Source organism: Drosophila erecta, unplaced genomic scaffold (genome assembly GCF_003286155.1).
Source record: "Drosophila erecta strain 14021-0224.00,06,07 unplaced genomic scaffold, DereRS2 tig00000092-arrow-pilon, whole genome shotgun sequence".
Taxonomy (NCBI): domain Eukaryota; kingdom Metazoa; phylum Arthropoda; class Insecta; order Diptera; family Drosophilidae; genus Drosophila; species Drosophila erecta.
This window is the reverse complement of record NW_020825207.1, coordinates 17,198,840-17,470,468: the sequence shown is the minus strand read 5'-3', so window position 1 is coordinate 17,470,468 and position 271,629 is coordinate 17,198,840. Positions and strand designations below refer to the sequence as shown.

The 271,629-nt window shown below is 43.7% G+C and overlaps 45 protein-coding genes across 64 annotated transcripts in view; 28 read left to right on the top strand and 17 right to left on the bottom strand.

Annotated features, from left to right (window-relative positions):
• LOC6549328 (insulin gene enhancer protein isl-1) overlaps positions 1-12,073 on the top strand; it is a 20,884-nt gene extending 8,811 nt beyond the window's left edge. The window contains exons 2-9 of the mRNA XM_001974297.3: positions 5,995-6,184; positions 7,149-7,279; positions 7,363-7,551; positions 9,301-9,421; positions 9,526-9,688; positions 9,747-9,962; positions 10,391-10,619; positions 10,683-12,073. Coding sequence (XP_001974333.1) covers positions 5,995-6,184; positions 7,149-7,279; positions 7,363-7,551; positions 9,301-9,421; positions 9,526-9,688; positions 9,747-9,962; positions 10,391-10,619; positions 10,683-10,909 — 1,466 coding nt within the window. The 3' untranslated portion in view covers positions 10,910-12,073. The remainder of the gene's footprint in view (positions 1-5,994; positions 6,185-7,148; positions 7,280-7,362; positions 7,552-9,300; positions 9,422-9,525; positions 9,689-9,746; positions 9,963-10,390; positions 10,620-10,682) is intronic.
• A 243-nt stretch (positions 12,074-12,316) lies between these two features.
• On the top strand, positions 12,317-16,438 carry LOC6549259 (39S ribosomal protein L13, mitochondrial). 4 transcript variants are annotated; one of them, XM_015156582.2, is made up of 6 exons: positions 12,317-12,437; positions 12,499-12,622; positions 14,166-14,392; positions 14,532-14,680; positions 14,748-15,453; positions 15,519-16,438. In XM_015156582.2, exons 1-6 carry the CDS (start codon positions 12,414-12,416, stop codon positions 16,341-16,343), a joined length of 2,055 nt encoding a protein of 684 aa, XP_015012068.1. In that variant the 5' UTR covers positions 12,317-12,413; the 3' UTR covers positions 16,344-16,438. The 4 variants fall into 4 exon arrangements, with proteins under 4 accessions (XP_015012068.1, XP_015012067.1, XP_001974335.1 ...); XM_001974299.3 differs by lacking the exons at positions 12,317-12,437; positions 12,499-12,622 and adding an exon at positions 13,856-13,981; XM_026980775.1 differs by lacking the exons at positions 12,317-12,437; positions 12,499-12,622 and adding an exon at positions 13,983-14,057.
• Positions 16,439-16,743: 305 nt separating this feature from the next.
• LOC6549260 lies at positions 16,744-26,375 on the bottom strand. 3 transcript variants are annotated; one of them, XM_015156457.2, is made up of 7 exons: positions 26,073-26,375; positions 25,652-25,958; positions 18,090-18,553; positions 17,833-18,027; positions 17,640-17,771; positions 17,318-17,573; positions 16,744-17,258 (listed from the first exon to the last, which is right to left on the bottom strand). In XM_015156457.2, the coding sequence occupies exons 3-7, from the start codon at positions 18,432-18,434 to the stop codon at positions 17,065-17,067; spliced, it is 1,122 nt and encodes a 373-aa protein (XP_015011943.1). In that variant the 5' UTR covers positions 18,435-18,553; positions 25,652-25,958; positions 26,073-26,375; the 3' UTR covers positions 16,744-17,064. The 3 variants fall into 3 exon arrangements, with proteins under 3 accessions (XP_015011943.1, XP_026837018.1, XP_001974336.1); XM_026981217.1 differs by having other exon boundaries at positions 26,192-26,375; XM_001974300.3 differs by having other exon boundaries at positions 25,652-26,375.
• A 1,090-nt stretch (positions 26,376-27,465) lies between these two features.
• LOC6549261 lies at positions 27,466-30,155 on the top strand. Its single transcript, XM_026980262.1, has 3 exons — positions 27,466-27,538; positions 28,047-28,335; positions 28,394-30,155. Exons 1-3 carry the CDS (start codon positions 27,466-27,468, stop codon positions 30,069-30,071), a joined length of 2,040 nt encoding a protein of 679 aa, XP_026836063.1. The 3' UTR covers positions 30,072-30,155.
• A 77-nt stretch (positions 30,156-30,232) lies between these two features.
• LOC6549262 lies at positions 30,233-31,686 on the top strand. Its single transcript, XM_026981216.1, has 3 exons — positions 30,233-30,344; positions 30,401-30,676; positions 30,740-31,686. The coding sequence occupies exons 1-3, from the start codon at positions 30,285-30,287 to the stop codon at positions 31,544-31,546; spliced, it is 1,143 nt and encodes a 380-aa protein (XP_026837017.1). The 5' UTR covers positions 30,233-30,284; the 3' UTR covers positions 31,547-31,686.
• Positions 31,687-31,884: 198 nt separating this feature from the next.
• Positions 31,885-37,989, top strand: LOC6549263. 2 transcript variants are annotated; one of them, XM_001974303.3, is made up of 8 exons: positions 31,885-32,681; positions 32,769-33,046; positions 33,464-34,495; positions 34,565-34,705; positions 34,770-34,909; positions 34,973-35,112; positions 35,186-35,476; positions 35,544-37,989. In XM_001974303.3, exons 1-8 carry the CDS (start codon positions 32,171-32,173, stop codon positions 37,172-37,174), a joined length of 4,164 nt encoding a protein of 1,387 aa, XP_001974339.1. In that variant the 5' UTR covers positions 31,885-32,170; the 3' UTR covers positions 37,175-37,989. The 2 variants fall into 2 exon arrangements, with proteins under 2 accessions (XP_001974339.1, XP_015012069.1); XM_015156583.2 differs by having other exon boundaries at positions 31,912-33,046.
• Positions 37,990-38,081: 92 nt separating this feature from the next.
• On the bottom strand, positions 38,082-40,497 carry LOC6549264 (non-specific lipid-transfer protein). Its single transcript, XM_001974304.3, has 5 exons — positions 40,287-40,497; positions 39,628-39,951; positions 39,379-39,569; positions 38,428-39,311; positions 38,082-38,363 (listed from the first exon to the last, which is right to left on the bottom strand). Exons 1-5 carry the CDS (start codon positions 40,329-40,331, stop codon positions 38,173-38,175), a joined length of 1,635 nt encoding a protein of 544 aa, XP_001974340.1. The 5' UTR covers positions 40,332-40,497; the 3' UTR covers positions 38,082-38,172.
• Positions 40,498-40,971: 474 nt separating this feature from the next.
• LOC6549265 (non-specific lipid-transfer protein) lies at positions 40,972-43,004 on the top strand. The gene is made up of 4 exons (XM_001974305.3): positions 40,972-41,467; positions 41,547-41,870; positions 41,929-42,119; positions 42,278-43,004. The coding sequence occupies exons 1-4, from the start codon at positions 41,423-41,425 to the stop codon at positions 42,939-42,941; spliced, it is 1,224 nt and encodes a 407-aa protein (XP_001974341.1). The 5' UTR covers positions 40,972-41,422; the 3' UTR covers positions 42,942-43,004.
• Positions 42,955-45,338, bottom strand: LOC6549266 (UDP-glucuronosyltransferase 2B17). Of its 2 annotated transcripts, none has more exons than XM_026980743.1 (4): positions 45,272-45,338; positions 44,828-45,086; positions 44,188-44,564; positions 42,955-44,128 (listed from the first exon to the last, which is right to left on the bottom strand). In XM_026980743.1, the coding sequence occupies exons 2-4, from the start codon at positions 45,080-45,082 to the stop codon at positions 43,210-43,212; spliced, it is 1,551 nt and encodes a 516-aa protein (XP_026836544.1). In that variant the 5' UTR covers positions 45,083-45,086; positions 45,272-45,338; the 3' UTR covers positions 42,955-43,209. The 2 variants fall into 2 exon arrangements, with proteins under 2 accessions (XP_026836544.1, XP_026836545.1); XM_026980744.1 differs by having other exon boundaries at positions 45,257-45,275.
• A 265-nt stretch (positions 45,339-45,603) lies between these two features.
• On the bottom strand, positions 45,604-48,603 carry LOC6549236 (UDP-glucuronosyltransferase 2B16). Its single transcript, XM_001974307.3, has 5 exons — positions 48,555-48,603; positions 47,519-47,800; positions 46,975-47,345; positions 46,269-46,907; positions 45,604-46,211 (listed from the first exon to the last, which is right to left on the bottom strand). Exons 1-5 carry the CDS (start codon positions 48,597-48,599, stop codon positions 45,938-45,940), a joined length of 1,611 nt encoding a protein of 536 aa, XP_001974343.2. The 5' UTR covers positions 48,600-48,603; the 3' UTR covers positions 45,604-45,937.
• A 1,172-nt stretch (positions 48,604-49,775) lies between these two features.
• On the bottom strand, positions 49,776-53,968 carry LOC6549237 (UDP-glucuronosyltransferase 1-3). 2 transcript variants are annotated; one of them, XM_026980813.1, is made up of 6 exons: positions 53,927-53,968; positions 51,823-52,079; positions 51,382-51,764; positions 51,120-51,318; positions 50,231-50,679; positions 49,776-50,154 (listed from the first exon to the last, which is right to left on the bottom strand). In XM_026980813.1, exons 2-6 carry the CDS (start codon positions 52,075-52,077, stop codon positions 49,863-49,865), a joined length of 1,578 nt encoding a protein of 525 aa, XP_026836614.1. In that variant the 5' UTR covers positions 52,078-52,079; positions 53,927-53,968; the 3' UTR covers positions 49,776-49,862. The 2 variants fall into 2 exon arrangements, with proteins under 2 accessions (XP_026836614.1, XP_001974344.1); XM_001974308.3 differs by lacking the exon at positions 53,927-53,968 and adding an exon at positions 52,832-52,929.
• A 4,291-nt stretch (positions 53,969-58,259) lies between these two features.
• LOC26526726 lies at positions 58,260-59,383 on the bottom strand. Its single transcript, XM_015157358.2, has 2 exons — positions 58,900-59,383; positions 58,260-58,782 (listed from the first exon to the last, which is right to left on the bottom strand). The coding sequence occupies exons 1-2, from the start codon at positions 58,941-58,943 to the stop codon at positions 58,680-58,682; spliced, it is 147 nt and encodes a 48-aa protein (XP_015012844.1). The 5' UTR covers positions 58,944-59,383; the 3' UTR covers positions 58,260-58,679.
• Positions 58,260-59,383, bottom strand: LOC6549238. Its single transcript, XM_001974309.3, has 2 exons — positions 58,900-59,383; positions 58,260-58,782 (listed from the first exon to the last, which is right to left on the bottom strand). The coding sequence occupies exon 2, from the start codon at positions 58,614-58,616 to the stop codon at positions 58,383-58,385; it is 234 nt and encodes a 77-aa protein (XP_001974345.1). The 5' UTR covers positions 58,617-58,782; positions 58,900-59,383; the 3' UTR covers positions 58,260-58,382.
• Positions 59,384-60,818: 1,435 nt separating this feature from the next.
• Positions 60,819-62,026, top strand: LOC6549239 (serglycin). The gene is made up of 2 exons (XM_001974310.3): positions 60,819-61,265; positions 61,352-62,026. Exon 2 carries the CDS (start codon positions 61,543-61,545, stop codon positions 61,786-61,788), a length of 246 nt encoding a protein of 81 aa, XP_001974346.1. The 5' UTR covers positions 60,819-61,265; positions 61,352-61,542; the 3' UTR covers positions 61,789-62,026.
• Positions 60,819-62,026, top strand: LOC26526470. Its single transcript, XM_015157322.2, has 2 exons — positions 60,819-61,265; positions 61,352-62,026. Exons 1-2 carry the CDS (start codon positions 61,213-61,215, stop codon positions 61,449-61,451), a joined length of 153 nt encoding a protein of 50 aa, XP_015012808.1. The 5' UTR covers positions 60,819-61,212; the 3' UTR covers positions 61,452-62,026.
• Positions 62,027-66,985: 4,959 nt separating this feature from the next.
• On the top strand, positions 66,986-68,142 carry LOC26526106. The gene is made up of 2 exons (XM_015157259.1): positions 66,986-67,114; positions 68,092-68,142. The coding sequence occupies exons 1-2, from the start codon at positions 66,986-66,988 to the stop codon at positions 68,140-68,142; spliced, it is 180 nt and encodes a 59-aa protein (XP_015012745.1).
• Positions 68,143-79,095: 10,953 nt separating this feature from the next.
• Positions 79,096-108,764, top strand: LOC6549240 (transcription factor hamlet). 5 transcript variants are annotated; one of them, XM_026980684.1, is made up of 8 exons: positions 79,096-79,844; positions 91,443-91,966; positions 94,957-95,088; positions 95,189-95,420; positions 100,234-100,378; positions 102,343-102,499; positions 105,877-106,830; positions 107,034-108,764. In XM_026980684.1, the coding sequence occupies exons 1-8, from the start codon at positions 79,784-79,786 to the stop codon at positions 108,171-108,173; spliced, it is 3,345 nt and encodes a 1,114-aa protein (XP_026836485.1). In that variant the 5' UTR covers positions 79,096-79,783; the 3' UTR covers positions 108,174-108,764. The 5 variants fall into 5 exon arrangements, with proteins under 5 accessions (XP_026836485.1, XP_015012071.1, XP_001974347.1 ...); XM_015156585.2 differs by lacking the exon at positions 79,096-79,844 and adding an exon at positions 83,922-84,468; XM_001974311.3 differs by lacking the exon at positions 79,096-79,844 and adding an exon at positions 88,923-89,422.
• Positions 108,765-131,050: 22,286 nt separating this feature from the next.
• Positions 131,051-132,009, bottom strand: LOC6549242. Its single transcript, XM_001974313.3, has 2 exons — positions 131,970-132,009; positions 131,051-131,489 (listed from the first exon to the last, which is right to left on the bottom strand). Exon 2 carries the CDS (start codon positions 131,439-131,441, stop codon positions 131,094-131,096), a length of 348 nt encoding a protein of 115 aa, XP_001974349.1. The 5' UTR covers positions 131,442-131,489; positions 131,970-132,009; the 3' UTR covers positions 131,051-131,093.
• Positions 131,815-132,369, top strand: LOC6549243. Its single transcript, XM_001974314.3, has one exon. The coding sequence runs from the start codon at positions 131,815-131,817 to the stop codon at positions 132,367-132,369; it is 555 nt and encodes a 184-aa protein (XP_001974350.1).
• Positions 132,370-139,013: 6,644 nt separating this feature from the next.
• LOC6549227 (MDS1 and EVI1 complex locus protein) lies at positions 139,014-157,066 on the top strand. Its single transcript, XM_001974316.3, has 2 exons — positions 139,014-140,667; positions 154,820-157,066. Exon 2 carries the CDS (start codon positions 155,055-155,057, stop codon positions 156,693-156,695), a length of 1,641 nt encoding a protein of 546 aa, XP_001974352.2. The 5' UTR covers positions 139,014-140,667; positions 154,820-155,054; the 3' UTR covers positions 156,696-157,066.
• Positions 157,067-157,770: 704 nt separating this feature from the next.
• On the top strand, positions 157,771-160,577 carry LOC6549228 (ATP-sensitive inward rectifier potassium channel 11). Of its 2 annotated transcripts, XR_003407950.1 has the most exons (6): positions 157,771-158,227; positions 158,398-158,596; positions 159,000-159,395; positions 159,468-159,574; positions 159,882-160,362; positions 160,440-160,577. XR_003407950.1 is itself a non-coding variant. In XM_001974317.3 (5 exons), exons 1-5 carry the CDS (start codon positions 157,998-158,000, stop codon positions 160,276-160,278), a joined length of 1,329 nt encoding a protein of 442 aa, XP_001974353.1. In that variant the 5' UTR covers positions 157,771-157,997; the 3' UTR covers positions 160,279-160,577. The 2 variants fall into 2 exon arrangements, 1 of the variants encoding a protein (XP_001974353.1); XM_001974317.3 differs by having other exon boundaries at positions 159,882-160,577.
• On the bottom strand, positions 160,311-162,844 carry LOC6549229. The gene is made up of 4 exons (XM_001974318.3): positions 162,516-162,844; positions 162,163-162,457; positions 161,235-162,076; positions 160,311-161,179 (listed from the first exon to the last, which is right to left on the bottom strand). The coding sequence occupies exons 1-4, from the start codon at positions 162,703-162,705 to the stop codon at positions 160,566-160,568; spliced, it is 1,941 nt and encodes a 646-aa protein (XP_001974354.1). The 5' UTR covers positions 162,706-162,844; the 3' UTR covers positions 160,311-160,565.
• A 136-nt stretch (positions 162,845-162,980) lies between these two features.
• On the top strand, positions 162,981-165,469 carry LOC6549230 (FAS-associated factor 2). The gene is made up of 3 exons (XM_001974319.3): positions 162,981-163,571; positions 163,771-164,835; positions 164,896-165,469. The coding sequence occupies exons 1-3, from the start codon at positions 163,449-163,451 to the stop codon at positions 165,100-165,102; spliced, it is 1,395 nt and encodes a 464-aa protein (XP_001974355.1). The 5' UTR covers positions 162,981-163,448; the 3' UTR covers positions 165,103-165,469.
• A 483-nt stretch (positions 165,470-165,952) lies between these two features.
• Positions 165,953-167,132, top strand: LOC6549231 (PRA1 family protein 3). The gene has a single exon (XM_001974320.3). It carries the CDS (start codon positions 166,320-166,322, stop codon positions 166,935-166,937), a length of 618 nt encoding a protein of 205 aa, XP_001974356.1. The 5' UTR covers positions 165,953-166,319; the 3' UTR covers positions 166,938-167,132.
• Positions 167,118-168,162, bottom strand: LOC6549232 (RWD domain-containing protein 4). Its single transcript, XM_001974321.3, has 3 exons — positions 167,894-168,162; positions 167,717-167,826; positions 167,118-167,647 (listed from the first exon to the last, which is right to left on the bottom strand). The coding sequence occupies exons 1-3, from the start codon at positions 167,999-168,001 to the stop codon at positions 167,221-167,223; spliced, it is 645 nt and encodes a 214-aa protein (XP_001974357.1). The 5' UTR covers positions 168,002-168,162; the 3' UTR covers positions 167,118-167,220.
• A 192-nt stretch (positions 168,163-168,354) lies between these two features.
• LOC6549233 (protein phosphatase 1E) lies at positions 168,355-170,909 on the top strand. Its single transcript, XM_001974322.3, has one exon. It carries the CDS (start codon positions 168,589-168,591, stop codon positions 169,873-169,875), a length of 1,287 nt encoding a protein of 428 aa, XP_001974358.1. The 5' UTR covers positions 168,355-168,588; the 3' UTR covers positions 169,876-170,909.
• On the bottom strand, positions 170,866-172,813 carry LOC6549234 (H/ACA ribonucleoprotein complex non-core subunit NAF1). Its single transcript, XM_001974323.3, has 2 exons — positions 172,534-172,813; positions 170,866-172,474 (listed from the first exon to the last, which is right to left on the bottom strand). The coding sequence occupies exons 1-2, from the start codon at positions 172,673-172,675 to the stop codon at positions 170,925-170,927; spliced, it is 1,692 nt and encodes a 563-aa protein (XP_001974359.1). The 5' UTR covers positions 172,676-172,813; the 3' UTR covers positions 170,866-170,924.
• A 142-nt stretch (positions 172,814-172,955) lies between these two features.
• On the bottom strand, positions 172,956-176,039 carry LOC6549235 (RUS1 family protein C16orf58 homolog). The gene is made up of 5 exons (XM_026980100.1): positions 175,618-176,039; positions 175,444-175,559; positions 174,147-174,937; positions 173,744-174,077; positions 172,956-173,683 (listed from the first exon to the last, which is right to left on the bottom strand). The coding sequence occupies exons 2-5, from the start codon at positions 175,508-175,510 to the stop codon at positions 173,622-173,624; spliced, it is 1,254 nt and encodes a 417-aa protein (XP_026835901.1). The 5' UTR covers positions 175,511-175,559; positions 175,618-176,039; the 3' UTR covers positions 172,956-173,621.
• Positions 176,025-180,811, top strand: LOC6549172 (protein SERAC1). Its single transcript, XM_001974325.3, has 4 exons — positions 176,025-176,575; positions 178,197-178,743; positions 178,804-179,470; positions 179,535-180,811. Exons 1-4 carry the CDS (start codon positions 176,496-176,498, stop codon positions 180,596-180,598), a joined length of 2,358 nt encoding a protein of 785 aa, XP_001974361.1. The 5' UTR covers positions 176,025-176,495; the 3' UTR covers positions 180,599-180,811.
• Positions 180,812-180,899: 88 nt separating this feature from the next.
• Positions 180,900-182,204, bottom strand: LOC6549173 (protein TIPIN homolog). The gene has a single exon (XM_001974326.3). It carries the CDS (start codon positions 181,910-181,912, stop codon positions 180,989-180,991), a length of 924 nt encoding a protein of 307 aa, XP_001974362.2. The 5' UTR covers positions 181,913-182,204; the 3' UTR covers positions 180,900-180,988.
• Positions 182,205-182,628: 424 nt separating this feature from the next.
• Positions 182,629-187,918, top strand: LOC6549174 (protein male-specific lethal-1). Its single transcript, XM_026981210.1, has 2 exons — positions 182,629-184,323; positions 184,378-187,918. The coding sequence occupies exons 1-2, from the start codon at positions 183,061-183,063 to the stop codon at positions 186,367-186,369; spliced, it is 3,255 nt and encodes a 1,084-aa protein (XP_026837011.1). The 5' UTR covers positions 182,629-183,060; the 3' UTR covers positions 186,370-187,918.
• Positions 187,849-194,126, bottom strand: LOC6549175 (hydroxylysine kinase). Of its 2 annotated transcripts, XM_026981212.1 has the most exons (5): positions 193,962-194,126; positions 193,824-193,906; positions 192,190-192,512; positions 189,157-189,281; positions 187,849-189,101 (listed from the first exon to the last, which is right to left on the bottom strand). In XM_026981212.1, the coding sequence occupies exons 3-5, from the start codon at positions 192,495-192,497 to the stop codon at positions 188,281-188,283; spliced, it is 1,254 nt and encodes a 417-aa protein (XP_026837013.1). In that variant the 5' UTR covers positions 192,498-192,512; positions 193,824-193,906; positions 193,962-194,126; the 3' UTR covers positions 187,849-188,280. The 2 variants fall into 2 exon arrangements, with proteins under 2 accessions (XP_026837013.1, XP_001974364.1); XM_001974328.3 differs by lacking the exon at positions 193,962-194,126 and having other exon boundaries at positions 193,824-193,955.
• Positions 189,426-192,007, top strand: LOC6549176 (exonuclease 1). The gene is made up of 2 exons (XM_026981211.1): positions 189,426-190,343; positions 190,408-192,007. The coding sequence occupies exons 1-2, from the start codon at positions 189,540-189,542 to the stop codon at positions 191,800-191,802; spliced, it is 2,199 nt and encodes a 732-aa protein (XP_026837012.1). The 5' UTR covers positions 189,426-189,539; the 3' UTR covers positions 191,803-192,007.
• Positions 194,127-194,187: 61 nt separating the features above from the next.
• On the top strand, positions 194,188-196,051 carry LOC6549177. The gene is made up of 4 exons (XM_001974330.3): positions 194,188-195,004; positions 195,066-195,220; positions 195,270-195,661; positions 195,722-196,051. Exons 1-4 carry the CDS (start codon positions 194,325-194,327, stop codon positions 195,965-195,967), a joined length of 1,473 nt encoding a protein of 490 aa, XP_001974366.2. The 5' UTR covers positions 194,188-194,324; the 3' UTR covers positions 195,968-196,051.
• A 134-nt stretch (positions 196,052-196,185) lies between these two features.
• LOC6549178 lies at positions 196,186-198,036 on the top strand. 2 transcript variants are annotated; one of them, XM_001974331.3, is made up of 4 exons: positions 196,186-196,962; positions 197,087-197,250; positions 197,302-197,693; positions 197,751-198,036. In XM_001974331.3, the coding sequence occupies exons 1-4, from the start codon at positions 196,274-196,276 to the stop codon at positions 197,937-197,939; spliced, it is 1,434 nt and encodes a 477-aa protein (XP_001974367.2). In that variant the 5' UTR covers positions 196,186-196,273; the 3' UTR covers positions 197,940-198,036. The 2 variants fall into 2 exon arrangements, with proteins under 2 accessions (XP_001974367.2, XP_026836235.1); XM_026980434.1 differs by lacking the exon at positions 197,751-198,036 and having other exon boundaries at positions 196,274-196,962; positions 197,307-197,348.
• Positions 198,037-198,163: 127 nt separating this feature from the next.
• Positions 198,164-199,731, top strand: LOC26526176. Its single transcript, XM_015157270.2, has 4 exons — positions 198,164-198,868; positions 198,939-199,099; positions 199,180-199,574; positions 199,692-199,731. Exons 1-4 carry the CDS (start codon positions 198,183-198,185, stop codon positions 199,698-199,700), a joined length of 1,251 nt encoding a protein of 416 aa, XP_015012756.2. The 5' UTR covers positions 198,164-198,182; the 3' UTR covers positions 199,701-199,731.
• Positions 199,732-200,242: 511 nt separating this feature from the next.
• Positions 200,243-204,775, top strand: LOC6549179 (coiled-coil domain-containing protein 170). Of its 2 annotated transcripts, none has more exons than XM_001974332.3 (5): positions 200,243-200,454; positions 202,119-202,244; positions 202,312-203,136; positions 203,196-204,062; positions 204,122-204,775. In XM_001974332.3, the coding sequence occupies exons 1-5, from the start codon at positions 200,299-200,301 to the stop codon at positions 204,701-204,703; spliced, it is 2,556 nt and encodes an 851-aa protein (XP_001974368.2). In that variant the 5' UTR covers positions 200,243-200,298; the 3' UTR covers positions 204,704-204,775. The 2 variants fall into 2 exon arrangements, with proteins under 2 accessions (XP_001974368.2, XP_026836186.1); XM_026980385.1 differs by lacking the exon at positions 200,243-200,454 and adding an exon at positions 201,730-201,886.
• A 4,998-nt stretch (positions 204,776-209,773) lies between these two features.
• On the bottom strand, positions 209,774-249,546 carry LOC6549295. The gene is made up of 4 exons (XM_001974333.3): positions 249,051-249,546; positions 235,058-235,089; positions 221,982-222,011; positions 209,774-211,346 (listed from the first exon to the last, which is right to left on the bottom strand). The coding sequence occupies exons 3-4, from the start codon at positions 221,982-221,984 to the stop codon at positions 210,504-210,506; spliced, it is 846 nt and encodes a 281-aa protein (XP_001974369.3). The 5' UTR covers positions 221,985-222,011; positions 235,058-235,089; positions 249,051-249,546; the 3' UTR covers positions 209,774-210,503.
• LOC6549296 (probable cytochrome P450 310a1) lies at positions 218,363-220,521 on the top strand. Of its 2 annotated transcripts, XM_026980501.1 has the most exons (7): positions 218,363-218,422; positions 218,505-219,113; positions 219,173-219,289; positions 219,350-219,531; positions 219,584-219,814; positions 219,881-220,150; positions 220,219-220,521. In XM_026980501.1, the coding sequence occupies exons 2-7, from the start codon at positions 218,626-218,628 to the stop codon at positions 220,407-220,409; spliced, it is 1,479 nt and encodes a 492-aa protein (XP_026836302.1). In that variant the 5' UTR covers positions 218,363-218,422; positions 218,505-218,625; the 3' UTR covers positions 220,410-220,521. The 2 variants fall into 2 exon arrangements, with proteins under 2 accessions (XP_026836302.1, XP_001974370.1); XM_001974334.3 differs by having other exon boundaries at positions 218,367-219,113.
• Positions 249,547-250,750: 1,204 nt separating the features above from the next.
• LOC6549297 (intraflagellar transport protein 46 homolog) lies at positions 250,751-252,574 on the top strand. Of its 3 annotated transcripts, none has more exons than XM_026980400.1 (3): positions 250,751-250,794; positions 250,862-251,260; positions 251,435-252,534. In XM_026980400.1, the coding sequence occupies exons 2-3, from the start codon at positions 251,057-251,059 to the stop codon at positions 252,500-252,502; spliced, it is 1,272 nt and encodes a 423-aa protein (XP_026836201.1). In that variant the 5' UTR covers positions 250,751-250,794; positions 250,862-251,056; the 3' UTR covers positions 252,503-252,534. The 3 variants fall into 3 exon arrangements, with proteins under 3 accessions (XP_026836201.1, XP_026836202.1, XP_001974371.1); XM_026980401.1 differs by having other exon boundaries at positions 250,754-250,794; positions 250,866-251,260; XM_001974335.3 differs by having other exon boundaries at positions 250,754-251,260; positions 251,438-252,574.
• Positions 252,575-254,422: 1,848 nt separating this feature from the next.
• LOC6549298 (cysteine-rich protein 2-binding protein) lies at positions 254,423-257,116 on the top strand. Its single transcript, XM_001974336.3, has 5 exons — positions 254,423-254,916; positions 254,977-255,128; positions 255,184-255,358; positions 255,428-256,659; positions 256,731-257,116. The coding sequence occupies exons 1-5, from the start codon at positions 254,507-254,509 to the stop codon at positions 257,084-257,086; spliced, it is 2,325 nt and encodes a 774-aa protein (XP_001974372.1). The 5' UTR covers positions 254,423-254,506; the 3' UTR covers positions 257,087-257,116.
• Positions 257,117-257,156: 40 nt separating this feature from the next.
• Positions 257,157-259,869, bottom strand: LOC6549299 (probable ATP-dependent RNA helicase DDX23). Its single transcript, XM_001974337.3, has 2 exons — positions 259,598-259,869; positions 257,157-259,534 (listed from the first exon to the last, which is right to left on the bottom strand). Exons 1-2 carry the CDS (start codon positions 259,762-259,764, stop codon positions 257,251-257,253), a joined length of 2,451 nt encoding a protein of 816 aa, XP_001974373.1. The 5' UTR covers positions 259,765-259,869; the 3' UTR covers positions 257,157-257,250.
• A 451-nt stretch (positions 259,870-260,320) lies between these two features.
• LOC6549300 lies at positions 260,321-260,756 on the bottom strand. The gene is made up of 2 exons (XM_001974338.3): positions 260,571-260,756; positions 260,321-260,508 (listed from the first exon to the last, which is right to left on the bottom strand). Exons 1-2 carry the CDS (start codon positions 260,742-260,744, stop codon positions 260,329-260,331), a joined length of 354 nt encoding a protein of 117 aa, XP_001974374.1. The 5' UTR covers positions 260,745-260,756; the 3' UTR covers positions 260,321-260,328.
• A 617-nt stretch (positions 260,757-261,373) lies between these two features.
• Positions 261,374-266,074, top strand: LOC6549301 (solute carrier family 12 member 9). Its single transcript, XM_001974339.3, has 7 exons — positions 261,374-261,986; positions 262,073-262,207; positions 262,438-262,781; positions 263,559-264,826; positions 264,885-265,076; positions 265,139-265,318; positions 265,380-266,074. Exons 1-7 carry the CDS (start codon positions 261,722-261,724, stop codon positions 265,819-265,821), a joined length of 2,826 nt encoding a protein of 941 aa, XP_001974375.1. The 5' UTR covers positions 261,374-261,721; the 3' UTR covers positions 265,822-266,074.
• A 3,497-nt stretch (positions 266,075-269,571) lies between these two features.
• Positions 269,572-270,549, top strand: LOC6549302 (basic helix-loop-helix transcription factor amos). Its single transcript, XM_026980557.1, has one exon. The coding sequence runs from the start codon at positions 269,613-269,615 to the stop codon at positions 270,201-270,203; it is 591 nt and encodes a 196-aa protein (XP_026836358.1). The 5' UTR covers positions 269,572-269,612; the 3' UTR covers positions 270,204-270,549.
• The last annotated feature ends 1,080 nt before the right edge of the window (positions 270,550-271,629 follow it).

Here is a 271,629-nt window from a genome sequence, read left to right as displayed (position 1 = left end):
GGCGTCCCCATCGCAAGACAAATGCGTTGTCAACGCAACCTGCCTAATAACCCATCATGATCATCACTTAACCGGCCCAAGAAGGCCCAGGAGAAGCCCCAGACGCTGCGATTCTGGCTGCAGCCGGGCTCGAATGAAAAAAGACACTATCGGTTCTTGTCATCTGTCATCTTTGATGTCGCGCCTTCAGCAGCCGGCCGATGGCATCTCCCCGGCCGAGTATTCAAATTTGGCTTCAATAAAACGACAGCCAACACCATCGCCATCGCCATCGCCAATAGCAGCAGCATCAGTATCCGCAGCAGCAGCAGCCGCAGCCGCAGCAGCCGCATCAGCAACAACAAGAACAGCCACAACAGACGTATTCAGTTAACTGCGACGGCCAATTCGAAAATCAAACACTTCAAAGTGATTGCCTGGCGGCGGCTTCTTTTGGATGTGTGTTTTCTGAGCCCCTTGTTCCCCCATTGTTGATTCTTTTTTATATGCATATTTGAGCAGAAGAGTCAGTTTGCATTGATCAGTTATTGGCTGCGCTTGCTGGGTTACACATGCCGACACATTCGAGATGGCAGCGTGACACGAAACTGCGGGTTAATTGGTTAAAATGAAGTTGGGAAAATAATCAAGGAGATATATACAGTGGCACATTCGAAATTCAAACACAAGTTCACAATCTACTTAAACTATCTTGTCATTCATCTAAGCCAATTTCGCTTAACTTACAAACTACTTAAGTTATTTGCTGACTAAGTCTGAATCCATATGCTTCCCTTCAGCCCTCCCAAATCATAGCCAAAGTATCTGATGTAATGCGAACTCGCTCCCTTATTTTTGAGCTGCCAAACAAAATTCAAAACCCAGCCTGTGCTAACCCCTTTTGGTATTGTGTTTTGTGTGTAATTAATTAGGCAAATCTGTACCCAGACAGGCCGAGAAAGATAGACACACAAAATATCGATCGAGATAACTCGGTGGGGTATTTCGCCCATTTCCCCGACTTACTTTTTGCCCACGGCTGAATTAAGATAATGCAGTCCCATTGTCAGAGCAACTGCACAACTGCACAACTGCACTTAATTAAGCCAACTAAGTCAGAGCCGGAGATGCTAAATTCCCAAAACTGCAGACACAATTGAGTGTATCAAAGTCTCGGGGACAAACAAATCACAGACCGCAAAACTTCCTTTGAAGTCGTTGGAGTCAGAGGCAAACCAGGGATTGCCCAGCCCACGCTCGAAAGACAATAGCCTGGCCAACAAAACATGGCCTAATCAGTGGCCAAGAGCCGCACTCCTCACTCCCTCCTCCGCTCGGAATCCTGTCCTTCTCGCATCGTATCTACAAAATTGATGAGTCTGTCAAAATGTGAATTCGAATTGTCCAAGCGGAGGAGCAGAAAGGAAAAAGTACAAAAACATCCAGAGGGGCACGTGTTCCGAAGTTTCGTCCTCTGCGCCTGTCATCATTAATTTTTTAAATCGTTCCACAGGTAAAAAAAAAACTAAAGACCAGACTGAATGAACCTCGGACTCAACTCGTTTAAGAATCCCACAACAGCTTCCAGGAAAATTGACAAATTTTCCTAGAAGTCACGAGCTGAATGTTCCTCCCTCGAAAACTGCTCTTTAAGTTGGATAACTGGTTTATTTTCATAAACCAGAACGCTGAAAACCATCCCAAAGTCAATATTACACTATACATTTTCAATACTTAATATATAACTCACTTTTTCATGGAAAAATATAGTTTTAGTCAAGATCTGAAAACTCGCACGAGGTAGCAAATATCAAATGGAGCTCAAGTTTTCCTGGTGTACGCTAGCCTTTGTTTATGGCCATGTGAAATTCCTAGTTAGGTCCGAAAATGAAGCGGCACTTGCTGTGCCACTGAAGAGCGAAACTCGCTGTGTGACTGCGCTTTGTATTTACCTTATAACAAATATGCCATAAATCAAAGGGTGCCCTTAACCCTCCACTGGCCCCCGTCCCTTGGCGCAGACACAAACAGTAGTGGCTTTTGAAATCGCGCCCATATCCGGCGGAGCTTCCATAATTTTTTCTCGCCCCTCATTTGCGTTTGTGGCCAAGAGTGGCGAGCCTGGCCAAAACGTATCTTATCGATGCTTTGCATTTTGCATGTTGCCTCTTGTCGAGCAACAGTAAGGAAAAATACAAAAAAACATAAAACAGAGTAAGAAGATGCTGGGCAGCCATTGCAATGTATCTGTATCTGTGAACGTGCGTGCTGTTGTATCTGTATCTGTGAAGTAGCCCGAGTTGATTTGACTGCAATTTTACTTGTTCCCTCGTTTTCAGCCCCCCTTTTGTGTGGCCTTTGAAAGATTGCCGACATTGATAAGTGCAGACAGCGAGGGAGATGGGTAGCACGGAGGAAGCGAGAGAGAAAACCAAGGAGTAGGCCGATTCACTTCTTGGTGGGCGTTTCTTGGCACGAATTCCTGATATGTTTATTGCTCAGCCATCAATTTCCCGCAGATCAATAGATCAAGTCCAAATCCCGAAACTTAACTCGTGTAATTAAGACAAAAGTGCCTTAAAAATGCATTTAATTGGTCACGATGCTTTTATGTACACTTAGCGGTGAATCAATTGAAGGCGGAATTCGAATTATATTTCTATTTAATACTGTGACTCTTGAATCCGTCCACACTTCACAGTTTCTACACCTTGAAGAAATCGTTTTTCTCCATTTCAAAATCCCTTTTCATTTGAGCAAATTAAAGCCGTTAAATCCAAGAAAACCCAGTTAGAGCCCAACTGTCTGAGTTCCCACAGAACCCCCACGACAATGGCAAACACGGTTTTCCGATCGACAAGCAATTACTTCATATGCAACTCACACAAAGGTGGCCGAGGTCAAGAGCAATGGCCAAAAAGGTGTGGCCTTTAAAATCTCGAACACCTCTCAGCATAAAAACGTGAACATGCCCACCAAGATCAAGTGCTGCTGCCACAGAGTCATGGAAAATGTTTCGTTATTTAAATGGAAAAGATATACAGACTAGGAACGAGAAAAAATTGCAAAAATAGCAACAAAAAAAAATGGACGGGAAAATAGTGAATGAATGAGGAAGAAACAGAAGTGACAGGCAAAAATGAGAAACACGCAGCTTGCGAAGCGTTTTCCTCGTTAAAAGTGAAAAAGCCGCAGTTGCCGCATGTGCCACACACACAGCCCCCTTACCACGCATTAACCCCCCAACGCCCCACCTTAACCCCCACCGCCAGCTATTTCACTCACCGAGAGAAACCGCCGACACAGTCGAAAAATTCATAGACGACAACACGAGACAAAATTGCATTTTGGTCCAATGTGTGCCGCACTGAAAAACCCAAAAAAAGGAGAAAATAAAAGAACCACGGCGCGTCAACCCCCAGGAAAAATGGGGGAGCGTGGGTGGCACTTTGTGGGTGGTGGGGAGGCCAACAAAATGGCAACATAACATGCAAAAGATACGCCACAAAAGCGGAAAAACCCCCCAAACGGAAAAGCAGCACACAGGCGCAGGAGTTGCGCTTAAATTCCCATTACAGCCATAATGGCTGCGGCTCTGTGAGTGCGTGTATCTGTGTGTGGGTGTGCGGGTGTGCGAGTGTGCGGGTGTGTGGGTGTATGGGCGCAAAAGAAAAATGAAAACGAACTGCGCAGGATCATTAAGGCAACAGAAGCCCCAATCCCAGTCTCTCCGACCAAAGAATACAGGAGCCAGCAATACACACTCGCACATCCCAAAATCACGCACATTCACAAATAACTGTCAGAAATTCATACAAACACCAAAGGAGCAAAGGAAAAAAACCCAAAAATAACGTCCAAAGGAGCGGAACGCACAACAAAAGATACTGCCAAAAAAGGTGGTGCAAAAATGGTGGATCTGCAACAACAAGCGCACACACATGTGTCCATATAGGGTAGCATTATGTAGCAACATTTTGAAGGCAAAAAGAAATACAAAGAAAACAAGGAAAGACGCACATGCCCCCAAGCCAAGAAAAAAGAAATGAAAAAAGAAAGAGAAAAAGACTCGCAGCAATTGGAGGCTGAAACATGGAAGTAAATACCGCCTGTCCGTCCGTTTGGCAGTCTTTCATTCCCTCCAGCTGTCAGTGTGTCCGAATCCGCCCGTCTGAATCCGAATCCGAGTCCGCATCCGAATTCCCAGTACTTGGAGCTTGAAGAGCAACAAATACAAGCCAAGTAGGATGGCTTTCGTTGCCAGATACTTAAAGCACCCTTTAAATACCCTCAAAAATGTACGGAAGTTAAATCGTAATTTGAAAGTGTAAAAGTGTTCCTAAAATCCCGCGGGATAGTTGAAATTCCAAAAAGGGTAACAAGTGTACAAAATAGTAACGAAAGCAGCTTAATTTTATAATTATTTATAATTCATTTGTTCTATACAATTCAGGAAACATTTATTTCTATATTATTTTACATATCTTTATTACAAGTAACAAAGTGCTAATTCGCTGCAAATAGGAAATAAATATTTTCATTATTATCACATTGCCAGAAACCAATTGAAAAGATAATTGTAGGCCACTTTTGTTGCACGCATCCTAGGCTTATCAGCTGATATGCCCCCACGAAGGGTATACGAAAAATATAAACCTACAAAAATTGGCGAAAAAATAAGAAAGAATATACACGAACAACAACGGCAGCAGCAACTTGTCTGCTCCGCCTTTATAAATAATTCATGTGTAGCTACAGCGAGTGCGAAAGAAAGATACGCCAGATATATATACACATACACCCTGGGCCCCAGCCCCGCCCCTTTCCGCTGCCTTCCGCCCTCTTCCCGCCCCAAACCACTCCCGAAAAACAAGAAAAAAGAAATACTCAGATACCCGGCCACGTTTAAAGATACAAAGATACAAGCAAGGCAACAGATACAGATTTTATCTGTGCACGAATGTGTGTGTTTGCGATTTTTCCTCTGCTCCCAGTGTGTGTGCTTGTTTGTGTGTGTGTGGGGGTATGGTGGAAGGGGGATGGGGGAAGGGGGGAGAGGGAAACGAAACATTTAAAACGTGCTAAACGCGCGTCAAAGTTTTTCTTAATTTTTCAACAGCAGCCGGGAAAAAGTTTTCCTCTGCCAAGGATTACAGCAGCACATAGTCGAGAGAGGGGGCGGGGAGGGAGTGGCATGTACATAATGTGGCAATGATTGCATTGATTTTTTCTCCCCATTCGCCCGCTTGCCACCCAAAGGTTGGCCAACAAAAAAAAAAAAAAACAAAAAAATGGGAAAAGGAAAGCAACGGAAGAAATAAAGCACGAGGCGAAGTGGAGGAAAATGTTCAACTTAAATACTTGAAAATGGCTGCTGCGTTTCAGTTGGCTTGGCCAGGATTTATGAATTTTTCAAATGTTTTTCCCCCAGAAAAACGCCGAAGACCCAGCCGAAAAGGAAAACTTTTGTGGCAGCAAAAGTTTTTCCATCGCAGCAGTCTCTCGACTCCAAAAAGGGAGTGCGGCACTTGGGTAAACAGGAAAAGCTCGGATTATTTGATAACAGTTTGTTAATTAGCGCCGTCTTTGCTGTCTCACTTGCTATTTGTTTACGTTACGAAAGGCATAATTGGCAAAATTAATTTAAGTTTGTGCCAAAAAATAAAAACATGGAAACTGCTAGGCAAAGCTCATTAGGCAAGGTGGAAAAGTTGTTGGGGATACAAGTTGGCTGCTGTTCCCGTCGGCAAACATAAATATATTCTGTCTATCAATTAATGGGAAAAATGGAAGCTTGGTTCCATATAACCCATATCTCATTAATCTATAATGTCGCACTGCTTACGAGAATATTATTTTCCGCACATTTCATTTCATATATAGACGAGATACATTTTCGGCCAAGCTTTTTTAGTTGAAAACCTAACAAAAAAGATAACTAGATACATGTTTTTCAGCTTGCGAGCTGCACTTACATAAACTGCATACTAATACTATATTTCTGCATGCTTCCAGAAAAACAACGGCTTTCCCACTGCGTCGGCTGCGGCGGCCAGATCCACGACCAGTACATCTTGCGCGTTGCCCCCGATCTGGAGTGGCATGCGGCGTGTCTGAAGTGCCAGGAGTGCAGGCAGTTCCTGGACGAAAGCTGTACGTGTTTTGTGCGCGATGGCAAGACCTACTGCAAGCGTGATTATGTTAGGTGAGTTTGGGCTCGGATGGGCTGGGATGTATGTATCTCTTTCAGCTCGTTCAGCACTTCCACTGCCGCGTCTCAATTTAAGTGGCCAGAACCCATTCGCCGCAGGCATTACCTAATTTCCACTCCGCCCAACTCTCGTTCGAAAGCTATTTGCTCAGCCCTAGGCACACACTGCGTGTCATGCGCTTGGCCTTTTCATTTTCATTTCCAATTGTAGCGTTCGGCAAACGTTTAGGCTGCTCTTCTGTTGGCCAGCCTTGTTAGCCCAGCCAATTAGCCCGGCGATGCCAATACAAAAAGGCAAATACTGTGTTCTAATCAACAGCTGGTACTCGGTAGCCGGCGACTCGGGGAGTTGGTATCTGGGATTTGGGGCTTGGGGCTTGGGGCTTGGGTTTCATCATCGCTAAATGTATGACGTGCAATAAAATCTGTGTTTGGATCGTTTTATTTGTGTTTTGCCATCGTAAAGCCGGCGAGCAGCGAGCAGCGACCAGCGACCGGCGACCAAAGTCGCAACTATTTGCCATGCAAATCTTTGAATAATTGATTAACACGTGCAAAGCTATAAATTAACACTTTTCCACCGGCACACACACTGTGCGCTCGATGATTGATGAACACTCGGCTCACTCATCGATGTCGGCACTGACAAAAGAATTTTATTTTATAGCCATAAACAAGCTCTGCCAACTGCACCCCCTGAAACTCTCCCGCTGGTGAACTGGTGAACCCATTCAAGGCTGTTTACAGCTCCAATCATGGGATCTTGACTCAATTTTCAGCATCTGGCATAGCGCGATGCTCGACTTATTTTCGTTTAATAGCCAAGCAATTATTCTATAATAATCAATGATAATTATTATTTTAATGATGAGCAAGCAGCATTTGCATTATTTTGAATGCGTCAAGTAGAGTTATGTAATTATTACCTTATTCTACATACATTCGGTGTTTTTTGCAGGTTATTTGGTACAAAATGTGATAAATGCGGCAACTCCTTCAGCAAAAATGATTTTGTGATGCGGGCCAAAACGAAAATCTTTCACATCGAGTGCTTTCGGTGCTCCGCGTGTGCGCGACAATTGCTGCCAGGTGAGTTTCTTATTTGCTCAATAGACCCCTTCGCCCCCAGTTATTTGCCCATCAAACAACTGACTGTTTACCTGGAATTTTAGGCGATGAATTCGCGTTACGCGATGCCGGGGCTTTGTACTGCAAGGAGGATCACGATGTGCTGGAGAAATCGTCGCAGAGCAGCCTCACTTCTTCGTCGGTGGAGAGCAACAACAATATTAGCAGTAGTAACAACAACAACACCAACCTTAGCAATAACAACCATTCCAGCGAATTGGGCTCAATGTCAGGTGAGTGTCCCACTTGGCCCTTGATTTCAGCTCCCCCACGCGGAGCTTCGAGTGGGGAGTGCTATTGGGGCACGGATGCGCGCAGGACTTCGGTTCGGATTTGTTGACTCGGCATAACAACCCTTCATCTAGGGCTCTTCAGCTCTTCAGCTCTTCAGTTTGGGGCTGTTAGTTCCCTTGTTTGCCCTCTCAGTTGGCACTGTAACCAAATATTTTCTCGGCAGTTTCTGGTTTCGTGCCATTTGTGTAGCCTGTGAGTCTCTATGACTCATTCATCGCTACTCAGTGTAATTAGCCACTGGGACATCTTGAAGTCATAACATCTAGTCACAGCTAGGATCTTGCCCAAATTGAAGCACAATTTCGTGCCATTTTTATATGCCAGTCCTATATAACCACATAGTTGCTGACTGTTTCCCCCTTGAAGCTGCTCACTGGTAACATCTGCAGTGCTGTCCCATATTTTGTGAAAAAGTCAACCCATTCGGCGCACCATTTCCCCGCCTTTCCACTCCATTCGCTTTCCACCGAAAAGATTGCCAATCCTAATTAGCCCAAATTGGTCTGGTTCTGTGAATGGAAACAGAGTCGTTCGAGCTGCGACTGTGGGCAACAAATAAGCAAACAGTTCGGCATCGCACAAAAGCGACGTGCTCGTGTTTTGTTCTTAGAAAGACAGCGTTACATCCTTGTAAGCGATATAGCAGAGCAAACAGAAATCGGCAAACGTCAAACAATGTACGACAATTGTCAAACCATATCGTCGACATAATCTCATTGTTTAACCAGAACGGAGAGCATCGACGGCGTGGTTACTTGGAGCTGAAGCTAGTCACCTTATCAACGTGGGGCGGCGATGTCAAACGATGGATGCCAAACGTCCCTCCCCCTGTCACCTGTTTTGCAAAAGGGTTTCAAATAAAGGGAAATATATTGAAAATCTGCTGCCTGGGCAAACAAAAACTCCGCAGTGCATAGCATCGATGCGTTCAAGCGGGCAAACATTGACAAGCAACTTCTTGGGAATTTTACTTTTGTGTGACTGGCTTCGATCGACGGATGGACGGATCGACGGATCGCCGGATCGACAGGTCGTATGATCAATCAGCCAGTCGGGTAGTGGAGGGCATAGCGCACCATTCATAGTTCCACTTGCCGGATTGTTTGTTTGTGCTCAACTCGAAAACGGCATGCAGTCCGGTCGAGTGTTTGCCAAACCGCAGCGGTCGTGACTCTTTGAAGTTCGGCACTGGGAGAAATTCCTGTTTCAGCTTTGCCAAAATAGACTGCCTCATTGGTAATTACTCACATTTGTGTGCCGAAAAGTAGTCCCAATATTGGTAATAGTTTTTGCGAATTTGCGAGCCTCGATAAGAATAGAATGAGAGAAAATTCCATCAAAAGAAGCAAGCCGCCACGATAAAATCAGATCGATCTGTACGATCGAGAACTAGATAACACCTTGTTTCGGGGGTTGTGAAACACGACTTAATTACCGGGAATCGATGCCAATGGGGAAACGAGCGTGCCTTTGATCTTTCCAAACCGAACTCTACGCATTTGGCGATATTTTGGTGCAATTGTAGTGGGCCAAAAGTGACACAGAACAGAAACAGCAATAGAAGCACGAAAACAAGGGCAAGCTAGCAAGCGAGCAATCTACCTCAACGGCACTTCAAAGCGTTTCCTTCTTGCCAAAAATAGCACACGAACTGATGGAGTATCTCTCTGTTTGCCATTCCTATGCAGATTCTGGCAGCGAATCGGGCTCACACAAAAGTATTAGGGACAAGCGACCCTCGGGGCCCTCGGATGGCAAGCCCACCCGGGTTCGGACCGTGCTCAATGAGAAACAGCTGCATACGCTCAGGTGAGTGGTCCATTTTAAGTTAGCATCGCTACTCGGCTTTGCCGAAGGAGATTTATAACTATCATTGCGTGGCAACATGTTGTTAAAATGGTGTACCCTGTTAGAACCTGCTACAATGCTAATCCGCGACCTGATGCGCTCATGAAGGAGCAGCTGGTGGAGATGACGAGCCTGTCCCCGCGAGTCATCCGAGTGTGGTTCCAGAACAAGCGCTGCAAGGACAAAAAGAAGACCATCCAGATGAAGCTGCAGATGCAGCAGGAGAAGGTAAGGAGACCCCAACCCACGTGACCGTACACACCTCATTGAAATTTACCCTGGTCAGGAGGGTCGCAAGCTCGGCTACGGCGCCATGCAGGGCATCCCCATGATCGCCAGCTCCCCGGTGCGGCATGACTCCCCGCTGAATCTTCAGGGCCTGGATGTGCAGACATATCAACCGCCGTGGAAAGCCTTAAGCGACTTCGCCCTTCACGCCGATCTCGACAGCAATGGAGCGATCAATACCCACACGCCCGCATTTCAACAGTTGGTCAATCAGGTAGGCTATACAAATACGTTAGGCGGGATATTTATCCCTATAATCCCTATATGCGTTTTAAGTCATGCTCGGAAACGAGTTTACTTGGATCTTAATGCGGGACAAAGCTACAAACCAGATTGCATAAGTTTTGCTATGGCTGTGCTGCCAATTGAAAACTGGTTAATACGTATTATAAATATGCAGGAATAAACCTATTCAATACGTGTATCAATAGACTTTTGAGACGATGATGAATGGATAATAAATTAGTTGTTTAGCTATCACTGAGATTAACTTGAATCAATTTTAATTCGATGTCTTTAAGTCCACAATGAAAGTGTTCCAGAGGTGTATAACCTGAAAGCAATTTCGACTCGTTCCATTTATTTATTTAACAAATTCGCAGCTGAGTTCCGCTCTAACCGCTTTCCGCTCTCTCCCCGCAGATGCACGGCTACGACCTGAACGGGATGCCCATCCTGCCGCCGCATCCGCACTCGCATCCGGCGCAAGGACCTCCCCACCAGCACCCCCCGCCCCCCGGCGGACCGCACAACCATCAGAACCAGCATCCGAACCAGCAGCCCGGAGGCAGCAGCTTGGACTCCGGGATCACCTCGCACCACCATCCGGACAGCACCGACTCCTACGTCACCTACCTGGAGAGCGATGACAGTATGCAGGGCAGTCCGTAGACAATCGAACCGAATCTAATCCAGCTTCTTTTGTTGCTCCCAGAATCCAAGCTGGCGCTGACCCCGTCGTCCTCTTCCTCGGCCTCGGCGGGCACATCGATCTCCTCGCCGCCATCGGGTGTCGGAGCAGGGGGTGGCGGTGCCGTGGGCGGTGGTTCAGGTGTCCTGGGCTTGGGCGTGGTGGCCAATCAGTCGGCCACCGAGCAGCTCATGCAAATGCTCCAAAAGGTAACAGGCTCGGCTTCCCCGGCCTCACATGCGGTTCTCTAAAAACAAAGGAGGCGCAGAGGGCGTGGCAGGAAGCTCGAACGTGAGGAGCTGCAGTCGAACTTCACGAACTCGAAAAGTCTTGAAAAATATTCACAACCGTGCTGAAATTCTAAAGACCAGTTTTAGTCACCAATTGAAAACTTCGTTTAGACCACCATATCCTTGAATCATTTGCACTTCACTCAATATTTTGATCATTTTCGTGTATAGTTTTATCCAGTTAGTGGAGTTCGGCTGTATTCGGGGTTGTGCAATTCTTTCTGTCCGCATTTTCATATTCTACTCATGTGTATTCTGTAAATTTAGTTTTATTCTGTTTGATTCGGTGCCAAAAAATAGTCTGTAGGCCGTTGGCATTTTGTGGATAATCTGGCTCTGGCTCTGGTTCGTTATGTAACACACACTTTTGTTGTTGAGTTCCAAAAAATGATCATGAAAAACTTAAATTAAGTAAAAACAAATCTGCTCACACACTTGAAAAGTTATTACAATAATTTCTGACACGAAAACAAAAATTATGATAACAAGAGGAAAACAGTTACTTCGCATCAAGTAGGGAATTTCATTAAACATAAATTTGTAAATACCTTTTATATATTAATAATAAACAAATATATTTTCATTCAAAATGCAAAAAACCGATCGAAAGCATTCAAAAACGAAACGAGAATCCGACTCGTGTGTATTATATGGGATGTTAAGTCCGAGGGATAACTCAAAAACATAAAGGCGCACTTGGCAAACTTGGCAAACTTGTAAATCGAATTAGCAACAACAAAAGCATCTACGTTAAGTTCATAAATTGTATGGCAGAAGAAACACAAAATTATTATAAATAAATAAATGCGGAAAAGAGGAGGGGACTTTTATGTAAGTGAGAAACAAAACTGTAACTAAATCTAGACTTATTGTTAGTTTTTAAACATTTCCGAAATGCATTACGAGGCGAGGGAGACAACAAATCCGGCAGCGGAAAGGCAGAAAGAAATGACGAGTGTACCAAGGATGTTTATGAACTGTTTCGTAAAACAACTAATGTATTTTCAATAATATTTAACTAATATTAATAATAAACAGTACATAAGTAATTTTAGTAACTAGAAAATGTTTAAATGAAATTACAAACGAAAATAAAACACAAAAAAACGACACGCAAAATGACAAAAATAACATGTTTTATTTTTCAACGAAAATATTGAATAAACAAATGATATTTGAAAATTGAAATGCGTAGATTTACTGCTTGCAAGGTTTAAATGTGGTACTGCTTTATACAATGAGTAAACTGCTTACACGTGGTTCGAGTCGCGGATAATTCCAATTAGAACATGTTGTGGATGGGCTCCTTACTATCGAATAGGGTAGTGTGAACGTACTTTCCAGCCATTAGTATCGCTTCGCTATACGGTATTTTTCTGATTCCATGCAGTGGTCACACTGGTTGCCAGCTGAGAAACTATTTATTTTCTCCAAAGTTAATTTGTTAAATTAAAAATCATTCAAAATGTCCATTGCCAAGCGTGTGCAGGTGCGTAAGCTTACTACCCCCAATGTGCAAAAGGCAATCACTAACTTTTCTCCCAATTTAGCAATGGGCAACGTTCGCGCGCACTTGGCACATTTACGATTGCACCTGGCAGAATCCATTCGAGTCGGCAAAATTGGTTAAAACGCATTTAATGGGCCTCCAGAAGCCTATTTATCACCCCATGAGTAAGTATTATCCGTCGGCCCAGTTTACGTTAAGTTTCTATGTCGAAATCGAATGAGTGAAGCCCTTTCTTGGGGCATTTCGTTGTCATTGCATCACCGGCGTGTTTTCTTAGTTGTTGTTGTTGTTGCTGCTGCAAGTAAAAATGAAAACAAATAAATTGAAATTCGAAAATGGTAATTATTTGACCGTTCAGCCTGCGATTCAAGTAGAAGTATTAATTCAGCAATAATAGAGAACAAAACTTCAAAATTAATGCTTAATAATTTAACAAATATGTTTATAAGGAACTGCTAAAATGGTTAGCAGTCGCCTATTAGTAACTTCCTCCGCTAAAAACTACTATTTGGACCGCAACTGAATGACCATTCGGTTATTCCACACCTTATTTTTGACCAGTGATCATTGTACTTTTAGGTTAAGCAAGTTATCCCCAATGGGCATCCAATAAAAACCGTACCTGTAATTTTCCAGATGACTGCGGGGATCATGTGGTGCTGATCAACACGCGGGAAATCGCATTGCCCGGAGACGAATGGGTCAAGAGGGTTTACTTTCACCACACCGGATATCCAGGCGGCGCTTCGTGGACCCTGGCGTGGCAGCTGCACGAAAAGGATCCCACGATGGTGATGAAGAAGGCCGTGTACAACTCGATGCGCGGAAATCTGCAGCGCAGGCACACCATGCAAAGACTGCATTTGTTCGCCGACGATCAAGTGCCCGAGGAAATCCTGCAGAATGTCACGAATCAAATCCGCACACCGCGCTCGATTCCCCAGCGACTGGATCATATCGACAAGGAAACGCTGGAGAACTTCCCCAACATTATGGATTATCCCAAGGACTACATTTTGCGTTGATATGCTGTTAAGAAGTCATTGTAATTAAGATAAATACAAAACGTGGAAAAATCTAATAGAAGTTATACTGTTATCTACTATAATTTATATTTTTTGTATAAGCATTTAGTATTTTATTATTCATAACAGGGTATCAACAAGCTGACTTCACTAATCGAAGAAAAGCTTCAGTTTTTGGGGCTGGCAAGGCTGCAAAAAGGGATGCCAGGCACTTAAACTTCAGGCTAATTAATATAGCCTGAACTATTTATACCAGAATATCAGCCATTCAAATCGAAAAGAAAACTACTTGAAAAGAGTTCTAAGGGCTCTACCTAAAGGTGTGCAATTTGTGTTATACATAATAATATATGTAGTTGTTGTGTTAAACACTTTGCGAGCCGCGACAACCCTGACATTTACCGGCTGTGTGGCAGTGAATTGCAATTTATTCATCTCATTTGTATCTGCTTCATTTTGCACCCATATCGAAAGACGCCGCCTACGAGTTAAATATATGTACGTAGGAAAATATACTATATAGAAAGTGCGGTCATCAGTGAACGTAAATGTTTAAAACCACCAACAGCAGCTGGTAAAACTTAACCACAGCTTTTGGCTTATCTGCCCCAATTTTTATTGTCATACGATAGCACTATCGCGGAAAGTTAACAATTTACAAGTATTTCGTATTCTTTTTCAGTCTCCACCCGCGGCTTGTGCACTTCATACAAACTACTCCCGATTTACCAGGTTCAAAAACGCAGCATGGGTCGTCTAGGAGTCGTGGATCCCAGTTCTTACTCGCAGCCCGATTTGATCACCACGGAGCACAGTGCTCTCAACTGGAAGGTCGACTTCGGAGCCACCAAAATTCAAGGAAGCGTGCTCCATCGCTTCAAGGTGCTGACTGCCAATCTGGATAAGATTGTGAGTATTGGGGGGATCGGATTGTATCCCGCATAAGATTGCCGGAAGGGATTCATTCCCTAGCATGTTCATAGAAGTTCATAAATATACATATATATTATGTTCTATTATTTAACAATTTACCTTCCATACGATTTAGCTCCTGGATGTGCGCGATATTAATGTAACCAATGCCACGCTGCTGGCCGGAGGCAGTGAGCTCCCGATCAACTTCTTTATCAGCGATGCCGTCGATGATATTGGCCAGAAGCTAACGCTGGAGTTGCCATCTGGAACGGCTAAGGGGAGGTAACACCTCGGCGATAGATAATCTAATCTATATGGTCATTGATTATCTCCACACACTCCATTCTAGCCTTACCGTTCGCATCGATTACGAGACTTCAAGCAGTGCCAGTGGATTGCAGTGGCTGAATCCCGCCCAGACTTTGGGCAAGGAGCATCCCTATATGTTCTCCCAGTGCCAGGCGATCCACGCTCGCTCGGTGATTCCCTGCCAGGACACCCCAGCTGTTAAGTTTACCTACGATGCCACAGTCGAGCATCCCAGTGAGCTGACGGCTCTGATGAGCGCCCTTATTGATAAAAAGGAACCGGGAAAGACCCTGTTCAAGCAGGAGGTGCCCATTCCCGCTTATCTGGTGGCCATTGCCATTGGAAAATTGGTTTCGCGCCCGCTGGGGGAGAACTCCAGTGTCTGGGCAGAGGAAGCCATCGTGGATGCCTGCGCCGAGGAGTTTTCCGAAACAGCCACCATGCTGAAGACTGCCTCTGAGTTGTGTGGCCCATATGTCTGGAAGCAGTACGATCTTCTGGTGATGCCCCCATCATTCCCCTATGGTGGCATGGAGAATCCTTGCCTCACCTTCGTAACACCAACTCTTTTGGCCGGCGATAAGTCTCTGGCGGACGTTGTGGCTCACGAGATCGCCCACAGCTGGACTGGTAATCTGGTGACCAACAAGAACTTCGAGCATTTCTGGTTAAACGAGGGCTTCACTGTGTTCGTGGAGTCCAAGATCGTAGGAAGAATGCAGGGCGCCAAGGAGCTGGACTTCAAAGTAAGTACATTACTTGAGTTGCAGTTTAGTCATAAGCCTTCATCCATTTCTATCGCTTTACCTAGATGCTCAGCAATCTGACTGATCTGCAGGAGTGCATCCGCACTCAGCTCAACAAGACACCCGAGCTAACTAAGCTGGTGGTGGATCTATCCAGCTGTGGACCCGATGATGCCTTCTCATCAGTGCCTTACATCAAGGGATCCACGTTCCTGCGTTACTTAGAGGACTTGTTTGGCGGACCAACCGTTTTTGAGCCTTTCCTAAGGGACTACCTGAAAAAATACGCCTACAAGTCGATTGAGACGAAAGATTTCCAGAGCGCTTTGTACGACTACTTTATCGATACGGACAAGAAGGATAAACTGAGTGTTGTCGACTGGGACTTGTGGCTGAAAACCGAGGGAATGCCACCCGTCATTCCGAAATTCGACGAATCCCTCGCTAACGTAACCAAGGAACTGGCCACCCTTTGGAGCTCCAAGAGCGTGGCTGATTTGGCTGGCAATGCGGAAATCAAGAAGACCATTTCCATCCATCAGCTCATTGACTTCCTGGGCAAACTGATCGAGTGCAAGGACATTGTCGATTTGACCGAAAGCAAGATTAACCTACTGGAATCCACATATAACTTGAAGAGTTCGAAGAACGCCGAGATTCGCTTCCGCCTGAATCGCTTGATTATCCGTGCTGGCCTGATAAAGCGTCTAGACGAGGTCCTCGAATTCGCCAACTCCAATTTCCGCATGAAGTTCTGTCGCCCCATCTACCGCGATCTGGCTGGTTGGCCCGAGGCCAAGCCCGCTGCTATTCGCAACTTCCTCAGCGTCAAGGATCAGATGATGGCCGTCTGCTCGCACACAGTGGAAAAGGATCTGGGGCTGAAGTAAATTTGAGCCTGATGCATGCATTTTCGAAGATCTAAATTGAACGGTAACCTTGTTGCATTAAATCGATAAAGAGAATAAAATGGATTTCAAAGGGATTGATTTCGTCTTTGTTGAATTATTTGTTTTTATTAAAAAATAAGCAAAACTACGTTTATAACAAGTTGATTTCCATTTCCATGCTCATGCTCTTCCAATTTGAATCTTAAATTTTGCTCGTAATTTCGCAATTTTCGCGCGTTACCTTGATACCGTATAGTTACCAATTTAATATCCATTTTAGTTATAGCTCGACATTGACCAATTTCAAGGGTGTTGGTGTTCGTACAACTAATCAAGTGGGCGTAGACCAGGTTGATCTGCGCTTCAAATTTCTTGTGGCTTAAATTCTTTAAATTTCTCTCTCGGCTTGTAGTACACATACACACACAATATATATTAAATTTATTATTGTTTGCTTTGCTCGGCTGCTTAAATATTTCCTCTGTTGGTGTCTCAACTTCTAATCCCGACGAGTTTCGCTTGTGGTTTTAAACTAATTAACAATTTTGTCTTTTCTTTTGTTTCTGCGTGGCTTCCGTTCTGTTTGTTCACTTCCTACATCGACCAAAGTGCTCCACCATGCTTCCAATTGATTTTCCCGAATTTCGTGGCTGAGAGATATCTGTAACTATTCCCCTTCCTCGCTCGCCTGTCCTTCGTCTGGCTGAGGCATTAAGAACTATCACGCACTGGAGTTATCATTGGATCGGGACGTGGATGGACCGGCACCCTGATCATCGCCCAGCACGAAAGTGGGACTCTGGCGGGATGTGTGATAGTGGTAGCCCTCTCTGTAGCGCTGATTGGGTTTCGACCGTGCGGTTTGTGTGTGACCCAATGCTGGACGCTGATTGTTGAGCTCATTGGGTCGTTTGGCTGGAAGGGAGACCTGTTAACATCCCGTGATGGAAAAAGGAAGCTGCTATGTTCCTTACCAGGTATATAAGGCTTTTGATTATAGGACGATTGTTGTTGTTGGTTATACAGATCCGACGTGGTCGCATTGCCATTGTGGTGATATGGCGTCGCCTGCAGATCGGTGCTACAATTAATGGGACTCATCGGCGTCATCTCGCGATCCTCGATGAACAATTCGCTGGCATCGTCGGGCACCTGACGGTACTGAGTCCACGGCCAGGATGCGATGCCCGACAGAAGAAATGCCTCCAGGGCGCACAGATAGCCAATTATCTATTCGGAAGCGGGAAGCCCCGTGCTGGTTATTCAGGCTATGTTATTCAGGCGTTTCGATCTTACCCCAGTGGCCAGAAGCGTGTCCTTCGAGTGCTTGGATACCCATGTGTATTCAGTGGCATAGAGCACCATGTGGACAAGCAGCGTGGAGCTCAAAATAAATATCAAACCAACACTCAGGTACATCCACGTATTCTGTGACGAAAAGACTTCCACTTTGAATACGCAGTACTGCATGATTAAATGTTTTACCCACCACTTTAGTCCAGTTGAATGGGAACATGAGCGCAATATGCGATATATCCAGAAAGAGCATGAGACACGTGATGAGTAGCGAAAAGAGCGCGCAGAAGACCATCAGCCTCAGGCGTCCGATGAGTGGCAGTAGAAAGAGGCCCACCTGTACGGTGCCCGCGGAGCATTCGCAGGCCAGACAGGCGGCCGAGGATAACTGGTAGATAGGTAAGGGGAAGGTAGGTTATGGCCAGGAGCAGACTGGGCCGCACGACTTACCACCAATAGTATGCGCACAATCCCTGTAGGCGATTTCAAGTGTTGCGGATCACAGTGGAGGGCGACGCCCCAGGGCAGGGGGGTGTGGCCGCCCCTCTGCTTGTAGTTGGCATGGGAGTCCCAGGAGGTGCAGGTTCCGAGGGGGGATTCCAAGGACAGCGAGTGCGAGTGCGAGTGGGAGAGCTCGCCGGCCCTGCTGCCAGCTATTTCAAAGTCCTGCTCATCGTCCAGCTGACAGCAGACCGGCTCCAGCTCCAGCTCCCGAATCTCGTCCAGCAGCAGTTCTATCTCGTCCGTGCCATATAGATCAGATACAGACGGTATATAACGTTGGGGTTGTTGCATTGCCCGTGGCGGGAAGTGTCCCACATCACCGATGGTTGCCCCTCAACTCTCAAAAACTGCGCCCTCGTCTCGTTCTATCTCTCTCTCTTGTCTCTTGTCCTCCCTTAACTATTTGGTAGCTGAAAAGATATTAAGCAATAAACGTTTTTAATACGATTTTAAATAATTTGAATCTAGTTCAACCTTACAATCACTTATTCTAGGACTTGGTCATAACACATAATAAGAAATACGTAGCACTCGAATAAATTGCTTGTAATTATCTCTAGTTTTATAAGATACCTTTCCGGATATAATAAGCCGTTACTATTAGAATAAATCAGATAGAAAAAAGCGCTTACGACCCCATGAAGAATAATTATTCTTGATCCGATTCGATCTCCGGAACAATTAAGTTTATTAAGTTAAGATTCAGCTTCATAAGATTGCCACTAGCCGCCGAAAACCGTGTTATCATTTTTTTGATTTTACTATTTTTCTTTCCAGTTTCTATTCTAAGCCAATAAAATCCCTAGCACTTCTACCAGCTGGGTAACGGATATCTGATATTCGAGGATCTGGACTACAGCGTTGTCCCTTGTATCTAATTTATCCACATGCGTTGAGAGGCTAAGCGCTCCGCTCCATTTGCTATGCTATAGAAATTGATAACTGCCAAGTTGCTGGCCCTCGGCGCTCATTAGATGTCCTGTCCCCTCGGCCCCTCCATGCGACACCACACACACACACATCCCCCCATTTCAACCGCCTGCGCATAACCATAACGGTAATTTGATATGAGTCGTCGACGACTTAGACGTCGCCGTTGCCTGGCTGTCACTCATACGCCATGTGGGCCGCTGTGAAAACGCGCCGCGGGGAATCCCCCTGGGTGCTGCCAGTCTGAATACGCTTTCCCTGGCTGCGGCGGGCGACAACTTTCCTCGGAAATTTGTTTATGGGGAAATAGAGAAATGAGGAGCTTAAGCGAAGCGGAAGGGTAGCCTTATGGTGTGATATGAGGGAGCAACAAATGTGAATCAGAATGATGACGGCAATGAATGGGAAGGTCCCTGCACTTGAAGGGAATGGAAAAGCTTAGCATGGCAATAGGTAAATGGGAAAGGACTTGCAAATTACAAAACAAATATGTAAAAGCTTATTTTGTAATACTTATATTCACATTTAATTCCATGACACCCCCTTTTGTTAGACTGTCTTGTCATTCTTTAAAATCCCATGCAACTATTCTCGCTCATTCAGGAATCAGAGAAATTCCCATTGGAGTACCTGGATGGTTTCAGCATTTAATATTTTTCATTGCGTCTGATGCGAAGCTTCGATAGTCAACTTACCAGTTGATGTGGCTGCCAACTGGAAATTAAATTGGATTGGTTTTCTGTGGCCCCTTTCCCCGATCCCCTCGCTTTCCCATTTCCCCATCTTGACATCAACACCCTGGAGCTTTCCTTGCCCTTGGCTGTATGCAATGAAATTTTGCGAATCATTTTTTGTGCCACTCACACACACACGCGGACTATTACTTTGGCAATTAACACAGACGTGCGGAATGTGGAAATGTGCAGATGTGCAAATGTGCAAGCTACATAAAAGCCGAGCTCCGTGGAGAGTTTCAACAATTTTCAGCTGTCCGGCCGCATTTTCCTTGAGCTGTCATAATCAGGACACAGCTGAAGGTAGCTTATGCTCCTTGTTGTCAGATGTCCTGCTGCTGTTCCCACTGTTTTGCCTGTTGTTTTAGCAGCGCAAGCAGCGCAAGGACTCCACACAGCAGGACACGAGAAGTGCAGCTGGACAGGAAGAGCCAAGGATGGGGGTCAGAAAGGCACGCACACAGCCATACACATTGGTGAGTAGCACAGGCAATGTAACAATTTGTTCTCTCTCTTTCTGTCCAAATATCCTGCCCTTCTCTTTCCCGCTCTCTGGGTTTTGTGAAGTATTTGTTGGTGGCGCTGTTCGGGTTGTCCTTGCTCCAGTTTTAGTGGCCCGAATGGCCTCAGCCTCCGGTTTGGGGTTTGTGCTTGGAGGCCCTGCCCCGCTCTCTCGTGCCCCCAACCACCCAAGCACTCCTATCCACGCCCCTATCCACGCCCTTATCTCTGTCTATTATCGGTGCACATAATCTCCCTACGCTGCTGAAGGGCCTAATGAGAGTCCTTGTCGGCACATCTCTCTCGCAGAGGACATGCCCTATCTTAAGCAATTTGCCCATCGATGGAGAGGCATTAAACTCTTCGCCTGCAGCCCCTCTTTTTCCAGTTTTTGTGGCACAACCAAACGCATAATTTCACACACAGAAAGAAATTAATTGGATAACTATACCCAATTTATCAGACACTTTCATATTACATATTTTACTCATGCATTGCATATTTCCACTCTTTTTATCACGCGTAATTTAATTGCAAAAAAAAAATTGATTTAACACATTCTCCTTGAAATGCAATTAATAAATGCACATTTGAATTGGGTCATGATTTTGTAGAATAACTTTAAAGGGCCATTGGTGTTCTTTTAAATTTATATTTAATAATTAAGTAGTAACTGCGTGCGAAACTAAATTACCCCAGTTTACAGGCCCATCGCTCAAAATCTGTGCAACTAAAGGGGCTTTAAAGCCCCTCACTTAGACCAGAAATGACCGTTTTTGCCAGTGCTCCATCCGAAATCAATTATGCTGATCTGCATGTAAACTGACTGGGCTTCCTGTCGGGCTCCGACTTTCGCCCCCATTCGAGCCAAAGTCTGCAGGAAGTGCAAGTGCTGTGTATGCAAATTTATTGTCAATGAAGGGGATTGGAATTGGCGTTGAGACTCGGGCGGAGCCGAGTAGGGGCTTTATGGAAAAGATTTAGGGGTGGGCAGCAAGGGTTGGACACTCGACGTGGGCTCGACTGCATTTCTTATTTATGAACGTGCATAGACAATGCTTTTGGGTTCTTGTTGCTTTTTGTTTGAGTTGAGTGCCTCCCCAAACACAAAGACACATAATGGCAGACAGGCCGTGTGCAACGTGGTGGCATTCAATGGACCAAACTTGCCGTAAATAACTTTTAATAGAATTTTTAATGGGGCTCGCTCGGTCGCCCGATGTCCTTTGGGCCCGATGTACGGCAATTTGGCTTTAATATAGATTACCATAATGATTTGTCAATGCATTAAAGGCAGTTGAAATGCGGTTGTTTTGCGTTGTGGTCAGGAATAAAATGAATAAAATGGTTATTTTAAATAGCATAAAGCTCAGTTTTGTCGCAAAAATATGTCTGCTTTAATATCTGCTTTAATTCGGTATAATATAATATAATTGATATAATATATAATTTAACCGAAGTATAGAGTCATTTCAGGAGTAAAATAATACAATTATTTATTGAATCACTTTCGTTTTAGGCTAATCGAAAACTTTTTGAATATCCAATTAAATTCAGCAGAAAGCTGAATATTACAAGCGCAATAAACGAAGTGTGTATGTATATGAAACTCCACCAGGACTTCCAGGAGGACTTATCGGCCAAATTGATCTGTGACAATAAAACATGGCATTGGACACAAGTCGGACAGTCCTCGGACCGCTTTGAACTGCGTGCACACTTTGGCTAAAATTATTGGAATTTTTGTTCATCCTTCTCGTCCTTATTTTTGGTGCAGACAAGTTGACTATCGTCCTCGATTCGTGGCGGCATTCAATGCGGCTGGAAATGCAGAGGAAACTGAGGGAAACGCGGAAAACTGGGACCTTTTCCTACTTATTATGCCGCCGCATGATTCTCTATGTTTGCTCTTTTGCGGAATTATCGATTACAAATGAATATTTCATCAGGGGAAGGGAGTGGGCTAGGGAAATTCGAGAAATGTTGAGAGGTGAGGTGCCTGGCACCTGTCGCCTACCGACTTCCGTTTCCGGTTCCGGTTCGCGACACCCAACGGCACTTTTCAATAAAATGCAACATACTTTTCAAGAACTTCTGCAACGTAGAGAACAATTTGGAATCAACTTATACTCATTGTATACTCATGCCAAACGTTGGCATGATTACAAGAACCATAGAAATCATAGAGGATACCAGTTCTGCATCTGCCTAATTAAATTGCCAGAAAGGATGTACATATTTTTCCAAGTGACTTGCTGATTCTATTGCTTTTCCCATTTCCTCGCTGCCTCTTTAAACTGCTGTTTAATGTATGGCCCCACTTCTGTTTTGTGTCGCATAATTACCAATGCCAGGATAATTACGGCAACGCCAGGCTGGCAGGCCACACATAAAAAGGACAACGAGTCCTGGATGCGGGTCCCGACTCCAGGGACTCCACTTTGGTATGTGGAGTGGAACGGACGGAAGTGGGTGGACTCGGGTGGTGGGGTGGTTCAGTGGTGCGAGCACGTGACGAACGGTAATGGCACGCCAAATCACAGGAGAAATGAAATGTTTGCCGGTCGGCAGTGCTCGGAATTCCAAATGCGAAGCGAGTTTTCAGGAAGTGGATTTTTCAGCCGAGTTTCCTTATTGTATTAGGTTAAAAAAGGGATATACATTCAATTAATGTTTAATAGTGTTTAAACTAAATGGTCTGTATACATTCAACCTTTAACTATTTCAATTTAAATGATACCACTTAAGTTTTTTGTGTTCCTTGTGCTTCAACTAACCATTTGACTCAATTAATGCAGAAGCATGTCCTGTTCAGCTTAAATTTCAATTATACGGAGTTCAGTGCCTGAAAAGAGATTTCGTTTTCGTGGCAACTTATGATCCTCCACGCGAAACTCCTGCATAAACTCCACTTCAGCTGAGACCCCGCTTAACGCTCGTCCACGAAACCTTAGTTGAAAGTGATTAAGGCTCACGTTTCGGGATTACGTAAGCTCCTACAGGGATACTTAACCATCTGCGCCCCTCAGCATTTATATATAATTTGTGTGTGGATGTGTGTGTGTGCGTGCGTTTGAGTGTGGGTGTCTGTTGAGCATATCATGTGTTTATGAGATTCCTGAAACGAACACCCCCCCATCCCACTTCGTCTCTAAACCATTCTACCTGGGCTTTCGGGGCGTCCCCTGACACGTGAGCTCCATAAAAAGGCAAGAAGGCCTCGTCATTTCATGGACGTTGCAGCACGCGAGGGGTCCCCTGCCCCGTCCCTCCTCCTTTCCAAGCGCTCCCCTGGATTTCGTGAAAAACGCCGCCCGCCGTTTTCACTTTTGTTCGGATTTTCCTTGCCGCTTTTCTCCGCTGCGTAAACACAGCTATTAAATGCGGACTGACCCCAATGCTGACCGACTCTGCTAGCTATCAACTACAGTTTGCATTCGATAAGGCGGTCTCTAGATGATAGAATGCTAATAAAAAAGGTGCTGGTGCGATTTAATTAAATAAGGTCAAAGGCCCCTCAAATTATTAAGAATTATGAAGCTTATTTATAATCGTGTTACTATGCGGACGTTCTTTATTGATCGTGATTATTTTTTAGCCCACCGAAATTTGATAAATGTATACTTTAAGTTTACCCAAAATCATTCTAAGAATTTGCCATAAATATTGGGGGCACATCGATGAATTGACCGCTTTACAAGTAGTTGATTTATGGTCTGTATTTAATTATCCCTTGGCCCTTTCTCTTTTGGCCGTAAACGTCGGTGCAACAACCTCGTTTCGCCGACCTTGAACCAGTTTCATTTTTAAAAATTTCCAGCAGGGGGAAAGTCAAGGGGGCGCACTGGAAGGGAAAGCATTAGAAGACTTGGCCAACTAAGAACTTTTGCACATATCTCGGCATATTAATAAGGCCCAAAGCGTCTAACGGCCATTTAATTGCAGGCACATACGCACACAGAGAGGGCACATGTGTGGGTGGGATAAGATGAGGTTCTATGACAGCAAACTAAAAATAAACAAATGAGCCAAGCCAGAAACACGGAAAAATTGAAAGACGAGTTGAGGCTGCTGAAGAGCGCCTGCGTGGAGGGAAAACTAGTGAGAGCGCTGAGGAGGAAAAACAGCCAGAGAGACGGAAAGAGAGGAAAAGCGAGAGAGCCACCGCAGTTATTGTTGTGGCTGCCACAGGAGTTCAAGGAAGTGAAATAGCTGCAGACTGAGTTTTTCACAGACAAAGTTTCCTATCTGCTTCCTATCCCCCCTCCCCGTGCCGCTCCTCTTCTTCTTGCTGGCTTTTCCCTGTTGTCACTTCCTGTGAATCTGTGCGTTTGTGTGAGTGTGAACGTGTGAGATTCAAAACACTCAGTATTGAGAACTGAAAATAATAGATTTTGGGTTTGATTTCTATAAAATAAATAGTTTGCAATCAAATATTACGTACTTCAATGGTATCAATTAGGTGTTATATCAAATAGGTGTGTTTAGTCTCAAACTTGCAAAGTCGTCGAACCTAATAAATAATAATTAGCTATCGTTAATTACAGTAATGTCCTTCTAGCAGCATAACCTTATATTACAGTTATTAATAAATGTTGCGTTCATTACTCGAGGTAATGAGGTATCAATTATAAAAGTTAGGCATATGATTTCCTATTATTATCCGTAAACAAATTATGAAATAAAAAGGGCAGAACTATATTGATGATTGTGCTTTATTAAAAGGATTTCTTATTGAAACCAAGCAATAACACGTTGCAGATTAAATCGAAATATTTATTTGTATCCAAGTACAAACTTAGGCTGAAGAAATAGAATTTCTTTTTGTATTTAGCAGTGAACTTGGTTCAATTGAACCAATTCAGATGGTGAACCTTGCACCAACACACACAGACTAGCTCGCACACATACACAGTCTCGGATAGTCCGCTCTCATAGTATCCTTTCTCTGCGGCTGTGTGCGTGTGCGTGTGTGTGTGTGGGGCCTAAAGTGTTATATTGACATTTGGCTACATAATGATTTATGCTGCTGCAGGAGCCGAGCGATCCTTGCTCCTTGTAATTCCTGCTGCTATTTTTAGGGGCACGGCCATAATTTATTTTTATGTACAAGCAGCAGCGCCAGCAACAACAACAGGAAGGAGGCAACTACATACACGCGCACACACACACATACACACACACTCGAAGAGAGATATATTTTTGTGGGCAAGCGAAGGGCAAACGCTGGAAAGCATGCTACGATTTTTGTGTGGGAGCTGGGTGGCCTGTTTGGGGGGCTGACGGGGAGGGGGTGGAACGTTCGTGTATACAACTAGTTAAATAAATTTACACTTGACCCACCTATTTATTTTCCAGCTGTATGTATTTTTATACTTTTTCTCCTCCGAATGCGCGGCACGTTTCTGCTTCCTTTATTTTTTGGCCAGCAAAATCTTTTGAAAATTGCCTGTGTTCTTATGTGTGCACATCTGCGTGTGATGGTGTTTGTGTGAGTGGGTGGCGGGGGTGGTGATGATGGTCTTCCTCTTCTGCCAAACCTAATATCAGTTCATTCATGGGCCAACATCAGCTTTCAGTTTTCCTTTCGACTGTGTGTGTATGAAACGGGAAGCTGCCATTTTATTTGTGATTTCCAGGTTTCGTTGCTCTGCAAAATTTCAGCTTTTTTATTTTTTAAGCTGTATTATACTCTTCCTCGTTTTTATTTAACACGCGCAGCAAAACAATTTTCATTTTCACACACTCGCACGAAAATCATTACTCAGTATGCACGGGTTTCCACGGGCTTTTCATTTGCCAACCACCGCGCCCCTTGCCCCTCGCCCCATCATTTGGGCCATTCTGCCTTCACTGCCTTTCAACATTTGCTAAAACACTCACACATTCGCACGGCGGAGATATTATTGGGGCGGCTGGGAGGGGGCGTGGCTGGTCGGGGGGCGTGTGAATGCAAAGCAGCAGAACGAACGTCGAAACAACGCGACACCAACACAGGAACGAGAGCGAGGAAAGTCCGGAAAACCAACGAACCGACCGCGTTGAAAGCCAGCAAACGACTGAGCTCCAAAGCCCCAAATGGAAACTGAGAAAGGAGAGAATGTAATAGTCAGAGAGAGGACAGAGAGAGGGAGAGAGAGAGAGAAAGAGAGACTTATCCTTTGCAGAGGCGACAAAAGTTCGCGGAACCAGCTCAGAGAGCCACCAATACCACCAAAAAATGATATACAAAAAGTTATAAACAATAATTTTATTATTAAAGCATTTAGGTTTATTTAATTTTATAACCAATCTTATTTAGGTATATGCTACTTAATGTTTCAAATCATATAAATTCAAGTTTGGGTGGTATATAAATATTAACATACAACAATATTTTGGAAATCATTAAGTATGATCGCGAAAATTTGTTAAAAATTTATTTTTTTCCTTAAATAAAATATATATTCCCACCAGCTAAAACTATTATAAAACTCGATTTTAAATAGAACAGAACTCCCGCTTCGATTTGAAGCCCCCAAACATAAACATTTTGATAACGAAATTGATTACGTTTCAATTTTGCATTGCAGTGCAAGTAAAAGAGCGAGTGCCTTCCATTTGCTGATAAGCCGCTCAACAAAACAAATCTCACGCGAAGCTTCGTCCCCAATGATCAGTTGTATTCGAAACTTTGGGAGACGCGAACGTGGGAGCTGCTGGAAAAAACCAAGACGGATCGAAGAATCGGAGGTGTACATACTATAGTGCAGCTCAAATACAGATTGCTTAGAAGGCGGCTTCTGTAAGCTATTAATCGGCAAAATGGAAAGGTAGAACTAGGCAGATCTTGAATGATTGATTAAAATAGGAAAGCACCTAACACATACCTCCCAGTTTCTGGCAGGAACTGAAATCGCTGCTGAAGACCCTGTTCTGCTTTGTGGTTGCTCTGATGCTAGTGCCTTTACTGCTGTTATCATTCCTGTGTAAGTGCTCGACATACATCCCCTGCAGTGATCGATGATCGGCGATCGGCGATCCGCGACACGCGCTGCCCCACTGATAAGCCGCATAAATCAATAACTTCAAAAGGGGCCGGCCATATAAATAAACGATCCATGGGTTGATTAACCGATTCTCAGTCAGCCAAAGGATCATTAAGATCAGAAAGGATCATGGCTGGCGGAAACGCAAGCCAAACAGAAGAGATAGAGGACGCTAAGAGAGCGAAAAAAGCGGAGAAGGAAAGTGAGAGAGTCGTAGAGAAAGTGGTGTTGATAAGGTTTTTGTTTATAAATAATACAGATTACCTGTTGCACCTTTGCGGAACCCAGACAAGCGACCGAACGAACCTTGACCAACTGAATTACTCATAAAAATTTCACCATTGATAAGACCAGTCTTCGCTGCTTGATACCCGCTAATCGTCGGGGATGATGCCGTATAGAAAAGTCTTGTGCTTGATTAGGTTTAACGAACTAGGAGCTAAAACAATCTGGCTACCGAGACATCAATTCAATTTAAATTTAAATTCAATTCAAGCGCGCTGATTATTATTTTTCGCCATCTACCTTTCTAATATAGGGTATCAAGTATGCGGGAATCTAGTTGCTACTCATTGTTTAAACATATTGTTATTATTTACGTTATTGGCTTCTTTGATGTTATGACTTTAATCGCAGATTTGAATACAACAGTAGAGGTGGCAAGTCAGCTATTAAATTTCGGCACTTCTAATCCCAATCCATATTCTCAGGTGCTCACTTTGGCAACGAACTTTCCAACTATGTGCTGAGCATCAAGTACCCGAACCTGACCATCTCAAAGTCCAAGAAGATCCGGACTTTAATCGACACGCCGAAGAATGCGGGCGTATTTCACTTCCTGCTGCAAGTGGAGGGCAACTGTGACTTCGAGAGGATACGGATGGCCTATGCCCAGAATCTAACTGATCTGCGGGACAAGACTGGGATACTCAGGTTCCCCAAGCTGCGTCAAAAACTCGTCACCTGTTGGGGGCACTATGCGTGGGTGAACGATAGCAGGTGGGTGCTCCACAGTGCACTACCATGATAGATTCAAATGACAATTATCTTATTGCAGCGGGTTCAACATCAACAACCACGTCCTGCTCAGCACCCACAAGTACCGAGGTCGTCCAGTTACCGAATCGAATATTCAGGAGTATGTCAGCGAGCTGGCCACGAAGTACATCCCATCAGATCTTCCCCAGTGGCAGGTGATTGTGATCCCAAACTCGGATAGCACTCAGCCCTACTACATACTCATCAAGCTACACCACCTGATAATTGCCGAGGAGGAGGATCTGCATGTGAGTGAGATGCTTCTGCTGCACGATCCACACAAGAGAACCATGATGACTCTAAGCGATGGATTGGGGGACAACTCGAATCCAAAACTTTCCCGCTTTGTGCGAAAGCCGGAACACATCAGCAGACTCATCAATCACATAATCCATCTTGTCATTTGCCGTTGGCAAAAGTTCATCTACGAATTTGAATCTCTGGAAACTCCCGATGGCTCCACGTCCAGTAATCAGGTTGGAAACCTAAGTCAGTTGGCTTCTTTGGTCGTAATTGTCCTGGTAAATGTCATCTTGGGCTATATAAGGAGTCGAACTATGCTCAAGAAACTTAAAAGGCGTTCAGTCAGCTACCGAAATGAAGTGGGTCGTTTTCAAACTGTGCGATTGCTTCTGAATAGGGAGTTAGAGCAAAGAAATCTGAATTGGTGGGTGGCCAGAAATGCGGTGTATAAGAGCTTGCAGCCAACTAATTTGGCAAAGGTCTGGACACGTTTCCTTTGGCGACTAAATCTAAATCACGTTTTGCTCTTACCCTACCACATTTACTGCGAGTGCTTGGCTTTCGGTGATGTTTTGATCAAAGGCAAAACTTCGTATACTTCAACCTATTGTGCCAGACTCCACTTGTACGTACCCCTTCTACTTTACGCTCAATTGGAGTTTTTCAAAATTATCTGGGAGCTTTTCCAGGCCCCACGAAACATTTACGAAGTGCTATTCGAACAGCCCACAAAGGAGTTAAATATTTTGCATAAAAAGTCCTATGCAGGCAGGAAAATAGTCTCCTTTGGGCGATCAATAGATGGCGCCCAACTAAGGACCAGAAATCAGGGTAAATTCAATAGTGATCTCCGAGAATCAGACTTTAGCTTAACTTGCTTGGCAGGGGCCGTTCACGATTACTTTAATACATTCTCGGGTGACTTGAAAGTCCCCAATTACTTGAACACCACTTGTAGGACCATAGATAAAGGATACTTCACAGATCGCAGTGGGGATAAATCTGAAAATATTGGGGGTGTAGTCTTTTTGCAACTGCCTCTAAGGCAACCAGACGCAAATCACACCAAAGAACTCCATCAGATTGTTGAACGAATCAGAAAGCAACAGATCATTATATATTTAGCTTCTATTGGACAGACAAAGTACAGCCTACTCACATCCCTTTTGCCTCATGTTATCACAAAAATATTCATCAACTTTTTCTCATACAACTTTCCCATCACCATCACTGAAATCTACGGTGCCACTGCTGAGTTTCAAGCGGCCTGGGGTCAGAAAGTCCAGGATGTTCTTCTCTTCCGGCCACCACAATCGAAGACCTGTCTTTCCCTAAATCTCCATCGCTTTGGAGACAAGTATAGACTGGCTGTGATGGCGGATACCCACCTGGCCCCCGATCACACAGTAATTACCAGATCATTCGAGCAATATATGGAAACAATTACTCTGTAATACGAAAGAATCTTGCCTCTACTTTTGAAGTGAAGGGGAATGTATATGCATAACTTATGAGAAATAAAAACTATTTATCCAGTAGTTCAAAACTGCTTTAAGCTCGTAGCTTTAAGCTTAGACTTAGTCTAGTACTCGGGGTTATACATGACAATTTAAAATATAACATTTGTAAGCCCTAAAAACCCTGTAAAATTACCCTAATCTTGGACTATGGACAAGAACAATAAGTGTTGTAAGCAGCATAAAGACCATGGGGCGCCAAATCCACCAGTGAGTCTATAGAATTAGAAGGTGTAACTTTAATAATTGCCATGTATTTAATGCAGCCACTCAATGCCCAAAAGCAGATTAAATGTAGGGACCTGGAATGCCGTTCGCGTAAGGAGAGAATTAAATCTACAGAGAATATGCCTAAGTTCTGCAAACATTATTGTACAACACATAAGCACCAGAAAAGACAGGAAAATCATTGCGATCATAAAAAACATTCTTGCAAAGATCATGAGTCCCCCTTTAACCACGAACAGCGCTTTCATCGTGCTCAAAATTCGTTTTCCAAAAACTATTCCAATGTTAATTATCAACCGGACCAAAATCAACAGGTAAGCACTTTGATGTGTTTTGACTTTAATTTTAAATACCCTAACTAAACGTAGTGTCAACAGCAGTCGAAATTAAAGGTAGAGAGGCAACCGAAACAGCCAATTCGTCCAGTATCTTTGCTTAATGATAGCAAAAAGCAGAGGCCAGTCATTGAAAAAGGCGGCGGGGACTGCCTCCTCTATAAGAATCTGAGTTTTGAAGCGCACCCATCTAGTAAAAGTGAGCACGTTGAGGAAGAGGGTGGTAATGTTAAGGAACCTCCACTTCGGTTTAGCCACCAAAAGCAAAAAAAAGACTATCTTGAAGCGGCCAAGGCTCATTGCCAGGCTGTTGGCGAACGATTCCAGAGGAAGTTCCCTCCTTGCAGTAAGGGTACCTCCTCCAACGAATCCAAATCCAAACCGTCCAGAGTTACAGTGATCAGTGCGAAGAGCGGAGACGATCTCAGAGCAGCAGTTCGGTCTCAAATAGAAGTCCAAGAGGCCTTAAGCGCGTTTGCACTTGAAGTGAAAGATAAAAGAGAGGAAGTACCACCCGAAGAGAAATCCAGTGGCGTGCCGAAAAAGAGCAGAAGAATTACGTCCGAAACGATAACTGAGAAAACAGTAGTTCCAACTGTTGGGAATTCCCTATTAAGCATTTTAACGCCAGACGATCTAGAACTCGTAAATCTAAGTGACAGTTCTAATGAAGTAGCTGTTACTAAAATACTTGATCCGGTTATGAGAAACATTCAACGCATGTATCTGAACACTCTGAAAGACGAAATGATCCTCATGGAGTATCTGGCTAAGGTCCCGACATTAATTAAAAAAGTTTATAAGCAACCAACCGAAGAAAAGGAGCAAAAAACACCAACGGAATCTTAAAAGCACATTTGAATTATATTTATGTAATGTTTATATATTTTATCAGTAAAATATTATAAAAGGCAGTAGCAAATGATCTCAGTCAAAATAGAAAAGATGCGCTGAACAATTTAAAAGTTCTTTACATTAATAAATTTACATAAGAGCATTACCAACTGTACAATAAATTAATTTAAACGCCGCGCCGGATAAGTATCGCCCATAGATGGCGCACTTCAATGCTGAAATCGATGTTTCGATATTTCCATCGATTTTTCATTAACAACCTCGCTACGCGGGTTGCCGCTAGGTGGCGCAATACATAGCACTGTTTATAGACCAGTGCTCACAAACGCTCTACATTTGAAGAGTAGAGTTGAAAAACGACAGTGCGCGACGGCTTCTAGAACAAAAAAAAAACTATTCGCGAATCGCTGAAAACGCCGCTGCGGAAATTCTGCCAGTCGCATGAAAATCCCGTGGAAGAGGGCGCGGGTGAAGTGTAAACGGAGCGTAAGATAAAAGACACGGCTAGCTGAGAGGCGTCACGTAGACGGCCGACTGATCGATATTCAATACAGGCGTAGGGCAACACACGCACACACACCCATACGCGCGTGTGTGTGCCACTACACACACGAACACATGGAGAACACTCGAGGTGGCGAAAATAACGTAGAATTGGCGAACGGCGGCAAGGAATCCCCGGAAAATGCACGAAAACCGGAGGAGAAGCCTCTAGAAGGAGCGGGCCGAGCCACCGAGCAGCGGGAGACGTCTGAAAAGGGCGTAAGCAACGGGGCGGTAGTGGAAAACAACAACGCAAATGCCCGCGGAAATGCCAGTCCAACAACTACAAGCGCAGAGGGAGGAGCAGCAGCAACAAATACACCAGTGGAACCAGCAGCAGCAACAACTACAAACGGCAGCACGTTACCCACACAACAGCAACAACAACTGCAGTCAGGCGATGGGAACCCAAGTAACCCAACAACAAATGCAATTACATTGCTGGCAGCAGCTGAAGAGGAACAAGCACCAGCATCATCGGCGGCAAAAACAACAGCAGAGGCACCCACGGCAACAACAACAACTGCATCAACAACCGCCTCGGCAGAGACAACAAAAACAAGCACAAGTTCGGACGAGAAGACAGGTAAAGTAAAGCGAAATTCGCAGAACACGAATCCAATGTCAACTAATGTGATTTGCCCTCCCACCATCTCGCCAACGCCGCCCGCAGAAGAGCACAACCACAAAAGAAAGAAGAGAGATAAGGAGCGGGCTGAGGACAAGAATCGCCGCAGCAGCAACCACAGCAGCAGCAGCAAGGATCGAGACAAGGACAAGGAGAGGGAGCGGGACAAGGAGCGGGAGCGGGAGCGCGACAGGAATCGCGAAAGTAGCTCCAAGTCCTCCAAGGAGGCCGACCACAAGTCCAGCTCATCGCGCAGCAAAGAGAAGAAGTATCACCGCAATGACAGGGACCGGGAACGCGAAAGGGAGCGCGATCGGGAGAAGGTGAGTCCAGGAACGGATCCGAAAGTGCAGATAGCAAACGGACACGGGAGCATAATTTGTTGGACAACTCGCTTGATTGCCCCAAACTTCAAACTAAGGTCGTTTCATTTCCAGAACTTGAATTTCGTATAAAAGTAAAGTTAAATTTCCAGTGTAACTAGGGCAGTTGCGAATAAAACTATCGTCATGAAGCTACCACCCATTTACTCACATTACTACAAACAAATCGCTGATAGCAAGATACGTGATGTTGAATACAGCGAGTCAAAATTCTCAGAACCTTTTATATTTGATGCGTGCCTATAATATATTTTCACAGTTTACATAGTGCTAAGTAAACCGTAGCAGCCTCTACAAGATTGCACATCTTTCCATCAAACCAGAAAAAACCAAACACTTCTAACTTATATTTTCCAGATTCCTTCCTCGTCGTCCAGCTCATCCTCGCACTCGAATCGACGGCGAAGTTCTGACAGCAGCCGGAGCAGTCAGAACAGCTCTTCCAAGTCGAAGGAGCCGGGGGCAGATCCTGTTTTGCCTCAGGCGGTGGTTGTTGCTCTCGAGCAGCAGGTTAAGGTGGAGGAGGTCATCAAAAAAGAACCGATAGAAACCAAACTAGAAGTGGAAGCAGAACCATCACCAGTACTTAGTAACCTCATTAAAACTGAAGCGGAAATTAAAACGGAATCAACGGAGAAGCCAAACAAACCTCTAGTAAATGGCGAGGCGATAGCGAAAACACGAGATGAGGTTTCCAGACAGCTCAATTTCGGAGACAAGGGCTCCAGTTCCAAGCTTATGCCCTCCCCGGCACAGAAAAACAGTTCGGGATCGAACTCCACGGCCAGCAATCATTCCTCCAGCCAAAGTAGCAGCAGCCGCAAACCCTACTTATCTTCTTCGTCCTCTTCAACCTCCAACAACCATCACAAGAGTTCCTCGTCGTCATCTTCTCGCCACTCTTCATCGTCATCTCGGGAGTGCTCCAAGTGCTACAAGCGCTCCAAGATTCGGCGGACCAGCGTGGGCGTTCAGTGCTTGCAGCATGCACCAGCAACTGGACCCTGGCAAACTGTTCAGAGCCTGCCGCCAAGGCCCAACCGAAATCCACCGGCTGGCTTGGAGAACCTAAAGTACGGCTGCTACTTCCAGGTGGAGCAATATCCAAATGGCGGGGCCTCTATTGTTCACCTGTACCAGCATGAAATCGACGCATTGTCGCCAGAGGAAATGGAGGAGCTGGTGGATGAATTCTTTGAGGTGTGCTTTGCCGAAGATGAACAAGGGTATGCCCACCATGTGATGGGTATTGTCCACGATGCCGCGAGGTATTTACCCGATCTCCTCGAGCATATGGCCGAGAACTACTCAACGCTGACAGTAAAGGCGGGTGTTCTGGGAAGAAATTCCGACATCGAGACCTGTACAATGTCGCAATACAACGAGCAGGTAAATCGATATATATGGCGTATTAGCAAGAAAAATATGTTAAAATTTTGTCTCATTTCTCACCTTCAGGTGGTTCGCAACTATTGCCAAGGAACCTTTCGATATGGACCACTGCATCAGATCAGTCTGGTTGGCAAAGTGCACGAAGAGGTGGGCGGATACTTCCCAGACCTTTTGGGTCGCATTGAAATGAATCCATTTTTACGAAAGGTAAACGTACTCACATTATGTTAAATGCTAAACACACTTCATTAATCTAATTCTCTTGTCTTAGACCATGCCTTGGGCTTGTAATTCCATACTCCAAACGGATCCTCGTCAGTCGAACGATGGTCCCATCCTCTGGATCCGAGCTGGGGAGCAGTTGGTCCCCACAGCAGAGTTAAACAGCAAGACTCCACTTAAAAGGCAAAGGTTAGTTGCGTCTGGATGAATATTCCTAAAAATCATTCATTAACTCACACAATTTAATCGTAGGACTCGGATTAATGAGTTGAGAAACCTTCAATATTTGCCCCGTTTGTCGGAGGCGCGGGAGACGATGATCGAGGATCGGACCAAGGCGCATGCGGATCACGTAGGCCATGGCCACGAACGCATCACCACCGCAGCAGTTGGTGAGCTGCCTCGCATGAATATGCTATCTGAAATCGACTAATCGGCGCTATGTTTTTATTAACCGTTCCGCAGGTATACTGAAAGCCGTACACTGTGGACAAACTTACTCGCAGAACCGCATCACCAAAGACGTGGTCGCTTTTGCTGCACAGGACTTTAACACAATGGTGGAAATGCTGCAGCTGGACCTGCACGAGCCGCCAATCTCACAGTGCGTACAGTGGATCGAGGACGCCAAACTTAACCAGCTACGTCGCGAGGGCGTACGTTACGCTCGTATTCAGCTGTGCGACAATGACATATACTTTTTACCCCGCAACATAATTCACCAGTTTCGCACAGTAACGGCGGTTACGAGCGTAGGTAAGAGATCGAATGCAATTATTATACTTTTTATCGTTTCATTAAATTAAAATTATCAATCCTAAAGCTTGGCACCTGCGACTGCGACAGTATTATCCCGGCCAGGAGGTGATTAACGAGAAAAATAACCCAGTGCTGGCTGAAACACCTCACTACAAGGAAAAGCAAACGATCCTGCCAAACCCAATAAGCCACGATGAATGCGGCAAAAAGACGCCATCAAAGAGGGCACATGATGGCAGGACTAAGAAGAAACTTATTGACCTCGACGGCAAGGAGCGTCGATCCAGTGAGAGCAGCATCGATGAGCAGCCAGCTGCAGGAAGTTCCTCGCCGAGCCAAAATCAGGAAACCAACAGCAACAGCAGCAGTCAGAGCGGCGCTAGTGGGGCTAGCACACCCAAAAAGAAGACCAGCAAGGATGACTCCAAGATAGATATGCGGAAAATGGTTCTGGAGCACAAATATAAGCTCACCAAAGCGGCGGTAGTTGAGACTCCTGAGAAGGAGAAGCTAAAAAAGGATAAAGAGAAGGAAAAGTCTAGGGAGAAGGATAGAGACAAGGAAAAGGAAAGAAGCAAAGAAAAGGAGAAGGAAAAAGAAAAAGAAAGGAAAATCGAAACTCCGAAAAAACATGCAACGCCAGCAAAGAGCTCTTTGAGTGAGCCCTCGCCCGCCAAAATTCCCAGATTAAACAGTGACACAGCTCCCAATGCTTCAGATCCCACAGTTGTTGCTACAGCAGCTCCTGCCCCAAAATCTATAGCCACACCCCCTTCTGCACCACCTATTTGCACTATTCCTGTAGCTGCGCCGCCTATCCTATCGGGACTGCCACCGCCACTTGTGCCTCAGACGCCTTTCATTCATCGTCTAAATCAAAAAGAGCCCGAGATCAAGATAGAAGTGAAGATTGTTTCCGACTGTAAAAGTGATATCAGTACCTCCAATCCAGCTCTATCAGCAACAGCGCCACCACCTCCGCCGCCTCCGGATCCGGTTGAAGATGTGGGTAACGAGCTAATTGTGGAGAGCACACCCCAATTGATTGTTGATCACGAAGAGGAGGTCTCTGAAGTGTGTTCCGAGGAGATTGTGGAGATGGATATACCGATTCCAAAAGAACCAGCCCCCGCTGTTGCTTCTACATCATTGCCTAATACTTCTTCACCACTTATAAGTGCTCACTCCACTCTGGCTCCTCCACCCATACCAAAATCTTCTCTCCATCCTCCAGTACCAATTGTAGCTGCACCACCTCCTCCGCCACCCAGTCAAATTGTAAAAGTGGTGCTCCCAGGCTCTTTGACGCCTCTAACCAGAATGTCAGTGGTTTTGCCACCCTTGCCGCCATTGCCACCATCACGGGTCACTGCACCGCCACCGCCGCCGCCTCCTCCGAGCACCAAGAGCAGTGGTATCACAATGCCCATATCAACCACAGTTTCCCCGTTAAAACCCACCTACAAAACCATTAATTTGCCCTCCCACAAGATCATTATCGCAGGCTCCGCGGCGGGAAATCGCGTCTCCATGGCGAAAGGCACGACGAAGAGACCTGATTTGTTGGGATCTATAATAGCCAGCATGGACAAGCCAACGGGAAGTGGCCCCAATAGCAACTCCTCCTCATCGACATCCTCGGCAACAACGAATAGTTCGCTCTCCTCATACGCCAGTTCCAACAATAGCTTTTGAAACTGGGAGAAGGAATGGAAGGAGGGCGAAAGTAGAGGCTCCTATTTGGACTTTATGTGAAACTATATATTTTGTAAATTTAAAAGCATTCGGAATTTCGTGTAACGGATATCGAGTTGCTGAATCCTTTAAAGGAAGATCTCAACTCTGAAAGGGATTTTAATACTTACTGAAGGTTGGGCAAACAATTATATAGTTTTTTAGTGGTGCGCAATACTTCCGTATATCAGGTTTTACATTCTGTATGGGTGTAGCTATACCAGTTTTATAAAAATTGTTATTCCTTGTTCTTCAATACGAGCAACCACAGTTCTGTGGTAGCTGAATACAATTTCATCCAGTACCCAGAGATCTTCCTTTGTATATAGCCCAAAGCTTATCATGTAGTCCTAAACTTCACATACAAACACCCTTATATTTGATAACGAAACATAGTTTTATAAGCTCAAAATGCGACACTTGATAGAAATGTAGTTTTTTATTTATTTACACCACCAACCACACCGCAAGCACTTTTTAGAAACATCAATTGAAAGTTTTTTAATGCAGCTCGTACACTTGTTATAGTGTTATAGTGTGTATATTTAATGGCGTGCACTTATTGGCCAGAGACCCCCGTTCTCCTTAAAACAATAAATTTAAAGTTCCCAGTTTGATTTCCTTCTCAACAACTTTTTTGAAAAGTGTTTTAAAAGTGCGTAGAACAATACACACATTGATAATTATACTATATATATACCATATATAACTAGAATAAGCCAGCTTACACGTTGAAGAAACAATAAAGATTCGGATCGTACAACATTAGAAAATTATTATAATTTAGTATTTTGAAAACCCAAAAAAAAAATTTCTATCTTTCGTTTACCAAAATAACAGTTTAATCACTAAAGAAATAATACAAAAGTCGTATAAAAAGCGTATGCTGGATATATTCATAAACCTAAGTTTAACAGATCCAAAGCCACCAAGATGTTGCATTGCACAAGAAGAGGAGCCTATAGCTTGGAGCGCAGCTCCTCGATCCTTCCTTGGGCGGATCGCTGCAGGTCCATCAGTTTCATGGCAAAGCCCATGTTGCCCTGGATCTTGATCTTGCCCTGGAAAAAGGCCTTTTGGGGTGGCAGCTTTCCTGTCAGCAGCTCAAAGACATCATCGTCGCTAATGATAAAGGTAACGTCACATTTTTCTGCAGTAGGAAACCAAACACTTAGTATCGTGTACTTTGCTTTATAAGAGTAAAATGGGCTTACGTGTTCCATTAAAGATTATCTTTCCCTTGCCCTGCTTGGCATCAATCACCCAGAATCCGGTTTGGCCATTGGGTCCGTTGTTAACCTTAAAGCCGTAAATGGCGCGCACCTTTTCGATCAGATTGTCCTTATCCTCTTGCATGGCCTGCTCCAATAATTTCAATAGGGGTGCAACCTTAAAGCCATCCTCACTGGTGGCAGCCTTGCCGGCAGCGGTCAGGTTGCGAACCACGCTGTTGGCAGCAGGGAAACCCAGACGATACAGAGCAACCACTACAGCTCCTCCCAGTCCCAGATTGTGCTGCAGAGCCAACTGTGCATTGGGCACCTGGCGCTTCTCAGCCAATCCACGGAGCTGCCAGCAGAGTTCAGCACATTGAGCCAGACCCGTGGCGCCCAGAGGATGGCCCTTCGAGATCAGACCACCACTTGGGTTAACCACGAACTTGCCACCGTAGGTGTTGTCTCCAGCGTCGATGAATTCGCCGGCCTTGCCCTCTCCACACAAACCAAGTGCCTCATACGTGACCAACTCGTTGGCCGAGAAGCAATCGTGCAGCTCCACCACCTGGACATCCTGGGGCTTGTACCCACTCTTGGCGAACAGACGCTGGGTGGCCAGACGGGTCATGTCGGTTCCAGCAATCTTCATCAAACTCTTGTCGGCAAAGGTGGAAGCCGGGTCGCTGGCCATCTCCATGCCCACAATCTCCACGGCCTGCTTTTCCAATCCATGGCGACGAACGAATGCCTCGGAGGCGAGAATGGCAGCTCCAGATCCATCGGAAGTGGGACAGCACTGCAGCTTTGTCAGCACTCCCTCCACAACCTGGGGCGACTTCATAATCTGCTCTAGGGTGTATTCATCGCGGAACTGCGAGTAGCTAAGCGTATTAAATATGACTGAAGATTAGATAAGGAATTACTGCAATAATTATAGTTAACCCTTACGGATTATTGACGGAGTGCTTGTGGTTCTTCCAAGCGATCTTGCCGAAGTGCTCGGGCTTAGTGCCATACTTCTTCATGTGTTCCTTGCCGGCATTGCCGAAGATCTGGGCAGCCATGGGACCAGCTCCAATCTCGGTCAGCTCACTCATCTCGGTGATGTGGCGCTCCATGGGATTGGCGCGATCAAAGTACTATTAGAAGAGCAAATAATGGATCAGTAATCGGTTTTGTAAGGAGTGCCACTTTTACCTTTGAGGACAGGGATCCACGCTCCATCTTTTCGAATCCCAAAGCTAGGACGCAATCTGCGTTTCCGCTCTCAACGATCTGTTTGGCCAAATACAGGGCACTCGATCCCGTGGAGCAGTTGTTGTTGACGTTATATACGGGAATGCCGGTCATTCCGACCTCGTAGATGGCCCGCTGTCCGCAGGTGGAGTCTCCGTAAACGTAGCCGGCCACCGCCTGCTGCACTTCCTCAAACTTGATGCCTGCATCCTGAAGAGCTTTCGTAATGGCTTCCTTGGCGAAGTCCGGGTAGCAAACATCAGCTCGGCGACCGGGCTTCTCAAACTGCAGAGGGAACACGAAGACAGAGTGTTTAATATCAGATTCTCAAAGATTGACATTGGCAGCCAAGAGTATTAAAATTCTAATCGTGCCACTTCAGGGGGCAAACGTTCGATTGTGATAGTCGTTATAATAATTATATTTATGATTATAGCATGGAGCCACAAACATTCGAGAGCAGATTAGCGTACGAAGTGCACCCCAGTTCAAAGTCCGGCATTCGCTTAAGATTTCTCAATATTAAACCTAATTGCAAGTCGACGAAGCTGCTCTTGGAATTCTTTGTTTTGGTTTTATTGCTTCTTTTTTCTCAGATAGCTAGTTTGTGGAACACACACCTTGGTCATGCCCACACCGACAACGTACACACGGTTCTTTGACATTTTGCAGCTACAGGATCGTAGGTAAAACAGGTAATACCACAACTAGTGCTCGAGAGCAATTAACTAAATGTTAGTATGAACTGCGATTGTTGGCGATATTAGGAGGCTTAAGCCTTTATTCGACTGAACCTATCGGGCTATCGATACCGGTATGCACAGGGTGACCAAACTGCGTTAGAGTAACAAGCGGTTACACTACGCGAATGTTCAAGTTGCGCGCCTTGACTACAATAGTGTGCAGCCCTGGAAAAAATACGGTGTATTTACCTATATACAAAGTGTAAAATTAATTTCAGACTTAATAACGAGGGAACTGTTAACAAAAATAAAAAAACCGGAAAATTTATAGCAATCAAAATTTAAATTAAACCATAAATATGTATATGTAAATAAGTTCCTTTTTTAACATTACATGAGTTCTCCTATGCCAGTCCACAGTTTTGGAAGCATTGAAAATTATTAAAACATTGTAAAACAGCTGGTAGCCCTGTTGACAGTGATGTGTTTTTTAGCGAACTTAAACTAACAAGCAAACAAGGAAAGCGTTCATATATACAATTTTAACTAGACAGAATTTCTAAACGATCCAGATTCCCATTTAATGACCACTGTTAACAAAAATAAAAAAACCCGAAAATTTATAGCAATCAAAATTTAAATTAAACCATAAATATGTATATGTAAATAAGTTCCTTTTTTAACATTACATGAGTTCTCCTATGCCAGCCCACAGTTTTGGAAGCATTGAAAATTATTAAAACATTGTAAAACAGCTGGTAGCCCTGTTGACAGTGATGTGTTTTTTAGCGAACTTAAACTAATAAGCAAACAAGAAAAGCGTTCATATATACAATTTTAACTAGACAGACTTTCTAAACGATCCAGATTCCTATTTAATGACCATGTGGTATGCATGGGCTTCCAGTTTTTGAAGTGCAAAGAAAGTGAACAATAAATTCAACGGGAAACAAGCTGATCCGACAGTGCTGGTCTTATCATATCTTTCGTATATAAGTCCGCAACCTGTTAATCCACTTCAGTCGATACAGAAAGTCCGATCCGCGATCCCGCAGAGAAAAAACAGCCGAAAAATGACCAAGACCAGAGTTTACGTTATCGGAGTGGGCATGACCAAGGTTCGTCTGCGGAAGATTGACCTTTGTGCCGCCTTGGGTATTGATATCTATCCGACCATCTTCTTCCAATTTCTTGCAGTTTGAGAAGCCCGGTCGCCGAGCTGATGTTTGCTACCCGGACTTCGCCAAAGAAGCCATTACGAAAGCTCTTCAGGATGCAGGCATCAAGTTTGAGGAAGTGCAGCAGGCGGTGGCCGGCTACGTTTACGGAGACTCCACCTGCGGACAGCGGGCCATCTACGAGGTCGGAATGACCGGCATTCCGGTATATAACGTCAACAACAACTGCTCCACGGGATCGAGTGCCCTGTATTTGGCCAAACAGATCGTGGAGAGCGGAAACTCTGACTGCGTCCTAGCTCTGGGATTCGAAAAGATGGAGCGTGGATCCCTGTCCTCAAAGGTAAAAGTGGCACTCCTTACAAAACCGAATACTGATCCATTATTTGCTCTTCTAATAGTACTTTGATCGCGCCAATCCCATGGAGCGCCACATCACCGAGATGAGTGAGCTGACCGAGATTGGAGCTGGTCCCATGGCTGCCCAGATCTTCGGCAATGCCGGCAAGGAACACATGAAGAAGTATGGCACTAAGCCCGAGCACTTCGGCAAGATCGCTTGGAAGAACCACAAGCACTCCGTCAATAATCCGTAAGTTTAGTCGAAAGTTCACCTTACGCGTGCGCTTATCTTATCGCTAAAAGCAGAGAAATAAGTAGACCGTAGACCATCATCCACTCCTATGGTCGTATTGCATGCAGCTGATCCTCACACATGCCGCTTTATCTGTTCCCATTTGTTGCTTTTAGCTACTCGCAGTTCCGCGATGAATACACCCTGGAGCAGATTATGAAGTCGCCCCAGGTTGTGGAGGGAGTGCTGACAAAGCTGCAGTGCTGTCCCACTTCCGATGGATCTGGAGCTGCCATTCTCGCCTCCGAGGCTTTCGTGCGCCGCCATGGATTGGAAAAGCAGGCCGTGGAGATTGTGGGCATGGAGATGGCCAGCGACCCGGCTTCCACCTTTGCCGACAAGAGTTTGATGAAGATTGCTGGAACCGACATGACCCGTCTGGCCACCCAGCGTCTGTTCGCCAAGAGTGGGTACAAGCCCCAGGATGTCCAGGTGGTGGAGCTGCACGATTGCTTCTCGGCCAACGAGTTGGTCACGTATGAGGCACTTGGTTTGTGTGGAGAGGGCAAGGCCGGCGAATTCATCGACGCTGGAGACAACACCTACGGTGGCAAGTTCGTGGTCAACCCAAGTGGTGGTCTGATCTCGAAGGGCCATCCTCTGGGCGCCACAGGTCTGGCTCAATGTGCTGAGCTCTGCTGGCAGCTCCGTGGATTGGCTGAGAAGCGCCAGGTGCCCAATGCACAGTTGGCTCTGCAGCACAATCTGGGACTGGGAGGAGCTGTAGTGGTTGCTCTGTATCGTCTGGGTTTCCCGGGTGCGGCCAAGGCCAAATTGTAAGGGAAGGGATCTTGATTTTGTATATATATTTTTATTAAAAGTGAACTGTTTTATATAAATCTTAATTGGGGTTTTAAACTTCACGGAGGTGGTGTTTTGGAATTGCCAATTCTGTTCTGGTAAAATGTATTTTATGATCTGATAATATATCATATATATTTATTTAAGATTGCCTAATCAACGGATGGAAATATATTAGGAAATATCACTGGTATTTTCATAATTTTATTTAATTTAGTAATCCTTGAAAACCAAAAAGTTCATTGGGTTATTTGCGCTTTAGCTTGTGGTCTTCTTTGGGGCCTCTTCTTTTACACATGCGGATCAATCCCAAGAGCATGATCACAGGTAGTAGCATGGTTAGGGACACCACCAAGTATACGTCCAAGGAGTAATAAACAAAGCGGGAGAGATGCACGGAACTTGGTTGGGTCAGAGGAGCTCCCTTCGTCTCCGCCACATGTTCCACCCACCAAATGGCCGTCTCCATGGGACTCTGGATGCGGTTGTTGTACGCAGAGGCCACTTCCTTGGCTTTTGCTTTGAGAGAAGGGTCCAGTGCCTTGGTTAACGCTTCAAAGACAGTATTTTCATCCAGTTTCTTAAGCTCTAGTTGCAGGGCCATTCCTCGCTGCACCAATGCGGCAATATTGAGCGATTGGTCGCCGTAAATTGGGACACCCACAATGGGTACAGCACTGGACACCGCCTCCGTCGTGCCCATCAAGCCACCGTGGGACATAAATACCTTTACATTTGGATGAGCGAGGATGTCTCGCTGAGGCAGCCACTTCCTGATATGGAGATTTGGTGGCTTATTGGGCAGCGTGTCATTTTCATACTTCCAGATGACCTCCTGCTCCAATCTTCCAATCGCTCTAACGATTCCATCTCGTCGGGCAGCGGGAAGAGAACTAGCTTTCAGCTGAGAGCCCCAGCTAATAAGGATGACTCCATTGGAGGCGTTATCCAGTATTTTCTGAAGATCTGGGGGCAGAGGTTTTGGTGGACTTATGTGCACACCACCCACTTCGATGACGTTCGGGGGCAGAGGCTTTGGTCCACTGAGCGAAAAGTGCTGGTTGACCAGCATCAAAGAAGTATTCCTCACCAAGTCCTCCGTGGACGGCAGACCAGGGCCGAATCTTTGCCGAATCAAGGAATTTTCAGTGGGAACTGTATATATTCTAGACGAGATTAATGTCTGGATGTGGTCGAAACCGGTAATTATGTATAGACCACTTACTTGTACAGCAAGTTGAGGGAGTGCACGGTAATCCAGTTGCGCAATCGTGCCACAAAGGACATCTCCTGGGATTGTCCCTGGAACAATGCTGATATATATGATGGGATCAGAGGGGCTCCAAATCGTTCGTAGTGCCATGGCATCAGAGCACAGCTGCTCATTCCAATGACCGGAGCTTGGAGCACATGGGCCACACTCATCGCACAGTCAGTATTGAATTGCTCCAGTAAAATAACATCGTAGTAGCCAGGAGGATTCTTTAGGATCTCGGTTAGGGCTCTGCTGTGCAGTGTGGTATTGCAGGCCTCTTTTCCCATGTTGTACAAAATAAAGAACTCGATATAGGGAAATAGGAAGTGATAAGGCCGTTCGAAGTCCTGGTAAATCGATAGAAAAGTTGGTTTCTTATAAAATAGGTTTAAAGCAGTGATAAGTGCTTAATGAAGCTGAATACCATAATAGTATATCTGGGGGTTACGCTGACAAATTTCAGAGTTCATATCGTTTGAAATGTAATAACACCACCACTTATCACATTAGTTATGACATGCTTCGTATACACCATTTTTTTAGATAATTAAAAACGTCGACTTATTGACATGGGTATACCCACTCATTTTGTCATGACTTTACAACTCACCTGTAAGTTAATAGTGTCAGTCAAGGTGTTTGGCGGTAGTAGGAGGTCCTTGTATCCCTTTGGAGGGTCCTGGTCCTCAAAGGGACTGATGACATCCACACTGTGACCGGCCTCGGCCAATCCGCGCATAATTGGGTGAAAGAACTTGAAGTGACTGATGGCCGGGTGCGGAAACAGACCCAGAATTCGCAGGGAGTCGCTGGACACGACCAGAGACAGTAGCGCCAGCAGGCAGAAAGCCTTCCCGCCACACATTTTTCTAAAAAAACAAGGGGAAAGGGTCAAGTTCAAGTTGAGTCAGCGGGACAGGGCCTTATAAAATCGATTTTCGTGATGATATGAGTTTTACATGCTGTGGAATGCACTTCTAAATTTAACGAATGCGAATATGGTTCCGCTTTACAATTAGCAAACAGAAATAGTAATCACCGGCGTTCGGCTTACACAGGGAGATAGATCCGGAACGGCCAGAAGATGAGCCCCAACTGACACCGACGAGTAGAAAAAGATCTCGATTAGGCGGCGAAAGCATACATATATACATAATTCAATCTTTCGGAGGGCACTTAAGAGTATCCCAGTATGTAGAAATAGAAACATCTCTCTTTTCTTAGAATATCATCAACAAAATGTAATAGGAATTCTCACCTACAAATTTTGGAGCATTTAAGCATTACTGATAAGCACGTCAGTCAAAAAGGGGGAAATATTTAAAAAATGTAAATATTAATATTTTAAATTCTAATTATATTTCCATACTAGAAACAATTTTCAGATATTTTCTTTCCACTAAATGGTTTATTTCCATTTATTTAAAAATATGTTGTTTATTTTGGCATCATCAAATTATCAACATTCCTGATTCGCAATGCTTTTGAAAAGAGGGTAATATATTATATAACATTTTTTGATTTCCCATACTAGAAACAATATTCGTTCTAAACGGGTAAATCCCAATCGTAGCAAACTTGAATTTCATTTGGCGTCACTATTACATCTAGATACAATCCGTGGTGTAGGCGTCTTTAGAATTAAAAATGTCTTACACAGAACATACTCGTACAAAATATCACATAGACCACAAACAAAGCTGTGCAGGGAAGAGGCGACCTAATCCCTCTTGGTCTTCTGGGCAGCACTGGATCCGCAGCAGTGTCGAAGGAGCCACACCCAACTGGCAATGATGCTGCCCAGGACCACGGCCAACACGGCGTAGACGTCCAGGGAGTAGTACACGAATCGGGACATCTCGACGGCACTGGGCTTCAGCAGAGGAGCTCCGCCAGTGTGGGCCACATGCTCCACCCACCAAATGGCTGTATGTAGGGCCTGCTGTGGGCGGTGGTGGAACGAGTGGGAGACTGCCTTGGCAGCATCATGGAACCTGAAAATCACGAACGTTAAGTTTGGGCTATAACAGTGTATGATATGGTGGCCTCACTTCTTGTCCAGTGCCTTCTTCAGTGCCCTCATCACCGTGTTCTCCCCTATGTCCTCGAAATTCAGGATAGTTCCCATGCCGCGCTCGACCAAAGCGGCCGTATTGACGAACTGATCGCCATACATGGGTGTAGCTACAACTGGGACTCCGCAGTAAGCTGCCTCCGAGGTGCCCATGAGTCCTCCGTGGGACATGAACACCTTGACGTTGGGATGACAGAGGATATCGCGTTGTGGCAGCCACTTCATAATGTACATGTTGGATGGCTGATTAGGCAGTGTTTCGTTCTCCCATTTCCAGATAACCTTCTGCTTCAATCGAGCCACCGCCCGAACAATGCCATCCCTTTTCGCCACCGACAGGGAATTCGCTCGGATCATTGACCCCCAACTGATCAGGATCACTCCTTCCTCGGCATTGTCCAAAATGCTCTGCAGATCGGCGGGCAGGGGCTTCGATTTCTGGATGTGTATGCCACCCAGCTCGATGACATTGGGCGGCGTTACCTTGGGTCCTGACAGCGAGTAGTGCTGGTTCACGAAGAACATGGATGTGTTCTTCACCAGCTCACCTACCGAGGGCACGTCGTGTCCAAATTTGTACTGAACCATGGCATCGGCAGCGGGAACCGATAGTAATCTGCAACCGAAAACATTAAGTTCATTTGAATATATCATGAAATTCATAAGCAAACTATGAGACTCACTTGTACATCCAATTCAAGGCATGGGTGCTAAACCAATTGGCCAGTCGTCCGCCAAAGTCCATGTGCTGGGACTGGGCCATGAAGAGCGCCGGGATGTGCGAGGGTATCAAAGGAGCTCCCATTCTCTCGTAGTGCCAGGGCATCATCACACAGCTGCTGAGTGCGATTACCGGCGCCTGGAGCTTGTGGGCCACCCCCATCATGCAGTCGGTGTTGAATTGCTCCATGATGATCACATCAAAGCGTCCCGGACGCCTCAGGATCTGCTGCAGTGCTTCCGAACGGAGCGTTAGGTTGCAGCTCTGCTTGCCCCACTCGTACAGCAGGAAGAACTCCTGGAAGTGACTGTAGAATGTGCGCTTCTCGAAAAACTAAAAGTATAAAGTTGTTTAAATAATACATCGTAAATCATCTGGAATACTCGGAATATATAGAAAAATATTACTATGATCTAAACCTATTCGGTAAATTTTCTTCAAAAGGCAATAACTACAAACCTTTCAGTTAGCTAAAGCACGAACATGGGATTCCCCATTTCACTCACCTTGAGATCAACACTATTCGTGAGCTTGTCCATCCCGGTGAGGGGGAAATCCTTGTAGTGGGCAACCGGATGCTTGTCCGGGAAGTGGGAAACCACGCTCACGTCATGTCCCGCCTCGGCCAGACCCTTCATGATGGGGTGGAAGAAGTGGAAGTGGCTAACTCCGGGATGGGGAAACAGTCCCAGCACCTTCAGCGGACCAGCGGCCTCCACCAACTCGTCCGGTTGGCCTAATGCAAGAGCCAGGAAAAGTAGGACAACCCGTGGCGACCACATTGTACCCTTTTGCAAATAAAATATAGTCTATTAGTTTGAAATGAAACGCGTAAAAATAAAAACAAAATTGTGTCCTAATTAATAATGACTGAAGACCACTTGGCAAGAATTTTGTTTTGAAATGGAAATTGTACTATTCGTGACCTGTGATAGAAAACTTATAAGAGGCTCGTAAAGTGATTTATTGTAGTTCGAAAATGTTATAGAAAATGATACAGCCACATTAAACTACTTTGTATGGCAGATGTACATTTTGAAGCTGAATTTTTTAGCTGATTATTTAAAATTCAGTTATTTTTAAGAAATGTTTTGATATCTGAAAACCGAAAACTGAATTTAGAAATACAATCGGCATAGAACTGATTATCCTGAGCAAAGCACCTTGTGCAGAAACAGAACAGTAGCAGAAACACTTGTTGACTATTGGATTTCTTGGCTTTTCAGTATTTTCGTTCGACCTTGAGTGGGGCGGTGGGCGGCAATGCGCATGTCGCGGATGCGAGAAATGCAGGGAAATTATGTAAAGAATGCGGGCGAAAGCAGCGAAGGAAAACACAAGCACAACAAAATCCACGGCAATTGCATCACAAGCGGCACTGCATACACACTCTCCTAAAAATCCCCAATTATCGCCTGGTGAGGGTCTTTCATCCGGAATTCAATTGAACCGCTGAACTGGATACACACACAAATATCCAAAACGTGGAGTCGTCGGTTTCGAACATAAATCCTGTTCTTGCTCACCTCCCATACTACTTACTTGTAACACTGCCGACGAGCGACTGACTAAATTCAGCGAATACATCCGAATGAAAAGCTTTTCGGTCAACGCTCGAGTCCACAGCCAAAAACGCTCAGTCGGCGATCGGAAATCAATCTCAGTCTTCGGCGGTGTTGATAAGTTGACTATTTTGTAGCTAAAGTTTTATCATTGCCATTGAAGAGCATTTAAGTAATTTGAGTTTCTAAGAATTCCAAAAAAATTAATATTTTATAAAACACTAAGACTTTTTAAGAAAAAAGGAAACACAGTTTTGCAACAATTTTTAAACTAGCTATAAAGTTTATATATTTATACCCGTTACTCGTAACGGGGTACTCGTAACATAAACGGGTATACTAGATTCGTCGAAAAGTATGTAACAGGCAGAAGGACGCGTTTCGATCATATGTATAAAGTATATGTATATATTCTCGATCATGATCAATAGCCGAGTCGAACTGGACATGTCACGCCCACACGTTTCAAAATTATTGTGATATTTTTTTAATTTTTTTGTATATATCTTGTTAATTTCTATAGATTTGCCTAAAAACTTTTTGCTACGCCCACAAACCGCCTAAGTTTTTTTTCATGTTATTATTTATTTCCCAATTTCTACAGATATTTCAGATGTATGAAATTTCTCGTTTGGCTCAGTAAGGGGTGTCTAATAGTCGGGAAACTCGACTATAGCATTCTCTCTTGTTTGTTTATGGTTATATATCAACAACAACGAACCTTGGGGGAGCTTTTTTCGGGCTTTCTTGTAAGAATTTTTCAACAATCAAAGTTCGGGAGAGTGTAGAGCGGAAAATTGCCCTCGTGCTCACGAGAATGAACTACCGGCATTAGAAAGCCTATTAAGACAAGTCTGCCGATTCATTATCAGCCGAAGTATGCGTGGTTTGCTCCAAGGCTGCCGACTGTTTACATTTAATAGATGGGGCTTGTTTTCGGGCGATCGACAAGCATAGATATTTTTGGAATCTTTGAAATATTCCACGTTTAGCAAGCTCCTAAGTTTTTAATACTTTGAAAATTACTTATATTATTTGCTTACTAAATGTAATAAAAAATGACACTGTTAATGATACAGCTGATAATATAAATTAGAAAGTGAAAGCAGTTTTCAGTAGCGGTTTTGGTTTGCTTACCTTTTCGTTCACAAAAAGCTTAGTTGTGTAACATTAATAAAAAATATATATACAGTAAATTTTATTTGGAATAAGCTTTTTGACAAGCGAACCAATTTCTTGACATTTATTTATTTCTGTGCCTCAATTTCAAGTTCATTGAACTTATCACTTATTGCGTCTTTGCCTTAGTATCTTTAGAGATTTTTCCCCGACCAAACGCTGATATGAATATTTTTACGAGCTTCCACGGGGCGACAATCAGTAGAAATAAGATTCCCAGCCAGAACAGGAGAACATCGATGGAGTTGTAGACGATCCAGTTCATATGTCTGGCTTCACCTTGGATAAGTGGAGCCCCCCCATACTTTATGACATGCTCGATCCACCAGGTGGCCAACTCGAGAGGGGGAATGGGACGCTGGCGAAAGGCTTCGGTGGATCGTCTAACTCTTTCCGCGAATCTGTAAAATAATACAATTTCAATACTAAACAATATACGAGGAAGTCGGAATAGATTGCTTCTTTGGAAACCCCTACTTCTCATCTAGTATAGTACGAAGTCCTCTGGTTATGTGATTCGTATCGAAGTCTGCGAAGTCAACGATAACTCCGAAACCTCTTTGTTTCACTGCACCGGAATTGAGAAACTGATCTCCGTAGAAAGGTGTCACAAGCATCGGTACTCCACAGTGAACCGCCTCCGTGGTGCCCAAAAGTCCTCCATGGGAGATAAAACCCCTAACCTTTGGGTGGCACAAGAGATCCCTTTGGGGTAACCAGTCGAAGGTGAAGAGGTTCGAGGGCTTGTCGTTTTCCAGAGATTCCATACTTTTCCAGCGCATTACAAAGTTGTACTCCTTAAGCTGGGAAATGCTTTGGAAAAGCGCACTTCGTTTGACCGAAGGGAGTGTATTGCTGTTTACCATGGAGCCCCAGCTTATATAGATTACTCCATTGGGGGATCGATCCAGAAGATCTAGCAGGTGCTGAAACGAAAATGATTACGTTCAACTCTGGATTAATTTAAACATATTCTGCCAGCATTTGTTTGTATAACAACACATGCTTTTGAATGTTGACCTACTTTAAAATACGTTTAATATTCGGTAATCTCATTCACTTCGACTATTTTGTTTATTTTTCCAATGCGATTGTTCGACTAACGAATTAATTAATGAATGCTCATGTATATAGCTCTCCAATCGATATTTCCACACTTTATCTTTTGTTTTATTGGTTTGCTGTATGCATATGCTGAACGATTCAAATGAAATGAGATAAGTTGATAAGAAGTTTGGTGACCCGCAGACAAACAGTTAATGTGATTAATAAAGATAACAGGTTATCTGGGCAAATAAGAAAGTTCCAAAGAGTTTCTTGCCCATTTGCCATAGGCTGAAGTGAAGTGAAAAGTGATTGAACGTACTTGTGGAAGTGGTTTTATCGGTCCCACTTGCAGCCCGCCCACTTCAATCACATTTGGAGCATAGGGGCGTGGTCCGGTAAGGGCGTAATACTGATTGATCAGCATCAGACTCGTATTCTTCACGATCTCATTGATAGGGGGCAGTCCGGGTCCGAATCTCTGACCGATCAGGGCATCGGTGGCTGGCTGGGTAAACATACTGTTCAAGGGAAAATCGAGTCAGATATGTGAGCACTTGAGGATCGAGGCAAGTGACACTCACTTGTACAGTGTATTTACGGTGTGGAAATGAATGAAATTATTCAGCCGATCGATCAAACTCATCTGATCAGTGTAGGGCAGGAAATTCATGGGCATGATGGGGTTAATGAACGGAGTGCCCATTCGACTGTAGTGCCACGGCATTATCGCACAGCTACTCAGTGCGATTACAGGTGCATTCAGCAGGTGGGCCACCGCTGCCAAGCAATCGTTGGAGAAGTGTTCCAGGAGTATGACGTCATATCGAATGGGGGACCGGAGCAGTTGGGCGATGAGGGGAGAGTTCAGGGCCACCTTACAGGATCGCAGACCCCAATCGTGAAGCATAAAGAAGGTGGGCACCTTGAACGGCAGTCCAAGGGGCTTCCATTCCGATTCAAAGTTCTAAAAGTCACTAGTTAATACAAAATAATAAAATATATCTGAACTTGCTTTCACCTACCCGTAAGTCAACGACGTCCGTGAGCAGCGGCATTCCTTGAAAGACGTAATCCGTGTAGTTGGCCACTGGTTTCTCCAGTGGAAAATAGCTATACATGCTGATGTTGTGACCCCTCCCAGCCAAGGCTAAGAACATGGGTCGGAAGAAGTCAAAGTGGCTCTTTCCGGGATGTTGAAACAAGCCCAAAATTTGCGCCGCGTCATTGGGTTCCGGTGTCAGTAAAAAGGCCAATAAAGGCAGGGGTAGCAACTTCATTGCTAAAAAAGGTTTATTTTTCTTGTAATATTGGAGCAAAAGGGTAATGTACGTGGTCACTCATTACTATCTTGATTAAATCTTCATCTTCTTTGAATTTGAAATGGATCTTATTATTTTTATTTGTGTCACTATCAATATAAGTTATGTAATGTCAAAAATTTCGTTATATTTACACGAACGGTACCCCATAGAACTTGATCAAATTTGTAAGTCTACGAAATCTCTTAGCTAAGTGCCACAAAGCCCAAATATCAAAGTTAACACAGGGAAGACAGAAGGTCACTATTGCACTTGGTGTTTCAGATACTTTGTTTCTGCAGTGCAGCACTTGGTTGCACTTGCAACTCGAACGTTTAATCTGTGAATATGCTAAGATCGTGACCGGAATTTAGTTGGCTATTGTCTTTTGGACAGACCTTTCAGCGACAGGTTTCCCAAGAGTTTCATACAAAGTTGCGACCATTAAGAGGTGTCCGCCCAATTATTTAACTATGGATTTGGGCTGCAAGCCTAATATACCAATTTTGTATTACACCTGTTGATTAGCTGCTGTCTTGTCCACTGTTCCTGCACTATAATTATTTTAAACCGTAATGGATTTAATGCTTATGCATTTTTTGTGACCCATTTTTGTTATATTTACGTTTTAGGCTGTAACTGAATTAGCTTGATTAAAGACTTTATAAAGACATTTTCTGTTTAGTTTATTGGCCTTAAAATTGGCGAATGGTATATTTCAAGAGTAAAGTACCAGCTATATCCTCTGTTGGCTTCCGATTTCCTATAAAAATTCAAATTGCAACTCGACACAGCCACGATCCGCGATCAACTGAAAGCCAAGGCAACAGCAACTCAGATCCAACTTGGCTAACTGCAGTTGCCGTGAGTTGAACTGCCCTGTTGCATTTTCCTACTTCTAGCCGAGACAGAGTTTTCCGATATACTCGCATACACTTAATCCAAGCAATCCAACACATACTCCCCGCCAGTCATGAGCAATTTGCGGTGGCCCATTAGATTGCCAAACCAAGGGGTCATATGAGAGGGGGCAGGAGAATATACCTTTGGAGGGCCGAATGAGTATGCAGATTATATAATCGAAATTGCAAGTGCCAAGACTGGAAGGGGATTTCACTTCCAGTGATAAATTTTAATGAGTAGAACAAAGCAACGAGCTGAACAGATTTATTACGAGTTGGGATGAGTAATGTTTAGCTATCGAGTTTTCAGTTGTAACAGTTATGTAACGGTTTTAAATTTTCATTTGCTCGCCCAGGTTAATCCGGTACTTAAAAAAAAAATTAATTAAATTGATGTATATTATAATAACAAAAATAAATGAGTATTTTAATTTAAAAAAATTATTAAAACTGTTTTTCATCCGCTAAAGATGCTATCATATTTGTATCTAATATCTTATACATATTTTAAAATCTTAAAACAAAAGAGGAGGAAAAAGAAATTCAAGGTAAGATGTGTAAAATGATGTTCTACACATTTCTTACGTTTCCTCTACGTATCTTACATGTGCGATTAACACAATTTTCTAGCATACCTTTAGGGGTTTTATTTAGACTGCAACTTTGAAATATTAGTCATAGTCATTATTTGAAATATTATTTAATCATAGACGTATTTGCAAGACAAGAATTTTTAAATGTTTTTTGGACTATGCTTAAAATTTCCAAAAACATTTGGGGAAGTTGCTAGCAACTTTAATTTACTTAGCGAATCTTCAAGTTTCAATACTTAAAGATTCAACATGCCCTGTATACTCCGGACCTCGACACTTGTTCACTTTCGGCACTTTGGGAGTTTACTAATTAAAATTCACTTTGACAATTACCGTAATTCTCGAGATACTAATTCCAAAATGTTGCACCATATAAAATATCATTTGAATGGGCTCCGTTCAACTTTCGTTTGAAGGAAGGTCGTTAAAATTTAGGGAAAATAATAAGTAAAAATTTTCACGTCTCGCCTAATTAGCACAGCAGTCACAACAAAAACAAAGGCAGCTACTGGACGCTGTCAACAGCTGCAAGGGGGGTGGAAAATCTGAGGGGGTGGGTTTTTCCCAGGAAGTCCTCTGTTTTAATATTTGCGTCACGTCATTAAAAGTGTGACTTAATTGTGAGCGTTTCACAAGTGAAAAGTTTGAATTTACGACAGATTATCAAATCAAGTGTGAATGAGAGAGAAAAATCCGAGACGTTCACAATTTTTCCGGGCAGCATCCGCAGCTGTTTCCACTCCCCTGCCAGTTTTCCTCAAGGTGTTGCCAAATCGATAAGCATCAGGAGAGCGGGTGGGGAAATCGTACTTGAAAAACTCTTTGCTGAAAGAGAACTTGCCCGGTATCAATTTATTTTAACGTTCAGACATTTTAGCTTTTGACTTTCCCACTCTCTAGCCCGATCATTTATTTCGTTGCGGCAATAAAATGGAATTTAAAGTGATAGGAAATCTTATTGAAAAATCGTAGATAAGCTGCAGAAAGGGTTTTCCTTTGGGCCGGCGCGTGTCCGTTCCAAATTGTGGGCGGGGCATTTGGCATTTTCCAGCCATTTACATTTAATAGAAGCGCATGAAAAGATAAGCGTGTGTGTATAGTGTGAGAAATTTATAACAAATCAATAAAATGACAATAGGTGCAAACTTTATCGACACGCCACTGCGAAATCGGAGCGGGGCGGGGCTGAGGGGGATTTTTTGCGAACGACGTTCTATTCACACTGTCTGAAAACGAAACTCCAGGGTGGTGGTTAAAAGGTGGCTGGAAGTCCAAACGAAAGTTTCCGATAAACAATTTTTCGCACGGAAGTGCAATTTAAAGTGAAGTATCCATATAACCGTGTCCGCTTTTCTTTGCCAATGCGGAAATTATTCAGAGAAAGTTTCTAATACATTTGTTACCGCCACTCAATCGCCATGTACTCCTTCTTCTGGAAAGGGTTTGAGTTTCAGGCGTTGTCTGGGCATTCAAGGATGAACTTTGCAGTTAGACAGCTAACAGAAATAATAGATGTTCTACTGGATTTCGCAAATCCCAAGCGGCATTTTGGCTCATAGCTATTCTATTCTATATATGCCAATCACCACTATCACGCTTGAGGGCAAAAAAAGTTAATCACCAAAGGTTTTAATCAGATGTCTAATCCGATTATCATCATCAACTCAATAGTCTGCTTTGCCAACAACCATGGCAAAAAAGTATCTCACGCACAAATTGAAGGCGTGAACATTGCGTGCATTCTCATGGCCTCAAGTTTCCACACTTTTCCTCCAGAATCTTCTCCCCCTGTAAGATGTTCAGTAACTTATCTACCTTAGCCATAACCAACTTGCAGGTGTCTTTAATAGACAGCCCAAACTATTTATTGCCATGTCACGTGATCTATGAAGCTGACGCCAACCGAAGACAGCCCCCGAGTTTCCGCCACCCTGTACAGTTTCACCTGTGATTTAAGCCGCTTACTAAGACATTTTCGAGCAAGTCGCGTCTTCGTGCTTTTCCGAATAAATCGATTAACAAACAAAGTTGGAGCAGCCGTGCCCCACGGAATATGTGTGTTGTAGCTATTTCCGTGACAGTAATCAATTTATTTTTGGCAGTGCGCCGATTGCGTTTCCGCTCCAAGAACATGGACGAACCAGAAGTCTGATCCCCTGAAATTTTCCTTCCTCTCGTCGCCGCTTTTCCCAAGTCCCTCCCTCTTTCATATGTGAAAACTCTCTCTTGTCTGCTTCGGAAAACGTTTCATTTCGTTTTGGCTTTTGGCACAGCGATTTCCGCACAAATGTCGATAAATCATCAGAGCGAAAGAGTCAGAGGAAAAACTGGCGAAACGGCGGTGCACCGGGAGAATTAATTAGAATTAGTATGCCGAGTACTTAACTCAAAATGCACTTTAAAATTAGAATAAATTAGCCGTAGATCTACATAGAATATATTTAAAGCAGATATAATACGTTTGGATTATGAGTTGGCGATTTCATTAAAACTTTTAACTTTTAATTAAAACTTTTTTTAAAAACTTTTTTCTCTGTTGACTTACCCAGTCGAACCTTTCGGTGTGTTGGCGTGATAGATAAGTTGATAGCCGCTTGGAAGGGTTACCGTGGCTGTCTCTTAATCAATCTTCTTCCACTGCCGCTTCATCTTCTTGGGAATTAATTAATTTGCAATAAAGCTGAGGACACGTGACCAGGACATGGCGTATTAAAGGAATTTTTTAAGGAATCGTGCTCATACAGTGCCTATCAAACTAGTAACTTTCTTTAACACATTAGGGACAAGGGAACGCCGAGATTACTGTCCATTTTGACGCAACGGGAGTCCTTTTAGGGTCAAGTGCTGGAATTGATGTTTCGTTTATGATTTATCGTCACTTACTGCCGCGTCATGGGCCATCCCCATTCCCATCCCCAATCATATCCCATTCCCAGCCCGTTCATCCCACCCCCTGCTAATGGTCGACATATTGCAAAAACAGAAACAAAAACTAAATTAGACATAATAGCTGCTTGAGGGGGTGGCAAATAGGTCGTTTCAGATAAGTCGTCATGCTGTCATAATCATCACAAGACAGCATCCATCCATCGCCCATTTTGCAACGCCCACAAGTAACCCCTGACCCCTCGAAAGCCCCCTCCCTCCGTATGCGCCTTACTGATGTAATAACCATGTTTTCAACTTGTAATGCGGCAGGACCACAAGAACACTTTTGGCGGGGGTGGAAGTCAAGTTCGGAAAAAGCGGGGAAGAACGGGGGGAAACGGGGGGTGGTGAAAATAAGGGAGTTCTTGGGTCGAGGGTTGCCCTTTGTTCTGAGCGCTACTTTTGAATTGTTTTTGAAGTTAAATGTGTGATAATTTAATGACTGTCGACGCATCGCTCACAAGGACACACACAGTATCTGGACGCCCACCTCCCCCAGCTTGGAAAAGCACCCTCCCCTAGTTACATAACTCAATTCCCACTGAACGCCTAATTTAGTGGAATAATAAAAATGTTTTTGGGGCATAAAGATCTGTGGCTGGCGATGATTTGTGCACTTCCGATGTAACAGATTGTCTTTTAATGGCCTCGATTCAGCCAACTGTGATACCCAGAAAATCTCTGATCGCACAGGGTGGCAATTATGAGATCTACATTTGCGGCTCTTCTGCCTGGCAACAGTTTAGTCATCCTCGTTTGGATAACTATTTTCCAGCTTAACTGGTCAGCCGATCAGCCACCATATGTTTTATATATTCTATCTGAAACACGTTCGTTGTTTACGTTTAAATTAGCATGTGAGTCCAGCTATTTGCATAAATTACTGGGCCAGACCCCCGAGAGTTTTAGACTTTTTCCCATAGATGCAGGAACAGGTGGTGAAGTAACCGCTCAAGGGACTAATTAATTCGCATTGAGTGAGACTTATAATATCTAGTTCTGATCTTAATAAACTATATTAAACAGTGGCATTTCGGGGAGGTATTTTCCTGGGTGGATCAACTTGTTTTGGGCTGTGCTAAACTAGGAATAGGAACAACACAATGTCATGGACACACGTATAAAAATGTGTCAAAGTTCGTTAAATCCCACAATAAACATAAACATATATTTTTAGCTTTGAATTAGGACAAAAAATTGGTTACTAAGACCAAGCTAAACAACTTTCGCTGTATTGCAACCTTATCAACTTTCCTTGGAAGGCCTTTCCAGCACAGAGCTCATAATTTTGTTCCTAAGAAATTCAAAGATACCCAGATTAGGGTGTCAAGTTTCTGAAAAAGAACGTGACAAACAACTTTCGCTATGTTGCAAACTAATCAACTTTCCTTGGAAGGCTTTTCCATCATAGAGCACACATGCAGCGCCCAAGAAAACCTAAAGCCAATGAAGATTTATGCAAATCCCGGGCAGCGAACATTAAAGCTTTTGATTTGGCGCAAATGTAAAAATATGGCACCTGTGTGGAAAAAAACCGAATATCAAATGTGCAAAAATCGCACAGCCGCATTTGCATATGACAAAGTGAGGCAGACAGCCGCAAACAATGAAAAATGACTGCGACGAATGCTCGCAGGCTTAGTTGGGGTAATTTAATTTGGCAAAATAAAAAAGTTGCAATAAATAAATTTCCCCCCGCCCCAGCACGTGACTGCTGCGATTTATGAAACTCAATTAATATGTGGAAATTTGCGCAAATGAATTTATTGCATTTATGTACGAGTATTGTGACAAACAATCGCTAATCGCAATCGTAGCGGCATTTTCCTCCTCCGACCGACGCGGTCTCTCCATCCGCCTCCTAGCAGAAGTGCAGGCTATTGAACTGCTCCCGATTCTGGGTGACCATCTGGTTGTATTTGAAGGCGGCCGACTGCTGGGCGCTGCTCTGGGCCGTGAGCCTCGTGTTCCGCAGGAAACTATCTGCCGGACTGCTCGACACGGCGTACTTCCCGCCCAGACCCTCCACGGCTCGCATGGGACTCAGGTGCTTGGCGGGGATGGCCTTGCTGGGTGTGCGAGTTTGGTGAACCATTGTCAAGGATTTCTATCTTTCAAGTTTCAACAGGAGCTTGGGTGAGCTTGGACGAGTGGGGCTTCAGGGCACGCTGGAGAGACGCGTCAGCACGGAGAATTCCAGACAATTGCCGCAGTTACTAGTGCGGGAGCCGCCTTTCTTGGAAGACAGGTGTTTAGATAGACTGCAAGTAAAGAATGGGGCACATTAGTCAGTTAGTTTTGGTCAGAAACGGGGCAAGTTCTACTAAAACGAGTGCACTAAAGCAGTTTTTGAGTTGGATGCCCGTCGTGATCCTCACCTTATATTATTCAGCAACTTGGCTTTGGTGTCCGGTGTCTTCATTGACACATTTGTTTATGCACTTTGGGGAAAATATTTTTAAAAACCACTGATTAGGTATCGACTGCCAGGCCTTCGAACTTTAGTGTGTTGGATTTCAAGCCGATAGAGGGGCTTTTATAGCAGAAAGCGCCCCGGACTTAGTTGATATCATCACGAACTGAGAGCGTGATCGAGATAAACTAGTTTTTTTGGGCTCTGATGCAAAATCGGAGGAGCGGACTTGTGCCAAATTTCTTGTTTACGCCATCACGTGGAACGTCAATAGAAATCAAGTTTGCCACGCGGGCCTCCGTTGACAGCTCAAATCGTAAACATCTCTTATAGAATAAACAAACCCAAACACCAAACAAATCTACAAGTAAACAAAATAGGAAGGGGATTTTTTGGAGCATAAAGGTGCAGGTGGTTTCCCCAAGGATCTGTAGAGCATTCTTCTTGACGCTATCTGGTAAAATGTTAAGGTATTCAGCACTTCTGTCTTTATATAGATTTTGAAAACGCATTTTTTATAGCTCCACCACGCTTAAATAATACATTTTTTACTTTCTTTGTTCAGTGTCTGGGAACGTTTTTTAATTATTGAACCATGTGTCTGGCCCATTTGCATAATGCAGTCTGAACAAAATTTTTGGCAGACATACGTACCTGTATATTATACAAGTTAAATGCAGATTTTGACATTTAAAAGGGCGAATCAGACGTTCAATATCCGATTTGCTGCTTTTGAAATCATCTAACGACTCGAATTTTGATAACCACTTGGAGAAGAGCGTAGGAGATTGGGGGCTCCTGGATGTCATTAAACCTATGAAACTGTTTTTGTGGGCTTTTTACATTTGAATATCAGCTGGAATCCAACAAAAAAATGACTGGCAAGTATAACTAGATTTTGGGGAATTTAATCGTGCTTCACATTTTTGGCCCAACTTGGGGAATCCTAAGGTTGTATTTCTATTTTTATTTCTATTTAAATAATTTTCATTTTCTATAGACAATATAGAAAATAGAAAAAATTCCCGAACACAATTAATATTTTCTGGATCTGAGCATAATTCAGATATAATGTCTATATATCCACAAACAACAGATTAAAATACTATTAACTGGCAACAGGCTTTCGAGTTGTTTTCTTGATCGAAATGGCTGATGCAATGCAACCAAGACTTTTCATCAGCTATCGGTTCATGCATAATTCGATATATCAATAGTAATCGGGCGATATTGTTAATCATTAAAGATTCATATCTAGGGAATGCATCGCAGTGCTACTCAATATCAGATTTTTAGAGGCTACTTATCAAGGAATAGCCCTATTTGCGGAGTTTCGGGTGACGTGTCAAAAAACCGCCGGCCGGCAACTCTAAACATTTTTCGAGTCTTAATAACCATGTTTGTTCAGAGGAGACAAAGGAAAATACTACGTGATACATAGCAGGTTTTCTGGGGGTGGTTGTAATACCCTGCATACGAGAGGACTTGCTTGGTAAAGCGTTTAAGGTCTCACAAACATGGTTATACTGAATAAATATAACAAGTTCTTTTCCCAGCAGTAAGCATAATAAAATAGTTCAAAATGACAAATATTATTGCAAAACATTAACATTATTATTAAAACATAGAAAGTAGAAAAGGGATAATTTCGGGAAATTTGTTAATCTAAACCATATTCATAAACTTCCAACAAAGTTTCACCTCCCACTCATAAAGTATATTTGGCTTGGGAAGTAACGTATAGTTAAAGAATACCTAAACTATGGGCTATTATTATTTTTTAAGAGGTATACTGTAGTCGATTCTTGGAAGGGCGCTGGAGTTGCTTGCAAAGGTTTCGTTTCGTTTTCGCGGATCAAACCAGTTGCTCTATAGCTCTAATTTGCATTGTCGTCTGCTGGAACGGGTTAGCCTCAGACGGAGACCGAGTTTGAGGTCAACGGGGGGAGAGAGTGGTGCGGGGGCGGTGCGAGCGAGGTTTCTGGCGGCTTGGAGGTGGTGCAGCTGGCACAGCGATACTGACGCTACTTGCTGGTAGAACGGTGACGCAGTTGCTCCGCCAGACATTGCACTCGGATCGACGGATCGTATCGTATCGTATCGGACTGAAACGGAACGGAACGGATTGGATCGGCGTATTTAAACCAGTTGTGGAAGTCGCTGGAGGGTCAGTAGAAAGTCCAGAGCAGAGCAGATCGGTAACGAGCTGTCCGGAGCGTGAGCTGTGAAATTTCCTTTCTTTTCTATCCAATGTGCAATTTGCAAAAGTTTTGTGTCAATGCCAAAAATTAGCCACACGGATTCCAAACAAAAATTGTTGAAACAAGCAAGGTGGGTAGAAAACCAAAAAAAAAAACATTTGTAATATTTTTAGCAGTTGTTACTAATACAAATCCTTGCTTATTTGCTTTGGATAGATTGGGCAAACACCTGTCATCGAAAAAAGGATCGCGCACTGGAAACTCGGCCAACAACAAGGAACTTAAAGTACTCACCCTGTTGCAAAGTGTACCGTGAGCTTTGACTTCTCTACAAACGCATTGGAAGCGCAGCTTTGTGTAATCGGCAGAAAATTTTGAAAGAAACCGAAGGAATATCTACTAACAACATGGTCTACACCGAACGTACCGACAAGTGCCTGAGCAGCACCACCAAGAACAACCAGTCCACGAAGGGTCAGAACTACTCCAAGTCGAGCAGCGGCTCTGGATCGGGTTCAGGATCAGGATCAGGATCGGGATCGGGATCGGGATCGGGATCTTGGAGCAGTCAAGCCTCGAGTGCTGACAAGTGGAAGTACAACAACATGGTGAAGAACGATCGCCAGCAATTCAATGGGATGCATTTCTCCTAGAGGCTGTAGTAAATCCTATTGAAATGTTCCTCTAGGAATGTGGGGAGCCTTGAGAAATGGCAAAGCTGGGGGCTGTAAACGTTGTTATTTCTATTTGGCTAAGCAGGGCTCGCTTTAGGTTAGTTTTGTAAGCCGTTTCATAGACTTAGGTATTGCCATGTGATACAAAAGAGAAATCAATCCAATTGGCTAAACAAATTAAATCAGAAAGAGATGCGCAAAAAGAGTTCATTTTTAATTTCGCTGGAAGAGTAACTTTGAAGTCAATGCCCAGAATGTTATTAAATTCTTGTGACATCTGAGAGGTAACCCCAAATGCAGCCACCTAACAATATTCATTGCCATTTGACCTTGCCGTTGACTCGAATTGGCTTGACTGACACCCAACGCATATTTTATTGTCTGCAGCATTTGCATGAATTGCGGCTATTAGCGTGAATAAGCCAACTTCTCTATGGGGCCATACGGGCCATACAACCCTCGATGAATCCGGGCGGAGAGCACTTAATACGCATTAGCTACGCTTATTTGACAGCCTCAATCTGCCGAGCGATTCCTGCAATATTGATGATGTCTGGCCATCCCCTTTTCCTTTCGATTTCCAGCGCTCTCCTCCTGTGACGCGTGTCCTTTGCCGAGAACAAGTGTATCTCACAGTGCAGCCGCAAAAGGACGACGTCCGGTTTTCGCTACGAGGATTCGTTCGACTGTGTATTTCTGGAAAGTGCGAAATTTTTATAATTTTTCAATTGTACTGTTTGCCGAGCTGGGAAGCATTCAATTTGGAGCGGGAGTGGGGAGGATGCTGCGGTTGTCCTTCGGTCGTGACACACGACTGAGCAGGGGACTCAAGCTTCGCAGGACACGTGGCGCTTGGCTATTAGGAAAAGCGATTTCCTTGACGGTGCTAATAGAATTCTCGCACTCTCCCCGCAGCGTCAAAGAATAAATGTTGTGGCGTTTTCGGGTTTTCTCTTCCGGGAGCCAGCTGTCAATGTCCTTTACACTGAAAAAAGCTGGCGCCAGCTTTGAGCTCGCTTCAAACCATTTTGATTTCAAGTTTTTTCAGTTCTATTCAGTTTTAAAATGAAAATAGAGCTATGCTCCTAATAAATACCATTTCCATATAGATCAATACACCAAGATTTTCCTTAGTGTACCTCATCATCGTCGAATCCTGCTCTCCCTCTGCCCCCGGCTCTACCCATCTGCCTCGGCTTCTGTCTGTACTGGGCCTTGTAATTACTTTGTTTCCTAGCGCCAGGCGGTCCTCAGCACCCAAAAGATTCCTTGTCACTTTTGGTGTTGTGCGATGCAATTAAAACCGCTCCGCAGGTGTCCTTTGAACTTTGCCACGAATATAAACTGTGTCTCAGCCCGAGTTGCTCGTTGGTGTGGAATGTGTCAGTTGCAAGGCTTCCGAAACGGGACGACGCTCTCTGATTTATCAGACAGAAGCAATTATCACGTCATTATCAAGGAAAGCCCACAAAAATTGTGGATGGTTTGATTTTTGTTTTAGTAATTGGTGCTTGTAGAGCATTGGACTTTATTACGCTGTAATATACAATTCTTCATGGTGGTTTTTATCTTCTGCAAATAAGACGTAGGAAAACTAAGGCATAAACTTGGCATAAACTGAATTCGAAAGATTTTGCTTGAAATTGTTGATATATTAGGTAATTCAGTTCTTATTGAATTATTTTTTCACGAATTTTATGCTGTACAGATATTTAATTCCTGTTACAGTTCCTTCTTTTATCAGTTTTCGGCTTTATCAACTGAAAAGTGATTTCCGCTGAAAGACAACCCCGCACCTCAGACCCCAAATTCCTTCCTCTAATGGCATATGTCACAATGGCACGTTGGAAAATCATGAATAATATCCGTAACTTCTGCCGAGGCACACCAAACACGCCCAAAGTGCCGTGAAATATTCCCAGCAGCTTGCGTTGAACGAGTGGAAGAGGGCGGCCATGCCCACACTTCAACTGAGTCCCTGCCAACGCCTCTGAAATTTTTGTGAGTTCCAAACAGCCAGGCAAATTTGTTTTGGGGCGTGCCGTCAGATACAACTTCCGATGACATCCGACAGATGTTTTGCAGCCAACAGGATAACCACCGGATTGCCGAGTTTGCCGTACTTTGCCCAAGAGTTGCGCCCGCTTGCAAAACAATTGTCGGCACATTTCCCGTCGCGGATGTCTCCGCCAGCAGCAGTTGAGAATGTACAAATGCCCAAAGTCGATTCAGATGCGAATTACATTTGAATGTAGGTACTCGATGATAATGTACGGGCGTTGACATCTCGGAAAGGTGTTTTGCCTTCCTGTTTGGCACATGACAATGTCATCGCCACATGGCAGACACACTGGATGCCGAATCGCTGGCAAGGTGTGACGCATCTGAAATTGATTGGCCCGAGGATGGGGAATCTAGGAGGTTTTACATGATATTCGATCAGAATCAGCTGGCTCAAGATGTGGGCAGATACAAAGTGGATAAGTGAATTGTGAAAGGGAAGCATGGGCTCATTAAAGGTGCTACTTTTAAGTCGTTTAAGACATGGTATACCCCTTACTAGTGGACTAAGTGTTATAGCTCATTTAAGTACGGAACAAGCCTAGCATTTTATGGAGGCTTTTATTACCTGCCTGCCTTCTTGTTTGTTTGTTGTCATATTCAAATTGGTGACTTACAAACTTTGACAGCCAATGCTTCGATAAGCCCAACTCCAGCCAATCAATTTCGTAGCTATTATACTCTCATCAAACTAGATGAGATATACAGATTTTCTTCTGGCAATTGTAAGCATCTCTATCGATCCCTGGATTTGCATATATGTTTGTGATATATCATATCACATAACCTCTCATAAGCTTATGCTAATGCACAGCTTGCGGGGAATATAATTTACAAAATATGCCAAACATTCGCCCTGACAAAAGGTGGCAATTACACAGAAAAACGGAGAACCGTGAACTCAATTCAATCGCAGAGGGCACATTTTGAGAATCCAAATCAAAAGCAACCACCTCGATTGCCGTTTGCCGTTTGCCCCCTCGTTTCCCATTGTTGCGGATACATTTTTCAGCCGCCATTCCTGATCGACAGCTGTCATGAATGACAATTGGATTGCAGAAACAAAAATTGTAAAGTTGCTGCCCCTGTGCCACTGCTGCATCGCACTCGAATGCAGATTGAGATCCTATAAAATATGCAATAAAAATATGAGACCCTGTAATGATTGCCAGTATTTATAGATTCCGAGCGATTCTGCGGCTGCTGCGGCGAGGTCATCAAAACGAAAACAGCCAAATCGACATGAAAATTGAAACAATGGCAAGGCGAGTAGCATTCTGTGCCCCAGGGGCATAGAGGGCAGGGCACTTTATGTGGGGGGTGGGGCTCTACTCCACACTGGAGTGGTTCGAACTGAGCAGAATTGAACGAAAGTGGAGTGGTTCTCGAGTAAAACGCAGAGCTGCGGCTGCTTTTTTGTGGGTCGTCTAAGGACGCGAGTTTCAGCTGGGGAGTCAGAAAGTTCGGACATGCCGAAGACCGCCATTCTAATCGTATAATTAAAAATGTATTTAATATTTTAAAAGCCTTTGTGGTAAACTATCAATATATTTTTAAAGAGTTAGCTTATATGAATAGAAGTTATAGCACTCTTAAATAGGGTTGCCCCAGATATCAAGCGTTTTTCACCTTGCTAAGGCTTGGAAGCTTTAATCCTTGCCATTCTTTTCAGCTATAGCTGATTTCCCAAGCCTCGCTGGCCTAACTTCTTCACCAGAGTGCTGCCCCTTGAGAACCATATTTAGCATGTTTTCGTACGCACAGCCGCATGTGGCAAAGGTTAGGGGAACGGGGCTGGCGAGGGCAGAGTGCAAATCCCTTAAATGCAATTATGGCCTGCGGCTCATGTGAGCTCAAGTGCGGAGAGGTCGTCACAAAACGCCAATGATATGCTCTCGAGTGTCTTTGTTGTGGCTTAAATACATAAGCAGGGTAACTCCCTCCTCCTTGTTGCGCCAGTTTCCTCCTCTTTTTACAGCCTGCCAAGGCGAGCGCGCCAAAAAGTTGTGGCTGAGCTTTCCATTCGCTGGTCCGTCGGGTGGTGCAGATGGGCGATGTACTTGTACTTCTCCTTGCCAGTGTGCGTGCGTATCTGTGTGTATGTGTGTGTGTGTGGTGGTGGCGGGCGCGTGTGTGAGTGTATGTGGCATATGCAACGCTCCACAATCGCATCATTTTGAGCAATTAAGTGTGTATTATCCGTCGCTGCGTCTGTCAAAGGGCCTTGAAAGCAACTTCAAAAACCGAATCCAGGCGCGGCTCGCAGTTGCTCCTGTTCCTGTTCCGCCACCGGAAGTACATTGAATGTGCCAGTGTGTAAGTGTGTGTATCGGTATACGCTGCACACTGCAAGCAAATCAGTCGCGAATCGAAATTCAAAAAATAACTTATTTTCAGTGCAAACAAAATACAGTGATAAGTTGTTTCTAACGAAGCTCGTGATTACGCTGCTTTACATGTACATTTATATATATTGATTTATATATTTTCTTTAAATTTAAATTACCTTTAAGTCTGATTCTTCTGAAGCCTCTAATGACTAGCATTTCTTTCAGTGAATCTCCGGCTGCCCCCTCCCTTCAAATCCGCGCTTTTTGTGCGCAAATTGTGCATTTAAGTCCACAATGGCGAGCCAACAAAAGCAGGGGAATGGGATGCGGAGTGCTCGTTATATGGGATATGCGGAATATGCGATCTGGGATATAGGATATGGTGTGTACTCCTGTTGGGATGCAAGTCCCCTTGTGATGCCTACTTTCACTTTTGTTCACTGCGCAACTAACTGAAGGCGGTCGGGAGGCGTTTTGCTGTCAAGTCTCCGAGTTGGGAACCCCCTGCAACGGTTGGTGGGGAGATGTAAGGCAGTTGGTGGGATTCCTGCTTTTAGAAAACATGAAATCAAAAAGAAATCATAAAGAAATAGGACCGCTCTTCAGGAATACAACGCTTTCATAGACTAATACCTTAACTTCACTAGATTACTTACTAGCTATCACTACCAAACAAGGGTTTTTCATTAGACTGCGAAGAAAGAAATATTAGAAAATGTTTTCAACTGGCCAGCAGAGTCCTGTTGAGCATTCCCCTACCCCCTGTTTTATTACACTAGTCTGACATGGAACTTTTCCACCTTGCCACACTCACTCCATTAAACATTTTTCATTCGCTTTATTGCCCTCTTGGGCTGTCACAAACAAGTGTGGCCAACTTCGGGCCACGCCCATATCAGCCCACACACGCCCATGTTTTCCACATTTTCCAGGGGTTTCCTCCGTGCTCCTCGGCAATGTCTTCTGGCCACGCTGGCCAATTTAAAATTCAATTTAATTTCAATTGATATTGGAAAATCTTTTGAGAAGCTCCTCCTCCCACTCGCCACTCCTTGCCAAGTGAAAAACCTATCCACACGCAGCGGGGAAGCCCCATTAACAGAGTTTCCACAGTTTTTCGTTTCCTCAGTGTGGAAAACTCTCTCGGACTTTTGGCTTTGCGGTTCCCGTTCCGGCGACAAAAGGTGAGAAACCAAAAGCAATTACATCACAGATTTCTGTTCTTTTCTCGAAAAGTTTGTTGATAATTGAAATAGGGCTTCATCCATCGCCAGGAACCAGACAGAATTCAAAGTGGGTGGCTGGAGCCATAAATTATGCACAGACCACTGAAGACAGCAACCTGAAGGGCAACAATAGCAAAGCCGGTGAAAGTTGAACCACCCAAAGCCCAACCCTCACTAATTGCCCCAAGGCTGGTCCTCAAAATATCCGGCAGCAGATTGTTTTCCTAGCAACGCCGTCGCCTCGGGCTGTGAAAGATTTCCTACACGTTTCGGCCATCTCATAAATAAAGGGAAAATTTCATTAAGACAAATTATTGTCTATCAATATGTTGCCGCAACAACGTGAACAGCATGGGCAGGACATTGCTCATTTGCCGAACACCCCGGCCAGCTTGTATTTGTATGTTTACATAATAATATTTGCGGCTCATAATTGCATAAATTTTTAAAGCGTGGCGCGTTTCAGCCTTGTGCAACCTGCAATCCCTCATTGTTCTGACCCCTGACCTCTGTTGCCATGTCCCGGATTCGGTTCAGATTGGTTTGGTTTGGTTGGGTACGCTATACTCTAGCAAAGGGTACGCTGCCGTCTATATAATAAGTAATTTATTAAATATTTCAAGTAAGTCAATCCTGAATGTATTAATGTTGCCTTCTACTTTCAGAGACTTTCAAATGCGCCGTATACAATAAGAAAACTAACGCCTTTGAGTTAAGGTAAAAGATTACTTATTTTCAAGATTTTTCCAAAATGTAAAGTATAACTTACGGTGCTCACATTGTGTTCTACACAATGCCCAGCTTTTATAGTTCTGGTTTGCAGTAGCTATAACATCGCATAGCAGTTAAAATACAGGTAACCCTTAACAGGGTATGTAACCCGCCGACTACCACTATCAGCTGCCCACTGGATTGGCTTGGTTTCGGGTTAAATACGTAGAAATTAAATTAAATATGCCCGCGGTTAAGTGTCGTTGCAGGTTGCCCTTCCACAAACACAAAGGGATTGGACGCAGGCCTAGGCTTTAAATCCAATTAAGATGATATCCGGGGGGAGTTTCCCAGGCAGGTGAGTGTGTACGCAGTCACGTGCACGGGCTGATCGCACATTGGGGCATTAGGCTCATAGATAACCCACGCCCTAGGAAAACAAATTGAACATCCAGCGCCAAAGATAACTTTTCATCCAGAGCGAGAGTTCGCCCTTTCTGCGCGACACTTGACTTCTTCCTAATTGTTATGACCGCATAAATTTCAATTTATTTCTTTCCAACTATGCGGTTGTCACAGAGTTCATCGATTTTATCGGTTTCCTCTTCAAAGGAAGCTGCGCCAAGTCTTCATTTCGAGCTCTTGAGAAACTCATCATCCGTCGGCTAGAACAAATCGAGTGTGAAATTCGATAAGTGGCTGGCATTGTCTGAGAGCCAGACGAACACAAACTGCCACTTGAAGTCGGGATTTTTGTTTACGAACAACCAAAATCGACAAATACGACACTGTTATGGGTGGATTGTGACTTACGCTCCACTTTATGTGACTTTTACGATGGCAATTCAAATTAGCTTCGTGTTTCTCGAACAAAAATTGGCCTGCTTACTATTAATTCACTTTTCCTGTCCTCAGCATTTTTGTATTTACTTTTTCTTAAATCGAAAGTGAATTGAAAGTCTGTCATCCCTTTTGCTGCAATACTCATCCAAATCGAACCTTTTTTGGCAATTACATACGAGTATATGAATTACATCTGGCGATATTGCTGGCCGCCCAATTTCATCGTTCTGAGCCCACTCCCGCTAAATAGAATGATTTACATGAAATTCCCATTTTCCCAGGGCCAACCACTTGACTTATGACTGCTCGACCACCACCGAGCGATCCGCCCCAGCTCTTCGAGCGACTAAATCGCTACTAAGTATTATACTATATAGATTGTGTGGCGGGCAGCGCACACACAGAAACACAAGGGTGCTGGGGAGTAGAGCACACACTAAAGACACTAAGCACGACAAAAAGACATTAAACACGACAACGAAATAAAAAAACATTGAAGTTCCTTATCAGCATTTCCGCTTTTCGTGACCAATGTCTTGGAGTGTGGACACACATACCAGCACAAGGGCCAGTGTGCACTGGTATTGTTTGCGGTGTAGGTGTGTGCGTTTTTCGGTGTATCAGTTTCGCACACTCCACGGATCTCAGTTGGCATGCAAAGGTTATAGAAATGGAAAAGTCGAAAGGCCGGCGAGGTCGGGGGTCGTTTTCCCTCATTTCACCCTACCCGCCCCTCACCAACCAGCGGTTAGTCTTAATTTCTGGACATGCTCTTGGCCACACTGGTTATCCTCCATTATTCATAAATATGCAAATGCCAGGGCGTAATAAATTCCAGATGCATGGCCAACGGCTGCGGGTCAATTTCGAGCTCACGCTCATGGGCTTTACCTTCGCACCGAAAGAAACCGCTACTAAATAGTTGAACCGCTAGATGTCCAGGAATCAACAAAAAAAAACCGATTATTACGATCCTAAACGTATTACCCTAAACGTATATAATATAGCACATATCTGTATAGGGAAAGCAGATACACTACACTAAATAAATGAGTGGCAATGCAAAATTGGTTCATTCCAGCAGCGGATGCTGAATTTTTCGCTGTGCAGCCTTGCCAGCAATTTGGGCTGCAAGTGGTTGAGTGGTAGTGTGGTTCACTGGCTGCGTGGTTTTAGTTGAGCGGTTGGGTGGTGCTCGGCCTGTTTAGCACTCAATCTGAGGCGGCTCCTCCGAGCCGCTGGCATATGGCACATTACCTCCACAGCAAATTAAATGGTCTCGCAGTTGGCCCGGCTCAGCTCAGTTCTGTTCGGGCTGTTCAGTTCCGTTCTTGGATTCTCGTTAGGGGCGGTTGCATGTGGTGGGCGGTGCCCGTTCACACACACTCGCTTCCTTTGTGTGTAATCTGTGGAAACCACACACATGCACACGCCACAGGACAGAAGTCGGAGGACAAAAGTCCAGGAGAGATATGCCACACTCTGAGATGCGGGCGTGACTCACGAATGGGAAATGCAATTGAAATGTTCAGCGATTTGCATGGCTGATCGTGTGGAGATCATTAGGCGGTGATCACTCAACTTATGCTACAACACATGAGTTTGTTTTAAAAGGCACTTGAAAATTAAGAAGAGGGCTAAAAACTAATTATTTTTTAATATATCGGTATGATATTAAATTATTCAGAATAAAGCAGTCTCACGACTAGCTCACGACCTCACATCTTACACCGCTGTGCTCCTGGGAAACAGTTTGGAAAAGGGGCTTCTCAGGATGATTGTTCCCGCCTGGACTTGGATTTAAAACAACATAAATCATACATTTTTTTTGCACCAGCGAAAGGACAACCCAGGTCCTGCGAAGCACCCCCAAGGCCCCCAGTCGCCCCTGTGGATAATGCGCACAATCGCAGCCAGGACACGAAATCGGAAGGAAAGGAAGTCCTAATGTGTGGGGAGGCGGTCAGTGAATATGGGGGGAATCAAAGGGACGAATGTCCGGAACGAGAACTGTTTGCGCAGCACAAAAATGAGTTTTCTTTTCGTGTCCTTCCTGCCAGTTGGACCTTTGTGAGGATGGCAGGATGGCAGCCATCTCCATCGTTACTTCTTGGGGACTTGAGCTCGAGTTTGGCTGGGCAAACAAGCGTATAAATTGAGTTATAATTTGTTCAGCTCCGGATGTTGGCTTCTCCGTTATTTAAATGAATCCTCCTGATTTCCTGATAAGTCCTCAGACATGTGGCAATTGGTTGTTATCCTTTCTGGTCGCTTGACTCTTGATTTTCGGGTCCTGGATTTCCCGCAATCATTTCAAGCATGTTTGCTACGGACTTCAATGTTTCCACAAGGGTTCCATCCAAAAGGACGGAGAACGATGATTGGTTTGGAGCCAATTGGACATAGTTATAACTTCTTGAAGGAGGAAGAATAATCGGATGTGTGGTTGGTCGTTTATTCGAAATTCATGTTGGCCGTTAATTTCAGGGCACTGGAGAATTCAAAGGAAAGGAACTGAGGAACTGAGTTTGATAATTGTACTTAACAAGCCCTGGTTTTGAACCCACCATTTCCTCTAATTACCTTACCAGATTTTCAAGCTCCAGAGTTCCGTTTTTGCCGCAAACAATGTAGCAACATTTTCCTTTTGGCTTTGCTTGATTGTTTGTAATAATATTGTTTTTAAGAATTAAGGCAGGCAGAACTAATACATTTTAATTAAGCCAGTTTACGAGGAGACGGAGAGAGAGTCAGCCAACCTTTATCAGTGGGGAGAAGACCACTCAAAACGGTAGCCACCCCCATAATAAAAATGCGTACAATAAAGTTGTGATTTCTTTTCGAGAATTTTCATTTGTACTTTTATTTTCATATACCTTTCTCACGTTATTTTTTTCGCATTCTTCATGCTTGAAATGGCAAAATGGCAGTTTACGCTCGGTTCACATTTTGTCCTGTTGCTGGCAGAAAATCCAGCCCCATTTCCCATTTTCCATGGCTTGCCACATTGAGTGGCACTCTCGAGCATGTCTTTACATCTCTTTACGCTTGGCTATGGCCGCCAAATGGGGGCTGGGGATTAAAAAGCCGGTAGAAAGCAAGTGGATGGGGAAACCGTGGGGAAAATGGCGGACGCAGATATATTACTTTGAATATAAATACATCATACCGCTATCATCGAGTGCTCAACACATGTTGTGGTCTCTGATTTATGTTGCAATTAAATTGCTTTATGTTGTCGATAAAATTCAGAAAATTCCAAACGAGATAAAGCCAGACGAAGAGCAGACTCCATGGAACCCTTCCAACTCGGCACACATTGTATCTTTCATGTTGATGCTGCCTGGCGTATTTTTAGACATTTATCAGCAATCCAAACAGAGCCGATCCCGAAGTGCCCACAACAAACAAACAACTTAACATCTCAAACTGTGGTTTGTCTGCCCTGCCATTCAGATCAGTCCGATTCCCTGTATGTGTAGTTGTATCTGTATTTGTATCTTTCCTTATGCACCCGCATGGATCTTTTGGATCGCGTCTGAAAATCGATCTGCAAGTCGCAGGCAGCGTGCGCAAAAATGCGAAAAAGTCACGTAGTCAGCGAAACAGACAACCCATATAGACAACGATTTACGAGAATATATTGGAGCAGCCAGGAAAAAGGGAATATAGCAGGTTCCGAGGGTTGGGAGGTGCACGTGGCATTGATCTGGACGAGTAGGTGGGTGCCTGAGCCCAAGAATGAGTCCACTTCCAAATGCACCAAAAGAACAGGGTATAAATTGCAATAAATTAAACCTGGCTAATAAAATGAATCTCAAACACAAGGAGCAGAACAATCTTTACATTTATAGATATATATAAAAGTAGGTTCTATGGAATCAGTACAGTTCCCATGTTGATTAATGACGCTTTTCAGGACATTTGGATTTAATGTAAGCGCCGAAATGTCGGCCAGTGTAGGCTTAGTACCAAATGGGCAATTAAAGTGTCACAAGTTCGGGACATGCAATATTTCATGACGCAATGCCTAAGATTATGAATATAAATGCAAATTAGTCTTGGGCTCACCCCGGCGCGTCCCCCCCTCTCCCTGCCCGCCCCGTTTCCGCACCCTTCCCGATTTTCCTCAGGTGGGTTGCTTCCACCTGTCTGTTGTGGTCAGCGGTTAGAGAGGGATAAAATGAGGCCTCCAGGGGTTAGTTAGAAAGCGGGAGCGTGACAATCATTAAAAGTCAACCGACGACGACGACGACAACGTTGAAACGTCCGACGTTGAACAATCACTGAAAATGACTAACGGTAACCACGATAGCTCACATCCGGACCAAAAGTCCTGGCCTGAATATGCACACACATACCAAAAAAGGGAAAAAGGCGGCCAAGAAAAGCTTTTGGGCCCGTGCACGTTGAAAGAAAATTACGCTCTTATCTCGCTTCCTGTCGTGACACAATTTTCTATCATAGAAGCCACTCGAGGACTCGACTTGATGTTGTGCCTTTGGCCGCCTTTGCTTTTTTTGCTGCTGCTTCTGGCCAGGTCAAATACATAAAGTTATTATTGCTTTTACCATTTGATGGGTGGTGTGGAGGGGTCAAAGGTAATGATAAATGTGCCACGCTCACGTTTTCCAACTTGATGTTTGGCTTTTGCACAGGAACCAACGTCATAATTTAGCTATCCACCGATTTTCGGAAAACTGTCATATAAGTGTTTGGTATAATGAAAGTCAAAGTTCGGTAGATAGTAAAGGTGGTATTTTTGAGTACCCAATGAAGCCAAAGATAACTAATTTACGAAACCAAAAAAAATCCATTTTACCTAATTTAAATAGGTTATTTAAGTAGGTTAATAAATAGGTTATTTCACAATTCAGCATTAAATTCACCCAGTTTTTTTTACATCAGGTGTTGCTTTTACTTTATTCAAGCTACTTCACTTCAAATCTCACATTCCCATCAACCATAACTCAAACGTAAGTCGACTAAAATCCAAGTCTCTAGCAGGTTACCAAGCCACGGATCTTAGCCCACAAACTTTGTTTTCGTAAGCCCAAAGTAATGGCCATTTAATGCATAATTTGACTGGCTAGGCACATGCGAGCGAAAGTAAAGGACTCAGATTAACAGGAGCAGCCCTAACAAGCTGGCATTTTCTATGAATTTCATAAATACTAATTAAGTGGGTCGTTCTGCCGCTCTCCAGAGGTCCAAAGACCAAAGACCTCGACTGTCTCGCTTGCACCCTCTGTCTCCCAAACGTAATGAGATGAAAATCGAAAAAGCCCAGCGTACGTGACAAATTGAAAAAAAGCGCATCAGTGGAGCGAAGTTAACTGGTGAGACCTGTGTGGAATCAACCATACAATATTGGACAACGACGACAACCACGACGCTTTTCTGATTTCTGATGACTTGACCAGCAGCAAAAACACAGGGCCCACTGCAGCCACAACAGCAGCAACAACGACGGCTACTGTGACTGACTTTTACGAGTACCGAGTAGTAAAATAAAAAACAAACCAATATCTCAGAAAGTCACCCGAACGATTTGGAGGCGGTAAGCTGAGCTCGGTGTTACGCGTTCTGTAATTCTATCTAGACACGTGAAATGAGTTATCAACGGTCTACAGTGGGGTAAATCGGATTCAAACTATGTATATTTAGAAAGCGGGATTAAAATGTTCCCATGACTCAAAATATTTAGGATACAGGGTGTTTAGGATGTGTTAGGACTCTTCATAAAGTGCCGTATTTGTAAATTTTCATTTATTTTGGTGCCAGTTGTCAACCACTGTCGTCATAATCAGTCTCCGCAAACGTAGAATCTGCACATGACTTAAACTGGTTACCATGACGCAGATCACAAAAATGCCTTTAGCACCACACTTTTCGCCGTTGTTGCAAGTAACTGAAAAGGGAATGTTGTCAACCATCGGTCCAAGTCCAATTACGGCTTTTACAGATGGATGCTGTGGTCAGGTCTGTCCTTCGTTTGCCATTGCCTTTCGCTGATTTTGGCCCCCACTTTCCTGCCCGCTTTCCTCCTTTGGGCAACCCCGCAGCCATGGCTCATAACTTTTTCAGTTAATGAAGACATAAAACTCAGTGCCGCGGCTGCCACGGCAGCTGAAGGCAATAAACACAGCAGCAACATCAACAGCAGCAGCAACAACAGCAGCAACAACAGCAGCCACAACAAGGAGTTGCCTCTTTTTGCGGCAGGGCTTTTGTTTGTTCTGTATTTTTTTCGACTTTTGTTTATTTCTACAGTCACAAGAAAGTTGCGCTGCCGAGCTGGAGATATCGCCAGCTAATGATAAAGAGGAGGTATGGTCGGGTGGGGGTGTTTTGAAAAGGTGTTTAGCTCTGTGTCTGTGTGGGTGTTCGCTGTTACATATATACCTGTAATCGCCATTTTGTGTAAAGTTGCTGCTGCTGCTGCTACTGCTGCTGCTGCGCCTCTGCCTCGGCCCACTGTCGCTATCAGCGCACATCAATGGACCAACGACAGTGTGGCGACACATTTTGGCGCACATTACGTATACGCAGCGAGGGCCAAAGCGAAAGAGCAACAGCAACAGTTGAGCGAGCGGGATGGCCATACCCCATGAGATAGAGAGCGCCAAATGAGCAGCGACAGAGAGATATGATAACAACGCAGCAGCAGCAGCAGCGGCAGCAAAAGCAGCAACAACCGCCGCAGCAGCAACAGCGACACGGCAGCAGCTTTGGCAGAGACCACGCCCCCAGTTGTCTGTTTCCTTGAGAGATATCTCTACGTATGTATGTACGAGCATATGTTGCTGCCACAGTCAAGGACCTCTTGGAGAGCCTTTGTCCTTGGCTGGTAACCTCTTAACACACTTCATTAATCAAATGCCAGCAGCAACGAGAGAGCGCAACAAGCAGCAGCGGCGGCACTCTCGCTCTGGCTCTCTATTTTACAAAGCTCCACCCCAAATTAGAGCGCAAACGCAGCAGTAAGAATGGGGATGGGAGCAAGAGAGAGTGCTGCAGCTGCCGCGTCGATGCGACGCCAAAGTTTTCGCCGCTCAGTCGAAAGCGAGCGATGACAGACGAATGACAGTCGCTCTCTGGTTTCCCATCCCGCTCCTTCCCCACCCCATCGCACCTTTCCCCAAGCGGAGAGAGAGATAATGACAGAGAGATAAGGGAGACGACAGCGAAATGGCGACAACAACACCAACAACTCCATTCAATGCCCGCCAGTCAGAAACAAGCGTCTGCCTGTATTAGTGCGCGTGTGTGGGAGTGTGTGTGTGCTAGTGTGGCAATGGGAGTGGGTGGGTGAGTGTAAGAGCCTGCTGCCCGATTACCTCATACTGAAAACTGCATCTCCCACTATATACGAAATAAATGTTTATGTGTTTGTATGCCCCCGATGTGTGTTTGTAATTTCCTGATAATTAAAAGTACGCTGAAATTATTTCGTTTCGCCACTGGCCCCTCACTTCCCTTTCTCCTCGTCCTGCACAAGAAATTAATGAAAAACTCGTCACTGGGATAATGAAAATGCGTCCCTTATTTTATTAGTAAGCCTGCTGGCGGAGATTAAAAATTAATGGACAATTTTGAATAGTAATTGCTCTTAATACTTATAAATATAATAATATAAATATTCTTTAAAAATATAATGGAGGCACTACACTTTTCAGTAAATTTGAAAATGTGCGAAAGCGTCATTAATAAACTTACGCTCAGTGTAAAGTTAATTAAGGTTCATAGCCTAAAGACCTCAATTCAAAATAATACAAAATGTACTTCATTCAGTAATTAATCTATTTTCTACTTACTACAGCTGCGTACTTGTTTCGATAAGCTACGAATTTGTAAACGTTAAAAATCATTTATCTCACTAAACATATCATTAATGAGTAATGCATTGCTAATTACGCACAAGCCGTACTTACAATTGCATAATAGTTACTGCTTGCATACTTGTATAACTACAACTCGATAACAAATGTACGTCTTTTACTATCAATGGGAACCAGAACTTCTCTTTGAGAGGGGATTCCCTCTGGAAAACTACGCTAATGTCTAGTGATATAAACTCATCCGGTGGATGATTTAATTTCCTAACGCCGCGGCGTATTATAGACTTTACTTAGTCAGATGATATGACGCCTTCTTTGGAATTGGAATAATTGGCTAGGATCCCAACAAAGTTCTGCCGTCCAGTGGGCATGTACTTTGTAAGTTTATATTTGTTTGCCAAGATCAAGTTCAGTGTATAAATAGCACAACGGACCTGTTTTTTCTCAGCAAACCCATCCCGCCGCCCCGGCAGAGCCCAACAATTGGCGCCCCAAATGACGTACAAAGAGTTAGATAAACAGCCATGAAAATTGCAATTATTAATAAGGCGCAGCGCATTTGGATGCCAAGATCCGTTTGGGCCAATTATACGTTCCATAAATCTGACCCAAACTGAACAGCAGCAGCAACCGTTAAAGATTCGGACTTTGGCGAACAATCTTCGCATATATTTACGAGATGGAACAAAAACAAATGTTTTTCCCTCGGCTGACTTACTTTTATTAAGGCTTTGCCACCCACCCGATCTGCCTATTTGCCTCTCACTCTGCCCCTTCTTCCTCTGCTTGCTGGCCAGCTCTCTCTCTCTCTCTCTCTTTCTTCCCGAGTAGCGCCCTCTCTTTCGTTGGGGCCTGCTTCCCTCTCGCTTGGCAATAAAGAAAAAATGCCAGCAATGCGCTGGAATTGGAACGCAGCTAAAGCCAGAAATATTATTATCCAGACTGGGTGGGGGAGGGCTGCTGCCGAGGGGGGCCCATCCAAGGGGGTGGCTCCCTCCTAGCATGAATAATTAATGCAAGCGAAATATTGATTGCATGTACTTGAACTGAGTTGCAGACGACGACGACGGCAGACGTCGGACATTGTCGGTCCCATATGACAAACGACTGACACGCGGACTGAGCAGGCGACAAATCTACACCACCCACCCACAACCATCCACCAGCCACCACCCCTCTGTGCCTACACACTCCCCCCTTCCCCCGCTGAGGTGCCTTTTGCCTGCCCATTGGCCACAGGGCGGTATTTTTCGAGGGGAGCACCAGTGGGTGTTGCATAAATTTCCTCAGTGGGTGAGAAAAGGGCAACGCGGGGTCCTGTAACCGCTAACAAAGGCTAACTTAAGGACTTAGGCCTGAATCGTACTTGGCATGTGCACGGCCTGTTGGGCTTTCATAACTGCCATATAGATAGATGGCCAAGATTGCAGGTTGGCCGAGACTTTCGCAGGGTATTCTGAATAAGTTGGTTTGCGCAGATAAACAGTTTTCGGAAATCACCGAGTAAAAGTAATTCAACGGATTAAGATAGCTGAAACCGGAGGGCTGACTTAAAGAACTTGGCAATTTTCAGGCAAGACTAGACTTTTTAGACTTTCAAATCTAACGAAAAACATTATTTACCTAATCTACTTTGGTGAGCTGGTGACCTCTTTGATGCACCACATTGATCAATTGGGCATTTAGAATTACCTACGAAAGTTATAAAAGTCATTCAATATCTTGCCACGTATTAGCCCTGAATCAATTCGCAGCCAATGAGGGTGCCACCCAGCACCCACCCACTCCTGTTGGCCAGCTGGAAGCCCATTGGATGGGCAACCGCCGAGGACTCGTTTGGAGGCCCAGGGTGCCTTGTGTCTCTCTTCGCCGGAGTGGGGAATCTTGCGTGACTTCATTTGCATGAATTACGTTGCGTTTTTCGTGCCCAGTCGTTAGTGTCCTTTGGCTGCCCGCACTCGCACACACTGAGAACCACCCAGGTAAACCCAAGTACCCGAGACCCCAGAAACCCCAGAAACCCAAGAAACACCTGAAATCACCACTGGCGTGGTGAGCACGTGCCTGTGTGGTTGGTTGGTGGTGCGACGAAGTTTCGGGAGCTCCACCCGTTCCTTCATAATTGCCGCCGCGATAGTCAGTCTCCTTTTTTCCTCGCCTTGGCGGGCCGTTCAGTTTTTTCTGCTTTTTTTGGTATGGAAAATAGAAAAGGGGTGGTGGAAGAGCTGGGTGGAGTGGAAAATGAAACTATAGCGCATAGACCAAATAGTCGGCGTTCTCTGCTCCGCTCAGCTTATTTTCCGTTTTCAGTTTTCCGCTTCTGTTCTCCGTTTTCTGCCTCGAGTTCCGTCGTCAGTCGCTTTCGAGGAGCTTTGTGGGGCAGGTGTGTTCAGGTGGTTTTTGCTCTCCAAGCTCCAAGCTCCACCGGTTCCAGCTCCAGTTCCATTTCGCATTTTGCATTTCGCATTTACCAACTGTGTGTGCCTTAAACTGTTTTTTCATTAACAACAACAACAACAAGAACAACAATAGCACCAGCAACAACAACGTGGTTCTTTTTTCCGTCGGTTTTGTTGCGTTTTTCCCGATACTTTCCCACTGCCCACTCTGACTTTTTTGCGAGACGCGTGTGCAACAGGAAAAGCTGGACGAAAACAAAAAATACAGACATTGGCTAGATTTTTGCTAGCCCAGCCACAAATTTGCAAACACCACCCCTCGAGATTCCTATGCAAATGCAGTTGTGCCGGTTGTCCACCACGGAAAAACTTGTGTTCTTGATTTGCAAAAGTGATTTTTAATTGTTTCGACTTCTTGGCTTAAAGAGTGAGATAGAGATAAGGCGAGGGAGAAAAAATAGCTGAGTATGTCAATGTCATTGGCCCAAGTGGCCCTGCATTGCTAAGGATTCCCCTCAGTCTTTGATTTCTCTGGACTATGGATACTGGCAAAGTCTAGTTTAATGACGTCACTACTGGAGATTATCATGCGATCGAAAGCGATTGCCAGGAAATTTAATCAGGGTGAGTAAGTACCTCAGATAAAAGGGTTCTTCAAATAGCGTCAGAGATGCTCCAACTGCCTGGCTGTAGGTCTAACCCCGCCATTTATTCAACATTAGGGAAATTATATAATATGTTAGGTGCGTCAGATTATATTAGATTAAAAAATTTATGTACATGCCACTTGATTAAAGCGAAAATGGATATGAACCCAAACTAGCACATGAGTAATTGTTTTTTCCAATTAATCTTTCAACAGTTCCACAAAAATTATCCCAAGGAGACCCATTAGAAACCATAATATCTACATTACTTCATTAAGTCATGCAAAGTATCGTAAAATTATGAATAGGTTTAGTTCGGACACGTTCTTTTTATTTCTTGATAAAACAAGCTCAGCTCAGTTATGTGTGTTATTACTCCTTGAAGAATAGAGATATCACATAATTTAAATTTATGCTGTGGTTGAGTAATCATTTGTAAGACTCAGAAATACTTATCAACCCTTTGGGGAACATAAAAAGAGAAGTAATAACTGGAACTCTGGCAGTTCCCAAGAGAATTATTCTTCACGAAGTGGGAAGTCCGTCACAGAATAAGACTTGAAGTTTCTGAAATTGTTGATTCGTGGTTCCGTTCTTGCCCTAAAATAATCTGAGATTATGTCCAAGACATCTGTTTCAATGTAGTTAGATTTTGTATAGCTCGTGCCTCTTATCCGCTTCCCTCCGGGTCCGGATAAACAGATTTTTAGAAACGGACCAGAAATTAGGCGAGAATGCTAAAGTTGATTTTTTTGACTATTATCACTCGACATTGAAAGTGGGGGCTGTTAACTCTAAAAATAACGCTGTTTCAGGGGTCTAAGCAGATTGTGCATACATTTCAAAGTACTAAGCTAACTAGTAGCTGGTATAAATATTTAAAGAGAATCCGATCTTTCGTTGACCCTTTGTGGAAAACTTTTGATTAGACAATTGTCGTTCAATGTCTGCCGGATTTCCTTATGCAATTTTTTATATCCAAGGTTTCCGTTTTATTAATAGAGGAATGATTCAAACAACGCTGATTGAATTCCTGAGGGCATACAAATTTTCTGATTTGAGCTTACTTGTATACCATGCGCAATGAATCCGATTGCTGAAAAGACGTCTGTTATATTTTCAAGTTTTATTTATCAGAAATTTTGAAATACTTAGATAAGGTTAAATGTTCGTTGAAGATATATGTAAAAATCTCCTCGAAATTTCTGCTGAACTCTTCGGCCTGAGTAAGATCAAAATCCTTGAAGGCAGTTCGGAATTCGAAACAAGTAAATCGAAATTCTTAAAATTTTTTTTTGGTTATTCTGCTCAATCTGTAGACGGAAACTGTTATGTTCCACGAAATGTTTACGAGTCACCTGTCACGAGTTATCCCAAAAAGCAGCAAAACAACCAATAATCTATAATTGATAGCCAAAAGTTTCGGGCAATCGTGACCATCATCACACCACTATCACCTCCATTATCATCGGACCGCTTTCCATCACGATCGGCTACTCAGGTCGATGGTAAAATCCTTATCGGCGCCGAGTATCAGCACTTTTATGACCTGTGAATCGATTGTATTAAGAGCTATTAAAATATTTTCTAAAACCTGCTATCATATCATTCAATTAGGCAAGAAACGGCTATATATAGGATCATAAAACATATCATTCGGTGTCGCCTGATAATGGAGAACTGAAGACTCAAACACCAATCACTTGTGCCGTGGTTCTTTCTCAACACATTAACGCGTCATAAATACATCAAAATAAAAGTGTCGCCCACGGAGAATTTACAGCTCGTGGGTAGATAATGGGAGGAGACTCGAATTGGGCGTCTTAAATTCGGCTGTAACTTGGTCAGATCGCCGGTGCTAGATACAATTCGCAGTAGACAAGTTTCCTTCGCCCGAAAGTTTGTTTCGCTCGTGCAGAGATAAACGCCAGATAAGCATTGGGATCAAGATTATGCGACTGGTGGCGGAGTACTGGGTTATCAGTGGAACACGCTTTATGGTCGGTGCTATTGGATACTCTCATAAAGCAGTAATTTATGAAGTTTCCCAGCGCTACTTGACTTTTGTTTTCATCTTTTTCATTCAGCGAGTTGCCATAGTCTCTCTGCCAAAAGTGGGTTAACCCATTTTCTGCGATGAGTTCCACGCTTTAGCGTTGGCAGACCAATTTTATATAACGTATCTATAGACACAGAATACATTTGACCATTAAAGCTTGCGAAAATCCATGAAAAATAATTGTTTGAAAAGATATCATTTTTAGATATCTGTTTTTATGATGAGCACACTTTCAAGAGGTACTGTCCAGTACTGTGCATTTGATGTATTTTATGCATTGCATTATAAATTTAACCCAGAAAATCGACTTCGAGCTACCGGGGATATTTGGGTTAAGCACACATGGAAATCGCTCCACTAAAAAAAAAAAGAACCTTTGTATGTTCGTGTTTCCTGATGATATCATCTATCAGAGCGCACGTATCACTACGGTTTTATTGTGCACTTGTGCGTTCTTAGCTCTCCTTCTATATTTTTTGGATTGCGTTGCTTCATCGCAGAAGAACGAAAAATATCATCGCGAGTGGGGCATTCGGGGGGTTTGGGGGCGGGCGATATGGGGGATATGGCGCATGCATCGCACCTGATATTTTTATGGATTTACAACACCCGAATTATTCTTCCAATTTCGACAATTTATTGCCGAATACACACTTTTGACATTTATTTGCTCGTTTCAATTCCCAACGATTCAATTCGATTCGACTCGATTCGGGACTCCACCAAGTCCTACGTTTTACTGTCCGAAAGCAAAAGTGTTTTCTTGTCGCCTCGATCGCACGCAGTCCAACCTTGTTGTCTAGATAGAAACAGCCGATGATAGCCCTGGACAGACCCGGCGTATACGTTATATGGCCGAAGACAAGGGGTTCCAAGGGAGTACATTGTTCAAGGTTCAGTACATTGTGGATAAAATGTATCTAACATAAGCTGCATAGATTAATACATATTAAAACGGTATTTTATCTTTAAGAAAATCAGCCTCACTACAAAATATTGCTGTAAATATATGCGAGGCCTAAACACATTGCATTACATGATAACTTTTTCTATTTCTAAAGCAAAGATACTTTTCTGAATGTCCAGTTTATCAGAACGACCCAGTCCCAGCATTGTCTTTTGTTTACGACATTACGTCAAGGTTTCTGTTGCAGATACGTGACTCTGGACTATGCCACAAGATATTTATTTAGATGACGAATTAAATGGAAGCCGAATGGAGAGTGTATGGGAATATGGATACCCCACACCATGCTATTCGTGCGGGCTTGGATTTATCGGCGTAACTGTCAGTGTCTTGTCACTGGTCTATTGTTTATCAACGTAAACCTTCTCCCATTACTTTGTTTATGTTGTGGAACAAAAAGCCTAGTGGTCAGTGAGGATAGTTCCGATATGCGGGAGGTACAGATACTTCACTTCATAAATATAGTTTGCTAAAAAAAAGGGAATACCCTATGTTGTTATTACACGTTAAAGAAGTGTGCATGGGATTTGATACATTTAAAAACGAAACGAAATGTTTGGCAACTTCCGTATAAAAACAATACTCTTTCACACCTAAATAGACATGCATAATTCTGGTAATGCTGCTTGCTAAGAATATAAAATATTGCACAACAGTTTAAGAAGCTATTATATTGTTGTCTGCTGATATTTCGCTTTCAAACAGAATTATTTATAGTACATTCCGTCAAAGTTCAATTAGGCTTAGATCGTATTTATGCCATTATTGTAAACTAGCAATCAAATTTATAGTGGCTTTGATAGACAGTTATAAAGATAGGCCCTATCGCGCCGATTTCCCACCATTCATTCATGTATCCGAGCTGTCTAACAACTAGCCATGAGTAACTGGTCCCTTCTCGCAGTGTACACAATATTCGCTGTTTTCCCTGCGCCATAAATTCTGTTTAAGTCATAGAATAGATAGTAAATAGGCTGCAGATATCAGTCGCGGGGTGCATAGTACACATGTCGATCGCGCCTACAATGTGGGCCCCTTCACAGATACTAACTACAAGAGCGAGTATATTATACTTTCGATCAAGTGCTCGGCGCGATTGGTTGGGTACGATCCTCGGACACGAAGTGCCTTTATCGATAAGGTTGCTGGTGCTGCTTTTTGGCGGTCTCTCCCCTTATTCGGAATCACTTGTCGGTTTTCTTCTATTTTTAACGGGCTGTGAAGAGCTCGCTCATTCCCCCGTTTCTCTCAAAAGTTCTCCGACTGCGCTTGCTAAGCGCCAACTTCCGAGAAAGGCAATTAATTGTCGAACGGCCAGCTTGGGGCTTAGTTTATGACAATCTCTGGCTGGTCCGCAGTGTGCGAGATTGCGTAGCGTCGGCAAAATGGAAGGAGATAGCCCTCGAGTTCGCTTGATAAATGAAAGGAAACTGCAGAGTCCCAAATAAATAGACTATCCCAAAAATAGCGATCTTATTCTCACGCTAATTAAAAGTGAAGTGCAAAAAAATTAATTAAAAAATCGGCAAAATACAGGAAAATCCATAGGAAAACCGCAAGCAAAAAGGGTTACATGTGAGTGACATTTTCCAATTAATTGTTCATCTTTTGAGGTCAGATCACCAGTGTGTCTGATCTCCGGCTGAACCCGAACCACCCTGCTGCAATCGAAGATCCTGGCAGATGTGATTTTGGTGGAAAGTGTGCCAAGACAGGAAGCAGAGGGTATCTGCTCCTTATTCTACCATTTCCGTTGCACACTGCAAATTGCACTTGGGTAAACTCGATTCGAGGGCGCGTGCTGCAAGGATGGGCTCGAATCCTGCTCTAGATTCGAGTTTGCAGCTTTGGCTGGTATTAAGTTACGATCTCTGGGGTACCGCCTCCTCCCCCTCCTACTCCTCCTCCTTCCCAGGCGCGATCTTCAACGGCACTCGTAACGGTTTGACCTTGCCATAATTATAGTCCTGACCCCGCTCGCCTGTCTCGCGCATTTTGACTTGAGAACTTGCCCTGCATCACTTTTTCTTTGAGGTCCTTTTCGGCAGAGAAGAGCGACTTCCGCTCCGCCTCGAAGGCAGAACAATAGAACAGCAGTCCTCGCAATAGCAATAGCAATCAGAATCGGCATCGGCATCGGAATCGGCATCCGAACGGGAATCGCAGTGAGTTCTGTCCTGTCAATGAGACACACACACAGTTGAAGTTGCCAGGCTTACAGGATCAGCAGAGGTTGATATACAAATTCGCACAGTGGAGGGTAAACTAATGTAATGCGGGATATTTATGAGCATTTACACAAATGGAGCTTTTTAATTAAATGTATTTATTTAAATATTAATTTTTAAAATTATACTTTATATAAATGAAAAATGTTCTATTTCAGCTTATCTTTGATGCAGAAAATTATTGATTTAAACCCAAACTTAATTTATTTCGTATTCATTTAAAGAAAGTGTTACAACTTAAATCCTTTATTTGTCTGCCATAGAACTATTATTCTTTCCGCAATCGTAGACGTTCCACAGCCAAGTCGGGACCACTCAAATGTTGTGTTATGCCAAAAGAAGGGCATTCCTACACACTCGGTCCTCCACTCGAGATCCGAACAATGGTAGCGATATGTGGACCGAGACGACTTTTGGTTCCGATTCCTTCAAGAACTTTATTTCCCTGCACTCCGCAGCTTGTAAAAGCCATTCACAAAAGCCGGGGCAAGTCCTTTGTCCTGGCTCAGACAGTCGGAGTCAAAGATCAGCCATCCAGCTGAGTTAATTACAGTCGACAGGACTTCCACAGAGACAAGCCGGAGTCACTGACTCTGAATGGAACTCGCATGGAGTCCTTTCTGCCAAAAAGGAAGTGTCCCTGCCTTGGGATATTCAGCCGATCTGAAAAGCATTTTTCGCTTCGGTTTTGGCGCGTTAAAATTTGAATTTCAGCTGCAATTTAAAGTCTTTTTTGTGGTGGTGAAGTGGACACGTCTTTTTATTATCTTTAGTTTGCGCATGTGCTTTTTTATCTTACGTAATTTTTTCATCCCAACGTACTCTCGCTGACATATAAATATTAGTTCAGCTCCGAGGCAGGCATTATCAGGCAGACCTATTTGTGCTCCTCCTTTAATTTATTTCATGCGTTAACAGCGGTAAAGGCCATAAATATATTCCTTCTCTTCCACCACAATGCACTGCAATCCTTTAATTGAAATTTTATCACCTCTTACTGACTGTCAGTGGATTGTCTGATCCGAACTGATTATTCCTGGTTATGCATTTCCAGGGCTCCGCCCCTCGTGGAATTATTGACTTTTCCGAGGCGTGTTGGCTAATGAATTATGGGCTATCATATGCGGAACAATCCGCCGACAAAGCGACGTGCAAACGAAACCAGAGCGAAATGCAAATAAAGACAGATCCTTTTTCTATCTTTTGGGCCCTCGCGTGTGTTAAATTATGTGACAGCGGCGTGGAAGGGGTGACTCGTTGTCGATTATGTTGTTTTAATTTAACGCTATTAGCAGTGGAGTCAGAGCCGAAAGCCAGGGAACCCTCCGTTTCAACCCTTAAGCGCCCCTTTTCCGGCGATGACATTCCACCAATATTTCACCCGTATGTTGTGAGCTCCTAATTGAGTGCTGCTGTTAGACAAACGCAAACAGACACCGATGTGGATAGAAATTTGTGTACTTTATGGGCGCCGTTTTTAGCACCTCTTCCGTTCGAAACTCGAAAGCCCATATTCCTGACCCTCGAGTGATCATGCAAATAAATGACAAGTGAAGGAATTTATGACCCCATCCCAATGGAATTACGCTAATATCTGTTAAGTTTATTTTCGGCCTGACAGGAAACACGCGGAATATAACCATTTTTCTTGTATCTTGCAACAATGACTTCATACATATTTTTTTTACGAAATATGATAATGAAAGACAATTATAAGAAATGTTGTAGTACTAAATATTAGAGTGGTTTCAAAATATAATAATTACACTTGATACGTCACTTATACTATATAACAATTATAACGTTTCGATAATGCCACATGATTTATTTAGACGCTCGCTCACAAAAGATAAATTGTTGCATTTAATAATAACTTATAACACTTTCAGCAGCCAAGACAAATTAAATTGATAAATAAATTGTGTTTCTTTTTCAATTTATATTCTGAATCGGTTTTATGTATCTTGGATAGGAATAAAGAAAATGTAAGATCTTTAATTAACACAATAATTCCCTTTACTTATCTAATGGAAAAAGCAATATTTCTTATATTAATGTATATACATATATAGGTGACTATCTTAAAGTGCAGAATATCTTTGCTGACGCAAGGACCGAGCAATAATATATTTAGATTACCTAGTTCCTGATAATAAAGGGGACTAGTCTTAAGTAAAAGAATAGTCTCCTGATTAAAAGGACTTAATAGCTAGCTTAATATACCTAATAGCCCGACATCTGGTTCCCTCATCACCATAATTTGCCAGCCACTTATTCTAAGCCAAAAAGCCGAACAAAATTCCGCCAAAACATCAAAAAGTTTAACGACAGATACAAAATTAAGTTGCAAACAAAAGCCCAAAAAGCCCATGTACTTGTCACCCCCATCTTCCCAAAAAAAAAGCCTGGATTGTTGTTGTTGTTTGCGCAGGGAAAAAGAGCAAACGTAAGGATACGCGATGGGGAGAAAGAGGAGAAAGGGAAGAAAGTCGAGGAAATCAGCCCGGCACACTTTGCCTTTTCTGCCGCAGGCTAAAAGTCGTCGTCGCTTTCAATTATAGCCGTGAGTTTTCTCTGTCCGGCCAACACACACACACACACAGTTGCATACACACCTATACAGTTGGCAGGAAGCCATAAACACACACACACACACACAGATGTGGCAGGGCAGTCTACACCCACACACAGCCATTAGCCTAATGTGTGTGCTTATTGCGCACGCTTTGGAACAGACGCAGGTTGAATTTGGGGGAAAAATTCTTAGGAGGGGTGTGCTGGTTGTGAAAAAGCCCACTGAGCTAACGAAGCCACAATCCCCAAACCAAAAGCCGAGTCCCCCTCGAAAACCAAACCGAAATGGATGCTAAGGATAAGGCAACCGCAACTTGCCACTTTGTCTGCTTGAGGGGGAGAAGGGGGTGGGAAATCGGAAGAGGGGGCTGTGGGTGGTGTCTGGTCTGGGCCAACCGCAAACAAACAAACAGAAGAGCGCAACAGAGACAGAGACACTACCGGCAGTCAGAAAAAGAGAGCAACAGCATCTCTGTATCTGTATCTGTATCAGCATCTGGTTCTGTATCTGTATCTACAGCTGCATCACAGTCTGCTTCTGCCTCCATTTCGGTATATAGATATACAAAGATATATAAAGCGCAGTGTATATGCAGCCGAGTGCATAATGAATGCGAAGATGTGCCCGCCCTATTATCCTGACTCCTCCCTCAACTCGAGCTGGCCGTCTGTGTATCTCAAAGATACATAGCCGCATTCTGATAGGAAAAATCGAGGGGTAAATAAGGCCATCGCACTCTCTCTCTCTCTCTCTTTCTTGCTCACTCTCCGTCCCTGTCTCGTTGATGGCCATCTCCCTCTGTTATCCTTTCTGTGGCCACTGGCACTAAGGATTCGAATCAGAATCACCAAGTTTCAGATAATAATAATGACTGCGAACTGACACAGATTTCAAGGGGCGAGAAAGAGAGCTGTTCTCGCCGAGAAAGAGAAAGAGCAACAGAATCCGAGAGAGAGTGTGTGAGCGCAGGCTGGAGATACATATATAAACGCACTGTTAAAGATACAGATGCTGCACTCTCTCTCTCTCTCCCTCTCCATCTCTCCCTCTCTCTTTCTCCCACTCTCCACAGATTGTGCTCTTCAGTTTCATCCCCTATCCTTTTGGTTTTGCTTTACGAAAGATAGCCAGGACATCAGGGCGATCCTCTGGGAGATGGGATGAGATTTTCGGCTGGGAGAGAGGAGCGGAAACAACCACCATGGCGAATGGGTAGCCAACCAGCCAGCCGGCCCGAAAAATTCCCATTCAAACCGGGAATCCGAATCCGGCAATCCGAGAATCCTCATCGCCTCCAGACAATTTAGTTTCAGTTCGTTGCTGAGCGTGCTGGCAATCGGAATCGGAAAATCACACTCGCTTTTCGCTGCCGCCGTTTGCACTCTCGGTCGCCGTCAACGTCGACGTCGCTGCCACACAATTCTGTTTCTGTTTCTCACATATATATTTTTGCGCTATCGCCGCTTCTTTTCCTGGCTGGCTGGCAGCAGTCTTGCGAAGACAACCGGCAGATAGAGACGACACCCATCAAATAAATAAATATCCCTTGAAATCGAAGCAATATCCGATCCGAGCTTTAAGCGACATCGAGCATACGCAGTGTTGGCCCCGCGGAAAATGTCGCATCGCGTGTTATGAAAGTATTTGCTAGCGATCTGTTTATTGTGATAACTACAAGTAACGTTTGAAAGCGGAATCATGCTGTTCGATCGATATGTCATATCAGGTTGGTTCCACGCCGTGTTAATAAACAAAAATCGGTATCTCGCGCTGTGACTTACAGGGAATCGGAGTTCCCTGAACTGAATCAGTTGCTTTGAGAACAGTTTACAACGGCCCCAACTTAAGCAGAACCCAAGTGAATCAGTTTGAATAAATCCACCCATTAGTTGATCGATTGTTTTCTAACCCTGAAACATCAATGACAAGAATTGTGACGAACCAAGTGCTTAAAATAAGTGAATTTGAGAGTAATCATGGCCTTACCTCCCATTGTCTGCGCTAATTGAAACATTTGCATTTTTGAACAAAGATGTTTACTTCTTACCGAGTTCATTTCGAATTGTAGGAGATCCAAAGCGTGTTATACAAATATAATTTGATCAAGTTATATTATACCATTTAAAATACCTATTGCCTTTTAATAACTAATTCATACTTATTCAGTTAAGCATTGGAAATAATTGAAAGGGAAATGCAAGTGCAATCTAAATTAGCCCAAAACCTTTTTAAGAGCTCTGCATCTCGAGCCACAAAAACATCTTTTAATCTAGTTCCCTCACTAAACTTGTCGCAACTTTTAATGACCAAACTAAAACCCAAGTAAGCCCTAAGCAAACCCATTAAAATCGATCCCCACTTATCATGCCCCACACACTGGCAATCAAGCGTTTATGGGCAGTTTTATCAGCAGACCAGTCCCAAATGTGATTACCTAAAACACAAATTAGCCGAAGGTCCCGTTGGAGAAACACTTGCGCTTGGCTAAAAGCGAAAACTAAAGAAAACCAGAGTGATTAACAATTGGTTTGTCAAATAGAGCCGAGGATAAGCGCGGGATGAGTGGCTGCGAGGGCGGTCTTTGAGGAGTAGGCCACTTCAAAAAGATTTCGCTAAATGGTGTGAAGCCGTCGGGGTTCGAGATCGAAGTTCCAGGATACTGTGCAAACAGAGTGTGCCGCAGGATGTGCGAAATGCAGCAGGTTGTTTCGGGTCGAGAACTTGGTATTTGCTTGGCCATTGTTTGCGCGCTATTGCTTTGCGGTCTATTTATATGGCCGATACTTATCTGTTTCGGGGTAATGTTACTGTTACTCTGCAGTTACTGTTACCATTCGTATGCTCGTTATCTTCGGAGCCCTGTCATATTTTGTCTAACAGCTCAAATTACGATTTAGTTTCAAGTGTTCGAACAAGGCGGATGGACAAGACAAGAAACCAAACAGCAAACAACAACTAGTAGTTGCTCAAATATCAATAATCGCCGGGTAATTTGTCCGTGTATACTTATGTTCCGAGCCCACCGATTATCGGTATCTCCAAGAAGTGGGTGTTGTTATTTTAATGACACTATGGGAATGCACTGACAATATCATCACAACCCATATAAAAAAGCGCACAATATTTTGGCAGTTCTAAAAGTAATTAAAGCCCTCGTTTTGCAAGGTGTTGCACCACAAAAAATCATATTACCCCTGATTCTACTGTCACTAAATTGACTCTTCTAAGTCTAGTCTAATCATTCTATCTATTCAATCGGCAGAAGTTAGGCCAGTCACATCAATTAAAAGTGAAGATAAACAACAAAGCAGAGCAACTTAAGTCGGAATTATTGTGTCAACAAAATAGTTTAAATAGTTTAGTTTCCCGTCGATATTTATCCAGATTTTATTTGCCCAGCCTGCTTGGCTAAGCCAGGAAAACAGACGAGGTAACTGATACGCCCTGTCTGTGGGAAGGGTAGCGGCACCTGTCTTGCCGGGAAGATAGGAACCACATAGAGTGGCCAGTGATAGACGGTCCAAGTTGTCCAAGCCGTGCATTGCAAAATCCCTGAAGATACCTTTAAATGAAACCAGGCAACGATTGTCATCTCGACGTGAAGAGTCTTTGGCTTTATCTATTTTATTTTGGGCGTGACTTGACAGCCAATAACTGATTAGGATTAGCACCTTGAGTGCTTGCCAGCGGTCGGAAAAGTCATTTCTAATCGCTGTCTATTTCCAATTTAATTCGATCGCTAACAGGCTCCGGAGGCGACGACTTCGATCCAAATGCGAGTGTAGCGCGCCACCATCATCACCTCCATCACCTGGATCTGAGTGCCAGGAGTCAGGGCTTCAATCCACTGTCTGAACAAATCGAGGACTCATTCGCCGCCCGCCATCGCTTGCCGCAGCAGGATCCCGTGGAAGGATCTCCGCCGAGGCGGGATCATCTTGATATACAGGATCAGGAGCTCCTTCTCCATCCCAATCATTTCCACCAGCAGAACCAGCGACAACAGCCTCCACCTCCTACGTTGCCCCTGTCTGTGGAGTCCTCCGCCGCCGCCGGCGCCGCGGGCGGCATGGATGCCTTCTTCAAGGACCGCGCCCAGGCAGAGCACATCCTGCAGGAGTGGGTGCGGAGGCGCGAACCCGTCTGTGATCTGGACATCCGTGATAGTGGTGGCGTCTACGCAAAGACGCCGCTCCAGAGGGGCACTCGCTACGGACCCTTTCCCATGGAGCTCAGCCACCAGCCCAACGATCCTCAGCTGGCATGGAAGGTAAGTCGTTTTGACCATCCGAGATAATCGTATTATAAGTTCTAAGAAAGATATATTTATAGCTGTCGAGAGGTATTAGGAAATACATTGAATATTAAGAGACAAAAAATAGAGTGGAATACATTTGAGTTAGTAGTCTCAAGTCATTTAGTCTACTTGTGGCTCTGATTGTATTCAATGCTATGCATAACCTATTAAACTATTTTCCAAAGAATGTGTGTTTGATCAGAAGTTTATGGCTTACATTTTTGTTTAGTTTCCCGAAACCGAAAATCGGTAGAACTCTACTCTTTCCCAAAATGTCTTTAGTTGCGTTTATAAACATTTTCCCAAGCATTCGGAGCACAAATCCCAAGCCTGAAACCCCAAAACTTTTATATCACACATTTATCACCAAACGGCCCTTAAGCCTTTCACATGTGTGCGCATTTTGGCAATCTCAAATTTCCGATATTAGTTTTTGGCTGGTCGGGAAATTTAATCCCATCAGATCCGTACCAATTTTTATGTGCGAAAATTGCAAGCGAATTGAGTCATCCCAGTTATTTGGGTGGTTTTCGCAGGGAAAATCAAACGATTGGAAAGAGATTTGATTAGAGCTCTACCTCGAGGGTATCAATTGTCAGTCAAATGTGCCTAATCCCCGGCCAGAGCTAATTTACCTTCCGTCGGAGTGGAAAACCAGGAAACCATGCGACCAGGACGAAAATCCACAAAGTGCACCCCAAATGAGGCTTAAGTCGAGGCCGGCTGATGATTCCAATTAGGGTATACGGATCCGATCGCAGCCTGAACCCTTCGATCGGTTGTCTGTCAGTCAGTCAGTCAACTGACACTTTTCCTCCTCCCTCCGCTACCACTTTTCGCTTCCGAAACACAGAGACAATCCAATCAAATTATCGCGCCTCGTCCTGTTGACAATTCGCACAAGGAGATCCCTTCTTTTTACCTACTCGCCCAGGTATTGCTACAAAAATATTGTTCCTGCCACTCGAGCGAAAATTGCAAAAATAACAGAGCTCCGATCGGATCCCTTCTGGCCTTTATTCCTGGATGATCCTCAAATCAAGCGCACTTTTATCGTTCACGTTTCCGTTTTGACAGATACATTGGCCGTATCTGTATCTGTATCTGTACCTATCTGCCACCGTTTCCCGTCTGATCCTCCTGGAGGTTCTGCATCTGATCTGGCAATTCGAAGCCAGTTCTGCCAGCAGAACCTAACCGAACCCAACACTTTGAGATTATCTCTGGCGCGTAAATATTTTCCTGCCCATTGACGTTTTCGTGTTTTTCTGCTGTGAGTGTGGTGGCCTCCTTTTTAATAAAGTTATGAATAGGCAAGGACATGTGTGATGTCTGTCCGGGGATTATCGACAGACAAAACCAGCAACTGGAACTGTTTGCCAAACTGTTACGGATATTTCTGGCCGTGTAGTTGGGCATATCCAGATGATCTTATCATTTTTTAGTGACTGTATCGGATTGCAGTTTCCTTTCCCGTCTTGAATAGCCAAGAAAGACAGGAAAATAGCATATATGCTATAGAATATAGCATGTGATCGCGATAATCTTGATATTTTGGTGCATATGAAACCATGTGGGAACTTAAAATATATTACTTGCACTGAGTTTTTGGAAAACAAATTACCTTCGCATACTCCTTTAAAAAGAGATTGAGATTTCAACCCACATGTTCCCACTATACCGTCTTCTAATTATTGTAATTGCAATTTCCCCCGTGTTACACAAATCAAAGCCCTTCCAATTAGACATATTTGCAACTATAACTTGCGTGGCCCTCGCCGAATGCAAAACACAGACTGCAACCTACTTGTTTGGCAAACCACTCGAGCAAACCTCTCCCTCGTCCTGAAAACGCAAAGTTTATTTCATTTATGCGCGCGGGTATAATTTTGTATTTATTTTATTTTTGCTCTGCATATGCCGCGGGCAGCAGGAGCCACTTGAGGCGTTGTTAACTTAATTTTTGGAGCGTGCACACATGGCTCACTCTCTCTCTTTCTCCCCAGACTCTCCCACTCAACACACACACACCCACACACTCATACCACTTCATCGCCAACTGCAAAATGCCGTTTTTCCAAATGACTTCATAGACAAGAGTTCGACGGCGGCGGCTTGAACGTTGCGCATACGCAAAGTCATTCAGTCAACCGCAGCATTTGAGTTTTTGGATTTTTTTCTTCTTTGGTTTTTTGATTTTAATTTGTGGTTGCGGCAGCGTCAAACTTTCGGCGTCGCAAAGTCTAAGGCAGTTTTTCCCATTTCCAGCCGCAAACACAAAAAAAAAAAAAAAATAGAAAAAGAAAAAATCCACAGCCGCTGTTAACGATTTGTGTAAATTATGCGTAATTCAGCTTGGCGCCGCTGCTTTTATTTGTACACAAAAACTGTTGGCGGTTTTTGTTTAGTTTTCTGTTGTTTTGCTCTTTTCTTGTACGAGTATTTTTGCACTTTGGCTGCAGTTTCCTCTTACTGTGTAGTGACCTTGATTTTGCGGCAGACTTGTGGGCGGCGTATATATAAGTGTTCGAAGAGCCTTATTAATTGGCTAAGTAATTATGCGGTCTTACAATTGGCCTTGTATTTAGCAGGCACTACAAGAATTATTCTAATATCTAATCAAAGCAATATATCGAATGGGTAATACTAATTTTAGAAAATGTTATGCAGTTTAAAGTTTTATTGTTAATTTTAACTTTCAACATGATTAAAACCATATTTTACATCTAAAAAATGCAAGTCTACCTGGTCTCTTGACAATTTATAACACTTTTCAGGGTTGTGTCTTGGCTTAGCACAGACAAACGTGTAAAAATAGCACAGTTAGCCGGGGTGGGCCAACAGATGGCGCCAGCGGTTAGTTTTAAAAACGGATTACTCTTTTTGATTAACTTCCTTAATGAAGAGGAAAAAACTTAAAATAAATATATTTTAAATTGATTACCCTTATATTGTGTTTGCAGGCCCATGGTAGGCACTATAATGGATGGCTAGAGCCCACAAAAGATGTGTCCACGTGGTTGAAAAAAATCCGAAGCGTTCAGGACGAATGTATTGGCGAGGCTAATTTACAGAGTTACATTCATGGTGGTTATGTGAGTATACGGCCCCAACCCCTTATAAAAAAAACCCTTCAGCACGTGCCACTCGACTTTTTACAATTTTAACCATTATTTTCTCTTGGATTTTTTATAGCTGTGGTACGAGACGAATCGGTACGTGAATGCTGGCAGTGAAATGGTCGTCGACGGGCGACCCAAAAGCCCTGTCCAACTGAACGAGAACTTCATGAACGGCGGCAAGGTCCTGGCTGCAGCAGCAGCCGCAGCAGCCGCCGCCGCAGTGGCAGCCGCCTCCTCCTCGGGAGCAAAAAGCGGCGGGGAGGGCAGCTCCGCGCCCAGCGATGATCACAGCGATCGTGATAACGGTGAGTTACTTCAAATTATTGGCTTTTCCTGAGAATCTATAGTGATTTAATCTTAAGCAGTTGTATTCTACTATATTAACTTTATTAGCTCCATAAAATACACATTTTAAACTTATTTCAAACGCAAGCATAATCGAAGTGAGATGAATTATGCGAGAACAATTATGTTGCAAAGAAGACTGCTAGTTTTCTGCTCAATCATTTTTTAATAAGTATGTGTACATTACTTATAAAATTTTCCTCTTTTGACAAAAAGAATATATTATACCAAAAGATACTCCTTTAGGCTATGGCCTGCTAATCAAGATATGAGAGCCCATCCTAATGCTTAGTTGCCAGGTGCCCGGGCCAAAATTGTGCAATTCCATCGGGATGTGACATTGAATAAGAGTATAATAACGCATGTGTTGTGACCATGCTGGTGTGGCTAATAAGTGCAGCTGTGGCGTCAGGCAATTAACGCGCAGCGCAACCACTGTGGGTCGGGTCAAATCGGGTATACAGAATCTAGAAGCTAGAATCTAGAATCCAGAGTCCAGAATCCAGAAACCGGTGGCAATGCCCGTGACAGAGTTCCTGGCACGAGCGCCGCTCCTGCGATACAATCTCGGGTGCAGGAACAGTGGCTTATGAGGGCTCACAGAATCAGAAGCCGGCATCCCTTCCCTGATATTGCCGGGCACCCTTTTTGCCGCCCCTAAATGCGATCAATTTGTGCGCTGCGCATGCGCCCATGCAATATTGCGGCAACCGCACATGTTTTCATTTGTTATTAAAATGTTTGATAATTTCATTAGAGATCCATCAGCAAACAAAGGGTCCGAGATTGTGTCAGCGATATACGCTGTGAGCTATATGTTGCTGACAGTCAAAATGGCACACGCTCAATTTAAGCCTAATCCTGCATCCCTCGAATCCCCGAAAAACGGGAAGCCGGGGCGTGTTTGATTATAAACATGTGGGATTTATGGACAGCTCATTTGGCGTTTCACACTCTTTTTTGCTGCCTATCACAAAATTAAATCTCCACGAATATGTTTTCGTTGGCGAGTCGGCTTTAAATTTGAATATGTAATGAACATAATGGTTAATTCCATATGCTTATCTGCCGGATCATAGTGCCTTACAATGGTCTCGCATTTATATTCGGGTTTTTCAATTAAAGCCAAGCTGTCAAAGTTTCCGCGTAAGTCCTTTTCCAAGCTTGGTATTCAACCCGCTTTCCCATTCAACAAAAGGCACACCTGTGTCTTGACTTTTTAACGTATTTTCGAGCCACTTTTCTCGCAGTTCACGCGCTGCTGAGCAGCGAATTTCCCTCTACTCTCTGCCAGAAGACAAGGCCCAGATGTCCTGTGTGCCCAAGGACATGCAGCGAGTGCCACCAGTGCAGCACGGGGGTGGCAACGCGATCGAGGCTCCGTCGCGGAGACCCGGAAAGCAAAGAGGTGGCAAGGAGCGATCGAAAGTGTGGTTGCAACGGCAGCGAAGGATCGCTGGATTTTCAGGAGAGGGAGTTCCAAGTGGCGACCGTTACTTTTGTCGAGGAATATCTAATGAGCGCCTGGGCTGGGAACTTTTCGCGTTCGAGAATTTTCAGTAAGGAAAATGCAATGCCAAGGGGTGCACTCCAGAGCATGGGAATGTTTTTTAAAAGTTGTGCATAGCATTAAATGCAAATTGTCATCTACCAAAGAGAAGACTGAACAAAATAATTTTATATATCTTCCAAATCGAATTGAATAAATATCCTAAGCTCAATGAAAAGAAGCAGTTTAAATGCCCTACTTTAATAAAGTCATTAGCAGATTTAAAACAACTTACTTGCCAATACTACAACTATTATTCCTCCAATCTCTCGGTAATCAACCAACCCACAAAGTTGTCAACTCAAGCGAGCTCCCTTCACCTTGACTCCACCTTCGCGCCGAAAAACGGCAGAAACACAGAACCAAAAACCATTCCCAACTATAAAGAAACGAAACCAAGACACTTTTGAGATGGCTTTCGGCTTAAATCGCGGCAACTCTTCAATCGACCAATCAAACAATGGAACAAACTATACACGAAGCACATTTAGATACGTTCGTATCGCCAACTGGCGACTGGCGACTGGCAGAACACACGCCACATAGACCAAGCCCATAAACGAGATCCTAACTAACGAAAGATACTCAGATACGAATCCAAAACCAAAAAACTCAACAGACCTCCGCCGATTGACACTTTGTCGCCGGCAAAGCTGATGGATGATTAATGAGCTGAAAAATAAAAAGCGAATGGGAAAAATTAAATTGAATAGAAGGCTCGTGTCGCGTCTTCCGCTAAATGATCATCGTGTGTCAATTTAGGCATCATTAGGAGTGCCACCTAACCCTTTTTGTTTTTTACTGTGTGCTGCTGCCAAATCGATTAGCAGGCGGATCTAACTTTGATTTTTTCACATTTCGTTTGAGCAAGTTGTAAGGTGTAAATAATTCAATCAATCATTTGTCAACAGTTTCGGCTTCCGTTTAGCAATACAGCCTCCGTTTCAGGGTCAGCCAGTGGATTTTGCCAGCCAGCAGCACATTCTGTGATATGTAATTGGCATGTCAAAGAGTTTCCAGTCCGCCTGCCTCCTCCGGCATCCATTCCCCTGGTTAATCCGCATCCTGATGCCTCACAATGACTCTATTGAATTGTCAGTCCTCTGTGGGTCGAGTGAATCAATCTGTCGGATGAAAGGGGATTCCAGCTGCAAAGAAACCTGGTGAAAGGCGTGAAAGGATTGTGCAGGATTTGGGGGGGATGCTGACAAGGGGGCTGGGCAGTGGCCAAATGATAAGGAATCGATGGGTGAACCGGCAGCGGAGATGCCTTTGTGAAAAGGCAAATAAATTAGGTATTTGATTAATTACTTGCTTGAAGGGCTTTAATAAACCCTATAAGTTTTAATTTGCCTTTGGCATTATAAGAAATAATAGTTTATTGCAAGTGAAATTTTATTTATATTTTTTCGCTTTGAGACCAGCTGCTCCTAATATCTTCCAACTTGGTTTCCAGGATACCTCCCTACTTAGAGCAAGCCACCCAAGCATAAGTTTTCCCAGGCATTCTCAGGCGCAAGGAACCTAAAGCTACCCTCCCATTTGCCCAGCACACCATATGTCAACCCACTCCTACCTTGACTCCTATGTGTCATCTCCACCCCCTAGAAACGGCGCCTACCCTCCAACTATCCCACGCTTGCCCACCCAAAATTTAAGAACAGTAGAAACTCCGGGCAAAGTTCAAGTGCAGCCCACAAAGGAAAACCCTTGACGTGGGAATCTTCGCTGCCCTTTGCGGCCATATTGCACACGCTGAAAATTAACTTTTGACCCAAACAGCAATTACCACTCCGCTCACAGAGCGGGTAAGGCTTGGGTGTTTGGTAAGCACCCCTCGATTGGGCGCCCGAAGGGGGTGGGCTGCCTTGAGAGGCAACACCTGTTTTGAGGCCAAAAGCGGCGAAACCGGCAAGGTGCCACATCTACATGCGGGTATATGACTTTTCAAACGAAATCAGTCCAACGGAACTAGCATTGCAGGGTGGCAGAGGTTGAGGGGTTGACTGCTGACGCTGACCCTTCGGATGTGCTTGCATGCATAATCTCTGGTCATCGCCATCATCCCTTAGCCGCTGTGTTGGTGTCACCTGGTGGTTGTCCACTGCCCACCACCCCTGCTAACTAGTACCACTACCAATACCACTACTAGTGCCTGCAGCCTGCTCTCCCCCGCCCTCTCCTCGCCCTCAGCCACCCCCTAGAGCACCTCGGCCTGCTCCTCAACCTCTCTGCTCATATTCAACACTCATTTCCCCTAGGAATTGCTTAAAGATGCAGAGAGAGAAATTAGGTAACAATTACCCCGCAAGTACCACCCACTTAAAGCTCACTAATTCTTTAAAACGAAGCATTTTATTGTAAAGAGTTTCTGCGAAGCCACTTAAATAAAATATATATACTACATAAATTATTACTTTATTTCAAACCATATTTTAAATGTTCATTTTCCTACAACATACCCTTATTCTTAAAATGGAAAACTTATTTTCTCCCCCTGTATCCGTGCACTTGGCACTCGTCGGGAGTTGGCCAAGTTAATAGAGGGGTGAGGAGTGCCTCTAGAGATGGTGGGGTGGGCAGGGGTGTCTTGCCTTTACCTTACTTTCATTTGGGACAATTATCTATTCAACGTCAAGCTATGCGAGTGCCATATATGAGTGCACACGATTTCGTCTCTGCTACCAATTTTGTGTTAAGTGTTTGCGTGTTTACTCCCGGGCGAGTGTGCATGTGTGTGTTGGTGTGCAGAGGTGTGCAAAGGTGTGTGTTGGTCATATGCCAGTGCGTCCTGGCCAGAAAAAGGACCTGCCGCAGATTGTTAGCGGACAAACAGAACATTAGCTCGTCGGCATTATGCTCCGCAAACGACACACTTGTTCATCAAACGCGAAGCCGAACGGTTGTGTGTCAAGTGACCAGCTCAACTGATAACCTAAGGATCGAAGGATATATAGTGAATACACGCAGTTGGTCTTTGTGGTTTCCTGCTTTTCAGTGAGTGCTATAAGACTGCAAGTTAACACAATAGTTTAGTGAGATCACTGCTGCCAACTACGAATATAACAATTTTTTGTCACTCGAAGAAGTTTATAAATGTGAACATAGAAAGAGATCTATGCTGTTCATTTGTATTCATTTTAAGTGTTCATCTCCAAGCTTGTGCGTTTATAATATTTCCAAATTCACACAATTTTAATTCAAGTGCATTCCCTTCATTCCAGGCTCTTTGTACAGTGGCGACGAATTCTCCAAAGATAAGAAAAACTCCTCGCTGATCAGCCAGGCAGACATCGATTTCACAGACGACGAAAACGGTTTCGATATACGCTGTGAGGTCTGTGATAAAGTCTATCCGGACTTAGATCTGTAAGTACGACTGGCCAACCTATTTGCCATTAATCAGACCCCCGGGGAGAACACGGCCAGGGTATCAAGAGCCACTTCCGAATTTCGCGTAGGTGAATGTCTGCAGCCCAAATTGCTTTGGCATTTAAGCAGCAGCGCCAGTAATCCAAATCAAATGGGGATCTAAAAAAAATAGAAAAGTAAAAAACACAACAAGCCCCCAATTAGCTTCCAACTTACCCAAAAGAATTATGGGTGCGCAGCGAATAAAATCCGTGCAGATGTGTACAAGCTGAAAGCGAAATCCGACAGATATACAAAGTATTCGCCAATGTTGCTAAATGCCTTTGGATCTAAATTGATATGCGGTCTAAAGCCAGACTCCGGCGGAGATCTTAATTAAAAGTTGATGGCGATAATAGTGCGGCCAATAAAAGTGCCATTAAACATCCCAGAGACGCTCAACCGAAAGTGAGAGTGAGATCCGAGCTCTGAAATAAATCGAAATGGTCTTGGTCTTGATTTGACGGGCTTTCGGTTCGCTTTGGCCACCTGAAGTTTAGTGTACACTTCGGTTTGGTTTGGCTTGGCCCGTTCCGTGATTGGTTTTTTATGGGCCCAAATGTGCAATCTGTAGGTGTTAACTGTGGCTTAATGACTCCTGTATCGATGCGGCATTTCGATTCCATTGGGTTTTATTTCGTTTTCCACCAAAGGTTGTTTTTCGCTCACGTCTGAGCTTTCAGTAGTCACTCGGCCATCAAAAGGGAAAATAGAAAAGGGAAATTATTCGCCTTAAAATTAGTAGGTTTCATTATATTTATATATAATCATGTGCATTATTCCCAATGAATTGAATATCTGACCATCAATCCGGCCATTTAGTTTTCCCTCTTCAAAAACAAACACGACCATCATCCTCCCACACAAGTGGTTAATGCAAAAGTTTTGTCCCAATATTTACAAATGTTTTGCGTTGTAATAAATAAATGACCCACAAGCAACAATTGAAGGCAGCACGCAAATGACATTTCTATATCCCCGCATATATACCCTGCGATGGCTATAATCACAGATACCCATATATTTAAGTTGAAGTGCTAAAAGCGAGCTTTGATTTGATGTTTGCCCCGAGATGTGGAGCGCCGCTCTATATGCTTACCGTTACTAGAGTGGGTGGTGGTGGGTCCCCAACCCCCCTGGGGGGCACTTATCAGTGCCGGTGATTTATTGAATTTTACATGAGGAGCTCTGGATGGAAGGGAAGCTATGTGCGCAATGTCTGCGTGTCCAGGCTGTCTCTATATTTTTTCTCTTTTTTTTTGTTTTTTTTTTTGCCATTTATCTGATGTTGAACATGCATGGACTGTAAGCCAAACAAACGCCCACACTTCAGGTGAAGGTAGCGAAAAAGGGGGGTTTGGGGGCTCGGAACTATCAACTCTTCCATGACGATGACAAAACAAAGAAAAATGAAAATGTTGCCGCCTCTTGTCGACATCGCTTTGCCTCATATATATATAATTTTTTGTTTTGCCTGATTTTACTCCACCCACGTACAAGTCGATAAGCATCGCACCACCACGCACCACTTTTGGGCGAAGTTCTCCTCCATCAAGGACGCCTCTGCTCATTGGTCGCAGCTGTTGCCTTTTTCGGAATAAGATCTCTTATCAGCTGGCCGCGCATATTAAATATTGAACATCATTTGACTAATTGACGCCCGTCCGGGAAAAGGGGGAGGGATTTGCCGAGGTGGGCGTTATCCCAGGTGGACGGCAAACAAAGGCGTGTGAACTGGCGCACATGACTTTGATTGAACCGCGGCGATTTGGCGGAGAGAGCCTCACGAAAATGTCACAATGCTAATTTCCCTACTTGCGATGACAGCCAGTCAGATAAGGGCGGCAAAGTGGCTCTTGGTGCCCGGAGTTTTCCTAGAACTGCACTTCTAAGCATTTTCCTCGCCTTTCTTACCTTTCCAGCTTGGACGATCATCTGATAGGCACTCACCACTTCAAGCAGGACGAGTTCCCCTGCAAGCAATGCGCTCTGCGATTTTGCCATCGTCCTTTGCTGATTAAACACGAAGCTATCTCCCACAATAACATACGCAAATATTCCTGCGAAAATTGCAGCAAGGTAAGCACTTAAACCCCTTGAATATATTAGTCTACGTAAGATATTTGATTTAAATGGAAAGAGCTGTGCAAAACATAAAGGCTGCACGTGGCATTTGACACAACGTTGCGTAGATATCCCAAAAAAGTATCAGCATCATCCACGACTTAAGATCTTTATCATCTGATAAAGATGAAGAGAGAGCATCGCGGCAATAGCTTCTGTTACCAACAACCTTCGATCGGCCCAAAACTTACGCCGTCATTAATTATTGTATCAGCTCGTGGTGCTCTGGTGGCTTGGCAACACAAAAAGACTTTTGATTTCAAGCGGATCAATAGCCGCGGGCTGCTAACTTGGCTTTTAAGTGTGTACTTCAGCACACCCGGCACCTCCCGGCACCACCTGGTCCACCTGGTCCACCTGGTCCACCTTTTGAGCACGCGCTGAGCGGCTTACTTGCAATAGCTGGAAATCAGGGCGTGTACTCATCCAAAGCAGAAACACTTAAGCGACCCGTAATGAAGAAACCCTGTCGCAGCCCCCCTTGCCCCGCCCTTTGTGGAGTTCATCTTCGCTGGCTGCATTTGAATGCCAAAGCGAAATCAAAAGGGCTTGGAGTGGAGGCAACGGCATCCAACCATCCAACCATCCAACCATCCAGCCATCCATCCATTCCATCCATCCATCTAGCCATCGAAAATCAAGCATCCATCCATCGAACGATTCGCTTCATGCGTCATTGTCATCGCACTGCGACTTCGACATCTTCCAAAGATGTTTTAATGGCATGTTGATTACGATCTTGTGGTCGCAATTGGGCCTTTTCTCTACGCTTTTCCCATTTCCATTTCCAAATCCCAATCCCAATCCAAATCGAACGGTATTTCAATGCCCATCGAGCATTACAGTTGGTTTACTTAGCGCTCTGTAATTGTTTCGGTGGCATGTAAGTAGCACGCAATGTGGCTCCCCAGCTCCCCAGCTCCACAGCTCCACAGCTCTAAGCTCTCAGTTCATCCATGTATCTCCGAAGAAACCCATCCCTAAACGGGAGCCACTCGGCCCAAAACAAATGATGATCGATCTTTTGGGCCAGACTTTCGCTGGCTGCGAGCTTTTTTTGTTAACCTCTTCTGTAGGCCCTCTGACAGGCCCAAAAAGAGCTGCAGCTGTCAGCTTTGTTTGTTTTAGGCAGCGGGCTTAAGGCGTTTCCAAAGGGATTTGCCACGGATCTACAAGGCTTTGTTCGGTGGCTCAGCTTGGCATCCGTGATGAGGCAGTTGAGTGCACAATGGTGTTAAGGGGGCGGATAACTGTAAACTCTTTGGGCGGTTTTCGGACGGCACAGGAATGTGGTCTATTTACCAGGAGAGTTTAAGATAATCGAACATCTCCAGATGACTCTTTCAAATCAATAAATTAATATGAACAACCAGCTTTCATTGGACCCAAATTATGCAAAATGCATTTTTATCGGGTTTTCATTAGTTTATTTCCGTGCAACTTCAGCCAGAAGTTTCAACTCCATTAGGCTACCAGACTCTGATCCCATCTTCAGGCCATGGACCCAAAGGCACCGATGCCTTGGCTGACCCCACGTACGCTCCTAGATCTTGGCTTACAGCCCCGTCCAGCCCCCTGGCGCCCACCTCCTTGATAGTACCCCCACCCAAGGCGCATTCCACAGAAAAACAGAGATCTCGTCGGAGCCCCTGCACCACTTTCCCCCTTCTTCACTTCTGCACCGCCGAATGCCAAAACACCTACACTTAACCCAACGAAGCTGCGACTGCTTTTCATCTTTCAGTACCAGTACACAGAGAAAAATGCACAACGATCGAGTATGAGTCCAAATATTTGATCAAAAATTCCAGATCCTGTCGTTTAATAAAGCCACCCAATGGATATAAATAATTAGCAAAGTTATATAAGATATGATTTAAGTTATTGAAAGGTGGTAGCCTTGATTTTTTCACTGTTTCGTTAGTTGTTTTTTCCCAATTGTTGTTTTTGCTGCAACACAGAGATCGTCGTTGTCGTTTATATATATACGTACATATAATGTTTTTGTAGTTGTCGTTGTCTATTGTGGCGTTTTTCGCCTTTTTGGAGAGTAGTTGAATCTAATCCGTTTGATGTAGTTATAGCACGAGCTATTCTTGTATGTCGCCTCTCTCTCTCTCTTTCTTGCCTTGGCTTCCCTGGATGCCCCAACTTATGCCCCCAATCCCCCGCCCTCCGATTCGCCACCTTTTGTGTGGCTCATAGAGATAGACAAAAAAGGCTGCCTCGATCATCGTTTGATATGAATTCGTAGCGCATTATGACAGCATGATTAGGCATAACAGTTTCGTAAAAAGGCGACGGGGGAGTCGCAACGGCTGACCGAAATCAAGTTTGAAGTGGGTACACAAAACTGGATGCCAGGCTGGATCCCCTGCCCCACGCTAACACCCGCCGCCCCACCTGCCCCCCAATCCCAGGCCCCATCTGTCATTGCCTTCGCCCCTCCGAATACGAAATGTGCGAGCTCCAGCTGGAGTGCTTCTGACTTAGGGCTGGTCGCAGTACTTGTCGCAATGCTTGGTAAAACAATTCTTGTATTATTAAATTGGTTGACAATGTCTCTCAAAAATGCTACGGCCTAAATAACCGTATTTATAATTATTAAATTAATATTGGAAAACGTTATATGATCTCAAATGTAAAGGGTCCTACATTACAGTACTTGTATGCCTTTCTTGATTAGCCTTGGCTAGCTTGATTTCCCGCTTCGCTTCACATATGGAGGGCGCTTCTATTGTCCAACCCTGATCTCCGCTGGGAGACCTCGCCGGGAGGGGGTGATGGATGATCACCATTCGGGCCGGGCAATGACAATTGTAGCAATTGATGTTAATAATTGACGAAGGTGTTTGGCTGCTGCCAAGTGGGTGGAGATGATGTTGTTGCCATTCGCCGCCGCTGCTCTGGTTACCTTTGCGTAATCTCGGAGAGCGTCGGTTATTGTCCAGCCCAAATATGAGATCCGTTTAAGCGGCAAAACCAGCAGCAGCAGCACCACCACCACCACCAGATGATTGATTAATTTCAGTTTCGTTTCATTTGGATTTGGAACCAGATCAGCCGACCAGTTCACTATTTCGTACAGAGCAAGAAACTTGATTTAGCTACCCAAACCCAAGCCAATTTAAAATAGGTAGAATAACAATTTAAACTGAGTGTTACCAGCGGGTAAAAGTAATGGATATTTGCTTATAATTTTCACAATTTAAATTAAATGTTTTAGACTATATATTGCGGTATTTCTAGCAGTGCACGCATTTTTTGTTTTATTGCCAACCACCAATCGCAACTCACACCGTTCGCTTTGCTCTGTGATCCGTATTTTGCAGGTATTTTGTGACCCCTCGAATCTACAGCGGCATATTCGCGCCTACCACGTCGGAGCTCGCTGTCATCCGTGTCCGGAGTGCGGGAAAACGTTCGGAACCTCGTCGGGCCTGAAGCAGCACCAGCACATCCACAGCTCCGTGAAGCCCTTCGCCTGCGAGGTGTGCTCCAAGGCGTATACGCAGTTCTCGAATCTGTGCCGGCACAAACGGATGCACGCCACCTGTCGGATGCAGATCAAGTGCGACAAGTGCAACCAGAGCTTCAGCACATCGACCTCCCTGAACAAGCACCAAAAGTTCTGTGATTCAGCGGGTCCGGGTCCGTATCGGAGCCAGCACGTGAATCGCCACCATCCGCATCCGCACCAGCACTCACTTCCGCACCAGCCCCACTTGGCCGCCACAGCCACATCCACCTGTCCAGCGCCGCCCAGGGAATCTTCGGAGTCCTCGTCCTCAGCAGCCGCCGCCGCCGTTGCCGCCATGTCGACGCCACCGAATCCTTTCCTCATGTTCCGCACTGCACCGCCTTTCTTTCCCGGATTTCCGCCATACGGATTTTCCGCCTTTCTACCCCAAAATCCACTGCATCCTACGAACATTCCAATGTTTTTCTCAAAAGATTTGGGCTGCGGTGGTCCCGAAATCACCTCTCCCGTTTCCACATTTGATCAGAAACTGCCATTTGGCTTCCTAAACGGTGAGAACAGTGAGTCCCATGTCTATGACAAAGTTAAGGAGAAGGAGTTGGCCTTCAAGGCGGAGGAAAAACTGAAGAAGGAGCCCCTTGTGCACGTCTCCGAAGGCGAAGACGACGAGAGCCGGCATTCCCTGGATATTAAGGAGAAATCGGAGGACGCAAGAAATGACTCCAAATCTGAGGAGCAGGACGAGATGAAGCAGGAACCCGAGAGGGTTAGCAGTCCCGATCAGCAGCAGGCCGAGGATGATAGGGTAAGTTCGTTTCCTTTTTTTTTTTTTTTGATAGTTATTTCTCATTGTTTTTAAAGTTAAAGCGTTTAAAAGTGATTAATAATTTCAAATATTCAAGCCACTGAACGAAATTCAAATACATTTTGCAATATTAAATAGATTTTGAAAGTAGTTAGTAACTTAAATTTTTAAAATTTTTCTAACCCGTTCCCCTTCACCCATAGAAATCCATTGACATCGTGAGCACACCACCGCCCGCAGACACACCCTCCGGAGGAGATGGGCCACTGGACCTTTCCATTTGCCGCAAACGCTCGGCCAGATCATTCTGTTACGGACCGGCAGAAGAAACCATTCTGCTCAATAGGTTCATGCCAAGATTACACGAGTTCGAGGCCGAAAGGGAGCCGCCGCTGAAATTGGGAAAATCACACAGCTCGGCGGAGTCCTCCACCTCGCAGAAGTCGCACAAGGGCAGCAGTCCCACGCCCACGCCCACCGCCTCGCCCGGCCTCACCCCCTCCCCGTCGCCACCCACAAGTGCGGGCGGAGAGCTGAGCAGCGCGTCCGAGGGCGGAGCGGTGCCGACGATGGCGCCAGCGCCGAGTGCAGCGGACCTCAGCGCTCTCTCCCACATGGCTCATCCGCAGACTCATCCCACCTTCCATCCGCTGTTGCTGGAGGAGATCTACCGCTCGGGGTTTCCTTTTTTATGCCAACCGGGCGGACGGCGCGGCATTGAGGCGCTGCTGGCGGGAGCCGCCAGTGTAGCTGCCCCAAAGCGGCCGCTTCCGCCCGTGAAATTCTCCGCGGGCAGTGTGGTGGGTCTCAAGACGAAGGATCGTTACAGCTGCAAGTTCTGCGGCAAGGTGTTCCCCAGATCGGCCAATCTGACGAGGCATTTGAGGACGCACACGGGCGAGCAGCCGTATCCGTGCAAGTACTGCGACCGGGCATTCAGTATATCCTCGAACCTGCAGCGGCATGTGAGGAACATCCACAACAAGGAGCGTCCTTTTCGCTGCGAGCTCTGCGATAGATCCTTCGGCCAGCAGACGAATCTCGACCGGCACGTGAAGAAGCACGAGTCGGAGGGCAACAATTTCCGGGATTCGCCCAGTTCCAGTGGCATTGCCGAGCGGGAGGAGTACTTCGATGACATAAGGAAGTTCATGAACCGGGTCTACACGCCCAACAGTCTGGCCGGAAACGAGGGCGATACCGAGGAGTATCCCAATAGCGACGATCAGTCCGTGAATCTGGAAAAGGAGAGCGGCAGCTTCAACAACAACAGCAGCAACATCAGCAACAACAACAGCAGCAGCGGCAACAACAACCCCAAGGCCATTACAATAAGCTCTTAGGAATCGTAAGGAAATTAGGGAGCTTGCTTTCCTCGTTGTTAAATGATAAACTTACTTTAACTCTTACTTAAGCGTGCCTCCGAGAGGGAAATCTATCTTTAAGTAGTTACCATTTCCACACAACTTGTACTAAACGAAACTCTAAACATTAGCTATGCAATCAATGGAAAAAGACGGTGAAGCATCAAACATTAAACTAAATACAAATAAATTCAACTTAAAGGCAAAAACTTTATAAACAACGTACTATACCACTCTAAAACCACCTTAAACGTGTAGCTAATTTAAACAACTGTACATAGACATATAAAAGTCTTACTTACTGGGTCGATTTCAACTACTTCGAAGCTCTGTGAATTATATACATATAAATATATGGATATATGTATATGGATATTTTGATTGTGTACGTGTATAGGCTTTATATGTATACATAAATCTGTATGTGTAAATCGATTTGTAACGTATGCCGTAAGTTAAACATATTTATAGAGCTAATTACTGCAATTCTCAACAACAAAAACCAGAAAAACAAAATCAATTTTATAACATTTACTTAACGTTTAATTATATTATTATTATTAAATATATGAAAACCAGAAAAGATCGTTATGAAACATGAAAAATCAATAAAAGAAACAATCGCATACAAATTATGGGTTTGAAATTGGTATAAATGGCAGGGCTAATTAAGAATAAACTGGAGTAATTGCTTGAACAAGCAAGCGTACAAAATAAAAGGAAAGGTTTCAGATCATTTAAATTTTCTAGCCTATAGTTTCGTCAGTTTATTGGCCCATATTTTCCGAATCTAGATCGGTGGAAACCGCACAGGCGGAGCCAAATTTTGTGGGCATAATAAAGCCATTGAAAGAGGTTGGTTCATCCACACTCAATTACCGCATAAAAGAAGCCTTTATACACCCATCAATCCTGGCCGCAGACCCGAAACATAATTGTGAACGCATTTGCCTATAAACCAACTCACTCGCCCGATTATTAATCATTGGCGCAGAGCAAAAATAAAATAGGAGAAACAGCAGATCAGAAAGAGCCTAAAACGAAACGAAACCCGAATCTTATAGCTTTTTAATACACCGGGCCATCCATCTGGCTCCATCCACCAGCCCAAGTCATCCATCCCATCCATCTCGAGTCCGATCTCCAAACTGCGAACTCAAAACTCCAAACTCCGATCTGAATGCAAAGGCGTGATCGGCAAAGCGAGTTAATTACCCTTCCGGTTTAGAGTGTGTTACGCCTTCGGCGAAATGCGGTTAAAACTATGCGATCTATCCATGAATACTTTTCATTTTTTCCGTCTTTTATACTTTTTGAAACCGTATTTCGTTCGTTTTTGTTTGGTCTTTTGTTTTTAACTGAATTTTAAATTGTATTAGCCGGGGCGCTCGCCATTGGCATCAATCATTTTTTGCCAAAGCAACAAATCCAAAAAGATACTTTTTCGACTCCAATTTTGTGTATTTCAATATTTCCCCAACCTGTGCATAACCGACGATCGACCGCTACCCGACTGGCATACAAAAGATCAGTCAAATGGCTGCGGTTCGGTCACTTTCGATTATGCGAAATACGCTTGGCAGCCAGCCAGTAGCCAAAATAATAATCTTCGGCCACAATTGGAGTCAGCCGGAGCCAAGTCCCTCTGCCCGCCCATCTCATTTTGGCCATGGAGCCGTTTCTTGGCCCTGACCACAGCCAACTTCCACAAATTGTGCCACAAATTTGAACGCAAAACTGGCCAAATTATGTTAAATTTGTGTGGAAAACAGTAGATAATTGGTAATTGGTTACACATCCAGTGCCCCGCCCTGATCTCGGCCAGAATTCCTTCTTGTCGGGCCGCATTAGCCGGTTATTTGGTCACAGTCTGTGACTGAAAATTGATCCCGGGGCGTTAATTGAAGAAGGCATAATTTGCAGTGGAGCTACATGACTAGATGAACAAATTCCTGGGCAACATGTTGGCCAATTACCAAGTGAGCAATATGGGCGTGATCATTAGAGCATTCTATGAAGTTATAAGTAGGGCATGGGTGCAAGTTTGGCTGAATTTTTGATCAAAGATCATTCTGATCATAGTATTATAAACTAAAATAATCTCTTAAATAAATTAAGCTCGAATAAACCTTTATCATAATCTCTTATACGATCTACTTTAAGATAACTGTGGGCAATCGACTCACTTTTAACTCCGATTCGTTCTGTAAGATACTTTTCCGCCTTCCAAAACCAGATAGCCACCCAAAGAAATCACCGAGGTCAAGGAATGCCATCCAACCGCCAGCGGTCGTGGCAAGTGGTTTCTACTAGTTTCAACCTTTCTAACCGTTTATGGTTGATACAAATGCTTTTTTAATATGAGAGGAGCAAGTAGCTTTTTGCCGAGCTATTTTCCAACATTCTCCTAGGCAAGCCGGCCCAGCAATTTCCCTTCCCCTTCCCCATGCCCAATACCCATTCCAGTCGCCATCCCAACTCCCGCCGCTGACCAACCTTATTCAGGTCACTCACACCTCGCTGATTACAGAGTCGCCAGCTCCCGATCCCGATGCACATGGATCCACCCACCTCATGGAGTCCATTCAGTATCCGAGGATCCGAGGCAGCCCGTCCAAATGAGCCAACACATTATGATAACGAGCATGGATAAAGCCGCAGAGCGCTGGAAACCTTGACTGCAACCTGGATCGAAATGTGGAAATTCGGAGGAACGCGATCCATAACGCCCTGACTAAGCAACTGTTGATTATGTGCCAGTTGCGCAAATGGGCTTTGTTGCGCCCCAGTTACACGCCCCAAAACGGATCGAATCGGGTCTGTATCCTCCGCTAGTATGTGACCGGCACTTGGAAAAAAGTGTTCCTTGAATTCGACAAGTCCCATGTACCTAGAAGCTTTCTAAAATATTATGAGACACAATATCTTGTTATTTTAAAAATAACAGGAGCTCTCTATTATGGCACCATGTTAAACATATTTCATAAGACAACAAATAGTATCTTATTAATGATAGAAAACAAATTTAGAATAAGAATTCTGTGCTATAACCATTTTAAAATGATTCCTATTGCAATGCAGCTATACTTCTGAAAGCATGTTAAGTATGTAGATTCTGATTTAATGTATGCCGAATACCTTCAGATCAAGTCGAATGCAATTCCAAACTTAGAAGTCCATTTATCGAAATATTTTTAAGTGTGGGTGGAAAAGCGCATCAATGTGCACATTAGGAGGGACCGTTAAATGCGACTTTCGAAAGGCAGGAAAAATGCTTGCCTAAACGGATGCAAATGTAGACACAAGCCAAAAAGGGGAAAGGGTTGTAAAATGGCAGAGATGGAGCTAGGGAGGCCCAGACCGCAGTCGGCCACGTTAATGGCACAATTATGGCCAACGAAATCGGGCGAACGGAAGACGTGCAAAGCGCAGAGCAGCAAACAGAATCTAGCCGAAGGACATCACGCGTATCCCATTGATCCATGAAGACCCACATTGCCGGATTGCCGGGCACTCGGCCAGGCTAACTCCGACTAACTGTTGTTCATAACTTGGCTGAGTGATTGGGCAGACTTTTGGCTTTCAAATGCTCTAACTGCGAGTCGGCTTTTTGGCTTTTTCGCTAATAAGCCGACAAATTAAACGACTTTATTCTTAATAAAAATGGTTATTGTTAAGTAAGTGGAATGGCATGGAGAAAAATAGCCATAAAATGTGGAAATGTTTGACATTGAATTGGTAATATTATGGAATATTATCTTTTAAATCGTAAAAAATAATAGTACTCATTTTGAAGACATTAAAAGTGGTTGAAGATATACGGGTTACCATTTCGACTAAGTATCTGTAATAGCTAAAATCAAAGATTGAATTACAAAAATAAGACTTTTTAGACCGGTACATAACAGAAATGTATCTCGATCGTAAAGGAGATTTAGCATTAAACTAAACTGCAAATCCTTTGCCATTCCAATAAGATAACTTAATATTCCCCAGAGATCGACTTGGGAGTGCATTGGATCTTCGTCGTGGAGCGGATGATCCTCCTTTCCTGCCGTTTTTGCGGCTGCAAATCTGCGACCAGGGGGCAATCAGTCAGCAGATGTTTTCATTTCCTACTCCGGCATCGGCAGCGGAAAAAAAGCGGCGAAAAGCAGCCGAAGGTACTAAAGGCGCAGATGTTTGGCACAGTTTCGTGTAGCAAATTGCGCACAGTGGGCCCAGCAAAACGCCCGCCACCCCCCGGGCGCCCAGCCCCCAAACCGCCCCCGCTGCAGCCCCCCTTTTTCGCCACGACTGCCACTGATGGAATCAAATATTGTGCAAACTACAAGAGCCATCCGAGGGGCATCGAACGTTCAACGGGATGTTGAATGTAAGTCAGACGAGTCAGCTCCGCATTTGTATCTGTATCTGCAAGTCGGGGCTGCGCAGCTTTTTGCTAGCCTGGTAGTTTAATAGTTCGAAGCCGAGCTGAGGAGCTTGTGTCATGCGCCTGGCACACGGCCTGTAACTAAATCACACTAATCAAGCCCCAAGTGCTGCTCTTCGAGTGCACTCGAAACATTTTACTGCCCGAAAAAGCGGCAAGCCAAGTCCATAAACATTTGAGGCACAGAGACGAACGTGTCCTGGAGATGGGAAAGTTGTTTTTAAAGATTATCGGTTTTTATGAAGCATTTAATAAGAGATTTAAATTAGGGTAAGATTTCAATACGCCTATGTGGCCATACTATCAAAAGGGAATCAATTATTGGCTCAGTGCAGCCCAGATATTGCCGCTCTGCTCGTGCCAATTTCGTGCCTTCGCCGCCTCCGACGCACTCGCAAAGCATCGAAATTGGCAAATCAAAGCAATTGATACATTAAATTACAATGCCAACGATTTGTACACGACTCCACGCCTCGTCTTCGGCGTCACCTGGAGATCAGCCTTTAGACATCAGACATCAGACATCCGACAGCAGCCGCAGCCGCAGCCTCAGCCATCCACGCACGGTACAAATTTATCGCCGTGTCAGAGCTAAAGCCCGATCCGAACCTGAATCTGAAGTTGAGGACGTAGCTGTGGCTGCGGCTGCGGCTGTGGCTGTAGCTGGTGTCATCGTCAACGCTGCCAAAATGCCAAACGGCAGACAAGAGACAAGATCGAGGTGACTGGGAAATAGGCAAGTTTTTGGGCCATACGATACCCGCTAGTTGGGCGCCTTTACGTCTTTATTGGCTGTCATAAATCTTAAATGGCTTAATTGCATTTAATCAATTTTCTCCCGACACCACATGCTGCTGTAATTTGCTGCCGACATTTATACAATTTAATTTAAGTCATGTTTTTATGGAGCTGGATTTTGAAATGCTGAATACACGTCGTAAGTTTAAAACTTGAACTACAATTGAAAACAAGGCTGGATTTGGTAAGTCGACGCTGTAGACTGGTGCTATGTAAAGCATACCTTTTAGTAATGGATATCAAAAGTCGCTGGAGATGTGCCGCGCCATTCAACACCCATTACCGAAGACTCATGATGCCTGGGATGCGGATGAGGATGAGGATGCGGATGTCCCCACCAGATTTCTGTCGCACTCTCTCTCCGGCGATCTCTCCATGCGTGGGCCTAAATTATGTTGGAAATGTCATCGTAAGATTCAACACGACAACAAGGGATGACATAAATTTCCACCAACATGTTGTGCCTGGGCTGGAAAGACGCCACACTCTCCTCGTGGACGCGACGTCTGCCAGCTCCGAAAATGGCAACGCGCTTGCAGCCAACAGCTCACAGCCAACAGCTCAAGACAAAAGCGGGCAGAGATCGAAGAAAAGGAAAAAATGAAACCAAAACTGGAGTATGCGAATTGGTCGGGCCGTGGAGGAGCTCCGCTCCATCTGGGGTATGAGCCCCACATCCAGGCTACACATCATTGCTCTATCAGTTGAGATCTCGCGGAGATTGCGGCCAGAGGCTGGGAGGCTGTTGGCTCGAATCGTGGGCCAGGCCAAAAACAACAGACGACGATGATGATGACAATGAGCCAGGTTGGGACGAAGGTGAGGAGAACAAATATCTGGCCATATGCATATGGAATTGGGTAGCTTAACGAATTGTTCTTGATTAATTACCACTGTTGCAGCAATCAAATTGGAGCTTAACTCACTAACAGAGAGCCTACTTAAATCAAAGGTAACTGTATTAATTAAAATAAAATAAATATTTTTACAACGCTTTAAAGTATATTTCAAAGACCTCATCGATAGGTGCTCATAAGGAAATCTTTGAAAATCTTTGATCCACCCACTTAGCGTTATCCATGAGGCCCACAGCAACTACTACAAAGTAAAACGGATCAAAAGGCCCACAAACCAGCATAGAGATACGATGCCATACCATGTTATACCAAACCCCGCATCTCATATGTAAGGCTCCAGTGTAATTTCTGGCTCAGAGAGCCGATCCCCCGCTCCGAGCCCCTGCATCGCCCCCCATGTCCCCCTCGTGGGATCCCCCAAAAAGACCATCCAAAAACTTCAGCTGTGGCTGCAAAGGTGTTTTGCAATTTAACTGGCAACGCCGAGGCAGAAACCTCAACTTGAGCATTGCAGCTAGGTGGACGGGGATCCGTCTCTTGGGCCAGGAAGAGGAAGAGAGCTGGGGACGGGGATGGGGATGGGGGATATTATAGGCTGTGTGAGGGCAACGGGATCTTGGATCTTGGATCTTGGCTCTAAGCTGTAGCTGGAGCTAGAGCTGCACTCCACATGCCACATGGCAAACATAAGTAGGCGCGTGGCATTCGTGTGTTGTTGTTACCATTATTGTTGTCGATTATTGTTGTCTCTGTGGCCGTTGCCTTGATTGTTGTTGCTTGTGTTGTGCCTTTGCTACAGCCAGACAACGTAAAACGACAATAAAATGCAAGCCGAGCAACAACAAATACAAATTGAATGCAAATGAAAGCCACAAACTATGCTAAATTCCTGAAATCGCATCGCATCGAATTGGCAATTTGTGCTTTCCTTTTTGTGTGTGTCTAGTACTTACGTGGTGATCTCTTTTCCCCTCTTCCCCCCGCCCCACCTGATTGCCCTGGTCTGGCCACAGAAAATAGGAAAATGGGAAATGGGAAATGGAAACGACTCTACATCGGAGTCTTCTTCGGCCGATGCCTTCGCCATGCAATTGGGTCGCACTTTGGGGTTCTATTTTCCCGATCTGGACTGCGGTGATGTGGCTATTATTGGTAAAAAGAGATCCGAAGGTCTGCGAGTAATGAACGTGGCCAGTAAATGATCGGCAGGGAAATCCGACTAGAAGGTTTCCTTTCTTCTGCATGCAAATATGGATATGCATGCTCTGGCTCTATTATGCTACATCATGTGAATAAACCAATCGGTTGATTAGGCGGAAAATAAATATTCTTCAATTCCTAACGAAAATAAAAGCACATTGATTCATCCATCTTAATCAAACGCTGTGTGTATTTATAAACAGTTCACCTAACAATACTGTTATTCCACATCCCAGAGAACAAATAATGAGTGGACTTGTAGGTTTAGATCGAAGACCATTTTGAGTCAGTCTTACATCCTCCTAAGCATTGAAGTAACACACTGACTGACCCCTGTCCACCTAAACATTTCCCATTTTTCACTGTCATAGGGCCGAGCAGTCAACACATTCTCTATGCTAATTTCTGACTGACGACTGGTGGTCAAGTTCCTGCATCCGTCTAGATCCGACAACAGGGTCGCCCACATACATTACTGTATATAGAGTGGCTACCCCGGATGCCCCCGGATCTCTAAGGCCCATTTGAGCGATCACTTTCCGGCTAAACTCCCCCAACAAAACGCGAGCCAATCAATTCGGCTTGCATTACATCAGCTGTGAGATTTCGCACTTTACGCAAAATAATATAAATCATGTGTCGATGTCGGATTTCGTGTCCAAGTGCCCATTAAAGTGAAGCATTTCTACATAAATAAATTGCCATGCACACGTCTAGAAAAACCGAAAAACAAAGCCTGTCTATGTAAGCCGGAAAAAATCGAATAGGAATGCAAATGGCAATAGATTTATTTTATTTTTCGCTTCCAGTCTTACAACAACCACTCATCACCGCAGCGGTCAGTAGATTGAAAAACAAAACAGAAAATGCTCTAACAACGCCTAGTTACGGATATTCCTATACCACATACATATACGACTATTGCGCGGGTATATGCGGCGGCACCTAATATAGCGAAACAAATTTAATTTAAATTACAGGCGTGGTCGCAATTGTGCATTTGCCCGTTTGCCCGTTTGCCAGCAGTTGTGGCTGTATAGTTCATAAAATATGCAATAATACGGCAAGAGAGCCCCGACACAAAGTTTAGAGGTCGCCGTGGACTTTCTAATTTATTTATGCGTCGCTCCGGTCGTGTTCTCCATGTAATTTCTGTTCCTAGGCCAGGTTTTCCATCTCATGATGCGTTCGCCGTCCAGATAACAGATTGCGTCTATAAAGTAGCCGCTGACTTGGCATTGATAGAGCAGCCCCACCCCCAGAATCCCCAGTTACACCCAATTTCAACAATTGCAGTTGCAGACCTCTAGGTTTCTGTTGTTTCCCCCAATTCCGCGGATGGTCCATGGTCAGGGGGCTTGAATGCGAAAGGGGACCACCACGACCGGCGGCGAACACGCCCAAACGAGTCGCACAGCTGTGCAGAAACGATATCAGCCCTGACTTGGCCGCCAGCCATCGTTATGGCCACCGATCCGATCCGATCCGTTCCGTCCCGGAGTTGCAGTTGCATTAGCCACTCAGAGCTCCGCGGCGGGGCAAGTCTTAATTCAATTTGCCTATTGCCGGTCAGACGGAGAACGAAAAACATAGACGCGGCTGCCGGGGGACACAACTACCTATTACTTCTCATAAAACTTTTAATTAAATGGAAGCACAAGAGCTGAAACTTGAAATAAAGAACACTTTGCAATCAAAGGAAACATTTATAAATGTAGGGGTGCCAGTTAGCTTTAAGATAATATTAATTTAAGTTAAACTTAGTTTCAAAGCTAAATTAGTGTATTTTAAGGAGAAACTCCCCTTAACTGCCACGGATAAAAAAATTTGTTTTCTTAATTTGTACAATGAATTCCCTATAAGAAAAATAAACCGCCCAACAATTGTCGAGCAATAAAACCTTACATTAATTAGTTAAATGGAGTAATAAATATCGCCCTGCGCCATGGAATTTAGTTGGAAAAAGAATAGAATAAAATATAGCGCATTATTTTATAAGCAATAAATGTTAAGCCAATGTTAAACATGCAAATCGATTAATGGCAGGCAAACATTGGCATAAATTACCGCCCACGCCCAATATAAAGGCAAGTATGTACATATGGTAAGTGGTAACTTTAAAACGAAAAGATCATAAAAACCTACTACTTCCCCTAACTAACTGAAGCGAATCTGAAGCAAAGCCAACCACGTGCAGATCACACTCGTATATCAATCTAATCTGCAGACCCGATCTCAACACATCGCAACCAGCCCACAAAACAAAACTTTATTTATCTTTTAATATACACGGGCTTTTCTTTTTGTGCCTTTTGATTAAATTGTAACAAGTGCCAGCCCACATGGCTTTTTGTCTGGGTAAAAATTTTGAACAAATTTATTGCTAATATTTCATGTTATATGTCATGTTGCATAAATACAAAAGCCACAGAGCCACATTTGATACAGGCCCCTTGGCCACCTTAACCCCTTAATGCCCGCCATTCCCCACCTTTTGTTAATTGCAAACTTTTGCTTTTAATAGTCCAAAAAGGAGAGGGAAGTACTGATTTTCCGGAGAGCACTGAGAACATTTTCGATTGTGCAGGAGAGCGTTCACCAATGGAGTCCACACCCATACACGCGCGCACACACACACACACACAGGCGAGCGACTGGCGCTAACGGTAATCGGCGGCGCAGTCGACGTCGGCGTCTGCGCATGCGCAAAGCCCGACTTTTGGCTTACTAACAAAGCCGTTATGGGCAGTAGCCGCTTGGGCGGGTGCCCACACCAAAGAAACCACAGCACTGCGGACCGCACACCACCGAACCACCAACCACCAAGGCACCGCAGCACCACTGTACGTATACGTACGTGGCAGCAGCACCACCATAAATGTGGCTCAATTGTAGCAAAGGCCGCCAGTCGCCAGTCTTTTGTCTTTAGCTTTGAGCGTGACTCGTTTCTGGTGGCTCTTATAGCCGCTTTTTTCCTCTTTTTTTCTATTTCTTATTTTGCACGAGATTCCCGACGCCGACTGAGGCTGCGCTGCAGCTGCGACGCCACCACACCCTTGACTGGATTGCAAAAAAGTGGAAAAAACTTAGAGGCAAAAAGGAAAAACGCGAGAGGAGGACTGGTTTTCATGGCGAAGCTAAGAATACTCTATCGCGAATCTGCATATGCCGAGATATTGTTAGTGGAAGAGATAAAATTCCTGGAGCTCAAGTAATGCAGTTTATCTGAGGACGATATGTATAGATACTTTTTAAAGATGCTACTGAAACTGCCCATTTAATTAGTAGTATGGCTTACTACTACTTTATTTTATGAATACCTTAACCCCACTAGAACTCCGTGTGGAAAGCTCATCCACAAGTTTCCTTACCCACTGGAGTATTAGGAGCCAAGATCGCCTTGGTCCACTCGCGTGGTTGGTCTTGTGTTTTCCTCAGCTGCCGCTGCTTTGCTGTTGCTGCTCTGGCATTTGTTGCGGCGTCAATTTGCTTTTAGCCATTTCGCGCCGCAACCGCAGAGGCTGCACCACCCAGCACCGCCTTGAAGCACCACCACCCCCTGAACTGCTCCCTCACTCCCTCCGCAATAGCCCCCTTCCCGGGCAGCTGCTCCTTTTGTAATTGTGCCTTTGCTATTTTGATCAGCCTCGGACTCCGGCTGAGCCTTGTTTTTTCTGCCTTTTCTTTCGCGGAGGGGTCTGTGCGCCATTCCACAGCGGTCCGGTTCGGACTTCTTTCTGTCCCAGAGTACAGTGAAGCTTAGCTAGTTCCGATTTTACCAAAAATATAGCGTTTTAATTGTTAAAAGCACCACTTAGTAATATCCAATTGAAATGTCCGACATCACAACTCAAGAAACAAGCCTTGGTGTGTTCTTACTAATATCGGCAAGTGCCTTGGCTTGTGCTTCAGACAACCCTCGCTTTTCGCTCAGTGTGTTCGGTTTCTGGGCTGATTCGAGTTTCGGATCCAGCCCCAGATGGCAGCTGCAGCGGGGCGTTAATGTGGCTCGGCTATTTTATTTATTCATGGCAAAGCGTCTAAGCTAGTAAATTGTATTGCTGGACGCGAAAACCCGGGCTTGGCTTCCATCGGACATCGGACATCAGACGGTGGACAGTAGACGGCATTTGGTGTGTGTGTTATGCGGTGTGGTGTGTGGTGGTGTGCCTGTGTGTGGAGTGCACAGATGCATCGAGCGGGCTGGGACAGCTTTTGCTTTTCTTTGGACCACAACAACGACGACATCAGATTGTCATTCTTGTTTTTGCTTGCTTCTTTTTTAATTGAAAGTCGCCAGGCGTAGTTGATTATACCCTCTAGAGAGTTGAGGGTAGTCTCGTTTATGTAATAGGTACAAAAACCATGTTTGCGGATTTTTCAGCACTTTTTGTCAGCATCAAATTGATGTCATTCGACATGCTGTCAATTAAATATGGGTTTCAATTGAAATAACACTACAGCTTGCTATTTTGTTATTTAAAATATTTTTGTACAGAATTTGTAAGCACACGTCTTCTTTCCCACGAGAATAAAATCATTTTTTCATAATTTCCTGAAATCGTTAGTAAACCCCTTTTTTCATGCTCTCTTATAAGCCCCAATCAGCAATCCATAAAGGCAATCCATGAAACCCCAGCTCCCAGGGTATATCCACTTCCAGCCATTTATGCCTTCATGTCTTCCCAACAATTTTTTGCTCTATTTAACCGTGGCCATTAATTGTTGCTCCAATATTTTGTGTGGAAATTGGTTTGGCTCTGTGGGGCAGCTGGCTTCAGCTGGATTCACTTTTTAATGACTGCGTGGTCAGCTCCAGCTCCAGCTCCAGCTCTAGTTTTAGATCCAGCCTCAGCCACAACTCCAGCTTCAACTCCAGCTCCAGCTCCAGATATCCTCCGACCACCACCCCCCTAAAGTCCGATGCCTGTTGTTACACAATTGCGGATATGAATGAGTAATCCGTGGGCTTTGGCCTGATATATGTCCGTTATACATATTCGGATTGGCTGACACGAAGAGTGAAGGACTGCATGGCAGTGGAGAGGGGGAAGGGAGTGATCATACAATGGCTGCACACGTGTCGTATACGTAACGCAAATTTGTTTGACGATTCTTATCGACCACGTGTTTGGCGATCGCCGCCCGAAAGTCCAACGCTGCGTTTATCTGTTTGTTTATTTATATGTTTATGTGCTTGTTTGTTTGTTGGCTGCTGTTTGCTGTTTGCTAGCTGGTTATGTAATTGCTCCAGCGAGCCTCTGTCGACTCATTAGGGCAACTTAATTTCGTGCAAATTTTTAACAGCTTCATGCTGAGCAGAGTGCCTCGGACTCGGGCTGAGATACAGACCATGTCAGGCCAATCACCCACGCGTCCGTCGACGGATGATTCATGGTGTCACGGTGTCAGTTGCTCCTACTCCATCCATCTCAACCAGCAGGCTGCCATTCAAAGTTCCCGCTCACCTGAAGAAAAATCTTTGGTACATGCAGGCCCAAAAAACGCAGGCCGAAGTACAAATAATGTCGTTGGGAGGAAATGCAGCTTTACTAAGCCAAATGTAATAGAAATTCCGTCGGAGGATTTATCACGTATTAAACCATGCTTTGGAATAAAAATGTCCTTTGCTCTCACCATTTTTAAGTACATTTTCTTTCTCTGTACGAGTATGCTCGTTTCAGAATTCGGTAGTCGTTAAGCCCTGGCCCACTGAGCATCAGCAGCCAAAGGCAAGCTCAGCCCCAAGTCGAGCGATCTTTCGGCTTCAGTTTTCAGCTCTGTAGGTGATCGTAAAACCGCTCCACACAGATCTTGCACGCCCATAAAAAGCGACTACAAAAGATCGGTTGGCGTTTAAAACTGCCGACGGCATTTTAAATAGCCATGTGGTGCCAAGTAATATCTTTTGGCTATGCGTGTTTTTCTTCGCCTTGGGCTGCGTTGGTTTTAGGGCTTTGTTAATAGCAATTGTAACTGAGATGGCTAAGTAGCCGCAGGCCAGAATAGCTGAAAAAAGTGGGTGACTCCATAAATCGAAAGTAAGTGACATAACCGAAATGATTGAAAGGAGAAGGAAAGCGGAGTGGGAGTTCGAGTTGGAGATTGTTAATTGACTTGATCTGCAGGTGATTTCCAAGTAATGCGAGGGAGGTGGGTTCCGAAAGCTAATCACGGGTAATTTTAACATGAGTAGTAAAAATAAAATAAATTATTAAAACAATTACATTTTCTTTACTATACATACTTAAAAAATAGGTCGTTCGTAACATGGTTCGTAGACTCACTAAGAGAGAAAACAATATTTCATTTAACATTAGCCATTAAAGCTAAAATAAAACTCTACAAAAGTCCTATCCTTTTAATAGCATTTCAATAAAAACAGCTAGGCATCCACACTAAAGATCCAACGTCTGAGATATGCACTCAAACAAGGTATTAATTCTGCTACAGCCAATTCCAGCATATTGAAATATAAAGTGATTAAATAATTAGTAAGAATTTGCCAATTGCGCGACAATTATTGCACATATATTAAATGCACAGGCGCACCGAAGACGGCCGATAAGAAGTCAGGAAGGCGGCAAGTACTATATAGATATGTATATATAGACAACATTAGATCAGACGATGTCGCGCTACAGATAAAACAGCATCAGCAACAAGGTGGTTCAAGCAAAACCAGTGCACTTAACAAAAATCGCACAAAAAATAAAGTGGCGAGCGCAAAAATATCGCCTCAACAAAACGAAAAGTGACAATTTAATTGCGTCAAACGCAGCGTTCGATTGGCGGCGATAGCCGGAGGGAAAGAGAGGGGACCAGATCGCCGACAGAGAGGGATGCATCTGTATCTATATAGACAGATATGTGGATGTATCGGCGGTGTCTGGCGACACTTTGCTCAAGACCCCGGCGATCTCGAGCTCGTTTAATTGAGAGGAGCTCATAAAAAGCGCTTATGACTTGTTTATAAGCAGCCGATCGAAACGGATCGGATCGGATCGGATTGGATTGAAATCAGTTGCTCTATTCAATTCGAACTGAGTTGGGAGCATTTTTGGGCCGGTATTGGGGGAGATGTCGTCTGGCCACCGCATATGGCTTGTAAATTATAATGAGATGCCAGTTACTTTTCGATATACTCGTACGTAACCTTCCGCGCTCTGACAGGCCGAGCGATATAAACCTACTTGCTGAGAGGCATTCCTAGGCCTTATAGGCATTATATATAATGCACTCGATGTGTGCTACCTCACATTTTGATTGCAGGTATTTTCGAGTCAACTTTATGACTCTTCGATTGACTGAAACTTATTTTGGACTCCATCGGTGTAGTGAGCTGATTTCGGAACATAGTACATAAAATTAATTCCAAACAATGATTTTTATGTTTAGGCAAAACATGAAAATGACAGAAGCAAGATATAGCATAAGTAAGATATACCTTATTATTTCTTAAGATCCCATTAAAATTAGATTTATTGTTAATTGTTAGTCATTAGCCCCCCTTAAGCTATTTAACCTTTCAAAACACTTTGGTCTAATTATTGCTAACTTTTCAACACTCCAGCAATGTTCAACACCCACTAGTCTGTCTTATGCGCGAAGAAAACCCATTCATCTGGCATACATACTTGTACAATTGATTTACATTTCAATAAAAACTTTATATATTTGCAGATACGAAGTTTTTTAAGTCGATATTAATTATATTAGGATATTGGCAATAAATATTGCCTAATCGAAGGAGCGAACTCTTTAATTTCAACATAATGTCTAAGAGCTTTTCAGGGTATTTACGTGACCGGCTTTGAAAGTCGGTGATTCTCAGCTCCTCCCCCCATTTTCCACCCGCAAGGGTGTAAGAATCGCTTGCACGTTTTCATCAGATGCCTTTGCACGCTGGCCGCGATTTTTCCCTTGTCCGCTGGTGGAGTTCACTCGGTTTTGGTGTGCTTTTATTGATTTATTTGCCGGGGCGACACAAGTTGGCATCATTAAGTGCCAGCACACACCGTTCTCTATTAGCCGACAAATTCTTGGCCTTCCCTGTCTCTTGGACTCTCGGCTGGCAGATAATTCTTGTTCACAATCTAAATGGCCGTCTTGACACACCTTAGAATTTGTGTGTTACAATTTGAAGTTGTCGACAATGGCGGCAGTGGCTTGTTGGCCCGAAGCTGGCCAACTGCATCGGCGGATTGTGAAAGTAACCTATGGACACCAGTGCCGGAGGGTGGGGTGGCTGGCATCCCAGTGCCCAGTGAGCAGTGTTCAGCTGCCAACTAGAAACTGGCAACAATCAACTGGCGCATGTGCCACACGGCGTATGCTTAATTACGAACAAGGGAAAACAAAGAGTCGGGCCAAGTTAAGATTTTGAGCCTGCCCAGGCTCTGTGAAGATTAGTCGCAGTGGGTCGCACATTTCGTTTCGCAATCGATTGCAACATGCAACACGGCAACAGCAACAGCAACAACAGCAACTACAGCACCGACAGCAACAAGAGCAACAACATCAACGCGAAACGAATGTGGCTAGCACTGCTGCTCTAAATCAACGATATATAAAACTAGTTTAGGTGGGTCCAATGGATATTCTTTTACTGCTATTTTGTTGCAACTGTTGCGCCGACTTCAGCTGAAGCTTGCCTCAGTTTTTTGCTGATTTTTCCAGCGTTTTTTGCAGCACATTTTTTTTGGTGCATTCTAATGGCCGCCCAATATGACTAAGCACACTCATCGCGCACTCCTGCGTCCAACGTGTATGCAAATCAAAACCAGTTTAAGCCGCGGCAACAACAACATCAACAGCCAGCTAACTTTATATATAGCAAAAATATGGGTCGAGATCTGCAAAATGCAGCTGATCGAATTTTTGCATTAGGCGCAGCAGCAGCCGCAGCAGCAACAACTGCCATCCGGCCAGCTTGGAGCAACTGAATCGCAAGTCTGGGGCTGCTGCCTGATTATCTCTCAAGGAAGGCATGCCAGACTTTGGAGGAGGGGAGTTCCGGGGGGCTTCCGCGGCAGGAGGGGCTGCACATAGCCTGCAAACTGCAACTGCAACTGCAGCCGGCACCGGGTGAATATCGAATGCTATCTATATCTTGCGAAGCAGGGCCATATAGCCAACATTTCGCTATTAGCCGCCAAAAGAAATACTAAACACTTTTACACACGGGGAAAAGGGGAGCAAAGTCATATTGCAAATCATATTCAATTCCATATTATTATAAATCTATCAGGCGGATTCCTGAAAGGCCATTTAAGAATTTCATGCGTGCTTTTAAGATGTACTTCTTAAGAACTAAACTAAATAGTTTAGTTGGTATGCTTAGCTTAATATGTGCACCAAAGTTGTGGTTCTTATTCAAAGAAAGTTCTTTAGAAGTACATCAAACTATTTCCTCAGTGCATTCGCAGACGTATCTATATCTGAGTCTGGTCCAGGCAAACGCAAGAAACGTAACGTATAATCTAGGAGGCACAGCAAAAAATGCGGCGGCTGTGCAAAATCAAGAGTGTGTCTAAGCCACGGTAAGGCATCGGGCCACCAGAGCCACCAGGCACATTGCCTTGCCAGTGGACTGGGCAGCCAGGCAGCCGGGCAGCTGCTCCGACTTCTGATGAAATGTATTGTGAGCCACCATCGCACCACCGTGGCACCACCACCGCCGTTGCAGTTGCACGTAAGTGGCGTTACTTTCGGGGCGGCAGCCTTAGCGGCCCAATATTCCAACTAAAAGAGAACTAAAGCATCAAGCCACTGAAGGAAACCTAATTCGATCATAAGCCAAGTCTATCAGGACAGGAAGTAAAAACACATTAGTACGTTGAAGAAGAATGAGATAGTCTGGAGTTTTTCAAAATTCCTAAGTTCCCTTTTCCAAACTAATAATAATAGTTAATAAGTGATCCTAAATTGCCTATAAAGACCCAAATATATATATTTGACTAAATAAAAAAGAATTCATTTAACAAACAAGTTGCTTATAGTCAAAAAACTAAATCAGCTTAAGTAATAGTCCAGTTTTAAAATAGACTTTCATTACATTTATGTTCAACAATCAATTTCCAATATCATCTACAAAAAGTACAAATTAATGGCCAATTATGGATTTATTTTTTTGCTGTGCAAATAGTGCCAGTCAAACTAAAACTAAAGACTGAAAAATGCGATGCGATGCTCGCCGGACCCGCAGGCCACTCAACCACAACTGCAAAAAAAATCTACATTTGTCCAAAATATCACAAAATGCCAGCTTGGCGGTTGAAGGGGGAGCGGGTGGATGGAGTGAGGGGATGAGGTTGCAACCAGGAGAGGCTGCAACTGCGATGCTGTGTGTTGCATAAAAGCAACGTTCCAAATTGCTAACTGAGCGATCCAGTTTAAATTGCAATTGCTCCTTAATGGGCTCTAAAACGTGCCAGTGTCGGTGTGCCTGTCATTGTGTGTGTGTTGGCGAGTGCATCTGTGTGCGTTGCACTGCATCGCTTGTTTTTTTTTTCGGCGCTTTACAGCTCGGTAATCCGAGCCGAAATGGCTGTCGTGTGGCATGCGAGGCGTATGCGCAACGAATCAACTCGGGCAACGCGCATACGCACAGTGGCACCGGCGGCAATGGAGCAGGGTGGAGAAGCAATCTGTATAGAAAGGGAAATGAGAGTTTAATCACAAAAGTTGTTATGAGCTAATAATGCTTAGTGCCACATGTCAGCAATTTGACAACTTCTAGCATCCAATTTAGTTCAGAAAGAACTTAACAGCATTCATAGAGTTCATCTGCGCTGCACAGGGGAACCCAAAGATCTTTAGTTCTCAAAAGTATCTTTAAAACACGCAAATGGCTTGTGAACATTTCCAAATTTGTAACTTGTTTAGAATGATACATTAAAATATAAACTAATGTGCTGATGTATTTTTAATTTAGTTTTATATTTTCATTGATAAATCATTTGATGCTCATTTGAGCATTTTATGATAATTTCCAAATTCCTTAGAATGTATGAGCACAATTGTTTAGATGTAATTTAGGTCTTACATCAAATCTCCTCCAATCAAATCCCCCTCTCGTTACTCATCCAAGCGATAAACGATGTAGAATTCCTGAGTGCAAGCGGAACATTGCCTTTCCCAGATCAAATGGAAGTGAAAATTCCGAGTGCATGTAGCACGCCCCCGCCATTACGCCGCCCCCGCATTTTCCGCAGATGTGGCAGCCCTCGGCTAACTGTACACACATTTGTCGCATCGCAGCGGCGGCAACAACGAGTTAGAGCATAACAGCATATTTTACAATTACGAAACAATTCGGCCCACAACTAAATACAGAAACCCCAGGCACTCGCGGCTCTTCAGCCAAGCAGACTGAACAATGGACGAAATAGAAAAACTGTGAAAAATAGAAAAATCTGAAATCTGAAATCCGAAATCCCAAACCCGAAGCCAAGCTCAACGAGATCAGCAGACGAATAGGCGTAGACGGCAGACCTAGAACCATGTCTCCAAAATGCGGCCTACTGGGGCGGCATGCCAGCAGCACTCACACACTCGCAAGCTCGATTGTGGCCAGAACGAAACCAGATCAAAAGCCCATGGCAATAATTATGAAAACACTCCGAGTCGCGACGTCGTCATCGTCATCGATGTAATTTTCCTGTTCGTGCCTTAATAATCTGCGCAAACGGCGGCCGCATATTGAAATTCCCCACAGTAATAATAACAATAATCGCGCGGCAGCAACATCTATTAAAATATCGATGGAGTGACTGACTGACTGACTGACTGACTCTGTGACTCCCTGACTGACTTTGCCGGCTCTGACTTTTGTTTTTCTGTACTTTTTTCCATTTTCTTGGTTTTTTGGCTGGCTGGTGAAGCGATCAAAAGTCGCTAAAAGCAAACGCACACTGACGGCGTTATTATTGATTTAAACATCAAGATAAATTACACCGGCTCCCCCAAACCGAACCACCCGCGCTTGAAAATCTCCCTCGAGTGGAAATCTTTAGGAACCCTAGCTGAAGATCAGACTGTAACTGAAGATCGCTCACTGGAAGAAAATACTAGAAAAATAAATCTCATAAAAAAACTTAAACATGCAAAAATAAGTTGCTCAATCCTGTTTTCATAAAAACAAATTTACAACAAATTAACTTTCAATGTTACCAAAATACCATACTATGCATTGTAGTACGATATTTTCGTAACATTAAAAGTTAACCAAAGAAGATACCGATACAAAAATATATGCGCTGTTAATGAATTAAATATTCTTTTAGAATGCCCACCATTTTTTCTTAAGTGCATTTTTGAGGCACCATATTGGATGGCTTTTTGGCCACTAACGAAGTTTCCTTTTGCCTGCGCTGTTGTTGTTGCTGTTTCGCTATTGTTGTAATTGTGGGTAATTGTTGTTGCCGTTGTAGTGACTGCCGTTGTTGCTGTTGCTGTTGCTGTATTGGGCGCTACAAATTTCCAAACCCACTAGGCACATTTGAACTGGCGCACGATCGCAGAAAACTGAAAAAAAAAACCGAAAATCCAATGAACGGAGCAGCAATTGTAACATCAACATGAGATGTGCCCTGGCTCCAAAAAGGAGCAACGTGCCCGAAGATGCAGAGAGAGAGATGGCCACAGTCGAGTAGAAAGAGATGGGCTAGGAGGCATAGGGAGTTAGCTTGTGCCCGGGTCTTTTGCTACTTTGACTTGTCGCTCGTTCCAAAACGTCGAATGCGTCTAATTTCTTGGCTTGCTTTTGGCTCTTTTGTGCCTATGTTTTTCGGGTTTATTTCTGTCTTTTGGCCAGGCGAGCGGGACAGGGCAGGGCAGTGGAGGGGCGCGGAGGGGAGTGGAGCTCGCGGTGGATGTCGTGTCTCGGTCTCCGAAAGTCTGGCTCCAAAGCCTTGCGATCCATTCGCCAACGTCTGCTCGGCGGCTGCCGCGTTTGTCGTTTAAATCGTACCACCACAGGCGACATAAAAATAATGAAGTGTGCGGGTGTGGTCGACTTGCTTTTGGCCAGGTCTGGTCTTCAGTCTCCAGTCCACACTCCACTGACTTCGGTCTTCGGTCTCCGGTCTCCGGTCTATGGTCTTGGCTCTTTGCTCCGAGCCGGGTCCTCAGCCTGAGCATGGATCTTGGCCCGATTCGGGGACTGACTGGCCGATCGGGGCGACTGTCGACTGTCGAACGCTGCGACGTTTGCAGATTGCCGAGTCGTGTTTGGCCCGGCGGTGCGGTGTCGGCGGCCCATAACCAAATCAACATTTTGCGGGAGTAAAGGTATCTGGGCGGGCTCCCTTTTTGGGCTGACTATACGGGGCGAAATGGCAGCCTTAGTTGGCCGAAATGAGGCTGAAGAGGAGTATTTTGAATATGGTTTACAAGCGGCTGGGCATTGTTAAAATAAAAAGTGGGATTAATTGAGATGATTTATAAGAAAGGTAGTTAAGATGGTACCCTACACAACAATGGGAGAGAAACGGAATGAAAAACTTCATTTTACGATTTTAGCAAACATCAATAAACTAACTTTTTATCGCAGATTTAAATTGTGCAGTTTTTTAATTGTTTATCAATTAAAACGTAAACTAAAAAACTCATTTTTATGGTATTAATTATTAATAAATAAAGTATACTATTTGCCACCCACCCAATTAGTTCAGCTGCAAATGTTTGTTGGGTAACTCGCCGAACACACGCCCAAGCAACTGCAAAAATATAACGGTATCCAAGGTTGTGCTACGCTTAAAATGTAATTGTTCGACTCAAAGAGCCAGAGCAACAACATCAGCCATCAGCCAACAGCAAAACAACAAACCCAGAAACAACAGCAATGCGATCAAGTTTGCCGCCGTCGCCTTTTGCCGTCTAATCAAATACCAGACCAAGACCCAGCGAAAAGCACCAGCGACCGAGACTCTGAGCTACCCACCCATGGAAGATATAATACCTAGCTGTATTCCATAACCGGGAGATGCATGTGCAGTGAAAACAGCACTCATCACATAGTGCATCTACCAGATTATGTGGTTCCTGCGCAGGAATTGTTTATGTAGAAGATATTAGTAGAAGAGGAATACTTTATAATAAACAAATTTGCATTTCGTACCTATGATTATTGCGTATGATTTGTTAATGGATTACAACATCATCATAATAACAAATCATAATGGATCATAACATGACGTATTAACTTAAACTTTCCAGATTTACTGATTTTACAAAATATACCTAGCAACTTACTCAATCTTTGTTTTAAATACAATGTAAGCCCAATCCCTCACTCCCGTTTACAGACTCCTATCAGGTGATGATTTTTCTCCGTGTCGATCCGTGGCATGCCTGCCTGGGCATGGGCATGGGCAGAGAGACACCAACACATGGTCGGATCCGAAATTCAAATCCCAGCTCAACGTCATCGAAGCGCCGCACTCTGGAGGACTCCGCGATGCAACGCAGCGGGTTTTCGGGGCTGGGGCGAAATTTTCACTTGAATATTCGACACACTTTGAGCCCGGGCACACACAGCTGGAAGTCGGCAAAGGTTTGCAGGATTTGCAGACTCAGACTCAGACGCAGATTCAGATTCAGATTCAGGGAGGGGCGCCACAGCGCGCTTGGCTGTCTCAGCGATTCTTGGGGCTATGCATCATCATCATCATCGGCCGGGCTGGCGTCGAAGTTGGAGCTGCAACATGGCAACATGTTGCAATCTGCCAGCTCTGCATGCATAAAATATTATGCAACATTATGCCGCAGACACAGGCCAGACGACACTCTTGGTTTTATTTATACTTTTTCGGGTTGTGGCCACCCCTCTACCCAAATGTTGTGGCTTATTAGTGCCGGGATGTTGACAGCGTTTAGATCTAATTGAATCGCCCGGATCGCCGATTTCTGGGGCGTCCATAGAACATTTGGCTTGGCCCGCTCCCATTTGGCCCATAACCCATAAATCTAACACACCGGCACGAGAGATTTATAGAGTTCAGATTGCGAAATGCGCAGAAGCACAACGGAGCACAGCGCAGCAAAGAGCTCGGAAAATCTTGAAAAATTAAAATGACTAGTGCCGGGGCACGATCAAGACCGGGCTGCCGTCTTGATAGCAGACAATGGCAACTCCGGAGGAGATGGAAAGCCCAAAAGCGAAACCTCAGCGGTAGTCAGCATTGGGGCGTCTGCAGTTCAACGTTCAAGTGGCACAGTACGCCCTAGAAAAATGAATTGATTCGATTGTTTTTCGCCGCAACTCGGGCTCCTCTACTTTATCTGCCAGTGCCGAGCGGAAAAATCTGAAAATGGAGAATAAAAAAATAAAAATCAGATGCAGAGGCAGGCCAGGGGCAGGGGCAGGGGCAGGGAGCGCGCCCCGAAAAATACTGATGATACAATCGCGTTTTTGACTTTGAAAAGTCAGCTTCGAGTCAGCCGGGCTATTGTTCAATGGCCCAACTGCAGCAGCAGCAGCAACATTCAGCAGCAGCAGCAGCAGCGGCCGACACTGATTGTTATGGTTTATGAGATGAAAATGCACTCGAAACAATATTCTGGGGCCAATGCAATTTGCGATTTTTAATCAACTCCTCTCGTCAGCACTCAGCAGCAGAAGAAAACATCGTATTTGGCCCCTGATTGCAGCTTCCACTTCGAGAATCGTGGCTCCTTCATCTGGCTTTTGATCTTCTCCCCGTCCCCGAGATCGTTCCCGTGGCTCCTCGCCCGCATCCACTCGACCATCATCTGCAGACCAGTCTCGGTGCCCTCCAGTTCGCCGCCCACTTTGCGGCCACAGTGCGTATGCGCGATGTAGCCACACACCTTCAGCTCTGCGGCTTTGTGGGCCACAACTGAAAGCAGGGCCTCGTCGGAATCTTCGGGCACACTCATTTCATACGCTAGAAGGTAGATCTGCGGCTCAGATCGGGGCACCAGTTCCAGCGACATATTTGGGATTCGAAATTAGAGTGTAGAGCATATGGCTGTTGGAAATAACTGATCCAGATTTCCTGAGTTACTGATCGTATTTTCAAGCATTTTGAGTGGAATATATTTTATTCCAGTTTTATTTTTAGTTTTATTTTTAAGCTTTAAAATGCTATATATTTACTTATTTTTGTAAAAAGAATTTTTATGATCAATAAAAACTTAAAAAAAAATAATAATATATATCTAATATAATAATATATAGTAATCATGCTTTGCGTAAGTCATCAGTCTTAAACAATTTAAGGAAAAAACAAACCTAGACGCCAGCACAAGCCAAAACTAAAACACTAAGTTAGTTATTTGCACATATTGCAGCAACACTAAAAAAGAGATGACATGTAAGGTTGCCGATGATAGGATGTTCAGTGAGGATATTCAGCTGAGGACCGAGTTTAGGTTGTACAATATAATGCCGGGGAACCAATTTCGGAGTCGAATTCTCCATTATTGCCACTCAAAGCATATAACCGGATATATGATACTCACCCACGACGGTCGTCGAGCATTTGGAGTTATGGATGGCAAGCGGAAAGATTTAAACCGGATGAAGCACTGCCTCCTGAGTTTCTTCATTCCAGAACCATTTTCCCAACGAGTCAGTTTCTCGGCCTACGAGATATGCGTCAATCCGAGCAAAGAGGACTTTAATATTAAGTATAGCGTGCCTAAAGACGCCACATTCCTGGGAGATCTGCAGGAGGACTGCTTCCTGAGGTCCAAGGATGAAAAAAAGGAACCGCCAGAGGAAACCGAGGAATCTAGAGCCGTGCTCGCTGAATATGCCGACTTCTATAACGCAGAATATTTCGACAATTGTGCTTCGACGGTGGATACCGAAAGCTATGGCTATGTAAGCTCACTGGCCGATTCTGTTTCGTCGCAGTGATTTCTCGCAGTGTAGATGCAACTCGTGCTGGCCATTGTTCAACACTATTTGCGGCACTCAATCTCTTAATTAAATATGCGACTAACTGGCAGCTTGGAGGCACTCGAAGAGTGGCCCAGACATAGCCGTTTAGTGTCGAAATTGTGCAAGTTTTGATTTTCCTTTTGTTGTTATGGAAGCCAGGTTTTGTTTTTGTTATTTTTTTTTTGGTTTGGTTTTCTTGTTCGCTGGATAATCACAGGCCCAGCGAACAGACGGCAGAAATTAAATCAGCCAAGGTTATCGCATTAATAAGCCCCCTGGTTTGGATTTTACAGTTTTCTGAGCCAGTCAATTATTAAATTTGCAATTTCCGTAGCTGAACTTTTGGGGTCAGTAGACTGATTTAAATCAAAACCGTAATTGAGCATTGCCCGCGAGCAAGAACAAATCGCACCAAAAACCAAATACCAACCTCCGGGCAGGAAAATTGACAAATGCTTGATCGCTACCTCTTGGATTTCTTGTTTCACGTGCATATGTATTTCTTTTATAGCGGATGTGGGAAGGCTGCGAATCCGATTCAGAAAATGTACAGAAAAAAAATCGAAAACTCCCAGCTAAGTGGCTTTCCATGACATTTTACTGACACTCTTGCCGTTGAACTGGAAGACCTGTTTTCGTTTTCCCTCTTAGCGCAACTTAACACATTTGACGAAGATGTCTATGCCAGCAAATGACGTGTCATCAATGGAGCCCGCACTCCCACATAAAGATGCACAGCGTCCTCAACTCGATCTCGGATCTCGAATCTCGTATCTCGAACCCCTGCCACAAATCCGCGGCACTTGAAGCTTGAAGAGATCTGTTGGTGCTGTTGTATTAATAAGCCTGACATTTGAGCAGAGCATCCACTCGAAGCCATCGAGTTTCGGTTTTGCGTGTAGGCGTCTGAAAATAATAATTAAAAAATCGTTTCTAATGCGGAAATCTCGCGTTTTCGGGCTGGGGGTGAGCTTAATGCCGAAGATGTTAGACAAATATATCAGATTTCTGTTTCTTTTTTTGTCGCGCTCTTTGCTTTGGTTAATCTTCAGCGGACGGTTGAGGGGGGTCGGCAAATGGTGACATGGGTACAGATGGATCGTTGGGAAAGCAATTGAACAGTGGATCGTCAGAGGTGAGTCGTCGAATCGTATGGGACCCCGAGATGTCATAAGTGTAAATACAAATTTCAGCTTCCAAAATGATTCAAATTTTTAAGCTACTGAGAAAAATGTTCAAATACGTCCAACAAGCAAGATTCACTGCATCTTGACAATAAATTGGTTTTGAAAATAATCTATAAAATTCATAAATTACACGGTAATTAAAAGCACATAAAGTATTTATTGGTTAACCAAAGGTGGTTTGTAGAAGGTGTTTCATTACAATAGATCTATAGAATCGAACACTTAACTGCCAGTTAATCGTCAACAATTAAACAAGTTATTACGACGAGAGATGGACGAATCGACAGCGGATATTAAGGCCAATAGGTTGGTCATTGGGCTGGGCTGTGGCCAAAAGCATTAGGCCAAGTGTCCCGGCCCGCCCAAGAATTCAAAGGCCTGGCCCCCAAATAATTAAATATGTAAGAGGCAAGCGCCCAAGTTAATAACAGCTGCTACCACAGAAGCCTTTTGCCGGCCAAACGCTGAAAATTTAATAATCGCCTGCGAGTACAAAGCGGCCAGTTGCATTCGGAGGCTCAGAAACACAGATACGTACACAGACACAATCGCAGGCCCATGCCCAGGTCGAGATACAATATACAATATACTAAAATATGTACTGGTGCAATATACTCGAAGGCAGGCTCTGCGAGAAGGTCAGACCTCGCACGTTTCATGGCTCATAGCGCTCCTATCGTATAATTAGAAACGAACGACGACAACACGACGACAAACAACGACCGCAGTTCGCCCCTGTATCCGTATCTATGACTCCGAATGTATCTGTATCTGGGAAGCAGGGGAAGGTCTCTGGATACGCAGCAAGCGATTCTCAAATGAGCCAATTGTAGAGTGCCCGACGACGTCAGTGTGTGTATGCCCACCGTTTCTATGTACATAAAGAGTGCCACAGTTCTGCAGAAACAGATAGCTCGTGTTGAATAAGAAGAATAGAATAATACGTGATAGGAGTGGGTCGCCACAGAAAAGTTGATCTATTTATGGAATCAAAAAAAATAATAATATATGACGTAAAATAGTTCTCAGATGTCTAGGGGGATACTTTAAATTTCGTCTTTACAATTTCTGATATGTAAGGGATGTCGAAGGAAATTCCATGCATTCGAGATCTATTAAAACTTAGTATTTTAGTACTGTCCTGACCTGTTTAAAAAATATTTCAAAATATTTAAAGCCGAATTAAGGCGCTAAAACAATGTCTAACCAAAACTGCATTAGGAGATTCTCTTAAACTTTCCATTAAAGTTAAAAGTGCTGGGTGCCGTAAAGATAGCCATGTTCGTTACGGCTCGTCTCTTTGCCGCCATTCCACATTCCTGGCAGATAGCCACCCAACTGAATCTTTTCTGCTGGGGCACACTCTTCGCTTTTACAACCCAGTGGTGCACAGTGGAACCGCCATGGTGGCCAGCAGCGCATATAGAGGAAGTCGGTTTCATGCACGGAAAAATAATACTATCAATTTCATTTACCACTTGGTAGTAGGGGGTAGTGTGTTTAAAATGGGTTTTACTTACTGAAATTCGGTGCAGCTGCGTGCAAGGAACTTTTTATTACATTGTTACATGAAAGTATTATGTAATACTTTACATTTTCCTTTCATTGAATATTGATATATTAATATAATCGCTGTCACTATTTCGGTAACACATTGATGATGATTATTGGCAATCATTTTAAAACAAAGAAAAGCTGTATCTTTTAAATGACTTTTAGAACACCATTAGTTTCAATTACGATTTCATCGTTGATTCGCATTTTTTAATTCAATGAAACTACGTTATAAAAGTGATGGAAACAGCAATACTTTTGCCCATGTGTACGACTCCGATGTGCCATGCGATGGTCGTCGGCCGGTCGACCGGCCATGCAAAGTCTCTCGGAAACAGTGGATGGGATCGGATCGTATCGGATCGGATCGGATCGGACGGGGGGCAGTACGTGATGTGGCGAGTGCGGGTATAGTGTGTATGGCATATGGGGGATCGGATCGGGGCACTACGAGCGCTCTGATACGTCGACAGCATTGCCGGGGAGCGCTTCGTTATATGCTCACTTTCGATGTGTTTCATTTTTTCTTTCGTTTTCATTCGCTGTGCGATTTGGAAACGTTTAAACAAAAACTCGCCAGCGGCGGCAGCAAAAACAACAACAACACCAGCGGTCCATAGGCGGGCGGGTCTTCCACACACACAGATACACCGCACACACGCATACACCGGCACACCTGCACGCCTGAAACAAGCAAACGAAAAATAAATGTTTACGATCGCTCCATGTTGTTGTTTTTCTCCAGTTGCGGCCAATTATGTGCAGCAGCTGCCGTTAAAGGGTTAAGGGGGCGAAGAGGGGAGAGCGGTGGGGCGCTGGGGTGTTAAAGCTCTCCTAAACACTCTTAAAAATTGTTGCTTTTGGTTGGAGCATATAGCAGCTATAGTTTCGCGTTTATTATTTTACCTCTTTATTTATTTTTTCGTTTTTTGTCGCAGCTCGCATAAATTTATCAAACTGTTTATTCGGCTTAACTGTTGTTGTCTCGTTTAGTTAAAAGGTATAAGCCATAAACTAAACGTTTATTCAGTCATTTAACAGCGGCACTTTGCATGTGTATTTGCGTATGGATAATTATTTTATATGAACATTTTAATTATCTCCATGGCATCGTGCCTGACTTATGGGAATCGACCGGCCTTATGCTAATTTTCTTTATGTATATGGCTTCCAATCGGAGAAATCTATGTTGGTATTTATGTACCTGGCCAGGTGAAGTTAATCAGGAAATTCTTCACTCCATAGAACATGATTTGTGTTGACAAGGTTCCGAACGTGGCGATCATCGGTGGGGAATAGAGCTTCGATGGGAGAAAAACGCAGTAATTAAATACTACATAACTCAAGGGGTGATCGGATTGAGGTATTTATTCAAGGTGTGGTGCACTCGTTTTCACATACAACATATCTTAAATTCAATCGTGCCAATAACATGAAATACTACCCGAGAACTTACTTATTTCAGATTCTAAGTCATTAATAAATACGATATCTTTCTAACATGCTCTTTCAATCTAATTTTTCTACAATCAAGCCCAATCAAAGCCCAAAGTTCCGGCATTTCGCCGTCAATCTCCTTCGCATTCCACCACCCAATTGCAATCACTCCACAAAGGATGCCCCAATCATGCAACTGAATTCCATCGCTGACCCACATTCCTCCGACCCGCTAATTAATAAAAGATAATCTTCAATTGAACTCATTTGCGGCACACCGGCCATCATAACAATCCTGTGAGCCACAGAGGCCCAAAATACAAGCCAGCCGACTTCATATTATCAAACCATCAATCAGGCGAAGACAACAAGGCGCTTCCTTGCCCAGAAAAGCAAAATGAGAGAAGGAAAATGCTGTGCGGGCATCGTGGAAAGCGGGAGCGGGTGGAAAAAGAAAAGGCCATTAAGGAAAAATAGAAAAATAGTTGTGAACTCATTGACTCAAATAAATAACCAACGACCATGGCACGCGGCCGACGCTGAGACCGATGCGGAGGAGAGTGGGTATCTCGGCCTTCGCAGCTTCCTCTTGGCGGGATGAAGATGATGGCAGATCATCAGCTAGAATAACAAGAGGAGAACAGCTACAATAACAGCTCAAGACGCTGCGGAACCTGGAGATTTGCAAATATCTGAGCCATAAAGCTGCCAAGTGTTGGCCTGGCCGATCATCAGCATGATGGCAGTGGAGAAATGGACAGTGCGGACTGCGGACCGCGGACCGCGGACCGCGTACTGCGGACAAACGACCTGATGTGCATGGGGTGCGCTGTACCTGTAACGGTAAAATTTCTACAAGGGAATGTGCTTTCATTTTGAAGTGTTGTATGTCCATGCTCTTGGACTTGGACTTGCGCCAAAAAATCAAAGCAGCCAAGCTACTGTTAGACAGCCACAGCGGCAGCAGCAACATCAGCAACATCAGCAACTTGCAACAGCAACTGCAACTAGCAACGGCAGCTGGCAGTTAGGCAGTTAGTCACTTCACAAAGTCATTTTTGATTTGATCGATTTCGTGCAACAGCATCCAGGCACCGCAGCAACATCAAGAGTTGCAGTTGCTGCTGCTGCTGCTGCAATTGCAGTTGCAATTGCTGCTGCCGTTGCAGCTGTGTGAAGTGGCCAAGAAGAAGGCACATGACATGGTCTTGAACATGGACATGGACATTGAAAATGCCCGATTCCAGTCTCGTGCCAAGTAGGACACACAAGTTAAGACTAGAGACCCTTCTCTGACCGTATGTTAATCTGCGATCAGTGAAAGAACCCGTTGAACTTTCCCATTCCCCTAAAGAGTGTGCACACAGAGAAATGTTGGCATATTTCCTGACGAGGAGAAGGAAATCAACCACAAAGGTTTAAACTGACTTTGGATTTCAATACATTTGGAACTATCAATTTTGTTTGGAGTTCCAAGGCTCATTTTTGTCAGGAATATATTATAATAATTTAGAATTTAGTTTCAAGTATGCTCATCCTTGCAACTACCTAAATTAATTATAAACTGATGAAATCTTTAACGCATAGGACTTATAAAAGATTTTAATTGTAATAACTATAATCCCAAGGCGCATCTTCAAATGTTTAAGAAAGATACGTAAAAATGAATTTAAGAGATATATTTCCGTGTATCTGAAGACTATAATTCGCCTCATTAAACACAGAAGTAATCTATTTTTCTTTCGGTGCACCTCTCCCTTCCCAAGTTACTAGAATGTTGTCCGCTTGTGGCCCGCTCGAGCTTCCAGCGGCGACTGCTTCACGCTCACTTTTCAGATACAGTATCTCGGAGTTTGTGGAACCCAAGTGGAGCGCCCACGAGATCGGCTTGGGTTCGGGTTCGGGTTCGGGTCTGGAGCTCGGCTCTCTGTTCGTCGCTGGGGCGGAAGATCTCCACCCAGTTTTTGGATGCAGGTCTAGCGCTTTTGGAATTTTCATTGAGTAAAACCAGGCAGGATGCATCGCGCGGATCGCTCGGCTGGCGGCCCCTCATTTACCGTTCGAAACTCGTCTAGGCCAGAGCATCTTTGTATGTGTCTGTGTATCTGTGTGAGCACGTTCGCTGGATCGCTCTACATTAAGAAAGAAGTGTATTAGCTTCGATTTATTGCATCGTTGCCTAGGCCTCTGCCTCGGTCGCTGTTTCTGCCTCTGCCGACGTCGCTGGTGCAGTTGACGTCGCTGTCGACTTTGTGGATTGTGAGTCTCGTGTGGAATCATCACTGGGGATCGGGGATCGGTCTTTTATCGTTGTGTATTCATTCAGAGCACCCATACACTCGCCGAAGACGTCGTCTATTTTGCGTTTTTTTCCTTCTGTTATGTTTCTGAGCTGTGCTGCTGCTCTTTTCTTAGCTTTTCGTTATTAGGAAATCGAAAACTGAAGCTGCGACTGCGACTGGGTCTATCATCAGTCCGTGAGACGGTCTCAAAGCTATTGGTCGTGTTGTCGCTTTTGTCGGAAAAACAGCAGCACGTAACGCTGAGCAGAAGAGATCCACTACGTAAAGCGGTCGAGACGTAACGCCATGCGATCGGTGATAACGGTGAAACATTCAAAATGAAGCGTTACCGTTTACAGTGAAGTGAAGATAGGATCGCTAAGGATACATCCTAAATTTAAAATATATATTATGTGTAAATTAAATGTATAAATGCAAATTCCTAACTGTGTCACTTTCATCCTAGACAAAAACAAAAAGAAACTATCTCCAAACTTGAATCTTCCTATAGACAATAAATCTTTACAACTTTGCTGTAAATCTCGAATAAAACATACCGTTTATGCTCTCACAAATCAAATCACAAATTTCTAAGGAATTTCATGAACTACGCCCAGTAGATGATATGATATTAAAACACTTACATACAGAGATGCATATCTATGGCCTATATATACCAGAGATCGGTGCTAAATCAATGATAACTACTCGCTTAGATCCAATTAATGCAAATTGTGACAGCGCGTAGATGCAAAGTGATCCAAGCCAAGCTGCACGGAAATCAACAACAAATGCCACCGAGACATGTGTACAGGCTGATGATTATGGGCAGACATTAAACAGACAATCCATAATGAAATTATAAAATTGAAAAGATTATAGCCCGGGCTGAGCGATCGTCGAGAGGAAACTAAAACGACTGGGAAGTGCGGAGAGATTGGATCGAAGCGGCTTGGCCGGGGATCGATGTCAACTCCGGGGAGAACAGCTCGCCAATTAAAACGAATTAAATGTAGAAATATAATGAAAAGTAATTCTAAGCAACTTGAATCATAAATCAGACCAAGCTGTACAGCGCGAGTGATTGTAAAAAGTGTAAAAAGATCAGTAAAATATACCTATATCTCAAAGTGGCAACTTCCCTCGTATATACGTACAACTAAAGCTCCTAATTACCATAAATCTAAAAGAGTTAAATACAATAATTTATTTAATACATTCAATCAACATCTTTAATCGTTGACTACATTTTATTGATAATAATATTGATATTGTCAGCTAGGCAATATTTATAAGGAATTGTACAAAGATATTTTCTGCAATCAAATCGTTGATAAAACTTCAAGCCCGCAATCCTAAAAGCATTCCTTTATGAACTAAAATCCATCTGAAAAAAACTAAATACTAAACTGAAATTCCCACGCGCCATCGGATATCAAAGCTGGATATATGCAGTATATCTTATATCTTATATCTTGGCCCGATCACAGGATGACTTACGATCTACAACAACAACAAAAACCAGCTGAAGCAACAACAATAACCACAAGAAGATCGAATTTGTATAGCAGCCAATGCCAGACGAGTTATCAACATCCGTAAGGCCGAGAGGGAAAAATACGCTGCAATAGCCAAACGGTGCTCAAATGGTGATTTCTTCCTGCCAGCGGCCAACGGATATCCGTGCGGATTTTATACCAACAACGACCACCGCAGCCACGACAACCAGTTGTGCAATTAGAGCAAAAGCTGCTTACTAAACTAGAAGAGGCTGGCAAATTGATGCTACCAAAGCGATCAGAAGTATCAGACATGTAAGTGTAAGATATAGTGTAAGTGTATAGTGTAAGATGAAGAGGTCGAATGAAATTTTAATACAAAAAATAGAAACTAATATTCCAGCGTAGCATTAATACATTTTTCAAACGGTCTTGTATGATTAATAAAAAATGGGTTTCATTTGAATTTTGTTAGCCTATGAACAATATATAAATATCTCAAAATATCCCAATTGAACATATTACTATAAAATCCAAAACCTTCCCACCATTACGCTTAGTAAATGAATTTTTAAACTCTAATGAACCACTACGTCTTAATTTAATTGATTACAATAAGCACCATCACAGGATCAACAAATATTAGACTTAATGTCAACTGAGAAACATTTACCACCAACAAAAAGTTGATAGATGAATTTTAGTTTTTGTATCTTTCTGCCTCGATCCGCAGACACGTATTCGAAAGATTCAAGGCTTCCACCGCTCGAAACTGTATTTTTCTTGTATTGTAATTGATGAATGAATGAAATTGAAGTTCGAGTAATGACGCAGCGATTTCGTGGGGCGGCATTAAGATTTAGCCAGGCCAAAAAGACGAGGCGAGCGAAATAGAGTTGTCCGCACACAGACACAGACACACTTTTTAATTTGGCAATCAAAAGAAAACATAAATTATATAATTTTTCCCTCTTGGCTACGCCTAGATTCACGCACTATTGGCCCACCGAGCGAGCATGGAATTTATTTTCTATAAATTCGAAATTCGATTGTTTCTTAAGCCAAAGAAGAGTGTTGTGCTTTATTTTCGAAAGTGATTAATAGGTTTGACATGTTACTTTTACGCTAATTGAGCGATCAAAATCGAATCGAAATGGTGAAGGGCGAAAGGGTAGCAGCGGCGATAATGATAATCCCCGAACGGAATAAAAGTGTCCAAAGAGCGTTTATGCGTTAAATGCACGGAAATCGGCCGCATGTATCCGCCAGATGCAGATACATTGAATCCGTAGGCATTGGGGCGATTAGTAGCGCCTTTCGATTTTTTTCGCCCCGCGTTTTGGAGTGAATGTTTTGGGCGCGTCCAGTGCAGAGGAGGAGTAACGAGGGGTGGGGGCAAATTAAGCAGGTTAATTTAATTTTAAATAGAAGTCGATGGTCGGTCGGTCGGATACAGATTTTTTTTCCTTATATTTTTTGGAGTGCGGTGGCAGATGGGCGTAAAAGAAGCGCCCGAAACAGAAACAACAGATCATTAATTAAACGTTTGGAGGTTAGTGAGTGGCCAAAAAGCCAGACAGGTTGATAGAAGCCAGTCCCTGTTCCAGAGCCCCAGTAATGAAATAAACTATTAGACCATTAGATCATTAGGCGAGGAACACGCAGTAAAGCGAAGAAGTGACGAATCGATGGTCCGCGGACAGTTCAATGAAGTTCTCACAAGGCGAGTTCCAATTTAGAATGTGTGATGAGATTCATATTCACCTACTTCCTATAGCTAATATTCTATAGCGTTTTGAATAAGACGTTCAGGGGACTTAAAATAGTATGATTCACTTAAGACATTCAATTAGAAACACTTTAGGTTATTACATTATGTATACAAAATTTTGGAACTATGTGGCTTGTATTATTATTTCTGAAAGCCCATCGCCTGGCCAAGAGATGGCAACAAAATTGAGATAAACCGAGCATTGTTAGAGACCGTGAAAAACTTTCCAACAAATTCACACACAGCCCGCTTCACTGAGGTGGCGAAAAGAAATTATGACACTTGATCGTTCGGGGGCAGTGAAAAATTTGTTTACGGCATTAAAATGCCAATTAAAGAGCGAGTTGGCCCGAAAGGAAGTAAATCGAGTGAAATGAAATGTTTCAGAGATAATCTGCGAAATGATGGCCATGACGCTATATATAGAAAATCGGGTCCCCGTCCGAACGGGCACTACAAAGCTCCCACCGCCAATTGCAGTGGGAATCGCAGGGGAGGAGGAGCTGCTTGCCCACTGGCAACAGAGCGTAATCCAAGGTAGTTAATTGCGCCTTAAACCGGAAGCGATGGCTTTGATTGCGTTACACATTTTGCTGGCTGCGAACGGAATGCGCGCTGATTTTAGCTGCCCTCTCTTTCTGGCCAAGTCAGGCCCTCTCTCTCGCTCCATCTATATCTACGTGTATTTTTCAATTTAAACTCTATTTTCGTTGGCTTTTCGATGACGACGGTAGTGGTGACGGTGACTTCGATAACCGCAGAGCGGCGGAATCTGAAAAGCAAATCACTCTAGGCAATACAAAGTCTTGGCTCGGAATACACTTAATCCACATTCAAATCGGGGGAAAAGCGGCGGGGACAATGAAAGTTTGTCGAGCTGCTTTACTGCTGCCCGAAATACGCAAATCGATTAAATGAAAAGCCTAGGAAAATCGGGCAAAAGGAGCAACCGAGCTGGAATCACACTAAACAAAAATAGTTGCTCCAAAATGTTGTTATTCAATTGTAGGAACCAAACGTAGTTTTCCAAATAATAAATATATTATTAACACATTAACTGATTATACTAGACAATTTATGCCAAATGAATGGGTAGTAAGCATGTGCCTTTTTCCAACTTATCTAGAACATACATTTCTTTCTGTGCAGCAATAGACTTGCACCAAATCCAAGACCGTAGACAACTCAATAACAGAGTTTTACATAGATGCCTCGCCCTGACTTATGTAAGGCGCAATTTGCAATGCAACAATTTGCAATGCGGCCCAGGAGATGAGTTGTATTTTAATTGGAGCGACAGTCAGCCAAAGCTTAAATGGATCGCCTCGGCAAAAATAAAAACAAACACAAGCGCCGAATGCTAAATAGCTCCAGATATGCTATTAGTACTTATAATATATGCACACGGAGAGATAGTGAACTATCGAGTTTGGTCTGGTCTAAAAGGCAGCTGGCGGGAACAGAGAAAGGTCGAGAAAATGATTACCTCGAGCAAAGTTTAGAAAAAACTCATAAAATTGTTCATGACTACGATGGAAATATCAACATAAAGTATACATATACTTTTTATACATTTAAAGCACATTCACCAGCAATTAAGTTCTAAGAATCCCAATGCATCTAATCCAATCATTTTAGGCTTCAGAAAATGTAACTGGCATAAACTGTTTATCAAGACAACTGTTTGACAAGACCCCTAATTTAACTAAGACCTTATGAATAGGTTACTGTCTTAACGTCCAACCAACCCTTATTCCCCACAAAACAGTCCCAAATTAAATTCAGCAGCAAATACCTATTTCTTGATCACCACTTCCATTCTCCACGCGACTCCTATTATTACGCGACCCCTACCACAAATCTCACCAGCAAAAGCACAAGAGCCACCGATGAGATCAGATCATCAATTTAAATCACATTCTAAATGTGTTCGAGATCAATCACAATGCCCTGACCACACCTTTCGATGGAGCCCAGTTGCCAATCATCGATCCCGTCGAGAAACCATCTCATCTGGCTTCTGCAACTCCGCGGCGCCAATTCTCTGCTCTATACCATGTTTATAGCCAAGTATTCGAGTAGGTACAGGTACAGAGCGTTTTGTCGAGATCAAGCCTTAACAGCACAGAAAATCTACTTAAACAGCTTAATGATTACCCCACCCATTTGCAGCCACAGCAACGCATATTTTGAAAGCAAAAGTAAAGTGTTTTGAAAGTAAACTACACTAATTTAAAGCTGTAAATTAACCAACTGAACAACATAGCGCTTCCAAAGATAACCTTGAATGCAATGAGAGCTTTAATTAATTGTGAGTGAGTGTGTGTGTGCTGGTAATAAAAAAGGTGTAAAAGGTGGTAGAGATTTCTGAAGCCAATTCTGATGCCAAGAAATAGGTAGAAAATCGAAATGTTTTCATAGAAATGTAACATTTTAATGGGGCCAATTTTCATGCCCCTCAGATCAGTGTCGAGAAATTCCAGCCTAAGGGCAAAAGTGCATTATTTGCGGCGAAGCGTAACTTGTACTTGAAAATGAGTTGACCAAAAGCCGAAAAGAGCAACAAAAATGTGCTTCAAACAGATATAACAACAATTTTGGAGACGTTGTTTGGCTGCTGATGATGAGTAAACACAACCGGAGCGTCGCGTTGATTACAATAGGAAATAATCCCACAAATTGCTTTAATATTCACTGCAAATCAAATGAACCACCCCGCCACCATCGAGAAAAATAGGAAAAAAAACACATCTCGAAAATCCCAGACAAAAGTCACCAAGTTTTGTGTCTCTCTGCCTTCTTTCTTGGCTCTTTTCTTGCTTTTCAGCCACATTTTCAAAGCATTTAACCTTGGACCATAAAACTCAGCAGACAAAGGCAGCAGCAATAACAACAGCAACAACAATAATAACAACAACTGCACATAATATGTAATCACATCGCATTGAATCTTTAATTCCCTCCCCCCGCCCATCGCATGTGTGTGAAAATTCGCATTTTTCAAGACGACAAAAAGAGCAGAAAAAATGGCAAAAAAAAATTATAAAACGTATATCTCGGCCTCTGATAATTGTATCGCATTTAGCTTTTGGCATATTGTTTAGCAGACGATGATATATGGGAACCCATTCCGCACAGACAGCAGGTGTACTATATGGATATGGCCGGCTCCTAACTTCTCGACTTTGTGAATTTTGCCTTTGATGACGGCGACTTACGCTCTAGATATTGGCATAGGAGGCATGGAAGATGTGGTTCCATTGTCGGATCCTAAGTGGGCTAGTTTGTGGGCAATTTCGGAAGAATTCGCGTGGTTTGGTTTCAGTTTTTTGTTTCTTTCGGAGTGTGGCACGAACTGAATTGTGGGTTGACATGAAAGTGCCTCGTTTGCGGTCATAAGTTGGTGGTGGTTCCAACATGTGCCAAAGGGAGTTTTTGGCAGATGATGAGTTGGCGGAATGAATTAAGGCCTGATTTGCCAGCTCGCCCTTGGCTATAGCTTGAGCAAATTTTAAACGATTCGTTGGTGGTTTACTGGAGATATGTGGTTTCCGGTTTGGGTTTGCACAAGAAATGGCTTTGGAATTTTAACAGGCAGAGGTAATAAAATATGTAAGATTAGATAATTTATTATTATCTATAACAGTTTCGATTATTTGAAGAACTGCTACAAAATGGCTTATGGGCAAAAGTAAAGATTGTAACAGTGTGTTCCTATACCGTTATAAAACTATTTTCCCATCCAATAAGTCTTCTAATAAACTCTTTTCCTCTCCGTAGCTCGTTAGCATGTCGCGGAAATATCTTAGTTATCACATGCAAATTCCAGCAAATCCACTCTATTGAATAAAGTAATATGCTAATGGGCATGTTCTGCCAGAACAAGCAAGCCACTTCACTTAATATCCAATCACAAGCCTCTTCAGCCATTACAACTTAATGCGCCCTAATGTATGCAATTTTATGATTGATAACTAGCTTCTTTGCCTCTTGCACTGCAACTCACGCTCACCAATTAAACAATCGCTGTGCGGAATTGTTTTTGTTTTCCTGTTGACCGGAAGGAAATCCCATTTTGCTCCCGAGTAGAAATCGAGGCCCAGGTCTTTGGGAAATTGACCAACACTGGAGCCGTCAATGGTGATTGCCAGCGAGCTAATAGCGGTGCACTTGAAGCTTTCAGTCATGGCAATTATTCCGCAATGTGCGATGCACTGAGAAAACTCATGGCAGTCAAAAGAAGTCAACAATCACTAAAAAAGTAAGCGTAAGACTTAAACAATTTGAATTACATTAAAGGCTGGTCACACTTAGGTCCAGTGTGACCTTGTTTCTGGCGGAATGTTTAGATGTTTAATGTTTATAACATGATTTGGGGATATTCTAAAAGCCATTTGACAGTGTAGTTTTACCATGTGCTCAAGTAGAGAGGGGTTGGGTGATGAGATGGATGGATGGGTGGTTAGTCGGCTGGGCGGCGTAGCGTAGAGGAGGGTGCAGCGTGGACACAAACAACTTGTCAGCAAGTGTGCAACGACGGCAAATCGAGGAGGAGTCAAGGCACTTGGCCGCATCCGCAGATGAAGCCAGGGTCCAGTCTCACCCGGTCTCACCCAGTCGCAGCCCCAGCGATGTTGGCTGCATCGTCAATTGGAGCACTTTCACTTTAGGCCGGCTAAGTCCAAGCCAGATCGGTATTTGCTCTTTGATTGGTACTGTTGTTAGAGGGGCTGTTGCTGCCGCTGCCGTGGCCACTGATGATACACTTCCTTGGAGAGAGTGAAGTGGATGCCCGCATGCATATTAAGACGCTTCGATAATGATTACGGTTGCTGCTGAAGATTGTCTTTAGCGAAGTGGAAGGCTTAATGGGGAACCGCCGAAGCAACAACACCTCGAGTGATAATTATGCAAGACCATTGTCTTAAGATTGGGAGAACCACCTTAGGCTCTTTTTGGGCAACAGGACAGGATTGTAGTTGCTGTGTAAAGCCCACCCACCTAGTGTATTCCATCTTCGACCATGCTCTGTGGAATCCCCCTTCATTCTGTTGGCCTGGCTAGTGCTTTTGTTATTGTTGCGCCTGCCACTGGTTGTCGTTGTTGTTGACTGTTGCCAGCTTTGTTGTTTGGTGTTGGTTGCTCGGTGTTTTGTGCTTCTTGTTGTTTTGTGTCGCGGCGCACGTGTTTGAACGGTAGCATGTGTCAGGCAATGATAGGTTGGAGCTCAAGCCCCACTTGGACCGCTTCGGATCCGAGCGGAGTGGAGCGGATCGGATCGGATCGGCGGCAATATAATTAGGCCTGGCGCGGATCGCTCCGACATGTGGACACTTTGGATGTGCGCAATATTTCATGCTTATGGCCAAAAAAAGGAGCTCGTAGCCTGCCATGTTACAGTTAGGTTTCCTTTTTTTGGTCCCAGCTCCATTGTTCCAACGCCCGCTAGATCGCAGGCTCCTCTGAGTCCGGCAGATATATATAGGTATAAATTGCAATATATATAGAGTTATAAAAAAAAAAACAAAACAAAAAAACAGAGTCTTGGGGCAGCGCAGTGCAAACACACAAAAATGGCCAAGACAACTTTCTTCTTCCTCTCTCAGGTGCAAACTGGTTTACTTATGATGTGAATGTTGATATGGTTTCTTTTCAATTTTTTTTATTTCTATTTTTGCTTCTTCCTTCGGCCCCTGGGCTGCCGCTTCTATTTCGATGGTTTAATAGAGCTTACGAGTATATGACAAACGAAAAGCAAACAGTTAGCAGCAAACTGGCCGAGGAGGAGTTGCAGTTTGGCTATCGCTTTCAACTAGAACAAGCTTGACTGGCTTGGATGTGTCTGCAAATGTGGCTTTATAAATAATTGTATCATTTGGCCCGCTTCGAGTGTGTGGTAATAAATCGAAATCAAACTGCTCCATGGACATGAGTATATGTACATGTATATGTCTGTATACCCACACAGGCACTCTACCAGCTGGCTGGATGAAGAAATAAAAATCTAATTAATTGCATCAAAAATGCTGAGCTGTTGAAAACGTTTAGGCAATCAAATGGAGCAGTTTATTTCCCCCGCTCCTATTTAATTTTATTTAGCCTGATTTGTGAACTGCTTCACTTCGCTTCGCTCGATGGAATCGTGAAATGTGGCATTATTTCGCGGCTGCTTTTTCAATTAAGTATTTGAATACCTTGCCTGGATGAGTGTTTGTACTGTGCTTTATTTTGTGTTTTTGGTCCGATGTCCGTTTGCCTGGTCGGTCATATGGGCACTTTCAAAAATTTCGCCATTCACTCGTTTGGCTCGGCCAGTTGCTGGATGCTCGGCTGTTTTGGTGGGTGGATGTCGCGGTGGTTGTCTGATATACGGATGCACATCTGGCCATCCGGATGCACATTGGGCTTCGTTTACTCTTTTTTGACTTTCAATTAGCTTAGGAGCATTCATTAGCTGTAAGGAACTGCCATTCAAGGCGGTCCCGTTTACATTCTCTGTGAAGGAAATGGCACACTGCCAACTAAACGCGCTGCAATTACCCATTACCATTAAAAAGAGTACTTTCAAATAGTTCAATTTTTTAGTGGCTCAGCTTTCGGCAATACATTTCGGTAGACTTTAATTTATGGCTGAAAGTGTAGGATCCTTAAAATTATTAACCACCACTCGCAATTGCAACTTTTGAACACAATATGATCTACAACTTCTTTATCACTTTTCTATCAACATGTTTGTATTAAATTACTAGCAAACATACTTCAATTCTGTTTTACTCCTTCGTTGGAAAGGTGCTTTAAGCAAACACAGGAGTGGCAATCGCGAAGACAATGATTGCACTTTTGAAAGTATTTACTTTTATCACCTCTCATGAGATGGAACATTGAATTTAAGCTTTATCGCATCCGAATCAGCCGAGTAGCCGAGTAGCTGAGCACCTGAGCCTTAAGCTCTGGCAAATATTTAAACCAGCAAATCGCTATAAATCAATCCCGGCCACCGATAATTACCGAGTGCGACCATTGATTATCTCTGGGCTTTAAGCTGGCACCTCTGAAATTCAATTGAGCTGTATTTCATGCATTCCAAACATTTGCCCAGCTCGCTGGCAATAAAAGTAAAATCCGAAGACCCGCAAAACACGAATTTATGGGCTTCAGTTTGTCCGTATGTCCGTATGTCCGCATGTCCAGTTGTCCGTTTGTCCGTTTGTCCGTCATTTACAAATGATCCGGTGCGAAAGAGAGGCCCCAGGTTAGAGGGACATAAAATTGCCCAAGACTGGCCGAACTAAACTGATTTTTGCACCTAAAAAAATATCAAAGGAGGGGGGCAAAAAGGGGGGAAGAAAATCTCAATTATTTAGGCTGAGCATTTAGCCAGCGCTGAGTTAACTGGTTGGTCGTCTGCATGTGTGCTAGTTATATAAAGATAAAATAAGAAATAAAACATCGCAAACTATAACAAACAACAGGATGCAGTCAGCCAGCGGCGAGGCAGGCAACTGGTCTGTGTTTTAATTTTTGTTTTAGTTTTGTTTTTCATTTTAGTTTTCCTCTTCATTTTTCCCTCGATTTTTTGGAGCATTGGGAAAGCACTTGCTGGCATACGTAGAAAAATGCTTTTCGATACACTTTTCGACATTCATTCATTTGGCAGACCAACGACCGACCGACCGACCGGCTGGCTGCTCAAGTTGCCTATCCGATGGCGATGCCGATGACGATGGCAATTGCAATTGCGGCAACTTTTAGCTAGCTGCTAGTTTGTTGGTTTCGTTTGGAAAATTGAAACAATTTCCGATGTCACTCTCACTTTTTATTTCACCTGACGACGAGTTGCAGCCAATCTAGACAACCAGATATGTAACGACGACGATGGACGGCGACGACCACAGCACAACGTGATTTGGAGATGTGTTTGCTCTCTGTTGCAACTGTCGCTGCTGCTGCCGCTGCTGTTGCTGGTGCCGCTGCTGCACTTGTTGTGTCCAGCGGGGAAAAAGTGGTTCAGATTGCACTGAAGTCCCAGCTCCAGCTCCAGCCACAGCATCATCATCATTATCGCCATCGTCATCATCGGCTGACTCCCCAAAAACGCATCCATGGCAGCTAATGCAACATCTGGGCCTGCTGCGGCTGCATGTTGCTGCTGCAGGAGTTGCTCTCGTTGATGAGTTGCACAGTTCGCCACAGCCACTCGGACATCTTGGGGGTTTTCGTTTGAGGACCCCTGTTCCTGACAGGCCATTACTTACGTATGCCTGGGTTAGAGAGCAGATCTTGCTGGGGATTTTACGACCAGCAGGTGGAAGAATCATCAAATTTGGCCTACTTGGCTTCGTGAATGCAGTTTAAAATGTTTCAACTTCACCCAATAATTACTTTTTGGCTGGTATTAATCACTTGCTAACACTTACAGGGGTGGTCAAAGATATTTGCACAAAATACAACCCAGTATATCTCTAATGCGTTAGTTTCTTTGACGTATCCCAAACTTGTCATCAATGCTATTATGTGGCTAGCATAGCAAAACCATCTTTGACTCAATGAATATAAATAAAATGTAAAAGACTAAGTGTTGATGTACTAGTGCCATCCATTAAGATATCAGTGGCTATTAAAATCCCTGGCTTATCTCAACTTGCAGAGCCCATCGCTCGCATATCAGCATTTTTCGATATTTTTCGATATTCCTCGCATTGGCAAAATATTCACTCAACCAATAAATGCCTGCGTTGATCTGGTGAATGATATCGCGTATTAATCTCTTCTATCTGAAGCATTTCGCATTGGCTTTATTGGCCGTGCGTGTCTCTGTCTTTTTGCTTCTCTGTTTGTTTGCTTGTTTGTTTGTTTGTTTGTCGTTGGATGTTTGTTGTGACGCTTTTGGTATCAGGTTGCCATTGCCTGCCTCGTTAGAGAGTGTGCTTGAGTGTGTGTGAGCCGCTATCCTGCCAGCGAACTTTTGTTGTTGTCGCACTGCGAGTTGCAAGTTGCTGGTGTGCTGTTGTTGCTGTTGTTGCTGATGCTGCGATGCTGCGATGTTGCGATGTTGCGATGTTGCTGCCGCTTGGACTGATGTAACGAGGTTTAATTTTCCATTTCAGTGAGCGGCTTGCTTTGGAGATTTTACTCTCGTTTTTCATTGTGTCGCCGGCTTTGGCTCGGTTTTCCTTTTAGCCAAGTAAGTCGCAGTCTGGGCTTTGGTTGTGGTTTAGTTGCGCTTGATTATGCTTTTCGCTCTTGCTATTGCCGCTGCTGAAGCGCGACTGCGTCGCCTGATTGTCATGATTATCACGATAATTATGCGGCCAGCATTTAATAATCACCATGCCGCTGCTGATGACGGAGGTTCGTCAGAAATTCGACAAAGTTAATTTCGAGCTACTCGTTCGACTGTCGCTCCATAACTATGCTTCAGTTTCAGTACGGCACTGAAGAAAAACCAAGTGTCCAAGAAAACCAGGAAAAACCAAAAACGTCCATTACGTTGCGTTCAGTGTTTTAGTTCAAAAATGTCCAAATTATTGAGCCAAAGTCATTTCTTGTGCTACAAATTGCTATGACTGGCATTTTCTTGAGCAGGATTGTAACTCGCAGCTCTTCAAACATATATCGTATCATATATCATCATTCATTTATATATCATACAACCTCCTCCAAAGTGATTTAAAATAAGAACCAGGTGGTTGCAAATCACAGTTCAACATTTTAGGCCACAGGAATGTTGGCGCTGGGCTGTTTCCTCAGTGCAGTTGCAGTTGCAACTGCAATCCCGTAGCAGCAACATTGTCAACGGCAACAACATCTCCTCCGCTGGACATTTTTGCCAATCTGGAGCGCAGTTTTCCATCGTCGCCATCGCCATCGCCATCACCATCCCCATCGCCTGACTGCCTGACTGCGTTTTTCGCGGTTTTACAACTTTGATTTCACTTTTCTTTGCAACATGCGACGCCGCTTGCGGGATTTGGTTGGTACTCGCATTCGTATCTGTATCTGTGGCTTTTTAGCTGTGCATCTGCAGCCGCACGTACCTGTGTATCTGAATCTGTATCCGTACCTTCACCGTCCGTTTCTTGAACTGTTTGCTTCATTGCTCCCGTTGTTGTCGTCCACAGTCGCTTGGCTAAAACTTTGTTACTCTTTAATTGGTTTCTTTTTTATTGTTTTCTTCCCGGCTTTCGCAGGCATCCGCTTAAAGGTGACCATCGCCGCGATGATCGCGTCGCTGATGATGATGCAGTGGCGTCCAGCTGAATAGTCGGCTATAATTGTCAACCGCTTTGGCACGTTTGCAACAAATTATAAAACACATCGCGGCTTTTGGGCACTGCAGTGCGGCTTGGGATTTGGGCGCCGGCGAAATTTTACTTTTGGCGGGCCAAGCAAAGTCACATGAAAGGCGTGTTGACGCTTCAGGTGCAACACGGGATTAACTGCCTCGGTCAGCTTGAAATTCATTCATTAAAAAGAATTTGTCTCGGTACGGCGACACATACTGCTTCCAACTGAATAGGTTAAATATATCTTGATCCTTAAGCATGACAAAATATGATATTATAATGCCTCAGCTTAAAATGTATTGCATTGTACACAAGAGTAATTTGTTTATAACACCGTCATTCACCTAAGATAATATTAACTCTCGTATTTTGCCATCTTCAATGAGCTCGAAGTCGTTTCTGTTCGACTGAGTACCAACAATTTTTTACCAGCTAAGCAAATAAAAGAAACATGTTGATAATGCCAACTAACTTCAAATATTTGATAACCGTATAAATTAACAAAGTAAAGCTCAGTTTATAGGCCTCACTAAGTAAATAATTTCTAAACTGCATTTTAACTATCAACAACAAATTCCAATTAACATACTTTTTACAAAAAGAGTTATATTGCAACCTGCAGTGATAATTTTATCTTCCGAAATCTAAAACGATGCACAAAAAAACACCTGATCGTTGCACTTATAAACGCTGCAATCTTTCCACGCGTTCTCAAGCTCTAATTACAATTATGCAACAATAATTTTCGACTCCATAACACCGCAGACAGCAAATCAAAGGCAGCAAATGCGGCTAATTAACTTTTTGGCAACGCGGCCAGCCAGCCAGCCAGCAACAAGAACAACAAAAGGCAATTTGTTGTCGCCAGACGATCGCTAAATGCTGCAACAATAACAGCAACAGCAACAACAACAACAGCAGCAGCAGCAGCAAGTGAAGCAACAAAAACAACAGCAACGTCAGCGACGACAGCAGCAACCCACGAAAATGTCTCATGAAAAATTCTGTTCTAGATGGGAGAACAGAGCTCCATAGATCAACGCGCCCACCTGAATGCAAGTTGTCTGTTAAAGTTGTTGCTGTTGCAGCAGTTGTTGCAGTTGCTGTTGCTGCAGCAGTTGGCAAATATGCAACTTTGGTTGCGGTTGCCGTTGAGCTCAGTTCACATGATGAGCTGTGGAGTTGGGGATCTCTTTAAGGTCTATTCTTGGCGTGCCATCTGCCCAGAGTCGAGCTTCAGTTTATGCACAGCACTAAAAATGCGTACCAAACATAAATTTCAGCGGAAATGTATGACTTGGTTTTACCAACCCTATTTGAATTTTGTAAAGCTGAAGCTCAAGGTGCTAATCGCATTCACCTAAATGGTTTGGACTTTTATAACATATTGTGTTGATGGTATGATTTTTTTGCACTTTGCAAATCTTTGAACTTAATCCATGTTGTCGCCCAGTGTAACCCACCCTCCTCCTTGAAAGCCCACGCATTTTCCGCTGCCTCGCACGCACCTTCTGGCGATGTTGAACGACCTCCACACGAGGTGCCACTGTACCCCACTTCCTACCCGTGGGTTGCCCCACCTCCCCCTTGGAGGTGTGTGCTTAGATGTTTGTCTGCCCGTCTGTTTGTCTTACATAATCGTCACTCTAGATACCGTTAACGTTTTTGTTAATTTTCATGACTTCTTTTTCTTGTCAGTTTTCAAGTCTTTTTCCACCCTAAAACAACAGACAATAGAACAATTGTTTAAATATTTCGGATGCCCCCTTCCTTTTCGAAGGTTTTGGCATTTGCGGCAAAAGAATACTTAAAATGAGAAGAAAATAACCAGAAAATGTTAAAAAACATTTTCTTTCGGTTGCCGAACAGATATTATTAGATCGCTGGGTATGTCGCCAGGCAGCTTAATGACGTGCATGGAATTACCTTAAACATAATATTGGTAAAGTCCAATCCATACAGCTGCGAAAAGTCGAACTCTGTGACACTCCAGGGAACTGGGTTTATTTGGCAAGATTTGGATTTCTATTTAGTCAGTGGGTGAAAGTATTGGCATTTTTGCGGTCCAACTAAACTATGGTATTAAAATAAAACTAAATAAACTAAAATAAAACTTGTTAAAACTAATTATTTGATTAAACGAGGTAAACAGTTAGTGACGATTGCACCTTCAACAACAAAAGAAACAGTACCTGGAACTTATCCATTTGACACGCTTTATCAAAATATTTGGTATGTGTAATTAATTGGCATTTGGTTTTTGCGCTGCATTTCGATTGATCAGCTTTACGTACTCTCTTGGTGCGCTTCGTCACTAAGTAGGGTGCCGTGCACAATGATTAGCTTCTGAATTTTGTTTAAAATGGTGTTATAATATTATTAACCTGTTAACCTTTGCTATTTCTTTCAGGTACATAACCACTGTAAATCAAAGGCAATTTTGAATGTGAATCATTCTGAGCGTCTTGGCACCAGACGCATTGAAAGTCGAAAAGCGAGCACAAAACCTAAAACCTACAACTTGGCAGCCTGGCAGCCTGGGCACTCAATCGAACCGCCAGTCCACCAATCAATCAATCAGCAATCAATCAAGGCGAAAAGGCAGGAAAACGGAGAAAAACTCGGTTACGGCCCGTTTGCGACCTATGAGAGTTATGAGAGAGAAAGACCACTCACCAAGAAAGATGCTTCCTAGCCCAAAACAGGGCTGCGTATACCCTGCCTTAGGATTAATACCCACTTCGTATATATCACACGTACCTTATGATCTGGCCTCCTCAGCGGCGGCGGCCACATCCTCGTCATCATCGTCGCCGACGACGACGTCAGCAACGACAACTGGGCGGCTGCAGCACCAACACTCCCACCAGCAACACCAGACCATAAATCACCATGCCAAGGGCAAGCGGAGAGGCAGTTTCGATCAGCCGTTGGATCTGCGATTGGCCCACAAGAGGAAGACGGATCTGGCGGATCAAGGACCCATGGAGGATGAGAACAGCAACCTGATCATGTTCGCCAGTGAACTGGCAGTGGCTCAGCAGAAGGAGAAGGAGCTGAACAACAACCATATAGCAGCTTCGCTGGCTGACCTGGGCTTTGACATGAGCCGCAAAATGCTGAGGGCCTTGAGAGAGGGTGGTGCAGGCGGTGGAGGTGGAGGTGGAGGAGGAGGAGGAGGGGGTGGCCCACCCAGCGCACCGCCCTTAACACCACCGCAATGTTCGATACCCGCCGTGCATCCCACTCTCCTAGAAGCCATGACCAAGAATTTGCCCTTGCAGTATCGCAATGTGTTCGCTGGAGTCTTGCCCGGAAAGGTGACCAGTCCAGCGGCCTCCAGTAGCCCCACGGGTGCGGATTTCCCGTTCCGGCATCCGCTCAAGAAGTGCGAGCTCACCTGGCCACCGCCCACAGAGCAGTTGCAACTGGAGCTGCCCCATCCGAACCCGAAGTTATCGCCGGTCCTGCCCCATCCGCAACTGCAGGACTATCAAACGAGGAGGAAGAACAAGGCCAGAACAGCTGCCACCGGGGGCAATGCCACGCCCAACTTGCCGCAACGCAACAAGGATCGTTACACCTGCAAGTTTTGCGGAAAAGTCTTTCCGAGATCGGCGAACCTGACGAGGCATCTCCGAACGCATACGGGCGAGCAGCCCTACAAATGCAAATACTGCGAACGTTCCTTTAGCATATCCTCGAATCTGCAGCGCCATGTGCGGAATATCCACAACAAGGAGCGCCCCTTCAAGTGTGAGATATGCGAGCGATGCTTTGGCCAACAGACGAATCTGGACAGGCACCTCAAGAAGCACGAATCGGATGCGGTGTCCTTGAGCGCCTTGTCGGGCGTGAGCGAAAGGATGCACTGCATACGCAGATTCTGCGAGAATCCCACAGAAGAATCCTATTTCGAGGAGATACGCAGCTTCATGGGCAAGGTCACGCAGCAGCAGCAGCAGCAGCAGCAACAGCAACAGCAGCAGCAGCAGCACGACCAACAGCAGCAGCAACAGCATCAGTCAACCGCAACATCGGCGTCCAGTTCGTGCTCCTCGTCGCGGGACACGCCCACATCCTCGCAGGAGGAGGCGGACAATGCGCCAGCAACATCGACGGCTGACACGGCAGCAACATCGTCCAGCAGAGACCAGGAGGAGGAGGACTCGCAGCCCATCATGGAGCTTAAGAGGACCCTCACCTCCAAGCTCTTCCCCAGCACAACCGCAGCCACCGCTATCACGACGCCCCAAACAACATCCATCAAGGAAGAGGAACCCTAACTACGTAAAATCCATTTCAACAAACCAATTTCCTATAGCAGAGGAGCCGGAAGGAGGTGAAGAGGTCCGTAAACTATGTCTAACACCTAGCTGAGGAGCAGATCCCTAAAACTATGTCTAATATCTAGCTGTAAATATATATACATGTATCCCTAAACCCCTATATGTTCTACAAATACGTGTAAATCGAGTTGTACAAATCGAGAATTGGCAGATATTTTAATATAAATAAATACGAACGTATGTGCATAACTATTATTAGATTCGTCCTAAGCATTGGTATTCTTTTGTACATATACGAGCGTGACATGACGAAAAGTGTATGAAAAGTAATGACAAACAAAACAACGCGCCCACTGTTTAAATAAAAAGTTACAAGTTTTTGAAATTAACTAAGGTGCAATTTTGACTGGGAAAGGAAAAATATTATAATATTTATAGCGGTGAAACTTCTAAAAGCGGATTCGAAATTTGACATCCGGTATTATGTATGTATTATACATAGATTTTACGAAGAACCTTTCATACATGTATTATACATATACATACAACGATTTAGCTTGGAACGCAACCAGTCTGGTTGCGATCTGAGCTATTCAAATCTTTTGTCGAAGGATTGCCTTGCCTATTCTTGTTTAATCTTATTTTATTATTAGAGAAATGAGGTAACATTACAATATTCATCTATATTCAGCTTTGTAAAAAAAAGGCTTGTGTGCAGCGGTCTTTTCTAATAATGTTATAATTCTTTTACATATATGTAAGTTCGAGAGAGTTTAAAGCTGTATCCCGTCATTCATACGTAACCGAATATCTTACCAAACAATATCTATTACAAGTCAAGAGATGCAACAAAGATTGTGCTGCTCTCCCGACGGATAAAAAGTAAAATATTTGCCAGACTTAGGACAATATTTGGTCGTTCGCAAAATACATACACTGATAGCGACGGACTATTACTTAAAATCATGGGGAACATTTCGAGGCACTAATCTCGGCGGGCGACGGACAACCGCTGTCATATGCCCCACGATCCAGATAATAAATAAATCCAAATGCACATCTTCAAGGGGCAGATAGTATGGACCCGGGACTTAGTCAGTGCCAAGCGGTCAGGCAATCAAGTTGAGCTCTCTCTCTCTCTATAAATCGTAGCCGTGGGCCACTGCAGCCTAATTCAATTAAAATTAAAACGCAGATCTACGCGTTCGAGAGAAATTGCCCCAAATTTCCGACAATTATAGGCCACGCTGTCGTCAGTAATCTCGCGTCTGCGTAGGCGGCACTAGCTGAATCCCGGTCATGCAATCGGACGCATCTCCCCAGGGAGCTGCTGCCACGGAATCCCTTCCAATGCACCGCTCCACCTCCATGCCGGTGAAGCCCAAGCCACTGGAGCAGAAGCCACTGCTCCGTTCCTCCGAAAAGGAGACGGTCAATGCGTCGGATTACTATCCGGAAAGTCCGGGGTTCGTACGACGCAGAAGGTCAAAAGCCGCCGGGGATCACCTGGAAACACGCAGCGAGCTAAAGTGAGTTGAGTTCGAGCCAAAAACCGAGTAAAATTTACAAAGACTATGGATAATACTAGGCTCCACATTTATAAAGCACCCGTGTATTATTCAAATGCAACATTGTTACCACGGATCATATTTTATAATGGGCTATGGCCATAAATAATTTTTTTAAACCTCATGTCTAGTTTTCCCTACACGCACGACTGGGCGGGCAGTACGATAGAGCTTACCCCAGATTTGGGATCCGGACCGCGGACTTCAACTTCCGATGGACTGAAACGAAGCCTTCATCGGGTGATGGAAAAGAACGGCAAGGAGAACGTTGTGTTCCGGCGAGTTCCGGAGAAGTCATGGCGCTACATGCGGGATCTGGTCACCACGCTGGTAAGATCCTGGTTCGGCCACAGGAAAACGTCAACGCCCCAAGCCGATCAATCGCGATCGGATGTGTATAGCATAACGCCCAGTATTCAACGCAGACTCGATGAATTGGCCAATGAGCCACCGCACCTGAGTCCCCATCTTTCGAAGTCTAATCCTAACCAAAACGAGCGCGTCACGTTTAGCATATAGTTTCTAGTACATTAATCAAACCATGACCGACTAAAATACTCACACATATTAATAAATACGTATTAACCAACCACATATTCACTTGCTAAATTGGGGGAATCTATAGTAAAGATATTCCAATTGCTTATATGAGGCTACTTAACTTGTAAGGGTCGTATTTTGTGCATGCTCATCATTGGTAATCCATAAAGGTCGTTTCTTTCCAATCGCGCAGATGGAACTGGAATGGAAGTACATGCTGACTTTGTTCCTGGGAAGTTACTTTCTCAGCTGGCTGCTCTTCGCGGCCCTCTGCTACGTGGTGGCCTACTCCCACGGTGACTTCATCTTCGATCCGGTCAGTGGTAAGCGAATGGGCGAGGGTGTGGACCCTTGCATCTACGGAGTACACAGCTGGGTGGCCATGGTCATATACTCTGTGGAAACACAGACGACCCTCGGATTCGGCGAAAAGTACGCCAGCGAGGAGTGTCCGGAGACCATCTTCCTGTTCGTCATGCAGATGGTGAGTGCGGCTCTAATTGAGGGCTGTATGGTGAGCGTGATCTATGCCAAGACAGCCCGGCCGGCGAGGCAGCTGACCAAGCTGAAGTTCAGCGATAAGGCGGTGGTAAGTAAACTGCCTCTATTGGGGGAGGAGAACACCCATTCAGATCCATCCTTTAGTGATTATCTCACGTAGATCTGTTATCGCGACGACAGGCTTTGCTTGCTTTTCCGCGTGTGCGATCCCCGCGAGCAGCAGTCCATTGAGTCCAAAATCCGGGTCTACATCATCGTGGACAAACGGTGAGTCACTGCCGTAGAAAAATTACATTTTAGACGGGTGCCAGCTGTAAGTACCAATACTATAAACAGAGCATAGAATCAAGCAAAGATCAAATACAAAAGACGACTTAGGATAACTTGTGTTACGTTACGTTGAAGTTAATAGTTATAAAGTATTTTAAAAATGCTAAAGAACCCAACCAATCATACAAATATACATACCCAACCAAAAATACTAAATTAGCTTGACCTTCCATTTAGATAGTACTTGCAACTAGATAAAACATGCAATTAAAACGAGCCCCCATCTTATCTGTTTCGCTGACAGCACGCGCGAGGGTGAGATTATAAAAAGTCACGTGGAACTGAAGCTGGAGGGGAATGGGGAGCAGATTATTCTCTGGCCCGATGTGGTGTGCCATGTCATCGATGAGACAAGTCCGTTGTTCCAGTTCACCACAGCAAAACTCTTTAATGCTGCCCAATTCGAGCTGTACGTGTCCATTGTGGGCACTTCGCCGGCCACAGCGCAGATGACGGAGGCCAAGACGTCCTATCTTCCGAGGGAGATTTTCTGGGGACAGCGGTTTGTCAATATCATCCATTACGACGCGCAAACCGAACGCTACATTGTGGACTACGAGAACTTCAACAGGACCATTTCGGTAGACATGCCCATAATGCACCCCACAAATGATCACTTGAAGCTAGAGTACAGAAAGTGAAGTGTTTTCTAAAATATATTTAAAGATCGCATTACACTTTAGACAGCACGAATTCCAACGAATTTAAGAACACTATTAAACGAGGTAAATATTCTTTAGCATTTTTGAAATACAAGTTTATTAGTTTGATGAACAAATAATTATTTAACATATACCTTCAGATAGATTCATATAAATTCATGGGACGCCAAGAGTATTTTGAAAAAAGTTACTAATAATTGACAACAATAAATGAAATACAATACTAACAATGTTTCAATAAATTATGAACATGTCTCCCGCGCACTTTATTCTCCGCATGATTCAGTTTGTTCCTGCTCTTGGTAGAATTTTAACCTAGCCCTTAACATTTCATTTTCATTTTGTAGGCGTGAGAACTCGCGCATGAAGCTATCTCCTTGGAGTAGTAAAGCTAGGGCGTCTCGGATCTCCCTTGTGTTTTCCACCTGCTGCTTCATGTAGTTGGTCATCTTATCAGCCAGTTGCCGCTGATTGCAGAAGCCAATGTACTCCAGTTCGCGCTCCACCTGCTCGCAGCGCTGGTCTACAAACTCTCTAAGCTCGCTGAATTCTTTGCGCCAATCTGCATCCATTTGGCCGGATAGTCCACTTGAAGATTTGGCCAGCAACTGCTGAGGCTTCAATAGAGGATTTGACGATTGTGGTGTGATGTTAGCATGGTGCGGGGTACTGTTTCGACTGGCTGAAAGCAAGCGCAGACGGCGTTTCATTTCGGCATCTACCGGCGGGGGATTCTCTTTGTCACTGCCTCCTCCCGTGCTGCTGGCCTCGGAAATGTTGGCAGACTGCTCCTCACAGAGCTCATCTGTTTCGGCGATTTTCATCAGCTTCCCGTCTCCGGAAATGTTGCTCCGATCCTTTAGTGGGCCGCTTAAGGTCTCTGCAAATAAGAAGCTTACTAAAACTAAAAAATAATAATTTATATAGTAACTTGCGTTGCAGTGACTCCGTGGTGGAGCTGTTGGCAGAGTTATCCACCGAGCTGGGCCCAGATCCCACTGGAGGACAAAGACTTTGACGGTGGGCATTTTCATTAGTCTGCGGTTTCCGGTTGAGCGTCTCCCAGTCAAAGCTGTCTCTGCAAGAGGTGCCAAAGCGGGTCGACATGCGATCCACAGCCCTTGGGCCTTGGGCATCCAAAAACTCGCAAAATGAATCCCGGCGAACTATGCTAGTCGCCGCCACGCCGTGACCAAGACTGTTAAGCTGTTGCTGGGAGCTCAAAAAATTAGCGGCAATAGATTTACGCAACTCATCGCTAGGAACACGCTCTACACGAGGAGCTTCGGTTACCAATCCAGCTGCATTTCCGGAGCTGTTGAGGCTACCGTTCTGCTGGCTATCCCCACTTGGCACGGGCACGAAGGCTACACGTGTCACAACCGCATCGTGTACAGTCCTCACGGCCAAAGGAGCCTTCGTACTCCTCATATCATAGGAAATCAATTCGCCCTTAAGGTTTCCAGCACACAGGTAAGTCCCACATTCACTCAGCGCCACCGTCGATAGCGGATGCGAGTAGGTCAGGCGATCCGTAGAGGCCTGAGCACGATGCCGTCGAATGTCGAAGATGTTTATCTTGCAATCGTAGCCCACGCTGACCAGCAGCGCTGGCTGGGATGCGCACATACTGATGTCCCGGCAGGGAGCACTGTGCGCTTCGCTGGCATGGAAGATCTTCCGCATTCCCTGCACATCATAGACGGTCACGGCCCCTATATAGGAAGCGATCGACAGGTGGAAGCGTTTGCTCGGATGAAAACGCACAAGGGTTGACCTGATATTAACAGGATAGCAAAAGGTTAATGCAATTATGTTGAAATATACCTATATAATCTAACTTTCAGAGGACTTTTAACTTACTCGCCATCTATGATAAAGGTGTTGGTCTTCTGTTTGGTTTTGGTGCCCAAGATACTGATGTCCCCGCCTTCACGCACTGCAGCTATATACTCGTCTGTATTGTTGTAGTCCATGTAGAGAACAGTGCTCCTTTGCGGATCCGCCGGAAAACGGTGGATCAACTGTGCCGTCCGGAAGTTGTATAGCTTAACACAACCGCTCTGGCCCACAGCAATCTCTTCCATTGATTGCTTGGCACACGCCACACAGAAGGCATTGTCGATGGTAAGTTTACGGACTCGTTGAATCTCGGGCGCTGAAGAGTGGGGGTTTTAGTACTTCCGAGGGAATTGGGGTCCGAACCTATCTCTTACTCTTGCCATCCCTCTCCTTAATCCGCATCACAGCCAAGCCCGCCATTTTATCCACCTCCACAAATACCCGGCGCTGGCCGTTGAACTGGAAGTCTGTCGGCTCTGCACCTTTGTGCACATACTCAGACTTCGTCTCGAGATCCGCGAAGTCGGAGAGCACGGTCTTCTTAGAGGTTGAAATCACATACATTTTGCTTTACTTCTGCAGATTTTTACACAATTCAAATTTGAGTGCTTTTGTTTGGATTATTAAAGAGTGTGCCCGCCGCTTTATTACCGAAAAATTCCAAAACCCGTCAACCATTATCTGAGTGATGTGAGCCACTTAGGCTGATTCCACTACTCCTAAAAAGTCAGCAAAAATTTCTAAATTAGTATTTAAAATTCCTCATCTCACACTTTTGAAAATGCTGTCAACATAACCTTTAATTTGTTTCTGTATTTAACTGCATCAAATAATTAAGCAATATAATTTTCAAAAAGCGAACACAAATTGTTGGTGCGCATTGAACTGCTGCAGAGGCTGCTTGAATCCGCAGTGAGAACGCGTCGGCCAGTGCGGTCACACTAGTCATTCACAACCAAATTCATCGGATCATTGGCAGATAGGCAAGAAGAAGAGCAAGCAATCACCTGCGAAAAAGAAATAAATTGCCGAGAAATGTTAAAAACCTTGTAGTGCGGCAATTTGGCGTGCGTTGAAATGATTCCTGGCGACCAGTAGAAGCATTTAGTGACCACGCTACTCATCCCTCGTCCCCCGCCGCAGCGGCTGAGCCACTGGACAAAGGCCAGCATACAACAAAAACAACATCACTGAGACAGTCACGGCCCATTGGCACCCACACTAGCACACATACACACACGCACTGCGTAGAAGCCAATAACAAAAACAACAAGAACTGGGAACGGAGGCCTTCAACTGCTGGAAAGATGGAAGCGGACGGACTAACCAACGAACAGACGGAGAAGGTGCTCCAGTTCCAGGATCTCACCGGCATCGAGGACATGAACGTCTGCCGCGACGTCCTGATTAGACACCAATGGGATCTCGAGGTAAGCATATGTTTATATGCCCGCACAGTGAATGTCAGAATAACAGGGACACGTACGATACATACAGTGGTGGCTGAAAAAGTTCTACTAGTAACAAGATTTGTAAATGTTATCTTTACTCTTAGGAAATATTTCTATTTGTGCGTTTATAAAATATCATATTTAGTTCCCGTTAACCTTTTAACATCTAAATTTGCAGGTTGCCTTCCAGGAGCAGCTGAATATCCGCGAGGGGCGTCCCACCATGTTTGCAGCCTCCACAGATGTCCGAGCGCCCGCTGTCGTTAACGACCGCTTCCTACAGCAAGTGTTTTCCGCCAACATGCCTGGCGGAAGAACGGTGAGCCGGGTGCCCAGTGGCCCCATTCCCCGCAGCTTCACGGGGATCATTGGATACGTGATTAACTTCGTGTTTCAATACTTCTACTCCACGCTGACGAGCATTGTTAGTGCGTTTGTGAACCTGGGCGGCGGAAACGAAGCCCGCTTGGTGACAGATCCACTAGGCGATGTGATGAAGTTTATTAGGGAATACTACGAAAGGTATCCTGAGCACCCGGTCTTCTATCAGGGCACATATGCACAGGCCCTAAACGATGCTAAGCAGGAGCTGCGCTTTCTAATCGTTTACCTGCACAAGGATCCCGCCAAGAATCCAGATGTGGAATCTTTCTGCCGCAATACACTGTCGTCGAGATCAGTCATTGACTATATTAACACACACACCCTGCTATGGGGATGCGACGTAGTCACGCCGGAGGGCTACCGAGTGATGCAGTCGATCACAGTGCGCAGCTACCCAACGATGGTGATGATCAGCCTTCGAGCAAATCGCATGATGATCGTTGGACGTTTCGAGGGGGATTGCATGCCCGAAGAGCTGCTCCGTCGCCTCCAGTCGGTGACGAACGCCAACGAAGTGTGGCTGAGTCAAGCGCGTGCGGATCGCTTGGAGCGTAATTTTACACAGACTTTAAGAAGACAGCAGGACGAGGCCTACGAGCAGAGTTTGCTTGCGGACGAGGAGAAGGAGCGTCAGCGGCAAAGGGAGCGGGATGCCGTCAGGCAGGCTGAGGAGGCTGTGGAACAGGCTCGACGCGACGTCGAGCTTCGCAAGGAGGAGATTGCCCGGCAGAAGATCGAGCTGGCCACTCTGGTGCCATCCGAGCCGGCAACTGATGCTGTTGGCGCCATTGCAGTTGTATTCAAGCTGCCCAGTGGAACACGCCTAGAACGAAGATTTAACCGGACGGATACGGTGCTGGTAAGTTAGAGACTAATGATGGCTTGTTTTGTTGGGATTAATGATTTTATTCTATTGTAGGACGTTTATCACTATCTCTTCTGCCATCCCGATTCGCCGGATGAGTTTGAGATCACAACGAATTTCCCGAAGCGCGTGCTCTTCTCGAAAGCGAATGTTGACGCCGCTGGGGAAGCAGACAAAGCCAACGAGACGCTGAGCAAAAGCCTTCAGGACGTGGGACTCAAAAACCGCGAGGTGCTGTTCGTTAATGATCTGGAAGCGTAACCAAGCACCACCTACCAAATGAAAGCATCATCGTGTTACCCAGCTGCAACGCATTACCAAAACTTGAACCAAGTTTTAAGTAGTCGTAGTCAACGTCCAAGTCGGAGGATAAACAGAGAAACTATTCCTAATTTAATCATGAATATTAATATAAATAATTGTTTAACAATGTTTAGGTTGATTCTCTAATCTACCCACCACCACCAACCCGTTTCTCAAACATTCACACATCAGTAAAAGTCGTTTCCAGAATAATTTCCGTCAACCACAATTTAGTTTTTTTTTTATTTAAGAATTTTTGTTATGTTAGCTGTACTTACAATTCCGTCTATTTAACGATAAATAGAGCCGCAGCCTTGTTATTTGACAGAGAGTTTGAATTCAATTTGAATGTGGTCAAATTGATGATATAATTAATCATTTTAAGTGAGAGCGTTCAAATACACAAGTACGGGAAAGTTAATCATAAAAATATAGTTATACAGATATTACTTTAAATCACTAAACAAGTGCTTTTCTACTACTAGAAACTTAAATTGTTGAGGGGGAAATATAACATTGAGGACATTTATGAAATGCGATTTTAAATATCAAAAGACAAATTTAATTTCAAACTTAAAATTTTGGTATGGCAACGCCATTTGCACCTATCGATACCTTCGGTGGTGGGCGATTTGATGGAATCCATTGATCACTACTCACGCAATTAAGACCTAAATTCAAAGTTATATAAGTAATATACTGTTCTTCAAATATCAATTTCTGTGACAATTCGATTTTAGCTACACTCACAAAATGTAAAGCTAAAAGAAGCGCCCAGTTTAGACAATTCTATCTTGTGCACTCACGACAGCAATCACGAGCCCACCTCTAGAATACCATAGTCATTGCTTGTTAGTCAGCACGAATGTCACGACGGAGTCGTGTGAAAATCTACATATACGCTGGAATTCCGAGGATTGGAGGAGAATAGTGATCAAGAGGACAATAACGACTGGTTCACCGACGACGAGAAGACACGTCTGCTGCCCGGGAAAAGGGGAAAATCAGCAAACACTGGCTTGCGGCCGAAAATTCGGCAGTTGACTTCTAATTTGCTCAACGTGGAGGAGGTTCGCAACGTCGCACGGAGCCTACGTCAACCAAGTTACCAGAAGCTGTTTCAGCAGGACAAGAGCAACCAGGACATCAGGACAACCCGCAAGAACCCAAAGACCATGACAACGCCCTCCACTTCCGTGGGCGATGCAGCCGCCGCCTTGTCCGGCAATCTTCAGTTGCCGCCTCTCCGAACCCTCGATGACTTCATCCTGGGATCGGCCCGATTCCAACTGCCCAATCTCAAGGATTTCGAGAAGTGGGGCAATCGGGTGGTGAAGAACCTGCTGTACTACCAAACCAACTACTTTCTGCTCTTCCTTACCATCTACGTTTTGATGATTTTCTTCAATCCTTCAAAGATTGTCACTGGTCTGCTGGTGCAGGCTATAATCATAGCCGTAATCTGGCAGTTCTTCAGTGGAAAGTCGAAGAATAAATTCATCGCCAGTCGTCTGACTGGGGGAAATGCAGCGGAGCAGAATGCCCAACAGAAGTGGTACATACTGGCTGGAGCTCTGCTCGGGGGGTATCTCCTCCTGCATCTGCTGAGCGCGGTGCTCTTGACAATTTTCACCGTGTTACTGCCCATTTCGCTGACCTTCATCCACGCCTCCTTGCGACTGCGGAACATCAAGAACAAGCTGACCAACAGCATCGAGAGCTTTGCTCCCTCCACACCCATGGGCTCCTTGTTGGATGCCCTAAATGTCCGGGCCGAAGGAGTCTTTAATTAGATGGTGTTACCTGCGGACCCGTTTGACTCAATTGGAATGATCGTTTTTATCGCTAGTTATCCTTGTCAATGTTAATCCTTGCAAAGCAAATCCCGGTACTATAATCGATTTTGATTTTTGTATTAAACTATGATTTTATGCAGCCATCATGTAACGCAATTATTATAAAAGTCAATAAAGTTTTCCCAGGAAATTCGCTGTGCTGCTCTTGTAAGGTACTTTAATTTAAATACCAATTAAAAGTTTTCTCGATGGTTTTACTCCTATTTAGTTTGTAGGAATTTTAGTTGTTCAGAGGATGTAGAGCTGGAGCGTTGTTTCCAGCGATTTCAGCGGCAGTGTGAGCATCGTCGTTTTTTCCACCCGTCTGTGATAAATGCTTGACGAGGTCCACCCAGTCCCAACCACGTTCCCGGTCTCCCTTGTGATCCGTTCTTTCCCACTGCCGGCGCTTTTGCGCCTTAGTCAAGTGCTCCTTCTTGGGCTCCTTTTTCTTGGACTCTGCATCAGCATTGGGGTCGGAGATCTTTAGAGCACCCACGCCATCATCTACTAATGCTACCGCGGGTGCGGAATCGGGCTGTTGGGCGGTCAGCTGTTCCAGATTATCCTTAAGGCATTCAAACAGGGTATAGGTCATGCCACAGCCCAACCACTGGGTGGCTTCCGTACTCAGAGCCGTTTGGATCTCTTCCTTGACAATGGGCAGTCTATTAAAAGGAAAGCGAAGTCTTTACAGCTAACCACTCGATTCTTCCACAGAATTGCGATCCACTTACAGATTCCTATTGTAAAACGTGTTCATATTGATCGTTGGCGCCTCATCGGGGTAATTTTCGCCCCACTTGAGCTCGACCAAAAATGACTTGTAGTTATCCTCTTCGCCATACTAAAAGTTCATTTATTATTTTCAAAATTAACATATTTGTTGGTACTTTTTTATCCATGTGGCTTACTTTGTATTGAAATGTGACGCTATCTATTTCCTTGAAGTTCGTGTCGCCCTCGTATATAGACTGCAATGCCTCCCGTTCTTCCGTTTGCTGTTCCAGTGGCGTGCTCATAGTAAACTGTGTTGTTTTGCAGTTTGAGTTTAAAATTTGATCATTTTTTGCTTAAAACAACACAAAAATCATAAATGATGTTGTAACAAAAACAAAAGCAACAGTAACAATCAGCTGGCCACCGGTTGCTGTGTGACCGTACAATTTCAGATCAGTTATAGCTTGTTTTCACTTTCGCAGGCGGACTTAAATATATGTATTTTTCTTATTTAATTAAATTTATATTTATGTTTGTGTTTTATTATTTTTAATTGCTCCTGGAGATATTTTTTTACTTCCAAATGTATATATAGGAGTAGTAAAACTAGCAAACAGCGTGACTGATGTAAAACTGGGGAACCTAACTTCGGAGGCAGGAATACCACAAACCTAATTCGATAGGCACAGTAAAGCTATCGAGCCAGTACAGTTCAGTTCGCAGAAGAACAACATAAAAGAACGCAAACAATAACAACATAAAAACTCATAAAATGGCCAGTGCGCGCGTGAATCATCGTTGAGCAACAATTAACATTGATTAACTCATGATCGTGCGACGTCACTAGCAGCGGCAACAAGAATTGGGGTACACGCGACCCTTGAGAAGTATGTCGTCAGATGCGATTTCCGCATCGGAATGTGCGCACCTGGTGGAATTCAAGCGATTTCTGGCCACTACGGCGGAGAAAGCAGCAGCCGTAAGCGAGGAGGTAGTCAGCCGGAGTTGTGTAACCCGTACCGCCAATGAAACATACAAAGTGTCCGGCGAGGAGCGTCATGCCGAATTGGTCGCCGCCATTTGGAAACAACTGGAGTCTCGGGGATGTCCGGCGCATTTCCGGATGAAGCTACTTCACCGATGCACACATCAGCTGGAACAGGATCTGTGCTTTGCCAAGGAGTGCGAAGTCACCGTGGAGGGTCCCCCGCAGTACGATCTTCTCAAGCTGCAAAAGTTCGTGGCCAGTGAGTTTGAAAAGTACATCCTAAAACTCACCGATAACTCGGAGGTGGATCGCCTTAAGGACTTTGGGGATGACGAAGAGCCTGAGAACTGTGAGTGCCAACAGAAGAAAGAACCCCTGCATACATCTGCCGCTGTAAAGAACAAGCCCCGAAAAATGGAGGATCGCTGTGTTTGCCTGGATCGATTTGGTGAGATGTACGAGTTGCCGGACAAGAACACTCGGTTTTTTGGCGTCTTTGATGGTCACTCTGGATCTTTATCCGCCACCTATGCCACCAGCCAGCTTCCCCAACTGCTGGCCGATCAGCTTAAAGCAAATCCAGATCCTGCTGCATTCTCGCCAGATTTTTATCGCAATGCCTTCGAGTCGGCATTTTTGGTGGCGGACGAGCGTTTCACCCAGAAGAAGATCACCAGCGGCACAACTAGCGTGTGTGCCTTGATCACAAAGGACCAGCTTTATATAGCTTGGGTTGGCGATTCCAAGGCCCTTCTAGTGGGTAAGCGAACTCAACTCCAGCTGGTGAAACCCCACAAGCCAGAAAATCCGGATGAGCGCAAGAGGATAGAAACAGCCGGCGGAACAGTGCTTCACGCCCAGGGGCAGTGGCGTGTAAATGGCATTCTGAACGTGGCCCGCTCCATTGGCGACTACAGCTTGGAGGCAGTGATCGCGGAGCCGGACTTCGTGGATGTGCAGTTAAATGAGGCTCACGACTTTCTCGTACTCGGCACCGACGGCCTGTGGGATCATGTACCCGAGTCGCATATAATCGAAACCGTTTACGAGTCCCTAGCGGACCCCACAATGAAGTTGGACGACATTTCCAAACTGCTTATAGAGGCTGCCAAGGAGGGGGATTCGCAGGACAACATAACAGCGGTGGTGGTTTTGCTCAAACCTCGATACCAGATAGAACATCTTTAAAAGTTTAGGTCCAAGCAGCGAATTTTTTATATTGTTACCCGCCTTGGGATGGGTTTAATTTGTACAAATTCGAAGCAACTTAAGAGTCGTAGAAGCGAAAAGTAATCTTGAATCAACTCCTTGTGTGTGGGATAACACAAAACAATCATATCAGATTTTACGTATTCGAAAGAGAAAAGTGCCAAATATTTTTAATTAATTGAAGAACGCAATATACACTTGATATTGGCATACATATTGTGGGAATAAAAGGGAAATATTCCATTTGCTAAAATATTATTGAACGTGCGCAAACGTTTAACGTGATACAACGAAAATATGGTATTACAAATGACAGAACCCAAGTCCTTGCCTAATTTAAAAAACATGTATATACCCAAAGATTACTTTCCGAACCTACATTTACAAATTAATCATCAACGAAAATTAACCCAAACCGGCCCCATTGTTGTTTCGTTTACTTTATTGTTGCAATGTAAATAGCTTGGAGCGGCTCAGAGTGCTCCTACCTTTATTGTCACATTCTCACGTGCCTACGTGGTCCTGGAAATGGATGACCCCATCCCGGTCCACTTGTTTGGTTGCTCGAATAAGCTCAATCAAAATATTTTTGTGGTTGCTCAGCAGTTGAAAGAAATTTTAAATAGTTACATTCATGTCTCGGTTAAGGCAACTGTTGTTAGCCTAATAATATATACAAAAAGTGCACAAGTACGCAGATCAACATGTTTATATATTTTTTAGATTAGCCAGCAAGCATATTTATACACATTGAAGTTGTTTTCGGCCGCTTAGTGCTTCCTGCTGTATGATAATAAGCCAAGCCAGGTACACATGTAGTGTAGACCTAGTTATACGCGTATATATTTACACCCGTAACCGTATTTAATGATCCCACACAGATTAAGTACCTTTTTATACAAATCTAATGAACCTTTCATGCATTTTATCGAACAACCCAGAACACATTTTTAACGATACACACGCCAATTGATTAAGATTTTTTATTGGAATAATAAAAGTAATTCACTGAATTGTCTTACGTATCTCTAGCTGGGTGGCGGTTGACCCTGTCGCGAATGGTTGTTCGGAGGAGGTGGAGCAAAGGGTGGTGGTGGCGGGTACATGTGGGGGTACATTGGCGGCATGGCATAGGGCATGCCATAGCCATAGTTGGGCACTGGGAAGGGCATTCCAGGCTGCTGCTGCGACATGTTAAAGTTAGCCGCTGCCTGGTGATAGTTCTGGTAGTAGTTGGAGTGCCAGCTTCCCGGATTATAGCTTGGATGGTAGTTATACTGTTCGTCTCGGGGCTGATTCTGGTTGCTTTGGTTAATGGAGGGTCGCTGGCTCTGCCGGAAACTCTCTCGTTGGCCACGACGTCCACGCTGGCGAGGAGGAGCTACCGAAGAAGCCTCAGTGGCTGTTGTTGCCACCGAGGTTACGGTGTCCACGGAATCTGTGGAGTTGGTGCGATCCCTTTGGCGGCGCTTTCGTTGCTCTGCCCTGGCTTCTCTTTCCTCTTCATCGTCCGAGTGATCTACATAGCGGGATGGTGGTTCTACATCGTGCTCCCACGAAGCATCCGATCCTTTAACTTGCATCAGCTTAGAGAGGATCACAAATTGGGTGTGTTCGGTCTTTGGAGCGCAATACACCACGTCGCCAATTTTGATGCCCCTATCAAGGATCTGTTGGTTACTGTTGAATCGAACGCAGTACAGTGGATCCGACACTTGGCCCAACACATCGAACACTTCACCAAGGACCTTGCGACCCTTCTCCAAGAACAAAACGGTGTCCAGATCGAATAGCATGGAATTCGGTAGCACGGAAACCAAAACAAGCTGATCCACGATGGACTGAACTTTGCCCAGTTCAACGCATTCATCTTCGGGTACAGTAATCTCTAGCTGATGGATGGGTGGAAGGTCATCTAGGAGCATTTCTCCACGTACTTTCGGGGGCTGCCGACGGCGAGACCGATCTCCTGTGGCCCCATCTTCCTCGAAGTCCTCGTCATCTTCGTCGCAATCTACGGTGTTGATTCTTTTGTCAATCTTCTTGCGAAGTACCGTGAGGTATTCTCCTTCAGAATCGGAGTCTGAGTCACTGCTGCTGCTGCTTTTTGATTTCTCGTCGTCCGAGCTAACAGTTACTACTGGACGATATGCGGTGGTGGAGGAGGCGGGGTCCGAAACTGGAACTTCAATCACTTCGTTGTCGCCATTCTGCACTGCAGTGACTTCCTCTATATCTGAGTCATCAGAGCTGTAGGCAGCCAACAGACTGAGGCCACATGCTTGGGGGCTTGAATTAACCTCTGGAGCGGGCTGAACTCTAGGTGCGCCAGAGGCAACCGACTGGTCAGACGATTCACAATCCATTTCTTGTGGTTGCTCTGGCTTCTTGCAGGCATTTCCCTGGGGCACTAGATCTGATGATATTTCGCACTCCATTCCCGCACCCTCCTTTGGGACTAAATTCGCAACCTGTTCCTGGCCTGATATGGTTGCGATTGCTTTTGTTGACTCTTTGACCAATTCATTCTCCACTTGCTGTTCCATTTTTACTGGTTCTGCTTCCGCATTAGTAGTTTCTGCATTGAAATTCCAAGTCTTTTATTGAATTTATCGCTTAGAAAGCTCTTAAGCTTACCTGTAGGCATTGTTTGCACCTTATCTAATGATAAGTCTCCTTCCAAGGTGCTATGTTTCCCCAGTTCAACAGGTGTGTCGGAGGTTGACGGCTCTATAACTGAAGCTGAAGCCTTTACAGCCGTTGGCTGCTCACTGTCCATTATTATTTAACTTTAAATTGCTAAAAGATTCCTCAATAGCTGAATTCGAAGGAAAACCAAACTCAACTAGAATAACACACGTTGAATGCGCGCACGTGTTGTCTTCTTCTTCGCAAAGTAGCATTCACAGCCATACAGAAAGGCATCGATTCGTTGTGAATGGCATAGGTATATGCCGCTCTTACAAAATTCAAACTATTAAAAATGCGCACATGATTTTTTAAATGTTTATTGTTAAAAAATGTGATATATAATTTTTGTTTTTCTTAAAATTGTTTACTTTTATTTGTTTCATTAAAATCATTTGCGTGGTGTGACGGTATGCACATAATTCATATATTGCATTCATTGAAAAGCATTAGAGTTAAGCAAAAATGGACGCAAACTTATTCTGTAGATACTCGAGGCTAATGATTAACTTACTATTGCACATTTAGCATTAAAAAAGCTTAAAACTTTGTACACTTTTTGCTCAAAATGCAATTGAAACTGGTTTTCCGTAGTTCGTTGTGAGATTTTTCATGACTATAATCTAAAAATGTATTGTATGCTCTCGAAATATCGAAATGCGTAATTACAATAAGTGCTTACAAAATAGATTCTTGTTTTCTTCAGTGTCTCTTTAAGTCCTAGTAGCAGCTAGTAATTGAAATAATGTCTCCCGATAAATTCATGGGGAAAAGCAGGGCTAAATTATCTTATCAAATATCGGTTACAAACATTACTTTGTGCTAAGGCAGAGTTAGTTGGAAGATGTTCAAGTGCGAACGAGTTTCACAAAGCTAAATCTATGTTTATATCAATAGCACTTAGTTAATATCAATGTATTCGCTCTATGGTAGCCATGTGAGATATGTGGGAATGATAATGAAGTCCAATGAAATCAATTTTTCAGGTCAAAGCAAGCAACTACGGTTAAAATCAAGTAATCAAAGTCACCATCCTCCTACACCTTCCAGTCCAAGCGGTATTCGTCCACCAGCAGCAAGTGCTGATGGATTAGCCAACCTATGATAATTAGAAACATGTATTAGGCCTTGAGTACAAATGGAATCTATTTAACCATACCCGATTGCTGCGCCAGCGCCAAAAACTCCTGCCACTTTGTCTGAATGTCCCAGTACTTCTCCTTAATTTGATTCCTGTCCTGCAAATAGGACACGGCAAAAAAGTACGCCTTCAGCACATCCTGCGGACGCGTTTCGAAGTGCAGATATACACCCAGACACTTTTTGGTCTCTGCGATGATGAAGTGCTCGTGGGGATCGAAGGAGGACACTATGTCTTCAATAACGCTACTACTCTTGTACTCGTCAATCAGATTTTTAACGCTCAGTCCCAGCTTTATGTTCAGAGACACAGAAACCGTTTGGCCAACAGTCACTCGCTCCATTGCGTTTACCTAAAAGTAATACACCAAAAGATAAGATTGAAAAAACGTAATTGATCGACAGTTCAATAATATATCAACCTGCTGCGGACTGAGCATCCTTGATGACCTGAAAAACTCCTCCAGGGCAATCAAATAACGTGACTCGTTAAAGCTTCGCAAGCATACCGCCCGTACCGCTTTCAGATTGGCATATAGATGCAGGCTGACAACCACGTAGAAAATGGTATACAGGACCGCCTGACTCTTGATCAGCGAAAGGAGATACAGGCCCACAAAGGAGGCCACCAGATTCACGCACGTCTCCTGCGAACTGTCCTTGGAGGCCACATCCGCCAGATTGCCCCTCAAGGCATGATGCTGGGTTAGGGCCGATCTTGTGGCACCTCCGGCCACGCCCACAATTGCCTTCAGTAGGGTAGAACAGCACAGGATTTGGGTGCTGAAATGCGGATACTTGGGAAGCACGTAGATCTCGATGCCCATGGCCAGATCGTTCAGAAAATCAGCACGCAGGCGCCATTTCTTTGAGTCCACATCCAACTGGGAGCCCTGCCACCAGGCGAACACTATGCGACCCACATGTCCACTACCCTCCTTCAAAATCCAAGTCGCCGTGGCGGAGAAGGCATTGATGTTCTCACTGCCCACGCCGATGCCCTTCAAAATGGCGTGTGTGCACAAGGTGCCGCAGATGGTGCTGCAGAAGGCCTGGGCCGTGTCCCAGATCTGGTATGCCGCATAGTCCTCGCTTACACTATCCGGGTAGCCCTTGGGCAGGAAGACCTTCTGAAGCACGCGGAACAGCAGGAACTTCTCCTGGATGACCAGCTTATCGCCACGCAGCGGCACTCGCACAATGTTGCTCTGATCTGGAGTTGGGATTATAAATAGATGATAATATGTACCTCCAAACAACCTGATATATCATTATGTTTTATCCGACGATAAATAAAAGGAATATCGTATTATGCACCTACATTTTAAAAATATATATGAAATTTGAACATCATTGAACTTAGATGAGAACTATTATTAATTTCTTTAACCTTTCAAATATTTGTAAATATTTGTTAAAATAACAATAGATTTCGTACAAATATGTATGTTGGAGTAAAACATTTAATGGATAAACTTAAACGAGAAACATAATGTGAATAATGTTTACAGCAAAAGCTTGATTTAAAAGGCAACACGCTATAAATACAGAGTATTGAAAGTAATACAACAATAATAAGCCATATTATTAATTATAGAACTTAAGCTTGAACAGTTCCAATGGTGTTCTAACTTTCTTAGTGCCTAGTTCCTTAGTGCTGTATGCCCATAGCATTTTCGCCTGCCAGGCTCGGCTTGTTGGTTTGATCGATTTGCTCACCTGCTGGCGTCACATAGAGGATTTCCTCCCCCTTCCTGCCGTACTGTTCCCGAAAATGGATTTTCATCTTTGCTGTGCGTCGTGGCGTGTCTGGCGCTGTGGTAGTTGTGCGCCGTCTGGAAATTAGGTTTTATGGCTTTTTAGGGGCTCCAGCAGCAGCAAAACACCACCCACCTGGCTCCACTAGCCGCAAGCAGCGCTTCTTATTTATGTGGCTGTCTGTCTCAGGCGGGGAATCCGCGAAAAGCCATCGAACTAGCGGCTACCGCAACTGAAGCTGAACTCGAGCGAATCAATGAACGCGGCGTTGGAAAGCGAACTCTAGGACATTTTACAAGCAAGCCAATGGAGCCGCTTTTATTAAATGCTAGCAACTAATTGTGGCTGAAAGTAAATACACCCCAAAAAGAAATTCTCCCCTCCCATTTGTGTTATCAGTCAGCTGTGCAGCGGGCGCGTTTCGCAGCGAATACTGGCGGTGGCGCGTTATTTTCCCCATTTCGGCATGCGGCCATACTAAATATTTTACTTTTGTTTTAAAATTACCATTTGTCAGCGTTGTGTGAAACGGGCAGTTGTTTGTTTAAGAAATGTATATATTCTAGTGAAAATAAATCTTTATAAGTCGACCCCCTCTAGCAACGTAAACAACACCTGCCCATGCGATTCCCACACTCCACATCTGCTTGCCATCAGCTGTAATTGTCTCGCTGCGACGGCAACAGCTGCCAATTGAAAACGGTCACACCAACGGCTAGTTTATAAAAACGAAAGTCCTGATAAATTCGCCAGCAATAACAGCTCAGCAGACAACCAAAAGCAAGCCACAAAACAAACCATAAACAGTCCCAGTGACAACCACAGAGCTAAACAACAGTCCCTAGTGCTACCATTTGCAGGGGTCAGTGTGTGTGATACAATCGTCTAAATTTAAAGTGTGAAAAAGTGAGCGAACTTTTGGCAGCCGACTGAAGAGTAAATCCCGTTGCTGTGTGTGCCTAGTGCTACACTGAGAAAGAAACACTTAAACCAAAACCATCAGAAACCGGGCAATGTCATTGGAGGATCTCAAGACCAAGCTGCGCCGTCATCCGAAGTTAGTGGGCCTTGGAGGCGTTGGCCTCATTACTGCGTAAGTAAATCACGCCATTTTAGCCCAAGAAAACCACAACAAACCCACTTCTCAACCAGCGCAATACACAGAAAATAAAAATGGCTCCCTATTAGGAGCATTCTAATTAATTTTAAATTTATGAAATATGTTCTTCTTTTGCGTAATAAGCAAAACAAATTTTTGAATAAATTAAAAAAAAACGCACTCTATTGTTATCGTTTTTAACTAATTTATATCTAATGAATATCAAATTGAAAATTCCTACTAAAAAATACTAAGGAATAGACAATAAGTAGTTTTTGTGCAGTGAAAATAGGGAATTCAGAAACAAATATCCCGATGACTCACAACTTTTACAGCGCTTACTACGATTTAGGGGGCTCGTCTGCAGACGTTTTCATTTTATTTCTGCCCCATTTTACGTGGCGCCACATGGCACCGATCAAATCGTACGATCTATACATACTATATGCATATATCGAGATAAACAACAACAACAACAGGTCTTGTTTTCCGCATTCCCTATACTAAATGGGTGTTGTCGCACCGGTGACGTCATTTGTTTACAACAAATGGCGCGGTGAATAATCAGGCATTAGTGCAAAACTGGTTACAAACAAATGGCGTTTGGTGGTGTGACATTAAATGGAAGTTTATAATATGGCACTTAAATTAAGAATTGCGCTTAAATTAAGAATTAACAATACAAAGTACGAGTATTAAATGGTGTTAGTTTCAGTTAAACAAAAAATAATAAATATTTAAAGAGGTTAGAGTATAGTACAGTAAAATTTAGAAAAAGTATTTCAGTTTTCAAAGGGTATTTTCATAGTCTTTATCATGCGGATCACATACAGACTTTTTCTCGCCAAAACACGATCAAAACATAACGTACGATTTTGTAAAAGTGAGATAGCATGCTGGTGAAGTTTGTTTTTGTTTGCACCTCGAATTCTTCTTCTTCCTCTGCGTGTGCGTTCACAGCTGTTCAAGGCCCCCACCAAAAAAATAAGCGAAACACTGAAAAAAACCAGATGCCAGAACTACCATGGCGCCATCAAAGTGCGCAGTTTTTAATATCAGTCCCCCCCGCGAATTTGTAGTTCTTCTTATCACAAGTGATAATAGTGTTATTCTTATTGTTTGTTTTGTAATTTTGCACTTGGCGCGTGTTTTAAACGCGTGGAATGGGATAATGAGATAGTTGTTTTTAAAATCGTAGGTGACGCGCCCACTTTTTAAAAATAAACAAACTAGTCTTCGCATTTGTTGTTGTTTTTTATCTCGCGTTTAGCTCAATAACAAATAGTTGGCAGCAAAAGGTCTTGTTGTTATTTAAGGTCAAAATAATCAAAAAAAAAAAAAAGAAAAATCAAACGGAACTTAAGACTGATAAGAAATCGAGAATTTAATTCTAATGGGATAAAAGAAACAATACTTTCAAAATTAATATTTAATACTTTAAAGTTTACCATTTCAACTTTAAAGTATTAAGAAAGTTGAAATGTTATTTTGGAAATACTAAAAAATCCAGCAGCAATCATGCAAACCATTACAGATGGCTACAAATGTAAGCCATCACAGACATACATATGTATGTACTTAAAATCTCTATTTAACAATTTTGGAAATTTTTCAGTGCTGGTTTCTTGCTGTACGAGTCGCCTCAGGTCCGCCGGTTCCTCTCCCAATATGTGGACAAGAAATCCCCGGAGCCGGACAAACGGCGCGCCGAGTACATCTACATCAAGTACCACATCTACCGCGAGTCCATGCGAAAGCTGAAGCAGAAGGAGGAGGATGAGAAGAAATGGATCAGCGTGATAATCAACCCAATTGGAAAATGGTGGAAGGCGGCTAAGCACTCGGTGGCCTGGCGACTGCTGAATATCGCCCAAACTGGCAGCCAGCCGGAACGCCTCAAGGCGGTCCAGCAGCTCATCTGCATGGATCATTTGAAGGACTGGGATTTCCGGCATCTGGCCCAAATCTGTGATGCCCGCACGGCCGTCTCCTTGGCCCGTTGTAACGCGGACACCCGCTGGTTCATGCCAGTCCCCCGACGTGGGTGCATTAAGAATCCCAAGATGCTCCTCTCGGAGCTCCACGTGATGCTGGCCCGGCTGCGACCCATGGCTTGCGTAGACCACTTCTTCAGCAAATACTTTCCCGAACAGGATCCCATTGTAAGCCGATCTTAATCACCACATTAGGCGTGACACTAAATATATCTTGTTTTCCTGCAGGAGGACATTCACGAATACCTAACCCAGGAGCAGACAATAGTCCTTTCCACAGCCGACACGGATTTACTGAAAGAAATCATCTCTTTCCTGCACCACATCACAAAGGATCCCGAGGTGTCCGCCAGGCTTATGAGGGACGGAGGTCTCGTGCATCTTATGGAGCTACGAAAAATATTTAACGACGACAACGAGACCTTATCGACTCTGTGCAAAGTGCTGGCAAATATGTCCCTGGTGCCCGATGCCGTGGAACATTTCTTTACGTCCGGTTGGGTGGGCGCCCTCGCCGAATGGCAACAATGCCCCGATCTCCGCTTGCAGGTGATCTCGGCTAAGACTATGGCCAATCTAGATCACGATGATCCGAACCAGTGCACATATCCCCCAAATGTCTATCCCCTGCATCCCCGAGTGCGCACCCGCAGGAAGCCCAAGGCAGACATTGTTTTCGTCCACGGATTGCTGGGCGGTGTTTTTATCACCTGGCGACAGCGAGATAGGAAGCCCACTGAGTTGGGTCTCTATGGAAAAAACGCCTTCTACACCAGCGAAACAGACGATGTATTTCTGGTGGGCGAGCAGAAAAGACTCAATGGAGGCAAACAAAACCCCGAAGCGGTGAAAAATGGAAATGGCAATGGCATCCAAAAGACAGAAACAATCAAAGGTAAATGATAGTACTCATATTAGTATTTGTTTTTGACTAATTCACTATTTATTTCCAACTCTAGATCCTGTCTTGAAAGCTAGCAAAAAAGTGGAGGAACAGCGTTTGAACATCAGCGATGCAGCCACCAAGGAGTTCGTGGAGACACTGAGAAACGAAGCCGAGTTGGACTCGGATTGGGAAGTCGTCCACCCCGATGTTCCTATAAATGCCAATGAAGAGTGCGTAGGAAAATTTAGTATATGCGGAAGTGAATGGCGGAACCAGGACACAAGTGAGGAGTACACCAACTGCTGGCCCATGGAATGGTTGCCAGATGATTATCCAGATTCCAGGATTCTCGGTATAGATTACACATCAGCTGTCACAGAGTGGTCTGCTAATTTCACAAAATACTGCCCGTGTGAGAAAGGCCAGGGCCACATTGATGTGCGAGCTAGCACACTGCTCGACAGGATCTCAGCGTCGGATGTGGGCAACGATCGTCCGATCGTGTGGATAGGACATTCCATGGGCGGCCTGCTGACCAAGCTAATACTACTCAAATCCCTGGACTCCAAAGAGCCGAAGGTCCAACAGCTTGCCAAGAATACTAAGGGCATTGTATTTTTGGGAACCCCACATCGGGGCTCACCCATTGCCAAGTGGAAGCAGCACATGCAGATGATCCTGTCTCCTTCAATTGAGGTTAAGGAGATGGAGGAGAACTCGCCGAAGCTGCTGGAGATGCACCGCCGTTTTATGGGGTGCTTGCACACGCTCCTGCGCCATGTAAAGGTCGTCAGTGTAGCTGAAGGATCCCCCACCATGTTGACCTCGTTCAAGTTCCCACTGCGCATTGTCACTGAAGAGTCCTCTAAGATAGATTTTGGCGATTTCTATCTGCTGAAGGATGATCACTTGAGCCTTTCCAAACCAATTTACAGGCAATCGTTTCTGTATCAGAGATTATTGCACGTAATTCGCGAAGCCGTTAAGGAAAGATCAGAACCTAAGGATCAGGATGGCCAGTCACAAAGCACTCAAAATGAAGATGTTATGCTTATCAACATCGTGGCTGCTCTGTTGAAGGGAGCCAAGGGTCTTTTCGAATCGCTGCCCAGAGTAGCCCTTAGATTTAGCACTTAAAATGGTTCACATCCCACTAAACACCAGTACCTTAATAGTAGCCCGACTAGTCTTTATAGACTTGTGAAGTATTTTCTATACGAGCCCTCACCATCATGACCAATGGATCTTTGTAAATACTCTCGCACTCCATATAGTTTTTACACCCGAATCCTAATTTATTATTCTCGGTCTCCGACTAAAACGTTTAAATAAATATACATATGTATGTAACACTAAAGTGAGTGATTGAAGGTATATTCACTTTAAAGTGCAGCAAGTTGCGATGTTGATTACCGAACAATTAAATTGTGAAAATCATTGTTCGACGTAGCCTATTGAATACATTTATTTTTATAAATTATCCTTTTAAAAATATACATTCTTATATTAGAAATATTTTGCATTCCATTAACTTTTACTTGCGTTCTCCTGCTGCTGCTTGGCCTTCAGTCGCTCCTGCGCCAACCTGCGGTTTTCTGCAATCCTGGCCATCTGTTCGTTGGATAATTTCTTAGCCGCCGGCGTGGGAGGCTGTGAGGCAGGCAGCGGCTGACCGTAGTCACTGATGTCCATCGATGCCAAAGGAGCTCCGTTCCGATCGAAGGCTGGAGCCACAGGAGCTCCATTTCGGTCGAATGTAGCATTCACAGTGGAATACGGCGTGGACATCACCGCATTGCCGCGGGAGAACGAGGGAGTAATCAGCGTACTGTTACTGGAAGCAGTGGAAATTTTCCTCTGGTGCGGGGTACGAGGTGCCAATCTGGACATGGCAATCTGTTCACCTAGCAGTGCGTCGAACTCGTCAAAGGGTTCATCGCCGGCACCTTCCTGTTGCTCATCGTGCGCCTCCTCCATGGCTTCGGCTTCGTGGGCGCGCATCTGCTCCAGCTGACCGAGGCGATAACGCGCCATGTGAACTTGGAGAGGTTTCTTCTTGCCCAGCCGTTCGATATTGTTAAGCACATCGTCAAAGGTGTAGGTGGGATACATCCGATGACCCCAGTGCTGCAGGCGTCGGAGCACCTCGTCGAGATCGGTTTTCTCGTAACCCTTGCCCTTGAACTTGATGTCCTTAAAATAATCTTCGATGGTCTGGATGCCACGAGGACCTCGAAGTGTTTCCACAGTGAGTCGGGGTCGGGGATTTCGCACAGCTCGCTTCTTAGGCTCTACCGCCTGGGCATCCTGGCTACCAGGTTTCCCGCCGTTTTCCTCATCGTCCGCAAACAGTTTTTCGCCTTCGCCATCGCTGGGAAGCTGATCCGGGTCCGTCGGAAGGTTGTCATTGAAAAGGTCATCCACACCGTCATCTCCGAACAGGGATGCCATGGAAGAAGTACCCGAAACTCAAACACCTAATAAACAATCTAACAATATTTTGCCGCCAATTTCTTCTTCATCCGTATTTGCCATTCACAGGCGACGCTTGCATAAGCCATAGGGGGCTGCCAACTGAACGACTCTTTGTTCTTTTCTTTTTCCGATTACATAACTTTATGGGCATTCCTGAAGGCTTTTTTATCTTGTATTGACACATTTTTAATAGTGGGTGCACCAAAAGCGACTTGTACAGCTAGCCCGGCTTTTGCTTTGGTGGCAACATACATAAGAGATGGCAGCGTGACACGCTTTCAGGCACTTAGCGACACTGACACGACAATAATTTTGTTATTGTTTTTTATTTATTCCAATAAAAAAAAAGGTTTTCATCCAGAGGTTAAAATAATTTCATTTGTTATACTTTTAATTGGAATTCTAATTATTTCCAGTGAAATATTTAATAAACTTTTTATATGTGAAATGAGTTGCTATATAAACAACATTTTTATTGTTCTATTCACTCTTTCCAATAACTCATACTACTACTATAATTATTATTATTTTATTCCATGGCCATAGTTGATTTTGCTTTGATCTGTCACCTAACTTTTAAATAATATAAATATAATAATTTAAATATATATAATCAGGTATTACGGGCAAGTACAGTTTCGTGCAAAATATTTTCACTTCGTGACTGTCGTGCTAGGCCTTCCAACACCGCAAACTCCCATCGCTCTGCTCCAGATCAACTCTGCGCTTCGGCAAAGAGTGGCAACGCCAGCTAAACGCCATACTTCCAAGAGCATTTTTCAGGGCGAGTTTACATTTTGCTAATAATTGTGGAAAAAGCGGTGAAAGAACGCGAACCGAAAAACCGCTGTCTAAATGCAGTCACCATATGCGATAAGAACGCCACGATTAAATCGATAAATCCATTAGATTCTGGCAGAAAAAAGAGCGGTTCTTTTGCGAGGGCGAGCAAGGAAAATTAAGTGTGGTGGGAATCGGAATAGGGATTCTACGCATTGTCCGCCGTATCAGCTGAAGAAGATTGTGTGCACCCCAAGCGTAGCAAACAAAACCAAAACAAAACAAAAACATTAGGCGAATTATGAGATCGTAGGACCGACGGCACGTGTTTCAATTCGACCGCCATGGACAAGCGATTCAAGTGGCCGCTCAAACAGCGGGCCAACTACTCGGAATCGCCCTATCACCACAATCCGTCGCGTGGCCACCAAAGGCATCTGCACGGTCATCCCAGTCAGACGCAGCATCTGCATCAGCATCCCGGAAAGAGCTATTTGCGCCAGCAATATGGTTATGGCCGTGGAGGACATGGCGGGGGCAATAATAACTACCGGAAGCCTTTGCCGCCTCCGCCTCCTCCTCTAGCTGAGCCTGGGGGCGGGGCAATGGCTCCTCCTTCTTCCGGCGGAACAGTGAGTGCCGGCGCCGATATGGTCACCCTCATCGTGGAGAACAACAACCTAAAGCGCATGATTGTGCTGCACTTGAAGCTGATGCAGGAGCAGACGGACAGTCTGGCGGCCAAGGACAAGGATCTGGATGACCAAAGCGCCAAGATGAGCGTAGTGATGGCGCAGAATATTAAATTAAAGCAGGCCGTTGCCGAGCTGGAGGTCGTCAATGAGGATCTACGCAAAAAACTGCGGTGGAAGAACCAGCTAAGGAACGACAATGACGACGATGACGATGATCCCTCACTGCCACCTGCTGCCCCACAGCAGAAGTTGATACGCTGCCATGTTGATACGCAAACTCTTGTTCAGGAGCGGGAACAGGGCACACAAACAATAAATACGCAGCCTCAATTCGATAATGCTCTTTCCAGAACTGTGAACGTGGAGGAAATTCCGGCTTTGTGCCAGTACGCTGGAGTGGTTACGAATCAGCCAGCCAACAAGCGCTCAGAGAGCAAAGGCCGTGGCGAATTCAACGGCAAAAAGGTGAGCACGTTTATTCTTCAGCGCATGAATCAGGATTCAGAGCACCACATTCAGGAGCAAACGGAATTACCCGAGGAACACGTGATGCAGGCACATAAGGAGCAGCAGTCGCAGGAAGAGGACCAACTGGGCGCTGAGGAAGATCATTTGGAAATGCAAGAAGTGCCCACCGAAGAAGTCGTTGGAGGCGATATCTTTCATGATGCTTTGGAATCAATTGAAATGGAAGTGGTCACCGAGGAGCTGGTTGATTTGGAGGAGCATGCACAGTCTGTGGATGCCAATGGCCATATGGATGAGGATGAGAACGAGGACGAAGAGGAAGAGGAAAATAGTGATAAAGACGATGAAAGTGAAGAGGACGATGATGAAGAGGACGATGATCAGTCGTTGGATAGCAATGCGGATGTGCAGGCCAGAACTGAGGACGAGCTCTGGCAGAATCAGGTATGTTTCCTGTTATTATGTAATGAAAAAAATAGGTCAAACAATCTCTTTTAGATTAACTCTACGGAATTGGACGCGACGGAGGAGAAGGCCTGTGCGCCTTCGGCCCATTCAACTCCCAATCATCAGCAGAAGTCTTCGACACAGGCAGAGATAAGGAAGGAAGGAAATCAGAATCGGATAACTGAAAAGTGGCTGCAGCTAGAGCCTGAACAAACGGTTAAAAAGTACCTGGATCAGGAAGAAGGGGAAGCTGACCACATGGATGTCGACACCGTCAAGATCGCTGAGGAAAAAAGGCGGCAAGAGACAGTCGAGATAGCAGGACACGCTTTAAAAACGCTGATTTTCCTGCAGGAGGTGGCTTTAAAGCAAAAGGACAAGGAACATGAATCAGTCCCCGAGCCTTTAGAAATACCTAAGCAGCAGAAGCATCAGGAAGATGCCACCGATGATCACAAAGCAATAAGGAAGCAGTTGGAAGTTCCCAAGTCTGACTTAAAATCGAAGGACCTGCCTAAGGAAGAACAGAAGCAGGATGGGCAGCTGGATGTTCGCGTGGAACAACAAGAGGATGTACGCAAGGTGCAGAAAGAAACTCTGAAAAAGCAACCGCAGGATGCACATAAGCAACTTCCGAAAGCGGTAGCCCCAAAGGTAGCTTCTGTTTCGAATACGTCCTATAGAGAAACCACGTTGCCCAAGGCCAACACCGCTGACATTAAAGACGCTCCCGCTCAGAAAATTATATCCAACCATCAGTCCACAAAGACGCAAACGGAACCTATAAAAACGCAGCGTTTGCAGGTTAAGATCAGGCAGTATGAAATGCATTCTGACGTGAGAACCGGCTCCTCCGTCCTGTCTGATATTCGAAAACACAAGAACGTTGATCAAGTTCCGGCGCCCGAGCCGAAAATCAGTAAAAGTATGTTGGTCAATGATAAAAAGACCACGTCGGAAGCGACTCGGAACCAAGATCAAGAAATGGATGATGTGGAAACAGTTAAAAGAAAACTGGCGGAACATTTAAAAAAGGAGCTTCTAAGCCAGAGTCATCAGTCACAGGTTACGCTCAAGAAAATTAGAGAGAGAGTCGCTACAAATCTTATATATCCACCACCCAGTGCACCAGTATCCTCAACCACAATAACACCAGCGCCCACGCCGTCAACGACACCAACGCCTGGCTCAACGCCACAGCATGCGGTTACATCCTCAATAGATCAGGAAATATCTGCGGCAAAATCGAAGTCCAAGGCAGCTGAACAAATAGCAACTCCTCTGACACCCCAATCTAATAGCAGCGTTAGCAGCACCACTTCTACTACCCGAAAAACTCTAAACAACTGTTCACCCCACACGTACAGCAAGGCAACGGCGAGATCGGGTAGGCTCCAGTCCAGATTCCGCACTGCCACGTTTTCGTACAGCACGAGAACGTGGGAGGATCAGGAGTTCCACTGTGACAACGAGTTCTTCCTGGAGGAGGCCGACGAGCTGCTGGCGGATAACCCTAGTCTGGAGATACCCAAGTGGAGGGATGTCCCAGTGCCCCCCAGTTCGGATAAAACTAACACAGAACCACTAAGCGATGCGACATTCGAGCGCCGGCACCAGAAATATGTGAAGGATGAGGTCGATCGAAAGTGCCGGGATGCACGTTATATGAAAGAGCAGATACGGCTTGAACAGCTAAGGATGCGGCGGAACCAAGACGAGGTGTTGGTTGCGCTGGATCCGCTGCGGGCGTCCACTTTCTACCCGCTGCCCGAGGACATAGAGGCCATTCAATTCGTTAACGAGGTGACGGTTCAGGCGTTCGGTGAAAACGTGGTCAACATGGAAGCGCGGGATGATTTCGGTGTTCCCTGGGTGGATGCAGTCGAAGCGCCAACCTCCATAGCCAGGTCCAAGGCACTGGCTGAGCCGGTGGCAACGTTGGCTAGCAAAAAGCTACCCACCACTGCTGCCGAGGCGAGGCATCAAGAAAACCACTCCTCCTACGTGTTTCCCAAGCGACGCAAGCGCCAAAAGAATCGTTAGCCAGGAAACACCTGGGGGATCTGCTACTGGAGCTAAGTTGAAGACTGGCGGTTGTGGGGAAGTCGTTGCGTCTACCATACTAATGATTTTCAGTTTTTAATTTTTAATTATTTCTTAAGCGAAAAGTAAAAGCACCAGAGTTAACAGTAGCGATTACCAGAGATTGTCAAGAAGTCAAATAATCCAGAGCAGACGATGTTTTATGTATATATGGTTCCTCAACTGTCCGTTTTTATTTGTGTAATAAAATGAACGGAAAGATGAATTTTGGGACATTAGAAATTCTTTGTTATAGAATCTATAAATTTTTGTCAAAGTTTTGTCATTTCTAATGCAATGAGAGATCATAAAAGGCAAGTAAATTGAGCTGTCCTATTTAAACATTTTTCTATTCAATTGTTATCATATTTATTTCTTTGAAATATAAAAAATTCGATCTGATATTAGATGTAAATGAATCCAAATGTTCGTCGCCTGGTCTGGAAATTATTAGTTTTAGTTAACGTCTTGAATGAAAAAAACTTTCACTCCTGCTTGTTTCCAATCTACGTAAATTACTTAGTTCGACACATTATGTAATCTAAACCAGTCGCTACGTTAGATTGGATAATTCATCTCAGCTTTATCACCTTTAAAAACGCCCGCTCTGAAGTGATAAAGAAACAAAAGGTTATATATATATAACCTATATTGGGCATTTTTTTGGTGAAAAACAATGAAATTCGTAGACTTATATTTTTAAATATTTTTTTTCCTAGCCCGTGTAACATTTTTTTTGTCTATATTTATACTGTTATTTCTGAAGATTCTCTTAAGCAGATAACTTGTGCGTTGCAAAGAGTTACTCAGGTATATCTCTGATAATTTTGTCTTTGTTTTTAAGATTTAATTGTGAAAAAATTGTGTGCGAGTTGTCTGCTTAGAGCAATCCAATTATACATTGGACCAATTGTTTTATTTTAATAACTTTCTTACTTGTTTTCTGTTTTACCAAAAAACAATAGCCGCTAAAAAGCAAACAAGACTTAAAGAATAAATATAAACCTGATTCCCAAGCTGCACACCGGTTTAGCCTTATCGGCACCATACATTATCGGATAAAAATTGTTTCGTTTCTGTTTCTGTCGCAATGATAAGGAGCCTGCCTGTCCGGTGAAAATCAAATCCCCAGCTCGCTGTAAGTGGCGTCTTATTTTTGTACATTTCGGTAGGTGTTAAGTCGGTTATTTGTAATATAGCGTTTAGTATGCACTGTACGCAAACGCATAGAGATAATTATAATGTATATTGTCTAGGAGGAGGAGGAGCGGAAGGTGGAACTTCGTTCAACACCCATTTTACACCATTCAATGTAATTAGCGTTAATTAGTTCAATTTACTAAAGCTTCAACTGAAAATCAATTCGAAATTAATTGCCACCATTGTAGAGCCCTAAACAAACTCACCTACTGTAAGAATAAATGTACTACATACAATGTATTTGTATTTGTTTAACAAGTTTTATTGTAAAGATAATGATAATAATATACAGGATAAAGTAAATTGTAAAGCAACGAAATGCAATCAATACTTGGACTTGCAACTTATTGTGCACAGGTGATATGTTAATGGAATTCTAATAATTGACAATGGGTTTATTTAACAGGCTTCAATCTATATTCCAAGGACCTGGTTCTGGTTTCAGATGGTTTTTTGTTTTCGATCCTCTCAATATCAAATTGATTGGGGGCTGTGTAATTGTACACGTATTTAACATCTTACACAACATCTTAATTATATTCTATATTGGCTGTGACAACACTCTCATTACTTAATGTAAAACATAACAAACAAAATCTTCAGAAACCACAGCTTGATTGAAAATCTGTTAAAATACCTTTAAAAACAGGAAAAGCCCATCGGGCTCTTCTATTATTTATTGCTTTGCGTCAAGTACTGATGTCCAGTGGTCGCCCACAGCTCATCCACATCGCCGAAGCTCTCGCGCCACAGCTTCTGGAGGAGTTTCCATCCTTTTTCCTGGGTCACCAGCAGGTACTCATTTGTGGGATGCAGGGTGTGGGTGTAGAGACCCATTACCAGGCTCTGAACCAATCGGGCAGCCACACAATACTTGAGCAGAGCCAACTCTGAGTTCTCAATGGGGTTCAGACTGGTGTAGCCGGACAGAAATATGCCTCCATTGGCCAAATCGTTGGCCTGCAGGATCATATAAGTGAGGGCAATTCCAATTTCGAAGATCAGTGGCGATTTGCTCGTATCACCGAAATCAATAACTCCCTTAATGGTGTATTCGGTTTGATTGGGGGCCTGCTCCACTACAATATTCTGTTCATTGAAGTCCCCATGGATGATCTGGTGCTCCATGGCGGGTAATTGGCTTAGAACCTTGGCTTCGAAAGCATCGATCACCTCGTCGCAGACAAGTCGCAGTTCCTGATCCTTCACTACATACAGGAATTGCCTTAGCTCCGGAACACTCTGCAGCATCCACAAGGTCTTGTGGGTTTCATATGCCTGGTGGGTGAAATTCTTGAGCGCTCGATCCAACCTGGCCAAGTATTCCCCGCTGCGGTAGAGCAGGTGCTTTGTCGCCGGCACCTGGTGGAAGATTTCTCCCGGTATAAATTCTAGGAGCCGCACCACATTCGAATTCCCATTCAGCCGCTCCACAGAGTAAAATTTTCCAGTGGCATTGGCTACCGGGCGGGGGCACTTTACACTGTGTTTTGCTAGGTAATAAGATTGCATTTTCAATTTGTTAATGGATTGGTAACCAATTCTTACCTAAGTAAAGGAGCAACTGATTTTGGGCATCCACGAAGTCCTCTTTCTTGGAGTCCAGTGAGTTAAGGATTTTTAAAACGTATCCGTCCGGACAGTGGGTCACAATAAGGGGGTTCTTTACATTACTGCAATGCGGAAATGTATTCAATAGGAGTATGACAAAAATGACATCTTGAGAATTAAATTAAAAATTAGGAATAAAAAACCGACACAATTATGAGAAAGTGTTGGCAAACAAAAAAGTTCCATGTGAATGGCCATTCGACTTTTTTTTATAGCAGCTCTCTTTGGTCACACTAATGCATTGGCAATTTTGGCGCTAAAACCTGCGATTTTATTAATTGTTTTTGTTCTTATATGTGTTTATATTGTTGGGCCTAATCATGGGCATTACCGGCCTAATACCCTTCGTGGGCAAGGCCTCCTCGCAGCTGCATCTAAAGGATATTCGCGGTAGCACAGTGGCCGTGGACACATATTGCTGGCTGCACAAGGGAGTTTTCGGCTGTGCAGAGAAGTTGGCCCGCGGAGAAGATACGGATATATATATCCAGTACTGCCTGAAGTATGTAAACATGCTCCTCTCCTACGATATCAAGCCCATCCTGGTCTTCGACGGGCAGCACTTGCCTGCCAAGGCATTGACCGAAAAGCGGAGAAGAGTTTCCAGGAAGCAGAGCAAGGAACGGGCGGCGGAACTCCTGCGATTGGGTCGCATCGAGGAGGCCCGATCCCATATGCGACGTTGCGTGGACGTCACCCACGACATGGCGTTGCGCTTAATTCGGGAATGCCGAAGCCGGAATGTTGACTGCATTGTGGCGCCCTACGAGGCTGATGCCCAAATGGCCTGGCTAAATAAAGTAGATGTGGCCCAGTACATTATCACCGAGGACTCGGACTTGACGCTGTTTGGGGCCAAGAACATCATATTCAAGCTGGACCTAAATGGCAGCGGCCTGCTGGTGGAGGCGGAAAAACTTCACCTGGCTATGGGCTGCAAGGAGGAGAAGTATCATTTCGACAAGTTCCGGCGCATGTGCATCCTATCCGGCTGTGATTACCTGGACTCACTGCCTGGCATTGGACTGGCCAAGGCATGCAAATTTATACTCAAAACGGAACAGGAAGATATGCGAATAGCATTAAAAAAGATTCCTAGTTACCTCAATATGCGCAATCTTGAAGTAAGTTAGTAAGTTATAATTAGGTCTAATGTGCAAGAATTATCATCCTTTACCCTTTTTCCAGGTAGATGACGACTATATTGAGAACTTCATGAAAGCGGAGGCCACCTTCAAGCACATGTTCATCTACAACCCCCTAGAGCGCCGCATGCAGCGGTTGTGTGCCCTGGAAGATTATGAAACTGATGAACGCTACTGCAGCAATGCTGGCACCTTGTTGGAGGATAGCGAGCAGGCCTTGCACTTGGCCCTGGGCAACTTGAACCCCTTCTCAATGAAGCGTCTGGACTCTTGGACACCGGAAAAGGCATGGCCAACGCCGAAGAACGTTAAACGCTCCAAGCACAAAAGCATTTGGCAAACGAATTTCCAAAGCGAAAACACTACCACGCCGAAGAAAGAAAATTCGTGTGCCTTGTTCTTCAAAAAAGTGGATTTTGTAAGCAAAACTGTAAACGAGGAAATTGAGGCTAATCAGCGATTGGAACAGGCAAAACAAACGGAAGCCCAGTTGTTTACCATGTATAGTTTTAAAGCCAAAAGAAGGAGAAGTCCGAGCCGGAGTGACTCCGTAGATCAAGAACGTACGCCTCCTCCGTCGCCGGTGCACAAAAGTCGCCACAATCCATTTGCCAAGGAAAGGACTATAGAAGACTGTAATCAGCGATCTCCGGTGGTTTGCGAGAATGCCTCTTTGCTGCGTTTGCTCAGTCCCAAGAAGGCAAGTCCGCTGGGTGGAGAAGCTGATGTAAAGAAGGTTGATTCTCTTAAAAGAAGCATATTCGCCAAGGAACAAGTTCAGGTTCGAAGTCGCTTCTTCGCCTCTCAGGATGAACAGACAAGGCATCAAAAGGAGCATTTAAATGATACGGAAAAGGACAATTTAGACGAGCAGAAGCTGGGCTCTTGCTCAGGTCATAAGAAACTTAGACTAGAGAGGAAAGACTTTCCATTAGACAACCAAATAAGACAACGTTGTAACTCACAAAAGAGTGACGGTGAAACAGATACAGATACCACAGCATCTTCACTTTTGGAATCACAGGAACAGTGTGTCCCTTCGCCTTTAGGATCTCAAGAAGAGCAAAACCAGTCTCAACCGCAAACACCAACTAAGAGCAATACAAAATCCACAACTATTCGCCTTAAGTCCCTAGATTTACTTTTGGAAAACTCTCAGGATCCCACCGAATTCGACAGGAACAATAATGATGCAGTCATTCTGCTATCCGACGACAGCTGTAGTTCAGAGCAAAGAGCATCATCTACCTCTACCTCATCCACCCTGCAACGCCAGAACTCACTGCCGACCAGCAAACGAAGAGTAGGACTGAGTAAACCCTCCACTGCCAAGAAAGGCACTCCTAAATCCAAGACAAATGGAAAACTGGGTGCTGTGAGCCAGAATCAAACCAAGCTCAGCATGTTTGGCTTCCAGAAGAAACCAATGCTGAAATAGACGGCTCCTCTAGACTGTAACCTTTTTGTTCTGTAGATTAATCTAATTTATTAAAGTGAATACCTGAACTGACTACATCAGTGCTGAATGCCATGAATCCATCAAGATAACAATTGCGATGCTGGCAAGGCGACTGTCGACTGCGTCACACTTAACTGCCACGACTAACAACTTTAATTAAACGAGGTATTAATAGATGCCACCGCCGCATTTCGCCAGCGTATTATCATTTGTTATCGTGTTGCACAGTCGTGCAATTGCTTGTGCTTATTTTCTGACTGCATCTGTATGAAATGCTTACGCTGTCCTCTCTGACACGAGATAAACCTCCGGATGTGGTGCTGGATTGAATGAGTGTCAGGGAGATGCTGCCATCGGTTTGCTTACCTATCCTCCTTGAGAAAGAAGTTGCGATCGTCGTAGGCGATAATTTCCTTAACTTCGCTAATCGTGATCCCGTAGAGACGTCGCAGCAGGCTCTCCACATCTTCGGGCTCCACTTTTGGGCGCACGTCCGATCCGGGCTTGAGGAGATCGTTATCCACAGCCACTGAATCATCGGCAGTGGTGCCGTTGCTATTAGAGGATTTCGCCGTATTTTCCTTGTTCAATTTCTCGGCTGCATCGTAGGCGTGATTCAGGGTATACGACTTTTTGGACATGTTCGTAAGCTCCACATTGTTCCACTGCTCCATTTTATTTTTGGTGCTCTATCGGAGACGCAAAAGACCAAAGGCCAAAAACCCGTGAGTAAACAAATATCAATTAGAAGACGAATATGAGCAGAGGTGGAAAATGTTTTCGGTTGCGCGTTCTCCAGCGAAATGAATTGTGTTTCAGTTTGCGTCTCAATTGAAACGAGTTCGTCGACGTCTTCTTCATATCTTATTCGCCCGTTTGTGTGCGTTCAAGTACAGTCAAGCATCGTCCATTTAAAGCACAGTCTTAAGTTAAGAAAATTTAGATTAGCATATTTTCTCGCTTTTCATTTTAAAATGCCTTAAAGTGGTACTGTAAATTGAAGTTATTTTTTTTTTTCATTTTTGATGGCCATCTCTTTACCGTGGCAAAGGTTGACTTAATTTAGCATTACAAAAAAACCAATTGCGTTAAAGGCCAGTCACTTTAAGCGTTATTTTAATCCTAAAGCATGCTACTTCCATTGGAAATACAACTTCTTTGGTTAATTATGCTGAAAATCTAGTGTTTGAGTGAAATCTTTCTGTAGAGTGGGTATTCTTTTGTGAGGGTCGTCTAAATCTGCCTCGAATTATACCTCGTTGGGATGTGATTAGCGAGTTTTGACTGTATCTGCGTAAGATTCAGTCCCGTGAGTTTTGTTCCACGTAGGTGAGTGTGAGCCGCTGTCGCCACTTGCAGTGTTAACTTGGCTATTTGCTTAATTTCTCAAAGCCGGCTCTGTTTGCATTTTGATTGTGAACTCAGTGGTGCAGCGGTCGGGCCTTATTTTTTAACATTTTTCGGGTCTTATCAGGGGGCAGTGGTTGCCCAACCGTGGAAAAGCAAACAGTCGTGATCGGCTTTGGTTAACGCTCCGGTTGAAACCACATCAATTATATGGCACACAAACCGAACAGTTCGCAGGGATTAGAAACACTAATATGAGAAGAAAGAATGAAGAGCAAATACCTTTTGAGGTCAGTAATTCAAACGTCAGTGGAAAGGTTTTCAAAACCGAACAGAAGATAAGCAGGGCGGGTAGAAAATTAATATCGAAGTTTGCCAATCAAGTGGCAATTGCTGACCTTGACTTAATTACAGTTTATTGCTCATACGCAGTGATGTACGTAACTACGATTTTCTGGGCTCACACACACACACACACACACACACACACACGGACAAGCTCCCCTCTCGCACACACACACGCTCAGCGGGGGGTAATTAAATCCCAAATATATTGTGCATGTGAGAGACGCAAATATGCACAGCTGACTGCTAATCAAGCACACAAACAGCCGCCGAATACACAAACAATAGACTAAAACAAGCTTATTTACCTGGGCACGGAAAATTCACCTGTGGCTCCGGATTGGAAAAGTGGTCAACTAAACTTAGTAACTCCGAGCGCTGCGGCTGAAAACTGGCCAGGCGGAAAGTCAGTTAGATTCAGTCCCATTCGCATGGCATTACCTCACCTGTGAGATAGCTTATGTAAACGGACAAACGTAGCAACTAACTTCGATTAAAACAATAAACAACACTCGAGAAATAACAAGTAGAAGGCATAAACGAACACATTCAAAAATTCAAAGCAATGTGCAGGCACGCAGACATGCGAATGGCCAGAGGTGCTGCTTCTTTCCACTGCCTAGTCAGCTGTTGATTTGTCCGCTTTGCAACGGCGTTTGCCTACACTGGATGGCGGGAGATTTGAAAGTTGTCAATATATGATAAAAACCCGGTACTAACCCCTTTAAATATTTTTCCTACAAATGATACCCACAAGAAATACTTCAGAATAGAAAACTTAAAACAAAAATAAACAAAAAACTCCAAAAATGCCGCATAAAAAGATGAAGTATTTGAACGACTTGGTACATGACGCAGAAGAATTAGACCCCTTGGAAATTCGCTTTCCCTTGCCGATGCAAAGTGATCCGTCAATGTGCCGAGATACGTTTCTTAAAGGTCTGATTAGGGAGCACGAGTCCCGAGTGGCATCATTAGCGGCCAGATCGACAGTGCGTGGCGCTTCGATAGTCAACAAGCCTGTGGAGCTCCACGACTCAGATGTGAAGGAAGCCGAGGCTATGGTGGTGCTGCAGTTGGCCAAAAGGCGCCAAAGATCGTCCACAAAGAGGACAATGGAACAAGTATTAGCTAGCATCAGAGTGAGGTCGAGCATAATAGCGGATCTTATTCGCCAAATCCAAAAGGCGGCCATCGAATTCCTCTCGGTTCGTCTGCTCAAGCAATTGCGACTCTTCTCGATACCCTGGCCAGGCGAACTGGACGAGACCCCAAACAACCTGTTTAGCTGGTCGTCGGATGACTTCTTTTTGCGACTGGGCGTGAATCAGATCTACCTCGATGTCCTCTATCGAGAGCGAAGTGTCAACGATCTCGATTGTGCTAAGTTCTGCAAGGATCTCAGCGAAATAGAACTCCTTATATACGCAATCAGGGAAGATTTTCGAAACGACGTAGACCTCTACGAAAACAGCATTCATTTGTTAAAGTAAGGGTGTTCTGATACTTTTGTAGTTAACTGCGATATTGACATTTGTGTTCCATTGCAGCAAGGCCGCATACCACAAGAATGCTTCATGGGTAAAGAGCCTCAATGATAATCTACGAGATATAGCGTCCAACGCTTTGCTCTTTGAGCAAACTAGCACCTTAAACACGTTAGCGCGTAACTCTTCTGTAATGGTAATGTTCGAAAGTCAGTCAGGTGAGTGGTTACTATAAGTCATATCTGAAAGACTAATCTCCTTCCGCAGCCCTAGATCCAATTGAAATCCGATTTCAAATCAATTGGATTAGAAGCTGCACGGATCAGCGTCTCTGCCGGCTAAACGGAAGAGAGGATGAGATAAGAAAAGAACTGCACGACCTGGAAGAACAAGCATTGCAGGAGGAATCGGTGCAGCATTCCTCCCAGCTCATGTATTCGCTGGAGGTGGAAGAGCTTAGGAATAGCATTAGAAATTGGCAGGAGCGACTTGATACCGATTTGGAGAACGCCGACGTCATGTGCACGGTATCGCGACTTGCACTGCAAAAGGTTAAGGACGATCTCAAGTTTTACATGGAGCAGAAGGCAATGTATCTTTCGCGAATAGACGAAGTGCAAGCTATCATAGATCAGGAAAAGATGACTCGCGAAGAAAGGGTAAGTCCTTGTAGAGAGAACGAATTTTGGAGTCAAAATCATTATATGAAATATCCCTAGGAATTAGCTGCCTTAAAACGAATGTCGAGGGGGTCTTTAAGAAAGTCTGTAGGAAATTCTGAAAAGAACTTTCGAAATAAGCCTGAAAGGAAATCAGAAAGGAAGTCAGAAAGGAAGTCAGAAAGGAAGTCAGAAAGGAAGTCGGAAAGGAAATCAGAAAGGAAGTCTGATATTAAAGCTGAAAGAAAATCTGAAACGATGCTGGCGAGAAAATCTCAAAGAATATCCAGAAATTCTAAAGTTTAATACCAGATACTACATTTCGGCCCATTCTACTTATATATGTTTCCAATTTACCAAAGGTTTCAATAAAATACTTCTTAAGCTTCAGCTCACCCTAGTTATTAATGCAGAATTTGAAAACAGCTACATTTTCAATAGATTTAAATAAACATATTTATCACATTCTAGGGCCGTATTACTTCTTAAAAAATTGTGACACTTTCAATAAAAACATTCACAGAAACAGAAATGTGACACTTTCAATCACAACACTCAAACAGAATAACACAAAAAAAAAAAAAAACAAAATAAAGCAAAAAACAAAAAAAAATGGTTTCCAAAAAGAGAAAAAATTCTGAAGATGATAAGAAGAAGGAAGCCTGTTTTGAGTCCGATCCATATGAGCTTAAATTTCCATTGCCGGAGCAGCTCGATCCGTCCCAATGCCGCGATGAATTCATCAGCACAATCATCAGGGAGCACGAGATCCGGGCGAGTTCTCTGAGGCCCAAATCAATGGTTCAGGATACTTCGGACTTCGAGAGTCTCCAGGAGGACACGGATCAGGGGCCCGAAAAGGGGGCAGAGGCTATGGTGGTGCGACAGTTGGTGAGTCAACGCAGGAGGGGAAGTTTTCGGAAGACGAAGGAAGAGATCTTGGAGAACATTAGGTTGCGGTCGACCATGATGACTGACCTGAATCTGAAATGCCAGAAGGCGGCCATCGAGTTCCTGTCGGTTCGCCTGCTAAAGCAGTTGCGCCTCTTTTCGAGTCCCTGGCCTGGTGACACGGGGGATATCCCTTACAACCTCTTCAGCTGGTCGATGGACGACTTCCTGATGCGCGTGACCATGAAACAGGTCTACCTTGACGTCATCAATCGGGAGCGAAGTGCGGAGGATCTGGACTGCCTCAAGTTCTGCAAGGACTTGGGTCAGATCGAACTTCTTATATACGAGATCAGAGAGGACTATCGCCTTGATAGGGATCTATGCCAAAACAGCATAGAATTGTTAAAGTAAGGAGTATGCCTTTTTTTTATAAAATGATACGACCCCGATCGTAATTGCGAGCCTTTTTCCAATTTTTAAAATTATGAATAATGTTAATTTAATTCACAATCTTGCATCATTTAATTGCAGAAGTGCCCAGTACAACACTAACGCACCTTGGGTCAATACCCTCAATGATAATCTTAACAACATGAAATCCAGTTCTTTAACCGCTAGGCTTTTTCACCAAAGTAGCACCTTTAACCTGGTATTACGTCACTCATCGGCAATGGGAACCTTTGAAAGCGAGTCAGGTGAGTCGAGTTGCTATAAGTCAAGTCTGGAAGATTCATCCCCTTCCGCAGCTCAGGATCCGATTGAAATGCGGTATCAAATCAATTGGATTAGAAGCTGCACGGATCAGCGTCTCTTCCGGATAAACGGAAGGGAGGAGAAGATGAGAAAGGAACTACATGACCTAGAGTTACAAGCACTGCAGGATGAAACGGTGCGTAATTCCTCCGAGCTCATATATTCGCTGGAGGTGGGAAAGCTTAGGGAAAGCGTTAGAAAGTGGCAGGAGCGACTTGATACCGATTTGGAGAACGCCGACGTCATGTGCACGGTATCAAGGCTCGCACTGCAAAAGGTAAAGGACGATATCAAGTTCTACATGGAGCAGAAGGACATGTATCTAAAGCGAATTGCCGAAGTGCAAGGCATAATAGATGAGGAAGCAAAGCAGCGTAATCCGGGGGTAAGTCCATATATAAAGCGATTCGGTGCTGGGGCTACTACAATGTCACTTGCTTAGATATTTGGTTCTACCGAAAGCCGATTGTCCAGGAGGTCGGTAAGAATATCCAGAAGTTCTGAGAGGAAGTCGCAGAGGAAGTCGCAGAGGAAGTCGCAGAGGAAGTCTGATAAAATGACAGGACGAAAGTCTGAAAGGCTTTCTGAGAGACGATCTGAAAGAAAGTCCAGAAATTCCAAAGTGCAATAGATATTCTCCGATTTGGTCTCCTTCAATTTACATGAATGTTTGCAATTTACCAAGAATACATTAAACATTTCTTAAACGTTAGAATGACTTCTTCATCAATGCAGCTTATACTTATTAAATTTATTAAAATACCCGTATAAACACATCGAAATCGCTCAGCAGTTGTTTATCTTCTTGAAAATCTGACATTTACAAAAAAATATTTAAGTGGGGAATAAGTAAATAAAATCACAAAAAATTATAATGGATGTGTTATGGAAGGAACAGGAATCCGCAAATGGGTCCGATCCGTTTGCGATTCACTTCCCTTTGCCGGATCACCTCGATGCCTCCCAATGCCGCGATGACTTCATCAGTACAATCATCGAGGATCACGAACGCCGGGTGAGCTCGTTAAGAGCCACATTGTCAGTGCGGGGCAAATCCGTGTTCGATAATGCTGCGGAGACCGAGGATCGGGAGCGCGAAAGGGAAAGGGAAAAGGAAAGGGGGGCAGAGGCTATGATGGTGCGGCAGATGGCCAGGTTGCGGAAGAGAGAGAGCGGCAGGAAGACCGTTCAGGAGGCCATGGAGAGCATTAAATTGCGATCAACCATGATGACGGAGTTGAATATCAAATGCCAGAAGTCGGCCATTGAGTTCCTATCGGTTCGCCTGCTGAAGCAACTGCGCCTCTTTTCGAGCCCTTGGCCCGGACAGATCGACGACATCCCCTACAATCTGTTCAAGTGGTCGTTGGATCACTTCCTGGCACGACTGGAGCATAGCCAATTGTACCTGGACGTGATCCACCGGGAACGGAGCTCCGAGGATCTCGATTGCGTAAAGTTCCGAACTGATCTGAGTGAAATCGAACACATTCTACACGAAATGCGGGAGGACTTTCAAAATGACTCTGACCTCTGTGAAAACAGCTTACTACTTATAGGGTATTTGGTTCAACCATTTGGTTCGATTCACAAAAAGTAATATCCTACGTTGAGTATCCAATGTTCTTAGAGATTGCAGGTACAACACGGTTGGTGCGTGGATAAAGGGCCTCAAGGACAACTGCCGCATCAAGGATGGAATAAGCAACAGTAGCCTGACAGAGGAACCTAGCTTATCAAGCCTGGATATGCGTAAAACTGCACTTGTAGACCGCTTCGAAGACATTAGCTGTGAGTGAAATGGCAGTGATTCTAAATCAAACCTTTCAGAATATACAAAAATGTAATCTATCTTTTGTATAATTTCTTAGCTACTGATCCCATACAGGTGCGTTACCAGATCAAGTGGGTAAACAGCTGCATGGATCAGCGACTAATGCTTATCAGCAGCCGCGAGGAGCTGCTGAGAAAGGAGTTGAAGGAACTGGAAACCAAGTTGCAACAGGACATGACGGTGCAGCGCAGCTCGGAGGTGATATACTTCTGGGACGTGGAAAAGCTTAAGGTACACACCAGGGAGTGGGAGGCCAAGCTGGAGAGCGATCTGGAAAACGCCGAGGTGCAGTGCACGATAGCCAGGCTGGCGCTGCAGAAGGTCAGGGACGACCACAAGTTCTACTTGGAACAGGAGGAAATGTACCTTAGAAAAATAGCCGAGTTCAAGACGCTGATGGCAGCGCGGGAGAACGTTGATCAGCGAAAACAGGTACTCTAAATTGGTTTAAAGTGGGAGGGTTCTTTACTAAATTAGCAGATCTTATTGATGGTACAAAGACATTAAATATCAAACTATCTAATGGAAAATAAATAAAAATTGTTTCAGACAAAATAAGCAGCCGAAGTGGAGCAGCAGCTTAGGCAATCGAGGCGGTGTATAAGCCCAAGGAAACCAAAAAGAAGTCGGCGAAATCCTGAAGCTCATCAAAATTCGACAACTATTATTTATGTTGGCAACCCAAACAAAATAATCAAAATCCCGAAATGCATGAACTTAACCCCAAAGGGTTGTTGCCTTCAAAGTCACTGTCAAAGGATCAGGCGCTCCAACCGGGGTACTCAACGGTTGGAGGCAGTGGGTGCCAAGTTAGGGCAAACATTTACCATATTCATTATTTTTTGGCGGAGACAAATGAAATTACTGGCAAACGACTACGGGGTAGCTTCCCCTTTATGGCGATTGCAGTTTAGAAAATCGAATTATGTGCACTTAGTCACCGTAGTTACCCACCAGGAACCCCCATCGGGAAACTAGTGTGGTATGGCCTCATGCATAGTTATTTTATGCGCCGTGGCAACCTGAAAGTTGCCGCATAACTTTGCCTCTGGTTGTTGCCTGGTCGGGTGTATTATTTACGCTTAGAAAACAGAGAGTAGAATTTTTCCAACGCCAGTCGCAGGCGGATCGCGTTCACCCGGATAAATCCCTTGGAATGCCAACTAACCCGCGACCCACGACCAATGGCAATACTCCCGAGGACTGGCAGGTGTTTGAGGTCTTATTCGGTGCTGATCAGGACCCGAAAGCCGTTCCCTCACGGATGACCACAATGTCACCTTTCCCACCGCCATCCATTCCGTCTTGCCAGGTGAGTAGTTCTGTGTCGCCGAGGTACTCTCTCAAAAATCAGTCTTGCCAAAATCGTGCGCCAAATTGCCATAAAAGCGTGTAGACATCATATCAGGATAGATTTATGTGAATTCGCAATTGAATAACGACTTTTGTTAGCTGCTTTTTATGTTTCAAACGTATGCGGTTGTTAGGGGAACTAATGATGTTTGTGGGGGATTTGCATAAAACTCGATGGGTCTAGAGGGGCACAGTGGTAAGCATGGCTAAGGGCAATGTGAGGGGTGCATAATCGAAACATATAACTGATTGTAAAGCTTAAATGTACACATTTTTGGATAAGATGCAAAATGGAATGCAAACACCCAATATAGATTCAAGGATCAAACACCATACACAATTTAAAGATGAAATGTAAAACTCTTTTGACAGCCTACACTAATAGGTACAATTATTTTGATTGTGCTCATAAGTTTTTATTGGCTTTGTAGAACTAATTCATTGTATTTTTCTTATCAACATGTCGGTTAAAAGATTTTTAAAATAATTCAACAAAATTTATTCCATGAAGAATTGAACAAATATAAACTAAAATAAATACCACTGGCATAAATAACTTGGCATAAGTTGTTTGTGATATAGGCTTGATTATATAATTTGAATATCTTATGATAGACCTTTATAAACAGATGTAAAATTAAATGAAATATTTTCTTATAAATCTGAACTGTTTGAAGCACTCTGCTTCTTGAAAAGCCAACCTGAATTAGCTTCATAATTAGCCTGGCCAGCTTATCAAGCGCTCAACACATTTTCAGTTCCCAATTGTCTTGCCGCTCCCCCTTCGTAGATTGCAGACAATTGGCCAAAAGTTGCACACCTCATTTTCCGTTTCCGGCCAAGTTGAAAATTTCCATCGCATATCCACCTAGCCCAGGAGCTGCCAGGAACCCCACTCCTGTGGCGTCCGCACTCGCGTGCGTGAGTCCTTTGTGGATATTGCATTTGATACTTCGCCACTTGGCGCCATGTGAATGACCCAAATAATCCAAACAAACTGCAAAGTTCCCTTAATGTGTAGAAGTAATCGTGCCTGGGAAGGTGTGGCTCCACACGGCTGCTCCTCCTCCAAATCCCTTGCTCCTGCCATTGGGCTCGTTTTCACTTGGAGCATAAATTTAAGCATTGTGTGATGTTATGTTGAGGTAAATTCCGCGGTGCCATGCATCGGACTCCCCTCAGTTGTTAGGTGGAGGTTGTTAGGCTTCCCGAAAGTAGTTTTTCCCGAACCAAAGTTCAGTTCTTCGACAGCTTTTACTGGGAACAGTTGACTTGGTTCTTGGCGTGCTTGCAATCGGAAGTTCGTGGCTCTAAACATGCCCAGTGAAAATCATCTGCATCACCATCACTTGGGACACAGTGGCGGATTGTCTCCGCATCATCATCACTTGGTGGGCATTGGACTATGTTAATGTCATAAAAGTTTATTACAATTTACAATAAAAAGTACAATTAAAATTTAAAACAAAATGGTACCAAAACCATATAATTTAAATTTGAACAAATATAACTTTAATAACAAGAAAATGTGTAAAGTGATGCATTTATTTAAGAGAGCCAATATGTAGAAATTTGGTACTTGAGTATTTGAAAAGGTTTTCTATTTTTAATGCGCTTTTCCAGCTGGACACATCCTGCGGCAACACGGGAATCACTGTCACAGAACATCATCATGGACTGGACTTGACCACCACCCTGCGCAGTGAACTGGCTGCGTTGTCCTACAAAAAGGAGCGACTTACGGGGGAGGTAAAGAGTTTATTACCAAATAACCAATTAATATAAAGGCCATATTTACCCTATTTATTTATGCTAGCTTTCTGAAGCGCGAACCGCCTTGTGCAGCAAAGAGGCGGATGTCGAAAATCTGCGGGCCCAGGCTGCTCGGCAGACTGCCCTCATCGGATCCCTCCAGAGTCGGCTGCAAAACTCGGAGAGCAGGGAGCAAGCCGTCCAGGCCAGATGCGACTCCACCATTCAGACGGTGCAGCGGGAAAAGCGGAGTTCCGACGAGCGCAACAAGGAGCTGATCTGCAAGATACAGCATCTGGAATCGCATGTGGCCAGCGAGGAAGCGCAGAAGGAACAGGTCAAGGCTCAGATGCACGATCTCCTGCGACGCCTTAGCATCAGTTTGGGAATGGATGTGTGCGATGGCAACCAGAATGCCCATGCCACACCCGAGTGCATCGTCTCGCGGGCCGAGGAGGTGATGGTGGAGCTGCAAAGGACGAAAGCCAAGGTCAGTTCCACCTGCGACACCCTCAGCTCCTGCGAAAATGAACTGCTCAACTTGAAATCACTGGCCAACATCGAGAAGCAGCGCCTCACGGCCCAACTCGATGGAGCTGGGAATCACAACCACGAGCTGGAAGGACGCTGTCGCCAATACGAAAGGGATCTTCAGATCCAAAGGGATCGCCTAACTGAGTCGGAAATCAACGGGGAGAAGCTGAAGGAAGAGTTGCGCGGCTTTGAGTCGCGATGCCATCGCTTGCAGAACAACCTTGACCGGACTCAGGGCGATCGTCTGCAGTTCTTGCGGGGATTGAGCAATCTCTTGAATGTACCCGAGCCCTGCGAGACGCTCATCAAGGACAAGCTCAGGGAGACTCTGGCGGAGAACCAGGCCATGCATGCGGTAATAGAACCTTTTAAGACATCATTTACCAGGCAATAATCCAATTTGTATACCCCTAGCAAATGCACTCTCTGCGAGATCAGCTAAGCTCGGAGCATGAGAAGCTAAAGGAGACCCAACAGACCACCGAGTGTCGCCTCCGTTCTGGCGAGGCACAGAAATGTGAGCTAACTGAGCGCTTGGAGAAGTGTCACGCCGAGATCCATACTCTTCGAAAGGATCACATGGGTCTATCGGAGTTCTTGCAGCGACTGGCCCTGGCGATGAACTGGGGGGAGTGCTCCGCACCTCCGGCTCTTGGCAATGATACCAATCTGATGGCGGAGAATTTGCTTGAGAGAGCCGAGAGACTCGCCGCTCACTGTGACCACGAGGCATCCCATCATCATCACCACCATCACAGCCCGGATAAGGGTTGCTGTGATCACGGACATGGGAAACTTCGCCGCGAGAGATCCTGTCATGACATTCCCCTGAAGGAAAGCAGCAGTGTGTACAACCTGCAGCGACGAGTTCGAGTTCTCAGGGAGCAAGTGCAGCGGCGGGATCTCCACCTGGAGCTACTGCGTCGCAAGCTGGCCATCGTGGAGGACGGTGCGCGAGGGAAGTGCATGTTGCAGGGTGAGCGGGATGAGGCCATTTGCCGGGCCAAAAAGGCGGCCAAGCAGGTGGACAAGTTGAGTGCCCAGCTGGCCGATGCCCGATCTCAGATAGCAGAGGTGAAGGCCCAGCTGGCTGAGGCCGTGGAGTACAAGATCACCTCGTTGGAAAGGGCCCGAAAGATCGACGAGCTGACCACACAGATATGCGATCTGGAGGACGAGAAGACGCGGCTGCTGTCCCAACTTAATGCCCTGAAGGAGCGCCTCAAATCCTCCTGTGAATCCAATCAGAATCGCAGATGCCGCGATGAGGCGTTAATAAATGTAAGTAAAACAATAATTTATGTGGAAAATCTTTAACAAAATCTTTCTCCGAATTTCAGTCTATGCGCGATGATGTCAGCCGCCTGAGCTCCCAACTTTCGGATGCCAACCAGCGCCTGTCCCATTTGCAATCCTTCCGCACTTCGGTTGCCAGGACTCTGCATCTTCGCGATCTGCCGGAAACGGATCTCCTGCATCGTCTGCAGGCCTTGTGCTCCGCCCATCAGGAGTTCACGCTGCTCTCGAAACGCTACGAGACAGCTTCGCCAGTCGGAGATCATCCGTGTCCTCGCTTCGATGATCCCATACCACCATCCAGCCACTGTCGGCCGCCTAGGGAGCTCAGTCCTCCTCCAACTTCCTTCCACCACAAGGCGACACTCCTCTCCGGAAGCAACCATCACCCAACGCCGTCCGAGCATCTCCATGGTTCCAGCAGCCACCTGCACAATCACCTCGGACATGGACATGGACATGGTCACTCCTCGCATGCCAGGCGGCAGCGAAGTAAAAGCCGGGACAAACGACTCCACGACGAGTGCTTCGACTCAGATGTGCATCGACTGCACCATGGCTGTAAGGAGGAGCTGCTGGCCACCGGATCCGACGATGACTATGACTTCAAGAGCAAATACTGCTAGAGTAGTACACTTCTTCTTTGCGTTTGTATTTTTTCAAATTACTCCAAATAAAGTATGGTTTCTACATTGTTTTTCTTTTAAATTATGTTGCTGTGTAATTCATAGAAATATTTTGGCACAGTTATGCAAGCTGGTGATCACGCATTATGGGAGGATACGGATAAGAAGGAAAGGACTCGCTTTCATCGCAATCCTTACTGGTGGCACAAGTCCAACAGCATTCCGGGAATTTCAGCAACGTGTCCATGGCTTCGTCGTCCTGGCAGCCACTGCTCGGCAAAGTGCGAGGACAGCTGGAAAGTAGCTTGGATATCAAGTACATCAGGGTACACTACTTCCTATTGGATCGATCTTACTAGTACACATAGGTTAGTCCAGCGGCGGTCATGCAGACCTGTACGCCGCAGGTGTTTGGGTCACTGACCTCCTCGCCAGGTTGTAGGGCAAAAACATCGTATTTCTTCTTTTTACCCACTCGCACATGGATGGGGTAACACTGCCCGGGATACTCTACCAATGTATTTCAAACAGATATCACCATTCTTACATCTTACGCTTTCTTAAGGCTTACTATCACTGTGCAGTATCTTCACAAATATCATGGACTCCATAGACGCCACTAAAATTAGGGCTACCATGCAGAAAAATATGAACTTCATTTTAACGCAATCGAAGGCCAACTGCTGAAAGTTCCATTAGAGTACCTTAGAAAAAGCACTCATTTGAAATTGATACTTAGTGTAAATAGTAGTGTGCCATTACTTTTTTCTGCGAACCTCAACTGTCGTTTAGCTATAACTGTGTAGAAAAAGTGTCAGCACTATCTACATGTATAGTTTAAAGTTTCCGAAATTGGCCATGAGAGCGCTGCTGGTAAGTAGTTCTCAGAGCGGCCGTAAGGTGGATAAATTGAATAGAGAAGCAGTTGATTTTAAGTGTAATTCAGCTGTAGAATGCTTCATTTTAAACAGATTGATACCTATGAAAGATAATGCAAATACCTGGCCATCAAAACCACAACATGGTTGCAGCTAAAACACTTTCGGTCGGTCGCTCACCCGCTGGACCAAGGTAGCCCCACCATTTCAGACCTGGTTGATTGACTTGCCTGGCCATTATTACACCAGTTCCACCGACCTGGACCATCGGCGGAATTATGCAAATGGGAAAAGTGTCAAACGCATTGTAGCGCCTGCCGCATCTCGGGAGCCTGTCAAATAAATCAAAATTGACTGCACCACATGCAACCCGTTTTCCGGACCAAGTTCATATGCAAGGCAAACGGTGGCGCCTGGAAATGTGCAATTAATCAAAAGTTCAGTAAACGCTTGTAATGCGAATCTACATGGCAATCCCACTGAAGAGTCGTCAACGCCAATCAAGATGCATATTTTTGCATGTTCGAAATTACACAACACACGTGAGTGGTAACTAATGCCCGCCCCATCCTCATCACTTGCCCCACAGACTCGCCACAGACGACACCCAGAGCAATGAACTTGGCCGTCGAGATCGCCTCGCTTGACTTCCTCCAGTTCCCGTGGCCAGGAGAGAGGAATCTCGGCTGCACACAGAACAAGAACACTCGCAGAAAATGCCTATCAGTTTATGGGATCAGTTACGTATATAGGAATTTATAAAACAAACAAATATTCGTATATATTTGGAATGTATAAAACAAAAAACAAACTTTTAAAATAAACAATTTGTGCCAATTAATAATAATAGGATACTCATATGAAATTCCAACGCAGTCGATATTATTATTCAATATCTTTAATTTGTCATACAAATTATTACTTTACTTATAATATTATCTTAATAATTTTGTTTTTTCTGCGATTTGTTCCCATTTTTAAGTCATTTTTCACAGTGAACAGAAGACAAACATATCCAGAAACATGTTTATGAGGGGACGAGCGGGCGGTGCTGGTTGCCACATGTGTGCCTGTGGGCTCTGCCGCTTATTTTCAGCCCGATCTTGCCACATGAGCCAGGAGTATGAGTTGCTAACAGCGGGGAGTGCATTTCGCTTCGTTTTGCAGTTGAGCTCCTTCTTCTCCAACAGGTTGAACTCTTTGATCTGCTACCTCTGCATCCCCGCTCCGTGTCTCCTGGCGACTTTTGATCTCTCGCTTCGAGGAGGAGGTAAAGTTGGAACAGGGGAGTTCCACAGTGCAGGAGATGCGGCCATTAGAGTCGCAGTCACTCAGGTGTGGCATAGGCCGCAAGAGAAGCCAGACTGCAAATCGGGCAAGGCAGGGGGAGGGAAGGAGGAAGCCTAGCCCATAATTAATATCGTTGAGAATTTGATTTAACACTCTGCGTTCTTAACAAATTGCCCGTCTGTCAGGGACTAAATTATGTAAATGGATGAGGTATTTAGGCTCACTTTGTGGGCTTCAGTTCAATGGACTCGAATGCGAAGCAATAGAATACTCTAAATTTTCATAGCATAGCCTGATTATTGCAAATAAAAATAGTGAAACATTGTGAGAAATATGCATTAAAATTGTATGCAATTCAAATGAGACTGGCACTTTATGCGTATTTCCCTCCGCTCAAAAAGTGGTTGGGATTTCGGTTTTGCTGCCCTCAGGAAAGTGGCATTCGAAGTGCGTTGCCAAGCAGAAACTAGGACACAAACTATGGAAATGCGGACAAGTTTAAGTCCACAAAGCCAAACATGATGCGTGTGGTGCAGGGTCCAAAATAAATATACGTGTGCTCGGCACAAAAGCTGGATGGGTGGAAAAGAAGGCGGACTGGGAAGGTCACAAGTGCCTTTGGTGTCACTCCAAATTGTTTACAAATACAGAACACGCGTTGAAAAGCTGCCATAAAGGATGGAAGGAAAGTGAAGAAATGGATCTGAAACCGCTAGCAACGCCTTACCTTGGAGCAAAACATCTACTTTTCTTTCGGGTGTAATGGTATTTTTCTAGCACAAAAGAGTCAGAGCAGCATCATCACCATCATCACCATCATCATCATCATCATCGTAGGGTGGGTGCCTGACTGGCATCTGAGATGAATTTAATGCTGCCGATTGTGGGCTTACATTGACATTTTGGCCAACTTGCCATCACCCTCGTTGTGGTTGTCGAGATTCGTTAAAGCCACAAGCTTCCGCTTATTGTTTGTTGGCAACAATTAAGCCGTACTTTTGCACCAGTCAACTAAAATAATCAAAATGTTTGCGGCTCACCCATGCACCCACAGCCAAATAGAAATAGAAGCTGGTACAGTCAAGAAAATGTTAGGCACCTAGAACATTTTTGAAATGCTAATTGCATTAAGACTTTGGACTGAGCAGGAATTTTTTTAAAATCGCCTGGTGATAGAATAGTACTATCCACATTTCTTTGGGAATATTTGTTGTTTGTTTGAGCTTTGGAATATTTTTCCCTGTGCATATTTTGTGTGGGGGCAATCTCCATTTCGAAACTGAACGCAAATGCAATTTTTGAATTTTTCCACAGAGTTGTGAGTTGAGTTAGGAATGGCTTTGTCCATGAATTTGCATGTTTTGGCAGGGATCAGTTCTCCGGACTGGGGAATGGCAGCTGCGGAATCATGGGGATTGCTTTTGCCATTAGTCCGATTGCTCCGCTTGCATCAAAAATGCAACCAGTGAATTGGCCATTACACACACATCGACCACTGCGAACTTGAATGCAAAACTGTATTTTTGCCGGCTTAGCATGTTTTTGATTAAATCGCTTTGGTTTGTATTTTGAATGGAAATCGGAGGAGAATGATGGGTTCCGAAGGCCCCGTAATACTCATGAATGACAAGCGAAATCGATTAAATTTGAGAGCCTCCAGATAGCCAAGCGCTTTTACTCGTTCTCCTGTGCATAATAATCCTAATGAATTAGAGCCATAATTACGCCTTGCATTTATCAACACGAAGTTGGCCGAATAGTAAGTGCTTTGTTTGCAGTTTGTCTTATCTGAGTTGTATGATATACAAAGTACAGTCTGAGCACCGACCCATAATACGACCTGATCTAGAGACCACGCCGCCACTTCGTGTATTTTAACTCATGCTTAACCCATTTCCCCGCATTGTTTCAATTCCCTTGCATTGTTCGCACTTAATCAAGGTCGGCACTTAATTAGACTTTCTGCTGTGGGAATCAAGTGTCGCCTGGCAGCGAAACAATTGCGCTTCCATTGCATCAGCGCGATGGATGCCCGTCCATTTGGAGTCCGCCTGGGAGTCGAGCTGTTGGCCAAGTCGGCATAACTGCACACATTATTCAACAGCGGCGCAAGCAAAAATTGTTGCTATTTTAATTGTCCGACATGAAATATTAAATGCTCACCACAATATCATTAACAATGGCGATGCACACATAAAACAATAAAACGAAAAGCGCCCATAAAATGCAAGAGACTGTCCACCACTCCTGGCCGCCACTCGATGTGCCTTAATTAGCATAAATTGCAGCGCGCCCGTGCTATTGGCCAAAAGGGGAGTTGAGTGCTGGTCGAGTGTCACCCGAGTGCACCGCAACATCATTTATGGCTGTGGCTGCCATCGGTCAATCAGAAACAGAATCAGCTCCCGTTTCGGAGCAGCATCCATATATTTCGGTGCATATATGTATCTCCATATGCATGGGTGTGCATTATTATGCGGGCTCACTTCTCCAGTCGTAATGGCTTTAATTGTTATTGTAATTGGCGGTGCATTCAATGGTAAGTAATTGAGTCATGGGGGTAAATGATTGAAGTTTGATATGCTAGATTATGTCATTGAATTTGGAGAGCTTGCAACTGAAGGAAATTCATAGCAGCTCATTGCACTTTCATAAGCCGCTGCAGACAATTAATATTGAAATGTTAGTATCACACCAAACACCTAAAGCTTTATTCACTTGGTTCATTTGCTTTTTGATTATTACCTTCATTAACTTTATTTTTTTCTATATATTGCATAATGACATATTCAAATCCACACCCGAACTATCACTGCAAATAATCAGATTATTTAATAATATGAAACCTGATTAAGTGATTTAGATTACCTCAAAAACAAGCCAATAAAGAATTATTTGCACATTTATTTTGCTTTTTTGTCAGCTTTATTTGATTCTCGCGATTGTTTTGCACAGGCAAAATATGTAGCTCAGAGATATACAGACAAGTGGCTATGATGTAGTGCTTAGAACTACATATAATATATAGATAGGTGTAATATAGTAATATATTTATGTGTGTAATATGATACATAGATTTCAAAAAACAGTTTTTGTATCTTTGTCTGGGCTTAGTCAATAATCCGATAGGAAAGCAAGCTTTTCAGGCATCAATATCATTCGCAGTGCCTGCGAGTGTGGACATACAGATTACTCGATAGATATCAGGACTATATGGTAAGAATATAATTATGCATAAGGGTATATGTGTCTATGCGTGATATTAGAAAAGGTTTTACAAAAACTTGCTTATCGACAAACGTTAATCGTTAAATGTGTTTAAATAACTCGCAAAAGTTCTCGCTTCACTTGCCACGTTCTTCGTTTAAAAATGCTCTTTATCAAATTGTATTATCAGTATCCTCTTCTAAAGTAAAGTCGCCTAAATCGTATCACAGATAAATGTGTTGGCCGAGTTCCGTACTCGGATCACACATTGGCATAACTTAGGCCTATAACAAATGGATCTATAACTAGCCATACGAACTAAGGGGTTTTGCTGGATTTTTGTCGTGGTTGTGGGGTATTTCGAGGCAGACTCAGTTCTGCCACCATAGGGCGCTCCTGTTCCAGATCCACGCGCCCGACCCTACTCAACGATGCTGCTGGGGATTGGGGGGTCCGAAGGCCTGCATGCTGTAGTACCGCTCACTGTCCTCCTTCACCACACTGGTCACGTGGTGGAACTGGCATGGATGCGAAATCTGCGACTTTGGCGGCAAGGGAGCCGGCTTGACGCGCTTCTGTTTCTTGGACTTCCGGTTTGCGGCCACGGTTAGAGCCTCATCCTCTGGATTGCTGACCAAACGCTCCACTTGCTGCCACAACTCGCGGGCCGCGTCCGTGGAATCGAAACTGAAGCCAATCATCTGCTGATGATTGCTGGACCGGCACATGGTGTGGAACGAGGGGCCTGCGATTCGATAGTTCGACAAGTTATCAATCCGATCCGACCACAGGGCGAAGCAGGAGCCCCTCTCCGCCAGAACCAGAGTCACTCTGGGTATAGCTCTGGCCTTGGAGTTTCCCTTGTCGTGGAGTATCACCGGTATGCCAGTGAACACCAAACGCCAGTCGCCATCGTTTCCGGTTCCCTCGTAGAGATTGGCCAAAGCACCGCTCACGAATATCTCAGTGCCCAATCCGCCGAAGAAACTCTCCACCTGACCACGTTCGTAGTCCGACAGATTTGTGTTGCTCGTGGTGTCCGTGCTAATGGTATCCGCATCGATATCCGAGGCATTGTACAGCGATGTGGTTCCATGGGCGCTGCTTCTCTGTGCCGACGAGTGCGAGTGGGCCGACCAGTCCGGATGGAGGATCAGCTCATCCCGGGGCTCCAGGGAGGAGCCGGTGCCCTCACTGGACTCCGATGGTGGCGCCGAATCGCTAACGGAGCCCAAACGGCGGCGTGTCTGCTGCAGTTGATGCGACATCTAGTTGGAAAAAGAGAAGAGCGAGAGTGCTAAATTAGATTTCTGTGGCAAAAGCTTTTCGGCTGTGGTTTTCGCTTCAAGTGGAGTTAATGCAATTCCCTTTTTCCATTTTCCATTTTCCGCCACCTCGCAAAGTTGGCAACCGACAATAAAAACAGCTGCACCTTATATTTGAAACGCGACTTTAAGATACCTGGTTCACGAATAGAAATCTAGTCAATAATTGACACGGTAACTGAACTTATTTAGAAACGAAATTCAAATGCACAAGTCAATGTAATGATATAATTATAATATTCAATTCTCGAATGAGTTGCGTGAAGTGAATACATCAAAACTAGGGGGTAATCGTGTGAAGTGATATTTTTAATCCATGACATGAATACCTAAATGAATGCACAAACACTATATGCCCACAAATACCGCGTAAAACAATTCCCAGTCGCAACACGAGTTTCAGTTTCGGATTCTCTGGCTCTCTAATATTGTATTTACTTTGTTGCCCTGCTGCAATTGCTGCCAAGTTAAAAAATAAAACAAAAACTGTATATATACGTTTTCATTGTGGTCGCTGTGCTGGAAATTAAACACAATCAATTTCCGCTCCAGAAACTCAAATCGTAAACAAGCAATATAATACACAAATTTATGCTCAATGAACAATTTGCCAAATTTCATTTACTTAGCAAGATCAAAAATGGTTAAATACATTTGACAATGTGAGTAATTGTTCATTCAGTTTTAATCGGCTGGTGTTAAGTGAATAATTACAGACAAAAGAGTTTAGAGCATTTATGTTTTGCACAACGTGTGTAATAAGCTGAAAAATGAATCCAAATAAATGTAATTTCCACAGTTTCCGCCGATTTTTCACTGTGACAGTCTAGTTTAAGCTGTAGGCTAATAAAACCGAAATCCAAAACCAATTAGGACTCCTACACAGAATGATACATTTGCATGAACAGTGAACAAATTTACATTTCAAAGAGCTCACGTCCTATGCAAATACCTTTAAAAAAGTTGTAACCGAAAACTACGTGTACTTACAGGCAAACAAATTCAGAGGCAAAGCGCATAACTAATGAATATGGAGCGTTCAAATTTCGTTAGCTTCTCTAACTCAAATACCTGAAAAGCTAGCCGAGGCACGTGGACATTGGCACGTTTTAATTAGCGCCGCAAATTGCAGGTCACGGCGTAATTAAATTATTTAAATTGCTAATTTTCCCAAAACAGAGTGGAAATGCTAAAAGCGAAAGTGATAAACACTCGAACGCGTTTTAAAGTTGTCAATGCCCCGACGGCAGCACCCATAAATAATAATCAACAAATTCGAGGGAGCAACTAAGGAAGCTCCTTACACTTCCACAGGGAGGATGGCAGAATTTGTCCAGGACACGCAGGAAGTTGCTGTGGAAATGTATCGCGTATCCGCTGACGCTCTTGGCACACTTTCGGCCAACTTCTGGCGGGGCCAACAACTTTTCACAGGCAACTTTGTTTGTTTGGGGGCTGTCGCCGTTCAAAGAACCATTTCGCGGGGAAAAGGGGGAGTGGCACTGCAACATTAACACGGTTATCTATAATTTACACGCACAGGGGCAAGCGGAGCCTCCTAACTGCGGTGATTTCTGGCTGCCTGATGCACATTTATTGTGCTATTACTTTTGTGGCCCGAGGATGTCGCCTGCCCGTTTTCCCAAAAGGCAAACGACTTTCCTCCCTTGAGTGTTTTTTTACGTGTCCTGGCCAGCCAGCCAAAAAAAGTTTTCAGCTACAGTCAGGGGCGTAATATTAGCAACAGGAGATATCTGTAACAACATTCCTTTTATGATGGATTATGATTCAAGTGGTACGTTTTTTTCAACTTACCAAATATCATCACATTCCTCAATTTGTATATATGAATAATTTATCTACTACAAAAATGCTTAGCAAATTAGTACAAAATATACAGTACTCTACAAAAATATTGTCAGCATAAAATGCATAATTTTAACCATCAGCTTACAGATTTTCGTCAGTTGCTGTTCGCAAACTTTTATATATCTGCCAGAGAAAGATTAATTGCCCCACTTCCCCAGCTCCCCGAACTTGGCAAATATATTTAGTGCCGAGATTTATGTGGCTTCATTACGACCACCCATCAACGTCCCTAGGAAACAGCCCCACAAGATAACTTGCACCCCAAGAGACAGAGGGACGTTCGTTCTATTTATATCGAACATTTTGGTCCAACAATTAAAAATATTGTCCCTTTTTCGCCATATCTTTTCTCGGCCCTGTTGGGGCCACTTTTTATTGTTGCCAAGGCAAACGACTGACAAATGAATATTTAATGTCACCCAAAACTGTCGCCACCCGTCCTCGAATGGCCTTCCGAATATCGAACGGCCAGCGGCAAGTTCAATGTCAAGTTTGTATCGTACCACGCGGCGTATGCGTAATTTTTGTTCTACCCGTTTGCCATGATTTCGGATTTTATTAATGGCCGCGTGTGTACTTTAGCTAATAATCGGCAGAAACCAACAAGCGAATAGGGAGAAAAATAAAGCGAGCAAAAGGCTTGCTGTTATTTATGGCAATAATACTTTATGTACCCAAACAAATTTGCTCAATTCATTTTAATTTGTGGGTTTTGTGGAAAATTGGTAAGAAAAATGGTCGATATGAATTTAAATTTTAATGTGGGAGAAAGAGTACAGCGGCTGGCACAAATAAATGAAAATGCCTACTTGCAGTTTGAATTTAAATAAAACGAAGAAATGAATGAACATGATTTAAAACCAAAAACGAAAACCGGTTTAAATATCAAAAATCATTTGCAGGTCAAGCGAGGGAGTCTAACCAAAGCCCCGGGGGATTTTTGGTGAAAACATGTTTGAAGAACTGTCACAAAATTTCATATTTCACTTTATTTGTGTCAAATGACAAATGTTTGAAATTGACAGGCGTAAGAAATAAACGAAATAAATCAAATGTGGGTGGGGCCAAAAAGTAATTTCAGATGTCAATAGACGCCTGCACCGAAAACATTGAGAGTAGAGAATGCCATGATTGTAAAATAAAATACTAAGAGCTACCTAAAAGATTACTAAGCACCAGCAACGGCTTTCCCAAAAGACCAGCGATCTGAAACTTCGGATTATACGGAACCAGTAAGAAGAAACCAATATGAATTTCCTCTGTGTGCTGGAAGAGGCTGGAAAATCCCACACAGCCAAGGCTTTTCATCGTGGGACAGGTCAGTGAAAATGTTGGACATGTCAGCAAAGTCAGGGGGAAATCAAACAAATTGCCGTGGATGTACTACAATTGAAACCGTTAGCTGGGCGGTGGGCGGTGGGCGTGGCCGCCTAACAATGCCCAGCTCAAAAAAGTGGATCAACAAAGGAATGAGCAACAGATACAGGTTGGTTGGTTGGTTGGCTCTGAGGCCTTTATGTTAATTTCTGATTTGTTTCCAGTTTGTTTTCCCCAGACCTGCGCTTTATGGAAACTCACTCAAGTGCATCCGCGCAGGAGTGGCAGCGCGTAAGAGCAAACGTGCTGTGATTTAATTTTTTCTGTGACGGTCGGCGGCAAACAAAATAATTCAGCATGCACATACAGCGGCTAGTAGCAGGAAAATGCGGGGAAAAATTCAATTAAAATGCACAAAGCCTCTCGTCTCGCCTGACCTCTCGTTTTGCTGGCTCCTTTCCATTTTCCGAGGACAAGCAATTATCGCTGTGGCTGCGCAGTGCGCACGTATGTGGATCAAAAACTGCTTCAAGTCAAATTGAATTTGTTATTAAAACCCAAATTTGCGCGACGCATTCTGATGACATCTACATCTCCGTCTCTGGAAGCCAACTTCAATTTCAAATGCAGACGAGGGAAATAAGTTGGCGTGGCCGCAGATCGCGAAATACCACATTCCCTGCGTTGCCAACACATGAAAAACGACAAAAAGCGTAGAAAACGGAAAATTTTCATAACAACAAACGAATATTTTTTCGCATAAACATGCAAATTTGTCACTCAAACCCAGATATCTTCTACCCCGCCCGTTGCACTCATCTTCCCAATGAGTAATTTGCATGTAAATATATAAAAGCGGGCATATACTATTTTCCTGTTCGCTTTTTAGCATTTGTTCATGAACTTCGCCGCTGACGAGAACAACAAACTGTCATACAAAGCTTTGCCATTGTTCAGGGAAATTCTCGCAAAACGATGGAGGGGCGGTGAAAGAAGCTCCAGACTATCGCCTTCAAGTGACTAACAAGTTTCTTTTGCGTCGCATCTGCACTTAAATAAAATAAAAACGTTTTCAAAAGCCAGTTTTATTAATAAAAGAAAAAAGAAAAATTATAGACCCTAATACCAAATAATAATAAATAATACTGATATGATTGCGCCCGAACTTTTCATATTGCTGATATAAGGCATTGAAAGAACTAATTTCTAAAACGGATTTGTAAACAAGCTTTACATTACAAAAAGAATATTTACAATTCTTGTTTAGATTTCCCAATTTATGTTGTATATTTACGCCACATTTCTCTACATGCATTGTGGTCATCACTCAAGTTTCATTGCGCTCTGGGGAACAAGTTTGGATTTATGACCAAATTGAAATGGCGAACACAATATTTACGTAATAATTCGGTGGAAAAACGCACAGCAGAACCGTGTATTTAGTAGGGAAATATATACAGCTTTATTTCAACGAGTCGTGGAATAATTAGATTTTATCTGTGGGAAAACGAACAGCACATGAAAGTGAATTGACACGTGTCTGTTGGCAATAATGCAAAACAAACGCTTTATGACTTAATGTAAAACAAATGCTTTACGACTTCGTGTACGTGAACATTGTGAATCACAGGCATTTATAAGCATTTGTTCACTTTGGTGACTAAAAGCCAATAAATATGGCTTGAGAGGGCGGATATGACCAATAAAAAATTAAAAAGCTTTACAAAAAGCTAGAAAAAATCCAAATCCGAATGAGCTGCTTAACGTTTTTCTGCAGCTTTCAAGTGGCGGTAATGCACATATTTATTGATTTAAATTTAGTTTAGGTTGATTGTGTTATAAAGTAATGAGCGAATAATTTAATGATATATTGGATAGGTTATTAACGTTTTAATTTAAATTTATTTCCACGAACGAATAATAAAAGTGGAAATCATGGTTTCATCGAGTTTAGTCTCTGTAATTACGTGTATTCATTTTTCTGGTTAAATTTTAAACATTTAATTTGAAACCCATTGCGCATAACATCACGATGACGTTTGCTAAAAAGACTTCAGAATATTCTTGCCAGACTTAAATAATTATATTTGTGCAATATTTTGTGCACCTCCAGGATCTGCCAAGTCATTCAATTGCCTCAAAAACAGCCTCCTGTACTTGTATTTGGCAACTTCATTCAATTTGTGGCATGACTTGCTGCTGTTGCGGCTGCGACTGTTGCTGCTGCGGCTGATGTGGCTGATGTTGCTGCTAGCCATGTTGCTGATGAGCCACGGCAACAAGCTGTTGCTGTCATGAGTTGGCAGAAGCCATCGGCTGGAGTCTGCCAACCCAATAAGGCAATATTGAAATTGCTTTTGGCAAACACTCAATTGAAAAGGACCCATTGAATTGCCCACCCAATGAACTTGTGACCCAAACTGCAACATAGTTGTGGGAAATTGTGTAGAACGACTTCGGGTAGGATGCATAAATATTTATGCAAGCAGATACACGGGCTCATTTAAATCAAATTCCCACAGGCCCCGTCAATTATGTGGAGCAGCAACAAGTGGTTACCTGTAGGATCCCCTTTTTCGCCATTGCTGTGGAAAATTGCCTCCGGTGCGACAACAGCAGCAGCAGCAACAGCAGCAACAACTGCAGTGCATTTTAGCCTCTTTTTTGCTACCCTTTTACACAATTTACATTTTTTTCAACTTTGGCATGCAATGGGCGTGATTAACAACTTCCCCTTGTCGCCGAGGAGTGAAGTGGATGATGGCAAATTGCCTTGATTCACTTGGTTGGGCATTGAAACTGACACTTTCGAGGCAATCTGGCTAAAACTCTAATTGCTCGATATAGCCATGGCAAAAAGAGAGACTGCGTTATGCGTAATGGCATTAGTGATTGACACACCAATCGTTATGAAAGCCTGGCTCCCAAGTGGTAACTGAAGTCTTAAATTACAAAACAATAAATGAAGGGAAGTGAGTCAATGGGAGCGGTGAGCTTGTGGGCTTTCTATGATTGACTATTTCCTTTTTATTAACCATGGCTTGTTATGGATTCAAATATCTAAAAACACTTGGAATAATACACATATTAATTAAGCACTCGTATACCTCAGATTTTGTTAATCAGTTACCCATTCTTGAAAATCTGTTGTCAAGTGTTCACATTTTGTTCTACCCGGAGATGCTTAACCACAATGGAAATCAATGCCCTGAGATTCATTGATAGTGTTTCCCATCGAAATCCATTGAAGCGAAGCCGATGACGCTGCGATTTAAAATAGTAAATATTCTTATCAACAAACACAATAAATAAGACTACATTTGTCAGATGGGAACATAAAATGGAAAAAGTATGCAGATTGCTGCATCTTCAACTTAGGAACAATATAATGCCCACAACTAAGTAGTATGGACTAGTTAGTGCCTATTAATTTGATGAGTATTGAAAGGCATCAACATTTCATTTCCTGAATTATTTTACAATGCAGTACCTTGTCTCGAATCTTTCTTAGAATTTTAAAAATGCTCATGTTGACTTTAAGCCTAATCGGTACCTCCGCTTGATGGGTATTTTTTGGGCACAAAAACTTGCTCCAGACTTTGATAATAACATGCTACAGCCCAGGGGCTGTATAAATTACTATCAGGCCGCTCAGAACAGCCATAAAGAGAAACAGGGAGATAACTGAAGCCGAATGTGATAGTATGCCCGGAATTTTTTTGTTCGATTTTTTCCTCCCGATTCTGTTTGAATTTCGGTTTCGTTATTTTGGTCAGACCAGATTGACTTGCAGTTGCCAGTTGCCAGTTACCAGTTGCCAGACGAGAAGAGCGGTGAGTCGATCGCGACTCTCGATTTCGTTTGGCATCTTCATCATTATCAATATCATTATCATTATCGTTATCATCCGCACAGGGCCTGCCAACTCGCAGTAATTATCTGCAGCGGGGCAGACGTCCTCAGAATCGGCTTTAGTTTTCCAGATCGCAGGCACCAGTCTGTCAGGGCACTCCGAAGTCGCAACATCATCGACACAATGTGGCTGCTGTTGCCTATTCTGCTATATTCGGCGGTATTCCTCTCGGTTCGGCACATTTACAGCCACTGGCGAAGGAGGGGATTTCCCTCGGAAAAGGCCGGGATCACGTGGAGTTTCCTGCAAAAGGCATACAGGCGGGAGTTCCGACACGTGGAGGCCATCTGTGAGGCCTACCAGTCGGGCAAGGATCGGCTCTTGGGCATCTACTGCTTCTTCAGGCCTGTCCTACTGGTGCGAAATGTCGAGCTGGCCCAAACGATTCTGCAGCAATCGAATGGACACTTCAGCGAACTGAAATGGGACTATGTCGCGGGCTATCGCAGGTTCAATCTGCTGGAGAAACTGGCGCCCATGTTTAGTGCCAAACGATTGTCGGAGATGTTTGGCCAGGTCCAGAAAGTGGGGGATCATTTCATTCAGCATCTGCTGGACGGGGAAGTTCAAGGAGGCCTCTTGGAAGTGGATCTCCAGCAAGAACTCAGAGTGTAAGAAGCGGACGGAGTGTTCTCCCCTTGTATAAAGTTAATAATAATTCATCTCTTAGTTATTCCGTCAACATAATTGCCAATCTGATTTACGGCTTGGACATTAACAACTTTGAGCACAAGGACCATATCTTGACCAGCTACCTGAGCCACAGTCAGGCCTCTATACAATCTTTGTAAGTATACATAATGGGAATTCCCACTACAGCTTACCTACATTACAATCCTACCTTCAGCACTTTGGGCCGACTGCCGCAGAAATCCTCATATACCTACCGCTTACGAGATCTCATTAAGCAAAGCGTAGAACTACGTGAAGATCATGGACTGATACGCAAAGATATTCTACAATTACTAGTCAGGTTTAGAAATGGCAACGAGGTTGGTGGCGATAAATGGCAGCTGGACCCGATTAATGGCAAGTTTTTGAGTTTTATCTGTGAAAACCAGTACTGATTCGTCATTTCTAGATGCAGACAAACTGTTGTCCGTCAAACGCTTGGCCAAAGTGGCCGAGGATCTCTTAAAAGTGTCCCTAGATGCAGTGGCTTCAACTTTAACCTTCACTCTCTTGGAAATCCTGCAAGAACCTCTAATAGTGGAAAAACTTCGAGCTGAAATAGTGGAACTGAGCAATAAAAATGGTCAGCTTGAATTCGAAGAGCTGAATGGTCTTAAGTACATGGATATGTGCTTAAAGGGTATGTTATTCTTCATTTCTCAATCAGAGATTTGAGCTATTTTTGATCCTTCTAATAATTTTACAGAAACTCTTCGCAAGTATCCGCCTCTACCCATTATTGAACGTGTTTGCCGCAAAACCTATTCGCTTCCCAACTCAAAATGCACAATTGATGAGGGAAAGACTTTGATGGTGCCTTTACTAGCCATGCACAGAGATGAAAAGTATTTCAGTGAGCCAATGAAATACAAGCCACTTCGGTATCTGCAAACTGGCAATGATGTGGACCAATGTGAAGATAGGACAACGAGCAATGTTTTTATTGGATTTGGCATTGGCGGATCCCAGTGCGTGGGTATGTTCAAACTGCGGTGCAAACTATCCTAGAAATATTCAAACAATATTTTCTTATCCTAATTACAGGACAGAACTTTGCCAAGTTGGTAATTAAGGTTGCCCTGATCAAACTACTCCAAAACTTTCATTTGGAATTGGATCCGAAGCAGGTGAAAGGCCTTAAAGTTTCCCACCGACCAGCTCCTTTTATACACACAAAGGATGGACTAAAAGTCAAATTGAAGAGACGCGAAATAAAACCGAAATTTTACAGCTAAACTAAGTTAAGCCAAGTTAAGTTCTTTAATTTGAGCATCTTTTTCAACACTTTGTCGTGTGTGCGCGACACCTGAAATTATGCTATAAATAAAATTCAGTATATTATGGCCACAGTTTCCCCTTCTCGTCCTTGTTGTTGTTGTTGCCTTTGTATATGTCTGGTCTTGTTTGCTTCGTTCGCTTCGTTAACTTTGCAAAATGCCAAAAGGTCCCGGGGCTCACGGTGCGTATACGTAACGTCACACAACGCCAAACTCGACGCATTAAATTAGTCATTCCTATGTGCCCCGTCGTTGTTTACGCCAACACGGATATAAAGACCCGATTCTGGAGAGCGAGATAGGTGGGGGGATGGCATAGATGGCAGATATCATCTCGGGCGGAAAAGACATGTGCTTCCATTTGAGTTTATCATTAAATTTGATTTGCTTTGTTGCCAATCCAACATGACAGCCGCCTGGATACCAATGCCAATATCCGAGCCCCATCTCTTGTCTCCCGAAATATGTGTGCTTAAGTCAAGTCCGTCTGTCCACTTCAAGTGCTCAATTTGCTGCCCAACACTTCGGGAAAAAAGTTGACTGGACATCCAAACATGGTACAGAAATATGTGATGCAGTTTTACGGCAATAGATAGAAGTTGCTCTCAAACATTAGCTTCACATAAAAATCACCATTACCCCCCATTTGGCAAGTAGTGTACTTTCTCTCAGTGTGCCAATCCAGTTCGAGTATGCTCGCAGGAGTGGCAATCAGGGCCGAAAGGCGCCTCTAATGATGCCGCAATTAGGCCGCATTATGGACACATTTATCATCCACAGACCGGACCGGGCAACGGAATGCGAGATAGAGATGTCACAAACAAATGACTCTAATGAGTGCGTAAAGTGTTTTACATTAATGAAAACTTTCGGCCGGCCCCACGCCAGCAACCAAAAACGAAACGCCATCAAACTAATTGAGCCTGAGCTGGGGCTAAGCTTTCCGGCACAAATGACCCGGAAAGAGTCCGAAATCAACGCCAAACTTTACGACTCCTGCTCCGGCCGAAGTATTAAAATTGAAATTTGAAATTCAATCAAACGAACAGGGCTTGGGTTGTAAGAGTCAAGGGGCAGCCAGCCCGTGGACAATTTTAAGCCCGAGCCGGAATAGGATGATAAAATCCACTGGCACGACTACGACAACAGGAGCAAGTGGTGCTCTTCACATGTTTTGACCCAGTTCGCAACAGGCGGGCCAAGTGTCGAATATAAATTGCATGAGGGGGGAGATGGCCGGAAGACGGCGATGGAGATTCGGTGGCAACTCCCTTTGGCGCAATCTTGGCTGCCATTGTCCTGGTTACATTTTAACATTACTCATTCCGCATTAAGCGCTCGAAGCGGCAGCCTCGCCCGAAAAACCGCACAATTCCAGTTTAAAAAGTTGTGCATAAATTATGCACTGCGAAGAGTATACAATTTTCTTTTTTCCTAGCATAAATTATGATTTATTTCACCCATGGGACATGCTCCGTGCACTGCTAATTCCCATGTAAAGTTGTTGTCCAATTAGGGTTATTAACTTACCATAATTTCAAGATCTGTTTTCGGGGTTAACTGCAAGGAGATAGAGAAACAAAAATGGCATCGATTAATCACGTGTACATTTATGGTGCTGTGCTATTGAACTTTAGATGGCAAGCCGAACCAGATTGCAATTGAACTGAAAGCACAATGTTTGAGATACATTTGTTACAAACAATCAACAGATCGCTGCTGTCCCCTTTAATTAGCCTATTGACATATGACTTCGGCTTGGCTTTTATTGTTTTTGCCTAGCCAAAGTTGTGCAACACTCTAGACTGCTTAGGTAAAATCACTTTAAAAGCATTTAAGTGGCTTAACTAGGGGAATTATTTGTTATGCGCTAGACAAACGGAAACTTGAGCGTTTTGTATCGTTCAATTTAGGCCCACAAATATGCCAAATATTTGCATAATAAAAACAGAAATTTCTTTACATAACAAAGAGGCTCTCATAAATAATTGGGCTATTATTGTAGCTTTGACTTGAAAGCAGTTTTCAATAGCTGAGCAAAGTTACGTAAATAATATAAAAAAATGCTTAAAATGAAGAAAATTTACAAAAATTGCCACTTTGGCTTTCTTCTACTAAAAAAGCACGAACATTTTTTCGCATGGTCTTTATTTTCTTTAATAATATAAAAATTATACCGCCTTTAATTTCAAAAATTTGTTCTGCTCTTTTCTGACAACTGCAATTATCTTCGCTAATTGGATGAGAACATTTTTCGTTCAAAAACTTTCCCACTTGCATGGCTAAGAAAACAATTTAAGTGGCGGTCATCTCATGAGCTTATATATATGTAACCCTCTCACACTTCTCCACCTCACACAAGAATTCACCCAACTTTGCCCCAAAAAAAGATAAAGTAACTGACGACCTCGGAGGTCAGCAGTAATAAAACCAAGTAAATGTTTGGCCTTTAATTGTGCTCTCTCTTGTTTTTTATGCATATTTGTTTAACAATTAAAGCCGGCTAGGGTGTTGGTCTGCGTGGTTGTCATGTACAAAGATTATGGTTACCAAGAGCTTGAAGAATACGAAGAAATTTCAGAAAATTATTCGTTTTACTCAACAGTGTTACTTCCATACTTAAATAAATATAAATTTGTATTGTGTGAGACTGAAACCAGTGCACTATTAATGCATTTGGTTTAAGTGTGACGTTTTCAGAAATACTTTTCATTATAAATGGATGAGTAAGTCTAAAGTATTAACTGATTGGAGCTTCACAATAATATGCTGTTCATAAGACTGGTTACTTTACACTACAGCTCTAAATAAGTTCCTTTTAAAGAGGGCACACTGTCTGCGGATTCAGTCGGTTTACTTTTTCAATTTGTGTGCGCTGCATTCACATAATTGCCGCATGGAGTTGCATGATGCCTGCGTGCCGCATCCGCCTGCCGCCCTTCAAACTGCACATGTAGTATACGTATGTAGGTGCATCCACATCCATATATAGATCATCTGTGTTCCGAGGACAGAGGGCGGATGTTTGAGGATGTTGCTGGTGTCTGCGTGCAGCTGTTTGTTGTTGTTATTGGCGGCTGTGTGCAGTTGCTTTAATTATTGTCAGCCAAACTGTCGCGGCCACCAGTCGCATGTGTAATTTGTTTGTCTGCCTCTCTTCATATCTTTTTCTTTTCTTTTTTGTCGGCCGCTCCGCCTTCTTTACACCATATTTTTATCTGTTTCCGACTCTTAATTAATTTATGGGTCTGTCTTCTTAGCGGGTGCTTAAATAGTGCCCCGAATTCGAGGCTGTTGGAGTGGGTGGCATCACATCTTCCCATTATCTCATATTTATTAGTATTTCAGTAAGCAAATTAAGATTATACTAATAATCAACAGTATCTACCTTATTCAACCAGTTATATGGGTAAAATGAAATTTCAGTTTTAAGTTTCCGTATTCCCTTGACAGAAGGTTAGAAGGTTGCGCCTTCCTAATGGCCAAAATCATTTAGCCTTCACTTTCAATTACCCGCCGTAACGAAGCGTCGAGAGCATTTATCAAAATGCCAAACTAGATAACTTAATTAAAGCCCGAAAATCAATCTGCATATATATGGGCCCTGACAAAATCAAAATCTCAGCAGCGCCACCCACCGCCCCACGCCCCACAAACAATGGGGAGCATCGGCAAACAACAACATCCGCTTATCGCGATAAATCAAAGCCACGAGTGTTGTTAATTTTCCGAGAAAATTTTGGGCATGCAGAGTTTCCTCGGGGGCTAAAGGAGAAGAGGAGGAAAACGTGCGTGAATGTGCGTGGTAATAAAAACATCTTGAATTTATGTTTTCACGGCAGAAAAATTATCTTGAGCCAAGAAAGGGCGTGCTGGATATGGAAACTTCTTGGCTCGCTTTGGGGTCCAAACTGAAAGCCAGTCATGTGTGAGTACATACCATTTTTGTGGCCACGACAAGCGACTTGCTAATTCTAATTAAAAGCAGCAGCAACTTGGGGAAGTCTGCAACACACTCAAGCGGAAAATTATCAACTCCGCGGAGAGATACACAGATGGAGATATTAACTAAGCTTCTGCTCGGCTAGGCCAAAAGATGTTCTTGAAGAAAAAACGGGGAAAAATGAGCAAACCCCTGCCACCGCAGGCCAAAATTAAATTGTGCACATTTCCGTGGAGCGGAAATTGCCCAAGTTTGTCACTTGGAATGAGTACATACGGAATCGGGGATGTACATAATGGAATCGCCATCCATGAGTTTCCTTTCCGCAAATTGAAATTCATATCATTCACGTCAATGCGGAACAGCCTCCCCCCTCAGAATTTTGAATTTGAACAAAGCACACAGGTGTAAATGATGTATTGAAATTGTGGAAGTTTTGGTTTACATTTTAAAGCCCCACAGCGATGAACTAAACGTTTGCCGAGCCGTAATCACTTGCATTGCATGTAACCAGAAATTAGCGGATGCTGTGACCTGTGTGCAATTTGCACTCATAATTAAATTAAATGCCTAATTAATTACCATTAGGCTCGTGCACCAACTGCAAATGTGCCAAATGTAATCCGAATGAACATGTAGCTGCACAGTTGCGCACGAAGGTATTTAATTTATGATCGAAAATAAATCAAATTATAGGTGAGCTAAATTATGACAATGCCACAGCGGATGAGCCAAAACCATAGGCGTGTGTGTGTTTAAAGTCTTTATATAAAGTTTAACATATTTTGCACAAATTGTTGTACAATTCCTAGGATTAAGCTTGCTGAATTGCACTTTCTAATCGCAGTAAGTGTTCTGTGCAGCTGTTCTAACGTCCTGAATGTTCTACTCCTGCTGAAAGCATTATCCTGTAAAACATAAACTCCTTTTCCTGCTGAAGTGGTTTCTCCTTTAGGTTAAGCTGCGAAGATAACCCCATAAAATCCGGGCTAGTCATCAAGTTGGCTCGTCCATCGGCTCAGCTCCTTTTGAACCGGATGAACCTTTGACTACCTAATTCCGGTTGCAGCATGCATGTATCTATATCTATTGCCCACAGCGAGCTCGGCAGCTGATCCTTTGGCTGGATATATTCACAACTCCTTCGTTGCCTTCTCTAATTTACTTCACTGCTGCGACTCATAACTCAATCCCCCGCTCTTCCCGCTCCGTGACTCTGATAACCCTAAGCCACATCCAGATGCATTGACAAAATTCCACTCTGGATGGGAGATGCTGGTCCCTGCTGCTGTGGATTGCAAATTGCAAAGCTTTCGAAACCCGGCGACTGCAGTTGGTTGCAGATGCAGCTGCAGAAGTGGGAGCACTTGGATGTTGGAGGGAGCTCAACCTCTTCTTCTGCGCCCTGTCACATGCCACATTCTGGCAACTCTTTTTATACAGGGTATCTCGACAAGTATAAGTACCTGTATAGAAAAGTTTTTAAATCAAGCTTTGTGTAAAATCTAGGCGACGTAACCTCCGTGAGATACTAAGTATCCCTAATGAAATATGCCATGTTACAAATAGTTTCTATACAGCCCGAAGTGAAGAAGGGGTATCCCAAAGTCTACTACCAAGGCCTTCAGAGTTTTTTCTTGTCGGCATGATTTTCGCAATCAGTGGAAAGCAGCTGAACCGATGCAGTTGTTGCATTTGTTGGCGTTGCATGGTTTGGCGTGACATTTGGCTTGGTGAGGAAACCGGGATTCGGGGAGGTGGGAGTTGGGACACGGGATTGGGAGTCATCTCTTTCTCGGCATGCAGCATAATCTGGCGTAGCTTTATGCCCTGAGCTTATTTCTGGGTTTCGATGTCACACGAAGTGTAACATCGTCGCCAAATGATGCGTAATTCACCAATGAAACTAATTTTCCGAACGGCAACAAAGTCAATTTTCCATCCAATCCGATGTTTATGGTGCCATCGCCTTTAACTATGTCAAATGCCGTTCAATTAAGTTTTCGCTTGCACAATGATAAGGAAAACCTGCCCACACTCGACTCATAACAGTGACGCCAAAGGGTATTAACACGGCTTTAGGGCGGGTGTTTTGGGGCCAATCGAGGGGCGTGGCAGTGGCCTGGGGCTGTGGGGCATGTGGGAACATCAGATTGATAGCGTCGCTAAACAACACAAAACTGAAAGACCCCAACGGGCTGGTCTAGCTCCCCACTTCTAATCAAGCACGTAAATAAAGTTAAGGTTTACGTGCATATATGCCCTGAAAGGGATACAAAAACACAAAGGGAGTGCAATTTATTTAGGAAAAATGAAGTTAGGATACCCTAATTTGGATAAATTTATTAGCTTTGAAGTGCTTTGAAAAAATGTGACTATTTGATGTTCTAAAATTTTTCAAAATCGTTGAAAATATGCTGAAAACCAATTCTTTCTCTTCAAAGTACTGTTTGATAGCTTGTAATCACAAACTAAAATTTGTTGCAATATTTAAACATGCTAAGCATTAAGTTAAAGCCTGAGCTTTATTAGCATTTGACAATCCCTTCATTGCTACATAATAATAAGAAAATGTGTTTCCAAATCTAATATACCCTTAGTAGCAAGCAACAAAATAGTTGGTAGCTCGCTGAAGGGCCAGGATTGCCTTTGGGCTAGTCATCATCAGATCAATGGGGTTAAAACACACACACACACGCGAATCCGGCAGCACACACTCTTTGCCCTCAACAAAGGCGACCAAATGACAACCTCAGGTTCCATTCTCCATTCCCTCTATATATAGAAAGGTATAAGTATGTGACGGGGCGTTTGAAGGGTCTGATGGGTTACTGGAGGGATCCGCTGTTGCTGCCACCGTTGCTGGCCGGCGGCGGAGTACAATAAAAACTGCTCCAACGTTGCATGTAACATTTGATTAGCCTGTGGAAGGGGCACAGTGCGGTCGGGTGGACTGGATGGCCATCGGAGGGGCACAAAAATGAGCAGCATATTGCCGCTCGGTGCACTTGGGGCAATGGCAATTAGAGGTTAACTTGAAGTACTCTCGCCCACAAACAACCGCTGCCATCTTCTTCCTATTCTTGCACGGCCACAGTTCCGGACAAGAACTTCCTCAGAACTGACTACAGTAGAGCTCCCTTAAGGTGCCCTAACAAATTTGGAGCAAAGCAAAGGAAAGGCAATTTGGTTAGCAAGCTTTGAGTTTCATCACTTTAACTTGGCTCCTCGCATTGTGAAGATTCATTTTTTGTACCAGTAAAATAATAGGAATGTAGTCACAAAAGTTTGACTGTACTCTGCCGAGAAGCTGAGGAAATATATACTTATATGGTTAGTTTGGTTAATACACGACTGGTTCCGTTTCGGCCCATTTACACCCAAGCACGATGTTAACTTGGTGATCCCAGCATTCTTGTTCCACCACTAAAAACTTTAACTCGACTTGTGTTCAAGTGCAGTGATGTATATTGAAGGGGGGATGTGATTGAAGTTTCTGTGGTCACAAGTGAAAACTGGGAAGCTTCGTTAAATATATTTGCCGGCAAGTTTATTATAGAAGTTTGCCAACTGAAAGCTGGGGGAATGGTTTACCTAATCGGTAGATAAATGAAGGCGGGCGTGAAATGAAATGTAAACACATAAAATTGGTGAACCACTAAATTGTAACAAGTAAAAAAAAGAGGAGTGTATATTGTTATAAAGAACAAAACCGCTTTTGGAGTTTTCACGGCTTAGTTGGCATTAAAATCGATTGAAAAATCCCATTTATCCACAGCCAAATCCGTTCTTCGAAATCAATCAAGCCATCCAAAACGGAAGAGCTCTGAGATTTATCCCAAAATATTCTCGTTGCTTCCTTACCAATTTACCCCCAAACTTCTGACTTTTCCACAACCCATCCAGCGCAATTTCTCACAGCAGACGGCTCAAGTTTTCCACGTGAAAAATGGCATCATAAGAAAAGTTATTGTCTCTGTAGTTGCCCAACTCGACTGAAGTACAGTGAAGCCCCCCACTGGCTACATCGGACCCTTCATCTGCACTGGCAAGCCAGCGTCATCAGCGGCAGCGTCGAGAGTTTATTATGCAATGGCAAAAATTTAGTGCCATTTGTTGTCAACTCGGGGAATGCAACAAACGGCGGAACGAAAGGAGTCAGTGGTGAGCATCATTTTGTAATTTTAATCATAGGACTAAGATATAAAACTTGATGGACTTTACCCTATTTCTTTGGGATAAATAGTTCCGACGAATTATCAATACTAAATTGTAAAATATCTGAATATCTCCTATTTAAAACAATTAAAGTCCAGAAGAAGTACAAGTACACAAGAAACAGCTTTTACCCAGATATATCAGTTGCTTCTAAACTAGTTAAAAACAAATGCTATCTGTTGGCATCACTGAAAACATCAACGAGGTTTTGCCATTACAATGAGGGGGGCGGGGAGTTCGTCTGGGAGCTGACTGTTCACATTTGCGCAGCCATAGCTATTGTAATGAGTTTGAGAGCCAAGTCGAGAGACAATCCAAAGGCAAGGCAACGCGAAATGTTGCAATATGTAAAATTAACATCGCCTTGATTGTGGGGAGTTTGCGAGATGAGCGAAGAAGTTTGTGGCCAAAAAGTTCGGAAGTCGCAGAAGGTGTCTCTTTGGATGGATATTTCGTGCAACAGCACTTACCACCACTTTTTACCAACAGCACTGAAAACTGGCTACAAATTTGCCACTAATTGCGAGTGGCGAGGATTCAAAAAACTCATAAAACGGCAACTCATAAAAGCGGAAACCAATTTCGTTTGACAATGATTGTGTGCGATTGATTGACTGATTGATGAACTGGCTAAATTGCTGGACGTGTCGCTGTACGATGTCCAATTAAGGCCAAATTAAAGTCGAACGAAATCTATGTTAATCGAAGTCGTCAAAATCAAATTTGTTTGTTGTATCGAAAACAAAAGTGAAATTCCATAGCCAGCGGTCACTGTGATCTCTGTGGTTTTACCTTCTGAATTTTACCACCACCGACTTTGGAGATAGAGACTGCGAGATCAATGTTCGGAGAAGAGTGAAAGTCAAGTCCAAACATTATGTTTTATGGTCTTGGACACCTTTTTTCGCCAGCCGAGCCGACTCTTTCTTTGATTTGTTGTCTTTGTCCAATTATTCACGCTATGCGCTTGAGTTTATTTAAATTTTGTAAAAGAAACCACAAGCAATTAGCTACACCCACGTCGGGGGTAAGTTTGTGCTCAAATCGCAGAAAGGGTGGAGTCTTGCCTTGCGAAATAATAATTAAACTTTAACAACACTAATAAATTGAATATAATACTTAATGCAAAGTTATAAACTTTTACAGGTAACAGCATTTTGTTACTTTTACTTAGGCACTACATTTTAAGCCGAGCCAGTTTCGATCTTGAGCTTGAACAAATTAATCCAAAGTAACCCCTTAATCACCAGCAAGGCTACGCCTTTGGCAAAGTTCAAAAATAACTTTCTTTTACCAGCCCCCATAAAATTTAAGAAGATCTTATTGTGTGGCCTCCCCTGTCGCCGACAATAAGACTAACATAAAAAATTATAACACAATATAAGAAATGCTTTAAAATCAGACAATGCAAGTCCCACAATAGCCCATCCAAGTACAATTAACTTAAATTTTTCTGCTTCTTCAGCTAGACCTTCAAATTGTTGAAAGCGAAACTTAAAGACGCCGAATGTCGAATGCCGAAAACATTTTGCCGACCATTGGAAAACCACCTCGAAGACCAATTGCCTGGGGTGTGCGGGTGTGAACTTAGCTGTATTGGGCAGTTGGCCAAATGTTTGTAAGTCGGCTAAGCCCCCCGTGTCAATCCGAGCAGCCATCCATCAATCACTCCGCCAATTCCTAATTAGCATGCGATTCATGGGAACAATTGAAAAGTGTTGGTCAAATTTTAAATGTCATGCTCGCACTTGTTTTCGTATTTGGGGGCTGGGGATTATATAGACATTATATGGACTTGTGCTCAAGGGCCCGAAAAGCCCAGAAACGTGAGTCGAATTGCAGAGCGCGAATTCACATTTTACTAAGGTCACTGAATGTTTGTTTTGCAAATGCCGAATTAACGCTTATTATGCGTGTGTGAAAATCATTTTTGTTGCCGACAAAAGTTGAACTTTCCTTTTAGCGGGCCTGTGTGAACAGGAGAACAAGTTCTCGTCCCTGCCACGCCAAAAATCATTATCATCGAAGAAAACCTGATTCCAGACGCGTGTTTCCTGTTCGCAAGGCCTAAAACAAGTTTCCATTTTTTGTTTTCACGAGCATCGCATCGCATCGCATAACTTAATAGCGGCGGGAAACATTCCTTTCCTTTTTGGCCAACACTCTCAAAAAATAATTAAAAACTCTGCTGTGAGATTTATCGAAAAAAGGAGCGCATCGAACCGCATTCCAATCAGGTATCTTAACGATAAGAACGAACATTTGCGGTTCACAAATCGAGTGACTTGCCAACGCCAAAAAGCAGCCAAACCCTTATTCTATTGATGTTGCCATGATATATGTGCGGGCAAAATATAAGTTTCGTGACGAAAGCACTGAAATTGAGTTTGACTTTCGGCAAATCACGTGACATGCCCCGAATATGGAACACCGAAATTTATTTGGCCACATAAACTCCCAATCTATGCAAATAAGTAGAACAAATGCGAATTCATTTTTGAAGGCCTTCCCCTGCTTGGGGAGATTTATGCGTTTTTCATATTGACAACACTCAAACAATAGACTCCCCATCAGTCGCTGGATATTTGCTTTTGCTGCCATGGCAACTGTCGTTTATTACACTTTGATTTTTCGCCCGAAACGCTGTAAGAAATGGCGTTTGAAAAAAAAAACTATGGATGGCTTTAATGGCAAACAGTTTTGTTGTCATCCTGTATTAAAGAGACGCTACCAGCTCTGTTAAAACATAAACATAGTTTCCATTGACCAACTTTTTTATTGCCAGCACTTCTCGGTCATTTCAAAGTTTGTATTGAGCACCAAGCTTCTATTCCAAACTTAGCTACTGATGACAAAGTTACTTACTCACTTCCGGTCTGGAAATTCATAATTAGTTTTAAGCCATAACAATTTTAGTTAAATTGGGAATGTAATAAAAATTTCTCCGCAAATAGCTGCAGCACTTGCAGTGAAAATAATTTTCGCTTTCTGTGCTTTAATTTCACGTCATTTAAATTGGGCTCGACATTACGAGCCAACGCATTTCGCCCATAATCTGAACAATTATGGTATAGGCCAAACCTAATGATAGTCGCCCGGCTGAACAATGTGGTTCGATTTCGAAAGAAAATCGTGCCGCAGCGGCAAATCTCGGCTTTAATTAAGGTTCATTCGACCAAAGTTGGGACAACGCCTCTACACAGAAATGTGCATAGAAGCGATCAAAGATATAGATATGGGCAAATATATAAGGCCCATTCGAGTGGACGGCTTTCGCCTTGTTCATGCAATTTGTATAAGCCCCAAATGATTATTGCCAATAAGTTTGCAGGAAAAAAATAAAGACACGTACAGACAATCCGAAAAACTGGTTGGGGTAGAAAGCCAAAAAAAACCAGGGACACCGCCCAAACTGACCACCACTTTGAGACCCAGTATCTGCGGATGATATGTAACCCAAGTGGCAGACGACATACGCAAACAGGTAAAAGTGATTTGTCTCTCAAAGCCTAAGCAGCCGATCCGAGCAGATATCTGCATATACATGTATGTAGATACAGATACAGATACATAAGCACAGCAATAGTCCAATCGTGTTTTGGGGCATGTTGCGTGAATTGAGTGCCCGCTTCCGACAGCTCGTCATGCAAATGAGCAGGTCGATCCTTATGGGGGAAAACAAGCATCGTAAGCCAACAGGGCACATGGAGAAACTATGTAGCCATATATCATTGAGGTGTTTGGCTTGCAGATATTAAGCCACTTCACTATGGCCCCTTTCATTAATTTATCTACGGATGATGCGTAAATTCATTCATTCATAAGCTGTTTTCAAAGCTATGTTTATATATAGTTGGGTTTTTCTCACTGTATGCAAACACTGGACTTTCCCAGCGCATATATATATTACTTGTACGTATCTAGCGATTCTCCCACGTTGACACATAACCTAACGGCAAAACAAAATAAACAAATTAGGTGTAATGAGATGGGGCCACTGGGGCTAAAAGTAAGTCTAGTCATCAGCAGTCGGTCAGCTTTTCCACACTTTTCACTTTCACGCTCCGGCGAAAATCTTCGACCCACTTGTATTCTTGATTACCGAGGCCTGCTTTCATTTTCATTGGGCAAAAAGCGAAACAGAAAAATAATGGAAGTGGATCTGGTGACAGATACAACTGGCCACTACAGGTTGCTTAACCCAATTTTCGGTATCTGTTCATCGCTGGCTTGTGGGCTTAGCCAAGCTACGCAACTGTATTTTTTTGCGAAAAACTACAACCCGATTGCATTAAGGTGGCCTAAACGCATTTTGCGGCCAGCTTTACAAAAGGCCAACAAAAAACCAGACCGAACTAAAGCAAAGCAATGCAGTGGTATGGATTGCACCTGTCAGTGGGTATCTGAAAAATGAATGTTGCATTGCTTTTTAAATCACAAAAAAAGTTAAGTACGCAGAAAATTGCACACCCTTAATCGCCAGTGAAAAATATAGTTAAATTATCTTAGATATAGGTAATGAAGAAAATTCCTGAAATTAATTTAAAGAGATGAAATGACAAATTGGCTTGTTTTTTTAAATGCAACAAATTGAATACACGCTGATACTATTTTATTTAAAGCAAAATGAAAACAACAAAGAGTTATAGAGTTTAAATTATAGCAATTCCTGTGTGTTCGAATAGGCACGCGTCTCATAATTCAATTTTAGGCCTGTCTGACTGCCATATTAAGCTTGAATAAATTGGTTTTCGCAAAAAACATACGAACATACATATATACAATGTTTGGATTTGCTGAATGGTAGGTTTGTGTTTATAATTTTGAGCAAACAGAAATTCTGAATAAATACGATGCTTTAATAATAACCCTTCTATGATTACAACGCCGCTGGCTAAAAGCGACCACCCAAAATAAATACATTGGAGCTCCATAAATCAAAGATTAAACGCTTAATTAATCTTGCTCATTCCCAAAGCGTGAAATTTAATAAATGATGAGCGAAATAAAAAGTTCGTAAAGCGTAAAACAAATAAATTAAATGGTAGAGAATAACAAAAGGAAGTGTACTGCAATTTGGCTGGATGATGTCATGCCACAGAATAGAAAGGGGAAAATCAACAAAGCCTTAAATACTTAGATAAACAAAAATAGTGGAAAAACAAAAAAATGAACTATAGAACTTGGTGAGCAACAAAAGGAACGTCATCATGATCATCACGACTATTTTTAATTCCCATATCAATGCAAGATTTTGTTTCCCACCATCAAGAAGCTAGTTGGCCAGCTGGAGGTCACATGTGTGCGGCAGTTCCAAAGAACCAGACAGAAATCCGCTGTACAACCTTCTCCATCCATACAAAATGGCACTAAACTTGACTCTAAATACTACTTATTTGCAACTTATTATTGTGCGGCTATTGATGGATACTAAACTACAAGTATCTCCCGGATACAGTTGAATAACTACTGAGAACGAGTGTATCTTCCATCTTTCAGTTGAATAAGTAACTTCAGTAATTGACACGCCAGAGCTGTTGCATAAAGTAAATTTTTGTTATATACGTGCATTACGAGAGAATGGAGAATTGCATGTGCAATCAGTGGAAAGTAGCGTAAAAATGAAAATATTGACAAGGAATAAACAGCGTAAAGTGCCTGAAGGTGACTCTGAATGGAAATTTCATGGCAATGAGAATAACAGCTCAAGCTCAAAGCCATTCGGAAATCTAAAAAATCAGGCACTTTTTATAGATTAAATTTATTACAAATGAAATCATAGCTAATCACAGTAAGCTACTATATGAATTGCCTCATTAGGATAGAATGTATATAGTTTTAGAATTTATGACACACCGACTCTTGGTGATTTTTGATTATTCCTCATTGTTTAGTATTAACTCTAATCCCCTTAAAGTTTTCGCATAATTTTCAAATCAGACTACTAGACCAACATAAATCAGCCTGTTCCCTTTTCTGGTTGAAAGAAACACTCTGCTACTCCATATGCAATTTGAAAATTCTCCGAATTTCTGACCGCCAGGTAGAACCCAAATCCAAAAGTGTTTAGCAACAAAAGCAAAAAAAAAAACAAAGTTAAAACAAAGAGCTGCAAAAAACTTTCGAGCATCGTAAATTATTTCGGAGACTCGACTCAAACTACAATTAGAACCCTCACAGAGCGGGATGGGGCTATTAGCAGACATGGGGAAAGAGCGAGATGAAGCCACGCTCATTTGAGGATTTTTAACGAGTTTCCAACTCGTTGCCGGCTAATTTTTATTAGAGCCGTAAACGGAACTTAAGATCATGTGACTTGAAATCGCAACGATAATGAAAATGAGTCGCACATAAAATTACGAAATAAAACGTCAGCTTTGAAATGGCCCGAAGGCGGAATTGGGTTAAGAACTACATGACAAACTGATTTTATTTGGGAACTTACGTTTCCGGTCGATGAAGAAATCGAAGAAGGAACTGCAAAGAGAAGAGCAAGAATACAAATATTAATACAAATTTGCCTGGCGAATTTCCTCAGAATAGGCATTTAAATCAACTGCGACTGAACTGAAAACATTTATCTTAGAGAAATTGCGCACTGTGCGAAGAATCAGCGGAAGCAATAATACTATACATAGTTCCCCATGCGAAATCAACTCAATTACTTGGTGTGTTTCTCAGACCCCAAAAAACCATAAAATGACGACATTCCCTAGACAAGTTCAAGGTGGTTCCGTTGGACTCGTTCTCCTTATTCCATTCAATTTCAATTAAATACACGAAAAATTTAAGAGTTCACTGGGAGCAAAATTGAATCGCTTGCGCTCCAACGGGCTGACCTACCGCAGTCGAAGCCTCCCCGTCCATCGCATTGCAATCTTCTGTCCGGGTATTAAATTTCCAACTCATTAAAATTTTGCACACTGTCTGGCTGAAGTGGCAGTGGACCGACAGACGGACTGTAGACGGTTAAGGGTTGTCCGGGACTCCATATCCCAGCTACGGCTCCTCCATGCCAGCTCCTTTGCCCAGCTTGCCCTGCGCTTTTCCCAGCTGGAGGGGCACAAAACTGGGATGACGGCTTGTCATTTATAAATGAAGTGCATAAAAATGCCTCCAACCGATGTGAGAAACGTGAAGAAGTCCCGACAACTTTGTGGGGAGCATTGCTCTGCATTAACCCCCACCAATAACTCATGTCTGAGCTTAATCAGAACCTTTTGACTTATCAATTAGGAGCTCTAGAGTGATTCACTTGCCTCGCTAATTGATATCAATTGTTTGGGTTCCGGAAGGTCGGCCGGCAACGGAAGTGGAATTATTTACAGAATCTTATCTTATCCGCTCGCAATCCGCGTCATATCTATATATTTATTGTAATTACGGTGCGACAAAAATATCGACTGGTTGCGTCAGTTCGGTCAGCCCACGCCGCGTAAACAATAAACAATGAATCGAATTTGGCAAAAACAAAATACAAATTGCGCCAAATTGAGTGAGAGATACCTACTCAAAAAACTCATAATTGGAGGGGTTCCTACAAAGGTCAGCCCAGCAATTGGAGAACCACTCGAACAAAACAACTGACGGAACAAAAACAAACTGGCAGAAGATATACGAGTATATGAAAGCAAAAAGCTAATGACAAAGCGCAGCAATAAAAATTAGAAGTTTGTGGCAAGATTAAACGTGTTCTCAAGTGCCCTAGGGTAGAAAGGGTATGCCTAGTTAGTACAGGAAGTTTGTAATAAGGAAGGATGGCCGGATATTATTCATAACTTTGTTGGCCAACTAGAGCAGGGAGACTGAGTGAATTAAATCAAATTATTATTTGATTAAACAATTTTCAAAAAACAATAACTAAAGGTCGGATATATAAAAAAGTATTAAAAGTTAAAATGATTTTGTTTAACTAACAAAACCTGGCCGTCCATTAAAATGTATTTTAAACAGAAATGTATTTGTTTATTGCAAGAACTTCATGATAGTCGTTTCCCTTTTCTTCAGAGAGTTTTTTCAGGTTTTCAAAGCATTTTACTTCATTTTTAACCACGACGACGACAAGCCCTTTTTTCGCTGTTGTGCGTTGTTTGGCTTGCTCTTCTGGGGCGTTTGTTTTGGGTGGGAAGCATTTAACTTGGCTAAAAGCGGCATTAGTGCGATGTATGGGGCGTGTTCCGCCCGAAGGGAAGGCAGCCAATTAATTTTTTAATGGCTTAGACGAAATGACTGACTTTGGGGCTATTACAAAAAGAAAACGACAAAAGAGCGACAGAAAAGTTTTTCTTTTTCAGTTGGAAATTGTCAATTAGTAAAGTGCCTGCCAAGAATTGGCAATCTCTAAACTCCTTCAGGACACGCCCCCGCTGCCCCATTTTTCTTTTCTTTTTTTTGTATCAGAATCTAAGTTAGTTGGGCCCAACATTTTTATGATGTTTAATCTAATTTTTATTTTACGATTTTATTTTTACGGTCGTTTGCCTAACGACCTGAGCGATGAAATAAGTTAACCGCAAAAAGATTTTGCCGCTGGCTCGGTCGGGTTTTTTTTTAGATTGTTGTGGTGCATTTTTTATTTATTTAAGAGCGGTGGTCCAGGGCTTTGGACCACAGCAATTTGTTTTGATTGAATGAAATATCAAAAACGTGACCTGGCCGTGCACTTTGAGCAATCCAGCAAACCGAAAAGGAACAAATATATAATTCAGCGAAAGAGAGAGGCATAGAGCGTTCGAAAGAGATGGACGCAGGACCGTGCTCACCGCCTAAATGAAATGCATGCAAATTGAGCGTGAACAACCGCTCAACCGCTCTAACCCGCAAGCACGTGCGGGTGATTGAGCTGGTGGAGAGATAGAGAGAGAGAGATGGCTGTAGGGCGACCGAAAGAGAGGGCATGAATGTAAGAAGGAGATGGCTGGGGGCAGAGATAATTCTATCTGGCTGGGCGAGACTGATGTTCATTGCCCGATAAGTGTTCAATGATTAGTAATCTCAATATATTTCGCCAGCATCTCGATAACTCACTTCTCACCAACTCTTTCTGCATGTCTTCCTTTCACTCCTAATCGTGTTCAAGTGGCCAGTTAATCCTGGCAACTTCCTGTGCCAAGGAGTTAAGACCCATGTGTGCGTAAGAGCGTTTTTAGTAGCTGGTTTGAATACTTCATCAGATTCATGACTTTTACATGCATTGCACTTCCGTGAGTGCTTCTACTTGCAACGAGGGTTGATAGAGGAGTTGGAATGAAGTAGCAATTGATTGGTTGAGCAAAAATTCTTCATTGTATATTTACCACAAATAATCACGTAAATTGCAATTTATTTTTGGCACACAAATATCAATGCTACCACCGTTTAAACTTTTACTTTACTATAGTTTACATTCCTAGGCTAACGAATCTCCCTCTATAGTATTTACTTGCGAGCACCCACTGAAATCTGATCATTTATCTCACCGAGACTTGAACAAAAATCTCTCGGGTTTATCGGCGATAATCTACATCCTTTGCTTGTTCTCTGAAAATGTATTCATCTCCAGCGATGATAACTTTATTGAACCTCCCACGCCGCCGGTTCCCTCCTTTTTGCTAAGCTCTCTTGGAACGCTTTTGCCAACGCCATAACTTTGCCCTAACACCCGCTACATAGCCACGTCTACTCTTTTCCCCCTCCAAGCCCCCCTCTTTTGGGTTTGACCCATCTGTGTTGGCCACATTGTTTGCTCCTCCATCGCTATTTTTTCATGTTTTTGGATGCACAGAGCAAATTAAGCGGAAATGTAACCTTTTGCCAAGGTTTCTGGTTGAAAAAGAATTCTGTATAAAAAGGGAGGTTTTATGTATGCCATGTATTACAAAAATACAAATTCAAATCTGAAATGTTTTTATCCATTTAACATTTTTAAACGACTGCTTTTAAGGATCCTAATATTTTTCTCTGTGTACATCTCCTGCGGGTCTCGGCTGCGGTCACACACAACAGCGAACGAAATCTTTACCGCTGCCACAATTGGCAGCCAGTTGGAAGTCCGGGAGCGGTTCCAAAGGGGCAGCGGGGAGTCGCGGTTTTGGGGCTCGGAGTACTAGAGAATACCAGAGGAGCGGAGAACCGGAGACCCGGAGGCGGAGCAGCTGGAGGAGGCCACTTGGTCGCGACCACAGAAGTGACTTAACTCGTTTTAAGCCTTCTCATATGCTTGGCGTTTTTTGTCTCCGTCTCTCTGTTGCCTGGCATCTATTTCATTTCAAACTCCACTAGACATGCCACAACGATGACACTTGACTGAATATTTATGGCCACAAATGGAGCGAAAATAAAATCGCCAAGTCACGGGGCCAGAGACTGAAAAAATATAACAGTTGAGCAGAAAAAAGCGGACACACATGGCGATGATTTTTAGATGCGGATGGGCTGCTGCTCCATGTCCGTGGACGCCATGCCCTTCTTTGGGGCGGGCCTTAACCGTTAGTCCGGCCGACTAAAGCGGCTACCACAGTCTTATAAGACCCGTCTGCATCCGACTCTGAATCGGGATCTGAGTTCGGTTTCCAAGCTCAGTTCTTACACAGAACAAAATATTAGTCTTATTAGGTGTGAAATAATCCTATATTCTTCAGAAGCGGAGCTAATCTCAATGTATAGATTGTCCTGTAGCTTGAAATTGTATTTTTGCCTTATTCCAAGCAAAAATGTATTTTGTGCGCCCAAATTGGCCTGTTTATTGCTATTCCTAGTTCACTTTTGGCGATCTCTATCTTTATCTGCTGTTATATGGCGACACATGAAAGTCTGCTCTCGTTGAGTCTCAAATATTTGCGCTTATACATACATGTAAGTCGCTTTTGTTTTATCAGCTTGTTTATTCAGTGATTATAGATTTGTTTTTTCTTTTTTCTAGTCTGTGTACAAGCTGAGTCGACAAAAGCGGGTTCGACTACTGTGTTTGGTTAGGTTTTCGGGTTGCCAGGAGAGTATACAGTCGAGTACTTTTGCTTTAAGCCTATCTGTATGACCGTCATGTACTTGCCGGCAAACATGTAATGAAGCATAAGCAATTATGATAATGTCGTTTGAGTTTGTGTTCCGCCTTTGCGGCTGCTTCGCTGCTTATCAGCAGTTGGGTGGTGACTGGGCGGTGAAAGACTCTGGCAGCCTCGAAAATGTTGACAGAAATGAAAAAACAAGAAAAACGCGAGAGGAAAGGAATGCTGGCTGATTAAAGCCGAAAATAAATACGCTGTCGGCGACCCCAAGAAAGGTCAGAAGGGAGGGGGCTTCGAAAATATGTTAAGGTCACCAGGGTTTTCAATTTAGCAAAAGTTTAGCAGCACATGCGAATAAGCTTGAAAAGTATAAATATAACAAACGAAATGGAATTTCAATGGAAGTTGCTTCCCTAAGTATATTATGAAATATTTTTAAAGTAATATTAGCATGGCCCATTTTTGTGGTAAATACAATTTGCTTAGAATTATACATGCTAAATGACAATTTCTTACAAAAATGCAAGAGAAAAGCTGTCCCCAAAATGAATAGAAATTCTCTGAAACTCAAAATATCTCTCATTTCCTACCGAAAGCAAAGTAAAAACGAAAACATTAAGGAATATACATACTACGAAAAGTGTCTACGACTGACTCATACAAATGGCTCTTTCATTTATCAATTTCATTCATACTTCTCTGAAAATTTGTGTTCATCGGACATTTTCTCATGAATGTCACGTTCACAGTTGAAATGCACAAATTTTTGTTGATATTTACGTTTATTTTTTATCCTCATTTTTTATTCTTTTTTTGTTCGGGGCGCTTTCAAAGTATTGAGTTGTGAGTTCCCTGCCGCAGGTCGAAGCAATTTGAGCCAAAGTTTTGCCAGGTGCCACGGAAAAGTTGTGGTAGTTTCGAACAGCCCGCAGACCCAGCGGCAATTTATGCAAATCAAAATGGATCTAACCGAAGCAATAACTCCATCGCATGGCTCAACCTCTCGAGAGAATGAGTGAAAGAGTCCCGACCCGAGGCGAGGCTAAATTAAAACTCTCGCTTTGTGGCACTTTTCACCCATTGAACCTCAACGATAGTTTGACACTCGACACCAAGCACCGAGTGGCAGGAACGTTTATCTAAAGTTCAACAACTTATGCAAATAATGCCCGGAGACGCATCGGATTGAGTGTGTGCCTGGGATGAGTGTGCTTCAATCAATGCCAATGCCAGTGCCTCATGTGGAAGCACTTTTATGTGCAGGAATTTCATCCCATCCATCGTGATTGCCAACCGCAATCTTCAATCATGTCTCGTCTCTCATGTCTGTTCCTTCTCCGTTAGTGTTTCTCTTGATGATTAATATTTTTCCACACATGCGGCCATATTTCTAATGCGATTACTCACTAGCAGTGGCTCAACCAGTCAGTATTCCGTGTTCAGTATTCAATGTTTTTTTAGGTCTAGCCAGCAAGGTATGTAAGTCAGATTAGGTCTCAAGCACACGCGTGTGTCAAAGGTTAGCACAGCATTTGGAGACTCCAAAAAGGTTGGTTGAGATCTTGTTGTTTGTCACATGAGATTGTTGGCCAAGTCAATATTGAGCTATCAGTTCGTGCCAGTTGGTGGCAACTTGTTAAAGATTTAGGGTAGTGGAAATGTATCACATTTTGGAAAACACATGTTGGAAGTTGATAAAGCAAACACCGATAATCCACACACTACTCTCAAGTTGTCGCTGCAAACTGTCAGAACAATTATAAGATTTTTGATTAAACAATTTTTTGGAATTCCCCCATGGAATTTGAACATACCAAAAGCTGATAAAATGTGGACCAGTTTCTCAAACGAAGTGCTTTATCACATTCTAGTGTTTCCTCAATAAGAAACTTGAAAATTAAAAACCAAAATTACAAACTGCCCACATCTGCATCTGCGTAGATGTCACAAACAGCACGTTCACTCGCCGAGCCAATAAAAACACGAAGTGCACTGACAATCAGCTAATTAAATGCTCACATTAACCTCATAAGGCCTAGTTATAAATGGGATAACACTTGTCTAAATACAGTCGAACAAGCAAATAATTAAACTATAAATAAACAACAGAAACAGACGTCAACGAGTGCGATTGCGGTTATAATTTACGTTAAATTACTTCGGAGTAAAATAAAAACAGCGAGAAAATCCCACTTTGGTAATTAGAATAAAGTGGGGAAAATTCAGGAATGCACTCAAAAAAATAAGATTTTTGGTAGAATAAATATATATTATTTAGTTTAGGCTTTAAAATATTTTATAAAATGATGTGCAGTAGTATAGAATTTTAATCTACAAACAAGTTGCGCACCCTGCTCACGAACTTCTTTCAAAGGGGATTTTCCTAAAGTTGCATGATAAGAGAACACCAAGACTTTGTCTCGATCGCAACCAGTTCACATAGATGTGGCTACATGGATTGAACTTGACCTTTTCCCACCACAGCTGGGTGCAGTGGATGCACATTGGCCGCTTATATCACAATCGAGCATCATTAGCATAGTCGTTGAAACAATGCCGGTTGCTAAGTAGCTGATGGTAAGCCGCTTACCCCTGACATGCTGCTCCCCTTGCCTTGCAACTTGGCTGCAAGTGGCTTCGATTCTCGCCACTCGCGGTCTCGTGCCACATTTCGACCCAATTTCCTTTGGGGCACGTTTCTGGGTTGCGCAACCCGCGACTTTGCCCCCTCTCCCTTCGCGCCGCTCCGCATTCTATTACAACTACTAATTGGATTAATAATGACAGACAAACAATGGGGCAGCAGCGCCATGTGCGAGAAATGCTCAATGGCCAGCGGGATTATGTAAGGCTCATTGGGCCGCCTTCTATGGCCAACGGAGAGAAAGAGCTGTCAAAATCTAGTCTTTGTTAGCTGCTGGCCAGAAATTAAACAAGGCAAGACAAGACAAGAAGACAAGCCATTTGGCCGCTCAAGTGATCAACTTTCGAAAGGGTCTTTGGCCTAATAGCCAGTTCTCTGAATGGACATTGACGGAATGAAGAGTGGGAAGATGTAGATGGTGAATGATATGCAAATAGAAATTGAGTATTAAACGAGCTGTCTTAAGAATTATACAAATAATTATCTGAAATATTGGGGCAGTAACTTAAAAAAGTTAAAGGAGTGAATAGTTCCCTTCGCATAAGCACAGACCAACTTCACTAAATTTCTCGTAGACAAGGTTTTAACCCCTCTCCTGTTAAGTGGATTTTCCCAGAAAGCTTATAAATTAATCTCTCCCCTCCGCCAGAAAGACAATTTGCCACATCCATTGCTCTCAGCGTCGCAGACCCCGACCCCGAAAACAAGCCCTTCGCTTGCCCCTTCAAGTATTGTGGCACACAGCTGGCGGCAAGCTCACTTTGTCGTAAATAAAATGCATCCTGCGAAACTAAGTTCACTTGCCAACACTTTCGTCAGGAGAAAAGGGGGCACTGCAGATTGGACGAATTTTCGCTCATAATTAGCCGAAGCGCCTAAAAGCGGGCTAAAGTGGCAGGGCCGAGTGAAAGTCGCTCTTTGTCTCCTAATGAGCAAAGACAGAGAATGCGAATGCGAATCAGTGTGAGCCCTCGAGGGCCAACTGGGATGAGAATATGAAGCCGACTCGCTGCAAGCTGCCACTCCATTATGCCGGCTATTTTTTATACAATATACAAGTATATTGTTGGGGGTCTCTTGGAGGGGCTGACCCAATTCGAGGAGACAAAACCGCGCCCCAAAAACTAAGCATAATGAATGGCAACCCCCTAGGTCTCTATTCCCCCCTCTTTCTGCTCCGCACGTGCTGCCAAATATATTATTTTGAAATGACTCTGCCTCGCCATGTGGGCTCGTCTTTGTGTCTTGCTGATTTAAGGGTGTTTTTTTGGTTTCGTTTAAAAAATTTGGGTCAACGGTGCGTATGATAATTCCAGCATTTGTCTGTGTAAGCCGCCGGCATAACAACGCCAGCAACAACAAGTTTGATTGAAATATGCACAAACAGGCAACTGGAAGTGCTACATGGAAATTTACAAGTGGGAATCGGTTGAAAGGAACCTTGAAAGTGTTCCAAATTCTGAACACCCTTGTTGGGTGTTTAAGGGATTTAAATCCGTGAATTTTCAGTAAGTAATTGTGAGTAAGGCATCTCATTGCAAGCATTGTGTGCTGCTTCGCGGTTTCGCTGGACGGAAGTTGCCCCTCATTCTGTCACCAAACACAATAACAAACTGATACTGCCGCTTGATTGAAAGGATATTGTAAAAAGGGAAGCCGACATGCAGCATGTTGACAACGCCATCAGCGAATCCTGACAGGATAACAACCTAACAACAGCATACCTAAAGCAACTACAACGAGCAGTACAACCACCGCTGTGACGTGTGACATGCACGTGCGTCAAATTAATCATACGCCCTGGTGGCACACCCCACAACCCACCACCGAACTAAAGAAACGGCAGGAAATGGAGTTGGAAGGTCCACCTTGGGCAATTATACCATTTTTATCCGTATGCTTATGTTAATTCGGCAGAGTGTCAAGCAAGACAACAAGATAAAAGCCGAACTGCATGCGCCACTTGAAGTTTCAACTTTATCTTCCATTTTTTATATCTTGCAGATACTTTGGCTCGCTGCAACTTTCGACTCTTTCAATTTGTTCTTCACAAAGTTTTCAAAACTTTTCCCAGATACAACTCACACACAAACAATTTGGCACGTGTTGACACCCAGTCACCTTCCAACTCAACCCCCTTGCCTAATTTATCTATGCATCCTAATCTCCCCATTCTTTTTATCATACAGTTTCCCAAGAATTTTAAGCGATTTTTAATTAAAATTATGGTGCGACCAGCTGACGCCTCAACTAACTCGAGCCAAACAAACAAGAATGGAAAATTAAAAGTGGAGAAGAAAAAGGTTTCATAAGAAGCAAAACACCGTAAGACGATTTTTTATGAGCACAAGAACCCGCTCGATGACATCAAAATGATAAAAGTCGAACAGCAACAAAGACAGCGGAAAGAACAGAACATTGAGGAACTGACTCAGCGAAGAGTCAACAACAACTGACTGCCTCAACAAATTGCAAAATAAAATAAAGGTTTGGGGGAAAGATATATAGAAATATACTACACTGAAACCAACAGAGCTGCAGGTAGACACACAAAATCCATGTATAAATCTACAAAAAATCAAAATATTCATTCAGGTGAGCAAATTTATTAGTTAACTCTTGAATTTCTCCTGTGTAGATATGGTTGATAAGTCCTATTAATGCATCCAAGTTTCAATCGTTAGCTCCAACCTGACCAATCCATTGATGAGCTCATAACTTGGTGGAAAAATAAATATGAGGGAATCGAAACTAATCGACAACGATTTCTTTGTATTGCTCGGAATCAAATTCGACGGTCCAAGGGTATTGGCATTCAAAGGGGGCAGGGGCTATTTTAGGTTCTAAGATAAGGTATCTGAGGCAAACAAAAGCCCCCAATCCCCCCTCCTTTATTTTGATACGCATAGGAATTGAATTACATTTCCAAGTCAATATATTCTTCGGTTCTAACTGTGCTCCATGTTGCTCCATTTTTCGCTGATAAAGCAATCGACTTGTGGTTACTATTAGACTCGCTGGTAGTTATGAAGTACTGTTTGAGCATATTTAGTAATCGCTTTTGGGGTCAGTAATTTGGTAATTGAAAATCACACAAAGTATATACCGAGCAAAATGGGTCAGCATAATAACAATCATGCGGTGGCAAAGAAAAAGAACAAAAAGCGTTAAAACTGTTTATTGAAATGCCAGAGAATGACAAGGCGAAAGAGATATAATGGAGCAGAACGACGGTGAAGATATAACAATCAAAGTTACAGACAATACAAAAGCTCTTCTTAGAAATTGGCTATTAGCAAGTTCCAAACTAGACCTAAATGGCCTAAAATTGCTTGCCATAAACATGTGGAATTCAAGAGTTTTCGATATTGTTTTAGTTTGACGAACTTGATCTAGTTTTTCGCAATCCAACTCGCGGTTTTAGAAGGAGTTTACACAAAATTGGTATATCGACCACAAGATGTAATTTGTCGATGGTGCGTTTAGATCGATATAAGTAAAGTGTTTTTCTGTTGTGCAAACATAATATCTATATATAAGTATGAATACTTCCACTATTGGTTTTTATAATTTTGCTTAATTATTGCAAAATTTTAGCAGTTTTTCAAATGCATGATCCATAAGCACTGGATCACTGCAATGATTTGCCAGATGCATTAATCATTAATTGCCACCTGAGGAAATGGTTGGCGCTTTTCCGCCTCTTAAATAATCAATCTCATTGACAACTTGAAGGGTTTCTGCCTCTGTGGCGTTGATGGCGCCTTGATAACTTCATCACCTCCAACATAATTCATTTCACTTTGCGTTTTCATAGCCATTGCCATGTAAATGATATTTTTGGTGTGCAAGCTGTGATAAATGATACAACGACTGGCTGGGAGGGAGATGTTTCTCCAGCCAGAGATGTTTACCAAAGCTATCTTTGAGTGGTTGGGTGCGGAGGTGTTTTTTTTATTTTCATTTTGAATTGGCTTGGGAAAGTTGTGTGTGTGTTTTCCCCTTGTGATCCCCTCGGGATTATGCTGATGAGAAATAGAGACCCGGGTCAGCCGAAAAGGTTAACGAAAGAAGTTTGCCGGCAATCAAGAGTTGTGTGTTATTTTCTGTTTGCCAAACTTTCCATGGACTATCTGATGTGGATCTGAATTGGCATTTAATAAACTGTCATTATTATTCGTCTCCCTTGAAAAGGGGTGCTTTGATACTTGGAGACACAATAAAAAGCCAAATATAAAGAATAACAAAACAGCCAATGAGTTTCCGACAGCAGTCAGTGTATGAAAACATTTGCTTGCTAGACAGTAAAAATCATGTGCAATTTGTCATTGATAGGCGACACTGAAATCGGATTCCTCAGCCCCCAAACACCAACCATTTTGTTTATTTATTCGAGTATGGAACTGAACTTCTGTGGAACTCGTTTGGCGGCTGGGGACAGCTGAGTTAGCCATAAAGGCAAGGGAACCCGGAGCCGGAGCCGAAGCCGAAGCCGCCGCAAGTTCTCAATCTCAGCCCGAAAATCAATTTCTGTATCTTCTGTTTTAACACTTCAGCGAGCATGGGAGCCCAAAGGAATCTAAAACTAATTTAAATAAAAACCAATCTGGCATAATTCGTTGCCTCTGTGGGTAAACGACAAACTTTCAACCGTAGGACGATTTTCATGTTTATGGTGACCCTCCAACCACGTTTTCGCTTTCGCTGAACTTGAAGAAGATTAGAGGAGGAGTGGGTGGACTGGGAATGGGAGTGGGAGAAGCAGGAGGAGCAGCAGCAGCCATGTGGCTCTGCATGCTGATGACTATCAAAAAAATCCAAAAGAAGAGTCCTTAAGCCTCGACACCCATCAACAGAGCCCAGAAAACAAAGCACAACACACATAAAAATGTGTAGGCAAGCAGATAAGCAAACATTTTCGTTGCCTTTCCTTTATTTTCCATTTCCACACACAATGAAAAGCGAAAGTGGAAATGCTCGCTGGTGTCTGCTTTCAGGCCTTGGCTGGGAAATGTCCAAAGCACGTTGGGCACAATAGAATCGCTTATATAGGTCGAAGTCGCCAGTCGCTAGTTATGAGGCCAAGAAGAACCATAGACCATGGACCATAAAAAATTACAATAAACAGCAATAGCAGCAGCCGCAAATACAAATAAAAATGGCAGAGAAAACTCAAGGAATTTATATTGGCCGCAAATAAATGGTTATTCTGGACAGTGCGTTTCAAATAAATGAGGGCTGAAACACTTATGTAATTTGTATTTACAAACTAACTTAATTAATTTTAATTTTCTATCATTTTCTGAGGTAAATTATATATTAGACTAATCTTTAGAGATAACTAACTAGTGCATATATAGAAATGAAACGGACTGTCCACAGTAAATTCTCCTTGTAGATCTAACAGCTACATTCTGTCTGTCATTTTCTCACTCCCTGTAGTTGTCGGAAATTAATTTGTGGTCTTCTATGGTGTACGTATTTCCATTTACTGAATGGAAATTAATTAGCCACGCAGAGCTGTCGAATGCTGCATGTGGATGGCTAATAGCCTCTGACTTGGCCAAGAAATTAGATTCTCCTCGCAAATGAATCTCAATATCGGCTAAAGGTTACAATTGAGTGTGGAGGAAAAGGAAAGCTAAAATGATGCCCTTCGATATTAATAGTTGATGGATTTTCGGTTGATTAAACCCAAGTTTGTATGTGAAGTGTATTTCTCTTGCCGGTTGGGATGACTTAATTAATGGTTTTATGGTAAGTATCTTAACAATCTCTTCTGCAGAAAATAAAATGAGGCATTTGTGTTACTTGTGTGCAAAAAAAAGATAGCATAGTTTCTTTGATAAAAAATATAACTAATATCAATATATTTATCCACAGGGGTAATTATTGTTGTTGGCAATGCAGCGACGCGATTTGCAGTTTGCATACAACTCTTATCGGGCGGTGACAAAAGCTGCGCGCAAAATTGATAAACTGGTCGTTACTCCACTGAACTCTATGAAGCCTTCGCCAATTTGCGGAAACCACAACACCCACCCCAAAATCCAACCCCTTTCAACTTCCTCACGCCCAACATATGGCCCCAAAAATGGGGGGCAGGCGTTGGGAGACCCTCGTTTTATGGGCTGATAAAAGGACTTGGCAGCAATCAAAAACCGCAAACATGTTAACCGTTAATGCCCCCAGACACCTATAAGAGTGTTCAGTCCTTTTCCGGGTCCCGAGGTCCTGGCTATAAATGCACCAAATATAAATTATATTCAAACAAAATGAAAAAAAGCCCAAACCTGGAAGGTACCATCCGGTTACAGGCCGCTCTTTCTGCCAGATCTCAATAATTCAAAACAATTTCGTTTTATTGCCGGCACTTTTTCGGGGGCTTTCATTGTTTGGATCGCCAGGGGAGGGGGTGGTTAAGGGGAGGAGGGGGGAAGGGGCGGTATGTGGGCGGTGAAGGCGGGGTGGGATTGGTATTCCCCTAGAACGGTTTACCCCCAACAGAAGCATATTGACCCCGGCCAAAACATGGTCAACCCTTTTCGATTCTTGCGAGGGTCGTGTGAAAAGCCAACGCATAAAACGGATGAGGAATTAAAGATGTACACAGTGAAAAAAAAATTCACTTAGATGGGTACAGTTCCTATATCTATTTTGCACAAAATAATTTACTTAGTAAGGTAAGGTTACACTTTCAGTCCTTACGTTTCCCTCGCACTTCTTGCTTCGTTTTTAATCATTTAGCCTTTTTTATATTCTTCTGTGTGATAATATAAATGTATGTGGGGGAATCCCCGGCAACTTACCGTTACTCGGTCCGCGGGTCTGATGAAGAAGAACGGGTTCGTAATCCTTTTAGCGCCGGTTTAATGAGAAATTCCTCCGCAACCACTGCACACACACACAGACTCAGTCCACCGGAAGGACACACACGGGACGAAACACTGTCCTTTTAATTATCCCAAAAAAGGAGTGTGTGCAAAAATATCTTTTGGCACCCGATCAAATTGTTTTTATTACCGCACTGGTCCGGCTTTATAACCGTTAATTACCGATTGCTATTGTGTTTTGTAATTCGCAATTTAATTCAGTCAAAAGTCGTACCGATTCAATTGACACACAGACACTTCAGCATTTAATTAGTGGTGAATGCTGCTGTTATCGCTGTTATAAAGATAGCGTGATAAAACGGCACCAACATAAGCGCGCTCAAAGACGGAAAAGTCGCAGAAACGTTACGTCCGCACGGCACAAGATTCCAACGCCGAATGCCGATGCAAGGCAGGCAAAACAAGTTGACAGTGTGGCCGTTCGAACGCAAAGTGGGAGAGCTCCCGCTGCCGCTCCCGCTCCCGCTCACGCTCACGCTCCGGCCTCTGTTAGCTTCGGCTAACAGCACGTTAACAGAGTGTTGTACTCATTAATCGTAGAAAGCAGAGGCATATATGTTTCGACCAAAATATAGAACATCTAAAACGATACATATCAAGACCCAGGAAAAATAAAAGATAATCTACATCCTCTCTTGTGTCTTGACGAAATTAATATACAATGATGCGTAAAGGATATAGTTATATACATATATGTTATTTATTTAACAACGACTCTGGGAATTTGGTTTCCGGAGTTATATTCAATTAGAAATGGGTACCTTCTTTCGATGGGGACTTAAATTTCCTATATAATATATAAAGAACTTCATATTTCATTAAGTTCACTACATTTTGCTGCAAAAATAATCTCTTATTATAATCAAGCACGCGATGTTTAGCTTTAGAGTTTTAAAATGAATGAAAATATAATAGTTCTTTATATTTGTATTCCCTGTTTCCATTAATTCATTTCACATCGGTAATGTTCGGTCAAAAACATATTCGTATCGTATGATCCAAGGAAAGGGATATGTGGTAAGGAAAAAGAGTTGTTAGATATTACCATACTTATCTAAAAAAAACCCACATATGTTATTTAGAACCTCGTTATCGCCTTTCGAAACCTTAAGTATTGTAATTTTAAAATATGCTCCGAAAGACGGCGCCTTGTGTAAATGTAAACCTTTAATGGGCCTTTTGTAAGGCCTTTAATGGGCACTTTGAAGAGTGTCCTGAATTTCGCACGTTCATTAATAAATCGGCGCCATAAAGTTTTCTTTAAACGGACTGAGGACGATCGCCGGTGGTAAATCGGTTCAAAAATTGAATGTAATTAAAACCCTGGCCCATAACAAAGGGCCACTGTTTCAGCTGTAAATGTTTACGCAGGCCAAAAAGGATATGACAATAACAACCACTTGATGCACAGGGAGAAAAGGTGTGTACAACAACTGTACTTGTATTGTCTCATAAGGGTGTTTTCCCTATATTGTAAATATTTGTAAAACTTATTATTTCAAAAAAGCAGTGTATCAACATATCACTAATATATACTTTTTTTACTGCTCAAACTCAACACAATATTTCTTGCAGTGCAGCGTACTGGGTTGCGTTGTCAGGACGACCACATCGACATCGACACCGGCATTGGCCAAAGCAATTGACAAGTTTTCAGCAGGTAAGTAAGTAGAAGCAGCAAAAACAAAGCGGAAAACGCTGAAAAAGAAGAAAACTCTGTTCTGGAGATAGGAAACAAGGACGAGGACCCAGCACCTGCAAAAGGAGCGGAAAATTGCAAGCAAGTGTTGTGCGAATTTCGCGGAAAGCCAGGAAGTGGGCAGGAAAACGGTGAAAGGAAACTGAATAGCTCGAGAGGACTCGCAGCTGGAGAGCTATTTGAATCTGAATCTGAATCCGGGTGCTCGCAGCTGGTCTTGGCCATGAACTTCTACGACGAGGAGATCACAATCGGCGGACCCGACTCCAAGCATCTGAGCAGTGTTCAAATGGAGTCCCGAAATGGAGGACCAGGCGGCGGCAGAGGTGGGGCAGTCGGGGGTGGAGCAGGTGCAGTGGGCGTGGGCGTGGAAGGAGGCGCCACTGGAGGTGTACAAAGAGCAGCCGCTGGCAGGCACCGTCGAATGGTGAGTGAAAATAAATAAAGCATTAAATTGCAAATGAAATAGGTACAAAAATTCTACAGTAAATATAATTTTTTGATACATTATATAAAAAATATAACACTTAACTTTCCAAATCCCCCCTTATTTGATTAAAGCTCACATAACTAAGGCACCTTTCATCACTTTCCCATTCAGCAGTTCCAAAGCAACTCTACAGATGACGATGGTCTGCTGCAGGACATCATTGACCACGATGACGAGGCGGAGGACAGCGAGGATGACGATGACAGCGAGATGCACCTGCCCCAGGGAATGACCATGAGCGTGGGAATGACGGGCCTGGTGCCCGGGCCGAGCATGCAGAAGCGACCGGGAAGCAACCGGAGCTCCAAGCCAGTACCGGATGACACCATGAGTTCCGGCAGCGAGGAAGCAGCAATGGGTGCTGGAATGGGATCCGGAGGAGCACGAGGCGGAGCCAAGTTACCACATCACAAGCTAACGCTCCCCATGAGGGGCAGTGCTGGTGGAGCAAGAAGGTCTGAGCGGCAGGATGAGCCATCCTTTATCATGAGTCCCGATAAATGGGAAGATCTGCCCGTGCCCGGAGAACTCAAGGAACTGTTTCCCTATATCGTCAAATACACCCCGCAAACGATCGATACTCCCTTCCACCTGCAACCATTTATCCCCGAGTTTGTGCCCGCTGTGGGCGATGTGGATGCTCTTCTGAAAGTCCAGGCTCCTCCACTTTTGCAGCCCCAACGCCAGAAGGAGCTGAATGATCATCTGGAGAAATTGGGTCTATGGTTGCTCGATGAACCCTCTGGCGCTCAAAGTGAGCCCAGTCTCCTGAATATGAAACTTCGGTCGGTACTGAGTGGAAGCATGGGGCGAAATCCCCGTCATGCCTCCTCCGCCTCCCTAATTCCCACCGCCCGATCGGCCAAGGACATAGATAAGTGGATCACCGAGGTTGAACAAGTGCATATGACTCAATCTATGTACGATGCACAGCCCAGAAAGGACATAGATGCCCTCTTGGAGGATTGGCCTAGATCTTTTGGCGATGAGGAAACCAAAAACGCCCTAGATCAGACCTACAGATCCTGCCTACAGCAGAGCATTTCTCTAGCTGACTACGTGGGAGTGCTCTGCGAGAGATTCGGCGTGGATGGACCTTTGGAGTCGCAGGCGGACTACATCCACAATGTCCAGACACTCTTTGCCCTCTACCTGGCCGCCAGTCAGGCGTGGGAGTAATAGGGGTATATATACCATAAATCATTTGTAAATCAAGAAAATCAATAAAACATTTGTTCTAAAAATATATGTATTTTACAAGATTCACAATAAATAAAAAATTCCTCTAAGACTTACATTTCATTATTAAATTATATTTTGTACCTTCTAAACAAGATCCAGTGCACACACATTCATAACGGACTGCAAGGAAAATAACAATATTTGGCATTATGCAATTTAAAGCTATTTCATTTCGAGCATCGTACACCTAATTTTGTTTCAGTGCATCGGCTGGTAGCGGCCCCACTAATAACGCTAATGGCTTCGATTAAGTGACAGCCAGACGGCGTTTGTGTTTGCCCCTCTCGATGGGGATGCCCACTGTTTTTCCTTACTTTCCCTTTGTGCCAGGACCTGGCCTTAAATCGTTCGGAAAACGGTGAACAAATAGCCGTGGTCCAAAGGTGCAATAAACCTACTGATTGAGAGCAAACACAGTTGTTATGGACAAAATGGGTAGCCAAACAAATCCTAACCAGCTTCACATCTGTAAATGTCATAATCAGCAAGTAAGGCTATCCAACTTCCAGAAAATATTTACCCTCGAGCTTTAAGGAATGTATGAGTGAAAATCTTTCCCAGTCTCGCAGTGCTAAGATATAACAATGCTTTAAAATATAATTCAGGGATGTGCCTATATACTTTTTGCTGTAGCACCAACAAATTCATTTATTTCACCATTGCCAGCGGGCAGTCGCGAATAAAATGAAAATCTGCTCGGGGGCGGCAGACAAGCAGGTTGAAGAACTTCAGCTCGTTGAGCTCTACAGAAATTGAAGGACGAAAAAACTTAAATAAAAACGATGGGTGTTGGAGAAAAATCGTAAATATTCCGAATAGATATAAGCCGCATGCTCCGCTGCAATAATTAGGGCATTCTTCGTTTGACGAACAGAAAGTGATTTTCAAAAACGAAACATTTGATCAATTTTTGTGGATCCGTTCGGCTTTGGTGCGCAACTGAATATCCCACTTATCCGGGCTGCAGTTCCGACCATTCCACTTGAACCCGAGCCCGTAAACCAATCATGCACTTCATCAAACACACAACAGCAACAAAAGCAACAGCTCCGCCAGAACGCAACAGCCGGCTATGCCTAATTAGGCCCGCTTAAGACAACACACTGACCGGGCCAAAAGCGATGGGTCCAGGTCCATGGCCCGGCCGAGTCTGCCGGAAACAGCCTTAATTATGCGTAAGCCGTAAAGAGCCCATTAATGTCATTTTCGTTGCATGACCAAAGGACGCTGGCTGGTGAGGGGTGGGTGGTGCTTGGTGGGCGGAGGGCGGAGGGCGTGGCAACCGCATGTTTGATCAACCGACAATTCTGGACTGCACTAATCAGCGGATTCTTCTATGACATGCTTCTAGACATAAACACAAGGAGCATCTGTAAACATTTTTATACCCACTACTTGTGGAGAAACAGGGTGTGCTAGGCTTGCTAAAATAGTGTAAGAAGTAGAAGGAAACGTGTCAGAACCTATAAAGTATATGTATTCTTGAAAAGGATCACTTGACGAGTCAATTAAGCCATGTATAAAATCCGTGATTTCGGGAACAAAAAAGCTAGATAGTTAAGATTGAGCAGCACTGAAATATTAACAAATAAGCAAAATGATTTAAAATGATGGTAAGAAAAACATAGCATACATATATGCGTCTGTTAATGTTAACGTCTTAAGTATTGTACGAGTGCAACGCACCGAATAATTAGGAGTTAAATAATTTACTAGTTTATAAGAATACAAATTAATTTATTTTTCCTTTCCTTATTTAAATTATCTCTACACACGCATACAAATGTAACCCGTGCACAGTAGGATTTTTTTTGGTATTTCTTAATATAAAACATTCCTTACATTTGGTATAAATCTAAAACTAAGAAACGGTAACACATAAGCAACACATTGTTTTGTTGACTGTTTTAAGCTTAGAATTCGTGCTGTTTTACCAACTCAATGAATCGTCCCAGTAATTGGGATGATCCCCAAGGACCATGCCGCTACTGCGAATTGCCGGTGGAGGACGACAACTACCTGGAGTGCCAGGAATGCCGCCGAATGGTGCACATCAAATGCCTGCCGCACGCGAGCACGCCCGGAGATCTTTTGGGCGACGTTTTCTTTGCGTTCACGTGCGTCAAGTGTGTGCTGGATAAAGTCCAGGGATCGGCCGTGGCCACGGCGCTAGAACCCATAAAGGAAGTGATCCTGCGGCAAAGGATACCTTGGCTTTTGGTGCTCACCCTAACGCTCTACAATCTGTCCATCAAACAAAAGGGCTTGGGTCACCATGGATTCTTCCATTGGCGCACGCACATCATCAGCTTTGTGGACAAGAACTGGAATTACATATTCGGTCCCAATGTGTAGGTTTTAGTAAATGTGTAATTTCCGGAAAACACCTCAAATGTATTCCTCTCGTTCAGGCGGCGTCGCAAGCAATGGACTGGGTCCGTATCCGGTGCTCTGTCCCACAACAGTCCGGAATACTTTCAGTCCGGTCTGGATGTCTTTCAGGAGCACGGCTGGTGGAAACTGGCCAAACCCTTTCTAACCCCAAGAAGCGTTCTCAGAGAATGTAAGTATCACGAAAGCTAATATAATAATAGATCTTACAAGTCGCCACATTTCAGATGAGAAAAAGCAACAGCTGCGCCTACAAATGCGTATTGAAAAGCGATTGCCCGCAGCGGACGAGACCAGCGGTAGCAGCGAGATCTCAGTGACGGATAACACCCAGGATAACCCATCGCTTATTAAAGTGGAAGCTGAGAAAACCAATTCAACGGACGGCTGTGCCCGCACCATGTGAGATATTATATAAATTTGTTTAAAATTGTGTGTACTTATTAAAATTTTCGTTTTTTTTTATTCCAGTCCCTACATGGGACGTGAGCCAAAGGTAGTAGCACTACCTTCGCCTTTGCCAAAAGAACCGCTTCCAGCCCCACCAGTCCCTCAAGAAAATATAGCCACAGCAAGTCAAGAGGAGGAAGAACCACAGCATCAGCCTTTAAGCATGGTTCAAGCAGGCCTGATGGATTTTCTGGCTGAAAGTTTGGAAAGCGATGATTTTACCATGTTTGGTAGCCTACCAGGCTTCATGCCCCCACCTCTGATTGGAGCGGGTAAAAATGATTTCTTCATGACTGAACCATTGCTCCAGGCACCTTTGAACAGTGGCGGTCTTTTCGATATGGATACAAATTTTGCCATACCAAATGCCACTGTAGAGACCAAATCCAAATCAATTGAAGAAACTGCGGCCGAAAGTAGCGAGGAACAAAAAGAGGGCGAGGTGGAGGATGAAAAGGCAGAGGAGGGAGAATCACCCGACTATCAGCCACGCATTGTTCAGGTTACAAATTACCAGGCGCAAGAGGCAAGCCATAGAATCAAAGAGGAACCACTGGAAGAGATAATGCAAGATGAAGATGTTTCGGCGCATAGCAATTCTTTTTCCTTAGAGCCTTGCAAACCGAGTGGATTTGTAAGACAACCACGGAGAAATTGGCCTTGGTTGCAGGAGGCGCAGGAATCGGATGACCAGGCCATTCCTGGGGAAAATCTCCAGCTAATGAGTGTGTACGAAGAACAGAAGTTGTATCAACGACTAGATAGAATAATTTCTGTGGAGCATCAATGCCAAATAAACATACCTGCCTATGTACGGCGTCTATACCGAAAACTTTCCCTTCGGAAGTGGAAAAGAGACCACAATCGCCACATATTCAACTTGGACGAGCACATAGATCCCCTGGGGAGAGCACGCTTAAAGATGCTGGGTCATCAGAAGGCCGAAATACTCGACAGATATCAATTGTTAGCCCATTCACGACAGGATGCAAGGAGCTCCTTTCACGCCCGCCTGGCGGGATGCACTCAGTACGAGCTCTTTGAATCGCCCTACTCTCAGAGAGTTCTTCATCCATTCATCTTTCGGAGCGAAACGATGGCTCCTCCCTGGTTGAAGCTTATGTGTGAGCTGCAGCATCGCGTAAACGGATCTCATCCCACAAGATCTACCATCGACTTTTGTTTTGTAAGACCGCAGCATATTCCAGCGGTAAACGCCTTACTCCAAAGTACTTTTTGGCCAAATATTGATGGTGGGTTTCATCATTTACTTTTTAGCTTTTCGTACATTTAGTACAAATATTAATGACCATTTTCCTTTTAGTGAGTGAGTGTCTCAGCTACCCGGACTACAGTGTAGTGGCGTTGTACAAGAAACTAGTCATCGGTTGCGGATTCCTTGTGCCCGATGTAGGTTACAACGAGGCGTACATCTCATTCATGGCGGTGCGCCCGTGCTGGCAACGCAGTGGCATTGCCAGCTTCATGTTATATCATCTTATCCAGACATGTATGTCCAAGGACATAACGTTGCATGTCTCCGCCACCAACGCAGCCGTCATGTTGTACCAGAAGTTCGGATTTAAGATGGAGGAAATCATATTAGACTTTTATGACAAATATCTGCCTCTGGACTCGAAGCAGAGCAGAAATGCCTTCTTTTTGAGATTACAAAGATGAGACCAATTCCAATAAATTTGTATAATCTAATGTTACTTGTTTTCATAGATTCAAACGACTTTTTCCAAAATGAAATTTTGGTTGCCAAGGCATGATGTTTGGCATACCCAACTTTATTAACTTTTATTTTTAACCTAAAGAAGTTCTGCTTAATAAGTGCCAGTTTAGGCGAATATTTTTTCCTCCCTGCGCTTTTTGGTAACCACCGTGCCCGGTTTGTGCTGCGCTTCCGGGTGATTCATGAGTTCCGGCGGACAGGTCGAAACAGGACTTGCAGACACACATTGCTTAAGATCGTAGAACAGAGCACTATCGTCCTTGGTGACAAACGAAATGGCACAACCGGTTTTGCCAGCACGACCCGTACGACCGATACGATGTGTGTAATCCTCGATGGTTTTGGCCATGTCATAGTTAATAACCAAGGACACATCCTTGATGTCGATACCACGACCAGCAACGTCGGTGGCCACCAGTATGTCCTTTGCGCCCGATTTCAAAGCAGCCAAAGCATACTCTCTCTGTTCCTGACCCTTGCCACCGTGCAATGTGCACGAGTTGTAGCCCAGTTTCTCCAGTCCCTTCGCCAGAACATCGGCGCCCTTCTTTTGATTAACGAAGATAATAACTGGTGGATCGATTTTCCTCGAAAGAATCTCCATGAGCTTCTTGCGCTTGTCGTTCTCGCCCATCATGTATACTATTTGCTCTGTTCTCTCTGTCGGCTTTCCAACAGATCCAATGTAAACTGTTGCCGGTCGCCGAAGATACGTGCGAGCTAGTCTTTCCACAGCCGGAGGCATCGTTGCCGTAAACATCACGGTTTGGCGGTACTTCTTTTTAGTGTAGAAGTTCTCCATCAGCTTCGTTTCATCCTCAGCCTCCTCGGTATCAGGCTTTAGGTTGGTGACGGGCATGTACTCCAAGATCTTTTGAACATCTGGCTCGAAGCCCATGTCTATCATACGATCGGCTTCATCGAGGACAATGTACGTACATTGGTTCAGCACCAAATACCGATTTTCCAGCACATCAATGAGACGACCTGGCGTAGCAATGACAATCTCGCATCCCAATCGCAGGCGGAAGCCCTGCTCCTCTCTTGACAAACCACCCACGACGACCACAGTTCGTATGCCCAAAGGTTGTCCAAATTTGGTTGTTTCCTCCTCAATTTGTTGCGCCAATTCACGCGTGGGAGCCATGATAATAGCATAGGGACCCTGGTCCACATCCTCCAGACGCTCGATCTTGGGCAGGGACTGAATCCAAGAGAGCAGGGGTATGAGGAAGGCCAATGTTTTACCGGAACCGGTCTCAGCCACGCCAATAATATCCCTGTTCTGCAAGCCAATGGGTATAGCTTGCCTCTGAATGGGTGTGGGTTCCTTGTAGCCCACTTTGTCGATAATGTCGATGATCTCCTTAGGGAACCCGGACTCACTCCAACTTCGGATGGGATTAGGAATTCTCCCGCCCTTAATTGTAACATTGTAGTCCTCCCTGAAGATACGCCAATCGCGCTCAGTCATTTCATCATTATCCTTTTCGGACCAGTGTCGATCGTCCCACTTCTGCTTGTCCTCCTTGCGCTTCATCTTCTTTAGTCGCACTTTCTCCTGTTCCTTCTCTGCCTCTGTTCGCCTTTTTTCCAGGAGATCTCCGTAGAATTTGCTCTGGGTACGCTTTTGTTCCTTAATATCGATGCCGGCCACATTTCCTCTGCCAAAAAATTGGACGTGATGACGTTCTTTGTAGAGATTGTTGTAGTCAATGGAGGTATCTTCTCCAGCATCCCAATCGAAAACGAATTTGCGGTCGTTGAGCCGGCGAACACGACGCTTTTTCTTGATTATGCCCAGGTAGCGTTCTCGGATGGCTTCTAATTCCTTTTCCTTGTCTTTGTGGGTGAGGTCTTCTGCTCTCTTGTCATCGCCTCGTTCGCCTCTATCGTTCCTGTCGCCTCGATCTCGACCACCTCCTCGTTCCCGCCGATCCGGCTTGGGTGGCGGTGCCATGATCGCCGGCGGCGGAGCTCCCGATGCCATGGCCGTGCCCATAGAGATACTGACCTTGCTGGCGGCCGCCATTTGCTCACGGGCAGCATCATGAGCAGCTCGCTGGCGCTCCACTTCCTCCTGGCGTCGCTTGATGGCCTCCAGGGCTCTTTGCTCCTTGGTGAGGAAAACTGGCTTGCTTCTGGCTTCCTCCTCGCGTTTCTTTTTGTCCAGCAGCTCCTCCAGCGAGAGGGGTTCTTTCTTCAGCTTTGCCTCCTTGCCGTCTTGTTGCTCCTCGTCGTCAACAATTAAGGGTTTTGGTGGAGCATCGCCAGAATCCATTTTGGCCTTTTTTTCCACTCCACCTCCACCCACTCTTTCCTTTGATCGCTCTCGGACATTATCGCGAGGCCTTTGGCGTTCGGGTGATCTTCGCCTGTTGCGATCCTCTCTGAAACAAAAGAGTTTAGTACTTTACTGCACTTATTTCACCATGATTGAAAGTAAAACCCACCGGGAACGCGACCGACGCTGGCGTCTTTCCTTCTCTCTTTCGTACTGCCTGTCCCGCTCCCTCACACGATCTCTCTCCCGCTCGCGATCCCGGGGATTGCCCACGGCCGGCCGATCCTCCCTGTGACGCTCCCGGGATCGCGAGCGACGCTTTTTATCGTTAACCATCGTTTCTTTCCAAATTAATTAAAGACTTGTAAACGTTTTCGGTTTGCGGAAACAAACAGCTGATAATAGGACCAGTTCGAAAATCCCATAAGAAACCACTATCGGTAATACAACACTTATCGATAGTTGCACTTGGCTTCTTAAAATAATTTGAACAGCCACGAAATGTATAAATTAATTTTTTCCATTATGTATGTAATGTTTTCGATGGCTCCAAACGTCTATTAAAATATATTTTGTTGTTTCTTAAATTTAAAAATCATTTCAATCATAACAGCAGTAATCAATTTTTTCCAGCCATTTTCGTATATCTACGTATATCTATATTTATAAATTTGAATAGTGTCACCTATAACCTATAGACTTCATTTATTTACACCATAAATTGTTAATAAAAAGAGATAATTAAAAAGTGCGGTTCCCCACTTCTTTGAATATGATTGCGACATTTCTATTTTTTAGCTAATCGGTTAAGGCCTTAAAAATGTTTATTACCAATTCGGAATTATATTTTTATTGCATTACAAAAATGGAAATTTTACAATTTTTTGTTATCAGGACAGCTTAAGCATCGACCCAAAATTGAGCAGTCACGTTGAATCCCTGAGAAAGCTGGCTCGTGACATTGACCTTGGCACTAATGAATCCTGGCCCACCTGACCACAAGGTGGAAAACGGTCCCGAACTGTTGGTAAACCTATCAGTTATGGTTATAAGCCGAATGGTTTTTGTGTTGCTCTGGCCCTGTTTAAATTGATTAAAAAAGATTTGATATATTTCTTGATAAAAGGCAAAATTATACTCACCGTCAATGGGAAACTGATGATACTGCTCACATATTGGTTTGCCTTCTTGTAGATGGTCACGTTCTGAGTGCTGACCAACTTACTACTCGACAGTTTTGATCCCCAACTGGCGTTTGCAGCGAAGGCGATGGCCACAATAGCCGAAAATACGAGAGCGATTTGCAAGGCCTTCATTATATCTGGTTAATGAAAAATTCTCCAATTGGGCACTCACTTTTATAGAAGAACTGCCCGTAGAAATCCCAAAACTTATCTGTTTTGAAGAGCTATATTTTATTATCAATTTCTAAGAAGGCCGACCAATTAAGTACTATATTTAGAGACAATCAATGTGCTTGGTCATTCATTAAATGATTCTTATTTAGCAGTCTTATTAATTATTATTATCTGGACATACATTATATATTGATACTTGTGTATATACCTTATTAATTCATATATTATGTTTGCTTTATCAGTTTTTATTGAACCATTCAACAATTTTCACCTCTTTAATTGTTTTCAATCTATTAAAACTTGCCGTACAGTGATTGCTTTCCTGATAAGACTATTATTTTATTAAATTAACACATAAAAATGGTTGTTACGAATATATATTTGACTATATATTTTTTTTTTAATGCATTTTGAAGTTGCAAAACTGATCGAATGTTTGATAACTGTAAATGTGTAATTTGGTTCATAGATTTTTGTGTAAGGATCTAAAAGATATTTGAATATCGTATATATGCGATAATACTGCACGTTTTTTGGTATAGTTCAGTATTTATTAAGCTCTATTCTTTAGTATTTCTTAGAGGGCTGCCACATTATTTGAGTGACTTTAAGAACATGGTCGTAGATGGGGTTTTGGGGGCTTGAAGATCCAAAAATACCTACAATATGGAAACATTTAATATCTTATAAGCTAAGTAACTTAACTAATAACCCGAAGTGATTACCTATTATAAGTTTTTAATAGGAAAGGCAATGAAGGAGTTATTAGCAAACTTATGAATACAATTTGCATGAATGATCCCGGTAAAAAGTTTCTGTCCCCCGCCCGTGGTTGTGATTAATCTTATTGGCCAGCGACAGCTGGAAATTGTAGGCGTTCGCTTGGACGTCTTTAGTGTTTCCGGATTTCTCGCACCCGCACCACGGACATCGAGATGAGCGCCTCCGCGGAGCAGGAGACGGCTCCCATAGCTAATTCCCGAAACAGTCGTACGGGCAGTGTTTTCCGCAGTTTCGGATCCTTATTCGGCGGCGGCCAGAACAGTGGAGATCGGCCCCACACTCCGCAGGATGGCGATGGATATGTGGAGTTCGGAATGCAGGACCCGGAGCGCAGTGGGCGTACGCTTGGCACCTTTGCCGGAGTCTTCAGTCCGGTGGCTTTGTCCATGTTTAGTGCTTTGGTTTTCATTCGAGTCGGTAAGTGCGGCGATGACGTCACAAAACACTTGTTGTGATGGTCCGTTGATCTCGGTCTTTTCCACTATTTAACTCTCTTTGTTCAGGCTACATCGTCGGAAATGCGGGCCTGTATGTAACCCTGCTGCAGTTCCTCATCGCCTACGGAATATTGCTCTTCACGGTGGCTTCGGTCTGCGCCATTTCCACAAATGGAGCCATTGAAGGAGGGGGAGTTTATTGTGAGTTCCCAACTAATTGGTATCAGAAATTGTACACAAGTAATGTACATACATTTATTGAAAGCTGTGACTTTGTAGTCAATGACTTGTAAACAATAATAATGCAGTGACTGCATGTTTTTAATCCAAAGACTTTTGAATGATATAAATATCTGGCTATCATTAGTCAGATATTTAAAATTAATTTATTTTATTATATATTTTATTGATTTTATTATATTTTTTTGCAGTCATGATAAGTCGAACGCTGGGACTGGAGTTTGGTGGCTCGATCGGAACCCTATTCTTCTTTGCCAATGTGGTGGGGTCTGCAATGGCCATATCCGGTTGCACTGAGGGTATCATGGATAACTTCGGACCGCGTGGCCATTTTGTGAGCGGGGACTCCCACTTGCCGGATGGAGATTGGTGGCGCTTCCTTACCAGCAGCATGATAAATACCCTGCAACTGCTGGTTTGCCTGGTGGGCGCGGCTTTGTTCGCCAAGACGTCAGTGCTTATTTTGGGCACCGTGACCGTTTGCCTCTTCGCCACGTACTTTAGTTTCCTATTTGTGGGCGCCACCAATAACACGGTAAGATATCTTTTAGTACACTGCTGTTTCCATGTCTCGATAAGATTTTGTTGCACTATTTAAATGCAGTTAAAAATCATTAACTTTATATATACACAAAATAATTGGATGGTTATAAATTAGAGAAGTATACGTGGAGTATTTAATTTCCATAGCCCTTATTTGAATTTTTAAACAGACTTTTAATAACATTTTCTATGGTGTCTAATGAAATTCTTTTTTTTTCTGTGTAGCTATTGCTCATTGAGGAAAAGCCCTGTAGCGCTTATCAATTTATTGTGATACTAGGGATCAAATCAGGCTTATTAGACATATTTGGTCAAAGCTCACAAAGGGTGATAAATACTTGGTCAGAAGTGTTACCATTTATGCGGGGCATTTATAAAGCTGACTGACAAATCCTTTTTTTTCTGATAATTCCATGTAATTCATATTCAGAACGAGTCAGTAAAGAGGGCATTTAACACAAATTAAATGTCTCTTGAAGTTTATTTGGAAATCATTTTGCATGTGACCAGCAAGAGATCAGTTATTAAAAATAAGATTTATCCACGATATAATCTTTATCTCAAGGTTTGTCCTAAAAGTCATTATTTTAAAAAACTAAATTTATTCAAGAACATTTTTTTGGCATTAGGCAGACAATAAGCTTAATAAACTGATAAGAAGGTTTGAGTCATGAAAGAGCGTGCCGGGCTGCATGTTATGAAAACTAAGCATGTATACAACCTTTCTAGCGATATCAACACTATACTTAATTTTTTTTTTGTATTTCAGATACCCGTGCCTGGGGACAACATTTTATCAAATACCACTACTTTTCTCGACTATACAGGACTGAATGCCACTACGCTGCGGGAGAATCTTGGATCCCACTATGGTCGCGATTACACGTCGAATGGCAAACAAGTAGACTTCTCCACTACCTTTGGTGTGCTGTTCTCCGGAGTAACTGGAATAATGGCCGGGGCGAATATGTCCGGAGAACTGAAGAACCCGTCGAAGAGTATTCCCTATGGCACTCTCTCGGCGGTGGCGTTTACCTTCGTCTCCTACATCATCCTGTCCTTCCTCATGAGCTGCACGACTCCGTATTTTACAATGCAGAACAATTACCTGTTCCTGATGCCTGTTAATCTGTGGCCTCCATTTACGGCAATCGGCATTTTGACCGCCACATTTTCAACAAGTCTGAGCAATCTGATTGGATCCAGCAGGATTTTAGAAGCATTATCCAAGGATCAAGTGTTTGGCAGTCTTTTGAACTTTGTGATTCATGGAACTTGGAAGGGAAATCCCATTGCAGCGGTTGCGGTGAGCTGGTGTCTCGTAGAGTGCATTCTGCTGATTGGATCCTTCAACATCATTGCCCAGATTAATTCGGTGCTCTTCATGCTCTCCTACTTAGCCACCAACCTGGCTTGTTTGGGCATTGAACTCACGGGAGCTCCAAACTTTAGACCGCTATTTAAGTTCTTCACCTGGCACACCTGTCTGGTTGGACTACTGGGTACTTTGATCATGATGTTTGTGATAAACTTCATCTACGCCTCTTCGTGCATTATATTGTGCCTCATCCTGGTGATTGCTTTACATTTGTTCTCGCCTGCCACTCAGGCAGCCCAATGGGGTTCGATCTCCCAGGCCTTGATGTTCCACCAGGTGCGGAAGTATCTGTTAATGCTGGATCCCCGCAAGGATCACGTTAAGTTCTGGCGTCCACAGATCCTGCTACTTGTGTCATCACCACGATCCTGCTGTCCTTTGGTGGACTTTGTAAATGATCTAAAAAAGAGCGGTTTGTACATTATTGGTCATGTGAAATTGGGTGACTTCAAGGGCATCGAAGATGCCGAGGACAACCAGCAGTGGTGGTCGTTCCTAGATCACATGAGAGTCAAGGCCTTTACAGAAGTCACTTTGAGTCGGACCATCCGCGAGGGAGTCCAGCACCTGATTCGTTTATCGGGAATCGGAGCCATGAAGCCAAACACAATTATTTTGGGTTTCTACGACAGCGAGGCTCCCAGGGATTTCTTTCAAAAGTGAGTATAACTTTTTTATCTGCAAATATCACAAAACTTATCTATAAACATATTTCAGCGGTTCCTCCCCCTATAAAACCGAGGACTTTAACAACGGCGAAATTCAAAACTTTCCCATTCGACGAGATGGCGATCCCAAGCAATTCCAAATTCAGGAATACGTTCAAATCCTGTGCGATACCCTTCGGATGAAAAAGAATCTGTGCTTGTGCAGAAATTTCCAAAGATTGGACAAAAACTTTATTTCCATGTGAGTAGGAAATTTATTTTTAATTGTTGAACCCCCGTTTTAGCATACATTATTGAATGCAGAAGCAAGCATGTGAAGTACATTGATGTGTGGCCCATTAATATATTCAATCCAACATCTGGCGATCCCTTTGATATGGTGTCTTTGTTCATGATGCAATTGGCGGTGATAATGCTGGCCAAATGGAAGCATCTAAGAGTGAGAATTTTCCTGTGCGAGGCCAGTGAGGAGAGGACAGTGGGGTTAGTAAAATGGAGACATCAGTTTCTGAACATTTAATAATTGATTGTCTATTTTACATAGCACTTTTGATACCCAGACCCCGCAAATGGAGATTTTCTCGAAAATGAAGCTGGAGCAGTCTCTTAAGGAGCTGCGCATCACAGCCGACATTGTGGAGATCCAGGAGTGGAGCCGGGACACCGACTTCACGCGACATGCCCGCACCCTCAAACAATTCACCGCTCAGGCGGACAATGTTTTGCTGGAGGATGATGACGAGGTGGGTGAGGAGACCCTGAATCGCTCTCTTCTCTACATGCAGCGTGCCAATCAAATCATACGCGAACGCTCCGATCAGACGGCATTATCGTTCATCTATCTGGCTGCTCCTCCAAAGCTCTCAACGCCGGATTTCGCGCAACGCAGCGCTAGCTATATGGAATTGCTAACCGAACTGACCGCCGAGTTGCCGCCCACTATTCTCGTCCATGGTGTCAGCACGGTGACCTCCACAACGCTCTAGGCTTCGAATTGGAGATATTCGCATTTCCATGAGTGATATAATTCGAAATGCAACCGGATTAAACCAATTGTGAGGGCGTATTTTCAACATTGTGTGCGTTTTTGTGTGCTCGCAGCTTTATCGAGTAATATTATTCATTAGGGTGAGGCGATTAGGTTGAAATGTACAAAAATTTGACATTTACATATTGCTCGATTATTTGATTTCATTTACTTAAAAATAAAGTAGAGTAATTTTATCTTTTTAGACATAACTTTTGTGTCTTTTATTTATAATTTCTTACCGACTTCTTCGCCCCACCCTATTAAAGTAGTATGGCTTTAGTGTATTCATTTCATGTTGTAGCTAATTTAATATTTATTCGCACAGACCCACAATTCCGAATCAAAATTTGTAATCATATCAGAGTACTATTGCAACAATTTTAATCAAACCCAAGTGGACCATCCTGCAACTGATAAATAATATCACATTCAAAACTCATACCCAACGGAACTCACACCGATATTAACCTCTTTGTGATTCACTATGAATATCTACTAATAATTCACGATTAAATTCACAAACCACAAGGCAACAAGTATTAGATAACCGCGTTCGATTGTGGTTGTAAAATTGATGATTTCATATTGCACTTAGTTTCTAATCCATTTTTGGAGGACCGTCACAGTTCGGACGGACATTGATCGATTGTCTTAGACAAATGTTTTGTGTGTGTATACCTTATGGAACTGTGACTTAGCAAATAATTTAATAATTGATCACAGCATTCATTGTAATCGGTTCTTTCCAATATTTTAAATAAAGACTTAGCGATATGTATTTATGTAAACTATATCGTTTTTTACTGGTTGTAGTATAGCCCTTTTATATACTAGATATTTCGCTAGCACATGGGGAAATGGATTTTTCGCCACCCTATGTATCGATATCATATTCATTGTTTCCTAATCGAAGCATCCATTAACACTTCCCCCTTTTTAATTAGGCACCTCTTATCTGGCCCTAGCTTTGTTTGTGAATCGCTTACCGCTACCATTAACTGCTTATTAAGATAGGGGAGCGGGTCACGTGTAAGGCGACACTGATTGCCCAGCAGGAGCATCGAGAAAATCAGGAGCAACGGCAGACGGTCAATAGAGTCATAAATGTCACCCGGGATACGGTTGGTCCTTGTCCCACTATTTATGTGATGACAATTTATGATACCCATCATTGAAGGTCGCCGTCGCGCTCCGGATTGGCCCTGCTTACCTGCCCATGTCCTTCCGAGGATCACTCTCCGTTTCTGTAACTGTTTTTTTATCCCGATCACCTCTCAAGTGTCAATAAATTCCAATAAACGCACGCAATTGCCTGACACTTTTCGGGGCGCTATCCTTGGCAGCCCAACAGACATTTTGTTGATAGTAAGGGCTATACATATATCCTTTTTAAACCTTGAAGTGTGCCGTAAGTTATGGCATGGGTTTTGTGGAACTGGGATCTAAGCAAAACATTTAAATATATATAAATTAACTGTAATTTTAGTAGCCCTTCTTGAAAACAGCGGCATCTTTGTCCAGAAAATAGTTTAAATTGGTCCTGTATTACAATTTATTAATGATCATCCTAGTTCATTATTACGAACATTTAAAGTATGCAATTATTTAAAGCCGATATTCCAATACTCCGCTTTCACGTTGGAAACACTCACTTTAGGTCCTTGGTAGACATGCTGTCTGGAAATTTTTGCACATCTGTGACCACAACAAATTTACTAGGAAACAAACAAATCTTTGTATATAATAATTCATAATTCCAGATTATTACATGGTAATTATGCTCCGGACAATGGAGTTAGGTCTGATCCACTTCTGACCAACAATGGGACCGAAACGAGAAAAGAATGCGCCATTGTAAGGCATTGCAATACAAAGAGTGGAATCAACAAGTGTCGGGCGAGAAGAGATTCCCATGGAATTCCTTGTGACTCCGGGACTCTGACTTCTAATCTCATTTTCGCAATTTAGCGCCAACAACTAATCCGCACAACGAAAACGATTAATCTGGCAGGAAAACCCAGAAACACGCAACTGCCTGAGCTATCCTAGATTATCATCAGGTGACCTATTGTTGCCCAGAAGAAAAGAATTGGGTGTGGAGTGTGGAGAGAGGTTCCCACTTTCAACCAGAACCGCCCACCAACCGACTACCTATTGTTGCTATTTTGACAGGATCGAGGGAAAAAGAAGCCCTCTCCAAGTCCCATGTACCAGGTAGCGCAGGAAAATGCTAATTGGAAATTCCAGAACCTCTTTTCGAAGGCGTTGCAGATCTTTAGGTTATCCGCGAACCTTTCTCCCGAAAATATTGCAGCATAATGCCTAATCCGGGCCAGGATTTCAACTAAGCTGCGGTCGCGTGGCACTCTTAACAAAGTGGATCGCTCGATCGATCCATCAGCGATCATCATCACCGTCAAGATCAAACGTCACGATCCTTTGTCGGCTCGGGACTTTGTTCCTTGACAATTTGGGTGAAGTATCTGGGCCATCTTGCAGTGGCATCATTTGTACTCTTTAGCCATGCTCGGCGCTTCTCGGCCAGTGTTTTCCAATTGTTTTGCCCGTTTTCTTTAGAAATTCAGCGAACTCCTCGAATTGATTTTCCTCCTATTGCAGCGAGTCTGTGGAGTTAATTAGCCTTTCGATGCGGTCACTTGAAAGTGGGCTTGTGCAGGGCAGGATTCCAAAATGACTACGGCGAGGAAACCAGAACATTCGGTTGGAAGTATGGTGTGAGGATGCAACAGATTGCGGCAGAGCTTAGAAGGACACGTCGATTTGTTAAAGAGTTTCCGCACTTCAAAGGAAGGAGTAAAGGAAAAGTTACGCTGTTCATTTCATTTCAAATGTCTTAGTATGAAAATAAAAAATGTTTAATATTTTGTAAGAAAGCTAAATAATTAGTACGTACAGCTACTTAACATATTTTGTATGACTTCCATTGCTGGCCAAAAAACAAATTTGATAGCTTTTTCTGAAAAGAACACTTGAGGGGAAAACATTCTTTCAATAAATGTAAATTATTTTATGAAATTTTGGACTTTTCAACTTCCTGTAATTCGCCATGTAAAACGTGGCTAAATTTTCGGAGAAAGCCACAATCAATACACCCACTTAAATTTGACCCAATAAAGTAAGTACAACCGTCTAAAATCGAAAGTTGCAAACCGCACAGACACAATTGTGGCTCTTTGTTCTGGCCGAGAGATGGAAACCCCAAGCAGTCGAGCACTCCACTCACTAGACCACAGACATGCAACCAAGATGATCCGGGGGATCTGCGATGGAGGCTTGCATTGTGGAAAATGTTCCCATATGACCGGTGTCTTTTTTATGCGTTCGCATTTTTGACCTTGGGTGAATTTGTTTGAATATAAAAGTCAATTCCAGGGCAAGTAACAAAAGAGGTATGATTACAGACGGTAGCCAAATGACAGGTCAAACAAAGGGAGTCGACCTGTAGCTGATACAGTAAATACCTGAGAGAAAGAGGGAGAGAGTGCAAGCCAGAGACAATTAAACGTCTTGACCGCAAGCCAATTTAGGGCACGGGCTGTCTTGCTGATCCTCAAGAGGTTGGCACTCGGCTACCTGAGCGGATCGGATCAGCTTGAGGCAGCGAATCAGGTAACAGGATATATGAGTGAACCAATCACGTGAGAGCTGGATCCTCAGCTGGCAGCTATATAAAGGCCCTTCTTCAACCAGCCACTTCAGTTGTCCTTTGAGCCTGCAAACGTAAACATGTTGACCAACAACGAGCTAATGGAGCAGTTCTACTTCCCCGACGAAACACCGGCGATTCCCGAGTTCCTGGGCAACGATACCTTCCAGCAGTTGGAGCAGCTCATGTACCAGCAGGAGTTCAGCACCAGCGACAGCCAGTCGGACGGAGCGAACAGTTGCTCCTTGGAGATGTATTACGATACGCCATCTGTCCTGGAATTGGAGCATATGCTGAGTGCCCAGGAGCAACAGCAGCAGCATCAAGCGAATCCCTTGGGCAAGAGTCAAGGCAGAAGTCCAAGATACTGGAGCAAGCAGCAGAGGAGCAAGCCGTACGACAAGCTGTCCACTTCCATGTCATCATCTGCATCCTCCGCCTCTTCGAGCAGTTCGTCCGCGGGTTTCGGAGGCGAAGTCCTTAAAAAGCGGCGACTGGCGGCCAATGCTCGGGAACGCAGGCGGATGAACAGCCTGAACGATGCCTTCGACAAGTTGAGGGACGTGGTTCCGTCTCTGGGCCACGACCGGCGACTGTCCAAATACGAAACTCTCCAAATGGCGCAGGCTTACATCGGGGATCTGGTCACGTTGTTGTCCAGAGACTACTAGCCAGTTTGGGCGGTCCCTTATCCTTCCCCAAATGGAAGTTCCTTTGCGGGCTGTGTTGCAGCAACACCTTCATCCTAGTGGAAAACTTATAAAGGCTGTTAGTTTTACGTTTATTATCATAGTTGTAAATAATTCAAAGCAATAATTTTCTAATAAAAATCAAAAGAATATATGTATAATGGAATAATGGAATGAAAATAATGTCCTGGGAATAAGTTCGAACTTGGTTTGAATTCTATCTTTGAATAGGAATTTTGCGCTGGTACATATACAGAACTTAGAGAACATATTTTTAAATAGTATAAGAAGAACAAAATTGGTGTGCATATCATTAACTATTTAAAAAATATAGGAAGATTATAGGTACTAGATTGTGTAGGTACTGAAATGAACAAAACTGTTTAGAATGATATCAACCATACAAAGTACGTATTAAAACAAGATAGAGTGCTATAGTCCAGTTCCCCGAATACCTTAAATGTATAATTAAAAAAAATTAAATTAAAAAAATTTCCTAAATTTGAATGCAAATTTGTTTAGAGTATTGCGCCAGAAACATTTAGAGGTATGACACTTGGTATCCGATTAAGATAAGTTGAGTTACGGAGTTTAGAACTTCAGCCTTGGGACATTTTATAATTTCTTTGTATTTCTACATCATTAGATAAAAAAAATTACATAACAATGAATTTCTAAATTTAAATGCAGATTTTTAGAGAATTGAGCCAGAAAAATTTAGAGAAATGCCACTTCAAAGATAAGTTGAGTTATGGAGTTTAGAACTTTAGCCTTGGGACATTGCTTAATTTTTTGGAAAATCTACATCATATAGATAAATAGATTTATAAATTTGACTTCAGATTTTTAGATATTTTTGCCAGAAATATTTAAGGGTATGTCACTTCAAAATCCTATTAGGATAAGTTGAGTTTTTTGGCCAATCGATAGAAATTTATAAGACTAATAAAAAATTAGAAAAATATTACAACATTTACAATATATACAATGTGGCCGTTGCAGTTTTGTGGGCGTTAGAGTGGGCGTAGCAGTATTTGGAAATAAACTTGCGCTGCGTCTATGTCTCTGGAAGCTGCATGCTTAATCTCATTCTAGCTTTTGTGGTTCCTGAGATCGAGGCGTTCATAATTTATATGGTCGGAAACGTTTCCTTCTGCCTGTTACATACTTTTCAACGAATCTAGTATACCCTTCTACTCTACGAGTAACGGGTATAAATTTACAAATGTAAAAACTCCATTTATAAACCAATCTTCCTTAACATTTGTTTATATTCGCCACGCTTTCATCTCAACCCGAAAGAGGGTATCCTTGTTATCCTCCGAGATGAGAGCGGCATGGCAAACTAGGGAGTGCGCCACACCCACGAACCAAAACGAAAGGTCACAACATCAGTAACCAACTGAGA

Bases quoted from the DNA above. Each gene is read 5' to 3' on its own strand.
- LOC6549259 (XM_015156582.2), top strand. From the start codon at position 12,414: ATGTCCATTGCCAAGCGTGTGCAG. The intron at 14,681-14,747 runs GTAACACCTCGG...ACTCCATTCTAG, and splicing joins TCTGGAACGGCTAAGGGGAG to CCTTACCGTTCGCATCGATT. The intron at 15,454-15,518 runs GTAAGTACATTA...CGCTTTACCTAG, and splicing joins CCAAGGAGCTGGACTTCAAA to ATGCTCAGCAATCTGACTGA.
- LOC6549260 (XM_001974300.3), bottom strand. From the start codon at position 18,434: ATGCAACAACCCCAACGTTATATACCGTCTGTATCTGATCTATATGGC. The intron at 18,028-18,089 runs GTAAGTCGTGCG...CCTATCTACCAG, and splicing joins TTGTGCGCATACTATTGGTG to TTATCCTCGGCCGCCTGTCT. The intron at 17,259-17,317 runs GTAAGGAACATA...TCTCCCTTCCAG, and splicing joins TCAAAAGCCTTATATACCTG to CCAAACGACCCAATGAGCTC.
- LOC6549261 (XM_026980262.1), top strand. From the start codon at position 27,466: ATGGCTGGCGGAAACGCAAGCCAAACAGAAGAGATAGAGGACGCTAAG. The intron at 27,539-28,046 runs GTGAGAGAGTCG...CCATATTCTCAG, and splicing joins GAAAAAAGCGGAGAAGGAAA to GTGCTCACTTTGGCAACGAA. The intron at 28,336-28,393 runs GTGGGTGCTCCA...ATCTTATTGCAG, and splicing joins GCGTGGGTGAACGATAGCAG to CGGGTTCAACATCAACAACC.
- LOC6549262 (XM_026981216.1), top strand. From the start codon at position 30,285: ATGGACAAGAACAATAAGTGTTGTAAGCAGCATAAAGACCATGGGGCG. The intron at 30,345-30,400 runs GTGAGTCTATAG...TATTTAATGCAG, and splicing joins ATGGGGCGCCAAATCCACCA to CCACTCAATGCCCAAAAGCA. The intron at 30,677-30,739 runs GTAAGCACTTTG...TAGTGTCAACAG, and splicing joins AACCGGACCAAAATCAACAG to CAGTCGAAATTAAAGGTAGA.
- LOC6549263 (XM_015156583.2), top strand. From the start codon at position 32,171: ATGGAGAACACTCGAGGTGGCGAAAATAACGTAGAATTGGCGAACGGC. The intron at 34,910-34,972 runs GTTAGTTGCGTC...ATTTAATCGTAG, and splicing joins ACTCCACTTAAAAGGCAAAG to GACTCGGATTAATGAGTTGA. The intron at 35,113-35,185 runs GTGAGCTGCCTC...ACCGTTCCGCAG, and splicing joins CATCACCACCGCAGCAGTTG to GTATACTGAAAGCCGTACAC.
- LOC6549264 (XM_001974304.3), bottom strand. From the start codon at position 40,331: ATGTCAAAGAACCGTGTGTACGTTGTCGGTGTGGGCATGACCAAG. The intron at 39,952-40,286 runs GTGTGTGTTCCA...TTCCCTCTGCAG, and splicing joins TCGGTGTGGGCATGACCAAG to TTTGAGAAGCCCGGTCGCCG. The intron at 39,312-39,378 runs GTAAGGGTTAAC...TAATACGCTTAG, and splicing joins AAGCACTCCGTCAATAATCC to CTACTCGCAGTTCCGCGATG.
- LOC6549265 (XM_001974305.3), top strand. From the start codon at position 41,423: ATGACCAAGACCAGAGTTTACGTTATCGGAGTGGGCATGACCAAG. The intron at 41,468-41,546 runs GTTCGTCTGCGG...AATTTCTTGCAG, and splicing joins TCGGAGTGGGCATGACCAAG to TTTGAGAAGCCCGGTCGCCG. The intron at 41,871-41,928 runs GTAAAAGTGGCA...CTCTTCTAATAG, and splicing joins GTGGATCCCTGTCCTCAAAG to TACTTTGATCGCGCCAATCC.
- LOC6549266 (XM_026980743.1), bottom strand. From the start codon at position 45,082: ATGTGTGGCGGGAAGGCTTTCTGCCTGCTGGCGCTACTGTCTCTGGTC. The intron at 44,565-44,827 runs GTGAGTTGTAAA...TCGATTTACCAG, and splicing joins CTGACACTATTAACTTACAG to GACTTCGAACGGCCTTATCA. The intron at 44,129-44,187 runs GTAAGTGGTCTA...AATCTCGTCTAG, and splicing joins TCCCTCAACTTGCTGTACAA to AATATATACAGTTCCCACTG.
- LOC6549236 (XM_001974307.3), bottom strand. From the start codon at position 48,599: ATGTATTCGCTGAATTTAGTCAGTCGCTCGTCGGCAGTGTTACAA. The intron at 46,908-46,974 runs GTGAGTCTCATA...TTTCGGTTGCAG, and splicing joins GCCTTGAATTGGATGTACAA to ATTACTATCGGTTCCCGCTG. The intron at 46,212-46,268 runs GTGAGGCCACCA...CGTGATTTTCAG, and splicing joins AAGAAGGCACTGGACAAGAA to GTTCCATGATGCTGCCAAGG.
- LOC6549237 (XM_026980813.1), bottom strand. From the start codon at position 52,077: ATGAAGTTGCTACCCCTGCCTTTATTGGCCTTTTTACTGACACCGGAA. The intron at 50,680-51,119 runs GTACGTTCAATC...TTTTCGTTTCAG, and splicing joins CGATAAAACCACTTCCACAA to CACCTGCTAGATCTTCTGGA. The intron at 50,155-50,230 runs GTAGGGGTTTCC...ATTATTTTACAG, and splicing joins CGTACTATACTAGATGAGAA to ATTCGCGGAAAGAGTTAGAC.
- LOC6549238 (XM_001974309.3), bottom strand. From the start codon at position 58,616: ATGGTTCACCAAACTCGCACACCCAGCAAGGCCATCCCCGCCAAGCAC.
- LOC26526726 (XM_015157358.2), bottom strand. From the start codon at position 58,943: ATGAAGACACCGGACACCAAAGCCAAGTTGCTGAATAATATAAG. The intron at 58,783-58,899 runs GTGAGGATCACG...CTTTACTTGCAG, and splicing joins AAGTTGCTGAATAATATAAG to TCTATCTAAACACCTGTCTT.
- LOC26526470 (XM_015157322.2), top strand. From the start codon at position 61,213: ATGCCAAAAATTAGCCACACGGATTCCAAACAAAAATTGTTGAAACAA. The intron at 61,266-61,351 runs GTGGGTAGAAAA...TGCTTTGGATAG, and splicing joins AAATTGTTGAAACAAGCAAG to ATTGGGCAAACACCTGTCAT.
- LOC6549239 (XM_001974310.3), top strand. From the start codon at position 61,543: ATGGTCTACACCGAACGTACCGACAAGTGCCTGAGCAGCACCACCAAG.
- LOC26526106 (XM_015157259.1), top strand. From the start codon at position 66,986: ATGGAACTTTTCCACCTTGCCACACTCACTCCATTAAACATTTTTCAT. The intron at 67,115-68,091 runs GTTTTCCACATT...TTCTACTTTCAG, and splicing joins ATCAGCCCACACACGCCCAT to AGACTTTCAAATGCGCCGTA.
- LOC6549240 (XM_026980684.1), top strand. From the start codon at position 79,784: ATGACGTCACTACTGGAGATTATCATGCGATCGAAAGCGATTGCCAGG. The intron at 91,967-94,956 runs GTAAGTCGTTTT...TTGTGTTTGCAG, and splicing joins ATCCTCAGCTGGCATGGAAG to GCCCATGGTAGGCACTATAA. The intron at 100,379-102,342 runs GTAAGTACGACT...TTACCTTTCCAG, and splicing joins GTCTATCCGGACTTAGATCT to CTTGGACGATCATCTGATAG.
- LOC6549242 (XM_001974313.3), bottom strand. From the start codon at position 131,441: ATGTCGCTGGAACTGGTGCCCCGATCTGAGCCGCAGATCTACCTTCTA.
- LOC6549243 (XM_001974314.3), top strand. From the start codon at position 131,815: ATGACATGTAAGGTTGCCGATGATAGGATGTTCAGTGAGGATATTCAG.
- LOC6549227 (XM_001974316.3), top strand. From the start codon at position 155,055: ATGAGAGTTATGAGAGAGAAAGACCACTCACCAAGAAAGATGCTTCCT.
- LOC6549228 (XM_001974317.3), top strand. From the start codon at position 157,998: ATGCAATCGGACGCATCTCCCCAGGGAGCTGCTGCCACGGAATCCCTT. The intron at 159,396-159,467 runs GTAAGTAAACTG...TATCTCACGTAG, and splicing joins AGTTCAGCGATAAGGCGGTG to ATCTGTTATCGCGACGACAG. The intron at 159,575-159,881 runs GTGAGTCACTGC...TTTCGCTGACAG, and splicing joins TACATCATCGTGGACAAACG to CACGCGCGAGGGTGAGATTA.
- LOC6549229 (XM_001974318.3), bottom strand. From the start codon at position 162,705: ATGTATGTGATTTCAACCTCTAAGAAGACCGTGCTCTCCGACTTCGCG. The intron at 162,077-162,162 runs GTAAGTTAAAAG...TGTTAATATCAG, and splicing joins ACCTTTATCATAGATGGCGA to GTCAACCCTTGTGCGTTTTC. The intron at 161,180-161,234 runs GCAAGTTACTAT...TCTTATTTGCAG, and splicing joins CACCACGGAGTCACTGCAAC to AGACCTTAAGCGGCCCACTA.
- LOC6549230 (XM_001974319.3), top strand. From the start codon at position 163,449: ATGGAAGCGGACGGACTAACCAACGAACAGACGGAGAAGGTGCTCCAG. The intron at 163,572-163,770 runs GTAAGCATATGT...CTAAATTTGCAG, and splicing joins GACACCAATGGGATCTCGAG to GTTGCCTTCCAGGAGCAGCT. The intron at 164,836-164,895 runs GTAAGTTAGAGA...ATTCTATTGTAG, and splicing joins ACCGGACGGATACGGTGCTG to GACGTTTATCACTATCTCTT.
- LOC6549231 (XM_001974320.3), top strand. From the start codon at position 166,320: ATGACAACGCCCTCCACTTCCGTGGGCGATGCAGCCGCCGCCTTGTCC.
- LOC6549232 (XM_001974321.3), bottom strand. From the start codon at position 168,001: ATGAGCACGCCACTGGAACAGCAAACGGAAGAACGGGAGGCATTGCAG. The intron at 167,827-167,893 runs GTAAGCCACATG...ATGAACTTTTAG, and splicing joins GCGTCACATTTCAATACAAA to TATGGCGAAGAGGATAACTA. The intron at 167,648-167,716 runs GTAAGTGGATCG...TCCTTTTAATAG, and splicing joins ACGTTTTACAATAGGAATCT to ACTGCCCATTGTCAAGGAAG.
- LOC6549233 (XM_001974322.3), top strand. From the start codon at position 168,589: ATGTCGTCAGATGCGATTTCCGCATCGGAATGTGCGCACCTGGTGGAA.
- LOC6549234 (XM_001974323.3), bottom strand. From the start codon at position 172,675: ATGGACAGTGAGCAGCCAACGGCTGTAAAGGCTTCAGCTTCAGTTATA. The intron at 172,475-172,533 runs GTAAGCTTAAGA...ATTTCAATGCAG, and splicing joins GGTGCAAACAATGCCTACAG to AAACTACTAATGCGGAAGCA.
- LOC6549235 (XM_026980100.1), bottom strand. From the start codon at position 175,510: ATGAAAATCCATTTTCGGGAACAGTACGGCAGGAAGGGGGAGGAAATC. The intron at 174,078-174,146 runs GTTGATATATTA...TATTACTTTTAG, and splicing joins GGATGCTCAGTCCGCAGCAG to GTAAACGCAATGGAGCGAGT. The intron at 173,684-173,743 runs GTATGGTTAAAT...TAATTATCATAG, and splicing joins GGCGCTGGCGCAGCAATCGG to GTTGGCTAATCCATCAGCAC.
- LOC6549172 (XM_001974325.3), top strand. From the start codon at position 176,496: ATGTCATTGGAGGATCTCAAGACCAAGCTGCGCCGTCATCCGAAGTTA. The intron at 176,576-178,196 runs GTAAGTAAATCA...GAAATTTTTCAG, and splicing joins GGCGTTGGCCTCATTACTGC to TGCTGGTTTCTTGCTGTACG. The intron at 178,744-178,803 runs GTAAGCCGATCT...GTTTTCCTGCAG, and splicing joins TTCCCGAACAGGATCCCATT to GAGGACATTCACGAATACCT.
- LOC6549173 (XM_001974326.3), bottom strand. From the start codon at position 181,912: ATGGCATCCCTGTTCGGAGATGACGGTGTGGATGACCTTTTCAATGAC.
- LOC6549174 (XM_026981210.1), top strand. From the start codon at position 183,061: ATGGACAAGCGATTCAAGTGGCCGCTCAAACAGCGGGCCAACTACTCG. The intron at 184,324-184,377 runs GTATGTTTCCTG...AATCTCTTTTAG, and splicing joins ACGAGCTCTGGCAGAATCAG to ATTAACTCTACGGAATTGGA.
- LOC6549176 (XM_026981211.1), top strand. From the start codon at position 189,540: ATGGGCATTACCGGCCTAATACCCTTCGTGGGCAAGGCCTCCTCGCAG. The intron at 190,344-190,407 runs GTAAGTTAGTAA...CCCTTTTTCCAG, and splicing joins TCAATATGCGCAATCTTGAA to GTAGATGACGACTATATTGA.
- LOC6549175 (XM_026981212.1), bottom strand. From the start codon at position 192,497: ATGGAGCAGTGGAACAATGTGGAGCTTACGAACATGTCCAAAAAGTCG. The intron at 189,282-192,189 runs GTAAGCAAACCG...TCCGCATTGCAG, and splicing joins TTCTTTCTCAAGGAGGATAG to TAATGTAAAGAACCCCCTTA. The intron at 189,102-189,156 runs GTAAGAATTGGT...CTTATTACCTAG, and splicing joins TCAGTTGCTCCTTTACTTAG to CAAAACACAGTGTAAAGTGC.
- LOC6549177 (XM_001974330.3), top strand. From the start codon at position 194,325: ATGCCGCATAAAAAGATGAAGTATTTGAACGACTTGGTACATGACGCA. The intron at 195,005-195,065 runs GTAAGGGTGTTC...GTTCCATTGCAG, and splicing joins AACAGCATTCATTTGTTAAA to CAAGGCCGCATACCACAAGA. The intron at 195,662-195,721 runs GTAAGTCCTTGT...AAATATCCCTAG, and splicing joins AGATGACTCGCGAAGAAAGG to GAATTAGCTGCCTTAAAACG.
- LOC6549178 (XM_001974331.3), top strand. From the start codon at position 196,274: ATGGTTTCCAAAAAGAGAAAAAATTCTGAAGATGATAAGAAGAAGGAA. The intron at 196,963-197,086 runs GTAAGGAGTATG...ATTTAATTGCAG, and splicing joins AACAGCATAGAATTGTTAAA to AAGTGCCCAGTACAACACTA. The intron at 197,251-197,301 runs GTGAGTCGAGTT...CCCCTTCCGCAG, and splicing joins AACCTTTGAAAGCGAGTCAG to CTCAGGATCCGATTGAAATG.
- LOC26526176 (XM_015157270.2), top strand. From the start codon at position 198,183: ATGGATGTGTTATGGAAGGAACAGGAATCCGCAAATGGGTCCGATCCG. The intron at 198,869-198,938 runs GTATTTGGTTCA...CAATGTTCTTAG, and splicing joins AACAGCTTACTACTTATAGG to AGATTGCAGGTACAACACGG. The intron at 199,100-199,179 runs GTGAGTGAAATG...ATAATTTCTTAG, and splicing joins CCGCTTCGAAGACATTAGCT to CTACTGATCCCATACAGGTG.
- LOC6549179 (XM_001974332.3), top strand. From the start codon at position 200,299: ATGCCAACTAACCCGCGACCCACGACCAATGGCAATACTCCCGAGGAC. The intron at 202,245-202,311 runs GTAAAGAGTTTA...TATTTATGCTAG, and splicing joins AGGAGCGACTTACGGGGGAG to CTTTCTGAAGCGCGAACCGC. The intron at 203,137-203,195 runs GTAATAGAACCT...GTATACCCCTAG, and splicing joins AGAACCAGGCCATGCATGCG to CAAATGCACTCTCTGCGAGA.
- LOC6549296 (XM_026980501.1), top strand. From the start codon at position 218,626: ATGTGGCTGCTGTTGCCTATTCTGCTATATTCGGCGGTATTCCTCTCG. The intron at 219,290-219,349 runs GTAAGTATACAT...TCCTACCTTCAG, and splicing joins CAGGCCTCTATACAATCTTT to CACTTTGGGCCGACTGCCGC. The intron at 219,532-219,583 runs GCAAGTTTTTGA...CGTCATTTCTAG, and splicing joins GCAGCTGGACCCGATTAATG to ATGCAGACAAACTGTTGTCC.
- LOC6549297 (XM_026980400.1), top strand. From the start codon at position 251,057: ATGAACTTCTACGACGAGGAGATCACAATCGGCGGACCCGACTCCAAG. The intron at 251,261-251,434 runs GTGAGTGAAAAT...TTTCCCATTCAG, and splicing joins CTGGCAGGCACCGTCGAATG to CAGTTCCAAAGCAACTCTAC.
- LOC6549298 (XM_001974336.3), top strand. From the start codon at position 254,507: ATGAATCGTCCCAGTAATTGGGATGATCCCCAAGGACCATGCCGCTAC. The intron at 254,917-254,976 runs GTAGGTTTTAGT...CCTCTCGTTCAG, and splicing joins TACATATTCGGTCCCAATGT to GCGGCGTCGCAAGCAATGGA. The intron at 255,129-255,183 runs GTAAGTATCACG...GCCACATTTCAG, and splicing joins AAGAAGCGTTCTCAGAGAAT to ATGAGAAAAAGCAACAGCTG.
- LOC6549299 (XM_001974337.3), bottom strand. From the start codon at position 259,764: ATGGTTAACGATAAAAAGCGTCGCTCGCGATCCCGGGAGCGTCACAGG. The intron at 259,535-259,597 runs GTGGGTTTTACT...CTTTTGTTTCAG, and splicing joins CAGCGTCGGTCGCGTTCCCG to AGAGGATCGCAACAGGCGAA.
- LOC6549300 (XM_001974338.3), bottom strand. From the start codon at position 260,744: ATGAAGGCCTTGCAAATCGCTCTCGTATTTTCGGCTATTGTGGCCATC. The intron at 260,509-260,570 runs GTGAGTATAATT...CAATTTAAACAG, and splicing joins TCATCAGTTTCCCATTGACG to GGCCAGAGCAACACAAAAAC.
- LOC6549301 (XM_001974339.3), top strand. From the start codon at position 261,722: ATGAGCGCCTCCGCGGAGCAGGAGACGGCTCCCATAGCTAATTCCCGA. The intron at 261,987-262,072 runs GTAAGTGCGGCG...CTCTTTGTTCAG, and splicing joins TTTGGTTTTCATTCGAGTCG to GCTACATCGTCGGAAATGCG. The intron at 262,782-263,558 runs GTAAGATATCTT...TTTGTATTTCAG, and splicing joins TGGGCGCCACCAATAACACG to ATACCCGTGCCTGGGGACAA.
- LOC6549302 (XM_026980557.1), top strand. From the start codon at position 269,613: ATGTTGACCAACAACGAGCTAATGGAGCAGTTCTACTTCCCCGACGAA.